The 288,358-nt window shown below is 35.1% G+C and overlaps 19 protein-coding genes and 3 long non-coding RNA genes across 46 annotated transcripts; 11 read left to right on the top strand and 11 right to left on the bottom strand.

Moving 5' to 3' along the window:
• Positions 1-1,428: 1,428 nt before the first annotated feature.
• On the bottom strand, positions 1,429-5,816 carry LOC119071642 (zinc finger protein 91-like). The gene is made up of 7 exons (XM_037176604.1): positions 5,713-5,816; positions 5,526-5,647; positions 4,420-5,284; positions 3,833-4,347; positions 3,513-3,765; positions 3,091-3,433; positions 1,429-3,032 (listed from the first exon to the last, which is right to left on the bottom strand). The coding sequence occupies exons 2-7, from the start codon at positions 5,616-5,618 to the stop codon at positions 2,666-2,668; spliced, it is 2,436 nt and encodes an 811-aa protein (XP_037032499.1). The 5' UTR covers positions 5,619-5,647; positions 5,713-5,816; the 3' UTR covers positions 1,429-2,665.
• A 1,778-nt stretch (positions 5,817-7,594) lies between these two features.
• Positions 7,595-12,064, bottom strand: LOC119071641 (sorting nexin lst-4). 3 transcript variants are annotated; one of them, XM_037176601.1, is made up of 4 exons: positions 11,868-12,064; positions 9,085-9,911; positions 8,548-9,015; positions 7,595-8,483 (listed from the first exon to the last, which is right to left on the bottom strand). In XM_037176601.1, exons 2-4 carry the CDS (start codon positions 9,878-9,880, stop codon positions 8,137-8,139), a joined length of 1,611 nt encoding a protein of 536 aa, XP_037032496.1. In that variant the 5' UTR covers positions 9,881-9,911; positions 11,868-12,064; the 3' UTR covers positions 7,595-8,136. The 3 variants fall into 3 exon arrangements, with proteins under 3 accessions (XP_037032496.1, XP_037032497.1, XP_037032498.1); XM_037176602.1 differs by having other exon boundaries at positions 11,864-12,031; XM_037176603.1 differs by lacking the exon at positions 11,868-12,064 and adding an exon at positions 11,493-11,821.
• A 1,741-nt stretch (positions 12,065-13,805) lies between these two features.
• Positions 13,806-14,278, top strand: LOC119071639 (anaphase-promoting complex subunit 15B). The gene has a single exon (XM_037176600.1). It carries the CDS (start codon positions 13,887-13,889, stop codon positions 14,205-14,207), a length of 321 nt encoding a protein of 106 aa, XP_037032495.1. The 5' UTR covers positions 13,806-13,886; the 3' UTR covers positions 14,208-14,278.
• A 670-nt stretch (positions 14,279-14,948) lies between these two features.
• Positions 14,949-16,763, bottom strand: LOC119071638. Its single transcript, XM_037176599.1, has 3 exons — positions 16,585-16,763; positions 15,206-16,385; positions 14,949-14,993 (listed from the first exon to the last, which is right to left on the bottom strand). Exons 1-2 carry the CDS (start codon positions 16,585-16,587, stop codon positions 15,252-15,254), a joined length of 1,137 nt encoding a protein of 378 aa, XP_037032494.1. The 5' UTR covers positions 16,588-16,763; the 3' UTR covers positions 14,949-14,993; positions 15,206-15,251.
• A 4,501-nt stretch (positions 16,764-21,264) lies between these two features.
• LOC119071637 (luciferin sulfotransferase-like) lies at positions 21,265-22,570 on the top strand. Its single transcript, XM_037176598.1, has 2 exons — positions 21,265-22,311; positions 22,371-22,570. The coding sequence occupies exons 1-2, from the start codon at positions 21,479-21,481 to the stop codon at positions 22,489-22,491; spliced, it is 954 nt and encodes a 317-aa protein (XP_037032493.1). The 5' UTR covers positions 21,265-21,478; the 3' UTR covers positions 22,492-22,570.
• Positions 22,571-22,883: 313 nt separating this feature from the next.
• LOC119071636 lies at positions 22,884-23,658 on the bottom strand. Its single transcript, XR_005086701.1, has 3 exons — positions 23,413-23,658; positions 23,045-23,336; positions 22,884-22,983 (listed from the first exon to the last, which is right to left on the bottom strand). It is a non-coding gene; the product is annotated as an uncharacterized LOC119071636 (long non-coding RNA).
• A 4,711-nt stretch (positions 23,659-28,369) lies between these two features.
• On the top strand, positions 28,370-30,795 carry LOC119071635. The gene is made up of 3 exons (XM_037176597.1): positions 28,370-28,594; positions 30,168-30,349; positions 30,622-30,795. The coding sequence occupies exons 1-3, from the start codon at positions 28,419-28,421 to the stop codon at positions 30,717-30,719; spliced, it is 456 nt and encodes a 151-aa protein (XP_037032492.1). The 5' UTR covers positions 28,370-28,418; the 3' UTR covers positions 30,720-30,795.
• A 7,315-nt stretch (positions 30,796-38,110) lies between these two features.
• On the bottom strand, positions 38,111-58,702 carry LOC119071633. Of its 3 annotated transcripts, none has more exons than XR_005086699.1 (18): positions 58,011-58,702; positions 55,789-55,849; positions 55,120-55,726; positions 54,879-55,059; positions 54,292-54,806; positions 54,066-54,225; positions 53,784-53,958; positions 52,649-52,839; positions 52,440-52,589; positions 52,232-52,362; positions 51,969-52,165; positions 51,705-51,911; positions 51,526-51,641; positions 51,376-51,459; positions 51,112-51,315; positions 50,968-51,045; positions 49,862-50,895; positions 38,111-38,122 (listed from the first exon to the last, which is right to left on the bottom strand). XR_005086699.1 is itself a non-coding variant. In XM_037176596.1 (18 exons), exons 2-18 carry the CDS (start codon positions 55,827-55,829, stop codon positions 50,807-50,809), a joined length of 3,090 nt encoding a protein of 1,029 aa, XP_037032491.1. In that variant the 5' UTR covers positions 55,830-55,849; positions 58,011-58,702; the 3' UTR covers positions 49,697-50,806. The 3 variants fall into 3 exon arrangements, 2 of the variants coding, with proteins under 2 accessions (XP_037032491.1, XP_037032490.1); XM_037176596.1 differs by lacking the exon at positions 38,111-38,122 and having other exon boundaries at positions 49,697-50,895; positions 55,120-55,214; positions 55,251-55,726; XM_037176595.1 differs by lacking the exon at positions 38,111-38,122 and having other exon boundaries at positions 49,697-50,895.
• LOC119071634 lies at positions 48,233-53,805 on the top strand. Its single transcript, XR_005086700.1, has 3 exons — positions 48,233-48,390; positions 48,564-48,568; positions 53,795-53,805. It is a non-coding gene; the product is annotated as an uncharacterized LOC119071634 (long non-coding RNA).
• A 2,761-nt stretch (positions 58,703-61,463) lies between the features above and the next one.
• On the bottom strand, positions 61,464-79,807 carry LOC119071632 (receptor-type guanylate cyclase Gyc76C-like). Of its 4 annotated transcripts, XM_037176591.1 has the most exons (19): positions 79,567-79,772; positions 78,054-78,150; positions 67,918-68,158; positions 67,650-67,847; positions 67,513-67,578; positions 67,237-67,446; positions 67,013-67,167; positions 66,728-66,947; positions 66,481-66,652; positions 65,578-65,738; positions 65,025-65,318; positions 64,620-64,952; positions 64,368-64,533; positions 63,987-64,296; positions 63,697-63,925; positions 63,297-63,461; positions 63,096-63,228; positions 62,658-63,032; positions 61,464-62,602 (listed from the first exon to the last, which is right to left on the bottom strand). In XM_037176591.1, the coding sequence occupies exons 3-19, from the start codon at positions 68,107-68,109 to the stop codon at positions 61,779-61,781; spliced, it is 4,203 nt and encodes a 1,400-aa protein (XP_037032486.1). In that variant the 5' UTR covers positions 68,110-68,158; positions 78,054-78,150; positions 79,567-79,772; the 3' UTR covers positions 61,464-61,778. The 4 variants fall into 4 exon arrangements, with proteins under 4 accessions (XP_037032486.1, XP_037032487.1, XP_037032485.1 ...); XM_037176592.1 differs by lacking the exon at positions 78,054-78,150 and having other exon boundaries at positions 79,718-79,807; XM_037176590.1 differs by lacking the exon at positions 78,054-78,150.
• A 23,023-nt stretch (positions 79,808-102,830) lies between these two features.
• LOC119071628 (guanylate cyclase 32E) lies at positions 102,831-130,867 on the top strand. Of its 2 annotated transcripts, none has more exons than XM_037176585.1 (24): positions 102,831-103,687; positions 120,911-121,089; positions 121,155-121,214; positions 121,284-121,342; positions 121,408-121,471; positions 121,537-121,723; positions 121,999-122,076; positions 122,155-122,327; positions 122,502-122,573; positions 122,645-122,790; positions 122,887-123,028; positions 124,513-124,603; positions 127,815-128,005; positions 128,067-128,246; positions 128,310-128,414; positions 128,479-128,550; positions 128,608-128,779; positions 128,840-129,041; positions 129,100-129,433; positions 129,496-129,660; positions 129,717-129,752; positions 129,815-130,090; positions 130,142-130,440; positions 130,509-130,867. In XM_037176585.1, exons 1-24 carry the CDS (start codon positions 103,522-103,524, stop codon positions 130,669-130,671), a joined length of 3,612 nt encoding a protein of 1,203 aa, XP_037032480.1. In that variant the 5' UTR covers positions 102,831-103,521; the 3' UTR covers positions 130,672-130,867. The 2 variants fall into 2 exon arrangements, with proteins under 2 accessions (XP_037032480.1, XP_037032479.1); XM_037176584.1 differs by having other exon boundaries at positions 102,833-103,687; positions 130,503-130,867.
• Positions 108,824-112,645, top strand: LOC119071630 (zinc finger protein 62 homolog). The gene is made up of 7 exons (XM_037176588.1): positions 108,824-109,224; positions 109,293-109,458; positions 109,551-109,606; positions 109,662-110,717; positions 112,002-112,230; positions 112,303-112,332; positions 112,410-112,645. The coding sequence occupies exons 1-7, from the start codon at positions 109,054-109,056 to the stop codon at positions 112,616-112,618; spliced, it is 1,917 nt and encodes a 638-aa protein (XP_037032483.1). The 5' UTR covers positions 108,824-109,053; the 3' UTR covers positions 112,619-112,645.
• Positions 130,868-130,947: 80 nt separating the features above from the next.
• LOC119071629 (tudor domain-containing protein 3) lies at positions 130,948-137,262 on the bottom strand. Its single transcript, XM_037176587.1, has 7 exons — positions 137,145-137,262; positions 136,964-137,048; positions 136,511-136,904; positions 135,943-136,448; positions 135,381-135,866; positions 134,763-135,326; positions 130,948-131,477 (listed from the first exon to the last, which is right to left on the bottom strand). Exons 1-7 carry the CDS (start codon positions 137,183-137,185, stop codon positions 131,241-131,243), a joined length of 2,313 nt encoding a protein of 770 aa, XP_037032482.1. The 5' UTR covers positions 137,186-137,262; the 3' UTR covers positions 130,948-131,240.
• Positions 137,263-138,984: 1,722 nt separating this feature from the next.
• On the top strand, positions 138,985-140,548 carry LOC119071631 (60S ribosomal protein L10a). Its single transcript, XM_037176589.1, has 4 exons — positions 138,985-139,102; positions 139,442-139,597; positions 139,945-140,266; positions 140,338-140,548. Exons 1-4 carry the CDS (start codon positions 139,098-139,100, stop codon positions 140,506-140,508), a joined length of 654 nt encoding a protein of 217 aa, XP_037032484.1. The 5' UTR covers positions 138,985-139,097; the 3' UTR covers positions 140,509-140,548.
• A 1,434-nt stretch (positions 140,549-141,982) lies between these two features.
• LOC119071626 lies at positions 141,983-143,069 on the bottom strand. The gene is made up of 3 exons (XM_037176583.1): positions 142,912-143,069; positions 142,708-142,848; positions 141,983-142,498 (listed from the first exon to the last, which is right to left on the bottom strand). Exons 1-3 carry the CDS (start codon positions 142,973-142,975, stop codon positions 142,206-142,208), a joined length of 498 nt encoding a protein of 165 aa, XP_037032478.1. The 5' UTR covers positions 142,976-143,069; the 3' UTR covers positions 141,983-142,205.
• Positions 143,070-145,014: 1,945 nt separating this feature from the next.
• Positions 145,015-157,150, top strand: LOC119071625 (open rectifier potassium channel protein 1-like). 5 transcript variants are annotated; one of them, XM_037176581.1, is made up of 9 exons: positions 145,015-145,103; positions 145,297-145,469; positions 145,541-145,720; positions 145,791-145,912; positions 145,969-146,223; positions 146,327-146,430; positions 146,484-146,631; positions 146,693-147,086; positions 147,132-149,428. In XM_037176581.1, the coding sequence occupies exons 2-9, from the start codon at positions 145,328-145,330 to the stop codon at positions 147,914-147,916; spliced, it is 2,130 nt and encodes a 709-aa protein (XP_037032476.1). In that variant the 5' UTR covers positions 145,015-145,103; positions 145,297-145,327; the 3' UTR covers positions 147,917-149,428. The 5 variants fall into 5 exon arrangements, with proteins under 5 accessions (XP_037032476.1, XP_037032474.1, XP_037032475.1 ...); XM_037176579.1 differs by lacking the exons at positions 145,969-146,223; positions 146,327-146,430; positions 146,484-146,631; positions 146,693-147,086; positions 147,132-149,428 and adding exons at positions 154,798-155,052; positions 155,437-155,540; positions 155,602-155,749; positions 155,811-157,142; XM_037176580.1 differs by having other exon boundaries at positions 146,693-149,428.
• A 3,291-nt stretch (positions 157,151-160,441) lies between these two features.
• Positions 160,442-161,826, top strand: LOC119071624. Its single transcript, XM_037176577.1, has 2 exons — positions 160,442-160,624; positions 160,689-161,826. Exons 1-2 carry the CDS (start codon positions 160,616-160,618, stop codon positions 161,640-161,642), a joined length of 963 nt encoding a protein of 320 aa, XP_037032472.1. The 5' UTR covers positions 160,442-160,615; the 3' UTR covers positions 161,643-161,826.
• A 4,333-nt stretch (positions 161,827-166,159) lies between these two features.
• LOC119071623 (sushi domain-containing protein 2-like) lies at positions 166,160-169,166 on the bottom strand. Its single transcript, XM_037176576.1, has 2 exons — positions 169,029-169,166; positions 166,160-168,471 (listed from the first exon to the last, which is right to left on the bottom strand). The coding sequence occupies exon 2, from the start codon at positions 168,445-168,447 to the stop codon at positions 166,267-166,269; it is 2,181 nt and encodes a 726-aa protein (XP_037032471.1). The 5' UTR covers positions 168,448-168,471; positions 169,029-169,166; the 3' UTR covers positions 166,160-166,266.
• Positions 169,167-170,132: 966 nt separating this feature from the next.
• On the top strand, positions 170,133-172,209 carry LOC119071622. Its single transcript, XM_037176574.1, has 6 exons — positions 170,133-170,323; positions 170,379-170,468; positions 170,534-170,734; positions 170,795-170,941; positions 171,084-171,201; positions 171,269-172,209. The coding sequence occupies exons 1-6, from the start codon at positions 170,221-170,223 to the stop codon at positions 172,113-172,115; spliced, it is 1,506 nt and encodes a 501-aa protein (XP_037032469.1). The 5' UTR covers positions 170,133-170,220; the 3' UTR covers positions 172,116-172,209.
• A 1,910-nt stretch (positions 172,210-174,119) lies between these two features.
• Positions 174,120-260,268, bottom strand: LOC119071619 (venom metalloproteinase 3). 10 transcript variants are annotated; one of them, XM_037176564.1, is made up of 16 exons: positions 260,056-260,268; positions 258,862-259,108; positions 239,308-239,380; positions 231,276-231,776; positions 221,586-221,681; positions 215,769-215,901; positions 213,616-213,812; positions 201,629-201,733; positions 186,222-186,364; positions 185,343-185,395; positions 178,543-178,669; positions 178,314-178,478; positions 178,018-178,249; positions 177,847-177,953; positions 176,909-177,666; positions 174,121-174,919 (listed from the first exon to the last, which is right to left on the bottom strand). In XM_037176564.1, exons 3-15 carry the CDS (start codon positions 239,371-239,373, stop codon positions 176,949-176,951), a joined length of 2,643 nt encoding a protein of 880 aa, XP_037032459.1. In that variant the 5' UTR covers positions 239,374-239,380; positions 258,862-259,108; positions 260,056-260,268; the 3' UTR covers positions 174,121-174,919; positions 176,909-176,948. The 10 variants fall into 10 exon arrangements, with proteins under 10 accessions (XP_037032463.1, XP_037032460.1, XP_037032464.1 ...); XM_037176559.1 differs by lacking the exon at positions 185,343-185,395 and adding an exon at positions 184,582-184,637; XM_037176561.1 differs by lacking the exons at positions 185,343-185,395; positions 260,056-260,268 and adding exons at positions 184,582-184,637; positions 259,940-259,964.
• On the top strand, positions 203,101-213,266 carry LOC119071620 (kinesin-related protein 13-like). 4 transcript variants are annotated; one of them, XM_037176570.1, is made up of 11 exons: positions 203,102-203,289; positions 210,442-210,489; positions 210,571-210,693; positions 210,842-210,947; positions 211,007-211,238; positions 211,302-211,606; positions 211,668-211,736; positions 211,797-212,325; positions 212,381-212,435; positions 212,501-212,696; positions 213,115-213,266. In XM_037176570.1, exons 1-11 carry the CDS (start codon positions 203,196-203,198, stop codon positions 213,131-213,133), a joined length of 1,776 nt encoding a protein of 591 aa, XP_037032465.1. In that variant the 5' UTR covers positions 203,102-203,195; the 3' UTR covers positions 213,134-213,266. The 4 variants fall into 4 exon arrangements, with proteins under 4 accessions (XP_037032467.1, XP_037032465.1, XP_037032466.1 ...); XM_037176572.1 differs by lacking the exons at positions 210,442-210,489; positions 210,571-210,693; positions 210,842-210,947; ... (5 more) ...; positions 212,501-212,696; positions 213,115-213,266 and adding exons at positions 207,050-207,172; positions 207,301-207,403; positions 207,457-207,652; ... (4 more) ...; positions 208,919-209,114; positions 209,222-209,310 and having other exon boundaries at positions 203,101-203,337; XM_037176571.1 differs by lacking the exons at positions 210,442-210,489; positions 210,571-210,693; positions 210,842-210,947; ... (5 more) ...; positions 212,501-212,696; positions 213,115-213,266 and adding exons at positions 203,408-203,530; positions 203,643-203,745; positions 203,810-204,032; ... (4 more) ...; positions 205,305-205,500; positions 205,666-205,779 and having other exon boundaries at positions 203,105-203,337.
• Positions 260,269-263,544: 3,276 nt separating the features above from the next.
• Positions 263,545-279,703, bottom strand: LOC119071618. The gene is made up of 3 exons (XR_005086698.1): positions 279,556-279,703; positions 268,760-268,766; positions 263,545-263,556 (listed from the first exon to the last, which is right to left on the bottom strand). It is a non-coding gene; the product is annotated as an uncharacterized LOC119071618 (long non-coding RNA).
• Positions 279,704-288,358: the final 8,655 nt, after the last annotated feature.

Genomic DNA, 288,358 nt, shown 5'->3' with positions numbered 1-288,358 from the left:
CAGCGTTCGGAAAACTCAGACTAATTTTCAAAAGCAAAATGAATAATAGTCTGAAAAGCAAAGTTTTCGACACTTGTGTCCTTCCAGTGCTCACTTATGGAGCGGAAACGTTAACTTTAACAAAAGCATCCGAAGATAAATTGAGAGTGACACAAAGAGCCATGGAACGGAGTATGCTCGGAATAACACTCAGAGACAGAATGACGAATCAATGGATTCGACAACAAACCAGGGTCGTTGATGTCATGGAAAGAATAGCATCTCTGAAATGGAGCTGGGCGGGACATATTGCAAGAAGGACAGACGAACGTTGGACCAAAAGATCATGAACTGGCGACCATATAAAAGACGAGCTATAGGTAGACCACCAGAGAGATGGACAAACGGAATTAAGAATATTGCAGGTACAAACTGGCAGCAAATGGCAATGGATCGTACGAAATGGAAAGAAGTTGGAGAGGCCTACATCCAGCAGTGGATAGAAACAGGCTGAAAAAGAAGAAGAAGAAGAAGACATGAGTGCATGTCGAAATTTTTCGATTTTAATTTCTTTGAAGCTTTGGTTCGCAATTCGTATTTTCAGACATGTGATGCGAGTTTTATTATTACCACCAGCAGTGCGTAAATTCTGAATTTAAAATTTTCGGGCTTTAATTGACCTTTGAAATTCAATTGAAACTCTTCTGATTAGATTGAAAATTAATTTAAGAAAAATTACGGAAATTGAAGTGAATGTAAATTAGAATCTAAATATATTTTCCCTGGAGCCGATGATGCGATATTTAATCGAGTGTTGTTAACATAAAAGACACATATTTCCACATTTCTTTAATTTCATAGTTTATTTACAGCGCAATCCGCTTCGAAAACGAACATTTCTGTTAAATTGTAAATTCGTAAAATTTAAACTAATCCATAAAAATAGAACATTATCCCCGCCGACCAAATCCTTTTTTCCGAAACCATAAAAAATCATATGAATCGTTAGCATTAAGAATGAATCTCATCGAGTCACTCTTAATGCTATCGGATGCATTACAAGTGTTCAAAATTTACAGATCGGTAACAGAGGATAATGTATTTCATGCGTAATAAAACAATCAAAATGATTAAGTGTACTCAATACAGAAACGGTTTTCACCATCAACATTAAAAGATATTGTATTTATCAGACACCATATCATTTTAATCTTGTTGGTCTTTTCTGCACCCACGAATCGTTATCTCAATTGTGGAAATTTGAAGCGTTTACAGGCAAAGAACTATAATCTATAATTTAATTAGTAAATTAATAATTAGGTGTAAACATTATCAGCCGCTCTTAATGTCGCTGTCGGAGCTTGTTTTTCTAAGAATCGTACGCTTAGTGACTTATTTTTGGCACATTCTTCTAATGGAGTTTTCAACGTGAAGGCACATTGTTGACCAAATGAAGAAAAGTGTAGTAGACAACATGATCTTCAATCGTCCAAAATATTCCCCTGTGAAACTCCATTTGAAGAAGATCTTTACGGGCCTACCTTATTAACAGAATAAATCAGTCGAACCTGAAATGAATGCAAATTCATTAACATTAAGAAGAACAATCGTGTCCGTTGCTTCTCTTAATGTTATTGATTCGCATCGTTGCCCCGAGGACTAATCGGTAAGAGAGGCTGTTGGGTCAGTGGTTTCCATAACAATGTAATGTGAGTAAAATCTTCAATTCCTTTTTATGGATGCAAACTAATTCTCGATTTACAATTTCATTGCATTGAAATTGAATTACCTCATTTCTCTTCGATTTTTTTTTCTATTGTAAGTTATGAGGAAACTCTGAAATTGTTCGCTTAGGGTAAAAAAAATCATTCAAAATAATGCTCCCTATCAGGTCAGGTCAGACCTGAAACCTGCAAGTAATCAATTAGGTTAATCCAGGTCAAATTTCAGGTTACCTGAAAGAATTATATGAACATTTCAGGGAACATGAAAATAAGGTTAATTTTCTATTTATATGGTCTTGATTTTTAGGTTCAGGAACCTGTTCCAGCCTTAGTTTAAAAAAAATCATCTCAAAGACTCTCCTAACCCACGCAGTTTTAAAGTGGCAAACGTAAACGTATTAGCGTGTTGTTTTGTTCGCGGTTGATATGTACCTTTAAAAAGGTTATAACATGTCTGGACAATAAACTAATCAATCAAAAATACTTCATCATTGGACACGCGGCTTCTTATGTTGCGATCAATAGTTTGAATTAATCTGAATTTTAAGCATTTGTTTAATTACACGGGTCAACTCGCTCTATATACGATTGCTTAAACAATACAACGGATGCACAAGTTGATTTACATAACACATTTAAGTACAATTAAACCGCAGCTCAACAAGTGTGACCTACAGTCTTGAGATTAAATCATTGAGTTACGACTATCTATCTGTTATCGACAACTCGACAACTCGACAACGACAATAAAATGAGCGATGACCGCTTTTATATGGCAAAATGGCATGTTCAACCAAAATAAAAGAAAAATCCCATGAAACATGGACGTAGCAAGAGAATCAATAGATTATGAGTGAGTGAGGAACGTTCTCATCTGCTACACAAATGGTTTTAACGAACGGTCCCGAATACGCAACCTAATCAATGCCTAGCACTTGAATTGACCGTCAAAATGTAAAAAATTATACTTTCAAGTTTAGCAGCTTTATTACCTTCCGATGTTTCATCATGTGGGCTTTGAGCGCAGTTTTACCTTTGACCGTTGCACAGCACAGATCGCACACAAAAATCGACGATAAATCGTGGATTTTCCGCTTATGATTCCTCAGACCCTTTTCATCACCAAAACTCTTGTCGCATTGGCTACATTTGAACGGATTTTCCTTGTTGTGGACGCGCTGTATGTGTGCCTTCAGCGAAATGTGTTGCATAAATGATTTCGGGCACACCTCGCATTTAAACAGGCGTTCCTTCGTATGAGTTCGCAAATGTTGCGTCAAAGTGTGCTGTTGTTTGAAGGCAGAAGTGCAGACGTTGCATTTGAACGGCCTAGCCATATAAAAAGATTGAAATTTGTTCAAATGAGACATAATCATTTCCGTCCTACCTTTCGTTGGTGTGAATGCGAATATGTTCGACCAAACTTTTCTGCATTTTAAATGCGGCAGGGCATGAGTCACATTTAAAGGGACGTTCCGTTGTGTGCGTTTTCAGATGTTGATTCAAATATCTATGTTGTTTGAACGACGACGGACATATGGTGCATTTAAACAGTTTCTCTTCCGTGTGCGTGGGTAGGTGATTCTTCAAATAGCTGCTGTGTTTGAACGTAGCATCGCAGATGCCACACTTGTACGGCCTATCTTCATCATGCGTCTTCTTGTGAATGTTGAAGCTAGCCCGATGGTTGAACGAAGCATTGCAAATGTTGCACTTGAACGGTTTTTCACCTGGCGAGAGACATTTTTTAAGGATGGAACAGACGTCTTAGCCAGAGAACATTTATGTACAGATAGATGTGTCACAAACCTGTGTGCTTCCTTAGATGCGTTTTTAGACTGTGCACATGCTTGAAGCTCATATAACAGACTTCACAGTTGAATGGCTTATCGTTGGAGTGAATCCTCGAATGCGTGATCAATGAATTCTTCTGTATAAACGAAGCATCACATTCGTTGCATTTGAACGATTTTTCGTTTTTATGGATTTTCATGTGTTGCTTCCAGTTGTTGCGATACTTAAAATCAGCGTCGCATATCTCACATTGAAATGGTCTCTCACCCTGTAAGTGAACACACAAACGATGAAACGTGATTTTGAATTCTCAAAACAATAAATCGGAAAAGTACCGTATGGGTACGCATATGTTCCTTCAATCGGTGGCTCTGCTTAAAGGAACCATCACAAACAGTGCACCTGTAACGGCGTTCGTCTAAGTGTGCCGCCAAATGAACGTTTAAATCCGACTCAGCCTTGAACCGCTTCGTGCATAGTTCGCATTTGAACAGTTTGTCGACCCGATGTACTTTGGCAACGTGATCGGCCAACATTTTGTCATTGCTGAAGCATCGTTGGCACTCTTTACAGTGGACCGTGTAGTAAATGTCTTTGTGCTGCTTTCGTTTGTGAAATTTCAGCAAGTTCGATTGGGCAAACTCTTCACCGCAATCAACACACTTGAATGTCGTCTGTGTCGTCGTATGCTTTTCCACATGCCGGTTCAAAATGGTCTTAAACTTGAAGGAAGCCTCGCAAATGCTACATTGAAACGGTCGATCGTCAGAGTGCGTTCGCATGTGTTGTTTGAGTGTACATTTCTGGACGAAGCTAGATGAACAGACGGTACACGAGTACGGTTTCTCACCTGGTACATCAAATGGTAAAAAGAAGAGACGTTTTTACTACGCTCCCAACAAATTAAAATGCGTTGGCTTACCCGTGTGCGTTCTGAAGTGAATTTTGAGAGAGCTCATACGCAAAAATTTGGCGTCACAATACTCGCACGTGTACTTCCGTTCGTTGGAGTGAATAGCCATGTGAGCCTTCAACGAGCATAGCTGACTAAACGCACTGCTGCAAACCTCACACGTGTAAGGTTTTTCCTTACTATGGACCCGTTTATGGATCAGCAAGTAATCCTGACGATTGAAACCAGCACCACACTCATCGCACTTGTGAGGCCGTCCACCGACGTGTATCTGCTTGATATGCAATTTCAACGCGCAAAGTTGTTTGAAAGCATAGTTGCATATGTCACATATGTACGGTCTCTCGTCGGATAGGTGTGTTCGTAGATGACCTTTCAGATCAACCATCGTCTTCCACGTTTTATCACACAGCTCGCATTTATACGGTCGTTCCGAGCGATGGATACGTTTGACATGGTTACTTAGCGCCCGGTCATCCGCAAAAGTTTTCAGACAATCGGTGCACTTGAATGCATCGGGATGATGTTGCTTCTTGTGATTATTTAGCGAGCTCAAATTGTTGAAGGAGTCGGAACAAATTTTGCACTGATGTGTCTCGCTGCCGCCATGCATCGCCATGTGCAGCTTCAATCTTTGAAATTTCCTGAATGACTTCGCACAAATGTCACATGTAAATGTTTTGAATTCCGTCTGGTGTCCTGTGTGCCGTCTCATGTGCATCTTCAAAGTGTGTTTGAGTCTGAAGGCAGTGCTGCAAATATGACATTGAAACGGCTTTTCGGTTGTATGATCTTGCAAATGATTTTCGTTGTCGAATTGTTTCAGACCAGTGACACAGTTCGGCGGTAAATACTTCGATGGATCGCTGAGTAACTAATAAAAAGGAAGAGTAATGGTAAGCTGGTTGAATTGACTCTTATTTTATATTACATTTATTAAATTAGAAAGGGCCTGAGCCTGAGCTCAAAAAAATATTTCTTTTCCAAAGGCACAAACAACTCCCGCTTTCAAGAACCGCCTCAAAAGTTGGGATCATACAATTTCATCAACATTTCCACCCCCAATTAGTCACCCTTACAGATCGTTTAAAAATGTTTACCAAAGTTTAAATTACCTCGCTGCTATTCTCCAGTTTCACGTTTACATCAGCAGGACCCCTGAGAATTGTCTCCGTTTTGTTCGGCATTTTGTTGGATTTACCATTCATTAGCAAACACTTTAAATTCGTTCAAAGTGCTACAACAATCAATGAAATTAGAACTTAACACCGTAAAAAGAAGCTGGAAACTAGAGACATTTACCTGTAACATGACCACTCCGCAACTATTTCTTAATTAAAACAAAACAGAGCCAAAAAATTAAACACAAATTCGTCTGCAAGGGGCTACCGCAGGTAAATAAAACGTCAAAATATTTACAACAAGCTCGACATGCTCATGACAGTGTGTGCAGTGTTGACGGTGTTGACTGAATGCGAAAAAATGTACAAGATTCAAAGTAAATGGATTAGATCGAAAAAATGAAGAACGATTTTCAAACAGTTGCAATGAAATTCCTTTGATTTATTTCTTAGGCAGTTCACTGAAACATATCATCAATCGATGAATGTTTTATAGATAATCGATAAATATCGACTGATAATCAAATTATCAGTCGATATTTACCGATTGTAGATGAAATATTCGATTGATGTTAAGAGTCAATTTGCGGAAACTTCGAACAACTTGAAAATAAAAGAGTGAGTTTTCTGTGAAACTTGATAGTTTGCTACAACTGTAAAACACTGTAAAAACTCATTTCACACAAAATTATATTCTATTTGGTAGACTTGCTTGAAGTACGTTGCTTGAAATAATTTCGGTTTCATGCTGGAACTGGTTAAAAATTAGTGACAGTCAAAATCGTCTGTGAGCGGTCAATGAGGCATTCTAAGAAGAAAAAACTACATCTTTGTTTACATCTTTGCTAAATATCCCGATTCTTTCACATGTAAATTTTCGCAATTTCGACTGAATAAAAAGATGGCGCGCTATGCACGCACGTTGAAGAAGGTTTCTGACTTCGCTTATTTTCTTAATTTTTCGCGATACTTTACTGAATTAAAAATTAATTATGCAAAATTTCGATGCATAATATAAATCAAAAATACTTCAAATAACGTTCGACATCGAAATAAAATATAAAAATGTTTTGTTTGGAACGTAATTCTAAGAAACTAGTTTGAAGAAATTTTCATAAAAGTTTATAATTTTGGAGTTATGAGTGTTTTAAGCTACCGAGCTGTGTGACCCACAACTAGGAAAATATGGCAGATAGAAAGTTCGTTTAAAAGACAAAGCTATGGAGATTCAGATTCTAGTCGACATGTTTTAGGGTTATATCGTTCGTTTGGGAGCTATGACCATTGTGAGTGTCTCGCCATATCTATCGGCTGAGCTTAACAGGTGGACTTAATACCTACAAATCGCCCAAAAATGACGAATGAAAAATGAAGTGTGACGTAAGATCCTTTATCCTCTTTCAAAAGAACTGATGTCGGTGGGGATTCATGGATGTATTTATTCCAGGACATATTATCTGTGGTTTTCAATTTTCTTTACAGTCATTTCCTCTACATCTGCCACTTGTGACGCACCTTTCATATAATGAAATAGTCACTTATTTTTACTCTATCCTTATAATCTACCATTTGTGACGCTTTTCTTTTTAAGTGTCGAAGCTGTTAGCGTCATCCCCACCGATATCAGTTCTTTTGTAAGAGGATAAAGGACCTTGTGTTACACTGCGGGAACCAAAATAAGAGGCATCTTGACCAGTAAACAAATTTATTCTGGAGCCTGTTTGTAGTGCGTTGATTATAATGAAAATGCACTCAGAATCTTATACATCTACTCTAGCACCTTTGATTGTTACTTAATTTTTTTTAAATATTCTGACTCTTATTTTTGAGCGGTATAAGTGCCACAAAGGGTGCACTTAGTCTATATCTCAATCATCGCAGATCGTAGTGAAAAATTAAATTTCAAACGGTAATAATGTGTGAGCCTCGATGTGAGCTAAATGTCGTCTTGGGTTGCAGACCCAACTCAATTGTTGAGAGATTTTAGTGATCCGAAGCACCCAACATGCAATTGTATTGGAATATGGAAAAGTCTTTCATTTTTTCTAAACTTTTGATTCATGTTTATTTTGCATTTTGTTAATAATATTCTTGTTTCCTACACATTTTATTCAAAAATATATAAATTTTCTGTTTTCGTTCCATTTTTGTTTTTATATATATCGAAGGTGTAAAAATACATTAAAATAGTCACTTTGCTTTGCTTTAAAAAAAAAAAATTGTCTCTGAAATATGTGTGTGTACATTTTATATATATCAACATGGAATTTTTAACTCATTTTTCATTGCTATATTCATCCACAATTTGCAGTTTGGTTCATGATAAAATCGTAAAAATTTCTTTCGTTCAGATGCTAGCAAAATAAATAATTTGAAAAATTTATGCATAAAACAACATAAAATGATGCGACTGTTGCAAGGAAAATACTGGGAAGGTAAATTGCCGAACAAAAAAAAAAAACAACCGTCCCGGTGACAAGCAATGATTTGTCTGGTGCCTGCTGGATTTAAACTTTACTTCCATCCCATTGCTCCATTTTAGTTTTTCAAATTAAAATTAGTCAAATTTGTGTTAATGCAAAACGAGCCCGACTGTCTGCCGACACTATTCGAAATACCTTTGCGCCACCTGTAACTTCGTTATGATCTGATGGTAGAAATCGATCTGTGAACTAATTAAATTTTTCATCGTTTCCTTCAAATGCTGATCGCGTTCGCTACGGAAATGGTTCATTTCGGCAAGTACAGCATACGACATAATATCAGTGCGTCGATTGACCTCCTGCAGTTGAGCATTACCCATCTTCTGGTCAGCTGTTAGCCTTTCGCATTCTTTGCGCTTCTGCATTGCACCTCGTTGCACAGCCAGTACGTCCGGAAAGCCACCCAAAACGCCGCGGTATATATGCAATCGGTCACAGAATGGAATCCAGTCGGATTTGGGTTGATCACCTTATCAAACAAACAAAATGTTAAAAAGATCGGAGCTCATGTTGACATCGCAGTTTTGTCTTACCAAACAATTGACCAATTGCAATGAACACACCAGCCGTTTGACCAACTGAGTTCGACAAATTGATGTTGGTTATGGCCCGACGTTCATCAATTTCCAGCGCTCTGGCCAATTCGGAAAAGCTTTCGCCGACTCGCTGGAAGTCCTTTTTCCATTGCAACTGAAACCGCTTGATTTGTTCATTCGATATTGCTAATAGTGACTTAACTGCTCCATCCATTCCATGAACGAATAAACTGCAATTATCTGTTTGTCCATCGACTTGCGTTTGCAGTAAGCTCTTTTCGGGTGGAAATATTGCTGCACAGTATGTTGCTCCCACTAAATTGTCTTTTTCTGCGGCTCTTTTACCGGTTTTCCAACGTTTCTCATCCGTGCAGGTTAGAAAATGCATCCAAACCTCACACGTTGATAAAACTGGATGACGACAAACCCAATCTACGAATTCTTGCAATTGAACGCGGCGGTGTTCTGATCAATAAACAAAAACAAAACAAATGAAACAAAGTGACGCACATCGCACATCTCGAGCAATTTTACCTATGAATTCATCCTCGTATCGTCCGGAGATTTGCTTATCGGGCAATGGTGGAATAGGAATGAGGCAGAATTTGTCGACGAGGCGTTCGTGTAACCAATCAAAGTGTTTGTAACGTCGCGACACGGCAATGTTATTGAATGAAGGTGTCAGCTGGTAGGCGATAAAGGACTTCATGCCCTTGAATTTCGTTTCCTTTTTGGGCGAAGCGACGCGAACCGTATACGGATCTCGAATTTGTTTCCAAAAATATCCACTCTCCGTGTTAACGACAAACGTACGTTCATTATCAGGAACGGATACCGTTGTGGTTCCCAGAATGTACGAATCACCCGATTTAGCAAAAATTCCAGACTTTTTCAATGGGGCACTCGTCGACGTCATTGATATTGCATCGTCAGCCGGTGCTGGTGGTAGATTGATGTTCGTGTAGTTGTTAATCTGTTGCTGGCTCGCCGACTGTCTAACTTGATTGTTCGGTGGTCCTATCTCAGAATACGTTTCGTTGTCATCGTCCCAATCATCATCCCAATCATCTTGTTGATCGCCAAAATCGTCAGGTGCATCATAGCGCTGTTGTACAACTGGTGGTGGTGCTGCTGCTGCAGGTGTTTCCTTATATATTTGAACATATGCTTCGGGAAACAGTCCAGTTTGACCCTTTGCATTTGTTCCCTCCCACCATCCTTCACCGACGTCGGTTCGAGTAAGAATTAATATTTCACCGGATACTATCGACAGTTCAGATGTGGCCGGTTCGCCGGAAAAATCGTACAATGCTTGTACACGTGTCGTCATTGTGGATTGTAGGTCGAATTTTTGATTTTATCTGAAAATATAAAGATTTCGACGATTAGAAGTTTTGATCAGATGATGTGAAAGTGAAATGTGGGGCTAATAATATTGAAGCTTTCAAAATTGACGTAAACATGTAGCGTAAAAAAATTTCATTGGCTTTTCACAAGAGATCAGGTGAGTTAAATGTAACGACACGTTTTTCTGATGGATTGTTTATATCGTTGAACCCTTCGCAAATGCAATCGAATCCCGATGTCTAGTAGTCTAGTACAGTTTGTTCACCTTACGAAAACACATTTTAAATTTTTCAGAGTTTTAAAAGTCATCGATGTTTCAATAATTCTTAGTTTATGATATTTTGGCGCAAAATTTGAATTCAATAAGGCATTTTCAAATACTACGCCAAAATATCATAAACTGGAAGCACTTTATTGACTGTGAACATCGATGACTTAAAAAAGTCTAAAAATCCTCATATGCTCGGAAAGATGTAAACTTTTGCTGGTGCGACAAGACAACGGTAAACTTATTTCATGAGCGTATCGGAAGTATCTGGGACAGAAACAATAAAATAGTATCGCGAAATCGATGGAGTTGTCTAGACAAATCGATTTTGATGACTTAAGTATTGTCATAATAAGTTACGTCATACGTAAACATGTAGTGGAACATTGTAACTTGTTGTATTCTTTTATTGTCCTAACGAATATTACAATACGATTTATCGTTAATGAAGAAATTAGAGATAATTTAAATGTATTGTTTGTTCAGTTAAATAAAACTTTAGGACTATCTCCGCTCCGTTCATGATTAGAATTTGACATGGATTCAAAACTACTGGTTTCGGGGTTTCAGTTGTTGAGTACTGAAAAGATAGTGAGTCTTACGGGCATTGAAACTCATTATGACGATTTAAAAGCTCTCGATCATATCCAATCTTTTCTTCTTCTCGTCTTTTTTCGTCGGCATATTTTCTGATGTGCTTGCATTACATGTAACCCAATTTTCTTTATTTCGTCTGATCAAATTATTTTAAAGATAAACACGTAACCGTGTATTGTACACTGAGTTAAGCCGAAATGGATTAAATTGCTTCGGTTACTATAAATCGTGATTGAGCAACGTTGGTGTTATATCATAAAAAATGTCGAATTTAATTAAATTTCAATTTCCCAGATAAAATTGAGAAATCAAATGCATTTTTTGTAAATTTCGTTTTGTTTTTAATCGTGTTACGTTCATTTATTTTTACTTCCGCAAGCACTGTCATGCAATACGCGCGACTCTTACGACCGATGACTCACAATTAAAATTTTGTTTCTCAACAGAGTTTGTATTTGTCCGTGCTTTTGTTTAATTAGTCATCCGATTAAACAAAGAATTAGCGAGATATAATGGAAAATTGATCGAACATTTCTGGTAGATACTTATCAACTTTTACGGTTATCGAACTGTTTGTGAATAATTTGTAGTCACTCGTTTTAAAAATTGTCAGATACCCCAATCTCTATACGCTTTCATTAATAATGTTAAACTATCCTCAAAAATAGGAACACAAATCCATATACCCAACAGGTGCATGCATTTGTCTTTTATATTAGAGTATACGCACAGTTGTTAGAGGATGTTGTACTGTTTACCAGTCGGTTATTTTCATAGCTTTACACTCATGTAAACAAATAAATTTAATATAATTCGGAAATGGGTGTAAATGAATCACAACACATCCTAATAATTCGAGGTGACCGTACACATCACACTTTTGCAGACAAAGAATAGCTTTGTATTCGATGTCAACGGAAAGTTGCACAAATTTTCTGATATGAATTTTCTGACTGGTATCAAGAATCGACTGAAATGAAATTGTACGTTACAATCGCCTGGAATGTAATATTCTAATCGTGCGTGACGTCAGCCTGATAAACTTAAAACACCCTTCTATTGTTCATCACACGGAAAACGGAACTGATTTGCCTTATTTACCTACACTCTTCACACAGCGATCATTTAATTGCAATTTCCTTTCCAAATCAACGGATAATCTACTAATTTCATAACGATTTCACAAAACTTTGAAAAGAAAAGAAAAGAAAATTGATTTTGTAATTTTTATGGCTGAATTCGAACTGTCACCTTAAAGAAATAAAATTTCGAATGTTTGACAGCTCGGTTCTGACATCAAAATGCGAAAGCTACAGGTGGCGATCTGAAATTTCATTGAATTCTTTCATTTAAGCTGAGTGTACACCAGCGAGACCAGATAACAACCAATAAGGTCTGTTCCAAGTGCCGGTGCGAACTGTAGTTTACTGTCAAACGTCATCCACAGAGCCATAATCTCAACGCTTTTCAATATATTTTGTCTACATTTTGTTTGGTTATGTTGTCTGTGGATGACGCTTGACTCTTCGATGTTGCACTTGTAACAGACATACGAATATAAACTTCCCATAACTATGGTCTAATGTCACTGAGGAGCAAGGGACATAGTGACTTTAAAAATGGATTCAAACTCAGTCATTTTCATATTATTTTGGAAGAATCGGCCATACCTGCTTGCTAAGAACAGCTGCTAACTGTATCCTGAACCTACTTTATTCAATATAGAAAATATTTCCCAGTAAAAATCGTTATAAAATTGAAAAGTTTTTTACATGCTTTTGTTTTCCCTGGGGTGAAAGTGGCTTATTACACACCTAGGTAAAACAAAAAATTTGGTTTAGGTTCCAAAAGCATGTAAAATCTGGTACTACTTTCAACTCACTCAGCATTTAATAGTATTTTTCATACCTAGAACCCGAAAAGTGCGACTTCGTCGCACATTTTTTCCGTCCAATATGAAAAATACTATTCGTACCACGGACTAAAAGTCTTTTTTAGTGTATTTGACTACAGACCTCGCCTTCGGCTCTGTCTCACACGCTAAAAAAGACTGTTAGTCCTAGGTACGAAATGTACTATTACATGACTGGGGATAAAAAGATGAAAAGTAGAGTTTTCGTGTGAATTTTGTCGATCCGAGGCGAAGCCGATGTCAATAAACACACAAAAACGAGACTTTTCATTTTTATCCCGAGTTATGTAATAGTATGTTGTGTTACAAGTATTGTAATGTTGATTTTTTCAGCACTAGACCCAAGTTTTCCTTACGAGCGGAGCGAGTAAGGAAAATTGGGTCGTGTGCTGAAAAAATCTCATTACAATACGTGTAACACATCATGCTTTGTGCCAACCGAGAATTGAAATAGACAAATGCACAAAAATTCAGAATTTTCATTGTAAACAATCACTCTTCGAATTTGATCGATCACGTTGCTTTGCATTTTTTTAAAACGAATGCTGTAATAACTCATACGAATTTCATTTCAACACTGGTTTGAGTGTTGTAATAAGCCATGAAAACGGGTGTTGTAATTTTGGACATTTCAATCTAGTTATCGATATTGAAATCCGTCGTATTTCAATTCTCGGTGGCACAATGGATTTTACATGCTACATTCGTGGAAAACCGCACTTTTCATGTTTGAAAAATGAAAAGTTTCGTTTTCGTGTGTTTATTGACCTCAGCTAGGCCTCGGAGTATCTGTTTTCACTCACCTCTCTTACTTCTCACTTCGTTCGGGCTACAACTCGCGAAACTGCCTAAAAACAATCGTCCAAAACAGATACACAAACATGCTTTTGAAACCTAAACCAAATTTCTTGTTTTCCGTAGGTGTGTAATAAGCCACTTTCGACCCAAGGGAAAACAAAAGCATGTAAAATACACAACGTAATTGTTTGGAACTTTGTATTTTGCCTTGTTTTCGGATCAAGCTCTGATTGCGCCTTTTTAACACTCGGTTTTTAAAGTTAATTGTGAGTGCAGTTGATGATCACCATCAAATGTCTTCCCAATTTTCTTTCGAATAGAGTTTGACACGTTTGACATTCGAAGTTTAAAAAATTGTCACTGTCTGCATTTGAGTGATTGTTGTTCATAAAACGAGAAGTAAATAAATTCGAAATGTTGCCATTCTTTCCGTCGTTGAAACCTTCGGTGGTAAACAGTATCTGGTTCGATGTCGATGCACCGTGTGACGACGAAAGCGACGTGCGTGAATTGGAGAGAGAGCATCAAGACTGGACTAGTAGCATCCAACAAACCGCAGTCGATCTGAATCCAATCGGCAAAGTGCAACCGATTGTCGGGCCCGATACAGACGAGGAAGATGCTATTGACGACAGTGAGGATTCTGATAGTCATGATAACGACGAAGACGAGGATGAAATGGAGGGAAATGACAATAATCAGCAAACAGCCGACCGAGATCGAATGGAAACTTAAAGTTTAAAAAAAGAAAAAGAAATTAATGTAAGAAATTCTGGTGATAATATAATGTAGATCTTAGCTGGTAATGTTTGTTGTGTTATTCCATCGATGATCAACGAGCGATAGCGACCTACTTTACAGTTTAACAAACTGAAGATTAGACTTTGTGAGAAGCAGTTATAGTTTTGCTTTCATATTTTTCATGCATTTCTGGTCTAGTGAATCTACCATATGCGATTGGTGTGCGGTAATTTGATTGGTAACGAAATTCTACATTGCAATACATCGGCAGAACAATTACGTTTGGCTTACTATAGTCTGTCCTACAATTGAATTCGTTCCAAAAAAAATATTTTTAGACAATTTAGACCAAAAACTTCATTTGGAACGATTTTCAGCATGTAAAGTTTTTGGAGTGTATACATACGGAACACTATGGTTGACCGGTTTCAGATTAGATTTTATTCAATATGATAGTTTATATACTGGCAACGTGACGTTGTCCTATCCAATAGTTTAGGTGGACAGCTTGTCTGGTTATGGTCATTTTACTCTGAGTACAGTAAACACTTACTTCGACACAGTATGTCTTTCGGTTCCTACCATATTAACTTGTTCTCGGTACCGGTAGAAATTTAAAGTTTAACGTTTTACGGACGATGTTTAACAAATCAGTATGATCGATTCTACTACTTTCTTTGTCTAATGATCAGCCCGCTGATTCAGCAGATCACTATCAATCAACAGACAAGGGTAGTTTTTGTGAATTTTGCTTTTATTAATTGATTTTAAAGAGTAAAGTATAGTTTCCACTTAAAAAGAGCACTCCGTTTAGTCTCCGTTTACATGACAGTTGTAAAATATAACAAAGGAACTGTCACGTAAACGGAGTAAAAAATTGAAATAAATTCAATTTCCACTCCGTTTGCGTGACAGTTCTTTTGTTCTATTTTACAACTGTCATGTAAACGGAGGCTAAACGGAGTGCTCTTTTTAAGTGGAAACTATACTTAAATACAAAGCGTCGAGCGCAAAAATACACATGCAAATATTGCCAGATTATGTAAAAACGGTTAGAGTTTCGAAGAAATCGTTTCTACATAATGGACATAAGGACACAGCGTCGGAGCATTTTTTACAAACACAAAGGTGACGACACGGGAATAGTACCGTGTCTTTCTTAGTTTCCTGACATATTACACAGCTGAAATCATCCTTTATGTCGACAACATGGGACGCATCAAATAGTTTTTTATCATAAATTTGATTATCGTCTTTGCTTGTACTTGATGCACTATCCTCCTCCTCATCGTTGCTTTTTGGCGAATACGGTGAACTGGGTAGATTGTCATCATCGTCAGTTGAAGTTAATGTTTTTTGGCGTTTATAAATCTTAAGAGATGAAAATTCCCCGTTTGCACCAATACGACGCTTCAGACCTGGCGTATCAGCTAGGGCAGATAAAGTATTGACAGCAGTCCGCGGTTGTGAATAAAATGGAAACGGATTCGGATTGTGTTGATGTGATGATTGAGGTGTCGTGTATTCGTAAGACGAACCTGGATACGAGTGTGAGATGACTGGGGATGGTACATCATTTTGGTTCACCTGGAATGTCGATGGCGAAATATTTTGCATCGCTTGGACTTGATTCGAAAGCAATTGACGATACGGATTTTTCGTTTCACCTGATGATGCGCCATATCTTACATTTGGATATGTGATCCCATAAGGGTTGAATGTGTTTAATGGCATTGGCATCGATAAGTGAGGTGATATTGGTCCTTGAGGTGTCATCTGCGGCGGAATTTGCTGTAGTATTTGATATGGTGTTTGATGTAGTTGCATTTGGGGCACATTGGAATGACTCAGTTGTCCTTGATAGTAACCAGAGTATGCATTGTAGTCAGTTTGGCCAATATGTTGTCTATAGTGCGGCATTGGTTTGTATCCAGCAAACTTTGCCGACAAGTGAGCCTGAGCATACGACCAATTTTGATGTTGTGGAACGAACTGTATGTCAGATTGCTTGGTCGCCGATTGTGTATTGTTTTGTTGCTTTGGTGGATTGCACAACGCCGAAGGCACCGATTGTTGGTTAGAGTTTGATACGAGGTTTAAAGGTTGCGAATTCCGATAATGTTGACCCGCTGGATTGGGCACATATGATGGATTGATCTCATTATTCTGGATCTGAATGGATTGAGAAGAAAAGGGAAATAAAAAAATTTATTTAAACCGACTTTCCCAGTGAGTCAAGCATTTAGTTCTTTAGCAACTTTATAACAAAGGAAAAACGATTTCACCGTCTGTGATTGTTCTATGCTCAAACAGCTATTCCGAACCATGTGCGATTATAATTACAAAATTAATGCACTGCTGAAGAACTCACCATTTTCAATTTGGGATTGCCAAAACGTAAATAGCTTAGATTGAGCTTACAAAAATGTCCGTAACTTTAAGAGTATTTAAAGCAGTCAATAATGAATAACAAATCAGTTTAACCCGCTTTTTCAATCGACGCAGCCTATCCTCTATGGCAGACGAGTGAACAATGTGTTGAAGACCCTTGAAGTAATTGGTTAAACTAAAAGTTCGACAAATTCGTTATTGCATTTGTATAAAATCATGTGATCAGTGGTGTAAATACCGACATCTCATAGTTGTAAATTGCGATTGATTTTTGGCTTTTCTTTAACACATTTCACAAATTAAGTTCAAATATGGATTTACACTCACCTCAAAATACTCAGAAGTATTCGAGAGACTCTTAGTTTTGCTTAGTATCCCATGTTCCACATATGTTAGTATGATTCCTCTTATAGGAGGAAAGAGTCTGTGAGATGGTTTGTGTTTTTCCCTTACTTTGCATCTTTATTTGTTCTCCTCTTTTGCTCGTTGCCCTTTAGTCAACCCCACCATTCTTTATGTTGTTAATAAATAAACAAAGAGCACGTTGAAGTTAATTGCGGCTTGTCAACTTTCGGCACCCTGGACTTTACTAAAATCGTCGAGGAATGCATCCAAATAAATTTCTATAAATCCAAAACGGAATTCTAGATTTTTAGAAATTTATTTGGAGGCATCCCTCGACGATTTAAGTAAAGTCCAGGGTGCCGAAAGTTGACAAGCCGCAATTAACTTCAACGTGTTGAGGTTTTTCGTTTTGGTTAATAAATCATGAACAGGTTTGTTTTCTTAATAAAATGCCCTTTCTAGCCTTTCTAACGCACTAGCTTTTGTGGCTGAATAAATCTTTCCATTTGGTTTTTGTTCATTCTTATTGTAAATTTAGAAGAAATAAAATTCTAAGACGTCAGGATCATGAGCTATTCTTGTATTAAGTTTTTAAATATTATGCACGTATGACAAAGCGGTCAAGGCTTGCCGAGACGGCTTGTCATACGTGCATATTCTTTTTTATCGCATAAGCGAAAACGAGACAACAAGATATGCGAATAACACTTTGACAATTTACAGAAGTATAATGTTTGTTTATATATCCTACCCCGGTGAAAAAAAAAACGTATTTGAGACCCTTTTTGAGACCGAAACTTTTGTATGGCCGTGAGACTACGTATTTCGAGCCTTTGAGAATATTTGAGACCGAGAATTTATCGAAATAGTTCATCGGAGTTCATCCAAAATTCATGAGACGTCTCTCTTTAGACTCATTTGAGGATGTTCTAGTCTGACTGAGTGGTCTGGTTTCGGATTTCCTAGACGTAGTGAGACTGACTGAGTGGTCTGCTTTCGGATTTGCTAGACGTAGTGAGACTGACTGAGTGGTCTGGTTTCGGATTTGCTAGACGTAGTGAGACTGGATGAGTGGTCTGCTTTCGGATTTGCTAGACGTAGTGAGACTGGATGAGTGGTCTGGTCTCGGATTTGCTAGACGTAGTGAGACTGGATGAGTGGTCTGCTTTCGGATTTGCTAGACGTAGTGAGACTGGATGAGTGGTCTGCTTTCGGATTTGCTAGACGTAGTGAGACTGGATGAGTGGTCTGGTTTCGGATTTGCTAGACGTAGTGAGACTGGATGAGTGGTCTGGTTTCGGATTTGCTAGACGTAGTGAGACTGACTGAGTGGTCTCATTTTGGATTTGTTAGACCTTGTGAGACTGGATGAGTGGTCTCATTTTGGATTTGTTAGACCTTGTGAGACTGGATGAGTGGTCTCCTTTTGGGTTTGTTAGACGTTGTGAGAATGGATGAGTGGTCTCATTTTGGATTTGTTAGACCTTGTGAGACTGGATGAGGATAAATGAGTGTCATAAAAAAAAAACTTTTTCAGACTTCTAATTTTTGAGTTTTTTCTAGACCGTTTGAGACTTCTCTTTTTTCAGTTTTTTCTAGACCGTTTGAGACTTTTCATATTTGATTTCTTTTTAGAACTTTTTTCTTCGTTCGTTATTTATCGTTATTTTGTACTTCTATGTTGAGTTCACAGATGGCCACTACCCTTTACTTTTTTTATAATTCGCTAGACCAAACTGACTGAAATTGTAGAATCGTTAGTAATATTTGAATTTTTTTATTTTACCTTTTTTTATTTGTAATGTTTTTTCCGGTCACCCATCCAAGTACTAACCGCGACGAATGATGCTTAACTTTCAATTTGGACGGCCGTCGACGTTCACGTGCTGCTAAATCAGATATATCTATTTGGAGTTCTAATTTTGAACCGTTGTTACAATTTCCGAGGTCGGATGAGCAGTCTCATTGGCAGGCGGCTTGAGACCGAGTGAGTGGTCTTTTTTGAAGAAAATAATTTCTTCAATTACTGAGACCGGTTCAGTGGTCTCATTTGAAGAAAATATTTTCTTCGATATCTGGGACCGAGTGAGTGGTCTTTTTGGAAGAAAATATTTTCTTCAATTACTGAGACCGGTTGAGTGGTCTCATTTGAAGAAAATATTTTCTTTGATATCTGAGACCGGTTGAGTGGTCTCATTTGAAGAAAATATTTTCTTTGATATCTGAGACCGGTAGAGTGTCTCATTTGAAGAAATCATTTTTTCGATTTCTGAGACCGGTAGAGTGGTCTCATTTGAAGAAATCATTTTTTCGATTTCTGAGACCGGTTTAGTGGTCTCATTTGAAGAAATAATTTTTTCGATTTCTGAGACCGGTTCAGTGGTCTCATTTGAAGAAAATATTATCTTCGATTACTGAGACCGGTTGAGTGGTCTCATTTGAAGAAAATATTTTCTTTGATATCTGAGACCGGTTGAGTGGTCTCATTTGAAGAAAATATTTTTTCGATTTCTGAGACCGGTTTAGTGGTCTCATTTAAAGAAATAATTTTTTCGATTTCTGAGACCGGTTCAGTGGTCTCATTTGAAGAAAATATTATCTTCGATTACTGAGACCGGTTCAGTGGTCTCATTTGAAGAAAATATTTTCTTCGATATCTGAGACCGGTTGAAACGTCTCTTTTGCAGAAAATATTTTCTTGCATTATGGATACTGTCTACACCCTCAAGATCAACAACACCAAAAAGAAATGAAACTCATGAAACGTCATTTTCGTACCTTTAGTGTACATTCGCATTTATCTTTTTTCATTTTGTTGACGCAAAAAGCGTCGTTTTCATACTTTTTTCGTTGTTTTGACCAATTCAATTTCCTTTGTTAATAAAACGTTTGATTTAATTTAAAACAGTTGTCTCACTGGATCTGCAGAACGAACAAAAAGAACGCAAAACCTCAACTATTCGGTTGCATTTATTTTTAAAATTAGCATTTTCTTCGAAAGAGACCACTCGACCGGTCTCAAAGAATTGAAAAAATATTTTCTTCGAAAGAGACCACTCGACCGGTCTCAAAGAATTGAAAAAATATTTTCTTCGAAAGAGACCACTCGACCGGTCTCAAAGAATTGAAAAAATATTTTCTTCAAAAGAGACCACTCGACCGGTCTCAAAGAATTGAAAAAATATTTTCTTCAAAAGAGACCACTCGACCGGTCTCAAAGAATTGCCAAAAATATTTTCTTCAAAAGAGACCACTCGACCGGTCTCAAAGAATTGCCAAAAGTATTTTCTTCAACAGAGACCACTCGACCGGTCTCAAAGCATTGAAAAAATATTTTCTTCAAAAGAGACCACTCAACCGGTCTCAGATATCAAAGAAAATATTTTCTTCAAATGAGACCACTCAACCGGTCTCAGTAATTGAAGAAAATATTTTCTTCAAATGAGACCACTCAACCGGTCTCAGATATCAAAGAAAATATTTTCTTCAAATGAGACCACTCAACCGGTCTCAGTAATTGAAGAAAATATTTTCTTCCAAAAAGACCACTCACTCGGTCTCAGATATCAAAGAAAATATTTTCTTCAAACAAGACCACTCAACCGGTCTCAGATATCAAAGAAAATATTTTCTTCAAACAAGACCACTCAACCGGTCTCAGATATCGAAGAAAATATTTTCTTCAAACGAGACCACTCATCCAGTTTCGCACAGTTCACCAATAAATGTTAGCAAAGAGACTACTTGTTCCGTCTCAAGCGATCTGGACATATAACTGCAACGAGACCACTCATCCAGTCTCGCACAGTTCACCAATAAATGTTAGCAAAGAGACTACTTGTTTCGTCTCAAGCGATCTGAGTATATTACTGCAACGAGACGACTCATCCAGTCTCGCACAGTCTGGCGAAATAATATTCGAAAAGAGACTACTCGTTTGGTCTACGGTATTCTCATTTGTTCATCCGAAATGATTTTAGCAAAAACAAAAATATTTTGAGACCTAATTGAGAATTCCAGCAATTTTTAGACTGGAATTAGACCGTTGAGAATACGTATTTCATGGTCTCGTGAGACCGACATTTTCACTGGGGTAGGTGAATAATTTTTTCGGGGAATCACACCGCGTATATGATAAAAGAAATAACATTGTTGCGAGCGGGACGAAACTATTTATCTCGCTCGCACATCGCACTAATACATAAAATTAATCACCATTGGTGAAGTAGAGTGTAGCTGTTGCAAGTTTGCAATGTAAAAACAAGCAGACAAATTTAAACATACGATACAACCCATCTAGCGGTAGCTTTTATTGCTGAAGCCTCTAAATTTGACGCTTGTTAAGTCATTGTTAATGCTAGGAGCAGTGCTATGACCATAATCAACGACGTAACATGACGAAATTAAAGTTTGTATAAACGTCAACAGCTGTTTATCTTATCTATTTTTGTGTGATTTAACTGGATCAAACACCACCTCCATTAGTTCGTGAACTTCTTTCCAAATAAGCAGAAGCAAGTATTTTCACAATGCCGATAGTTTGCGAAAGTTACAATGGAAAAACGGACACTTTAAAGTATCGAACAGTTGATAAATTCATCTACGCATATCCTAAACCGAATCCTCAAACGCCATTGGGATCACAATGGAAATTTGAACCATGTTTTCTACCGGTAAAGAGTCAAAAGTACATGGAACAAATCGAGAATTTTAAAGTGTATCCAAGTGACATATGGAGCATAACATTTCCGAAAAGTGGATCAACCTGGTGCCAAGAAATGATTTGGATGCTGAACAACAACTTGAATTTTGACCAAGCAAAAGGAACGACAGCATTCGAACGATATTCGTACGTGGAATTTGATATCATATTTGAGGACATGGATTTCAACTATTTGGACGAACCGGATGACGATACTGCCGGTCCAAGACATATTAAGACTCATCTACCAGCTGGACTACTTCCAAAGCAACTTTGGACAGTCAAACCGAAAATCATCTACACAGCTCGCGGTGTTAAGGACTTGGCCATTTCGTACTATCATCACTATGTGTATATGCAGGGGTACGAGGGGAGCATGGAACAGTTCTTGAACGCGTTTCTGGATGACAAAGTTTTTTTATCGCCATATCATGGACATGTTAAGGACTTCTGGTACTTGAGGAACGAGGAGAATATTCTGTTTTTGACATACGAAGAAATGAAAAGTGATTTGATGGCCGTTTTGAAGAAAACAGCTGCATTCTTGGGAAAATCTTACCCGGAAGAACAGCTGAAGCAATTGGTGAAACATTTATCGTTCGACGAAATGAAAAAGAATTTCAGCGCTGATTTTAGCGAGGAAGGTGCTGGTGGTCATAGGTAATTACGTTCGGAAATACGTTTTTAGAATTAAAATGAAATAATTTGAGGATTTTCAGTTTCATGAGGAAAGGGAAAGTTGGCTCCTACTTGGAGGAAATGTCGGTGGAACTGATTGACAAGTTCGACAAATGGACTAAGAAATATAACGAATTGAATGCAACTGATATTTTGCCATGAGATTGTTGTGAACAGTGACATATGGATAATAAATAAATTTCGGAGTTTTGATGAATATTGAAGTTAATCGGTCGATGTAGACTGACCTTTCATATAAACAAATAAGAATGCCACCATACCATCGCCAGTATAATAAAATTATCAGTAGACTGAATGAGCATCGTACACGCTGAATCTGCATGCTGCAAAACGTATTTTACTTCAATTTAATAAGGACGAATTGCAAACATGAACCTTAAGAACACCGAGCTGAATTTAAAAAAAAATTAAAAACATTTCTCTGCCGAATCGGCTTTGTATAATTCCAAAAAAAAGGTAATGAAATTTGTCATCAATAAATTAAATGTAAATCCGCTAAATATTGCTCGAACCAAGAAAAAAACAGTTCACCGTGAATCCCATAGTATAAGTATATCGCCAGCTGATCTCAACATAAATTACGTAAACATTTTACAAGTTCTGCAGCACGGCAGACTGTTGGCATTGTTCTCACTGAAACGTGTGCAGAGCCGTGAATACAATTTCAATAAATCTTTGATTTGAAAAGACTTACAATAGTTGCACACACTGCTTACAGATGTGTGCCTCGAGACAACTAGCACAACTGACTCCGCAGTATTCACACAGATTTAGGTTACAGTTCGAGCACTCAGATTGAATAGTTGACATTTTGTTGCAGCTTGTACATCCAGTTTTTACGCTGCTTTCAGCACTACCATCCACAAAGTTTACATTGCCTTCACCATCCAACCGTATCGTCCTGAATTTATCGTTTTTGGACTCAAGCAGTTGGTTGTTGTTAGACATGTTTTTGGCCCCATTGAAAAGCAAGCCCATCGTTTTGTCTACACAAAACAAAACGATTAGATGAAGAGTATGGCTACTTTTTTCTGGCAAGGGCGCCAAAGTATATTTTCTTACCGAAAATAGTTTTCATGTATTTTTGGTCTAATGAATCCACCATACGTTGATTTACGAAGTATTTTGATTGGCAGTGAAAATCGACATCGGTGGATCGATTGCGTTTTCGATTGGCCTGCATTGTAGACATTTTAATTGTATATCCTAGTCTCGATTTTTCAAAAATTATTTTATAAAGAGGAGATCACAATTTCAGTAAAGATTTGTTTGCTGGCTAAAATGTCAATTTTTGTGTAAATAAATATGGAATGTATCGGCACACACATACACACGATACACACTCAGAAGAAGAAGAAACAGCATGAGCGGCATGAAAAATGTTGGAATTGTACAAGAGTGACTAGAACGTTGAATTTTCTGAATTTGAATTTTTGTTAGAGAAGCACTTTAGTTTTTCACTAAATCATTTTACATTCGTCTTTGATCGAAAACACGACTTTTATTCGAATTCGCATATTTAGAAAATGTCAAAATTTGTAATCTCCAGGGATTAAATATTGGAAATTGTTCACCTAGAGTTAACAACTGGAAAACTCGAGAAATTAGTTTCTTAAAATTTCTTGAATTTCTCGAAGTTTCTCGAATTTCTTGAATTTCCTTGAATTTCTTGAAATTTCTCTAATTCGAGAAATTCAAGAAACTTTGAGAAATTCAAGAAATATTTCTCGAAATTTCTTGAATTTCTCGAAGTTTCTTGAATTTCTCAAAGTTTCTTGATTTTCTCGATTTTCTCTAAAAGTTTCTAAAAAGTAGGCCCTGATACAAATTGATCATATTGTAGTAGATATAACAAATTGAGAGACGTCTCTCTCTTCAAAAACGAACGCTGTCAAGAATCGTTGTCGTGTTGTTGCAAAGCACCTAGCAGGGTAATAGAGGTTTTTACACGTCAAATAGAGTAGTATTTTGATACCAATAATACCATTAGAAGCCTTAATGGTGCTTTGGTTGTTACAATATTTGTGTGTGTTCCTGAAGTGATCGACTTATTTTGTGTTTGTTTGGTGCTTAGCTTCGAATTAAATTGATAATTTTTGGCAAGCGAAAAAAAAGACTGCTACACAGTGGCGCAGCCAGTAAAAAAACGATCTTTTCAAAAAATAAATTTTACAATAAATAAAAATCATCTACTGTATTAGCTCCTAATGTTCCCAAAATGCATGCCGCGTTTTGAATGGCAATTGAAATTTTCTGTAATAAATAATCTGTTGAACGTGGCTCTCCTGAAGCAGCCTTCATGATTGATCCCAATTTTTGAACAAATTTCATAGTTTCAGGCCCCATACAACCTAAAGTTTCGAAAGCTAACGGAGTGAACAAATAATTTTCTTTCAAATGTTTGTAATGATTATGTTTTCAATCTTTCCGCCTTATCCGCAATTGACCATCTTTTCTTGCTAGATTCCTTAATGTATGAAGGCGCTAATGTATCCCTAATTGTTACGTCCCACAGAATAGCTTTTCCATGACTCCAAGGAATTAATTTTTGGTGTTTTTCGTGATTTTCGATGAATACCATTAAATGACTCGGATCGAAAATTATTGTTAAAAATTCTCGGTGTATGTGTGAGCCTCGAGGGTATTGTAACATTCGGTAAACCCGGTAAACCTCTGTTCACGAACTCGCATTTTCATGTTACAATACCCTCTCAGCTCACACATACACCTTTAAAAATCGTTTTTCGACCCATGTGATTTAAATAACTATTAATTGTTATCCAGTATCATCAAGTCAAGTCACGTCTGCGGCTAGAGATACAAGATGAATTGTTAACCAATATCATAAAGTCAAGTCTCGTCATCGGCTCGAAATACAAGGTTTCACCGTTTTAAAAACTTTTTTTTTTCACATAATATAATATTTTTACATGTTTCATGCGTCGAAAACCATACTTTTCATGTTTCAAGCACTACTTTCGACGCTCTCAGCATGTAACATCCATTACACAACTCGGGATAAAAATGAAAAGTCTCGTTTTCATGTGTTTGTGGAAAATTGACACGGAAACTCTACTTTTCATCTTTATGTCCCTAGTTATGTAATAGCTATTTATACAACCGAGTGATAAATGCTTTTTTATGGACTAGATGTGTAGGTAGATTGTCACTCGAGGCCGCAGACCCAATGTGACAATACACATCGTGTGCCTAAAAAAGCATTTTCATCGAGTTGTATACAACGTTTTTCGCAATAAAGGAAATGGAAAGTCCTACTTTTCTTCACTTGTTGCGAAAAATACCATTTCATGTATAGGGGCCGAAAACGGATGTTTTGCAAAAAAAAATCTCAAGTGAAAATGCCTAAAAACCGCCGACCAAGGCAGACTTGCAAATAAGTATAATAATTATATGGTGTTGGTGATTTACCCATTTGACCATAGCGCTATGCTATGATTTGACCAAAAAGTTAGCTTACGACGTGTCCATGCTTTGAATCTTTGATATTTTAACAAAAAACGAAAAATTCATTTGTTAAATTTGTAGCAAAAAAGTGTTTTCTTCGCAAAAAAGTTACATTCTTTTAGATGAATATATCAACCTTGAAAGATGCGCATTTAAAATGCTTTCTGTTGCTTATTTCTTATAAAATGTTTATGTTAAATTCATTCTGCAATAACTTAGAAAAAAGTGCAAAAAATTAGGATAATATTGGGTGAATAACCTCACGTCTCCGTGATCACACGAAAGTAAGATCTGTACCGACACATAATTCGATCTCATTTTACTAAACCAAAAAAATTAATTAAAAATTATCGTTTCAAATTTTATAATTATGCTTCAATGATGGACATGGACATGAAACGAACATATTTTTACAATTGCATCACAGCAATTTTTTTTTTGGTAATTGTTCGAAGATGTGTGATCCAAATTAGATTATCCAATTTGAAAGTTTTAGACGAAAAAAAAACTTAGTACATGATCAACGATCACACATTCACATCGCATCTCATGACATGAGCAAATAAATTGTTTTTCACAAGAATGACCATAAACAGAGCTGTAGATCAAGATTCTCTGTATTTACTCAGTCGTTAGTCCACAAAAGAAAAGTTAATTAGACGAATAATATGAAGAGTTTTTGGACGCTTTATGGTGAAGTGTGATTGCTCAACTGAACAATAGATACGGATAAAGTGTAAACAAATTTTCAAATATAATATAATTATCTGTACGATTCGGTGTCATAATAAAACATGTAATGTAATCACTCTTATGCATGAGCTCAATTTGTTTTGCAGCGATTTTTTTTTCTTACCAGGCTCATCAAAATGTAATGAAATTCTAGCGATTCGCTAACACTGCCGATTATACACGAATCTTTAAGTGATTTATAATTAAGATTTGATTCGGAGCGTTTATTACGTGTACTAAGGTTTGGTATTTTACCGGAAACAAGTAAGCCCATCTGCTTATGAGTGATATCGCCAAATCTTCAGGTGATTTTTTTAACTTTGGGAACAAGCGGTTTTTGATTTTAATGAGTGATAGCTCGTTGGATTCGTCTTTTAATTCTAGGAAACTCATATCTTTCACTTTTCTAAAAAAAAATTGTTTTCTGTGAAAAGCGTTCAAAACTGAAGACATGTCAGAGGGTACCGAAACAGTTTTTCGACAATAACTAAAGAAAAAATTATTTTAAATTGTTGTAATGTTGTACAAATGTCGGCCTTGGAAAGACCTATAGGTAGAGTATACGCACCGCTTGGTGCTAGTAAATCCACGAGAGTTATGACTAAAAATATAGTGAATATTCGGAGAGTCCGGATTCTCTGCAGCATATAAATAAACTCAGTACTTTTGGGCTGCAAGTCTTGAAAAAAAAGTTGGTGCCAAAGTGTACATTTTTTCCGTCTTTCTGAGGGACCAACTTCTGGAACAGCATCTGGAACGGCACTACGGCTGTCATTTTTTATCGTCTACTTTTCTTTTACCTTATCAATAGAAAAACGCTTCGAAGTAAATAATAAGTATCAAATATATATATAAACAGAATAAATTGCAGATTAGCTTCAGCGCCACCATGTCACCTCTGGAGAATAACTCTATGGTTTTTGGCAGATTATGTGTTAATGAAGCTTTTCTCGCTTCTATCGGTTAATAACTTCAAATCTAGTAAAAAAACAGCCTCAACCCCTTATCGCAACTTGTTGCATAACTTGTTTATTACTTGTTTATAGGCTAAAGAACTTTGCACAGAAGCTTTCGGACCGAGGGGCGATTATTTTTTGGCTGAATTAGGATTAACGCAGTTTCAATCTTATTGTATGTACTGTAAAATTACTAACAGTAGGTACATATTTATATTAATCAGAGATTCAGAGAGGTCAATGAGGTAAAATGCATTTCCCATTAGAATACAGAAAAAAACTTTAACGTAATTTCGAAAATCTTTGGGCATTTAATACCATCAAGTCTACAAACATCTTCGATCTGTATGGTGTAGATGCCTCATTCGCTCCAGGTCACTACAATTGCCCAATGTAAAGCAACATTGGAACATTCAAATTTACAACGTTTGCAACCGATCGTACAACATCCTTTAGCTTGAGTAAACACATAAAAATTAGTTCACCAAATTACGCACTCTCATAATCACCATAATGTTATGTCGCCAGCAACATAATTAAAAAAAAAAAGAGATTCATCAATCTTCAAAACATTTAATTTTTGGTCGGTGAGAACGCAAATTATTTAAATTCCATTATAATACATTATGATGTGTGTTATAGTATAGCCCATTATATCACTCTATAAAGTCAACCCGCGCGCTCACCAAACGTTTTGAAGATGATACGAAACGTGTAGACACGGTAAACACAGAAATTCAAGCAACAACAAGTTAAAAAACCGCCAATGTGGGCCCTTTCTAAAAAGAGCTCTTCTTTTTCTCTTGAATATTTAATTTTGGTACATTTCTCATGCATCAATTACGAGTCACCAGTATCTCTTGGATCGCCGTTGCTTAAACATCATTTCTAATCGAATAATCATTTTCGTGAAAAATGTTTCGTTTATCGTTTTATGTGCTTAGTGTCTTTGTTGTATTTTCTGATGCGGTTACCGACCCGGCAACGACAAATGCAAACGCAAACGACCTGCAAAAAATCTTAAACACTCAGAGTTTACAACATTTCCGATATAACTTTAATCGGGCCAATCCTTCAGTGCCGACACGAGAGTAAGTTTACGAACGTTGAAATGGTTAATTTTGTGAAATTTAAACTTCTGACCGTTGGAAATTTACATATTCGAAAAAAAAACAGTTTAATCTTTCTGTTAATGTGTTCTACTACATACTTGGAAAATAAAGTTATGACAGTCCTCTACAGAATCACAGTAATTAGTCAAATGATTTTCAAGATTATTAACTACGGGAATACCCGTCTTACAATCAACAGAAACTTCTCTGAAGCAATGTTAATGGTTTTGTGACCGAATTTTCCGGACTATATAATCCTCAGATTTACTAGCCTCATTGGTCATCTGAACTTTTCAAGATAAAATCTTTAAGTGTGTCAGTAGGCTGTTTCTCAAATGTAGTTGGTTCTCTTACCCTCGGAAATCTATCGGATGTCTCTAACAAAAATTTATTCTACAGAGTTTGTTACAAACTAAAAGGTTATAAAAATAAAGGTTTTTTATCAACAGAAAGTGACGTTATACGCACTGGAATTTTTTTAGTTCGAAGTATCTAATGGATTTACGAGGACAAGAGAACCAACTGGATTTGAGAAACAGCCTAGTGTCAGTTTGCGTATCCACCGTTATGTTTATAGGTAAACTTCCAAAAATATTATATGAGCGGGACAAGTTACGTTCATTTACTTCCTCAACATTAGCGGAATATCCTAGGTGACCTAGGTGCAAGACTTCCAGTGGACTCGATCCACTTAGGAGATGAGTTCTAAGTTAGGACTGATTAGTGCAAATTTTGTGTTTCTTAGACGGATCACAGTGGTAAATGTTTTAAAAGCATCTATCATGCGTACACAACATAATTCAACGACCTATGAAAGCGAGCTTATTAATTGTCCATATTGCCGCGTTTCCGATTTCATAATAATAGCACATAAGCCGTTGTATATACTCGAAAGATGTGTTGTATATGTTGCAAGAGCTTTTAACCGTACGACGTTTATTATACAACAAAAACATAAAATTCAATCCGAAAAAAGCTAATCATTTTTTGTGTGTGTATTCTTCAAATGTGCGTTAATCCATTTTAATAATGAGTAACAAAATTACAATTTGTTTTTTCTTCAGTTAACCTTTCTATGAACGGTGTGTTACACCATGTCTTTTGTTTGTTTTATTCACTTTGCATTTTGTGTGTCATTAATGCAAAAAATAATATGGGACACATGTGATCGTGATCTTGGCATAAATTTATCAATTTCTGCAGTGGATCTTAACTGTCTCTTAAATATCAATATTGATTGACGAAGCGTTTGAAGCGTACAATTAGTATTTATGGTGGGTTTTGCTATACCAAGAGAATAACTACGTTACTCCAACATATATGCATAACCATGGTTCTTCGACAATTATCATTTTGGTGTGGTTTCATAATTTTGCCAGTGAACTACCGATGAATGTGATTCTTATTAAATATTTAAAAACAGTTTCCTCAAAAGAAACTTAATATGCTTGCTCAAATACTTGTCCATGTCCAGCCATACTATTACCATTTTACTCATTTATTTTCGAATTTTATTACCCTGTGCCAGTACTAAAATGTTACCGCCTTTCAGTTTTACGTTTCGAATTCCACCGGGAACTCAAACATTAAATGCCGAAGTTGGATATGTAAGCAAAAACAACCAGGCACCACTGCTGACCGTCTATCGATATTATAGAGTACCAGCAAATGATGGAAATCTCTACAAAGTTTATGTGGAAGCCAACGAAGCTGGCATGCATTGGATTGTTGAAGGTAAAACGCTGGTTCATTGTTCAAAAGAATGAATATTGGGGAATCGTAAATGCAACCTTTCATAGACGGCTAGTTCATTGCTTACCGACATTATAATCAAGGCATCTGTCTAGATTGCATGATTTTGAACTATTGAAGTAAAAGATTTTGAATCTTTTGAAAATACTTATATTAATGGAAGTAATAGACTGAAAGATGTCATACTTTGTCGTCTATGATAGGTTAAAACAAATTCACGCCCATACAATCAAACCCTAACGTGTTATTTTCAGTGGATCCATTTTTGCTGGGCTTGTGGATCGGAGAGACAAGCAGACCTGGAGCTGACACTAACCTTGAATTTAAAGCTCTTCAGTCATTAGTCGGTTGAAATAATACTTTCGTTAAAAGCGATGTAAATATGTAAAGAAAAACATTGTATACGAAATTTAACATTAGTTTTTAAGTGCCAGTCAATTGGCAGTTTGTTTTATATTTTGTAAACTGTTTTGTTGTTGATAATTTATTTTGTAATAAATTTTTCTAATGTAATAACTTTGTTCGCTGATTGAACACGTCGAAGCTTTAAGTGAAGTGGCAAAAAAAAGTTGAAACTCGTTGACATTGCGCTGCGTATACGGCTCTTTCAATAGACCGATATAATGCGAGTGTTTTGCAAGTAATAACAATTTCGAACAGCAGAAAGAATAGAAAGACCAACACATCCGTAAGGTAGAAAATCGGTCTCTTAGTTTCAAAATTTTACGAATTCTCTTAAGTGAATATAATTTTCGCAGTAGGACCCGGGTAAAACTCCTCAAGCGAAATTAATCGCACTAAGATTTGAAAGATTTAAGGAAAACATATAGAATAGAATAATTAACACATCGTCTGGACCGTGAAAGTAGAACGATAATCAGATTCATAACAAGAAATAAAAAAAAACAGTTTTCGTGTGAATTTTATTGATCCGAGACGAGGTCGAGGATTTTCATTGTTATGACGACTAATGCAAAGAATTTTACATGCTAAGAAAAACGAAAGTGGGCTTGAATTAAGAAAGGAACTTGTGTTTTTATAGGTTTAACATCATTGTACCTTACGGATTATTATTTGCGTTTGATCTGTTTTTAAATAACGTAATTACGTAAGAGCACACAGTATTGCAAGGACAGCTATACAGGCTCATTATTACCTTTATTTAAACTTGCCACCTTTCGTCGCATCTGAGCCACAACCACAACCACAAATAAACAAGCAAGATACCTTTAAACCATGTGACATGTGAATCTTGATTCAGTATATTAGGGTTCCTTTTAGGCATAACATACCACTTGTCACACAGGTTAACTGACAAAAAGACGAAACGGATTTGATAATGGTAAGAGAATTATATGACGAAAAAAATCTCTCTAAACAATTCAGTTGAAGATTTACTTACGAATTTCAATTACATTTTCCCGCTTTTTGGCGAAAAAAAATTTATCTCAAAACCGAATTATGTGAACCGTGATGAGGATTACAATTATTGTGTGTGAACTTAACTTTGATTAAAATGGTTTTTCAGTCTGACGATACCCGAGCTCCCTATACCGAAATGCAGCCAAATGGATCTATTGCTTTTCAGTCTGAGGATAAACGAGCTCCTTCCAAAATTCAGTCAAATGAACCACCTCCAATAAGCATCAGAGCTCTTTTCATACGTTTAATCGAATGCTTAAATGACGTTGAAGTAAACATCATGAAAAATCCAAATGTAGGTACCGTTGGATTATAAGCGAAGCATTTACAATTTGTTGGATTCTAATTTACAACAGTGGCGTCAGGAACTTAAGGATGTGCTAACTCATGAGCCGAAAAACGTTTGTTGTTTTTGTAAGAAGACCATAACCACACCATTATTGTTTAACAAACATATTGCAATATGTGTGCGTAACGTCACGTTGTAAAATAAGATCAATTGCCACTCAATGTGACGGGCACGCAATTCGAAGCGAAATATGAGGAAATACTAGTATATTTTAGCTGCACCCAATGCCTACAACTGAATGCGAGAAGGCAGCATAGCTGCCTTAACCATCACTCTAGGTTTCATTTAGGAATTGCGTTTGTTACATTTTTGTTAAATTTTGCGCAAAAAAGTATGATTATCAGACCCTCTCCCACGGTGTACGGAAAAATGTATGAAGTATACGGTTTTGTTAAATTCCTCCTCCTCTATAGAGATTGAGCATACATTTCGTAAAAGGGAAAATCCGGTGAGGTTGAGCTATTTTAGAGTTCCCGCTACTTTTTGTTAAAGGACAAATCCAATGAGCTGCAGCTATTACCGTTCCCGCTACATTTTGTAAAAGGGAAAATCCGGTGAAGTCTGTCTATTAGAGCCTTCGCTACATTTTGTAAAAGGGCAAATCCGTTGAGGTCGGGCTATTTTAGCGTTCTCGCTACATTATGTAAAAGGACAAATCCGGTAAGGTCGGTCTATTGGAGCCTTCGCTACATTTCGTAAAAGGACAAAATCTATGAGGTTGATATATTAGCGTCTACTACATTTTGTAAAAAAGCAAATCCGGCGAGGTCGATCTATTTTAGCGATTTTGCCTCACTTCGTAAAAAGAAAAATCCTGTGAGGTCGATCTATTGGAGTCTTCACTACAAATCCTGTGACCTTGATCTGTTAGCGTTATCGCTACATTTTGTAAAAGGAAAAGTCCCGTGAGGTCGTTCTATTAGAGATTTCGCTAAAAGCCAAATCTGGTGAGATCGATCTATTAGAGTTTAGAGTCTCCATTACATTTTGTAGAAGGAAAAATACGGTAAGATCGATCTATAAACGCCTTCGCGATTTGTAAAACGACAAATCCGGTGAGTTTGTTCTATTAGTGCTTCTGCTAAATTTTTTGAAAGGACAAATCTTTCGTTTGCACCCGACTCCACCCAATGCAATAAGTTCACCTGTACATTTGCTAACTGGCGCTATTTTATATTCAATAATGTCAGACTTGTTTCTATGTGTAAGTCAAAACAATTATAATTTTGCTCGAGTTCGTGGAATCAACATAATACAAAAATTATTTAGACCCACCCGCAACACACTTAAATCTTTTGCAACCGAATAAAAAATGATTTAATGTTTAGTTTTAAACTGCCGACTGCTAATACATTTAATTTGCAAAGACAGACTGTAACGCACATTACTAAATTTAGAACGATCACACGCGATAATATGTTATTATTATCGCTTTTCGAATATATTTTCGCGCTAACAAAAATACGCTCAAAATTGAAGCGCAATGCACTTAGTACATTTATATCGAGCATTGGTTTTTGTTTAAATTTTCGCGCCTACAAAAGCGTAGAAACGTTGACACAGTTTGATCTAGTACCTTTAGCACTGTCGTTTGACGTCTTAAAACGAAAAACATTTTGTTGTTGTTTGCAAAAATAATAATAAAATGTCGCTTTGGAATGAAAAATGAATGAATGCAACAAACAGTGTTATGATTTATGGCAAAATGTTGTTCAATCGATAGGCTTTATCAGATTTCAGGTAATTCAATTCATTAAAAGATGTAAAACAAATAATTTATTGTGGAAATCTTTTAGCAAAATATGACCCTAAGACCACATAATCGCTCCAGGCAGAGGCTTCGGATATTGGATGTTTTGCCCCAATCACTGCTGTGGCGCTCACACTCTAATTATTAGTGCGCCCTAAAGTGCTGGAACTTCTTTCGTTGCAATATCTAAATTTGTACAACGAAAATTTTTTCATTTAAGAAGCAGTGCGCCATATACTGAAGAATGTCACAAAATTTTCGTTTACAAATCTTTTCATATCTCGGTCCAGTGACTTCGATTTGAATCCGTTTGTTCTGTGAACTATCTCAACTTTATATTTAGAAAACATTTGCCGAAGTAACCTATAGCCTTAGACGCCATCTTGTGGACGTACTGAGATCAAAGTTGGGCCTCTGTTTCGACATTTAAACCTCAATTGCTCGGAAACGGCACCAAGGATTTTCTTGATATGGGGCTCACTTGAAAGGTCTTTTAGAGTACTTTTCATTAATAATAGCCGTTTTCAATAAAGTGGAAAATGTTGAATGGGATACGAAAAAAACGATTTTTTGTACCCAAAAAAACAGGTTTTTTCGCATTTTGCGGCACTTCTTCCACCGTGAGGTGCCGTAAAAACTTGATTTTCGGAATCTACACCCTCGATTACCCCTTAGTAGGCACAAACAGCGCAGAAATCGATCAACCGCAGCCCGTAATACGCAATTGAAAAGTGCAAAATTTTGCACTTCGGCGGCCATTTTGACAGGCAAAACGACATAAAAAAATTTTTTCTTCACCACCATCGTGTTCAGCGCATTGAATACTACTAAAATCAACGAAAAAATCGTTAGGTCCGTGTCGAAGGGCCGGACCTAAGGTAGGGCCCTACTATCAAAAATCGATTCTAACGCCTATTTAGAGTCATCCTGTGAAGTTTCAGATTTTTAGAGCCACGCAAACGCCTTTTACAGGGCAAAAGCTAAAAACGGTGCTTGTGTAATAAGAGGGGTTGACTAGTCTCTTATATATCTTATTCGGTGCTCATGATCAAAACACTGTGGTAAACTCAAAAGGAGATACATCCGAAGCAGCTAAAGCTGCTTAACCATCCTCCTAGGTTTTCTTTATGGGACAGATAAATGGCTTTAGAAAACTTTTATTCAGACTACAGATATTCCTGTATTACTCACTCAGTGCAAAAACTGCAGTCTGTATAATCTGTTGGAATCAAATATTGACTTTGAACATTTATTCAAAATTAATACTCCTATATAATCTAATTTTTGTATAGGACCTTTAATGATTCTACATAATAACAAAATTCATCCCGAAAATCCCCAAAATGGACAAAGAATTACAAAGATCATAGCTCTTTCTTCGGAAGAAGTTTTACACTAATAGCCGAAGCCTATTTAAATTTTCAATGAATAACGGGAAACGTTTATTTAGTAATCATTTATTTAAGATCCGTTCGAAAGTAGCAAAAGATTTTTAAAGGCGTAAATTAAATAAATTCGGTGAAACCGTTTCACTGTAACAATTTGTAAAAGGATGAATTCATTTTTCCCAAAGAAAAAAACAATCACAATCACGTGACAATAATCCCACGACATCGATGTCCGGCAAATTAGCGAAAAAAATGATATTTTTTACATATCAAAGTTTGCAACGTTCGATGTTCGTTCGTTGTTACTGCAACTTAAATTTATTGATTCAATGACAAAATATAACAATCAGTTTCCCTTTGCACGTGGAGTTACGAACATGAACTTTTAAAAATTTTAGCGCTTACAAAAAAGCGTACCATTCTTGAAACCTTTTGATCTAGTACGTTTAGCACAACCATTTTGACGTATATCAATCAGAAACATTGTTGATGTTTACAAGCTACAAAATGGTTCTTTGATGCAATTGGAATTTTGTAAAGTTTGAAACGAAACTCGAATATTTTAATATAAATGTTTAGTGTTTGATGACCAAATGTTGTACTATTGATAGGCCTTATCTTTTCGCAGGTAATTTAATTCATAAACATGCACTGATTCAAATGTTTATTTTCGAAAAATTGTTTTAGGAAAATGATCCAGCACCAACTGCTTACATTAGATAAGATTATTGCCGGTCCGAACTTTAGAAAACAGTTTCATTTTTATCGAATCGATGCGTTATGATGTGTAAACACGAAATTTAAGCGACACAAAGATCTCAACTCCAAAATGACATTTTGATGCCGCCCCTCCAGGCTCTTGGAACATCGTGTGACTCAAAATCTTAAATCGGTTTGCTGACCTCATGCATAAAAACTTTGTTCTAGGACACCCCTCAACTTTCATTTTTGAACATTTGTTCCGAAGAAACCAAAGCTCTACGACGCCATCTTGTGGGCGTACCTACATCAAAGTTGGTCCCCTTTTTTGGCACTTTCTTTCACTTTTCTCGGAAACTAAACCATGGAATCTATTGATATGCACCTTAATCGATAGGTATTTTCAGTGGCTATCTACGATTTCAGTTTCATCTAATCCTATGGACACGTTTTCGAGAAAATTGAGAAAAACCACCCAAGAAACCACTTTTTGGTAATTTGCGGTGGCTCACATGCATGTGGCCGCTCTCAAATGTTTTTATTCGGAAGCGCCGACCTCGAAAACCCTTTAGACACAAATTTCACGCCAATCCATTAATTTTACGCGAAATGGCAGCCAGTTTTCGTTTCAAAAATTCCGACTTTAAAGCCACCTAGCGGCCAAGCGACGCATAAAAAAATTTTGTGACCCACATTTCCTGAATCAGCATCAAAAGCTCTACCGAAATCAACCGTAAAATCATTAGGTCCGAGGTACGGCCTCAGTCCTAACCTAGGTCCGAACTCGACTTTTTCCCATCTCGCCACCCTAAGAAACGCTCCTATCTACTTTTTAGATTTTTAGAAAGTACGATGCCCTGCGGGCATCGTGTAATAGATGCCGGGACAGTTATGAATTAAGGCGCAGCGCTGCGCGCTGCGCTTGCAACGAGGAATTTTTGTAATTTTTCTTGATTCTAATTAAATTTACTGATTCGCCAGATGTGTACATACTGTTTTGATAATTTCGCTCATTGATTTCGCGTCATTGTCATCACAGTAAAAATTTATGAATTCAACTTGTATATTTCATTATGAGGGATGACGTTATGATAGAAATGTTATTTTGTGAAATATTACCTAAGGTTTGTTATACACTCACTAAACGAGAAACTTGTGCCGAATCAGCAACAGCTGAACATTTCCAGCTGGTCTTTAAAGACAATACAATTGTATTGAAAACAATCCAAAGACAAGTACAGTGCATACATCTATGAGGTCATCTATGAACGCACATAACAAGTATGACTGTAGCAAACTCGTTGTTTAGAATGTGTTTTGATTCTGATGGTCAACAAACTTTACATCTCTAATTTTAATAAAATTGTTTCCGAGTTTGGGTTCGGAAATGACGTCACGTCGTGTCGTGTAAGTTTTGACTCATGCAACGAAAACAAGTCATCTATCTCTACAAAGGAAACATGATAGGTGAGGGGGAAACGAAAGTTTAATGAAACAACGTAAATTATATATTATGCACCTGTTGCCAAGATTGGTATTTTGACGTGTAGGACATTATTGCCCTAGCCGAAGGCGTGGGTCATAATACCTACACGTCAAAATAACAGTCTGGCAATAGGTGCATATCATATTTTATCTGTCGAGAACAGATATATCGAGATAAACAAAAACTCCCTAGAGGGATAAGCTCGAGATTATCGTTCTAGACAGATAAATTATTTTACCTTATTAGGAAAGTAATAAGGCCATGACTGCCCTAGGGCAAAGCCTTTATCAACCTTACAAGGTAAAATAGCATACTATAACTGGGATAGTAATCTACTATTTGTATACGAATCCATAGCTTTATTGAAAATTTATTGCTCGAAAGAGGACATTCATAAATCACGACCGAACAATTTCTTGTGTCCTGTATTCCGATATAAATCGTTCCTCAATGGTAATTTAATTGCAACCTTACAGCGTTAATTCAATGTTTTGAAAGGAATTTTGCATCTGATTTGTGGGTCCAGCTCAAACTGGATTTTACGAGTTCAAATGTCAAAATTATAGCGAGATCCACTGATACCAATTCAGCTACATACTACTTAAATCTAGATAAATGTCGGGAGTATTTTACTTAATTTGAAGTGATGTTATTGCAACGACTTGCTTTAAAATCAATTTCTACAAAAAAGTTTAAAAGTCTAAGTATGGAATTAAGGCCACCGATCAGCGATTTTTTTGTCTTTCTATCAGCCATTTTCTATACAGTCAGTGTTCGTCCAAAATAAATTTATTTCGAATTTCGCATTCACTTGACTTTCGATCGATCTTTTCTTTATTTTACTGGCTTCGTATCATTCATAAATTAAGACAAAGGCGAAATGCAACAAAAGATTTAACGAGAAAATGACACACACAATAGCTTTGAAAAGAAGAAGAAAATTTGTCCAATTTTGTGTGTGACTGAAGAATTTCTTTAACGAACTAAACGACATCATAAATCACCAAAATTTATAACGTAATGGCCAATTGAGAGAAACACCTATCTGCATAATGAGTTCAGACGAAAAAGAGTGTCGTTCGTCAGTCGTGATAAATCAACATAATAGTAAACTTAAAATAACGCAAAACAAACACTCGAAACTTTACACAGACAAAACCAACAACTAAAGAATACCCTGCCTGTGTCTGTCTAACTTACTTTTGTTTCTTTTCTTTTTAATAATTCACATGCCTCATTAGACATAAGTTCAAAACAATTAGTTAAGCTCATCAAAGGTCTCACACCTCAACACTAGTGCTTACACCACACATCACTATGCATTGTACATATAAAAAAAGTTGCGCTTTTCACAGTTGAATACAAAATGATATTCAGATTCAATTCATTGATAAATTTAAAACTGAACCGACGATGACACGAAATTACTGCACCTTTCATTATAATTCGATATACGCAATGTAATCGCCGCCTATCGATCGTTGTTAATGTGTGATTTAAGTTATCGTTTTCATCGTTGATCTTTCAAAATGATCAATTACTTAGATACATTCGGATACATTACTTATATCACACCGCATAATAGTTTCTGATTTATTGGGTCATTATTTATTGTTATGATGTGCAATATGACTAGACGGTTACAACGAGCTTTAATAAATGAACCCAACAGTTGTAAGATTTTTTTACGCCATAACTCTTCCATTCAATCGTTCCGTGTTTTTCTTTGATGAAAACGAATAATAGAGTCATAGATGTTTCTAGACATACAGACATACAGGCGGTCATGACCCTTTCTGTCGTATTACTACAAGTAATTTTTCTTTTCGTCTGTATAGTTGGCACCGGGTTGAAACTTAACGCGATAATTAGGAGTATACAATTAATTTGACAAGCGAAACATTTTTTCTTTATAGCATTGACTTTTCTTTCTTCTTCTTTTTAACAAATTTTTAGTATTTTTTCAAAGAACTGTTATGCTGTTTGTAATATTAGAAATTTCGCGGAGAAAGGGCAAAAATGTTTTTGTCCGTACACTATTACGACGTTGAGTACAATAGACAGTTTGCGACAAATGACGTATAATTAAAAAACAACGTATAAGTTGGAAATTATAAGTAACCTTCCAGAATTTATTGTATCAAGATGGGACTTATACTTAGTTGACTTAAGCCAACAACACTTATTCTTTTCGTTGTCGTCGATAACAGCCGACTAGCCGTTTCCTGAAGGGTAAAGTATCTCGAATGTCTTCATTATCAAAATTGGAAAAAGGTTGTTGGTTGGAAAAGAAGCATTTAAGATAAGGAAGAACATAAAAAAAATCCTTGATCTGCATTAAAGGGTTATGGTTCGGAAGCAGAGAAATATTTGGCGAGAGCGTTTTAAAATTTTTCGAAGATTTTAGGCTAAACAAATCTAAATTAAAGTGAATGTCAGAAGAAATTTTAAGTGCAACAATTCACATCATACATAATCACACACGGTGAGGCTTAAAATTTTTAAATAAACGTGTAAGTTAACATCCAGGTTTTTAGCCCCGTACGAAGTACTGGGGGCTTATAAGATTAATATGCCGTTTGTAACACGTCGAATTGGAAGCAGACAGTAAGGGCAAAGCATTTGGTTATGTTCATAGATGACGAATCCGCAATAAAAACAAGGCATCAGAACAGTCGGAGCGTTTGCTGCGACTTAGCCCCGTACGACCCGTAATCCTATTTCGTCCGTAACCATAATACGTCCGTAGCCGTAATACGCCCGGAACCCTAATACGTCTACAACCCTCTAATGCGTCTATTACCAAAATGCAAGTCAAGTTGGGCATGGTCAAATTTACTGAAAGTGTTCATTTTTAAAATTGCGCATAGCGCAATTACGAAAGCCCGTACGAAGTACCTCTCAAATAAAACCAACAATTTAAGATAGTATTTTAGAAACCTAAAATTTTTTGCCAACTTTCCATTGGGTATTCAATTATCTCTCAAATGAAACAAAAACTAGCAAAATCGGATGAGATTTACTCGATTTATGTGCAAAAAACACTTAGGGCCGAGTAGCGGCCTTAGTCCAAGGGCCCAAATTTGAAACTTTTTTCGCCACGTTCTTTTCGGTATTCAATTACCTTCCATAAAAAACTAAATCTAGCAAAATCGAATGAGATTTACTCGATTTATGTGCAAAAAACACTTAGGGCCGAGTAGCGGCCTTAGTCCAAGGGCCCAAATTTTAAACTTTTTTCGCCACATTCTTTTCGGTATTCAATTACCTTCCATAAAAAACTAAATCTAGCAAAATCGGATGAGATTTACTCGATTTATGTGCAAAAAACACTTAGGGCCGAGTAGCGGCCTTAGTCCAAGGGCCCAAATTTGAAACTTTTTTCGCCACGTTCTTTTCGGTATTCAATTACCTTCCATAAAAAACTAAATCTAGCAAAATCGGATGAGATTTACTCGATTTATGTGCAAAAAACACTTAGGGCCGAGTAGCGGCCTTAGTCCAAGGGCCCTAATTTGAAACTTTTTTCGTCACGTTCTTTTCGGTATTCAATTACCTTCCATAGAAAACTAAAACTAGCAAAATCGGATGAGATTTACTCGATTTATGTGCAAAAAACACTTAGGGCCGAGTAGCGGCCTTAGTCCAAGGGTCCAAATTTGAAACTTTTTTTGCCATCATTCTATTCGGCATTCAATTATCTCTCAAATGAAACAAAATCTAGCAAAATCGGATGAGATTTACTCGATTTATGTGCAAAAAACACTTAGGGCCGAGTACCGGCCTTAGTCCAAGGGCCCAAATTTGAAACTTTTTTCGCCACGTTATTTTCGGTATTCAATTACCTTCCATAAAAAACTAAATCTAGCAAAATCGGATGAGATTTACTCGATTTATGTGCAAAAAACACTTAGGGCCGAGTAGCGGCCTTAGTCCAAGGGCCCAAATTTGAAACTTTTTTCGACACGTTCTTTTCGGTATTCAATTACCTTCCATAAAAAACTAAATCTGGCAAAATCGGATGAGATTTACTCGATTTATGTGGAAAAAACACTTAGTGCCGAGTAACGACCTTTGAGCCCTCCCAACAAGCTCGCGTTGCATCCTACACAAAAACAATGTTCAGCAACTTTGTTCTACTCGTCAATACCTTTCATTTGATATATCACAAGCAGCTATTGCGTGCGTATTTCGGTAGATATCGTCGAAAGACTGAAAAACACCTATAGGGCCCTAGCTCTGGAAGGGCCGACCCTACCATGCCCATTTTCGAACTTGACCTTACTTTTGTCGATACCAATCGGGGAAAAAAAGAATTTTGAAAAAAGGTTGTGATTTGCTCAAGCTAGAGGGGTCACGGACGGACGGACGGACGGACATTTTTTTTATTGCGGATTCGTCATCTATGAACATAACCAAATGCTTTGCCCTTACTGTCTGCTTCCAATTCGACGTGTTACAAACGGCATATTAATCTTATAAGCCCCCAGTACTTCGTACGGGGCTAAAAATGTCCGTCCGTCCGTCCGTCCGTCCGTCCATCCGTCCGTCCGTCCGTCCGTCCGTGACCCCTCTAGCTTGAGTAAATCACAACCTTTTTTCAAAATTCTTTTTTTCCCCGATTGGTATCGACAAAAGTAAGGTCAAGTTCGAAAATGGGCATGGTAGGGTCGGCCCCTCCAGAGCTAGGGCCCTATAGGTCTTTTTCAGTCTTTCGACGATATCTATCGAAATGCGCACGCAATAGCTACTTGTGATATATCAAATGAAAGGTATTGACGAGTAGAACAAAGTTGCTGAACATTGTTTTTGGGTAAGATGCAATGTGGGCTTGTTGGGAGGGCTCAAAGGTCGTTACTCGGCCCTAAGTGTTTTTTGCACATAAATCGAGTAAATCTCATCCGATTTTGCTAGTTTTTGTTTCATTTGAGAGATAATTGAATGCCGAATAGAATGATGGCGAAAAAAGTTTCAAATTTGGGCCCTTGGACTAAGGCCGCTACTCGGCCCTAAGTGTTTTTTGCACATCAATCGAGTAAATCTCATCCGATTTTGCTAGATTTAGTTTTTTATGGAAGGTAATTGAACACTGAAAAGAACGTGGCGAAAAAAGTTTCAAATTTGGGCCCTTGGACTAAGGCCGCTACTCGGCCCTAAGTGTTTTTTGCACATCAATCGAGTAAATCTCATCCGATTTTGCTAGATTTAGTTTTTTATGGAAGGTAATTGAACACTGAAAAGAACGTGGCGAAAAAAGTTTCAAATTTGGGCCCTTGGACTAAGGCCGCTACTCGGCCCTAAGTGTTTTTTGCACATAAATCGAGTAAATCTCATCCGATTTTGCTAGATTTTGTTTTTTATGGAAGGTAATTGAACACTGAAAAGAACGTGGCGAAAAAAGTCTCAAATTTGGGCCCTTGGACTAAGGCCGCTACTCGGCCCTAAGTGTTTTTTGCACATAAATCGAGTAAATCTCATCCGATTTTGCTAGTTTTTGTTTCATTTGAGAGGTAATTGAATACCCAATGGAAAGTTGGCAAAAAATTTTGGGTTTCTAAAATAATGTCGTAAATTGTTGGTTTTATTTAAAAGGTACTTCGTACGGGCTTTCGTAATTGCGCTATGCGCAATTTTAAAAATGAACAGTTTCAGTAAATTTGAAAATGCCCAACTTGAATTGCATTTTGGTAACAGACGCATTAGAGGGTTGTAGACGTATTAGGGTTCCGGGCTTATTAGGGCTACGGACGTATTATGGTTGCGGACGAAATAGGATTACGGGTTGTACGGGGCTAAGTCGCAGCAAACGCTCCGACTGTTCTGATGCCTTGTTTTCATAAATGAGTTGGGGGAGGGAAGTGCTGTTCATGTAAACAAGTTTTAGCAAAATCCCCTTAGCTGTTCCTGAGAACCAGCCAGGGCTTGTGAAACAGTGAGGACTTAAGATTGACATTGGAATTGGTAGAGGGACAAATTCTAAGATTTACATTTTGTGAAAACTTTTTAATTATTTTGAAAGATGGGAACTCGTTACAATCGGTTTTAAAATCTCTGAAGCACAGTGCGTCAGTTGTAACGCTGTTTCCGTACAGCAAACTCTATTTCATGTTTTCTGGCAATCAATCTCAACTTTTTCCATCCCAAACTTTTACCGAAATATCCACTTGTTTACTTGAACAGCACTTCCCTCCCCCAACTCACTTATGAAAAAAACCTGGATGTTAACTTACACGTTTATTTAAAAAAATTTTACATGCTACATGCGTTGAAAACCATACTTTTCATGTTTTCAGCACTTCTTTCGACGCCCTCAGCATGTAAAATCCATTACATAACTCGGGATAAAAATGAAAAGTCTCGTTTTCGTGTGTTTATTGACCTCGGCTTCGCCTCGGATCAACAAAATTCACACGAAAACTCTACTTTTCATCTTTTTATCACTAGTCATGTAAAATACTAAAGCCTCACCGTGCACATTTATAATTAATTTCAAACTAAAATTCTAAATTCAACATATTATTACTAAGATCTTTTGATCAATCGGTACGCTGTGTAGTAAAGCAACCTAATTTAATTGGGCAGCACATTTATTGTTAAAATAAATTATTCTTCTGTCTATTTTATCCCCTGTGAAAACAAGAGGGAAGAAAATAGACATTTTCTCCGCCGAAATGTCATCAGACTAAGCGTCAACAAACCATCGTTTTGTCACGGCCTATCGAGTACACCTATATCGATGTGCAAAACAAACCAACATAAAAGCTTTAGGTCTCTTACCTTCACCTGTCGATTACACTTTATATTGACCACCTATACAAAATAACTGTTGTTTAATCAGCAATGTAAACTTTGTAAACTGTTCCATATAATTTTCTGGAAATTATATCGACTCCAACATCAAATGACACTTTGAATAAATTTAACTTCTCTATAGTATTGTGTGTGAGCATTTGATGATCCTAGTAATTTCAAAAATGGAGCATAACGATTAGGTTCAACCACATTTTTACAAATTTAACGATAATGTACTATTAATTTACTTCACCTGTGAATGTGAGAAACTTTACGTTGCGTATTTGAGTACGTAAAAAAAATGATAGAAAAATTAAATTTCTCCTTACCAAATGGTAAAGAGAGAAATGGCGAGAAGAAACGAAGGCTTCTTGAAGAAACTTTGAATTCTAGAAGAAGCGTCGAATACTCGTCATTTTTTCAAGAACTCACCTTTTATTCAGAAAGTCTTCCATGCTCATGTTGTCGAATTTTCAGTGTAACAATCGAGGTCTCTTATATTATATGAAATTGGAAACGTGACAATACACTTAACTGAAATTAACCACTCGACTGAGAATTGAAACTAATGTCTGATTTTACCAATTTAACTTATGGCTGTAAGCTTTGGGGAGGTCACGTAGTTACACGTACACCGAACAAACCACTACGCCGATTTCATACAAAAATTCACATCCTGTGATGATTCTTGTCGCTTTGATGATGTGGTGATTTTTTTTACATGCAAAATCCAAGGCTGTATACTTTGGGGAGGTCACGCAGATCGCCATTTTATTAGATACGCGGGAACACACCTTTTCCATACAAACACATTCACCAAAATTGAATTTGTATGGTGTGGTGAATTTTTTGTATGAAATGTGGTGTGTAACCCGCGTATCTGCATCTGCATGACCTCCCCAAAGTATACAGCCTTGGTAAAATCATCAGAAGTAATGTGTTCCCGTGTATCTAATAAAATGGCGATCTGCGTGACCTCCCCAAGTTTACAGCCTTGATTTAACTGACTAGTACAATAAAAATGACATCATACCACCCGTTTCTAATAGTCCAGATTGCTATCAATGTATAAAAATCTCCGAAAAACTTATTGTAACTCAGTTGTTATGCGCGGACAATTTTTTTTTCAGTGTAGCACAATATGAAGAGTGTCTTTATGAAAATTTAGAACAAAAACCAGTTATTATCCTACCACATAGCTTTTGTAATGTTATACCGAATTTCATTTTCCATCTAACTAGTCTATAGAGAACATTTGCATTTGACTTGACTTTTTTTTGAGAAGAAAAATGTTGAAAAAATTGTCAATTTTTCTGACTATTATTCAATTGATTGTATCTGTTCGTTCTGCATCAAAAAATCCAATTATCAATGCTAATGACCAGGACCTGGACGTCGATTGCAATTTCATTTTGTCGTCGATGAGTTTCCTTAACAATCGGCGCTGCGTTCAATTTATTTTTGGCCATGAATCACATTCCACCGAGTGTGTTAGGACTATAATGGAAAATCCTGTAAATGTAACTTTTTACACACGATCGCTTGCATGGCTGCTAAATCGAAATCTTTATGTGGAAGAAACATCGTCTGCCATATTGAATAGGCAATCAACGAAATTTTGTGAAAACTTTTTAATTATTTTGAAAGATGTGAACTCGTTGCAATTGGTTTTAAAATCTCTGAAGCACAGTGCGTCAGTTGTAACGCTGTTTCCGTACAGCAAACTCTATTTCATGTTTTCTGGCAATCAATCTCAACTTTTTCCATCCCGAACTTTTACCGAAATATCCAGTTACTTTCGTAAAAATGCTCATTTTGGCTATGTGTATGAATTGGACTTCAACTCTACTATGGTTGAGTTGAAAGATTTCCTTTCGTTGAACGGTACTGTTCCTTACAATTTGATTCATCCATTTGTGAAACAGAAGAATGAGCAAAGGAGCTTTCGAGTAACTTTATATAATTGCAATCCATTTGTACTATATGTTGACGCGCAAAAATTGAGGTGAGCTACGAATCAAAACTCCCTCAATATTTTCTAATTTTCAAACGTCTGTGAACGTTTATGCGGTCAAAGGGAATAATACGTAACGATTGTTAGGTTCGATGGCATCGAGTATCGCCTGATTCGGGAAGTAACGAAAAATTGGAAAATCGAACACATCTTGCGAGACAAGGCACACACTGGAAAAACATCATTCGAAACAATGATGGACGATCTAAAAAACTATACAGCTGATTTGGCACTGTGCTCGGTTTGGCTGACTGGGTTTGAGAGGAAAATGGATACGTCGACTTATTACAATCGTCATTGCGGTACATTGATGGTCCCGCAGCCGAAGCATTTAAGTGAGATAACGACGATATACAGAACGCTAAGGTTCCACGTTTGGTTAACGTTCGGATTGTTCTTCTTCACAACGGTAATATTATTAAGAACTGGTGCGATCTTTCAAGTAACTGGAAGCCTTCATGCTAACTTGAGTAGAACGTTTTTGGATGTAATGAATATCGCAACCGCACACGGCGTTTCTAGTTTGTGGCGACAACAGCCGAGATCAACTAAAATTTTATTGATGAGGTTCGCCTTTTATATTGGACGGAAAGCATAATTCTTCTGATACTTTTATCGTTTAGTTGGACATTCGTTTGTTCATTGGTGGGAGTGTGTTACACAACCATTTACACATCTTATCTCACGAAGCCTGGATATGAGAAACTTATTAACTCAGTTGAAGACTTTGTTGAGAATGGTACAGTTGATCTGTTGCCGATGTTGTAGAATTTTTGTTAAAATGAAAATCTAACTTTTCAGACATGTATTACGGTACTTTTCAAATATCTCCAGATCAGCTATCTTCGTTGAATGCATCATCAATTCCTGCATACCATGAACTAAGAAGAAGAATTCGTGCCTTTAGTAGTGTATCTGACGCTAAGACTGGCTTGGCAAGCAGAAAATTTGGAGTTTTCGCTGGAATTTCGAATGACAAATATTTTGAGACTTTTATGTGGCTCAAGCACTTAAATTTACTCAAAAAATTCCGCGTGATGAAAAGAGTTTGTATTTTCCACTATTACACCGTCTTTGCGCTACAGAAGTTTTCACCATACACAGAGCTTTTCAGTCAATACGCCTTACAGTAAGTTATTATACCGATTCGGTATGAATGTCGGTTTGACTCTAATTGAAATGAAATCAGTTTCCAGGAGCATGGTATCAAGGAGTTTTGGTTCCGCACGATATATCGTCGAAGTGAACCATCATTTGATAATTTTTTTGATGACTATCCAAGAGACAGTGTGGAACCCGTCGCTCTTAATTTTGCGAGTGTTAGCGGTGCGCTTTTGGTTTTATTTATTAGTCACGCACTCTCCGCAGTTGTTTTTCTCTGTGAACTTTTAGTAACACATTTTATGCGATGCACAGAGCTTCAGTAACTTTCAACAAGTCATATTTCATTTAAATTTCATAATATAGAATTATTATTTATAGCTTAAAATGACTGCAACATTCTTTTTCTTACTTGCGAGAGTTTTCATCTAAATCTTTAACCTTGTGGACAACTCTACATTTGCAACATTTAATAACCCTGAGTCATACGCCAAACTGTAAAAAACGAAATTGTGCTGACTCATCTTATGCAATACATTATAGTGAAATTTATGCGAACTGATATAATAGATTGTGGAAACAACGCTCTTCAAGCAAAAGTGCTATTAATGACAGCTGCCAAATAGAGTACTATTTTGTATGAAATTTTATCCCCACTCTTTTTACAGTGTAAAATTTTGTATGGAGCACTGTCAAGTTTCAGTACCTTATTTAGAGTACCACTTTTGCTTGAAGTGCATTGATGGAAATTATTCTCGTTTTCTTTAATTTTAAGTCATTGAGGTGTCAATTAAGAGTTTTCAGTTTATGATATTTTGGCGCAAAAATTTGAAAACGTCTTAGCTGAAATTCAAAATTTTCTTCTTTTTCAGCCTGTTTTTATCCACTGCTGGACGTTGGCCTCCCCGATTCTCTTCCATTCCGAAGATTCGTTTCCACTTGTTGCCAACTTGTGCCTGCAATTCTCTTTATACCATTATTCCATCTCTCTGGTGGTCTACCTCTAGGTCTTGTTTTAGGTGGTCTCCAGTTCATGATCTTTTTGGTCTAACGTTCGTCCGTCCTTCTTGCAATATGTCCCGCCCAGCTCCACTTTAAAGATGCTATTCTTTCCATGACATCAACGACTTTTGTTTGTTGTCGAATCCATTGATTTGTGCCACTTTTAGTTTATTTTCGGAAGCTTTTGGTAAAGTTAACGTTTCCGCTCCATATGTGAGCACTGGAAGGACACACCTATCGAACACTTTACGTTTCAGACTATTGTTCAATTTGCTTTTAAAAATTAGACTGAGTGTTCCGAACGCTGCCCATGCAAGACCAATTCTACGTTTTATTTCTGCAGGTTGGTTGTTCAGACCCAACTTCAATTTGTGACCTAGGTACACATAACTGTCGACTCGTTCAATGACAGTATCCCCAATTTAAATGTCTCTGTCGTCGTCAATGTTTGTCATTTTCGTTTTCGAAAAATTCATCTTGAGGCCAGCTTTGTTTGACTCCTCATTCAACTGTTGTAACATAATTTGCGCCTGATCTAGATCAGCTGCCATTAGGGAGGTGTCATCTGTTGATAAGAGACTTATGGGTCGATAGTTTTCCAACTTTGTTATGTCTCCTTTTTTATGCAGCAATGTAATCACTGCATTTATCCATGCTTCTGGTACTGCTTCCCATTGGAGACATTGATTAAACAAAGGCGTTATTGCAACCAATAATAAGTCGCCACCTAGTTTAATGGATTCCATTGGAACACCATCTTCACCGGGAGACTTTTTATTTTTCATTTCGGCTACTGCAGCCTGTACTTCGTCAATGGATACGTCAGTCAGATCTTCTGATCCTACGTTTCTTATTAATGGTCTATCTTCAGTGGTATTCGTCGGATCTGGTCGAACTGATGAGAAATAACTAAAGATGAGATTGTAATTGCCAATTATTAGAGAATTGTGATTTTCGCTTTAGTTAATCCATGAATGCAACTTTGGATTAAAAATTTAAAATAGACCCAAACGTACTCTTCAATTTTGCGGTAGTAGGTATTTATTACAAAATATCATAGGACTACAAGGTATAAAAAAAATTCTACTAGTTTATTTGTCGAAACAATTTAAGTCGTAACCACTCCAAAAACTCTGTTTCCTCCGTATCAATTAAGATCATTCTTCAAATTTGTTGTTGTTTGTTTTTTTTCGGTGAAAAAATTTAAAATTCTTGTGCTTAGAGTTAAATGTAAATTTTCGTTTAGTATTTTTTTAAACTTTAAAAATTTTTAAGAACGGAAGAAAAATTGGAATAAAGATCAAAAAATCATTTCTTTTCATATTCAAATTTTGTTCGCTTCAATAAAAAATATTGTTGTGGCCCCAAAGCAGATTTTTTTTTTGTATATTTTTTATCAAAAATTTGGACGCAAAGGGAAAAACCCTTATGGAAAAACCATGGAGTGGTATCGTTACAAAACATTATAACAAATTGAATTCGACGAAAAACAAAACAACCGAAAGGAATTCAATTGAAAACGTACATACAAGAGTAACACTTTTGCACAATGAAAATGGTCAAGGTTTTCATATATAAGACCATAGCACTTGAATGATCCAAGCGTTAACATTTTCCAGGTGTTACATTTGAAGATTTTGTGATGCAAGCTATTACCGCACCGTAATCACGTGAGGTTGTATGCATTGAGTGTTTCAACACATACAAAGAAAACAGTTCGACTATCTGTTGAAACAAGTCAGCTAGCTCAATGGGTAGAGCGTTGAACTCAGGCGCCAGTGATCTCGGGTTCGATCCCCGATGAGAACGATTCTGCTTGGTTTTTTCTGGTGACTACATTTTACACATTTAATAGAGTTGACTCATTATCATAATAAAGTCGAAATACTTTGACTAACACTCCATCTATGATATATGTGCGGATGATTTAAATTCAATATCGAAAATGCTTATTATTGTTTCATTAGAAATTCTAATTTAGAATTACTAACTGGATACGCACAGGGATGGCTCAGCGGTTACGTACTAGCCTTTCACAGGAAATTTTTCTAGCGTGCTCATAGTTTGAATAATTGCAGTTGGAGTACTGAAGTGCTATGATAAGACCTTGAAAAAAGGAGGAAGATATTCCGATTCCGGTTATCAACTAGTCTCAACAAAGTGACGCAGAGCGAACTGATTGTGAAAATCATTGCGTTCTGACTCCTTCAACACAGAAGTCCATGCTTATTAATTCCAAACTTACTGGTAGCCTAAATAATATTCCTTATTGAAAGTAAAATGTGTTCTCCGCTTAAATATATTGTCCGAATGATGGTTTCCATTGTTTAAGATAGGAAACCCATCTGCAAAAGAATGACCTTAAATCATAATTAATAACTGAGGTTCTAACTAGTGCCTTATGGATAAAATTTGCTTGCATATATAAAATATTGATTAATCGCATGAATTGTGTTTGGATCGTTTCCAAAGTTTCTTGAAGAATCCAGATTTCTTCTTCTGACGCTCCTGAGATCTTTCACCACCTATGAAATAACAGTTTTATTTAAAGCAGTTTTCTTCATTTATTATTTGCTTATCATCGTTTGGAGACTCACCATTGTTCGTCGGCGGCGAATGAACAACAAACGATGAAAATGTTGATTTATCACCCTTGGGTTCTTTGTCCCCGTGGCCTAAAATATTTGTTTTTATTGAATAAGAGGTGTGCGAATACAAATGAACCGACAGAATCAACTAACTTTTTCGAATTAACATGCTGGTCACACGCCGGAACGTATCTCTTGGAGATTTATTGAAAAACTTTGGCGTAAAATTTGGCGGAAGCGTTAGGGGTTTCTTATTATACGTTACAGTGTCCCAAGCTCGAACCGATCTTTGCAAACTATCCCGTTCAATGTTTTCGGTTGATGATAATCTCGGGTGTCGTTGTTTCGGATACCAACCTGAAATTTTTTTATAGATTCACTCGTCGGAACACATCGGAAATGCTCTTGAAAATCTACCTCGTGCTGGTCCACCAGCCAAACGTAGCATTTCTCCACTGTTTAACTCCTGGCAAGCACTGTGTCGATTGCTGTTAAATTTACCTACAACATAAAGTCCCAAAACGTCAACAACCAGCGGCTAAAATTTGTCGTATCTTTTTATCTTACCGCCAACATCAACCATCGACGAATTGTGTAAGGATTTTTGCCTATGAGCTGGACGAATGCTGTTAATATTAGATACTTGAGGTACTCTTTTGTGAGGTGTGCTGATAGTTTCACATCTGTTGATGGTGAAAATAAGAAATGGAAAAACGTTCGTAATTAACAGTTACGGAAACGGTTACCTAGCAAAAATTGGGGTTTCGGGTAGACTGCACGAAGTTTGCAAGCGTCTTTCGTTGGTATCAATGGATCGTTTCGGAAATGCGCCGGATATTAATCTTCGTCTTCCATTGCATCCGTAATTGTTTTGAAGAGAATCGGTGTGTAAGTTGTTATAATTATGTGGAGCTGATACCCTGTAAGATTTGGCAAATCCAGCATCCATGGACCTACGACAATTGTCGTGGTTATTTCACCGATGATTTTGCTACAAAATGTCAGTTTACCTTGTTATAAGCGCATTGTTAACTGGCTGCGGTCGATGAGGTGGAACCGCAGGTGGACGTTCAATTCGAATAGAATCGTTAAATCGCGGTTCTGTTACCGAGTGCATTGAAGTTACTTTATGAATACCGTTGTTGAGCATGTCGTAAGAGAGATCTAGCTGTGGCGACGGAGGTAATGGCGAAAATTCATCGGTTTCCTGTTTAAAATTACAGACAATTTATGTTAGTGCAAAAGCACTCAAGTCAAGGAATTATGTGGCTACCTCTGGGCTTGACGAAAGCGGAGTCGGAGGTAACGGTCCGAATAATTTCTGTGATAACAGCATTTCTTTAGTGCTTTCTGATTTATGCGTTCCTGGACGAAATCCCATAGAAGTTCGTGGTGGTACAATTTCTACAATCAAACATTTTCGATCGAATTTAATTTTCTCCAATTCTTATAGTTAAAACGTAAAACAGAAAGTACCGAACCTCGAACTCTTGCAACAGTAAGATCACCTCTTAATAAGGCACTTATATTATTTTCGATTTGAGATATCGGAGCATCTTGTTGAGTATTATCCTGTTCTTCATCCTCCTCGATCGGAGTCGACAATTCTCTTCTGGACGCTAAGCCATCGCCTATCATTTCAATGACTCGTTGAGAAGACGCACTAACTTTAATTGAAAATCAACTTTACCGTTAACAACTGGCGAAATAGTCGGCAATGATGATATACGTGGTAGTGGTAATGGTAAATTATTAGCTGAGTCGGCAATGTCGATAGGGTTGTCATGGTCTAAGTTTAGTGTTGCAAATTTAGAATATGTTGGTATAATATTGTTTCGGTTCTCTGGAAGTCTTTCGTTTAGGTATTCCGTTGATGATAATCTGGGATGAATCAATAAATGTCAGTAATGGAATGTTACTACAATGCGACGAAATTAATGAGCACAAAAATCTTATCGATGTGCATTCTACACAATTATTCATTTCATTCACTAAACTTTCTTGAAAGACTCTTCTTCGAAACGAAAAAAGTGAAGAATAGCATCTGTTATCTATCGACAACGAATGACAAAGAAAAACGATGAAGTCTGGCTTTGGTGTGGTCTTATAATAGTGAAATGTATGTTAATGCAAATGAAGTAAAAGATTTTGTTTCAATCTGTCAATTGAAGTGGTAGATTTTATAAATATACTGGGGTGATATGCTTGTCGCCCTTGAAAGGCTGGAAATATTGATCAGTATAAGACGGAAAAGGGCAGAGTTCATCGGTGTAAGCCGACGACTTCAAATGTGAAAATCAATATTCAATGAATTAAGGACGGACTGTCAGAATTTCAACTAGTAAAAGTATGTACACTCAAGGACAGTTACAAAAGTGATGCAATTCGCCTCAGCTACTTTGCAGCTGTACCCACTGATACGAACACATTGTCTTTGTCTTATACGTCTTTATATGGGTGAAATAGTTACACACGTGAGCGAAGTAGTGGTAAGACAGGTGTGAGTAGACCAGCTGAATTATACCTGAAGCAAATTCATGTCTAAATTTCACTGGCATTCCCTGTGCATACGGTCTAAAATAAATTTTCGGCAGAATTGCGTCCACTACCCGTCGTATAATCTGGTAAGATTTTATGTTTCTGATCTAAATTAATGTAATTGGCAAACCAGATTCTTGAGCAGTTAAATAAAACGCAAACACTAGACGTTGTTCTGTTAAAAATGGCATGAACACGACTTATTACATCAACGCGAAATGGAAAAAAGGTGGTAACAAAATATTCAAACAAGCAAACATTCATCTGGAATTTTGTACATTAATTACCTTGGCGATAGCGATGTACGGGTCATAGGTTTATATCCAATATTTAGGCCATTCTTACTTGGTTCGTCATGTGCAAAATTCAATTCGGCTAAATTAAATTGTGCCACTTTATCGTCATAAATGTTCAAAAAAGCATCTCCATTGGCATTGTTTGAATAAGGAATTATATTCTCGTCTATGTAAACGAGAATATTTCATGGAAATGTTTCAAATTAGATTAAAATTCTCACGTGGTTATAATATAGTTGCGCTCATAAATCGAACAATTTTGATTGAACATACCGTATTTGGAATGCAGCAATGGAACTTTATCGTCGGATATAGTACACATGTCCATCGAAAATGGTAAAGTGCCAATGGATGAGGAGTCAAGTAAACTGGATGGTCGTGTTAATAATCCCAGGTGAGTATGGAAATCGGTTATGTCGTTGTTAACTATTAACTGCAGGCAGATCAGGAATATTTATTGTTAATTGACAGAGCCGATTGAACGAATTGTTGTCCTTACTCTTTCGTGTTCTTCAAAATGGTTTTCTTCGTCGTCAGTTGTCGTATGATAATCAGTCAAATTTTCATCATTTGTTAACGATTCTTGTTCACTATGCGTAACGGGAGAGGCTGGTAACGGGGGCGAGTACAGTGACGGCGGTGATGACGAGTACAATGACAAGCCGTCGACTAAATCACTATTTTTGTCCATCGATAAATTCGGCTGACTTATGTACATGAGCTCGTTATTATTGCTTGCGGTAAAGACGCTACTCGTAGGTGATTGTAAAATATCATTTCCTAGCGACATAGGACATTGTTTATTGTATACTAATACTGATGATGGTAGATTATGATATTGCAATGAGTCGTCTTTGGATTCCAACGGGATACTGTCATTTCCGTTAATGCCGTTTTTCAGAGGCCGATCAATTTGATTGGTTAGGCTGTTTGGTGACACTTTTCGAGTAGGTGATGCGGACATTCGACATTTTCCAGGATAAATAGTCACCGGGTGTTCATTCACAATTGATTCTATAACATATAGATAAAGACAGACAATGATTGGTGCGTGTTTGGTACAGATTTTTTTTGGTCTAAATTTACCTGGTATTCGTGTGCCACCTTTGAGCACCGCATTATGTACGGCATTAATATCTATTCCTAATACTGTTTTCTCTAAACCAAACTTATTATCATTGGTGGTGGTTAGCTCAATTTTCGATGGACTTGAACTTGGAAGACTAGAATATCTAGAGGATATCACCGAAATAGGACGTGACTTGGGCTAGAATTTTATTTTGAATTGGAAAGTTGAAACAAAAATTTAAGTTCAAATTTCTGTTACCAGTGTGGTTTGTAATGGTGTTGCATCAGAGTCGTTTATAGATGACCTTTCAGTCTCTAGATCACTTTCCTCAACATGTTCAATTTCCTCAACATGTTCAATTTCCTCAAAATGTTCAATTTCCTCAACATGTTCAATTTCTTCAACTTGTTCGTTCGAATCCGCTGCATCGTTTTTAACAAAATTTTCGTTACCACCCTGTTCATAATCAATGTCTGCATTGATAGCAACGGTTTCATAAACGTTAATCTCATCAACGCTGTCTTCAACGAATTTTTCCTCTGCAGCATTTTCCTCGATAACATTTTTACTGGAAATATTATCGACACAAACATTTTCCTCGGTTACATTTCCTTTCGAAACATTTTCATCGAAAATATTTTCCTTCGTAGCATTTTCCTCTGAAATGGTTTCTTCGGTACCATTTTCCGCGCCAACGTTTTCTTCGTAAACGCTATTCTCACACAAGCTATTTTCATAAATGCTTTCGTCTTGAACATTTTCGTATTCGACTTGTTCGGATTTACATAAAGCTTCGTTGTTCGCTGTATGAACATTGAGACTGCAATTGTGTTGATGTTTGTTGTCTAGTCTATCCGACATAAATCTATATACGTATAGTAGTAAGAAGCTCGTCAATCAAACAAATAAAATTATGCAAACACTTACTCATCCGTTTCGATTTGAAATATTTGACATTCCTCTTCCATTTCCTCGAATTAAAATATTTCTGAAAAATAATTTCGTTCGTAAATTTATTTTGTTGGATAGAAATTTTCTTTTGTTATGGAAAAAATTTGTTTTCTTGTATGAATAAAAGATTCTTTTCCCTAACTATGTAGAATAAAAGAAAATATAAAAAACTGGGTTCGTTAAATCCCTACGAGCACGAGAATTAAACCATTCAAGCCCCATAATGAAAAAAATATTTTCTATTTTCTATTTATCAAATTTGATGGAAAACAAAAGGCTTGTCGTTAACAACTGCAATATCGTCGATATAGAGGGTGGACAGGGTTCAAACGAAGATTTTTCGTAGCTAAATGTTTTATGTTAAATTATTTGGCTGGACAAAACTAGATCCACTGGCAAAATTTTGTAGAACTGATTCTTTTTCTTTCAAATCATCCGAGATGAAACTAGGTCCCTGACTCTTTTCGAACCTTTCTGACTTTTATTTTTACTCTGGTCTTGAAAGTGGAACACTTTTCCAGAAAACTATATGTGAAAACACCACCCATCATTGAACGCTCTCCAACTTTTTCTTTCATCATGGATCGTAACCACTCACTGCAATAAATTTTTATAAAAAAAAATCTGGTTGGAACGAGCAATTCATATAAAACGCACGCTGGAGAAGGCAGTTTTTTTGACCCTCTCTTACTTGCACAAACTGTTTTCAAGCCCTCATTTCCCGAAAAGTGCAATTCGTATTAGAAAACATAAACATTTTCTATAGGACAAATTGGCCGAATTAAACTAAGTTTGGTTCAAACGAGAGTCAAATACGATTATTGACGTTGTACGTTTTAAAGCCTATCGACGTTTAAGTAAATTTTTGTGTATTGCCTGATGTTTTCATCTTACAATGTTAAAATAAAATCTAGTGCGACAAGAGATTCTACCTTCTCCATATATAGTTTTGGTTTGCTTTATTTATGAGTTTAACCAGAAAAATTTCCTACTGACACAACTTGATGACGTCTCCTCACCGAAATATTTTTATATTTATGTTCATAAGACGAGGTCTTATTATTTAGAGTACCCCTGTCTACGTGCGTACTATTTTAATTTCCCCCACCCCATCATTTTTACTACCCATTTCCTGTTTTCATAACAGTTTTCGAGTCAATAAAAAAAGTTTAGAGATCGCTGTAAAATCCCCAACTCAACAACCAAATCTCATCACAGAATTTTCATGATTTTTCACTGAAATTTAGAGAAAAAACTTGTCGAAAGCGAATGAGTTAATAAGACATTTGCTCAAGTTTTCCTCAAAACGAACGAGAAGTTACTTTTTGCGGATTTGGTATGTCTAGACGTAAACAAAAGTTCTCCTCTTTATACTACCGGATTCAAATTCGCAATGTTGCAAACTACATGATAAATGCCATCGGAACACATCGTATACGAGAAAGCAGACACTAACCAATCGAATAAAATATTTTGCGAGTTCATATTTTATCAATTCCCGATTTTCCAATTGTAAAACAAAAAAAAATGTTAAATCGTGATCTTGAAAACAAAACGAGAGATGTTGGTCAACAACCTTAAAATAGAATCCCCAATCTATTTATATATATAAATCGAGTCAATTTCATTTATTGTTATTATTATTATAAATCGAATAAGAGTGAATACACTTTCACGTTATATATACATTTGTATGGTATGTTGGTAGAACGTAGCGTATTTATATAGCATATCAATGTGGGTATAAAACACTGTGTGTACAAAGCAAAAATTCCTGTAGACAAAAATGAACCAGACGTAGTACACTCTTCCACTTTAAGAGGAAATGCTTCTGTATACACATCTATACGATGTGTTCTTAAATTTTCCACTAAATTACTTTCATTTATCAATTTGTAGCAGCCAGCACACACATATATGAATATATATAGAAAGTTTATGAAGCTAAGGCCAATTACGAGAAAAAGCTTTTGGCACTCTCTTCTCTTTATTATTTATACAGAAACAAATAATTGAAGAAGGAAAAAAAAAGTTTTCACGGTTTTTATGTAATTTGGATGGGAAATATGGTAGTTGCAGAGTTGCGTACGTCTAAAAGTTCTATTTTTTTTCAACAAGTAATTAATTAAGCTTTACAAGCTTGTTTGAGTACCGAACATAGGGCAATTAAATATGCAATTACATGAAATTATACTTACGTTGCATTAAAACAATTTAAATTCAGGAAGTTAAAACTTTATAATTAACTGCATCACATACTTCGCCGACTCGCGTCTCTGATCTTAATACATCCTTATGAGCAGGATAATAAATTTTAACCCCACAAAATAATTATGAAAAATGCTAGCAAATTTTCCACAATTAATCTAAATTTTTCATTCTTTACCGATTCTACAGATTGCTCATATTAAATTTTTTTTTGTACTTGAAAGGTATAAGCACAGCACAGTTTATTGATTGAGAAGAAAAACGAAGAATTTTCACCGTACTTTTCGCAACATGTAAAACAATCGAATTTCGATTATTGTACGCTTTTCCACTGGATTTTCACTTCAATTCGTTCCATTTAAACAATTTAATTACACAGAAATGCAGAAAACAATGAGACCGTCGTAAACAAATAATAAAATCTATTGGATTTTAACAAACAACTTAATAAGTTACACAAAATTTAACAGCAAATTTTCATTCATTCATAACACACCAAAAAATGCCTTCAGTCATAACTAATCGATAAAATAGGAATTTCTGTTTCATTCCCACTAAAAGCGAGTCGGTTTAATATGTGTGCTCTCTCTGTGTGTGTATATACATATAGTAAGCTGGAGAACATTTAACGTTCTATTCTGCATTCGATGTTCCGTTGTATTGGCTTGTGCACCACAATGAGCTCTCCAACTGACACTAATGGTTATGTTTTCGCTACATGTTTTCGATACGATATGAAACTGTTAACGATTTTACTCTAAAGCTTTTTTTCTTCCTTAAGATAGGAAAACGAAACAAGACGCAGAATCGCATTGAAAGGTGTTTTTGCACGACAGTTTATTGTGCTTGCATTTTGTGGGTAGTATAAAATTGAATTTTGGCAGGGAAATCGGATGGGTCGGATGTTACTGCTTAGAATTACTGTCAAAATGTATAGCAGAGTTTTATAACTATGTTCTATTGCTCCATGAATATTACATTAGACTTATCAAGCGTATTCAAAATTTTTCCTAACTAGTGTTAAAATATCATGGCTTGTTCTCGTATTTCTAACGTCATTTAAGAAAGTCGTTGTTTCTAATATATGCTAAAAGGATATTTTACCTAATTCGATTCCAGAAGTAGCCTCCGGCTCGTGTTGAAAAAGTCTCATTCGCTAAAACAGCCTTTTAGGAATGTAAATGATGGAATTCGAAGCAGACGGTAAGGGCAGACGGTAAGGGCCTATATTCATAGATGACGAATCCGCAATAAAAATTTTGTCTGTCCGTCACGTCGAGTAAATCAAATCCGATTTCAAAACAAAAATCCCTGAAAGGTGTTGAAATAGTGTGGATAAGTCCGAAGATGGGCATATTTGGGCCGGCACTTTTGGGGATATCTAGAGCAAAATAAACGATGGAAATACCGAGCGGAAAACCACTTTTTTTTATGGACGTGATTAACATGATTAACCAGTGATTAACATGATGACGAATCAGTGATGAACCAGCATTTAACCAGGGAATTCGTCAAAAAACTACAATTAATCCTGAAATATGGTGGTTAATCATGGTAAATCACTGATTAACCGTGTGTATTCACAAAAATCATGTTGCTGATTTGCAGATTAACTGATTAACCATGTTAAAATCACAAAAGAGTGGTTCCCCCTCGGGAAATACAAATGACACGGAAAAAGGTATTGTCGATATCGATCCAGGAAAAAATAGTTTATTCAAATCGGGTGAGTGGACCGTGAGTTAGGGCCCTAGAAGTGAAAGGCTACTCGGCCCTGAGTCTATTTTGCATATAAATGGAGTAAGTTTCATCCGTGTTTCCTAATTTTTGTTTTATTTAGAAGTTAATCGAACAACGAATAGAATTTTGTTGATATGTTTAAAAGCTATCCGGTTCCAGTTTTGCTAATCGAATTGCTTTATTTGGTCCTCGAGTGTTTTTGAATACGAACCCAACAATAGGTTGATGTGTCTTCCGTAAATTTATTAACAATGGGAATTTGAACCGCATAACAATTGAGTGTATCTGTAGAAGTTGTAGCAGCATTAGTATTATGGTTGAGTATAAACCTTTCCTAATTTTGTAAAGTGTAAGCTGGATAACGATTTTCAAGTAGCACTCTCAAAAATGAATGGTCCCGTAGATAAGGTTAATGTTTTCATCAAGTTCCAATGCACTTCAAGCATGAGTGGTACATTAAATAGGGCACTGAAAGTTGAAAGTGTGTCACACAACTATAAAACACCATTTCATACGAAATAGTACTCTATTTAGCAGCTGTCGACTATGATGACTTTTGCTTGAAGTTTTCATAATCAATTTATTTTAAGTCTTCAAATAATATCCGGTTAATCGAGTTAAAGTTTCCCAGAGACATGTGATTCACAGAGAAGTAAAATATTGTGTCTCAATGTGCAGAAAAAAAAGTATTAAAAGAAGTAATAGATTCCGTAGATTTGAAAGTAGGATGACCTAATTATTGTTACCAACAAAATAGATCTGACCATGACTCTTATATAGGAAAACGTATAATACAACAAAAGAAGTGAAAAAGAGCCTTACCAAGTTACTGAAGCGTCTTGGACCATTTTAAATCTTGCATTTATCTGTCACATTTTGCCACTTGAAATTGTGTGAAACTCTTCAAATAATATAAAAATACAGGAGGAGAGAACTGTCGGCTGCCCATAAAAATAGGTTGTCCACGGGAATGGAAATTTTAAAATTTTCGTGGGCAACAGAAAGTGTGGACATTTTTTTGAACTGACAATCATGCACAAAATTTCGCTGTAGAAGAACACATTTCACTTATTCATCCAACATATCGGCACTGTTGACATGAGTCATTGCATGTGTGAAGTCGATGGACAGCTGAGACTTCCAGCATTTCAGAATTAACCATTTCAATTACAAAAATTTTTAATAAGTGCGTCTCTGCCTCTGAAACCTGCAAATTTTACCAAATATGATGAGAAAAAATTCTTTAGTCATTGGTAGAGGAAATGTTGCTCTACTGCTAAAACTATTTATTAGCTTCATCCCTCAAGTATCCACGTCTCTATGACTGATTGAAAATCATGTTTTTTCAACTTTAGAGGGTCTCTGCCGGCTTCTGCCGGTACCAAATTTTTGTACAATTGTTATTAGAATTTTAGTCACTATCGATTGAAACCGAAACCAGTTATCCACCACTCTCTCTGTAGACAGGATGGGCTATGCACCAATGTCACCGACGGTACGGATGAAAATCAAAAATATTTGTGGAACCTTGTTCAGGGCTCCGAGCTGACTAATAATATCCAAAAACATCAAAAGTGCATCGAAATGCTCAGTTAAAATTCATTCAACCGCACTGTGTGGCCTTTAAGGGACTGATGTGCATGCGGTTTGTAAAGATTCGTGGATCGCACTTAAAACCCCAAATGAAACAACATTTCCTTAAAATTTGTTCATAAAATATTATTAAACATTTTTCATTTGTAATTCAATATGACTCTCTTCGACAACAATTATAGTTTATAGTTTACAATATACAAATTGCAGGTAAGATAAATCATTTTTCTTTTCTTTTCTTTTAGTGTCTAATAAAATGAAGATTTTTGTTTTCTTGTTCTTTTCTCTTTTTTCTTTTAATAACTACCTACACGTACATTTAAATTGTAAAAGCTACAGTGACAGATTCATTCGATTCTATTTTGTTTGTTTTTTTCTTTCTTTTGTGATTTGTTTTTTGTCATTAAGGATAAAAATTGATCGATTTAGACAATGCTTTCATTTTCAGGTGAGGAAGGTAGCTCACTGAATCCAGCTAATTCTTTGACTGTATTTTGTACAACACCCACTTTCCGTAACGACGAATTGCTAGATCTTAACCCGTTGCTTTGAAAAAATCCCACCAGCCACGATTTGATCGAATTTCTGGTGAACGATTTTTTATTCTCCACATCCTCATCACCGCCAACCGTTTCCAACGAACGCCATCGCTTCGTTTGCTGTAACATACTGTCGTCGTGCGGACTATTCAACGATCCCTGGCGCAACAGTAACGGACACTTTGGATCTTCCATCGCTATCGAACCGTTACAGTTGTTGTTGAGGTGTTTGGACGAAATTTTTCTACTGAGTTTGGGCTCGAAATTTGCATTTTCGCTCACAATCATCGCCACACCGCAATCCAACGACCGGGAACTTAATTTCTGCATTTTGGTTGGCACTTTTGCGTCGTGTCGCTTTCGCAGCTGGCTCGGGAATCGATCCAATGATTTACTTTCGCGTAAATTACTATTCGGATCGCGGAGTGATGGCAATTCTTCGTTCGATTTAAGCGAACTAAGGATTTGACGTGGTCGTACCATTGCTAACGGTTTTCTGTTCAGTTCGAAATGATCCAGATCGGATTGACAGAGGACATTGTTCGATCCGTTATTTAAATACAATGGCGAACGGTCGAGCTTTCTATGACTAGGTCGAGGTGAATTTTTTTGTGCATGCAGTGATCCCTGAAGACTGTACGTACTTTCTGCTTCTGGTCGTGGTACACTGGACTGTCTACGACTGCCAGTTCCACCACCGACTCCACCACCTAATGAGAAATCATTGGCAAAAGTTCTCGTTTACCGAAATCAAATCGAATTTACCAAAGTATGGTGCGCCAATAAAACTTGGTTGTCTTGAATCACAATTTAGCTTTGGACTTCGTCTGGGCCTACAAAATAGGGGTGGAGGTAGATCGCGTACATCAACTTCTCTTCTTTGCACAGCCTTCTCAGTAGCCCCAGTTAGCCAGTACGTTACTACTTCTCCCTTCCCCTTCAACTGGATACGTCCTCTACTTTCGGTAACATAGCCGCCAATGCGATCCAGAGCTGCTTTACATTGCTCCGATATATGAATTTTCAATGCTTCACCGTTGCTTTCCATTCTTGACGCCGTATTCACAGTATCGCCGAACAAACAGAATCGCGGCATCGTCAAACCAACTACTCCAGCCACGACTGGACCAGTATGCATTCCTATACACAAATATCGGTTAATTTCGAATGGCCGAAATATTCATATTCAACCGGCGATGTTACCTATTCGCAGTTTAAGCGTCTCATTTGGCCGATGTGATATTTTATGTTTCCTAACAGCTAATAATAGGTCTAACGACATGGATGCTATTTCACCCACATGACGATCCCCATTCTGAATGGGTAGACCAGATACCTGCAACAGACATTCGGATGCATTAAAGTAAATCCGTAAAATGAACTCCAATTCAATTTAGCACTTACGACCATGTACGCATCGCCAATCGTTTCGACCTTGTAAACGTCATAACCTTTGATAATCCGATCGAACACTGTGTACAGATCGTTGAGAAAGTTAACCACTTGCAGCGGTGTGCTCTCAGCAGACATTGCTGTAAAACCAACGATATCGCTGAAGTAAATAGTAACCTGAAAGATGATAGAGCGGTAAGAAATTGACATGAGAATCACGTCCTCCATCGGATCAGCCGGTATTATACACTTCCATTTCTTAGGCGATTCTATTCTGAGCATTGTTACAGACCTTATGAAGGTATTTTTTCAGTAATTGTGTCTGGCCGTTAACGAAACCGCACGAAACCATACGTACATTAGACCTTCATATTATACTTTCAGCCAGGTGAGGCTGTGTCGAATTACTTACCGAATTATATGAGACAGGTTCAACCCCATGGCCTCTAGTTAAGCTTTCAGCCACACTCTGCGGCAACATTCGGTGCAATAAGTCTTCCGTTTTCTTCTTCTCTTCGCACAATAGTCTCGTTCTGTCGTTTACAACGTCTTCTAAGTTATTGGCGTATTTCTCCATCATTTCCATCATTTGATCCATGATGTTCTTTGATTTGCCGCCTCGCATTTTCTTCAAGCGCCCTCTGGTGAAACGAATCATTTTGTTACAAAGCCAAAATCAATCATCTTCATTCTCAATATCACCTGATCGTTGTAAAGTCTGGACGCACTTCTGGATTCTCATCCCAACACTCTTTCATACAATTTACAATGTAGTCGGCACAATTTCCCGACTCCAAAATGTATTCGATATCGGGCCGAAAAGGTTCCTCATCGCCTTCTGGAATCTGTTTCACAAGTTCGATAATTTCTTTCGGCTCGTAGCCGATCTGGCCGAATGGACCCTTTCTGCCGATAACTTCGAACAAAATTATAGCAAAAGCGTACACGTCTGCCTTCGGCGAACCGTAAATATTTGGATTTCTTAGTAGTTCTGGTGCTTTCCAAAATTGACCTAAACAATCGAAAAGAAATTAAAATGTTAGACTCACGTTCATGCCCTGGGAGCTAGTCGGTGCCACTCACTTCTATAATATTGATGTTCGCCAATGGACTCGTTTTCAGCACAATGGCGCAAATCATTTAAACCGAAATCAGTCACTTGAAGCATCCATCGTGACGTCACAACACAATTTGAGGATTTTAAATTCCCATGAAAATACAACGCTGAATCATGAATGTAGATCATTCCCTGTTAAAAGGACCCAGAAAACAAACGATCATTAAGATCCTGAGTAGCTGTAATGCATGTGGTATGCATGCATTCAATGCACTTACCTTAATCAAATCATGAATTAGTGAGGCAATAAACAAATCGTCCAATTTTATGTCTTCATTCTCAATTATATCATACAGGCTCCCTTTCGCACAGTAATCAGTGACTAGTAATGTTCTGAATGGCTCAATGCATGCGCCAATAAAACTATTTATATTATCTTGTCGCAGTTCTCTTAATAATCGCATTTCTTTCATAATATCACGTGAAATGTCTTTCTTGCGGGTAAATTTCAATTCTTTTATACGGACGACCACACCTCTAAATTTGCCAGTTGTTGTAAACACTTGATTGGAACGATTCGATCCGAATGATGCAGCGCTGATGAGGCTGAGCTGAGATTGAATAAAATGAATTTGGTTACAGCAAACGTCGCTACAGTTCTACACTCAATCCAATGGATTTACCTTACTCGGCGACGAAATGATGTCATTGCCGAAATATCCTTTGATTTCGTGTGGATTGATTTTCCACAACAAACCTTCGATTTCCTGTTCAATTTTCCATTTCCGGTAAATGCTCATCGCTATCACACAAGCACAAAACAGAACCAAACCTAACACACCGGCCACAACTATCGATGTTAAGTGTGCACTATCCTTCGGACAGGCTTCGTTTAGGAAACCACAAACCGGCTGATCGGACGGCTTTTCAGAACCGGGCCAGTCAATTCGTACCGATGCATTTATGATTTTATATTCCTGTGGAATGGATAGATGTTAGTCGGACCATTGATGTGTTTTCGAAGAAATTGGTGAAAGAGCAGACTATTTAGAAGTTGGACGCAGTTTTTTTTTTTAGGATTATGGAAATCATTGTGGGATAATTGAAGGAGACAATTTTCTCAAAAATATAGGAGCCACAACTTAACCGGCTCTTTTTCAAAAGACTCCAACTGGCTGTTTTCTTTTACGTTATGGGAAATGTATCAATGCAAAAACTAAACCACGACTCACTCACTGGCAATGTCTCTCCTTGTTGAAAGTAAGCAACTGGTAACATTGTATATTCACATGTAATATTTTCTCGGAGCGTACTAGGATGTTGCTTCAGCGCTAACACGGAGAAATTGCCTTCTGAATCACCGTAGGAATCTATTTTAATCATCGATCCGGTAACACCTATGGAAAAACGAAACAATTTTTTTTTTTTGTAACAAATAAATTTCAAAATTTTGCAGCAAGGGGCAAGAGAGACCTTAAAAATCGTTCAAGAATCTATCTAGGATTGATGCAGGTCTGAAAGTCGTCAATACATATACTAAGAGTGGATACGATTTTCCATGACATAATTCTAATCGACTGTATAGTATATAGTATACCTGGGCTAACCTCACGTATAAACAAATTGTCTGAGATTCAGCAAGCGATGGCTTAACTTTTAGGGTTAGTGGCTAGGATTCCAAAGTAGTTTATTCCGAAATAAACGCGAAAATACTACCGTCACACTCTCTCGTTGTTCGCTTTATCGCTGGTTGGATTTTCATGTTTTTTTTTATGGAAATTGTAAATGTAATAAGTGTAGACGTGAAAGAACTTTCGTTGACTTAAGCAAAAGAAGTCTTTCAAAAATCTAAATTTCTATCGCGGCTCATCGAAGTATCTATAGTTTCAAGACACTCAGAAGCACTTTGCAATTTGTGTGAAAATTAGAATAAATTTCGGAACAACTTAGGTATCCGTTGGTCTTACCCTGCACCTAGCCTTGACCTTCTTAAATGTGAAAATGGTAAACAGTTCAGGTAAATCAGGTCGCACCTGATAGGCGAGACTTACCTGAACTGTTTAAGATTATTAGATTTCAGGCGGGTCTTCTTTAACATGCTTCGAATGTTTCGATTCAATTTGTCACTCATGCACTTACTCTTGTACGTTCGATTGTTGATTATAGTCTCGATAATCCTGGTTCCATTGCTAGCAATATCGTAAACCACATCGGATGTAAGTGGTCGTGTATCACTTCTCAGTAACTTATCGAGAGCCCAAGCGTATAATTTCACGGAATCGTACAAATATGCCGCATTGATGGACACAAACTGAAAATGATTTTTTATCCTCCTTAACAACACGCTACTTTTCAAGGTCAAATGGCTACAAGTACTCATCCATACCTTTTCGTAGTCACGAAAGATGGTCGGTGTGTGAAAGTTGAACGGTTCTTTGTCATTGTACTCGTTCACTTTGGCTGTAAAGCTTCCGTAGTTTTCAGTGGGAGGCGTTGATACAACAACAAGCAAGCTGCGAGCTCTTTTCTTTATCTTCTCCATATCGGCCACACATGACTTCATCTCATTCACCGTCTGAACTTTAAATAAATATCGCGACGCTTCTCTGTAAAATGAAAATCATTATTTAACACCGGAAGAATGGGCTATATATGACCGGTCAAATATTACCTCGTCGAATATGTGGCCATATCCACAAATATGACCATGTATTCACCATTCGAAAACAGTTGCAGCGAATCCATCAGTGTCATCATGTCAACGAGAACATTTGATGATCCAAGAAAGACATAGATTCTGGTTCGGTTCATGGTGCGTTGGATAATCTTAAGAAAAAGATCAAAAAAAAACGTTGTGAGTGGTCGTCTTACAACATTTTCAAACTAATTTCATACCCCATACAAGTATGCACTTCCACAGCAGTCTAAATTGTTCTCACAACATGTATGGGTGTCCTGAACCTTTTCACAGTGATTGACGGAAATGTTTTTCAATTCAGCCTGGTGCTTCAATGAATTTGCGACAGTGGTCCACACCTCTTCATGTACAATGGAAAATTTCTTCCAGCCGTAGTAGGTTAGTAACGAGATAACTGATTTGGTAACCTGAAATTTCAGAAAGGTTTGTGCTCGTGACATGCACTACGATCGTCAATTTCAAGAGAAAATTACTTGCGTATCTGGCGGTTCAGTTCTGGCAAATGTTGGTATAACCGAAGCTTTGTAATCGGAACATTTCTAACATAAAAACATAACAAAATGATCAGAACGACTAAAAGAACCGTTAGGTAATGGGGTGTTCAGCTTACATAGGACAACATTGGAATATTTCGACTTTGCGATACAATAGCTTCAACATAGCATGGACCTTCCGGGCCGAAAAACGACGACACACCATCACAAATCATCTCAGTCATAGCCCGTGTCGCTATGACCGTATCCCCACGCGTATCATTCCATCTCAAGGCTAATTGTACGTCTGGCAATACATTTGGATCATTGTTGATCTGTAATCGGAATTTGAAAATTCAACAACTTTGGTCGTTCAAATAACCATTTTTACATTAATCTATTTACTTCGTCCAGAGCTAGTGTTAATGCTCCGGAAATGGCCAGTCCCTGTTTGTCTTTCAGATCGCCCTTTATCGCAGTCAAGTATCCAATGGTCAATGTCGTTCTGTTGTGTAAATTGGCCGAAACAATCCGATAAAATGTTAAAGCTGCCACCACAGAGAGCAGTAGAAACATCTGTGAAGGCCAACGCCTCATGGCCCCTGGAAACGGGACCGTGCGGCGAGACTCCTTCAAATGAATTTATCTGGAATGAGAAATGGAGACATATATTGGAACAGTCAAAAGAAAAACGTTTTGTTTTAGAAACGTTTATTCGCATGCGTTCTTTGAGGAAGCTTCGTTGCACATATTACTTCAGAACCTTACACAACGTATTGGAATTATTCTGTTCAAGGACAATCGTCTGTCATTGGAAATTTTATCCAATTTATTGGTTCACTCAAATACAACCGACCTATTTGCGTTCAAGCAAATAGACTGAACTGCCAAAAAGTGAGTATACATCAAATGTCCCCATCTAATTAGTTATATTTTTGGTAAATTTCTATGACTTCTTCAGTGAGTGATATGGAATGTATGGAATCAATTTCATCTTGAAATCGCGAAAAGTTTTTCTTTCTTGCTTTTATACCAAACTTGCATCGATGTTAATAAAGTAGATAAAAGAAGATAATAAAACCCACGGTCTATGTACATTGTACAGTACAAATCTACGTCACTCGGATTTATTTCATAATCGTTCCGTTCAACGGATCGTTTATTTAACATAAAATGCATTACACATCGGATAATTAGTTGTACCTTTACGTAAGACTTGTACCAATTAATCTTATTCTATACAGAGGAACGTTTCATTCACTATTACATAAAAGTAACTTGTTTTCGCTGAAACTGACAGGGGATATAATTCCGGGAATATTATTTCAAAGATAAAAATTTAATCGAAGTTCAGATGAATGGATGAACTGAATATTACGTGTATCCAACACAGAAACGTATATATATGCGTAAGGGAAATCGTATGTTGAAAATATGAACTCATCGACATTTACAATATTTCTAAGAAGAAGGCAATCAGAACAGTTTTCCTTGAATTGGTTTAGACTCTTTTATATAAAACTATTGGAGTAATCCCGGTTTGCTCAGGGCCAAACAAACTTATGCCAAAATTTCATTGGATCTTAGGATAGGTTCTGAAGTTGATTCATTTACAATCAATTCGTTTCCATAACTTTTTCTCGTCAAATTTTTTTTTGTCCATCGGTTTAAAAATTCCTAATTTTTCTCCACTTTTGCTTGGTAGCCAGTATGCCGCATCCTAATAAATCTCTAAACCGTTTGGTCTTGTGTCCTACACAAACAAACATTCAGCTTTATATCATAATCTATAAACATTGATTCGTCCGTAGCAAGTTAACATAGAACTTTATTAGTAACTTATGCTGCAAACACGACCGAGTAGAAGACAAAAGCAAAAGTTATATGTTTTCGACGTGGTTCCTCAAACTAAAGTGGCTCAAACTAAAATACGTGTGTAAATAAGTCCATGAATCTGTTAACCTAATACGGATTTTAATGCGGAACATACCATAGCAGTCAAACTTATAAGCCCTAACATAGAGAAAATTTAGAGTTAGAGTGCTCCGAATATTATGAAAATTTATAAACTCAAACCACAGCACTGCTCCTAGCATGAGAACCCAGACAACATAAACCCAGAAAATATTTGGAGGCTGATGCAATCGCCATATGCTCTGTAGAGATAGATGACTTGTTTTCGTTATATGAGTTAAAACATACAATACAAAGAATCCTAAGCCTATGACTGGAGCCTCCAAATTTGCCCCTTGTCAATGAATTGTTCGTGCTAGAGGCAATGCTATGCTCAAACTAGTTTATACTTCACAGAAAACTCAAGTTATATTTCAAAATGTACGAAAATTCTTCTGTCTTTGATTTTCCAAAGCCTCGGAAGTCTCAGAATCCTTATTACTAATTGATTATGCCATTGATAACAAGTGTCACATGGGGAGGCTTTAGCGATCAGAGCTACCCCTTGAGATTGTTTACAAAATAAACATAGAGCCTAATATGATTTCATTAGCCTCCGAATATTATCTATGTTAATCTTAATAGATCAGTGTCAAATAACGGTTTCTTCTCTCAAAATAGTGTCGAATGAGTTGTCAATTTCACAAATCTAAACAATGACAGCGCCATAAAAATTTGTGTAACATTGTGGTTAGCTTTGTGAAAATGACAGCTCATTTGATATCTCAAACGACATTGACAATGATCTATGGGACAAGTGGGTTGGCCTGTAGAGGCGCCACATTTTTTTCATAGTACTTTATTCTCTGCGGCTTATTTTCATGTGAACCAACTTCACATTTGTCATTGCAGAACAAATGTCACCATATGAAGTTAGTTCACATCGTAAAATAAGCGCAGTGACAGCAGTAATTTTATGACAGAATGTAGTAAAATATGGGAAAACTCTATTACATTTCTTCTTAGTTTCTAAACATAATTCTCCTATAGCAGTGCTATGCTTTAAACCACAAATTAATATTATTTATGTAAGAGAAGTACTAGATTTACATGAAAAGAGATTTTGTATTACGGACGTTAATATTGACAGAATGTAAGAAGGAAAAAAACCTTAGGTACCACCGAATCGGAGGAAGAATCACTACAACTTCAATTCAAAACGTTATCAGCCTTGACTTATTCGGTTAATTTCCTCGAACTGTAATTTAAATTAAATCAGCGGTTAACAGGATTATTTTGTACACGCATCTAAAAATAAAATGTGAGATACAAAATTTGCATAAATTTGCATAGAACAGAAAGCTTTACACCTTTTTATAGGTGTCATAATTCATTCACATCGTCGGATGCTTGGCGTTTGAACGTTGTACCATTAAAAAGAAAATTTATAAATAAAATCGAATTTGAATAAATTTACCGCGTTCACTTGTGGTGGACTAAACGGTACAAATTTAATTTACTATATGACCGGACATTAATGGATTTCGGTTAAACACATTTGAATAATTCTTTCGACAAAATCGCCTCTAAACAACATTTCGTTCTTGAACTAACACCGCACAATTTGTATTTACTGTGTGTAGGTTAAGTACAATTATTGCAAGGATTCGAAATTGTATTTTTCTTCCAACGACGAAAAGAGTTTTTTTTCCTTTTTTTTACGTTTTTTGTTACAATGAACGAGCTAATGATGTTTTAATAAAAGGGGCACGGCTGTTATTATTTTGCTGTCTCAATGAATGGGAAATTATTGGTACTTTAAGTGATCGTAAATCAGCGTAAATAATATGACGCTAGAAACGGTCGATTCTTTTGAGTTTTGACAATGACATTATTCGTCGATAAAATTATTGGTATTAATGCGCGTTGAATGTAGAATTAGAAGGCATAAGTACAAAGGAATATTCATTTGAATTTGTTTAGCAGTGCGGTGGTATAAAACCACTTAAATAAGAAAAAATGCCAGACCCATTCTATCAAAAACAAAACGAAAATAGATGTTCGTAATGTTCATGTGCACTTGACTTTACAGTGAATCTATTGTTTTGTATACGAATTTCGAATGTATGACCATGATGAATGACAAAAATGAAAAGAAAATATTTGAAAACATTTTTAGCAGACAGAAGTGAAATTTTGAAAACAATATATATAGCTTAGAACGGTCCTAATCCAATAATTTTCTTCCATAGATCTCTAAATGTCGAACAATTATGATTCGGCATAAACGTTTCATATCCCAAACAAAAAATACTTTCCTATTCGAACTCTACAGTCAACGAAAATTCTGTTTATACGTGAAAAATTCTCTGATTCAAAGTAGAATTAAAAACTACAGTTAAAGACGACCAAATTACTGTCTAAGGGAGCACAACGCACATGCGTGTGACTATGAAACTCGTAGAATCTATGTATTGTGTCTACGTATTTGTGTGAGTGGACCAGCTGGTAAATCGACAGGAAGATAATAGTTATTTATACAATGGAGGTGCAAAGTACGTTATTAGACTATAGATGTGTAATTATAAGGGGCCATTCAAATAGTGCGCACGCACCTGAAGGGGGGAGCGCGCACTCTTTTTACGAAAAATTATTTTAGTGTCACTTTTCAATTTTGAGTTATTCTTTAACAGAAACTCTCTCTATCTCGTAGCTCCGCTTTTCCGCTTCAAACTAGGCCTTCTTTTAGCTGTAGAAATTTTGCAAAGTTCATTATACCTCAGTAAACGCGAAAATTAGACCTAGTCTGAAGTGGTAATGCGGAGCTACGAGATGAAGAGAGTTTACGTTTCATTGATATGACCAAACTGTGAGCGCGTACCGCAATTATTCGATAAGGTTCACTGGTGAATCGTCAAGAGGATAATGACAAGTTTCATTAAGCCGTTCAGCAATTTACTTTCGTTCTCAAATGTTATTACATTTAGAGAGCGTACAGTAATTGTTTTTGGTTCAGTTAAAACTGTCAAAGTTCACTATCTATGTATCTCTCTCCTCTACCTATGTCGGCAATATGAGTAGCTTTGTTAAAACTATCAAAAATGCACCAGTTATCGAAGAATTACTGTACGTTCAAGGTTGGAAAGCCTTGGAAAAGTTAAATCTCAGTGAAATTTGACAGCTCTCACCAAACGATTAAATGAACGAAAAATAATTATTGCACGCTCTCTGTATTTTTCAGATTAATTATTGACTCATTGTTCAATTCTGAAAATTTCGTTAAAAAAAATCGGTCAGTTGGAAAATCGACATCGGTAGACGGCGATTCTGACGAACTACAAGTGTTTCCATTTCATGTGAGTACGTATGCCACATTTTCAACTGCATACATATATTTTCAGACATCGGTGTATTTTACGCCGCTTCGTGGAATTTACTGTCACAGAAACGCTGGAATTGAAAATTGAAAAGACTCGTTTTTTTCCGCCTTTCTGGTCGACTTTCGAACGTTTTTCAGAAAACACGAAATTCGTGCACACTTTTAGTGGAGGGGTTTTGAAAAACGTGCAAAGGCGTGCAAAGGGGGCAGGGGTACTCAAATATCGCAACTAAACAGCGTGCGCACTATTTGAATAGCCCCTAACATGATGTCGTGAGCCTAATAAAGTACTTTGCACAGGCCCGGACTGGCCATACGGTGAATTCGGGGGATTCCCGATGGGCCTTTTGGATTTTTGTATGAGAATTTTTAAATTGTGGGCCTTTTAAAATTGAGTTGCATGAAGCCCCCGATGGGCTTTTTCGATCCAGTCCGGTACTGACTTTGCATCGAGTTGCATACAACGTTTTATGCCACAGAGGCATCTAAGGTTTGCAAATGTTTGCATATTATGATGCTGAGTGGGGTAAACTATAGAACCTACTGTCAACTGATATAATAAACCTTTGAAAATTTTTGAAAATTCCTCAAATTCGACGAAAATTCTCGGAAAACAAAAGAAAATCCTCAAAATTTGAAAAGAAAATCAACAAAAATTATGGAAATACTTGAAAATACAAGCACGATAAACGAGTTACGTTTATCGCGGTTAATAAAATCCTCAGAAAACCATTGAAAATCCTCAAAGGATTTTTTTTTTAAATCCTATGTCAACGAAATTTACAAATATTCGCCTTCGGGTAAAACAGCTGAAGTAAACTTAGACACAAATTTGGTTGACATCAATTGTAAATTGATTATTTTTAGCCCCGTACGAAGTACTGGGGGCTTATAAGATTAATATGCCGTTTGTAACACGTCGAATTGGAAGCAGACAGTAAGGGCAAAGCATTTGGTTATGTTCATAGATGACGAATCCTCAATAAAAAAATGTCCGTCCGTCCGTGACCCCTCTAGCTTGAGTAAATCACAACCTTTTTTCAAAATTCTTTTTTTTCCGATTGGTATGGACAAAAGTAAGGTCAATTTCGAAAATGGGCATAGTAGGGCCGGCCCTTTTAGAGCTAGGGCCCTATAGGTGTTTTTCCGTCTTTCGACGGTATCTACCGAAATACGCACGCAATAGCTGTTTGTGATATATCAAATGAAAGGTATTGACGAGTAGAACAAAGTTGTTGAACATTGTTTTTGGGTAAGTTGCAACGTGGGCTTGTTGGGAGGGCTCAAAGGTCGTTACTCGGCCCTAAGTGTTTTTTGCACAAAAATCGAGTAAATCTCATCTGAATTTGGTATCCACACCGCCATTCCGCCTATTCCAAACCATTTAACCTTTTTCGAACTCCAGCCAAACATTTCGAGTAGAGATAAAGTCATAAACTTCCAAAACGATAGCATTTAGTGTCAAAATAGTAGAATTTTCAAAATCCATTTGGAATTAGAGGAAAATCAGGCGACAAACAAAACGTAAAAACAATTTCTAAATTTCAAGCCATACGCACTACGCAGACCAGATATTTCATATCATGTGTAAGATTTAACAGAATTTTGCACTGATTTTCTATAAATTCAGAAAATTTATTTGCTTGCGAACTCATTGGTTCAAACAAAATCTCTTCGTTTTCATGTAATCAAAGCTTTCATGAATGAAATTATAGCATCGATCCATCTAATTTTAAGTGATTTTTTGTGATGGATTCAATATGCTGCTCTGAATTTTATTTTAAAATCTACCGGATCTATTGTAAATATAAATGAAATTTTCATCGCTAAAAAGATGTAAACATCAAACATCTCATAAATTTAAATTCAGATGATTTCATGTGTAATTCGTTACCAACACAAATCAAAGACACAGTAACCAAATAAGTTTTTTTTTAGAATTTATTCGTACCTATATATGAATTATGTAATGGCATACAATTTACCGAATGGGTAGCAAGCCACAATACCACAAAATTGAATTCGCGGTTTGAGCTTTTTATTAAAAGAATCTGAGTAATATCGCATTTTTACGTCGAATGTTGAGGTTGAGTTAAATGAAGAGCAAGTTAAATAAATATGACACTTATTCGCTTTTAAGTAGACTGTTGAGGTTGCGTGAAGAATGAAGTTAAATAATGATTTGAATTGAAAAAATTGATGGGAACAATGTTAGCGTTAAAGATAGATACAAGCCACCTGGAAAACAGTACAAAACCACCTGGTTTCAATTTTCCACAACAGAGCCGAGTCACATTATACAAAAGTCTAGAATCGTTTTTACTTGAACGAAGTTACAAAGTTCTACTCATTCAGCAAAGCTTTGAAAATTATATAGATGACGGAACGAGAGGCTTAACTGATAAAAGAAGATTGAGGTGAATTAACGTTAAATGCAGCTGATAAATAATATGACGATTCACAGCAGTCGTAGAATATAAATTTTTTAACGATTACCGATATAATACCAAAACATTCAATGAGGGATTGAAATAGTTGAGTAAATACATGATGTTCGAGTACAAATGGAAAACTAACACTCTCGGGACTGTATAGGTAATCTTCTAAGTGGATCGTAAACTTTCGCTGCACCTAACTCTTAGTGAAGAATTTAGCAAAGTTGAATGGCAACAAGTTGCAAGTTCAGATTAGAAATCGATTACGTGCACGTCGGTATCATTAAATAAGAACGACTGAACATTTTATCTATTTCGTTTAATCAACCGTGCATTTTGTCGTTTAGTCAGTTTTAATCTAAAAAAAAAAAATTATGAGATTACATACAAACATTATGACATCTTCATAAACCATTGCCGCAAGGGAAATTTCTATTTTTGGAATGTTTATATGCTCAAGGATTTTCTTAAAATGTTTGAATAGTTAACGACACGTGTGAACATAAATTTAAAAATGCCTCAGGCGATCGAGAAAAAAAAACTTGATTGTTGAAGAGGTCGCTAATTTCGATTATCAAACATTGTCGTTTTATTGATGAAAATGAGTGAGTACAGGTATCCCACGTCGAAGGGCAATTTAAAATTTTTACCAGAAACGTTTCCATAAAAATATGAAAATTTAAGAAGATATTGTCGCAAGTTGAGGCATATTTAGGCTAATGTGACGAAAGATTCAAAACGGCCGCGTTTTCATATGATCAAAAAATGGCACGTTGAAGGTGATAGATTTTGAGTAATTTCAAAATGACTGAACAAATTGCTTCTCTTTGGCCTCTGTATATACCAGGTAACCTGGTCCAGGTTTCAATATGAATACAATCTGTTGAGTTTTTATTTTTGCTTTCCTAGAGCAGTCACGTTTTTTGCAGGTGCTTTTGAAATAGTGTCAGCCATTGGGATACGTTTAGGGATCAACGATTATATAGGAATCGTATAAGACCAACCACACAAAAATTAATTTCTTCAGGCCTCTAAGGATAGCGTAACGTCAGCTGAATGTCGAAATTTGACCATTTTCAGGGGCTGAGAGTATGGCAAAAGATCAATGGTATATTGGGTATATATTTGTCCAGGTTAGTGTAACTTATTCAAATCATAATAAGTTCTAAACGTAGTCGAAACAGTATGTAAAAGAAATGGGCAAAAAGTATTGTTCAATGCGAAATGCAATGATAATGTATCGAATTCTGAGTTCTACCGTTTAACATTTGATATTTCATTGGTACTAAGTTCAATTTTTCCTTCAACGCAAAAAGCGGACATCTCGACTAAGTTCAATTTTTCCTTCAACGCAAAAAACGAAGTCAGCAACCCTTTCGAATGCAAGTGATGGAAGCGACAACTTTTATACAGTATTGCACGTATACAATTTCATCGAATATGATAGCCGAAATATATTGGAGAAGTATTTGAACATTGATCGATTTCGATTAAAAATGTATGGAAATGTGATTAAAAAACGTTAAATGTAACAATTTTCTGCTCCTTGTTAACACGATAACTTGAGTAACCTTTTTTTATTCGATGAAGTATTGAAATCCTCAGGTCAAGTTCGAAAATGGGCGGTATCGGTTCAACCATCTGTTAGTAGTTCTCGAAAGAAGCCTTTTCTGATCTATGTTAACACGATAACTGGAGCAAAGTTCAATCGATTTTCAAAAACTTTCTTTTATTTGACGGAGTATTGAAATCACCAGGTCAAGTTCGAAAATGGGTGACATCGGTTCAACCATTTGGGAGTAGTTCTCGAAAGAAGCCTTCTCCGATTTTTGGGATTTTTGTTAACACGACAACTGGAGTAATTCTTAACCGATTTAAAAAAAAATGTTTGGTGGAAAATGGAATTAATTCCTGAGGTTAGGTTCTAACAATGTGGGAGTAGTTCTCAAAAGAAGCGTTTTCTACTATTTGTTAAAACGATCTGGAGTCTTGTTATTTGATTTTGCCTTGTAATCAAAACCGAATAAACAGAACCAAAATTAATGGGCGAAGCGAGGGCCGCAATTCACACGACTACATACACCATTTTTTACCGGGGCCTTTTATAAATCAAAAAATCATTGTCAATAAAAATAAGATTGAGAAGCTCAGACAAACAGTCAAGGGATCTGCCCCACCCAACAGGTGGGACCTAGTTTATTAACGTGTCCTGAATCTTCACTCTAGTTATTTTATTTACCGAAGATTCACGTATTTATGTTTGAAGAGCATATGTTGGAGGCCTGTGACTCAAAGTCAAATGGTTTTCGAATTCGATAATTAAACAAGAAAAAGGGATTTACTTCTAAGTCTTAACTTCAATCGAACAACGGGGATAACAATTATTTGTGTTTTCCTCGATTTTTTTAAAATTATTAACAAAATCAAGAAGAAAACATACATAGTTGTTACCCCCTCACAATCGAACATAACAAGAAAACATTGTGGATGAAACCTGAAATATGCAATAAAAAAAAAAGAAGTATTTTAACAACAAAAAAAACAAACTCATAATCGAACTGCGAATAGTCAACACACTAAAAGCTGTCGATTATTTTTATTTAGCGATCATTTGAGCGTTCGTTATTTTTCAAGGAATTTTCAAGTATTTCTTGTTATACTTCCGCTCTTCAACCGAGTTAATATTATTTGTGTATTTATCAAACATTTAGCTATATATAATATTTCGGTGACAATAATCTATAAATAAAATTTTTTGTTTTATTTCACTTCTCATTTTTTTTTTGGTATATTATAATTGTTTTGAAATTGTATTTTTAAGGTGAAACACGTACCTACAACAAGTAAAACCTGGAAAGTAATTCATTATGTCACGAGCTTACAATGTATATACCCCAAACATTCAACAGTTTTCATATAGTTTCTAAATCACTGATAGTAAAACAGATGTCAAACAAAATTTTTATGTGTGGAAGAAAAAAAGGTGATCGTACACATTCACATGAAGATGTTTTTCTTATTCTTCTTCTTCTTCTTCAATTCAAAAACTCTGTTATTGAAGAGACTCCGTCCACAGAAAAAGAGAAGAGCTTGTTTGTGTGAGCGTTAAAAATAATATATAAATGTTACGATTATCTAAAACAAATTTTTCGTGTGCATGGGTAGTATTATATATATTCTGGTATTATTTTCGTATTTGAAAATACAATTAAATGAAATTTACTCTCCAATACGCATATATAATCATCAAATAAATAAAACTCGTAATTAACACTACTGCAATATTATATGTGCAAACAAATTAGCTTTGGGTAGAGTCATAAAGAATTCTTTAAATTAAAAAGAAGAAGAAAAAAATGGAAGAAAAATTTTCATTTTAGTGGTTAATAAACGCTCGGTAGATTATACCTACTTAACGCGAAGATTGAAATGATCTATTTGCTCATCGATATAACTCTGAACCTTCTCGGTTAGAAAATTACAATAAAAAAAATGTCAAGCGGTTCGCGATGTTACAATTTTTTTTAAATATTTATTTCGATGCGACAAACATTATGAATGATGTGAATTTTATAATCTCCAAACAAATCCACACAATTTTATGAACAACAATTAATCGTCAAAATAATTTTTTGTTCTTTTAATACAATGAACGAAATTTTCTTGGCTTTTTTGACAGAACCAATTTTGTACTAACTTCAGAGTGTCTTGTGCCTCCACACACTGATAAGTCTTTTAAAGTCATGTTCATATTTTATTCATACATTCATGATAAGTGTTCATATATATGTACATATATATGCGTATTGGTTTGTATACATTTTATCTTTCAGATATTTTTCTCTATATTCTCTATAAAATTCAAAATGTTAAAATTAAGTCTACCAACACAGCGAAATGGAATTGAACGAGAAAAAAAAAATCATTTTCTTTACATAATTTAAAGACGACTTTTAATAAGTTTTTAAATGTCCCAACAACTCAGTTGGATCATTCGGATGTGCACTGATTTAAACAGAATAAGAAAAAGATGAGGTCGCTCTATTATCTTCAACCGAGAACCACCATTATTGCGCTTCAAAATTGCCAATAATTTCTTATTTCATTTTCTGTTAACGTTTTTCATACACATTTAAGTGTAACCATCATACATTTTGTTGTTGATATTTCTACTTAATAGCCCTACATTTCCGATATATTTTATATTATTCAATCGAATCACCATACTCAGCTCAATAGAAATCAAATAACAAAAAACACACGTTCCGAACACTTTGACTTAAAAATATAATTGTTCGAAAAATACAAATTTTTTCTTTCTTTAAAGTAAAAAAAAACTCATCTCACATCAGATATATCTGTCCATTAGAATATTATGTGTATTGGGATTGAACTATACTCTTCATTATTGCTATTATCAACAATGTTTTTTCTTTCAATTTTTTTTTCTTATTTTTTTCTTCTTCTTCTCTTATAATTTTCAACTCACGAAACGCACCCACAAAAACACGTTTTAACGGGTACGGGTCCGAAAAACAACTAACTGAATCGTATTATTTTTGTAATCGTGTTTTCGTATGTATAAATATAATGCGGAATGTCAACTACAGAGAATGGTAAAAGAACAAATAACTCGAGTATATTATACTAGTGCCATCAGAGTGATTAAGCATTAAGCAACAAGTCGGTATATAACAACATACAACTCAGTTTGATTGGTATAATATAGAACTCGTTTTTTTTGTCTCTTCATAAATTTTTATTAGAGCTAAAGTAATAGTCGCTTCGTCTAATGTATCGGTCCTTTAATAACCTTTCTTTTGGTAAAATATTTTGCAACCAAATTTTTGCCAAGAAGCATACGAATTTGGACAATTTTTTGGAATTGACATTGATCCAACTTCCTATCAAATAAATCTTGTACTGTCTACGAATTTTTTTTTTTTGACGATTTTTTGAAACTGTCAGAAATTGTAATAGGAACAACGCACTTCAATCATGAGCGGTACAAACTGTAAATAGATACTGAAACGTGACAGTGTATCAAACAAATCGTGGTACTGTAAAAAAATCTGGAAATTGTTTTCATACAAAATAGTACTCTGTTTGGCAGCTATTATCACTCGAAGCACTTTTGCTTGAAGTGCGTTGATTGGAATCGTTTTTGAATTTCCTGAATGTTATAGGTTTCGGCAACAACGGGCAACAACGCTACAACGGCTTCTGCTGCGATTCTTTTCGGCAACGTTGGTATAAATTCATGCAGCGAGTGAATATTATTCACTTTTATACTTTTAAGTGTCAACCGTCCATACCTTAGTCAATGCAAAAGTAATTTCACTTTTGGAGAGGCGGAGGAAAAAATGAGTATAAAATTCAAAAATATTGTCGTGTATAGATAATGTGGTATATGTGTGTAAAAAAGGTTAACATTGAACGAATGTTTTCATTTCTGAAAATTTGTGAATGAATAATTTGCACATATTGATAAGTGTATCTGTGGAAAAACTTTCAAACAAGGGTTGGATTTTAGGTGGAACATGCGATGAATAGATTTATAATTTAACGAAATCTTCGAAACAGTCACGATCATGCGATGCAAATTAGGACAGGCCAGTTCTCCGTTCTACTCTATATTGTTTGGTGTTCAGAAGATCAGAAGACATTAAAATCGTATTACCGTTTCGATTGTAGGTAAAGCTTGAACCGAAACAATCGTGAAAAGTGGATTGAATTTTGATTATTTTTTACTGAATAAGATCTCGCGCTGTAAAAAGTAATTGGGAATAACTTTAAATTTATCTGTATTGACTACAAGAATGACCCAGTTGCCAACAAATTAATTCACAAAATGAGACATATAACAATGCAGTATTGGCACAAAGAATGGAGGGGTGTAATAAAAAGGGTGTATTAGATAGATTATCTTGATGCTTTTAGATAAACTAAAATTGGTATTATAGGCGCACACATTTTGATGGCTTTCTATCTTTATTGCGGATACTTCAAAATAACGAAATGTATTATTTTCAGAACGACGACAGTATGTGGATGATGTTTTTTTTTACACACATTTTCAGTCCGATAAAATCATACCAGTGTGATATCTGTTTATTTTGTTGTCTATTTGCTTTTGTAAAACGAGAGCGTACAGCATTTATGACGTTAATCGGAGAATTTCAGTTGAACTTTGAAATACAGGAACAAAATCTCCAAGTGAAATAAACCATCGGAGAAACATATTTATTGAAATGAATGCATGTGGTGCTGCATTTAAGTAGGAGTTAAAGTGGTTAGAGCCTTGTTCTATTTAATTTGTGCAGTTATTAGTTTGCCAAGAAAATTTGTCACTTATGCAACTTTCAGCTTTTCACAAAGTGCAAGCTTCCAATTTGGATGCTTATCGAAATTACTTGTAAAATCATTCTCTTCAGACGACATTGGCTAAAGTTCATCTATAATATAGGTCCTCGAGACTTTTTATTTGGCAAAGGGAGATTTAGGCAGAACGCGCGATTTTTAGGTCTTTTTTCTTTTAGAAAAAACCCTATTGTGGACACTTCATCTGCCCATGTGTCTGTTCCACAAACTTGGAAGTCGGTAGTTTTGGTAGTTGGTAGTTTTGGTATTCGATATTTAAGAAAGTCTGTAGTTAAGTTGGATTGATATTTCAAATTGCAAAGCCGCTATGAGCAAATCAACCCCAGGCAAATAAAAATTATCTGATAACCGATAGCTCACAGTTGACATTGCAATTCTAAAATTTGGTAGTTGGTAGCTGACTACCAAGATTATTATTGACTACCAAACGTAATTTTCGACAGAGATGTTTACTGTTCAAGAACTAAGCACCGATTGACGAAATGATTCTACTTGCTCGACTATTTATAAATAGAAAATTTGGTAGTTGGTCGTTTTGGAAGTTGGTAGTTTTGGTAGCTGGTAGCTGGTAGTTGGATTGATATTCAAAATTGCAAAGCCACTATGAGCAAATCAACACCAGGCAAATAATAATTATCTGTTATCTGATAACCGATAGCTCACAGTTAACATTGCAATTCGAAAATTTGGTAGTTGTCAGCTGAATACCAAGATTATTATTGACTACCAAACGTAATTTATATACCAAATAGTATACCAAATTGGTAGTTGACTACCAAGTTGACAGATAATTGGTGGAGATGTTTACTGTTTGAGAGCTGCACTCCGACTGATGAAATTATTCAGGCCACTTGCTTATTTATAATCCGATAATTTGGTAGTTAACTATCAAACAGGTAGTTGAATACCAGCTTGGAAGTTAACTACCAAACTAATAGAAAGGTGGTAGAGGTGTTCACTGTTCAACAGCTGGATATATACTGATGAAACTATTCTTCCTGCTTGCTTTTAACTCACGTGTATGGTCGTTGGTAGCTCCAGAAAAAATTGAGAGAAAGAAAAAAGACCTCACCAGGCTTATACCCGGTCTATTCTTGTTTTAAAGCCTTGATATTTTTTGTCGTATTAAATGTCTATTAGGAAAATTGATTTTTGACAGGTCAAAATTGTTTAATTTTTGACGAGTAGTAGTTATTTATGCTACAAGAACTGTAAAGGGTATTTTATGTTCGAGAAATGGGAACTGGGTCGAGGCGAAGCCGAGAACCTATTTGCCATTTCGACATCATTGTACCAGTAGTGAAGTAATTTGATATCTCGTATCCAGATGATGATAAATACACAACAGTGAAATCCAAGCCTCTCTATGATGGATACTAAAATCGAACAAAAAACCTTTGGTTGAAGAAAATGTTGGTGATGTAACAATAGCTATCAATTTTGGACTAATTTTCTTCTTCCTTATTTTCCGAACTATATCCGAAAGCCGATACTCAGAGATTAAGAGTCAGAATAAATTAGGACTATGAAAATTTACCAATATTCACTCGTTCAATGCGCAAAACCCACACTTACACAAACGTCTCTTCCAATGTTTCGAACTTTTTCTTTCTTTACACCACAGACTACAGCTGCAAATATGTCATCAGAACAAAAATCGAGTCTATTACTTCTATTGCTAACTATTTTCAACAGGTCGACACACAAATTTTGAAAATCTTTTACTTCATTAACTTTAACGTGAATTTTGTAAGGTGTAAGGGGCTCCTTGCTTATTTTTTTCGTCTTCGTCTATAGCAGATGAAATAGCTGCAAAATGCAAATTTCATGTTGAAATGACCGTATCCTTCTTCCACATCTTTACATTTTCTTAAAGAAATTTTGGAAAATGCTGTGAGAAGTGTCGGAAATAAAATTCTTGAATATATGTGACGTGTCCTAATTGCCATCATTAATACCTTCAACTGGCTGAAATAGAATATTTCACTTAATTCGTTTTAATATACATTTTACTATAAAAGACAACGATTGCATATTGCCAGACGTTAGCATTATAATCGTCGTTCTGATAAGCAAATGATATAGCATATAGCTGTCTGTAAAACGCTAAATACAGTTCATCTGATTATATTAGCATGGCAGAAGCACACATCCATGTAACTTGAACCATTAAGATGAAATTGACCATTACTTTAAATCGTAATTATATTGAGTAAACATAACTTTCACTTTGTTACGAACATCTAGCATCCCATTGTTACATACAAGGCCAAGCTCTTAAAAATATATCAGAACAATGCTGTAACGGTTACATCGATAAAGTTTTATCAATTACGCACAAATGAAAACATATAATTTTATATCGCTGACCACATGCAGCGAAACAGAAAAATGTTCTTAAAACCACGCAACATAAAATAGTTTCTCATGTTCCTTTGAGTGCTCGACATTAAAATGTTGGTTTTGGTAATTCCCTGAAAAAAAAAATAAACAATTTGATTTAAATGAACCGAGGACCTATTGGCACAGAAGTTTCTGTTATACGGTTGATATAATGAAATTGTTGACCGAAATTGAATTGAATGTTGTAGAATTTAGACGAATTAAAAGACAAAGTTCATTTATTGACGCTGTGGAAATCCCAGGTTTATCGTATGTCGTCAAGTCGTCTATCTAGATATCGGGCATACCGTAAATAAAAAATAATCGCAAACCTGTATTTGTTGAAACAATAGTGGCCCGGCAGATTTGTGTAGAGAAAAATCACATTAGGTCAGCCTAAAAAGCCTCGATGAAGCGGGGCTGTTTAGGTCAGCCTATTGAAAACAAAAAATATGCGTAAGAAACAAGAGAAACTATCGATGAACTTGTTTATATAATTCGAGATGACAAACCAACAGATGAAACTAACCTTCTTTATGCATCTTGATTATCGAATCTTCTACTTCATTTAAAGCCTTTTGCGACAGATATATACCAAACCTTTTACTAGATTGCCTTTAACATACATTCTAGTATATAAGTGACAGCCGAAGCCAGACCTCATCGCATATTTTTTCATCGCTGTCAATAACAGATAACACAGCCGTCCGTGAAATTTGTTTGGACTGACTAAAGATCGTCAATAAAAACGAACAGTTTGTATTGTAATGCCATTCTAAACTTCCTAAATTGGTAAAGACACAACCACACAACACTATCAATCTTTATACGTGAAGTTTCCTCGAAAGTTTCATCAAACCAACAAGCTTTTTCGATTTCTGTTGTGTCTTTACTATGAAGGCACATAGAGATATAGTAGACAATTATGAAGAAATTGAAGTCACTTCTTCATTCAACCAAGCCTAATTCATTTACAGTGCGAATAAGCTTTTTCGAACTTCGATGTATGAACGACATCTCTTAGAAATACCGACGGTATATATAGCAGTATAGTGATCCAACATTACTTTTTTTTTGCCATTCATACACACTGTTTGTAGAATGTTTTTTGCCATTCATCAGTCAGGTTGTTCAATGATTCAGTTCAACTTTCAGCTTCAGTCGTAAAAAGTTGCTTGCCGGGAATGGTTAACTTTTTCTCTGCGTAAAGTGTCGTTGACGTGAAAATTGGTTCGAACGAATTGTATTTAAAAAAAGAGTTTAAAAGTAAATTTCAATTTCCATTGAAAATTAAATACGGTCGGTCGGTCGGTCGAAATAAAAGTGAATTACAAAATATATGCAATTGAAATAATTGAGTTTAAAAATTAAAAAGAAAAAAAATTGCAGGTGTCTTATTTGATTGCATTTGAATTTAAAATGTAACTGAAACACTGTGGTGCGTTACTTTGAAATTGATAATAATAATTGTTTGCGAAAAGTCGTACCCAATGAAACGTCTTTTTAATTAATGTTTTCGCGCTACATTTAGTTGGTTGTATTTAAAGTAGCTGTTGTTGTTGGTGTGATTATTTTTGTTTTTCGGTTTTACTATCGAAATTAAGTTGATGGAATTAGAACAGAATATTTATATATAAAATAAACAACCAGTGCATTTGAAACGTGTACACATGCAATTACCTCATCGCATATTATATCGATACCTGCTTTACGCATAAAATGTATTTTTGCATAACTCATACATATATAAATGAACGAAGTGCATAGATATTCAACAGCTGTGCGCTTAAGTTTATAAGTAAAAAAAAAATCCGCCGTTTATTTAATTTTTTGGATGTCAGGGCCAACATATATAATTAACGAGACCTGTGCATATCATTTCTTTACGTGTATAAAATGCAACATTTCGTTGATTCTGTTTTATGATGCAGTTTCTTGCGTAAAAATAATTTGCCGGTCACAGGTAGTTGTCAGGAAGCATATCAATTCATAAAGAAAAAAGTTTTTTTTTAAATTATTACGGTCCATCATTCTGGTTAAATCTCAACATATCAAGAAGAACATACACATTAAACTCGTGTAGTTTATTTGATTGCATATTTGGTTTATATTTGCAACGTGCGTTACCGCATTCTTTTTCTCGTTTATGCGAGAGTTTAAATATATATTTTTATAAGATAAATTTATGCATTTGGGTAAATATTAATTTTTCAGGAGATTTGTTTATTGCGGATACATTAAATTAATTTCAGATACCAATGCGCCAATGCCAGTCGATTGAACACTAAGAGTTTGTTAACCTGTTCCGAACGGAATTTATAAAGCAAAAAAAAAATGATCACAAAAATAGAAAAATCAACATCGAATTCCATATGTTAACAAATTGGAATGTTGATTGGTGAGTCAATCCTTATAATACTGACACACAATCTTCGGAGAAATTAACATTTTCTTTTGTACATGCGTTGAAGAAAGGGAAGCCATTTCCATGCCATGGCCAATTTATTTTTATTATTAAATTTTTTGGACGAAGGCTCTTCCTCATTAGCATTTTTCTGCATTCTATATACCATTCGTCTGAGATAGCTATTTTAGTTGTGGGTTATTGCGGCGTATACCATTATACAAAAAAAGGAGATTTTAGTTTGCCTTTTTTAAATCCGAATATAAATCAAATTTGCAGAGAATTTATAGTAGACACAATACAGTACCAGATCAACCAAGTGCCCACCAAGGCATTTTTTAAATCATAAAATGAATAAAGCTGAAAAGAAGACGTAGGGGACATTGAAAAAGAACTTCCGGCCTTTGAATTGGACAAGGATATGGAAAAAAAATCAAACAGATTGGGCCAGCAGTTGTACGGGGAAAGAAGATTCATATTTCCTTCAAAATTGCATCCATTATTTCAATATAGCATTGATGGAATATGAAAGCTCGAATAAAAAAATAAAAATTGAAGTGAGGTACAGTCAGAGGCAGTGATATTACAGCATGTATCTGTTTCAGGTTTCAGCTGTTTTTCACGCAAACAATGAAAACTGTTTGTACGTCTTTATACGGGCTTACCACTACCATGCGCGTGCATGTACTACATGCAATGTAGCAGCTTCAATCGTATAAATACGTATGACAGTTTTGATTGTATGTGTGTGGATCAGCTGAAAAACAGCTGAAGCAAATTCATGCTGAAATTTCACTGTCTTCGACTGTATCAATACAAAAATATAATAAGGCCTTTTCGGACGTTACTGAAATAGCTTTTTTGCTAACTAGTTAGAAATAGGGGTGGTTTTGCTCGCTAGATGTGAGTTACGAGCGAAGCTACTTCGGTGAACAATAATAAAAATGAGAAACAATCGGTCAAGAAAACGTATGAAAATCTCGATGAAAACGTGGAAACCTTTTTTGGATATTCCCACAAATATAAGTATCACAGCAAAGCAAACTATTAATGGATGTTCATTAACCATAGATTGATAGTTTGCTATGAAACAACTAATTTTTAGAGCAATCCGAAGCAACGAAGTTATGAAAGAAAAGAAAAGGACGAAAATAAATGTCGAGCTGACTAATGTTCTCTTAAATAGCAAAATCCATGTTCAAACGAAGTAAAAGATTCGATTTCATATTTAAAATGTTAAAGAGTGAGAAATACTTCGGAGCTAACATAATTCTTGTGACATAAAGTCGTGTTTAAGAGCTCTATACTGTTAACATAAGTAAATTTGCGCTGATTTTACGTTTGCTGCACTTTTAAACTATAATCTCCCACTTTGGCAATGAAACCATATTTCAACTTAATTTTCTTTTCCATAGAAAAATGTCCCTCTCCATAATAAATGAACACAAAAATTCTTCTCTCACAGTGTTTCCAGTGTTGTAAACGATTGACTTAATCAATTACAAACTTTTAACAAACTCTTTCCAAACACTCAAAAACTACAAGTCGTTTGAAAAATAAAAAAAATATTGGAAATGCAATCGTTGTGATTGCAGAAAAAAAAATAAAGCAAAAGAAAAAACTTGTGGGAAAAAGCTCTTATTGCATTTTCCTTTCAACAAAGCAATTCGAATAGATGATGTGTTGGTTTACACAAAATACTCTATCGACTCTATCAGAACATGTCTAATGACAACCGAAAAATGGTGAAATGAAATTCCGTTCTCAGCTAACAAACTGTATAGATAGTTGAAACGTGGATAGTAGGGCTTCAAAATTATCTCAATTACTTCTCACATTTAGCATAACAAATGAGGTCAATGCTCTCAATTAACACCAGTATTCCTATTGAATGAAAGCTTTTACGTATTACACAGAATAAACTTACTCACCTTGTGCTAATTCACATTTTAAAGCGACGAAATTCTAGATGCCCAAAACTACTCTCGGTTTAGGATTTACTGTCTGTACTTGTATTGCTCCAATTTTCCGATATCGAAAACTTTCATCAATAATATCAAATAAAATCTGAAAAGTAGTTGTCATGTTATCTCACAAAAGTGAAAACTGATGTTGACGTAGGTTTCGTAAAATGTCTAGGAAATATTAATTTGAGGGTTTATTAGAGGCTCGATCCGGTTGTTATTTCAATTAAAATATTTTGTTCAATAATTTGAACCTTGTAAATCTAGTAGAGAAATATTGGAACATAAGAGTTGAATGAATATGTATATGTATGGTATTTCAGGTGTATAAATCACCATGTCATGTGTTTGTTTTTTTTTTAATATAAATTTATGAAAAACACCCGGCATTACATGATTTTTGTATAGATATAAACGTATTCATAATTTGAATTTGAATATATATTCCATAAATAAATCAACAAAAGTCACCTGTATCTACGGCTCGGTGTTAAGGACTAAGACGGAATATATAGTTCGTCTAAGGTTAAGGAAATAATTTCAAATACTTTTTGTTTGAATTTTTATGTCCCATAAGAGACCGGTACACACTTACTCGTGACGTTTAAGTGAAATTACGAATAACTTCTTTAATAATTTATTTTTATAGTTGTTCTCATATTATGGACGAATCAGCACAAATGTCGTGAATCATTTTTCTGCGTTAACATTCGCAAAGATTAATAATAAAGGACGAAGTATTTCACTCAAAGACGCCAAAAACATTGGTTCTACTACTTCCACGGCACTCGATCCACGGTACTATAAAAAAAGAGTATTTAACCTTAAAAAGGGATTTAATTTCGGTTGAGCGATTCAAAAAAGAAACTAGAAAAACGCCAACTGTATTGGTTCACAATCTGTTACTTTTGGTTGTTACGAAAGTGTCGTTACACAAAATCTTTTACTTCATTAGTTTTAACAAACAGTCTGATGTATATAAGAAAACTCTTACTGGAAGCTCATCGCTTATATTTGTCGTTGCAGTCGTTAACAGATGAACAGTAAATATTGCTCAAATCCGATTCTCGGAAATCGTTTTTCCATTAAAAAATATTTTCTGAAAATTTCTGATGAGCCTAACTTCTGGTATACATTTTATGTCGGCCAATTAGTTTATTAATTCAATTTACAAACAGAGGAGAAAAACCTGTGATGATAGAAACCATCTAAACAAACATTCAGACAACAATCAACTTTATGGTTATAGATTAACGACTTGTCAATATTTCGAATAAAATTTTGTAGACCAACCAGCCGAAACAAAAATTTATTTCTAACACATTGTCTACCTTATTTTAAACGAATTTAAATACAGCATCAGTCGACTTTCGTCAAAATTAAATCATCCAAAAGATGAAATAACAAAAAAAAAATTATGAAGAAAAAAGCTGTGTGTATCTCGCGATGTACGATTCATCTATTCGTAACGTAATGGAATAACATTAGTCAAACATGAAATACGATTCTACATCAGACATATCTTCACATTAATTCTTGTTCGTAATTTATGTTATGCTAGATTATGTAATTCTCCTCGCAAATTGATTCCATTGACCTGTCTTCGTAATAAGTTGAAGGTATGCCGGCAATTTTTCTGAAACGTCATTAAAGTTTTGAGTATACAGAGAAGAGAAACATTTTGCCAAAATGTTTTTTTTTCCTCGTCTTTCATTTTTTTTCTTCTATCTGTTCAATTTCGATAGATGGAATCATTAAGAGATGTAATGTATATCTACTGAGTCATAGACGAGAAACAGTTTTAAGAGACAAGCGCATTATATTGTTGTTTTAATGAAAGTTTCGATTTAAGCATTTAACTTTTTCATTTTATTTCTTTGTTCCATTTATAATAAAAAAAGGAAGACACTTAGATAAGTAATACTTGTCGCATGTATAGCAAATATTTTACACACAAAAGTGTACATTTATACACATAGGGACACAACACACAGATATATCTGATGAGTATACCTCGTGTACCAAGCTGATGTCTTGTATCGTGTTTTTCCATTCAAAAAAGAATATAATTTAGCGCATCATTGTAAATAAAGTTCACTCTCGTTCTCCTATCAACCCCTCGAAGATAAATTATAGTTCAACACGGTATCGGGCGTAATGATCTAAATAGTATTTGTAATGGGGTTTGAAGTGGGTTTTATGGAAATGACAATATGAGCAAAGACCAATGCTTTTGATAAGAGGAAACAGTAAAAAAAGTTTCGGATTGAATTTGAATATTACAGAACCGATTACACACCATTTTCCTCGTTGCCATTCACTGTTAGATGTGTCGAATTTCTATCTCTCAGCTCCAATATAATATATAGGCACAACGGATATTGACTGGCGTTAAATGAAATTCGAATGTACTCGCCGAATGATTTGTTGACTTTTTCGACAAACTTTCGTTTTCTTTTCCAATTTTAAACTTTCCCGAAAAGTTCCAGAAAAGCATTTAGAAAATTCGTTTAAAAGAAAAATCCGACTGTCATCCCAACGTTGGGTGTTTGTGTTTGGTATAGTAGAGTTGGCACGTTGTGAGAATTATTCTATTCTTCACACTTAAAGTGAAAACGTTTGCGAATATTTCTGTGTTGTATATTAGAAGTTGCACAGAGAGACAGGTTGACTCTTTATTAATAAATGTTTTGTGTGTGTAAAATACGCTTGTTGTAACAGTGATATTGTCAGTCTGTTGCGATATAATACTTTGCACGATCGTTCAATAAGGTTATATTGTGATGCATAAACATCTTACCGAAATAGCCAATCAACTTTTCAGTTAAAAAGACGTTTTATTCAATATCGGTTGAACTATGATGTCATGCTGTCTCGTCGACAGCAAAACATTTTGTTCATATTTTCAATGTCCGTCATTGACAACACATTTCTTCATATTAAATCACCCAAACAATTTTCATTATCGTTCATTAATCCCATGTATTATCTAAGCGGGTTTTTATCAAAAAAAAAGTAGAAAAATAGCCGCAGCTATCTGTACAATTCGAGCGTCGTCACCAATATCTACAAGTATAATTGCTGCCAAGTTGATAAAACGATTGAAAATCGAGTACTTTAGCTCTGTACCTCTGTACCAAAATTTACATTGAGAAATGTAATTTACATGGAAACCAATCAATCAAATTTGTTAATTGCACTCAATGATTTAGTGAAATTCTTCCAAGTCCTATGACCCAGTGAAGCAATGGAATCATCGGTTAATTTTTTTGCACTCATGTGTGAGCCGATATTTATTCCATCGAATACGGAGGTATGCACAATAACTAAAATCTTACATCATGCAAAATACTTCCTCCATTCACAACCCCGTTTTCACGCTACCGGTATAATTCCATTAAAATTTGAAATATTTTCTTTTAATGTCATAGAGCGCAGAGAACAGCTACCCCAATGTGTTTCGAATGACGATAGATCCTGGCATGAGACATCCTTTTTTTTCTCGGCAAAAACCGAAAACTAATAAATTCAATGATGTCACGACTTCTTCACGACAGTATTACACACTTAAAAGCTTTTTATTCTCATTCTCACCAGCATAAAGTGTAACTTTCTCGGCAACACAGTCGAAGTGTTTTAAATGTTTTATGGATTGTCACCACACACTTCGTTCGTTGGAAATGTTGAAGAAAATTGAATTCGAAAAGTTGAAATGACATAAAATATTTCAAAATGAGAATTTAATTGAAAATTCCAAATCTTTGCAATTCCTTCATTACAATAATAAAAACATTTGGCTGGAGAAATTAGAGCATTTTATGGAAACAATAATTAATTCCCATTCCATCGTTAAATTGATGTGCAATGTGGATAAAAAGGAACTCTGAATTAAATAACTGAAAGTCTAGTTAGAGAAAGCTTAGCGAAAAACGTATTTGTTCCGAAAGTTTGGCATTCTAATTAAAAGTTCGAGATATTTGATATAAAAAAATGGATTTACTGGAATTAATTCAATTAAAAAACCATCATCATCATCTTGATGAACAGTAAAAAAATTTAGGGGCTACACACGTACCGAAAGTTCAGTATATTTGCAAGCAGTGAGAACAATGCTACACTCTATGTCAGGTCCGCTACAATTCAGAAGGAGATGAGAATGGAATTCAACTATAATATTCGAGAAGATAAAGTACCAAACTATTTTTAACACTTGTAACGAACGTAATCAACAGCTAATTTAGCCAATTCAATAAAAAATATTGTCGACTCAAGCTAATATCTACTTGAAATTATGGTACAAAAGTGAACTAAGCAACACAGTGTCGACATTTGCAGCTAGTCGGATTTTTGTTAAGGAGGAAGTAAACACATTAAAAAAAAATTAAAAATATTTAAAAGATAAAATGTTAGATTTTTAGAATTTTTTTAGAGGCATGTGCTTACTCCTTAACAGCAATCGAGGGCGTTGGATAAATATTTATCAATTCGTTTATACGGAGTCTTACCCAAATATCTTCGCTTTTTGCAATAGATTTCCAAAGCATAATTGGTGGTTTTTCACGACGCCGGATGTAAATCCCTGTAAAGTTACTGACACTCTAGATCCTGCCAGTATGTCAATTTATAACATAGAACGTGAAACTTTGTTTGCGGTCAATGCACCAATGGGATTTGAAATTGTATCATTTGGGATGTGGGTTCTAATCTCACACAAATATCGTTGCTACATAGTTTACGTTGAATATCTAAACAGATCAACTTCGGGTTGAACATGAAATTGACCTGCTTTGGAGATTTACCATTGAATTCGTTCTGTATGGACGACATGTGTAACGGAGGGCTATGCGGTTGATTACAACTAATACTAAATTCGATCTATTGTTCAGAACCATTTGTTCTCTATAAAGCGATTGAGTTAATTTTACCTAACCTGAGTTGACCCTGTTCCGAGCCTTAAATTTAAAATTTTGAAAAGCTTTCCACGGTGGGGGCTGAACGAATTTTCAATAAATATGCCCACTTCCATCTCGGTTCTTTTCATAGCTGAATTAGTGGAGGCATGTACTATTCAACGGCACATATTACAGGCGCAACGAGCTGAGCCGTTTCTGAGAACTAGGAATATCGTCGCCTGGCCCCGCGGAAATTGCTGAATCAGTGAGATCAACCATGTAAAAATTATGTCTCTTGATGACTTGGTAGCAGAGCAATAGAAGCGGAAAGTAGCAATTTTACCTTCTTCAAGGAGTGATGTCTCCACGACGAAGTGCCCAAGCCAGCACAGTAATAACGATTCTAGACTAGGGTTAAGTACCCTTCCGAATGACAATAACAAAATTTTGAATGTGGTCTCTTGTGGTACATTTTCAGAAAAGTCACTTTTTTGCTACCCTCGGTGAACTTTGGCTACTTCCATACCTTGCCGGTTGACATATTTCAACTCTACACACCTTGTAAAAGTTAACTTGAAGTCTAAGCTTTCCAATGATACCTAATATGTATGATTCTCAGCAAGAACTATTTATTATGATAAAGATTTTGCATCGAGGTCGAACTACTAGCAAATTTAGGGCAATGGAAAAGGAAATTTACAAATATTACAAAATATTGACTTTGAATTATGTCTAATTGTCTTAGGTGAGTTATCCGACATATATTCGCTTATTTTTTCATAACAAACATGAAAATAGAAATTTCGTCCCTTAAAGCCCGCCGCATAACGATTACAACGAAGTTCTTAACTCGAATTATTTTATTGCATTATACTTAACGTGACAACATGAGTGGGAAATGTTATTGTAATGTAATGTAGGTTATTATTAATTGACATTGTTATCAAGTTCTACAATTCCAGTTTGTGTGAAAACACATAATCATTCCGAATATACAAATAAAGTACTGATAGTGCGAAATAAAAGAAATATTTTTAAAGTGTAGCACCGGGTCAACTTTTGTGAAATTATCTAAATTAACACAAAAATCTTATCTCCTTATCATTTATCACAATGATTTAACGATCGTAATTGAACGTTTTCCCATTGTTTCCTTATATTGAATCTGACTAGAAGTGAAATTGTAATTGTGATTCACATCTCTCAATGCGTCTAACCAAAGTGTTGTTCAACAACTTCAACTCCGTATGCATGTCTATGCCATTTGAGAAATCTTTAATCAATTAGAGTTATGCGAATATCTCCTCGAATAATATTAATATTTCATCAACGTTTCCAAGCAACGTTGCGGTTTTCTTAATCACATTTATGTTGATAAGACGTTGTGGGTGCAAAAGATAATGTATAACTTAATGAATATATTGTGCAATCGGAATGCTTAATTGACAATAAAAGCTCTCGAAACTTTTACACCAACAAAGTTTTTATCAAAACTTTTGAAACTTTAGTGTCGATTGAGTAACGTTTCTGTAATCAATTTTGCCTAAAAAAAATTAAGTCTTTCGTCGACGATTTAAGTATACTTATGTATCCACGACAACGTGTAATCCTTTATAGTTTCTGAACAGCTTTATTCCTAGATTAAAAATTTACTTTACTTAATTCAATTTCTATTCGAAACAACTTTTTGTTGTTGAAACCACCGCGGTCGTAAACGTATACAGAGCAATAAACGTTAAATAAAATCATTCGTCATTGCTCTTGCAGTATAATAATTTTTCAAGAACTCGATGTCGCCCTTGGTACAGATAACGATGTTAATACGCTTTTATGGTCCGTTTAGTAATAGTTTCCCAACTTATGCTCGCCTCAACAACTGACGTAACAAATATTACTTAAACAAACACATAAAAATTGTGTTTTATGTTGCTACTATCAAGTAAAAACAAGAAAAGATTTTTGTTAACCTAAATCATTATCATATTCTGACCAGATCAGAAATACACAAGAAAATTTTCAATCACAAGCTCGGAAGCTTATACCGTATAAACCGACAGTTATATTGAAATGTGACCACAATAGTAAGTAATAGTAGTAATTCATTGTCATCTTGAATTTAGCACATTGTATTCAAGCATTAAGTTTGAAGTTATTACTGCAACATAATAAGATCAACGAATTTATTGCTTTGATGTAGTATTTGACTTGAGGCGATGACGGTGCTTAGAACGGAAGATTGAGTGGATATCTAGAATTTTTACTACAATTTCTTCAAGTATCCTTCCAAAGATTAACATTTTGCTTCGAAAGATACTCTCAGTTACGTGACTAACGTACAACATTAAAATCTATTACTTCAATTGATTAATTTTCAAAAACTTCGCGAGCAAATACTGTGACAGGTTCTATTTGCTATTGGGGACTAACAGAAAGAAATAGTGCTCCAAAAGAAGGCTCGCGTAGTTTCCTCCTCGTTTTCAAAGCCGTACCAAAATCTTTTACTTCATCAGTTTTAACGTATATTTCGCTATATTAAACACCAGCGAGTGATTCTGATCTGACGGTTTTCGAAAACAAATGTTAACCCGTTTTCTCTGAACCTACTTTTTCGAGGCCGCTGACCAACAGTTTCAACTTTAATAAGAAAATATTCAGTCCTTAAACGAGAATCCTTAATTATAGTAGGTTAATCAATATTTGAGCCAGGAAAAAGCACACTTTAAAAATGTGAACAACCTTAGTTGCTTTTCAACAAGCACAGCGTTATTGTACCTGCGTATGAGATCTACGTTGCTTTTTTAACCGAGAAAAAAGGTGATTCATTCATTAAAAAACGCGAGTCAATAGCTCGAAACGAATAACTGGCAAAAAATGATTCGATAGCTTTTCTGGGAGAGTCGTGTCCGCATTCATTTTATTTTTTGTGGCCGACAATGCCAACCTGAATCTATAGGATGAAATATGCTAATAAAATATGAAATTTATTATTCAAATTTGTTTAAAATCAAAACAATTTTCTAAAACCATTGATACGTTTCCAAAATATTGCTACGTTTACGATCGAGTCTTAGTGTATTGAACTTTTATTTTTAATTTTTGGCGAAATGACAAAAATAAACACCAGTCGTTGTTTTATTAGATAATGGGTTTGGATGAAAGTATTCTCCTAATAGTGGAGCGCGTCTCGATTATATCATAAGTAATGCTTTAATTAAGAAAAATAATTAATTGGATAGTCAAAATAATTAGTTGTAACGCACATCTGAGAGAATCTTTTCTTTTTTGCACCGACCGGAACACATAACTGAATTTGTAAAAAGTTGTAAGCGAAATTTATTGATTTATTTATCTTAGTCGCTGAATTTTTTTTATCTAAGCCAAATATTTGCGAGACAGAATATAACAGACTTGAGTAAGCAATAACGTATAAAGAGATGTTGTTGATGCAAATGTAATTGTTTGCTGCCCATTTAAATGCAAGCACATTGTTCATGTACACGATATATCTCTCGTTTTGAAAATAGAGCACTTCTGACACTATTTTTACGTACATACAGTGTAAAACAGCAGCCACACAGCCAGCGCAAATACAACATCTAAACAATAAACGTTACACGAAAACGATATACGAAAAATGTGATAATAATATTCATAACAACTGAAATTGAATGTATGTTTGTTTGATGAAACAGAACCGATATTCACTTATAAATTGCAGTAGTTACCCGCAGCCTTGAACGTTTAATCGATTATTTATTGCAAAAAAATTCATAAATTTGATGATCTAGAAATATTTTCTGTTGTTTATGAAAATAACGAGATTTTTTAGTGTGCTCTTGTTTGCTGATGTGTCTCTTTCGATTGATTGCAAAGAAAAGGCCTAACCAGACGGTAAACTTAAGTTCTAAGTAAATAACAAAAACTTTTCTTCATTATCGACCTACTAATAAAAATCGTGAAAATTTCAGATAAATTGTAACAATTTCTCTATCTCTCTTTTCACGGTAAGGTGGAGCCAACCCTACAAATTCTTCTATTAGAAAAGCTTACCCGAAATTTTATTGCCCGTATATCCATAAATTGGTAGGTTAAAGTTTATGGATTTGTGGAAAGGAATTAATTGCCACATTTTAGATGGTTACTATATTTGTGTTGAAATAATCCTCTGCCAAAGAGAGATTTTGAACTAGATAAAAAGCTGTTTCAAGCACAGCATGGGGCCTGTTTCGAAGTTTTACTTTTAATTTTTCCAAGTTCTTTTTGTTGTCATTTTTTGATATCATTTTACAAACGAAAAGAGAATCGCAATCATTACATCTGAGTCAGGGACTATTTTCGGTAAAAACATTTTTGCATATTTTCTCAGATTTTTCCTACATTTCCCCAATAACATTTTTGAGGAAAACAGTCCCTGCATTTGATACACCTTTTGTTTATGGTCAATATTCAGGTCGAAATCTTTTACTTCATTTGTTTTAACGTTCTTATATAAGAGAACACGAGTGATTCAAGGAAGAGTTAATTGCTCTTTTGTTGCTTCTAGACTTAAATTAAGTCGGTGAATTATGAAGAAGGAAAAGTTAACCCTCTTGGTTCAGACAATCGGTTCAACCGATAGCTAATTATTTGCACAAATAATTCTAAAAATTCCAATAGTTCCAATTTTTTTCAAATTTATTTATACAAAATTGTGGCTGTACGCTTTGTACTATTAGTCTGCTCGTTGACTCTTTAAAACTTGTAAAATTAAAAAATAAAATAAAAATCTACCCTGGCATTCAAAGACAATTTGAATAAAGCATATTGTTACAGGTACAAAGCTATAAAAACCGCAAGATCAACGATGATTAACTCACATAATAGAAGCTATCAGAATCCGCAGGCTTCGGTATAACTTCCGCCAGAATGAATTTCCCATTGTTATAAAACCGTTTCTTGATTTCTTTGATGCAGTAAAAGCTAGTCAAGCCCAATAAAAACGTTACTCATAAAAGCGGGAAATGCTTAAAATTTAAACCAAAAAAATAACAATAAAGTTTCCGGATAGGTTGTAGGTTCCTACAGGGCATTAGCTCTTTTCGCATCTGTTAATAATACGTTCCACTTGAACAATTTCAATAAAACCGATTTTATGTGAATGACTCAAAAATTCAAACGTGAATGCATAAACACATGTACTGCACAACCAATTAGCAAACATTTCAACTTTGAAACAAAAGAAAAATAAAAATGCTATTCATAAACTACGTCAGTTTCGGAAAGGTAATTTTATAACATTTATTCATGATGCATCCCACGATATGATTTGTCAATGAGCGTACGCTGAACATTAAATTAATACACGTAAAACACGAACACGACGACGACGACGTCGGATTCAATAACATGTCTCTTCCTTCTATTTTTTTTTCTGTCGTTACAAATTGTTTTCTTCCTTTTCCCGTACTTTATGACAAACCATAAGAATCTTATATTTAAAGAGAATTTACTTGAAGTATCCAACTCACAAATGGATATATAGGGATAAATAGCAGTTCAAGTTGATAACAAATCAATTTGAAAACTATATTACAGTGTTTATGGGGTGTTGTTGCGAGTGGTGAATTTATATACATTTGAAGAAGAAGAAAAAATTTATGAAACAATCGAATTCATTTATTTGTGGTATGTATGGTAGATACTTTGGATTTGGATTCGCATCGCAATTCACTTTGTATATTTATCCAAATGTGTATACTGTGTGTGATTGTGAGATATATTTTTCATTTGTAATGTTATTCGGTTAGATTTTCTTTCATGTGTTCAAAGTTTTTCGTGTAATGCAATTTTACAAATGCTCGTATAAGTTTGTCGTATTAGTTTGAGTAAAGTGTAGAGACTAACAACCTCAGACACTACTAAATGCCACTTGTTCTTACTTAACGCGAAAAACGTTTTTGCTTTAACTCTTCTTTAAAATGTTGACTGAAGAAGCCACATAATATTTTCTCAAACGATTCTGAAAATAGTTTACGTTCGCGTAGCAACACGTTGCTCTGAGGTGGTTTAAATTCAGATGCAATTTCACTAGCTTTAAATATGATATCGTCGAGGTTTCGAGAAACAGTTTTCAGAAATTAAACAATTAGGAGCGAAGGGAAGAACAATTCGATCAACTTGAAGAACGAGGACGTGTTTATAATATGTTTCCCTGAAAAACCATTAACAGTAAACTTCATTTTTTTAATAGTTTGACTTTAGATTTGGACTGATGCATCGAAGGGCATAAGTTTGACCACGCTCGTACACATCTTTAAATATATTTCTGTCTAAATCTGTTGAACATATATGAGAATAATAACTGCAGAAACGGGACTTGTCGCATTAGCGAACTGTAAGAAAAATGAAAGTTGCGTTTTTTATCGATGTGAGCACAAGTACATCATTATTTCATTTCGAAGAAAGGACCAAATATATTTAAATTTCATTTTTCTTATAATTCACTAATGCGAGACGTTAATTTTTCAGTATTTCGGTATTCATATTACAAGTGTGTAACTATATTCACTGCTAAGCATTCAGAAACTGCAGAGTTATAGTGATGAAAATATTGAATCTGATCTGCTACTTCTTTTGTTCAAAGTATAATGCTCGTAACGAAATCTTTTACTTCATTAATTTTACGTTCATTTCAAAGAATATTTAAAAGCTAAGAGTGAAACGGACAATGACTTTTGAGTAACATCTATTTTCTACATGTCGACTTAAAGAAAAACGTCACTCAAGTTCTAAATTATTAAATTTGAAAATTAAACTGAATGGGCCGACGGCTAATGTTCCTAAATTCAAAGGAAAATTTATAACAGAAGGATTACCCTTAAGATATGTCAAACAATTTTTTTTCAAATATGTTCATGAAAACCAAATTTTATATGGGTGGAATATGCCACACGTAAATTATTGGATGTACCCATTTATATGATATGCCAAACAGCGTGCGGGTTTTAAGTTTATTTATTCTATAAAAAAAAGAGTTTATAAATAAACCTACGGGTACGAAATAAAATTTTTGGTATATACGTAGCACCAAACTATAGACACTATTTTCACACAAGAAACGACTTGCATTATTCTGTAGCAACACTCCAACGAATAACAATTATCTGCAGTTTGGTGTTGATATATGTACGTATATATACAGACAAGACATTGTTATATGACTACACAATCTGCAATATAAATGAACTGAAGCATGTGGGTAATGGTTAATTTATTTAGTTATTTTTTTTTAATTATAGCACTCCTATAATCTGTGCCATTTCTATTTTGGTAATTTAGACACTTAATTACAATTTCTTTAACAAATTCGCCCAAAGCCAAATTAAGCCCCTGAGAATACACACAATAACACTTTCTAATGGGTAGTGGGAGTGAATAAGGTTGTTTTTTTTTATTCACTCCAGATAATGACGATAAATCGAGTAAATTTCCAGGAACTCAATAGACTTTATTGTCATACAAACGGCGTGTTCTAATCTCGAAAAGTACGACAAGAAAGAATCGATAAGCATTCCATGCCAAATTTCACTAAGTGGTTGTACAAGACGATTAATGTGTTCTCATGTTTTTAAATTTACTTGTGCCATTAATGAAAAAGAAGATAAAAAGCCGGAGATGATGACGAGACTTTTAACGGTTGACAATTCGTCTCGCTTTCCGATATAAACAAGCTGCAATGAAACTTTTTTTTTGAAGTCTCATCTGTGCATAATACATTGGGAATTAGCAGATTGCAAATTAATTACCAATCTGTTACTTCGTTTGACTTCGTCGCACTTTTTCTCCGTCCAATATAAAAAATACTATTCGTACCACGGACTAAAAGTCTTTTTTAGCATATTCGATTCCAGACCTCGCCTTCGGCTCTGTCTGGAAACTTCTCACACGCTAAAAAAGACTTTTAGTCCTAGGTACGAAATATACTATTACTATGCGTATGCGTATGTAGTCTTTAAGAGAATCATTCGAATTACAATTACATCCATGTCTTTTTCGCTCTCACATACGGATAATGTGATAATGGTAGTGTGATGGCCTTGGTACTCTTTGGAAACGATATAAATATGCATGTATACTAATGAACGCCTGATACACACCCAACACATCACCAATCACTTCCCTTTTATGGCAACTTCCTTATTACCCAGCGAGAAAGTTTTCTTTTTGGAGAAAATGCGGCTGTCGACCATTTTGTCAGGTAACACAGCTTTTTTGTTGCTTTTAGACTTCGTTTGGTTATTACCAAATGGGAAAAAAGTATAACGATAAACGTATAAGCCCCGAGTATTTATTACCGGTCCAAACTTTATGTAACTTATAAAGGCCGCTCCACAGACCGTGTGTCATAATGCACATCGTGAGCCTAATAAAGTAGGCTTTAAGGTAAAGGCTTCAGAGACATCTGAAGTTTGCAAATTTTGCACATTAACATTATGATGCTGAGTTTCATAAATGACCATTAATCCCATCACACTAAAATGTGAATTTTTAAAAGTTTCAATGCCTTTAGAGCCAAATCTCTATCTTCTACATTATCTACGATAAAAACCAAAGGCTCTAAGACAAAATTAGCAAGTCAGAAATAGCAATAAGAGTAAATAGTCCAGCCCCTTGTGTCAGATAAAGCCGGCTCGCTCACTTTAAGTATTTCGATTTTTTTCTTTATCTCATGCAACTCAAGCCAGAAGTGTTTTAAATGGTGATAACTACCTGCACAATATGCATTCCATTCATGTTAAGTACCTTCCTGATGTTTCATTGTCTTCCTAGCTCTAGAACCAATTAACTAATCGTATTTTTATCAGATTTTTTTTCATATTTTTCTGGATTTTTGTCATTTTTGATACAATTAGAGGTCAGTTACTAATATCTGATCATTCCTTTTATGGGTCCTTCACAGGAAAAAAAGTTGTTCCACGAAATGTTGGTATTGAATCAGGATTTCAAGGAAAAAAAGAATTTTTAATAAAGTTTTCACGTTCGGTAGATATTTTACTTTTTCATATAACTTATAACTTATAATAATTCACTTTTCCAGAAAAAAATTGTTTCGTAGTTTTTCATGCTCAATCACATGAGATAAAGAAAAAACTCAAAAAACTTAAAACGAGCGGATTTACACTATGACCTAGACTAAAATGATCAACCAAAATAAAAAGCACCTCATGTTACTACATAATAGACATTAAAATAATCTCAGCCACAAAATACCCTCATAAATCACTTAAGTCACGAAACTGCAAAAAAAAATCCAGTGATTTGTTATTATGGAAGTTCCATTTAATCTTTGTTGAGTAATCGGTACAATGTTCATAAATGAATCTGATAATACCGAGCAAAATCCTTTATTCGTTTTAATTTGCGAATTACAATACATAAATTGGCAATACCATTGAATAAACAGCAGAACGAGAATCAATTCTACTGCAAATTCCTTTTTTTTTCTAATATTTTTCATTGAATAACAAAAAAAAATTACAAATTTTGATTGAATAAATATTTGAAAAAGTATACCGACGGATGTCTTCCTGATATTCGCAAATAGATACATTGGAAGTAAATATTTAAAATAGGCTTTCCAAATATAAAATTATTGAAGAAGAAAAATAAAAAAAAAAACAAAAATTTTCTCAGGTGTTTGAACGTTTGAACTGTGTGTAGCTGAACGATTGTACAATATATACATATAGTTTTTGGTTCTCGGTTTATGAATTAGTCACTTTCTTTCACTTCTCTTAAAATAAACGCAAAGGTGTGTAGTACATTATACACAAAAAGTAACAACAACAAAAAAACGCTAATCAAAAGTATAATTTGTTATAAATTGTAATCAACACCTAAGGCACTTATACGGCTATTATACGTTCGGCAGATAATAAAATAAATTCCAGATAGGTTAAAACGGTTATAATTTATGTTGTGCTTTGTGTGTTTGGCATTTATAGTTCTCGTTAAACTTTTAGGATTAATATTTTTTTGCGATAGTCGAGATAACGGCATAACATTATAAGTGACACATACATAACTCGCCATTATATATACATTTACCAAATATAGTCCAACAAATTGAAGAAATGTGCAAATGTAAAACTGATTATAAAGCTGAAAAATGGACTTACAAAAGCACTTAAAAAAGCACATGAATATAGAACACAATGAATGGCTATAAAATTGGTATAATTTCAATTAGCTCAACCGCAAATTAGTGTAATTTTATTTTGTGCAGTGCAGTTTCGATTGGATGAGTCGAAGCGTAATGAATTCGATGTTCAAAAAAACATTCGCCAAATATATCATTGTGCTGTTGATTTGTTTTAAAAGTAAAGCGGCGATTGGAGAAATTTTCACATTGGGCTATCTGACGGGGTCACAGAGGCGATCGGGAAATTTGGATTATCACAAGCCAGGTAAATATTTGATTTAAATCGGATGCAATCAATTAAACTCTTTGAAATCCACTCTCACAAAATTATACGAATACGTATATGGATATACGAAGAGATATCAGGGTCAGGTTCAAGTCGACCTGCACTAACAAAAAAGCCTCTATCCAGACAATCTAAATTGTCTGCTACAGCTTTATTTTTTCTATGAGGCGCTACATCTGTGACGTCTATTCTATAGTTATCCGCTACAGGTGAGACTTTCAATTCTCTTTTTTCAGTGCATTTAAGCTCAGCCCAGCTCAATTCTCTCTCAGAGCACCCGAGCCTGCAGTTTTTAGACCCGTACGAAGCACGAAGGGGCTTATAGGATTACACCTGCCGTGTGTAATTGATGGAATTCGAAGCAGACGGTAAGGGCAAAGTGTTTGCCTATGTTCATAGATAACGAATCCGCAATAAAAATTTTGTCCGTCCGTCCGTCTGTCCGTCTGTCCGTCTGTCCGTCCGTACGTCTGTCACGTCGATATCTTGAGTAAATCAAATCCGATTTCAAAAATTATTATTAAATTATTATGAAAGATAGTCAAAATAGTGAGGCTAAGTTCGAAGATGGGCGATTTTGGGTCGACCCTTCCGGAGCTGGGGCCCAATAAGTGCCTAACTGTTTTTCGACGATATCTCCAGACATTTAAGCACTACACTTGTAAGTGATACGTCAAATGAAAGGTATTTACAATACCGATCGACAAAAAAAAAGTTTATGGAGTGAGCTTTTATGTGGCTACTCGGCCGTACAGTGAAGGTGGTGTTTTTTGTTAATATCTCGAGTAAACTTTGACCGAATTTCAAATTTTTTTTTGTTTGAAAGGTACCTACGAATGTAAAGCAGCCGTACTACTTTCCACATCCTAACAAAATGGCCGTCGGCCGCCATTTTGGATTTTTGTAAAATCAATATAATTCGGTGAAAATGATACTTACTTAATTTTAGGTCAATTCGAAATTTGTGTTACATTTGAAAGGAACATCGTACGGGGCTTCGTAATTGCGCTATGCGCAATTTTTAAGACGTACACATTTCATAAGAATTTTACTTTACCGACGTTTACGGGCGCAGTAGGCTTACGGTAAGAGTAGGGCGACGGACGAACTAGGGTCACGTACGCAATAGATGTACGGGTTTGTACGGGGCTCAGTCGCAGCAAACGCTCCGACTGTTCTGACGGCTCGTTTATCTTTTAGGTCGACTAACCAGAATCTAGAAATATTCAGGCTTTCAAGTTGAAGTTTCAGGTTAGGTCAGGAACCTAACCTGTTTTCCGAGCCACACCAAGGGCTGTAAATGGATGATTCTGGTATATGAGACCTGAAAATTCCTTTATGTTCATTCATATCGGGAAATCGCCTCTGACTCATTGATGCATTTTCAAGAAAGCTTCTATTGAGGCCTTCATGTGTCACTTCATCCTAGATCGTAGATCATCTTTTTCATCCCATAAATTTTTGTGTAAATTTTGCAGCACAATTTTTGAAAGATCACTTATATTTTGTGCAGTGGACATTTTAAACGAAATCAGCGTCGGTCCTTAAGCGCAAATAATAAATTTACTAACAAAGCAACGAAATGTCTGTTCTCTGTTCTTAATTGAATAGCTAGCTATTTATACAGAAGTAAGACCAATGAGACACTGTACAATGTACCATGTGGTGTCAGTCAGGGGTGTCAATGCTTTTGACAATATAAATTTTACAACGACCTGCACATTTGTGTGGCACAGTACGGCTCATATCAAATATTTTTTTTTTTGCCCGACAAGCATAACTTTCTTCAACACCGTATCACTGGCTGGCGGCAAAATTCACGGATTTTCACGGATGGTGTATGCTAATCACAATTTACAAAAGCTTCGGAAATAGATAATGATAGCATCCGTTAGCAGAATTTCCTCTCTGGCAAATGTTCGTTTCATAATTTCCCTATTTATAACACTTGTAGCATATTGCATTAATTATCTTCTCTTATAATCGCATTACACGAGAGCATTTTTTCCCCGGTATAATGGAAAATGGTATTAGGTAGGAAATGTTGCTCGAAATATGGAAAATTTAGCCCGCAGGAACAAAATCTATATTATTGAGAGGAGTAGTAGTGTTTAAAGTATTTACGCCTACGATTTGATTTACTTCTATGAACGCCTTGATATGTTTTCTGATAATAAATTGCATAAAGAAAAATTCAATTTCTACATCATATAGCTTACAGTTAACAATGAGTTGATGATGAATGATGATTTGTAATACACCTTCTTCTATCATACAAGCAATTCGTTTGAGTTAACGTATTTCATAACACATCGTATCGTATCATCGTGAAAATTTCAATTTCCTATAATGCCTTGCTACAACAAGGAAACTTGTAACATGCAGTGTTATATTCCAAAATATATCATCGTCAAGGTTATCTTAAAAGATTGCAACGAATCAAACGATTCAAAACAAGCTATCTGAAAAGGCAAAAGAAAAAAGCTCAATTTATAGAGGGTGCGTCTAAGGGGTTTGTGATTGTACTATATGACAAGAGAAACTTTAAATGGATGTATGAATTAATTAGGAAGACAAAAATCAGGAATCCAATAATCAGTAGACAAAAATCAGGAAACATTATGCAGGAAACACAAATCAGGAAAAATTAATCAGGAACTGCACTTATTAGGAAGCATTAAGCATGAACCATGAATCAGAAATTGTAATGAGTTTCGGGACAAAATAAATTTCGGACCAAATATCCACATCAAAGTTTATAAGGACGTGCAAGGGGGGATACTTCCCCCTTGACCCCCCTTTGCGGGGGCTGCCGCCCCTCGACCCCGTTTTTTTATTTTTTTAAATTATTCACGGCCTGCGGCGCTACATCATCTGTAAAAAACATGATATTACTGGCGTGCGCAATATTGTACTTATGTATATGAAGTGAATTCCAGTACAATCGAGTCATAATTTATTTGTCTTCCAATTACAATCGAACTGAACTTACTCGATATATTCTCATATGCTCAATGAGCATTGGTCATATGCTCGACTATTCCCGGATATAGTCGATGTACTCGAATAAAGCAGACGACGTCCTCTAATATAGTCGATGTCCTCAAATATAGTCGATGTTCTCGAATATAGTCGATGTCACGTAATATAGTCGACATCCTCGAATGTAGTCGATGTCCTCTAATATAGTCGATATCCTCAAATATAATCGGTGTCCTCGGATTTAGTCGACATCCTCGAATATAGTCGACTTCATTGAATATAGAAGATGTTCTCGAATATTGTCGATGTCCTCGAATATAGTCGATGTCACGTAATATAGTCGACATCCTCGAATGTAGTAGAAGTCCTCTAATATAGTCAACTTCTTTGAATATAGTAGATGTCATCTAATATAGTCGATATCCTCGAATATAGTCGATGTCACGTTATATAGTCGACATCCTCGAACGTAGTCGATGTCCTCGAATATAGTCGATGTCCTCTACTATAGTCGATGTTCTCGAATATAGTCGATGTTCTCGAATATAGTCGATGTCCTCGAATATAGTCGATGTCCTCGAATATAGAAGATGTTCTCGAAGATAGTCGATGTCCTCAAATATAGTCAATATATTTGTAGATGTCATCTAATATTGTCGATGTACTCGAATATAGTCGATGTCTTCTAATAAAGGCGATGTACTCGAATGTAGTCGACATCCTCGAATATAGTCGACATCATCGAATGGCGAGTTATTGGTGAGAGTCTATGCAACTCTCATGGAAAAAAAACTAATTTTTCTTCCAACTTTTCATATTTTTCGTGTTACTTGTTTTATGTTTTCCCAATTTCAAATTTTCCCAATATTTGGTTTCGTAAATATTTTTCCTAATTTACGTTTCCTAAAATTTTTTCCAGATTTTTGGTATTCTGAATTAAAATTTTCCTGATTAATGAGTAATACCACTTTAAATGTATACTAGTAGACGAATCTCTAGGATTTTTTGTAGATATTAATCAGATTTTGAGAATTTTTTTCTTGACTACCGACTACCGCAAATATGAGCGAGTTAGTCTTATGAAATCAAAAAACTTGTTCTTCTCACTCGCTGCACGTTTCGCGAATTGCAATTTTGTCGTTTTGGCTCGTTGAGCATTTTTGCAACTCTAAAACGGAGTCTGAGCATCGCTTTTTGGTATTTAAAATTAAAACCAAAAGAAAACACAGTTCAGTTTCTCGTTCTTTCGTTCACCATACTTATCCATCTTTCCTTAAATTTTTCAATTTCTATCAATTTCTCTTATTTCAGTCAATTCCTTGCAATTCCATCAATTTCTAGTATTTCCATCAATTACTATTATTTACCAGATGCTCTAGCAACTACCAAACTGCAGAAAATTCGACGGTTTTTGTTCATTTTCTTACATATGAAGGAAATCTTAGAAAATTATCGAAACAAAGAAAATTAAAGAATGTTTTTAGAAAATTGAAGGAATTGGAGGAATTCGTAATTGAATTAATTTTGGCCAGTGAGTTCCTCCTCGGCGTCAACCGGTTAAAGTTCTGAGAAATATTGCTTAAATCCACGCCGCGATCCACGTTCTATTAAAACTTTTAAGCTCAAAGTTGTGGAGTGCCTCAAAATACGTCTATCACTCGATTGCATAATAGTAATTTCTTCAACGGAGCTGCGAAAAGTGAAGTTTTTCATCCGTCATTTAAGTGACATTCGAGTAGTTTTTTTCGCTGTTTTACTATACTTTGCTTTTCATGCCTTGGGCATAAATTACGGAATTTTTCTCGTAAAATAGGCCCTCAGCATGAAACGTTGTATACGTATCTGGTGTGGACGGTTTATTTTAGGCACTTTCGCTTGTCGCGAAATTACCTAAAATATACTGTCCACAACAGATACGTAAATAACTCTTGTGTCACTAGGGATGAAATGGATTTTCATATTATTCATTTTGTCACGAACGGACTTCATAGAACTAGCAAGAGAACTAAACCGCTTGTCATTTGTAAAAAGTGAAATGTACGCATGAAACCACATAAAAATTAATTCGTTATACAACACGACTCGTAATATGGTCGGAGTGATTTCATCGCCTGAAAATCATGATGTAAAGAAGAGGAAAACTTTTCGTTTTGACATTTTATTTGTGTCGTCTTCTGAAAGTTGAAAGTTTTTATTATGTTCAATCGATGTGTGTGCAAGTTTAGTTTAAAATTAGTTTTTAAAATTCGTTAGTTAAAGGTTGGTTAAATGCATCACCGCGTCGATATTCGGCCCGGATAACAGAAAGAACATCAAAACACTTGTCGTATTGTTCGAATCGGAGTCGTCATTTACCTTTCACAATGTGCGATTCATCCAATAATATTTCCGATCCCGTCGTTACTCCTGTTGTATCAACTGGAACCACACCAACCAAATGCACACTATGTCACAAATACTACAAAAATATGGCAGCCCATCTTAAAGACCATAAAAGAGAACGGAAATTCGAATGTGACTACTGCCATCGTAAGGTACACAGAAGCACAATTTCAATCATTCTCCTCTCAAGGAAGTGTCCTAAGAAAATGTTCCTTTTCAGTTCGTTTGGAAGTACAAACTGATACCACACATGGATGTTCATGTAGCTGGTCAACGTTTCAAGTGTTCTTACTGTCCGAGGGGATTTAGTTTCAAATCATCGTTGGAGTATCACCTGCGTAGTCACACCAATCAAAATGTTCATTTATATCAGTGCGAATTCTGTGGTACGTGATTACAATGTTGTTCTTGTAATGTGAACGAAATCGATGTGAGATGTCATGACCTTAGTCCGTTTCTGTTGTCGTTTTTCTTCTAGGCAAGGAGTTCAAATATCCACACACCCTGACCACCCACCTTCGAACACATACAAAGGTATGGAATGATTGAAATCAACTAAAAACGAATATTAAATCAATTCTCCTTGCAGGAGAAGCCCTACAAATGTACCATGTGCGAAAAATCGTACAGTCAATTCGTCAGTTTACAGCATCATATTATGATACACAACGGACAAAAGCCCTACCATTGCGACATATGCGGCAAAGGTTTTTCCGATTTGACGGGCGTTAAGCTACATAAACGCACGCACACAAACGAGAGCCCATTCTTGTGCCATTTATGTGGAAAAGCTACCAAAACTATCGGTAATCTTAAGTCGCACTACTCCTACGTGCACAAAATCAAAGACATAACCGGACCGACGATTCAAAATAATTCGAAAATTTTCGCCAAATATACGGCAGAGGAATTGAAATCGATCGGTCTGCTGGAGATATTAAGCAGAGAAGCTATGGCTAATGTTTTGAAGCAGGAGAATCGTGTGGAAGACAATCTGGTGTTCAGCAGGGGACCAAAGGCAAACAGCAATACGAATAGCAATTTGACGAGTTCGCTCGTCGAGCCAAGTTCGCAGTGTACAGATTCTACGTTAGGCAATGAAAATGGACAAACAAAGGTTATCGCTGGAAGGGAACCATTTGTTAATTCAAAAAATTTCGATGAACATGAACAACCTGCAACGAGATCGTGCATCGAAGAGAAATCGTCCTCAAGAAGTGATCAAACAATTGGGTCGGTCTTCATCAAAGCGGAAACTGGTGAAATCGAAGGCTTTGCTGATGATTCGTCGTTCAACGATCCAATTTCACCGACACCTGGTGACGATTTTACCGAAATGATAGTCGACGTTAAGCCGAGCCTTTATTTTGATGAAGAAAATGTTCCATGTAGCGGTGACGTTAATGTCGATACACTCTCCACACAGAACTGTATCGATCCGGATGCCGACTTAGAGCACAATTCGTCTACAACAGAAGAAAAATCTCAAAAAGTAAAACCGGTCAAAAGCAAACCGAAGAGAAATCGTCAGAAGCGTGAAGGCGAGCTGTACATTTGTGATATTTGCAGTAAGTCATACAAGAAAAAGGATCACTTAAAGGGACACATCATCACCCACAGTGAGAAGAACTTCATTTGTGAGCAGGTAATTAATTCAGTTTAACCCTCAGCAAGGCTGTCATTTTTATATCTCCGAACTTAGTCCAAGTCCAAAACTTAGAACCCGCCTCCTGTAGAAGAAAGGACCCGCCTCTTTTCAATTTAAGTTCATAATGTTAACGTTAAAGGTGTGTCTAATTTAAGTGAAATAGCCGTGTCTTTAAAACAGGCAGTCCATTTTAATAAAATAAAATATTTCTTACCGATTCTGGACTGTCCAACTTTTTTCGCGAGTCTTATTTCTGGACAGTCCAATTTTTGTTTACAAATCAATTCTGGACTGTCCATATTTTTTCGCGAGTCTTATTTCTGGACAGTCCAATTTTCTACTTACGAATCAATTCTGGACTGTCCAACCTTTTTCGCGAATAAGTATAAGACTCGCGAAAAAAGTTGGACAGTCCAGAATTGATTCGTAAGAAAAAAATTGGACTGTCCAGAAATAAGACTAGCGAAAAAAGTTGGACAGTTCAGAATTGATTCGTAAGTAGAAAATCGTACCGTCCAGAAATAAGAGTCGAAGAAAAAGTTGGACAGTTCAGAATTGATTCGTAAGTAGAAAATCGTACCGTCCAGAAATAAGAGTCGAAGAAAAAGTTGGACAGTCCAGAAATAAGACTCGCGAAAAAAGTTGGACAGTCCAGAATTGATTCGTAAGTAGAAAATTGGACCGTCCAGAAATAAGAGTCGAAGAAAAAGTTGGACAGTCCAGAAATAAGACTCGCGAAAAAAGTTGGACAGTCCAGAATTGATTCGTAAGAAGGAAATTGGACTGTCCAGAAATAAGAGTCGAAAAAAAAGTTGGACAGTCCAGAATTGATTCGTAAGTAGAAAATTGGACTGTCCAGAAATAAGAGTCGAAGAAAAGGTTGGACAGTCCAGAAATAAGACTCTCGAAAAAAGTTGGACAGTCCAGAATTGATTCGTAAGAAGAAAATTGGACTGTCCAGAAATAAGACTCGCGAAAAAAGTTGGACAGTCCAGAATCGGTATAAAATATTTTATTTTATTAAAATGGAGTGCCCGTTTTAAAGACACGCCTATTTCACTTAAATTAGACACACCTTTAACGTTAACATTATGAACTTAAATTGAAAAGAGGCGGGTCTTTTCTTCTACAGGAGGCGGGTTCTAAATTTTGGACTTGGACTATCTTCGGACATGTCCATTTTTAATATTCCAATGGAGTAATATCCTAGACCAGCGACGATGACAGTCTTTCTATAAAAAGTCGTCGTTTTCTGAACATTTTCCCCCTTTAATTCCATAGTGTGGCAATAAATTCCATAATACATCGAATCTTCGAAGGCACGTGCGGCTCAGACATTCAAACGACCGCCCATTTGCTTGTCATCTGTGTGTATTCCGTACAAAAACGAATTACAGTTTGAAGGTGCATCTTCGGTCTCATTTCAACGAGAAAATCTTCAAATGCATGTACTGCGATAAATGCTTTAGCGGCAGCACTAACCGTGACAGTCATCAGAGATCTCATACAGGTGGGTGACGACATTCATTTATGATATACGATAATTCATTAAAAATTCGAATCGATGTTGCATCTCGTTTAGGTGAGAAGCCGTACAAATGCCAATTCTGTGGTAAGTAGGACTATACATCGTCAGATTAACTCGGAGAATTTTATTTCTGATGAATTTCCTTTTCCATATTTTTATAGCGAAAGCTTTTGCGGATGGATCTGTGTACAAACAACACTTGAGCATACATTCGATTGAACGACCCTACAAATGTCATATTTGTGGAAAGAGTACTGCCTTATCGGGACCTTTAAAGTCACATTACAAACGATGCCATAAAATTGAAATTAAAAATGCTAAGGAACTAAGGATGCTGTGTATGGGCGGGAAAATGGAAGAGGATAATTGAAATAAAAAGTTTTTATTGAAAAAAAAAGAACCTGGAGTTTTGTTGTTCTGAATGTTATCGCCTGGGATCCACATCAAGTTAATAAGTTCCTTGCGGGCGACGGTATTCTGCACATACCATCAAAATATTTACTTCAAAAGCATCGACAACCGACCGTGTTTTCACATTGAACATCGTACAAACTTGTAATTGTAAAGATAAGAAAAATCCATCGGGAACTTAAATCATAAAATTTTCCATTCCAATGTTTGTTATTTGAAGTAAATGAAGGAAAATTTGCAACAATAATTGGGTCAATAGAGATTGCAACTATGTTACAGCAACACTTGAAAGATTGGTATTCTGTTGGTATTTTACTTCGGTTTTCTGTTAACAGTTACAGTGTATGTACTGTACTTGTCTAACGATTTTGCTGGAGGGTGAATGACTGAAAGTATTTTGTTATTTAATCAAAATGAGCCGAGCATACAATTATCAATTTCGGAACGTGATATGAGTTTTAGTCCAAGCCTTTGTCAGAAAAAACGCTCCGTTCACCAAAAATGTACTGAGAAAGTCGATTTTCGAAAATGAAAATTTGTTCCACAACTTATCATTACCAATCATATCCGGAAAAGCTCGACGGGATTGACATAAGGGACTGGACTATTAATGGTATACGAAATTTTATTTAAAGTTTTTGAAAATTATGTCGCCACTCAAATGCGGTGAGAAGATGCCGTTTTGACACTCTCTGATGAAAGTTCAGGATAACTTTTTTATTTTCTCATTTCTCACCTCATGGGGTGAACCAGACTTTTTTCTCTTTTTAAGTGTCACTTTGATCTGGTTTTTAAAATGGTCAAACAAATCGATGTGTTTGCTCAAAGGCTCTCTACCTCGTAGATCTATCGAAGTGACTATTCGCCCGCGCGGGCGAATAGCATATTATAGACTAATCGCCCGCGCGGGCGAATAGCATATTATAGACTAATCGCCCGCGCGGGCGAATAGCATATTATAGACTAATCGCCCGCAAATTCCTTTTTTTATTTTAAAATAGGTATTTTACTAACGCATGCTTTAAGGCTTTCTTAGCTTAGACACGTGGAATCGAATTCGCAAAAAAAAGCCTAGAGAAAATTATCGGTGACAGTTGTTTTCGTAGTAAAAAAAACAACTTCTTTGTTTTCTTCCTTTTACAAAATATGATGCAAAGTGCTTACGATCTCTTTTACAAAATGTGACACATGGAGCTTCACGGAGAAAAAAGCCGAAACCGATTACTTTTGTGAAAAACGTTTTTGTTTTGTGAGAAACGTTTTTCTTTTGTGTAAAACGATTCTCGTTTACCTCAAAGAAATATCTTTTGTAGCAAAGGTAAATCTGTTCTCACAAAAATTTTCTCTTTTGGACTAGTTCTGTTGGCCATTTTCTTTTGTGATAACCGCGAATTAACGTTTTTCCCAAACGATTGCGTTTTAAAAAAATGTTGAAGGAATTTTTCTTGGGTTCAATACTTTCTTAAGCAAAAGTTGAATTCTCTTCTTCTTTCTCGCTTTATTTTTATGTGCGACTAATTGTGCAAACAATTTCGAGATATTTTACAGTGATCTGCATCTAAAATGGCCGTCGTGCTTAGAGGTGTGCGCCGAGCGAAAATTCTCGGCGGCGGCTAGTCGAGTGTAGTGGTTCCGGCGGCGGCCAGCCATAACAAGTTTTTATCGGCGGCTCGGCTCAGCCGCAGCGCGCCGATCCATTTTATAGGAAATTTAAATTTTCTTTTTTTTAGTGATTACTGATTACGAGTGAATTATGTAATTTTGCATTTTCTGTTTTTTTGTCGAACCTGAATATCCTCCCATCAGTTACTTATAAAGACTTACACTCGCATTCTCAAAAACGCATTGAGAGTGATTTTCCTAAAGGTCTGTGTGCCGAAATCGGAAGTATTTTTAACGCATTTATATGGATCGATAGATCTTGTTCCCTAGTTGCACTTTTCTTACAAAAATTTATCCAGTTACACGAGCGTACAGTGTCGTGTGGGGTGTCATTAGAAAGGTAATCACATGTACTATTGAGCCGAATAGAGACCTATTGGGTTTAAAATTACTGAAAAAACTGAAATATGTGCAGTTGAGACTGAGAACTTACACTGTTCTTACAGAAGTTTCTCGAGGTTTCTAATGACACCCCGCATGACTCTTTACGGCTAGTGTAACTGGAGAAATTTTTATGAGAAAAGTCCAAGTTTTTGTTTTTTTCGACCTCCCGCTAGCCACACAAGCTTCGAAGAATTTTTTTGAAAGTGGTTTTGGTTTCTAGGGTCGAAGTCCTTTCTAGGTATAAAAACTTCCACTAGAAAATGCGTCCGATTTCGGTAGCCTGTTTTTCAAAAGAATCCCTCTGCCTTCCGTAGTCAAGAATTGTTTTTAGGAACAGTAGATCAACAAGTGAGAGCCCTTTCGGAACAAAGCGTACTCTATGAATTTCATAGTATGAAACCTCCGATAGGTATACGTAAAAAACAGTCTCTTATTAAGAAAATCAGAAATGTCTTGGGAGTGATAGCTATTTAAATAATTAAAATCTGGTAATCGATTGTGCAGCTGATAATTCTAACATTTAATGAAATTTAAAATTCAAATTTTTCAAGCCGACGAAAAACATCGGCGGCGGTCGGCGGCTGGCTGAATATTTTGTATCAGCGGCGGCGTCTTCATTTACTCGGCTCAGCCGCGCCGCCGTGCTATGATTTCATTGTTTCTCATATTTCTATCATATCTTCACACTTTCGTTATGGAGAAATGAGGGAAGTAAGAGAAACGATGAAATCAATAACACAACGGTTATTTTAGGTGAAGATCGCTGTAACTTTCGAGATGAGTTGAATTTCCAAGTTTCGAAAATTAATTTCGGATCGAATATCGAAAATCTTTACGAAAACAATTAGTTTCAGTTTGACGATTGTCACAAAAGATTAACGTTTGTAACAAAAGAAATACTTCTGTACCAATTGTTCGAAATAAGCTGTCACTATTTGTATGACTAAACAGCAACATTAGTAAGATCGTGGACTGAAGATCATGAGGTCGGGGGCTCAAAACCATTACAAGGTAAAACATTTTTAAATGAAAAAAAAATCTTTGAAATAAACCAAATATTCCACTGCATACAACACAGTCCGATAAATTGAAGAAAAAAAAATGTAGAAAGAAGTGCAGAAAAAATAATTATATTTTCTTTCGCTTCGTACATCGGTCGTTTCGTACAAAGGTAAATCGTTTTTCACAAAATACTTTCTCTGTTATCCCTAAAATACCTTTGTGATAAACACAAGATTTCTCTACGTGCTATGCTCCTTTTACAAAATGCGACGCAAGGAGCTTATGCCTCCTTTTACGTAATGTGACGCAAGGAGACTATGCTCCATTTTACATAATGTGACGCAAGGAGACTATGCTTCCTTTTACATAATGTGGCGCAAGTAGGGAATGAAATCCCGGTACCAATCCCGGTACCAGTACCGGAAAATCCCAGTCCCGAATCCCGGTATTGATCAAAAAATCCCGAGATTAGTACCGAAATTTAAAATCCAGTTTTCACTGACAAAAAAGTTTCGAAAAACTGACCTGTTGGAGGTAACTTTGTCTACAGGTGATCTACATTATCTGCCGCAGCTGTATTTTTTGCATGGGGCGCTACAGTTGTGGCAGCTATTGTATATTACCTGGAGACAAAGTTACCTGCAACGGGTGAGTTCGAATCTTTTTTGTCAGTGTTTTTTTATAAAATTTTGAAATCGATCAACTTGTATGATTCAAACTACTATAATGGCAATATAAGATAAACATTGAAACATAGGATTAATTAACGTTTTTCTCTTATGTCGTATTATTTGCAAACACAGAAAAAGACGTTTTTAAAACTACGATGGCTAGCAACGCACTTCACGCATGCATGATCATAGTGGTCGGCTGCAGAAAGTACTCTATTTTACATGGAAATATTTTTATAGTGTTCTACGTTTGTATAATACACTGTCCAGTTTCAGTACTCTATTTAGAGTATCATCCATGCTTGAAGTGTTTAAAATCTTTCTGGTGAGTGTCTGCTGCTCATCAAACCAACTAGCGTTGAATCTGAACGTGCATTTCCGGCTTGCTGTTACTTGCGTAGTAAAATATATTGTGGATTTAGGCGATATTTCACAAAACTGCCACTAATTGACGCTGTCGGAAAGTCTGTCACTTCTTCTGTCACTTCACACGATTTATATTTTCAAAGGCAGCGTGCTTGAAAATTTACATTACCTAACAAATCAATTAATTTTTAAATCACAAAGCACAAAAATTTGCGATTGTGACGACAACAAGTCCCACAACTTATACGTTCAAGATTGAACGATGATACGTTAAGTGCATTGTGAGCATTTTTCCAAAGAGAAAATTGAATTTTCATGCTTCGGGGCCGAAAATGAGGGCAATTTTTCGAATTTTCTCGGGTTTCCGGCCCTCTGCATGAAAACTCACATGTGCACCTGTTTGGGACGGTTGATTTAAGGCACTTTCGCTTGTAGACCTCACTTCGTTCGGCCTACAATCCGCGAAATTGCCTTAAATCAATCGTCCAAAACAGGTACACAAATGACTATTACAATGTGACATCTACGCTGTTGCAAACATAAGTTAAAGTTACCCGGCCTTCACACAGCGACGTAAGTATCGAATTTCTTTTGTCGTAGTGTCAAATTTGATATTTAGAACAAAATTAAATCGATACGTGTTTCAGTGTGAGTAAGCACACTTAACTGTACCATTAAAAAACTTAAAAAAATGAGAATAAAATGAAAATAATTTCTTTTACTGATAATTAATCCATATCTTTTCAGTACCGGAAATCCCGGTACTGGTACCAGTACTGAGTTTCTCAATCCCGAATCCCGGGATTCAAAAATCGGTACGGGATTGCATTCCCTAGGCGCAAGGAGCTTATGCTCCCTTTTACATAATGTGGCAGAAGGAGCTTATGCTCCCCTTTACATAATATGACACATGTTGCTTATGCCATGGTTTACAAAATTACTCCCTTTTACATTAAGTAACTTACGAATAGAAGGATGTCTTTTAGAAATTGTAATACAATAAACTGAAAGTGTGAAGTAATGTAACAGGCGGAACCATTGGCCGAAAAGAAAGACTAAAGTTTTTGACTTTTAAAAGAGCCACAAAATTTGACAATACTATGCTAACCTTGGAGTTTAGAATCAAAAGTTTTTCAAACACCACTTTTTTCTTGATTCGTTCACATTTCATTTGTAACTCTTTCATCTGATCTGTATATTTCTACGCTATTTTCACACTTAATTAGCATCTTCACTAACTGTATATTATATGTTCATCGCGCAATAACTGTCATTTGCGGGCAAATAGTCTATAAGATGCTATTCGCCCGCGCGGGAGATTAATCTATAAAATGCTATTCGCACGCGCGGGCGATTAGTCTATAAAATGCTATTCTCCCGCGCGGGCGAACTTATACCACCCACAAATTCAATTTACAATGGAAACGGAACAAAATAACGAAATCGCTTTCCTAGACATCCTAATAAAACGAACGGAAGAAGGACAAATTGAAACGAAAGTCTATAGAAAAAGCACACACACGGACAGATATTTAAATTTTAATTCCTTCCACCATAAATCACAAAAGATTTCGGTCATAGACGCATTGGTTTACCGTGCTTTCAAAATCTGCAGTCAAAATTACCTTCAAAACGAATTAGACCATATTAAGCGAACCCTACAAGAAAACGCATTTCCAATTGAATTCATTAATAGAAGAATTGAAAGAATGAGACTAAAATTCGGAAACCCGAATGAAGCCTTGAACAGAACATCAAATGTCATAACCGAAATCGTAAATCCACTCAACAATAATTTATTACAAAATCCACCAAATGAGAACAACACAATAACGTTATCCCAAGATCAACAAGAAGACAAAGAAAATGACCAATACTGGGTTCCATTACCATATATCGGTAACATATCAAACAAAGTCGGAAGTTATTTGCGCCGTAAACTGAAGTGGAAGATAACTTTTACCCCAGGCAAAAAATATCTTAAATATGCTCCGAAGTCTGAAAGATAAAGAAAATGAAAATCAAGCAGGAATTTACTCGATTCCATGTGGTACCTGCGACCAAGTATATTTAGGTGAAAGCATGAGATTTGAAGAGAGAAAAGACGATCACGAAGGCAACTTAAGAAGACGAGAATATAAAAAATCAGCCATTGCAAGACATGTTATAAGAAATAAGCAACACAAGATCAATTGGAACGAAGGAAAAATATTAATCAAAGAAAAAGATTTTAACTTAAGAAAGGTCAAAGAAGGTCTCGCTATACAACAAAGCCAAACACCATTAATGAACACTGACAAAGGTTTGGTTTTGAGCAATGCATGGACTCCAATAATCCCGAACGTTTATGATTTCGCTAAGTAAACATATCAAAATTCAATGTAACCATTTCATAAGTAGGCCCGTCTCATTTAGTTTTCATCCCTGATGAAGCTCACTGATTGTGAGCGAAAGCTCGGAAAATAAAAACTTTACAAAAATCTAAACCACGTATTCCGATTAATAAAAAATCAAAAGTCTATAATATGCTATTCGCTCGCGCGGGCGATTAGTCTATAAAATGCTATTCACCCGCGCGGGCGAATAGTCCATAAGATGCTATTCGCCCGCGCGGGCGATTAGCAACGGCCTAGATCTATTCTATTAGAATTTTCGGTATTTTTATCGTTACGCTTTAGCAACGGACTATTGCAGTAGACATGAGGAAAGTCTTCAAATGTGCGAAATTCTCAGTGTTAAGATGTAAATTTGGAATGTAGAGTGATTTTGAAGGTGCAATTTGAAATGAAAAATTGGTGCCAGGGTGGGAGAAGAACGCACAATCTTCACCTTTCCGGGGCAATGCGAGGGTAGAGAGACTTTGGTTTGCTTCGTAGATGAAAACGGTTATTCACGCCACGCACGGATGTATTCACCTCGGGGAGAATTAGAAAATTCCTACTCGAGCGAATTGCGGGACTCGCTTTGCTCTGGCTGCAACCTTTCGTTCTTGTTGGAATTTCCTATTTTCTCCCCTTGGTAAACAAACAATCATTGTTATCTCCCCACTACAATCTTTGTTCTCTCCTCCCTCCAATCATTGTTCTCTTCAAACTCCAATCATTGTTCTCTCCCCACTCGATTTGATAAACTGAAATGTTACCAATCTGGTTGTTTTTTTTGGTCCAACATTACACTGACAAGAGTGGAAAATCTCTGTAGTGGGTAACTCTCTCCAGGTAATATGCAGTATCAGCTTTGTCGACAATGGCAACAAAGATTATCATTTAGCTTGACTAAGATGATCTTATACAGCGAAATGTATCTCAAAACTGATGATGTCGAAAATTATGTTGAAAATTCCTCTGACGAAAGAAGTTATAGATTCGACAATAATGTTGATATGCTTGCCATCAGCAGAAGATGAAGGAAATATTTTTAATTAACCTGTTGAGGACGGCTATCACCTGTTATCGGACTTAAGAAATATAAGACTAATGCGGTCTTATATAGCAAGAAAAACTCGTTCAAAAAATGAAGTAAAAGAATTTCCTGAAAATATTTAAATCAACTGATGACGGTAAAAGACCTGATGGTATGACTCTAATTCCGTGGAGTCATGGTAGATCTCTTTTATGGGATGTGACAGTGCGTGATACGTTGGCTCCTTCATACATTGGTGAAACTTCTAAAAAAGCACGCTCAGTTGCAGAGAAAGCGGAGAGATTAAAGCATAATCATTATAGAAAACTTAAAGAAAATTATTTATTCACCCCGCTTGCTTTTGAATCTTTAGGTTGCATGGGCCCAGAAACAAAGAAATTTGATGAAAAAAGCATCAGGGGAAAAGCGTTCAACAGATTATTTATTGCAAAGAATTTCAATTGCTATTCAAAGAGGAAATGCAGCATGTATTCTTGGAACGTTGGGAAGGAATAGAGTGGACGATTTTTATTTATTGTAATTTCTGTTTTTTGAAAAGATCGATTTTTTACTGGGTGTGCAATTTGAGTAGTCTTTTTTTCGCTTATCTTAAAATAAAAATAATCAACTGAAGTAATAGATCTGATTGTCAAACTTCTGACGTGCTTTCCGTCTATTTAATTTGGAGTACCAGTTCAAGAATATAAATCTGAAACAAATTGTCGAACACCGAGTTATCACAAGAAATATTTCCCTCATTAAAGGTTTGACCATATCTGGCGCCATCTCATTAGCAGTAACTGAGATCAACTCAGGCAAACTGAAAACCCTTGGACATTCGCTAGCATTTATCGTCGGTGAAACATATGGAGAAGAAGTTTCAAGTATCCGACAAACTGCCAGTCTGTGGAAAAGTCACGTTGCAGGATACATTGGACCGCAGGTAATTTGAACTTAGAATGAATTAGAAATTTAAAATTAAAATATTTCTATACGTCTGAACTTTAGGAAACATGCGTTCATGAGGGACGAATGGCAGCCGCGTTTAATTTACCAATGATCTCATATGTAAGTAAGTTTGTAAAAAAAAGATTTGCTCAAGAACGTTCACCAGAAGTTTATTTGAATCTGTTCTAGTTTTGCACTCATGCGGAAACATCAAACAAAAAAGATTTTCCAACATTTGCACGAACTAGGTACTTTGCTTTTATAAATTTAATTTTAAATAAAAGATGATCCTGATAAAATCCGATCAAATCAGACCACCGGATACACAGATATCAAAGTCGGTAGTTTCGTTACTTTTGGCATATAATTGGAACAAGGTAAATAACGAACGAAATAACAAATTTGCAGCCATCATTGCAATGGTTATGTCTTTTCAATTAAGGTAACATTTTTGTACTTGGATTCCGTGGACAATGAATTCGGCGATGTGGCTGAAACCGTTCTATCAACATTCAAATTTCACGGCATCGAAGTTCATAAAGCTCTAACATGGAACACCATCTATTATCATGGTTACGCGCATAATCCTTTTGATGAATTGGTCGAATCAACCTTTCTCGACACAAGAAGTATGTGACAGAATAATCATTTTGCTTTCCATTTCCTATTCATTTTACCTCAACCTTTTTTCATAAAAATCTTGAGGAGTCGTCCATAAAAGACGCACACATGCTTTTAGTAGACATTTTTAACAACCACCCACCCACTTATCACTCCTCTTTTTCCTAATAAATCTTTAACATGAATTGTATCCGCATTTCCAACATCCACTCCCCCTTGGAAAAGCTGACGTTCTTTAGTGGATGATCCCCAAATTTATTGTGCTCTAAAAATTTGTTCACAGTCTACGTTATACTAAGCCATCAATATGAACATATTGGATTGATGACAAGTTTATACAAAAAAGGTTTACTGGATAAAGGTTAGCAGAATTTGATTTAGAGCATATGTTGTGGATTCGAAATAGATTTATCTTTGCGTAATTGTGTGTATCCTCCAGGCGAATATTTTGTGGTTGGTGTTGACATCGAACAATATGATTCGAGTTCACCAGACAAGTACTTAAGGGGAGTGCTCCAAGTGAAAACGGATCCCGCATCCGTCATAGCTTTTCAATCTTATTTGGCTGTCGTTCCGTCAGCGCCAGTTTTGTTCAGCGAATTCGCTCGACTGGTAGGTATGATTTGTTTTCAGTATTTTGTTTTTGTTATCTGGCGGATTGATTTTGTCGGGTCGAGAACTTTTAAAAACTTCCGAAAATTTAAATCCGTTAACCCCTTAGATATACATATCGTTGTAATGATGCTGTTACATCAAATAATAAATGTAATTTCATTTCCTGCATAGGTAAATCGCTATATGGAAATGGAACCATTTAATTATCCCAATCCATTAGGGCACATCGGTGGGGTTAAACAGGTATTTTGAAAAAAAAAGCCTAATTGAAATCCTGCAACAGCAATATCAAAATAATATTTCACCATCAATAGATTCCAGCCGAAGCGGCTTATTTATATGATGCTGTGCATTTGTATGCCCGAGCGTTGATTAAAATTCTTGAATCAGATGAAAATCCGAAAAATGGAACAGCCATTGTCGATTACATCAAAGGAACTTCGTACTCAAGCGCCATGGGGTGAGTCTAATACAAAATTTCATTTTTATGATCATTTCATTCGTATTATCATAGCTCGTCATGGGATAAATAAATGTGTTCTGTACGGCTTTGCAGGTATCTGGTATATATTGACGATAATGGTGATGCAGCCGGTAACTATACCATATTGTCCATGAAGTCTAGTCAAAATAATTCCAACGAGTATGGACTATATCCCATTGGAACGTTTAATGCACCTCAGTTGATCGAAGTACCAGTAAGTTTGAATTTTTTTTAAATTAATATTTTGTGCATGGAATATTGCGGACATGAAAATAAATTTATGGAAATAAAATCTTTGGTAGAGCGAGAAAGAATGGAAAAAAATGACACAAAATTGCTATAATTTTCTCTCATAAACAACACATTTACATTCTTTTCTATTGTTCATGTGTTTAAATGCAAAATTCCTTCTTTTTTCTTAATGCGCCCATAAAAGCATGACGTGCAAGTAAGTTCATTTTGATTTTATCGTAAATTTATATGTGGAATTTTATTTGGTGCATAAAAGGATTTTTAGACTCGTGTATGAAGTTACAGTGGGCTATTAGGTTTATGGAATATTATTATTCTGTTTGTGGTATTGTGAACTCGTATCGCAGAAAAGGGGAGATTTTTTTTGTACATTTTGTTTGTTGATGACTTGGGTAAAATTTTATCAGATTTGCAAGATATATAATCGTAATTCGAACATTATATAAACGTCGAGTCTTCATAGCCAACCTAAGGCAATTTCTAATTCGAAGAAGATTCGATTTTTTCTTTAATTCACAAACCTCGAAGTCCTAGATTGGGGTGAATGTCGAGCGTCGTCCGTACAGGTTGTTCTTAGTAAATCATAAATGAAGTGCTTTAAAGTCGGAGGAATGTGGTTGAAAACTGTGATATTTGTTGAAAATGAAAAAAACTTTCTTACTTTAGCTGCAGTTCACCACTTGAGAGATATTTCTCAACTTCGTCGAACTGCAGAACATAGCTACGTAAGAAATTTTCAGACTGATAGGATTATTGTTGAGGGATTTTTTAAGTAACGACGGATTTACCGACTATCGAGCGATATGGAAAAAATTAAACTTTTTGATGAGCTCAACCATGAGAAACAATGTTAGAAATTTTGTTCATTTGATGTGGGTGCATACAAGTGAGCAAAGGTTGTGCTTGTCTCTCTTAGCTGGTAGATGTGATGCTTTCTTATTTCACATTCATTTTATCGCGAAATTTCGACCGCTAAATAGAACAATTTTTTTGGTCTTAACATAGCACTGCTCCTACCATTAACATTTGGACGATGATGGTACAGAATAGGCTTTCCATTTCGTTCATACAGTCAGATGTCAGACTTTCTTCGTGTGAGTTAAAACACATGTAAGTGTACATGCAAAAATGTGTCAAAATTTAGAGACTTTTTGACGTCTGAAATACGAGTGTTAATGCTAGGAGCGGTGCTATGGCCTTAGCCTAGTATCACAAAATATGTCCGCTAGAAAATTGGTTCGAAAAAGCTAGATATTCATTATCTTGGCACTGTGGTGCTGAATATTTTCTTCATTTTGTTAGCGATTTTAATTTGAATTTTAGACACATTCGTAATGCCATGTAATGTCCTTCCGACGTTTACATTTTGCTAAAGCCATTCTCTGCTGTCAACTAAATCTTTTAGATCAAAGCTCAATGATAATATAAATTGTTTCCCATATTCAGGAATTGCAACTGTTCGATGAAATTAAATGGGTAGGAAGTGGTCCACCGATAGCTGAACCGAGATGTGGTTTTCGTGGTGAAAAATGTATAAGTAAGTAAACTTTCCTATTTCTCCGAAAAAGAATCGTAAAATAACAGAACGAATAACATGTTGTGGCTATGTATAAATATTACATGTATTCAACGAGAACTTCGCTGCGAAGGATTTATTTTCCATTTAAACGTTTTTTTATTTTTCATTTTGCGTTGACTTTTATGCTGTTCATAGTGGGTTTTAAAGAATGACACACAGATCGTATATGGGACATTCCACGATATATGTGACTTTCTTCAATATCTCAGATGTCCGACAATATTCAATCTTTTCACAAAATTGCTTTGGAAGGTAAAAATTGTTCACTTAGTGAGAGATATGTGTTCGAGTGGTTAACTCATACAGACTTTTTCCTTGGAGGACAAAATCTTCACAACGCTAGGTTTAAATTTAAAATCACTAGAGAAGTATTTTTCTACGTTAAGTGTGACATACTTACAAATAATTCTTATTAATAAAATTAGAAAATTGACCATTAAGTAATGTGATTAATCTCGGCCCACTAGCACAGTTAGAGTCAACTTCAAAAAGTCTTCCTGCTGCTGCAGGCTGAATTTCGCCAAAATGTCACAAAAATGTTAATAACCCAACCGCCATTATTGATCTAGAAAAATATTGAAAAAACAATTTCGACAGAATAACACCATCATGCCAAATCATTTTTGGCTTGTATGTTAAGATGAATCAAGATAATTGTTCCCTATTTACGTTTAAAGTGATTTTCACGATTGTGACGGCTGTCGAAAAATTTTAAAAATGAAACGCAACCAACCATGGAATGTCCCATATATATACACATAAGTACAAATTTCAAATTGCTCACCATAAAATATAAAGACGGATTTGTATTTTATAGTTAATTTTGAAATTTTTTTTATAAATCTCTGTGTCCCTTATATTATTTCCTCTTTGCCTGTGCCTTTCTCCGTTATATATTAATAACACTCATATTTTACGATGCAACGTTTTAACGTTAATCAAATAAAAAGAAAATGTGAACCGGAAAAATAAACATTGAATTGTTCACAAGATTGTTCGCCATAAATACCAAATTGAAATAAAATGCTGGCTTTTCAAGCATATAATATTCCCGATCGAAAAGTTCAAAATCTTTCACTTAGAATGGATTAGATTACACGTACATTTTCCATGGTTGTTTTTAAATACAAATTTTCTTTTCGCTTTCCACACTCAATAAATTGTATAGCGTGTCTCTGACAAATGTTGCTCATAATTTGTCACAGTCGATATTGGAAAGTATGCCATAGTCTCTACCAGCCCAATTTGTTTGAATACCATGAATTTACAATCATTTTTCATTTGACAAGACAATTTTCTACTACACTTGTTTCCATATCTTTCGTGCATCTTTTAAAGACTTGTGCTTGTGTGTATAGAGAGGAGGGTGGTGAAAAATAAGAGCAGCGAAATAGCGATGTAGTTAACGGAGAATAAGATCGTTTTGCAGGTGAAAATAATAATCTGAAAGTTTTTCAAATGACGCACAGGCATGAGTTATGCAGATGTCCCTATACCAGTTAAGTAAATTCATTTCTGTAAGTTCACAATTAGGATAGGAAGACCAAATAAAGGTTTGTGTCGGAAGAAATATTTTTGATGTAATAAGCCTTTGTCGCTGTTGTATTCTTTCTTTTAATGTTATGATGAAGTGATGTTATCAGTATTGAATTACGACATATTAGCTGAGAATTTCATACCAATTACGTACCAATTGCAAATTGAAATTTCATGCCTTGGGCATAATTTTCAGATTTACTTATTCTCGTTAGTTTCGGCTCTCGTCATGAAACGTTGCATACGTATGTATCTATTGTGGACGGTAGTGGAAATCCAGAAGATTGGTTAAGGAATGTGTAATCCATTACATAGCTCGGGACAAAAATGAAGTGCCGCATTCTTGTGTTTATTGAGCTCTGCTTCGCCTCGGATCAACAAAATTCACACGAAAACTCTACTTTTCAACCAATTATTGACTTTTTTATTTGAAAAATATTTATCAGTCCAACCAACGAAAGAATCAACCAAATCAGCACAGCCACTGCAGAGTAAAATAAACCAGGCAGAAGCGGTTCATTTTTGAAACGTCAAATTAGGGACACTGTTGTGACAAAGCGTGCTTTTTATGGAAATTACATTCGACCTATGAGTTTAACTTTAATTTTAATTTCCAAATCAAAAACTAATCGTAATAGCTTACAAACAATCAATATGATACTTACAAGTCGTCCCGCATTTTTCCTTATTTTAAAATGGTTATTTTCTAACAAAAATAAATCTTGTTATTTGTCAACATAGCGCAACAACAATGCTAAGGGAAGTCAATTAAATTGAAGCATATTTCTATTGACTGATTTCATGTACGCATTACGTATACTTAATAGACGGAAGAAGATAAGTAAACAAATTGGTGTATCGAGTATCGACATATAAGACGTACAATGGATAATTCAACGAAATAAGGAATTGATTGCCGAATCGATTGTTGTCGTGACAAATACGATTTATTTCATTCTATGTTGAGATTGGATGGTATGAGTTTTATCTATACCCACCCATCATGAATAACTTTACTGGAAAAGCTCAGCTATTTCATGCCTTAAATTTTATTCACATAGCAAACACAAATTTTGAATTTCCGGAAAATGGTTTTCGTACAAATAACCCTAAGACCACTATAAACCAGCGGCAATAATCCATTTTACTGACCAACACATACTGCTCTAATTACACTTAGGGGCCGTTTACAATTTCAACAATTTTCGGATTTTTCAACACCACCTCTCCTCCCTCCACGCAAAGGGATCAAAGTTATTAACCTGTCACATTCGGCTATTCATCTGCTATCGATAACGACGACAAAAATAATGACAAGCCCTGGGTAATGTGGTTTTTATACAGTAAAATGCATGTTAAAAAAATTGAAGTACAAGATTTGAAATCTACCGACTAAAAATACTTTGATCGATTGAAGTAAAAGACCCGATAATAATACTGGTCATATGCTTGCCGTCTGTATTTAGGTTAATCCTAAATTTGTAAGAATCGTCACGTTTTCTCGAACATTTCCATCCCACTAAAGTCGTGCCCTTATTTGTGAACAGTCCCTAACCGGAACAATATATTTGAAACTGTCGATTCACAAATGTACTCGTAAATAAAATAGACTGTTCATTACTTGAAATCGTAGGTTACACTGGAGAAATCTCAGCTGGTATTGCTGGTGGTGCTGTAGTTGTACTAATATTAGTCTCATTGGTACTTTATCGTAATTGGCGATATGAACAAGAACTGGACAGTCTTTTATGGAAGGTGGATTTCAAAGAAATCGAAATGCACGAAAATGAAAAGGACAATAACAGTCAACAGAAGCAAACTAGGGTAATGTTGTTAGAAAAATAAATTAGTCGCCACTCCATGACTTCTATGATCAATATTATAGGCAACACATCCGTTGATCAGAACAAGTCAAGTTAGCTTGAGCTCAAATCCTGATGCTGACTTCCGTTATTCAACCATTTTCACGCCGATTGGCATTTATAAGGGGCAACTGTATGCGATCAAAAAAGTGCGAAAAAAGTGCATCGACATTACCAGGGAAATGAAAATGGAACTGAAAATGGTGAGTGATATTACGAGTTTGCCTTGACGATCAAATGAAGAATCTCCGATCTATATTACAAAGCTTCGAGATCTACGACATGACAATATATGTGCGTTCATTGGAGCATGTACCGATCCTCCGAATATTTGTATCGTAACCGAGTATTGTACAAGAGGTAGTCTTAAGGTTTGAATAGTTTCCTTCTTTGAGTTACAACCCGGAAATTCTACAAATCCATTTGTTTATTTAGGATGTTTTGGAGAATGAAGACGTTAAATTAGACAATATGTTCACCGCTTCGATGGTGGCGGATATAATCAGGGTAAACCATTGCAAATGAATTCAGTTAATTGAATTGTACAAACGATTTCTTTGGCAGGGTATGTTGTACTTACACGATTCTCCATTACGATACCATGGTGCGCTGAGCACCTCGAATTGTCTAATTGATTCACGATGGGTGGTCAAGTTAAGTGATTTCGGTCTTCAGGCTTTCAAGAAAGGAAGTGAAGAAACAAACGACATTCAAACCATGAATGCGAAATGTCTAAGTATTAGCGATGTTCGAATGGTTGGTGTTCTTTCTATTGAATTTTTTGTGTTTTGTTTAGAATTGCTATACAGAGCTCCGGAACTTCTTCGATTGGGACCAGCCCACGAAATACCTGGAACTGCAAAAGGTGACATTTATTCGTTCGGTATAGTTCTGTATGAGATACATACGAGACATGGCCCATTCGGTGAAACTGGTCTCTCACCTATTGAATGTTTAAAGAAAGTTCTTCAGCCCAACGACATGACACCACCTTTTCGGTGAGTATATGGTTTGGCGTTTGCATTGCGACAGTAAATTAAATAAATTCGAATTTAGGCCGTCGCTTCAACCACTTGAATCGTCTTTTGACTGTGTCAGAGAATGTCTCAAAGAATGTTGGTCAGAGAAAGCTGACGATCGTCCAGATTTGAAGGCAATTCGAACTAAACTACGACCCTTACGCAAAGGGATGCGTGCCAATATATTCGACAATATGATGGCAATGATGGAAAAGTATGCGAATAATTTGGAAGCGCTGGTGGACGAGCGAACCGATCAATTGCAAGAGGAGAAAAAGAAGACCGACGCACTGTTGTTGGAAATGTTGCCCAGGCCAGTAGCGGAACAATTAAAGAAAGGGAATAAAGTGGAGGCTGAGACATATGACATGGTTAGCAGAACGTTAATACAAATTTGAAAAGATTTTTTTCATTGTGAACATTGGCATTGCAGGTGACAATATACTTCAGTGATATTGTCGGCTTTACAGCTATGTCTGCCGAAAGTACGCCTCTACAAGTGGTGGATTTTCTCAATGATCTCTACACATGTTTCGATTCAATCATCGGAAACTACGACGTGTATAAAGTGGAAACTATTGGTGATGCGTACATGGTCGTAAGTGATCTACTGAACTATGACCGAACCCATTTTATTCAGACAATTTTTCTCAGGTTTCCGGACTACCGATTAGAAATGGAATATTGCATGTGAGGCATATAAGTCTCCCGGTAGTGCAATTTCTCGACTTAACGAATTTATAAAATTGCAGGTGGCTGAAATAGCATCCATGTCCTTACATCTGTTGAACGCAGTGTCTGAATTTAAAATAAGGCATCGACCGCACGAACAATTGCTACTTCGAATAGGAATACATAGTGGTCCTGTTGTTGCCGGTGTGGTTGGTTTGAAAATGCCACGGTATTGTCTGTTCGGCGATACAGTAAATACAGCGTCAAGAATGGAGTCTACTGGAATGCCATTGAAAATCCATTGTAGTGGACCTTGTAAAGAATTGCTTGAACGAATGGGTGGATATGATTTACAGGTGAGTTTGTCATTGAGTTTGGATTGTATGACAAAGATGACAATGTTTCAGGAGCGCGGTTTCATACCGATGAAGGGAAAAGGCGATCAAAAAACGTATTGGTTACAGGGTGAAGATGAAATAGCCAGACAGTATCGCACTAAAGAACGAAACAACCGCAGAGGATCACGTGCACTGATGAAGGCTCAACTCGAATCAAAACCACATCCGAACGATACGGGCCCCAAGAGTTCGTTGAAGAATCGTAATTTTCCCAAATCCCTGATACCTCGATCGTCCAGTCTCGAGTCACCAAAGAAATTGCGATTCGCTAGCGGAAATCTACTGTTAGAGCATCACCGTTACCACAGGTAAATATTTGAAAGCTACTCCGGCGCTTCGATCATAGCTCAATCGTATTGACACTATTAAGATACAGTGACGACGCGCTGATGGAAGTACTTAGTGATACAAGCCCACGGAAATCAAATGGATCGATCCGGTGCGAAGACATTACCTCGTCGTGTCCGTGCATTGAACATTTTGGCAATTTTTCCGATTCGCCAACATCTTGTCCGACAGCGTCGACCCCATTGCTTTGATAATAAAGATTGTGTGATAATAAAGTTTTTGGCTACCAGTGAAAGAAATAACCAACAGGAAGTTCCTCAACATAAATAAAGTTGCGATTGTTTACAAATTGTACTTGTTCGTGTTCAACTGCTCAGTATGACTGTAAGATGTTTTTTTGGAAAATAAAGAAAAACAATTTTATTTTGCCTGATGGAGTTTGGAAAGAGAAAACATTCAGTTATTGTTGATCATCCCTCAGCCTTCAGCTAACACCTCGCTTCGCTAATCTAAACACTGCGTTTACATTTCACTTTATTCTTCACTTTATTTCATCATTTCTGAATAAATTATTTTCGTCGTCGTTATTATGATTAATTAGTAAAACTTCAAGACTCATAAAATAAATGGTTTTATAAACACCAGCCATGCTCAATCACGCTGGTTGGGAAAAAAAATAATGATTTCGGGTTAACAAAAAGGAAACATAGTAAGAGAGGAGATAATATAGTTTGAACAACAATATGATGCGAACCGAGGTCGACTCTAGTATCTAGTAATATGCGTCATCCTGCCTGATCAGCACACCGTACACGTACCTTCATTTTGCACCTCGCTGCGCTGGCGTAACATAAATGGGCCGATGTTGTTGTTGCTGCTGATAGTACTGAACATTTTGATCGTGGATCAAATTGTTGTTGTACTGATTAATACTTTGTATGTTGGCGTCATTGATCGGCAAGCAATCGCTGAGCAACACTTCTTCATAGTTTCCATACTCCATGAATTGAACGACGCACGTCTTATTTGTCACAGCAGTAATCTCCGCGTTATAGTACTGGAAATTCAGTAAGAAAAGCACGTTAAACAAATAAATCGAATACGTGATGGGGCGAGGCCCCTTATGAAAATGTAACGAGGGATTCTTTTGAAAAACAGCCTACCGAAATCGGACGCATTTTCTATTGGAATCATGCCCGCACGTTAGTAAGCGGGCGTAACGCAAGTCCACTACCAAAAATGTTTAAAAAAAAAAATTGAGGACGGCGGAGCATATTTACAGCATTTTTTTGACTTCTCCCTCTTAACTTCAACGACCCCCAAACTAGAATATCTGGAATCTAGGAATCCATACGAGTTCAACGAGATATCACACGTTACTGCAGCTTCAAAATTGGCCGATATATTGAACTTCGAAATATTGATGTTGTATGAAAATAAGCAAAATTTCGTTTTTTCACATAACTGAAATCGCCTACGTTTGTTAGTTAGTTAGTTCCTATGGAAAAGTGGATCCAGCAACTCCTAAACGTTTCTATAGATTTTCCTGAAATTTTGGTTATAGGCTAATGTTGGCCCAAAAATAAGAATGGAATGTTCAAAAGTTGGAAAAAACTCATATCTTGGGAGCTGGAGCTCTCCAAAGTCTCCATACAAATGCCATATAAAAGCCAATTTGTATGTGTGTGTGTGAGTTGTATATTTTGTTGCATGATATGAATGGTGCTGTGGTGAATGGTGTATGTTATTTTGGAATGTATTTCTTGTTGGGAATTGTTGTGATCATTAAGTATTAACTTCCACTAGGTCGGTTCCTAAATTTTGGGATGACAGGTGATTCCTCTGGCACTTCCTAACTTTCATCGAATTTTTCGATGGATTTGGGTTATTTTTGACATGAGTAAGGTGTTCCAAGGTTGGTTCCTAAATTTTGGGATGACAGATGATTCCTCTGGAACTACCAAACTTCTATCGGATTTTTTGATGGATTTGGGCTTTTTTCAACATGAGTGAGATGTTCCAAGGTTGGTTCCTAAATTTTGGGATGAGAGATGTTTCCTCTGGCACTTCCTAACTTCCATCGGATTTTTCGATGGATTTTGGTTATTTTCAATATAAGTGAGGTGTACCAAGATTGGTTTGTAGATTTTGGGATGAGAGATGTTTCCTCTGGCACTTCCTAACTTCCAATTTTTCGATGGTTTTTGGTTATTTTCATTATAAGTGAGGTGTACCAAGATTGGTTTGTAGATTTTAGGATGACAGATGATTCCTCTGGCACTTCCTAACTTCCATCGGATTTTTCGATGGATTTTGGTTATTTTCGACATGAGTAAGGTGTTCCAAAGTTGGTTCCTATATTTTGGGATGACAGATGATCCTCTGGCGCTTCCTAACTTCCATCGGATTTTTTTATGGATTTGAGTTATATTCGACATTAGTGAAGTGTTTCAAGGTTGGTTCTATAAATTTTAAGATGACAAATGATTCCTCTGGCGCTTCCTAACTTCCATCGGATTTTTCGATGGATTTGGGTTATTTTCAATATAAGTGAGTTGCACCAAGATTGGTTTCTAGATTTTGGGATTCAGACTGATTTTTCTAGCATTTTTTAATTTTCATAAGATTTCTTGATGTTGTCGAAATGACATACTTACAAAAGTGTTGATATCAGTCAAAAAACCCTTAAAGGGTAAATTTGACGCAAGTCCTTTATCTTACTTACAAAATAACTGATATCGCTGAGGGTGACGCGTTGTGCGTCGTAAAAAAAATTCTTCGAAGCTTGTGTGGCTGATAAAAGGTGAGCAAAAACCGAAAAATTGCAATTTTCTTACAAAAATTTCTCCAGTTACACGAGCCGTACAGGGTCGTGTGTGGCGTCATTAGAAAGGTAATGACATGTACTATTGAGCCGAATAGGGACTTGATGGTTTTAAAATTCATCCACACTGAAATTAAACAGCCTCGATGAAGCGGGTAACAGTGGCAGAGACAGAAATATGCGACATGAGAAAATGCGACAAAGTGGATCTGTCGTAAAATTTGGATTTTTTTAGCGCAACATTTTTGAATGTTAATTTTCAAGAATTCGATTTGAATTGATTGAACACAAGAAATAATAAATATTTTCATAATTAATGCTCGGGTCAAACCTGGCCTGAAACAAGAAAGTCTAATTAAAATCATGTTGGGTTGAGGCTTTTAATTGATTGATCACAGGAATTTAATCAGAGAAAAACTCTTCACATAAACTGAATCAGAAAAAATCTCAGATCTAGAATCTAGACCGACGGGATCATATGAAATGAATCAGGTCGTTGGAGTGCTTTCCTAGGTTCATATCTCAACGTAACAATTTCTTTGGATCTATTCACATAAAACCAATTTTAATGTTTATGAGAACGAGAACATTGGCCATGGAATTTTTCGTTTTTGAAAACATTGAACACCGATTTTATTATTTATGAGGACACTGTCACGGATGGCTCATTATTAATCAATTATTAATATAATAAAATCATAATTTTGCACACTTTTTCACACACAAAACGAAAAATCATCACAATCAACCACATCAAAACAAAAAAATCTAATTTAGAATTTTCACAACTGTCACTTTTTCGTTGAACCACTTTGCCGCAATATGACGCAACGAGAAAACGACTCTGCCACTGTTACCCGCTTCATCGAGGCTGTTTAACTGAAATATGTGCAGTTGAAGTTTTCAACCAAAGACTTACACTGTTCTCGAGGTACACAAAACGTCGTGTGGGGTATCATTTGAAAGGTAATTTTATGTGCTCTTAGGCCAAATAGGGATTATGGGGTTTGGATGCATATACCATGAAATATAGGCACTTAAACATTTCAACTTCTATTTCATCGCATATGCATTCAAATCACATAATCACCTTTCTAATGACACCCCACACGACCCTGTACGGCTCGTGTAACTGGAGAAATTTTTGTAAGAAAATAGCAATTTTTCCGTTTTTGCTCACCTTTTACCAGCCGCACAAGCTTCGAAGAATTTTTTTGAAAGTGGTTTTGGCTTGTAGGGTCGAAGTCCTTTCTAGGTATATATAAAAAATTCCAATAGAAAATGCGTCCGATTTCGGTTAGCTGTTTTTAAAAAGAATCCCTCAACAACGAAATCGAATGCCGTAGAATCGTAGCAAAAACTTCCCATTTAGGAGGAACCGATTTCGAAATTGCTTATGTTTTAAAGGGGGATCTTTTCTGCGTCACAAAGCGAAAACAACAACGATACACTACAACCTCCACCCAAATAATTAACTCCGTACTGTACATTAATGAAAATGAAAAACTCATCACATACCCGCTGATCTTCCCAGTATTTCGCAAAACAAATATCGTGTTCCTTCCACGTCCAATTGAATGGCTGGGTATTGATAACAGCTGGAATAAATGGCTGTGCCATCACTGCCGTCGCAGTTGGCGGAGGTGGAACAACGAAATTTCGATTAGCTGGTATCTGTACGAAACTTTCGGCTGGTATCGGCTGACTGGGCTGTTTGGCTAATACCGTTGGTGGCACTGCATCGAAATTTTGATTTTTCAAGACATTCAACGCATACTCGTTCGTTTCCTTGTTCTGGAATCCCATTATTTTGTACGGATTATAATCGTATCCGTTCGGTGTTGGCGCATTCTTTGCCGGATGATTTTGAGATTGTGGCCGAGATGACGGTTGAGATGGGGTCTGTTGATGTTTACCAGCGTAGTTCGGCTGGTTATTATATGGGGGACGCTTGTTGTTCGACAATTTCATTGATGTAGTGGCTTCCGTTAATTGATTCACATTGTACGGTGCATTGTTCCGCCGATCATTCTGTTCACTTCGGGGATGTTGGTGTTTTTCATCGTAACGAGATGGTTTGCCCTGTAAATTGATTTGGTTTTAATGGAGCCAATAAACTATGACAGTGAGACTAACCGTTTCATTGAAATTTTTCGTAAATCTCTGGCCATAGGCAGAATTAGAGGGGGCATTGTTTTGATATGAATTTTGCGGATAGTTTGAGCTTTGTGGCCGAGCATTTGCACCTTTATTGTAGGAACCAGAACTCGTTTCGTGTGCGCTTTGTCTCGGATTCGTCATGTTGGGTTTACCGCTCCATTTGTTTGCTCTTGAATCGTTGTAATTTCTCGACGGCGGGTACTGGTCGTCATCCTTTTTCTGGCGACTAGCAAAACTCGCGGAAATATTATTCTCAAATTTCGATCGATTGTCGATCTGCGCCTGAGATTGCGGATTGGATCCGTTATTAATTGACTGAGTATTTCTATTAGTTGATGTCCGATTCGACGGTTGATAATCATCAGATCTGTAATGCTGCTTAGGATATGATTCGTCTGACGATTTAGCACCTGTTTTGTTATTACTAGTTGATTGACCGTACGCTGGTGTTGTTTCGGTACCCTAAAATTGAAAATTTCGTGTTGAGCATACACATCCTTGTCGGCTACGCATTCAGCGTCGACTGGAAACTACTTACTTTCGGAATTTTAATTTTATCCTCCAAAAAGTCGAACAGAGAAACTTTGTTTGACGGTTTGGCACTCTCAGTCTCTTCAATCCTTCCTTTCCGACCGAATCGGTCCTCTTTTTGAGTTTTGTTGAACGGTCCCCGAGTCGACGTCGTTTCGCCAGAACTTCGTTCCTCTCGCCGCTTCAAATTTCCCATCGCCTTTTCCAAATTATTCCGAGCGAATTTCAGCGATGTCTTGGCCTGTTCCTCAGTATATCCCTTTTCCATAATCTTTTTCACATTATGGTCCACCAGTTGTCGATTGCCGCCACCAAAGATCTTTTTCTGCTTCGTTTTCAGTATCTCTGCAATGGCATCGTTGCGATTGGTCACGAACTCGATGTCTTTCTCTTTAGGTTCCTCGTTTTTCTTCTCAATGGCGAGACTCTTAAATTCGTTGACTAGAGTCTGTTGGTTCTTTTGTCCGAAAGGTGTCCAAGGAGGAGGAACACTACCCGTATTCGGCTTTACACCTGCAAAGAAACAAATTTTAATTTCAGCTCGTTAATGTCGCTCATTCATTCTATCTGCTTACCTTTTGCATATTTGGACATCGCTTTCTCGTGTTCCCATTTCTCGACCATAGCCGTGACAACACCGTTACAGTTCTTCATTGTTGACGGTGTTAGCACCAACATACCCTGAACAATTTTTATCGTTCCTTTCAACAAAACTTTTGTCCCGGGCGGAGTATTAACGCTGAGTGTTGGTAAGTGATCGAGTTCGATAGCACTACACGCTGTTGTACCATCAGTGAGGTCTAATAGCAACATTCGCGGTGACGTTTTTGATTCTTGATTACATTTGGGCGCGGATAGATTGTGAATGCGTTGAATTTGCACAATGTATCCAGTTGACGGCACTTCAAGTTTGGACGATTTCGCAAAGTCTGTCGGCAATCCACCGCTGCTGGTTTCTTTCAAATCCATCTGCAAAAAGAAGCCTTCGCATCAAGAAGCACTAAGTAAACAACAGAAAAATTTATTACATCTAACGCCTTGCGTACTAGACCTTGAATATCCGAAATTTTGCCATCGTCGGAAACCTTTTTCAATCCTTCGTCGGTAAAGTACCTGTTCAAATTAAATGTTTATCGGTGAGGCATATTGAACTTGATGTTACGGTCACATTTTTGGTGCGGGGGAATGTGGCCCTATTTTATTATTTACCATCCTTCGTCCTTAAGTTTTTTTTGTAGCGAGATAGCCATGGTGTAGAAAACTGACTGTCAAGTTTGGCTGTCATATACAAAATTGGCGATGATTGAAGTTTTCCCAATCGATATTTCGATATCAAACTCTTACTATGAATGGCGCAAATTGTTGAAATGGATAATACTTTTATTGTTTACGTGATGATAAGTCGTACAAACATACTTTACGCCACTCAGCACCATAATACGTAACATTTGCAAACTTTAGATGCCTCTGTGGCATAAAACGTTGTATGCAATCGATGCAAAGTCTTTATTCTGCTCACGATGTGTATTATGACACACGGCCTGCGTCCTTTGTCATAATTACACATCTAGAGCCTAGTAAAGTTCTTTGCACCTCGATTGCATAAAAAACTATTTCGCAACAAGTGACGAAAAGTAGGACTTTCCGTTGATTTTATAGACTGTTATGATCAGAGCGAGAAAACCGAAGACTAGTCAAAATATCTTCTTCTCTTTCAACGTGGTACGTTGAGAGCGGGATGACAGAAGAAGAGCTTATTTTAACTTGCCTTGGGGTACTCGTCAAAATATCTTCTTCTCTTTCATCATAACACTCTATTGCGAAAAATGTTGTATACAACCTGATGATAAATGCTTTTTTAGGCACATGACGTATATTGTCACATTCGGCCTACGGCCCCGTAAAACAGCATTCCTCAGTTGTATAAATAACTATTACAAGCAACTTTTCGAGATGAGTAAGCACCACAACAACTGGGGGCCTCAACATCACTCCTCCAGCTTAATAATTTTTGAGATGGTAAATGTGACTTTATTGACAGTATTTTATCCTTCTAGAGCGATAAATTCCAGCGTCTAGATGGATATATCGCATTTAGCATTGTATGTCACATGTTACAACACTGATGTTACTATTGTTGTTACAGTATATACGCGTGCGTACGTGAAGTTCGACATATCATCACTATTACAATAAAATAATATATTGTCAGCGGGGTCTTGAATAACCATAGACTATTATGATCAGAGCGATAGAACCGAAGACTGGTTGATTATTCGCCTCGGTTTACTTGTCAAAGTATTTACTTCTCTTTTAACATGTTACGATGCGAGCGAGAGGACTGAAGATCAGTTTATTTTAACTGGCTTTAGAGACTGTTATGATCAGAGCTAGAGAACCGAAGACTAGTTAATTGGCGTGGGGTACTTGTCAAAATATTGCTTTCTCTTTCAACATGTTACGTTGAGAGCGAGAGGACCGAAGACCAATCTATTATAAGTTGACTTGGGGTAATTGTCAAAATATTTCTTTATCTTTTATCATAACACTCTATGGCACTTGTCAAAATATTTCTTTTTCTTTCATCATAACACTCTATACCCGTGAGTGTATATCACGCATACTCGCTCATTTCGTTCGCTCTTAGTGTGTGATATACACTTGAATGGTTATTCTCTACTTTCCGCTTCGGCTGTATAGTAGTGGGGAAAGATTCACACGACGAGGCAGAACAAAAATTTCGTGTTCAATAAGTATGTTCCAAATAACTGTAAACACGAACTTTGACAGCTCGAACAACGACGATTCCATCCACAAAGGTGAACATAACCTAAACGTCAAACAAATACTTTATAAATTTTTCGATTAAATTTTTGTCAAAGGTGAGGTTAGATCGTCTTCTGTGGATAAAATTTGACATTTCGAAATGACTTTGGAACAAACCTATTTGACAAAAACAAAATCAGCATCAGTGACAGCAGTACTAGCAGTTCAATTAGGCTTCAATAATTTTGCTGGGACCACACAATCCCAGTCACTACAAAATATAAATCTTTTGTTTCACTTGTTATCGATATCGATACGTCAGTGTCACTACATTTCCTCTGTTCGTAATTTCGGTCTTTCATATTCCAATCGTGGTGCCGTATACATCGCTGAAATATGACGTGAGTGCCATAGAATTTTAATCTGTAATAATTGTGTTCATCCTTCCATATTTTCGATAAATTTCAATCAAATTTTACCATCCATCATGAGTTCTTTGGTAAAATGGCAATTTTAAACCAACTGTAAATGACTGGACATCGTTTTTATAGTTCGGATAAAATTGCAACAAAAAAGTTGGGTTATGATGTTTAGACGGAATGTGAAATAAATTGTATTTTCATTCACTCGGAGCCCACACATTTGCTAGAATAAACGTGCCAAGAACTCATGAGTCAAAATTATCCAATTTTATGAGTCAAAATTATCCAATTTTAAAATGTTCTGTTTACCATTTTCAGTTCGAAAGTCTCAAGAGATACCCTGTACGAGTCGGTGGCAGCCGTACTCGATGCATCGACGAAGAACAAACGCCGTTTCCTCGAATCGGTTGAATTGCAAATTGGATTGAAGAACTACGATCCCCAGAAGGACAAGCGTTTCTCCGGAACTGTTAAGTACGTTTCACCTGAATGAGCGCTCGTATCATGCTAATGTTCGTCATTACATTTTGATATTGCTCATACTCAGGAAGCCGATAACAAGGCGGACCTGTACTCAGGGTCTTAAAATAATTGAGTAGGTCTTTGCATTTGTTAAGTGTCCGCGCTTCGCATTGCAATTACCGAAACACTCATATATAGGTCTTAGCTAAGAAAAGAACAATGAAACAATCCGTCAATTTGCACTAAGATCCACTTGCGTGGTGAGTTTGAATTCGGATGTAGAAATTAATAGTCAAAGCATTTGCCCCGTTGATCGCCATTTTGATGTGTTCTACAACATTGTGCCTTCTCAATTTTAGATTGAAGAACATTCCACGACCAAAAATGCAAGTGTGCATCCTCGGCGATCAGGCTCATTGTGATGAAGCTGCCGCTCTCGGTTACCCGCATATGGATGCTGAAGCTTTGAAGAAATTGAACAAGAACAAGAAATTGGTCAAGAAGTTGGCTAAGAAATACGATGCCTTCCTTGCTTCCGAATCGCTCATCAAACAAATTCCACGTCTATTGGGTCCTGGTTTGAACAAGGCCGGCAAGTTCCCCGGTCTACTAGCCCATTCGGAATCGATGACCGCCAAAATCGACGAGTGCAAGGCCACCATCAAGTTCCAAATGAAGAAAGTAAGTTGATGGGAAATGAATTCGTTTTTGGTCGGTGCTGAGACTAACGTTCTGTCTGCATTTGTTTTCAGGTCTTGTGCTTGTCAGTTGCCGTTGGTCACGTAACAATGTCTCAAGATGAATTGGTACAAAACATCCATTTGTCCATCAACTTCTTGGTTTCTTTGTTGAAGAAGCACTGGCAGAACGTACGTTCCCTACACATCAAATCTAGCATGGGACCACCACAACGATTGTACTAATTTCAGTATGACGTGAAGAATAAAGAATTCTGGAAATCGATTTTGTTGGACTTTGAATTTTCTGAAGTGGCCTTTGTCTTGATGAACAAAATCTCTCGATTCTCAGATGGAAGAAAAAATCTGACTCTCGGGTGAAGAGGACCAGTCCTCCTAATTTGTCCAATTGACAGTCCTCCTTTGCTAATTGCAAAGAAAATAAAAAAAAGTGAAACATCACGAACATTTATGAAATCGCGTGGTATGGCTCTCTTCGAACGTAAGGTAAGGTTAAAGTTATCAATTCGTCAGAGGAAACGTGTTCGCATTCTTACAGTTTACATGGCTCATATCGTTAGCATAAAATGAACCCAGATTTTGAACAGAAATTTTCTCTAGTCTCTTTCATGGAATAGAAGTTGATTGTGTACGCGATAGAGTTGTTTTTGACCTTTACAAACGAGTCACGTTCTGATTCAGTAATTGTATTGTATTGGCGAAACACTTGCCGTCTCTGGGAGGAAGAAGAAGGAGGAAGAAGGGTCAAGTTTGTCGACTGCTTGTACAACCTGTATAGACTCTATAAGTGATGTTGCCAAGTTGGATGTTCTTATGGGTTTTCCATTAGCTTTTATTGAATGTTGCAAAATTAAACATCGGGCTACAACCATAGCGAAACCTACAATCGGTTTAGGTTAACCGACTGGTTCATAATCAGGTATTGTAATAGCATTGACAAATTAACATTGAGCTTTTTTCGGATCTAAGTTGGAATCAGAAAAGTGTTGCTTGCCGAGTTGAGTAACTTTAAACTAGTCTTCACAGTTCGGATAGACAGACAGAATATGAAACTGTTAGCTGATGGAGCTCAAAATCGACTCCTTTCACTCCCTTTCAAGTTGTAGTCAGAGGGTTTATGGAATTAGTGTTGCTTCACGGTGAATGTTGATGAAAGGCTTCGGACAAGTGAACTTTAGGTGAAATTTAGTATGATTTATAGTCAACTGTTATGTTCCGTTGAACATATCGTTGACACAGTAGTGAACATAGGAATTGAAATTTAAATCTTTAAACAGGTCAACTTCATGTTCAATCAATCAACATGAAGGTGACCAATTTTGAGATTAAACATTGAATGCGTTAACTACTGAAGCACCGATATGTCTAACGGTTCCTTATTAATGAGGGGCGATTGGGTTAATTGTGTACGACCTGAATTTGATCGGTTGCGAGTCTTATTTTACATTTGAATAACTCAGACTTGTTGTAAATCTATTAGACAAAAGGTTCCCAAATGTCATTGAAAAATCAACTATTTTTGATCACAATTAGTTTCTATGATTCCCGTGTTCAGGTTACGCGAGTGGGTATGGAACAGTGCGCTCCACATAAATCTCCGATTTGCTTTTGTTGTGATACCTGTGTCACTTCACTTTCACTTCAGTGTATGTTTTAGACTTTGACTAGGATCCGTTACAAGTTAAGTGAAAAAAGCGACTTTTTTCTACAAAATATTTTAGCTTTAATTTACAAACAAATTCTACAAAATAAAAAATGGAAAAATTGGACGGAAAAGTTTCCTTGTCTTCTCGGTGAAGACACGTTTAGATTCATTAAAAATTCATGCAATTCGTTCGTTCACTTAAATCGAAATTTTGTTTTAAACAAAATGGAAAGAATTGACGATCTGAATCATCAATGCGGAATGTACTCGATTTGCTTTAAAAAAGCAATCGTAGAGCTGAACTACCCAGAATTAATGCCAAAACTAGCTTCAGTGGCTGCACTAACGAATTCGATGAATTACATCGATGATCCAAAAAGCAGAAGCAAAATTCCGTTGAATCGAAATAATCTCGTCGAATGTCCAACTCTTTTATGGTGTTGTTGAAGACGTAGTGAGCTAGACGGACATCTTTTGCAGCGTTACGGCATCCCTCGTAATGATCGGCAGGTATATCGGTACGGAAGGCTCTCAACGTACTAAGGCAATCGCGAGTTATTGTGACAGATGCTGAAACGAGAATATAGACGAACGTTTGTTAGCAGACGAGAATTAAATAGTAGGTCGGATTTATGGAATGGAAGTAGAAGGGAATTGGTCACATCAAAATAATCTACAAAGCTCACTAATTACACTCAAGTCTGACGGAATTTGCAGAACAAAATCAAAAAATGGTGGGAAATGGACCGTCGTCAGTGATGCATTTTTTGTTTATTTACCTCCTTTCTTCTCAGTTACTTTAACACATATGTCGTCGTTTTCCGGGCAAGGATCTCCCAGGAAACCGATACCCCTCCAATTAAATTTGTCAGCACAACCGGGCGTTGCTGATGTGCATCGATAGCACCAAATGGCAGTACCTAATGATTTAATTGGGAAATTTAATCAACTACGGCCGAACGGTGAATCGAGTAAGTTCTTACACTCTTTTAAGGCGATCGTGAGGAACACGAAGACACAAACTAAATTCATGGTAGACGGATACATTATCGTTAAACTTAAGACATAAATATAAACAAAACGCACAAAACTACGCCCAAAAAAGATTTGTCAGATACGTTGACATAACAAAATCTCGTAGACAAGATAGCCAATCTGAAAAAAAGAGATGGAACAAAACGTCAAGTTACTTTTTTGTAGTAGATTTCAATGCTTCAGTGCTGTTGATTTTTTAAAAAACTTTTTTCTACTTAGGTTCGTTTGAAATTCAGCGCCAGGGGGATGTATACGTTATTTTCTTCACTTGACTGATATTGGTAGTTTAATGTCAAATTTGTCATAGTATGTTACGTCACTGCTTGTAAATATTTGTTCAGGCAAGTGTGAGGTTTGCGGAACGAGCCGAAGGCGAGTGGAGTAATCACACGTAAATAAACAAGCATTTACAAGCAGTGATGTAACACAATTTACATGTTTGTGGACGGTAAGTGCATTTTCCATGTCATAAACAGTGATGTAAAGTGCACTTTACTGTGCATAAGCATGTAATAGTATATTACTTCCGAGGTTTCAAGTTGTTTATTTGATAAGTGGGGTGTTACAGCCCGACCCGAAGGGGAGGGCTGTATTCCCCACTTGTAAATGAAAATGAAACATGCCGTAACACGTAAAATTTATATAAAAATGTGCAAGAAATATGAGTGGCGATCACTGTACCCAGTAAACAAAATATTAAATTCAAGTTTGTTGTTATGTTTTGTTCGGAATGTGACTTTGGTACTACTGGATGAAAAATAGTATTCATCACTCAGATCTACGCACTTCAAGCAAAAGTGATATTAATGACAGCTGCCAAATATAGTACTACTTTGCATGAAAAAAGTTTCCAGATTTTTTTACAGTTTTTACATTTATTCGATACACTGTCCAGTTTCAGTACCCTATTTAGAGCACCACTCATGCTTGAAGTGCGTTGCTCAGATCAAAAAGATGTGTTTTCTTTTCGACCACGGTGGTGAAAACGTCCGCTGCGCGTCGCTCCATCTTTGGACGCTTTCACCACCTGGGTCGAAAACACACCTTTTTGATCCTAGTGATGAAACATACTAACCTGTTACAGACGGCTGTCATCTGTTAACGACAACGACAGCAATAATAAACGAATCTCTGACTAATGAGGTCTTATATAGCAAAAAGCATGTTCAAAACAAATGAAGTAAAAGATTTCTGAAATCAGTCTCTGAAAGTCACCTCGGATCAACCGAATTAACTTTTCAACTTTTTAACAATAAAGTAGCTGAAATTACCTGCCTCCTATACATTACCTACACCCTAACAGAATGATTCATCATTTACAAAATTAACTAAAACTCGGATTTCTTTAATGCTCGTGACTTGTGGCTTATGATAACAATGAAGGTGTAAATTACGTACTCCACTGAAAAATGTACTTGTAGAGCATTTTTACACCAAATCATAAGAACGGTGTATGGTAGTTTCGTATGATTTTTTGTTCAATTCTTGATCGGAGTACATTTTTATCAATGTATGTAGTTGTGGCTGCCATTGGAGCATATGTTCAAGAACTTGGACATTACCATACTTGACTGGACTTCTATAATTGAAAATAACTGTAACAGCAGAAGAGTTTCGATGACCCATTTTATATCGTTGGTCCTGACAAAACACTAACTTGTGGATACTTTCAACAATTCTTTATTTACTAGGTTTTTGTATAGTCTTAGTCCAGCAACGTCTTGTTTGAATACCTTGAGCCTAGTAATTATTCATTCTGTTTGAGAAATTTAGTGTTTTCCGCACACGAATTGTTACCAAACTCGACATCGTCTCATATTAGCACTTTTTACATCTCGCTCGTTAGGCTCGTGATGTTATCTATTATGGCAGTGTAGTCTCTTCGATTAGGTTCCGATGTACGATTTTCGTTCTGCCTAAGTACACATGCAATCCATAGACTCGAAACTATTTTATTTTCATAAATAGCGTTTAGCGAGGCGATAATTTTTTCTTTAAACATTACAAAGACGATTATTAACGTTCACCCAGCATTTTCAGTTCAATAACGTTCGTACAAAGTTTAGAAGTAGATTTTCGAAGCAAATTACAGTAATTCCAGCATTGTTTAACTCATTAAAATCTTAATTAACAAATTAGTGTAAGTGTGGGGGTCGGTGCATTGTTCTATGAAATCAGAGGCTATGAAAAATTCTCCTAATTTGTATAATTTTGAATAATTTCTCGTGCTTGAACTATATTCTAGGAAAAACAAATTTAGTGGAATTTGTCCACAAAAAAAGACTTTGTTTGCAGGGGCTCTGATACTTTGATTCATTTTTTTACCTAATCAGCTCGAACACTGACAACAATTTTGGAAGTAATATGTCTCCGAAGCAGTGGCTGGCATTGCTGTGTGTTTATATTTCATATTTATTTTTCGGAGCAAGCATATTTTATTACATCGAACATGCAACTGAGCTCAGAAAGAGGGCCGCCCAGCTAGAAGAACGAATTTCTATTAATGGTAAAGCAATGCGGATATACCTTTTGCTTTTATGGATCAATTGATTCAGATTTTCGATTTCAATTGTTCAGAACTTCTCGTAAAATATGCATCACCGGACGACAAACAAAATCAGAACAAAGTGCTCCAAACTTTATCGAACTATTGCGACCGACCGGTAACAAATTACACTTTGGATGAGTATCCGGTTGACTTTGAATGGACATTTTTTCATTCATTCTGGTTTTCATTCATCGTTTGTTCGACCGTAGGTAAGGCTGTTCCATCATGAATGAATTAGTCAATGGAAATTTTTTGTCTTTCTATAAATAATGTCTGAAGGCTATGGTAACAGCTCTCCACACGATCAACCGGGGCAAGCTTTTTGCATACTTTTCGCAATCATCGGGCTACCTCTCAACGGCTTTGTGTTAGCATACTTAGGACAGTATTTCAGCAAAACTGTAAGCTAAAGAACGTTTCATTGGATCATTTTTGATATACAACCATGATCGTGTAGGTCACTCGTATTTACAATTGGTACAAAGGCCATGCAAATTCGCACAATCACCAGCATGATGCAATCAAAAAATTCGGATTGATTGGAACGTTGGCCATGTACTTAGTTCCGGGAATTGCGTTCTTCATCTTCCTACCAGCGTGTCTCTTCACATATTTTGAGGATTGGCCGTATGTGAGATCGGTTTATTATTCGTTTGTAACACTCACAACGATTGGATTTGGAGATTTTGTGCCAACGTTTCAAGACGGTCAGGTAAAGAAGCTAATGCTTTAATGGTGTTGTTGTTGGAAATGGTTGTCGGAAGAAGAATAACGTTACATTCTTATATGCTTAATGTGCTTGTGAATCTTTCTAGGCTCGAAAATTCGGATTGTCCTTCGTATTCTACCAGATTTTTATTCCTATTTGGAATTTCATAGGTGTCGGATATTTCATAATGATCATTGGCTTTATTGCAAAGTAGGTTGAGTGACAGCTGAGTTTCATAAGCATTCACTACGATTCCATTCCAGGGGAATGCAGAGTAAACGAGTTGCCCAGTTAGAACATCAACTATCAATGAACATTAAAGGAACTCAACATCGAATATGGACCGAATTCACTAAAGATGTGAACTTTCTGCGACGCATTCTGAACGAAGCTCATTTGATGAAATTTCGAGTAATTTTCCCATTAACGGAATGCTTCTTGAAACAATTTTCTCACTGAATTATTCATTTAGCCCATGTACACTAATCCAACTGAAAGAGCATCATTACATTCAATTCCGCGATCAGCTTCTTGTCCAGAAATATCAATTTATCGAGATGAATACGCACGGGTTTCCACTTCACGAAAGCGTGCATACTCCGAGAACTGCGAACGTTTCAGTAATTCGTCCACACTTACTCTGAATCGGTCTCAATCTGATGGAGAACTAAGTCGCATCGATAAGGAGAAAACGTTCAGAGACTCGGGATCGTTGTTTCAAACTAACGATTTAATATCAAACGTACTGAATGCGTTGGGCAGCATTCGACCATCAGTGAATGAAGATGTGCATAGCTGTTTGGAAATGTACAGTGGAGAACCGGTACAGACTGACGGCTCATACGAATGGACGTGGGATGGAAGCAATTCTGATCAAATCGAAGACTATATGAAGAATAAGACGAAGAAAAATTCCATCGGTTCAATATTTCGTAACCAATCTGAGTCAGAAATGCATCTGGATACGCAGAACAGATCATTCATGAACAAATTCAATCCGTTCAAAGATAGAGTATTGAGCCAGGAATCGCGAAGGTGTTCTGTGGCCAGCCAAGACAGCAACCCTCAAAAATATTTGGACAATACATCGAGAGGACGAGAATCTCTAGTCAGTATGTCTCAGTTCACATGTGAAAATATGGAATTGCTACAAACAACAAGTATTGCCGATCTAATTCGTGCTGTCGAGGGAACCCAACCCAAAATGAACGTATCACCAGAAACTCCGTTACTTGCAGAATACAAAGAGAAATCGACATTAAAAACTGGAACAATTGGATCGACCCCAGGCTTGAGAAGAGGTTCGCTTCGCCCAACTCATGACTACACAACCATTTTTGTGAGTAGCCAAAATATGAAGCCACCAAATCCTAGCAGAGGACCTAATAATTCAACAAGCATAATAACACCGAAACGCACGACAAGAAGGATACGCTCTACAAGTTCGTCCATTCCAACTGTTCAAGAACATTATGCATTGAATCAATCAATGTCTACGTTGCACAGAACAATGTCATTACGCCCTACTGCACTTAAGCAAAGAAACGTGGGATCGATTGGAGCTATACAAGAAATGCCCATGATAACCCTGCAACCACCGAATGTTTCTAGGAGAGATTTACTGTGGCACCCGGAGTACCAAGACAAAGTGTCATTGCAAAATGAATTACGAAGAAAACGAGCAGACTCCAAGTAAATCGCCTTCATTATTCGAGCATTCCACAGCAGGAATTTATTTATTTTTTTCGTTCACTTAATCTACGTAGTTGACATCATCGGTTTGGTTCTTGTAAATGTTGTATTTAAGAGTCCTACGTAAAGTTCCGTTAACTGTTGGTTTGACCCGAGACACAAATTGTTACAAATAATATCGCGTAAACTTTTGAGCCGATTCGATTCCACCTGTTCCTTCTTTTGTTGCAATAATCGATTAATTTTTGATAGCAAATCTTGTACTTCTCTAATACATAACATTTCTCACAGCAAAATTTATGTTCCCATAAAGGTTTCTCACTTCACGAAAATGCAAATAACAGACTCGCTAATAACTTGTGATATGATTGCTGTCTGTGAAGAGTTTAGTGAGCGAATTTTTCGAATCGGAGTTACACTTATATACGGAATATTCGTCTCGACACAAAGCTTCGAACTATCTAAGAAATCTGGACACAATAGAAACTGCTAGACTCCTTTTCCGAGACTTCAAATTCACATCATTTTGTTCATTAACTCACCATGGTTCTGTAACAGTCAAACTATTGTGAAAGAACAACTGTCGTTCCTCTATCGAAAATCTCTTTCGAATCGGTTCAAGTTTTCGCGATATCACACCAAAACTATGACAATGCAGCACGACGAATATTAGTTGCTGCGCTGCATTCAATGAAATGAAAGACGTTTTTCGAACTAAATCACGTAATGTTAAAGTGATCGTATGTACAATCACATGATGACGGTCAAATAAGTACACATAATTAATAGCAATCATACTAACGCTTTAGGCATACAACAAATTCGTTTGAAAATTACCGATCCAAAGATCGATTGGTCTCAAAATTGTTTGGAACAATGTGTAGAGGTGCAAATTTTATTGTAAATTTGTCACCTGAAAAATGAAATGATTATCAGAAATGTATGCATTGCTAAATGAGTCGAGCATTTTTTTCTTTAAACGAAGTAGGGTGTATCAACAAGGGCCTTGTTCCAAGGCAATTGACTAAATACAATCCAAATAATCTTTATATTCTTCTGCACCGAAAACCGTTCATTTCATCAGTGAACCATTTTTTCGGTGCTCTCAGCATGTAAAATATTGTACGTAACTCGGATGAAAAATTAAAGGTCAAGTTTTCGCGTGGTTTTTGACATCAGCTTCGCCTCGGATTAACAAACTTCACGCGAAAACTCAACTTTTCAACTTTTTCGCTCGTTCACGGACGTATCTATTTAAGGGCTGTGTCATCTGTTATTAATGTTGAACTCTGGAAAGCGTAAGTTAAAAGTAACGTGAATTTTTCTGAAGCATCCTGTAGGTAGGAGACCTAAAAATAAATTGTAGCAAAATTGAGTCTTTCACTACATTTTGATAATTTTATGATAGAACTTTAGTGTTGGATTAAGAGGCGTTGCTGGTGGATAATTCGAATATTGATCCAGCTTAACAATCAATTTAATTACCGTTAGATTAAAATCAATAAAATGTAAAACACTTTATCAAAGAAACTATTTTTGTTCAAATTTAAAGTCCCTCCATAGGTATCTAATTTTGTGAAGAATTTCTTTAGTTGATAATGACACCCAAACAGGTAAAAGTGCATTTACGTCTCTCGCATTAATAAAAAAATTATTTTCACGAACAGTGGTTGGCGTTATTGTGCTTTTACATTCTGTATTTATTGTTTGGCGCTAGTGTATTTTACTACTACGAACATAACAAAGAACTGGAAGAACGGGCTCAACGTCTGCAAAAGCGAATTCACGTCAATGGTAAATACTTTTTTTGGGATTTCGTTATCAAACTTCAAACCGATTCGTATTTTTCTGTTGTTTTTATTTGTTTCATATCCTGCATATGATACCTACATATTCATAGGAAAACCTATTTTGAAAAAGATTGGTAAATTCAGAAAAATTCACTTTCGCCGCACTTAAAAGGCCCGTCATTGGGAAATGACAGGACAGTTTCCCGAAAAACAACAGATTGCTACAAAGCATCTTTCTGGTCTTTTTAACGTTGCGATTTGGCAACGAACTATACAGACAACAATGAAGACCAACTAAAACGAGAAGCTAAACTACTTTGACTATAAAGCTGAAATGCCTACAAATTGAAGCAGCTTAAAGCTGAAAAGCCTGCAAATTCAAATAACTAAACGCTGAAATGCCTACAAATTTAGCTAAATAACTGAAATGCCTCATAAGTTTAACTAAACAACTGAAATTCGTACGGGATTTCAGTCAACGAATCGTCAAAGTTTGATTGCAAGAACGAACAGAGCTTTTTTTGCTCTTCCCTTACCCACGGTTCACGTTAAGTGATTGAATCAACGAAAGAGAAGCTGTTTCGACCTCCGAATACGATGGTGGTCACAGGACAGTATAGAACTGCCCATCATCAGTTGCTTCCATCGTATTCGTTCACAAGACAGCAGTAAACTTCTCTATTGAACGAGTGATGAGGTGTTTACGAAAATTTGCCATTTTTTAATGGAAAACACGGAAGTATTAGAAATGCTTTGAAATCCCAGAAGCGCAGCATTAACGCAACACAAGTTAGCAAACCCGTTCGCTCTAACCACCAAAACATAAAACTTCATACAGTGACACAGGTCTCGTTCCACACAGCCAAACGCTCATTCTATAAACGAATGAACCCAACATTTTAATCGACACACAGTTCAGCTTACCTCCATTTTTCTCCGTTGGTAATTAACACTCAAGTCAGCCTCCGTTTAACGATTAAACAACACAAATTCAGTTCAGTAAAAATGAAACACAATAAACCCTTTTTTCAAGTTCTGACAGAAAAGACTAAACCCGGCTCGTTTACTATGAAAATTAATTTTAGCACAGTTCACTCTAAAAGAGCACGAGAAGAAAATCGACATTCGTCACAAAATCGTTCCAGCGTCCAAATTTTAAGCTGCACCTTAAGACTCAAAAAACCTTTCCTTTTTAACCAAGACAAATTAAGCAAAACGGAAATGTTTTCTAGCCAACAATGAAATCAGGATTAGCTAAAATAACTTCAATTCAAAGCTAAAATTCTTTTTTACCTGCAATTTCAAACTTAAAACCAAAATCTTTAAAACCAAAATCTTTAAAAAACTTTTCATCAGTTATCAAGCAATCGTCTGGAACGGCCAAGCACCTTAAAATTCTGAAATTAAAGTACTACACTCAGCAGAGCAATAGCTGGAAAATTTAAAATTCAAAGCTTAACACTCATAATAAACTAAAAATAAACTAAATTTCAGCACAGATACTAAAATCTTAGACTTTTCTATTAATCTACTACTGAAAGGTAAACTGAAACAAAACAATTTTTAGAAGCAGAGCAAATCTTAATCTAACTCGTTGGCTATCTGGAACATAACAAAATAAAATAAATTTTAAAAAATTCATCAGGATTATACTGAAACCAAAGCGCTTTATTCTACACAGTAAACAAATCAAGAAATTTAAAGAAATCAAAAATCCAGAACTAAAACAATTCATCTTTAGAGCAAAGTAAACCCAATCATTCTTTCCGTGGTACTTTCATCAATGATTCATCTTCTCCGTCCTGTTTATTCCATCGAGTTCTTTTTGCTTCATTTTTTGTGTTTTTCTCTTTCTTCTTTTCAGTTTGATTTTCTTTTTCTTTTTCTTCTGCCGTTTTTATTCGGATTGCCTCAGTTATTAATCCTTCGAGAAATAATTCTTGATTAGAACCGGCTGGTAGAGTACCAAGTAACTGGTTCAAAAGTTGATTTTTCCGGTCCACAGTAATTTTCTTTGCTTCTCCTTCAACCATCTTAACATCTTCCGCAATCTTCGACAATTCATCCGGTTTGAAATGTTGTATACCACAAAAATTTTTGATTTTCATCCGTATTTTCGGTGACAGTGGTGCATCGTCCATCCTGTCTACAGAGAGAGTGGAGGAAAACTGGTTGTGGTTTCAATCGATAGTGCCTGAAATTCTAATAACAATTGTACAAAAATGTGGTACCCTAAGTGCAAGTGAAGCCGACAGAGACATGCTAAAGTTGAAAAAACGTGATTTTCAAACAGTCATAGAGGCGTGGATACATGAGGGATGAAGCTAATAAATAGTTCTAGCAGTAGAGCAACATTTCCTCTACCAATGACCAAAAAATTATTTTTGGAGACCAACTCCACTCTCTCTGTAGACAGGATGGGCGATGCACCACTGTCACCGAAAATACGGATGAAAATCAAAAATTTTTGTGGAACCTTGTTCAGGGCTCCGAGCTGACTAATAATATCGAAAAATATCAAAAGTGCATCGAAATGCTCAGTTAAAATTAATTCAACCGCACCGTGACCAATCTAAGCAAATTCATTAAAAACTTTCGAAAAAAATAAAATAAAAAACACAAAAATAAAAGTGACGGCCATTTTGTTTATAGCCATAATTTCAATTATTTCAACTTCGACGAACACCTATGGCCAAACAATTTTAATTTTTGTATTTTCCACTTGTTTTAAAAACAATCAACACTTTTGTCTTTATTATCATGTATTCATTTAACTTCACAGCAAAATTTATTGCAACACCACCAAAATCGACAAATATTACGCCAAATATGAATCTTGCACTTCACAAAAACAAAACAGTCGAAGTAGTTTGTCACCAAAACAGTAGTGTTGCCAGTGACATACACGCCGACTTCCAGGGTTAGCCGGTGCCCGAGCACCCAACGAGGAAATACGTTGGGTGCGCAGCATCCAACAAAAAGCTTTATCACAGTAACATTGACTTAGCTGACATTTTTAAGGAAAGTTTGATAGAATAACTATTATCACATTAAGAAATTTCGGTGTCGGGGAATCTCGCACACGCGATCATAGTATGCGTCCTTTTACGACATGTAACGAAAAGTCATGACTGTGCGAGATTCACCACTTAGAGGTGAATCTCGCACACCATGAATTTGTGTGGTGTGCGAGATTACCCTACCCCGAAATTTCAACTGCGTCGCAATTTTACAATTTCCATTACCAAATACAATCTTAGCTCATAAGCACGTGAGCATTGAGAATTCGACTGCAGGTGAGAATTTTCTTTTCTTTTTTGGCAAAAACACCAAATTCTGTATGAGAGAAAAACAATCGTTGGTCCTCTTCCTATCTTATGTTTAACTGTGTTCATCTTCATTATATTAGTCTATTAAACTTTTGTCTAACCACTTCAGTCGCTGAAGTAGGTAAGAAAACGAGACACAAATTTTTTGGCTCACAGTTATTCATTTCTTGATTACAGTAGATTTTCGATACAACTTTTCAGTCTTTCGACACTCTCACAACTTCAAAATACTTTCCACTTCATAAGCGACAAACAATTTAAAAAAACATTTGCTCGCTCCGCTCGCGACTACGACACAGCTACAATTACTTGTTAAAGTTATGGTTCAGCACCCAACGGGCTAAACGAAAGTTGGCGTGTCTGGCCAGTGATGTTTTCGGGATTAATGTTATGAAGAAGTGTGAGCAGACTAGATTCGTTTATAAACGTTTCAATGCAACAACTGATTGTTTTGTTGGTTTTGTAGTATCGGTATTTTTTATGTTTATTATTAGTCTAGCAGTGAATCAAAAAGCGCGACATATATGTTGTGAAATTATACATTAATTTAGAATAATCTTTTGGTATTCAAGAATCTGCTAGTGTCTTCTTGAACACTTTTGGTATTAAACTGTCAGGTCCTTGGGTGGAAAAATGTACTCGTAACAACAATATTCCGGGTGAATAGGCAATAAAGCAGCATCCAATGTATGCTGTTTTATTGCCTATTCACCCGTTTCCAAAGCTTGTTGCTTAAAACCACACTTGTGAGTTCGGCTCGTATCACAAAATTGATCCCTCGTGTTATGAACTACCTCCGCAGCATCCAATGTAATCTTCTATTAATGGGACGACAATTTTCTTTTTTTATTTAAGTTCGTTAGGAAAAATGTCTGGGGTTTAGGGATTTTTTTTTTCGTTTAAGAGACATGAATACTTAGCTGAAACTAAAGTCTACGTTTGGGCGTTTCGTATTGCATTTTCGCTGATATCTTTTTACAGAAAACCATTTTGAAAAATGAAGGACGATAGTAACCACCACTAATGTCTTAGTTTTTAATAAAGAATAGATTTGCTTGTGGCAGTTTAACTAAGTCTGAGAAAAGTTTACAGTTTGCCTAAATGTGCGCAAAATGGTAGCTTTTCTCAGAGATGGTCAAACTGCCACAAGCAAATCTATTTTTTATGGAAAGCTAAACCAATTGTGGTGGTTATTGCTGACTTACATTTTTTAAAAGGGATTTTTATAAAAAGATATCAGCGACAGTACTTAAAAAACTCCTCAATGCAGCCTTTTCAACAATAGTATATTATTCTGATTGTAGTTGACCTTAACATTTAAAATCTTCCATTTCTCCCGTCCAGAACTCCTGGTAAAATTTGCATCGCCAGACGATGAAGAAATTCAAAATAAAGTTCTTGCTCACGTATCGGATTATTGTGGTCGACCGGTGACAAATTATACTTTAGACGAATATCCAGAGGATTACCGTAGGACATTTTACCACGCCTTCTGGTTTGCATTCATCGTATGCTCTACTCTTGGTGAGTATTTTATTGTTTAAAGAAACACTTTGTTTTATGCAGACAGAACTTACATTACATTTTATAGGTTACGGAAGTAGTTCACCGCACGATCTACATGCTCAAGCATTTCTTATATTTTATGGACTCATCGGCTTACCGCTTAACGGTTTCGTGTTAACATACTTAGGAGACTTCTTCAGCAAAGCTGTAAATTCAAAATTTACTTTTCATCGTACATGCTACTCATGCGTTCAACTTAGTTTATAGGAATGTATAAGCGGTACAAAGGTCAAGAATATGCTGCAACACAACATTACGATGTGATCAAAAAATTCGGACTGGTTAGCAGAATAATGATGTTACTCATACCAGGAATTGCGTTCTTCATTTTTCTACCGGCTTGCATTTTCACTTACTTCGAGGATTGGCCATATGTGACGTCGGTATATTATGCATTTATAACCCTAACAACAATTGGATTCGGGGATTATGTTCCAACATTCCAAAATGGACAGGTAATTTAATGAACTACCCGGTAGCGGAAGACTTCAATTTACTAAATTTCCTGATCTTTTCGATGCAAATTAAATTGCAAGCTTTAGCACCGCACTTCAAGCATGAGCGGTACTCTTAACAGAGTACTCAAAAAGCAACAGTGTATCAAACAAATTTTTGCACTGTAAAAAAATCTTGAAACATTTTTTATACAAAATCAACTCAATATTTGGCAGCTGTCGACTATGGTCACTTTTGCTTGAAGTGTGTTGGTTTTAGTAATATGGAGCCGTTTCTCAACACACGAGAGATCAATCTCCCTGGAAAATACAAAGGAAGAAAACCTCTTGTTTGTTGAAAACGTTTCCTAAAATTGGTCTTTAAAACTCCTAACCTTTCCCTAGGCCCGCAAATTCGGTATCTACTTCACATTCTACCAAATTTTTATCGTTTTATGGGATGTGATTGGAACGGGTTACTTCATTATGATCATCGGCTTTATTGCTAAGTATGTGTGCCCGTTCTATCAATCATAAAACGACGTTATGACAACTGAATTTCTTTTGCAGAGGACTGCAAAGTAAACGTATTGCACGATTAGAGCATCAGTTATCGATGAATATAAAAGAAACGCAGAATCGAATCTGGAGTGGAGTCACAAAAGATTTGAGCTTTCTGAGAAGCATTCTAAACGAGGTTAATCTGATGAAGTTTACGGTAATTTTTCTGTTCAGTCTGCACTTCATATACTGTACTCAATACTATTTGTAATACGCAGCCTGTATACACTGATTCAACTGAAAAGGATTTGTTCAATTCATTTCCGCGATCGTTGTCCTGTCCCGAGTTAACAATATATCAAGAAGTACAACCGCAGCACTCTCGAAAGCGGACATACTCTGATAGTTATGGGCATCACAGAGACTCATCTACAAAGACCTCGACAATGACACTACACAGAGTTCAGTCTGACGGAGATCTTAGTCGCATCGACAAAAAGAGAACGTTCCAAACTTTCGACGGCTCCAGTTTGTTTCAAACTCAGGACATACTGTCCAACATTATAACCGCTTTGGACAGCATTGGTGACGAGTTATCCAATTCGCAAATTTTCACAGAAGAGAAAAGAAAGTCGCAACAATCCTCGGCCTATTCTGAAGATAGCTGTACAAATCGACCGCCGAGGCAACGGGCTTTTTCAGCCTTCCATATTTTACAGCACGAGAGTTTAGATAACTCGAATGAATCAGCATGGAACGCAAACAGTGACCGAGAGATTGAAGAGTACTTAAAAAATAGGCCGAAAAAATTCTCTATTGCCTCAATATTCGCGAATAAACCAGAAACGACGCTACATGTGCCAACAGAGTGTCGTAATCGATCTTTTATCAGTAAAATAAATCCCTTCAAAGCAAGGGAACGCGATGAAAAGAGGCATTCTGTGTCAATTCCGGATCCACAGACCTATTTGAATAACACCGCAAGAGGAAGAGAATCTCGATTTAGTTTGTCGCAAACAACTATGGAAAATATGGAACTGTTGGAGAAAACTACCATTGCCGATCTGATTCGTGCTGTAGAAGAAGTTCAAGCACAATCAAATGTGTCATCACATGCTCATACGAGAAGATCTTCGATCGTAAACCCAAATCTGCAGTTACCATCACATAACCCCAGGCGTGACTCTCTACGACCTGTTCCAGCTTACACAACAGTTTTCACAAGTCAAAATATATCACAAAACACCGCATCGTCGCATCTGGCTCGAGATACGACAAGATCATCTACACGCAGCCGAGGCAGTCCAGACGCGACCACACCGAATTTAAGGAGAAGAAATATTATGTCCGCAGATAATGCTCGTCAGTCACAGATATTACGACGGACGTTCTCATTACGTCCGAGCCCGTTGGCCGCATCGACGCATTCCCCTCCAAGCACTCCTTCTCAAACACTTCCACAGACTCCAACCATTACGGTTCAGCCGCCTGATACAGAAATGAATGTATTGTGGTCTTCAGGTATCGAATCGAAAGGTGATAGTGGGGCCCATCAGCGTTCTGATCCAAAGTAATGTAGGCAAATTATTTACAAATTAAATTTCTTGGATTAAATTTCCGTCATGTATTTAGCGAGGTTTTTCGTGGATTGTGTTTATTGTGTTTTGTACAGAAAATGATTTGTCAACAAAATATATTTACATTTAGACCTTCAATTGAACAATTTGGTTACGAAGAACCTTACGATTTCTTGAAGATGCGATTTATGTACGCTATGTAGCCTGGATGCGACGGATCAACATGACTTGATTGTACAGCCACAGCACCCGATGGTCCTTTGTCTTCGTGGGTGGAGTCACATTGCCCTTCTGTGCAGAAAGTGACAGTCAATTAGTCAACCAGATACGAAATTTAATTTAATTTAAACGCAGTCGGTTGATGAACTTATAATTTGGATTGAATGGGAAAACGAAATCAATATCCGCCGCCGTACGTTTTAGAGTGTCGCAAACGTGTTAACACGTATGTGTATTTTGATTGTATGTCATACAAGAAGTGTGTGTAAGTAGATCAGCTGGTGCTTATTCTGGGCATACAAATCTTTTAAAAATTGTAGGTATTTTATAAAGTCGAATAACTAGTCATTACCACACTAACTCTTGGGGTATAAATTATTGGAAAAATTATATTGTATCAATACAGTCAGAGGCAGTGAAATTTCAGCATTAATTTGCCTCAGCTGTTTTTCAGCTGATCCACACATCCAATCAAAACTGTACCATTCATGCTTGAAGTTTGTTGAAATGGAAAGTGTGCACGGTAGTTCAATTGGTTAGTGCAGCACCCCGGCATATACACCCATCATATACACCAAATTCAAACACTATATTGGCACTTGAGATGCACTGTAGAGGTCGCTTTGTTGACACTAAATTGTATGCAACGCAAAGATCACTTTCTGTCAAAATGTTTGGAGGATTTTGGTTTATCTAGTTTATTCAATTATTTTGATGACAAACGAAATAAATGATTAATCATTTGCACTGTAATTACACACAAAATAACACGGGATATAGTAGCTTACTAGGCAACGATTTAATTAGAGCTGATACATTTTGTCAGTAAATGATGTTTGCTTTTCACGTGCTCTTTTGTTGTTCTGTAAGTCATTTTTTGTCGGAATGTATCGTCCACTTCTATGTACCACAAAAGTGACAATACATTGACAAATGTGAAAATTCGAACGTGAATGAAGTGCGTTGGCTGAAGCAAATAAATGCTGAATATTCACTGTTCTGACTGCAACCGAAAAAATAGTTGTTTGTGTATCTGTTTTGGACGATTGTTTTTAGGCAACTTCGCGAGTTGTAGTCCGAACGAAGTGAGGGCTACATGCGAAAGTGCCTAAAATCAATCGTCCAAAATAGATACACAAAAAATGTTTCATGTTAGGGGTCGAAAACCCGAGAAAAATCTCAATACTCGCTCATTTTCGGCACATGAAAAAGTATTAAAAGAGCACTAACAGGACTCTATGCTTCATTTTTCATCGTGAAAACTATAAGGGTAACCTTGTTTGCGTGCCACAAAAATTTTGCACTATTCACTATTGCTATTCACTATTTGCACTATTCAAGAGTTTCCCATGAAAAATCTGAGTAGGAAAGTTCCTAAAAACTCACTTGCTATCAACTTTTCCATTGAAGAATGCAAATATTTTTGGTAACTATTTTCGTTGTTTTCCCTCACTTTTTCGGTATAAATGTTTTTGGTAACTATTTAACTCGCTTTAATGGTTTTTTGCTTTCGAATGGGTTCAAGTTATCACGTTATCGATCACTAAGGTCCTAAATATGTCCTATGCCCTAGACGTGTCACACCTGTTCGGTCTATTTACACAAAGGCTCTTCTTACGGTATACATTACCTTCATATTTCGTCTGGATCAAATCCGATTCCGTTTTGTCGGTGTTGTCTGACTCCGTTGTAGCACTAGTGCGTCTAGCACGCGGCTTGTTTGTTTTATCGATGGATACACCTTTAATCGAGAACATATTTTTAGTTAAAATCATTGAAAATATTGTACGAATTTACTCATTATACTCTGCAAAAAATCGTTTATGCAATTTCGTTTTTACTGTTACAATGCCAAACGCTTTATCTACCATAGCTTTGTCACCAATACAAAAGGCTCTGAATGAGGAAAAGGCGTTGGGGTGATGGGGGTTCTGGAAACTTTGTAATAGATTGAGTACAATAAACACTTAGAATATTTTTTCATCTCTTAAACCAATAAGTTGAATATTCTGTCTCTCGAACAGTCAGATAACAATATAGGTTTCTTCCAAGTAACGGTTAAGCCGAACAAAATGAACCGAACACAAACCGATGTCATCAGTAGAACCTCAACTTATTTTTCCTTACTATTTTGACAATTGCATTGTTAATAATGTTGAGGTTATGGCTCTATGGATGACGGTTTGACATTTCATCTCACCTTGGAACAAACATATGAGGTTTGTTCCAAATAACTGTAAACCCGAACTTTGACAACACTAACGACGACAACTTCATCCACAGATATGAACATAACCTAAACGTCAACAAATTTCTTTGTAAACTTTTCGTCACAATTATCGTCAACCTGAACCTCGTTGAGGTTAAGTTGCCTTCTGTGGATGAAATTCGACATTTCGAAATGACCTTAGACCATTCCTATAGAGTTTACTTTCATTGTTTCCTCGTACAGTAAAAACGAATTTTGAGAGGCCAAAAACAACCGACCGTCATTCACAGTGACGTTGCGTTGTCTTTTATGTGGATGACGACGATGACTATTGACATCTTCAACGACTTTGGAACAAATCTATACACATCGACTGATATAGCAACGCAATTGAATTGGACGTTAAACTTCCAAAAATCAGAAATAATAGCTGAACGGCTCGTATCGTCAGACAATTTTTATAGGATAATTTTACGGTGTCCTTTCGGCACTTCACCAAAACATATTCACGCAAGATTCAAGGATTATCCGTTTTTCTACCCGCAATGCCATTGAGAGCGTTGATACCAAGGAAAATAAACATACTGAAGGTAACGCAAATCCGCAAGAACACACGGACCCCTACTTGAGGGTGAGTATAATTTTTATAATGTTGAAGTGTATTTCGCTTTGTTATGTTGTAGCACATGCAAAACTCAATACTAAACAACGCAGTTCTAACAACATTATAATGTCAAACGTCACGGTTGCAACATAACAAATCTTATATATTCACCTGAAATGTGGGGTACGTATTTCTTGCTAGTCCCTGAGGGTTTGCGTTACCTTCAGTATGTTTATTTACCTTGGTTGATACTGCATTTTGGTACTTTTTCATAGACTAGTACTGAATCGACTGTAAAGGTCTACATCACTGATTTCACGGCCTGTCACTTTTGAATAAATATGTCAGATATAATTTTAAAATAACCAAAATAAACAAATTGCACGTCCCATGAAAGTATTATCTTAAAAAAGAAAGAAATTAATTTGGTAAACCTACTACCGACTAGCACGTAAAATAGTTGACACATCAACCATGACTGATGTAACCACTTGAAATCAATTCTCCTAATACTTCAGAAATTAACAATGAATCCCCCATTTTATAGACCAGCGATTATTCGACAACCAGCCGTGACGCAAGTGGAGGCGAACCGAATCCCGCCTATGATAGACTGCAAACATTTTGTAAGCAAATGTTGAAAACTCGAACATTTCTTGGTCATTACCAAGAGAATCGGTTAGTACAAAGTCTACATGCTTACCGTGCGCTTGTCGTTATCAGCAAAACCGACGAGTCATTAGCCAAAGATATTCACACAGTTCGGCAACGCATCAAAACTTTCTATTCACACAATCCCGACTACTGGATGGGCTACACCGATTCAGACATGATCGGTGCACCGCATGGCTCGTGTATATGGACAGAGCTCGAAGGTGTACCGTTTGGTGAATATTGGTTTCAAGTCAAAACGGTGCGGTTCCGGAACAGTGAGGCTATAATCAAATTGAAAATGCTTAAGCCAATGCATGATGTGGAAGAGTCCATCCGACAGGAGCATAAAATTAGAGAAAATCAAGACGCCTACGATTCCGGACAACTGGCAAAAGACTTCCAGGAACTGTTAGTAATGTGGCGAAAATCCTGTGCCGAATACTTTCTATGGCTATTCTCGCAACAAATAACCGCCCAAAATATTGCCAGCGTTTTGAAGTTCATTTGCTTGATCATGCTGGCTGCCGGAACGGCATCAATCCATGGCCTAATGTATCTCGGTGCATTTACGTTGAAATTCATGGCAGAATTCCGAAAGTTGGTTAATGTATCCATGCCGTTTCTGTTGAAAGCCTTAGATTTATTGTCGAAAGTGATTGGCGGCTTTTATTTATTGTTGGCTATGATATGGAGAGATTTAATTGGCCGTAAAGATCCAACACCCGCTTACGGTCAACAATTTGCGAATCCGGCAGTGGGGTTCAGAGACGGGCATCCTATTAGGTCGATAGAGTATCGAAACGGTAGAGGATATGGCAACACTGGTCGTTACAACAGACGATCATAACTCTAATGGAAAATTGTATTTTGTATTTGGTTATAACTCTCTTGCTTTTGCTAGGAAAGAATAATGTGCATAATTTTCGTTAGTTTTAACGTTTCAGCTGTGAAATTAACACTAAAGTCATACAATATTTGTTAAACCTGTAAGTTTGGTGAAATAAAACACAAATTTAAAATATTCTAAAATACTTGAAAGTGTTTCGAGTGCATTGACGAGACCTTGGATTATCTTAATTTGATAAGAGGCAGTTACAAAGAATTGCTATCTGGCAAGTACTATATCAATCAATAAGATAAAGAGGTAAACATAAATGTTGCGATCCATGTCGATGTTCAATGTTCATACAATGTACAATCAATGCAATTCCATTCGATAGACACGGCTGTCCTCAATCAAGATAAAGTTTTATAAAAATGTACCCAAAAAATGATTGCTGATCTAGATAGAGGGACCCCCAGTGAGTAAAAAACAGGTGTCCGCTGCCGTGGGTCCGATCCTTCCCCATACAAATTTTTTCCATTTTTGACTTGAGTCATAATTTAGAACCAAAAGTTTATCGTACACACACGGAATTTTGAAAACCGACACATTTTATGTTTCTGTGTTTTTTTTATTTGAGAGGTTTTTTATTTATACGTTCTTTAACAAAATTAGTTTACAAATAATGTATTTCATTTAAATCCTTTGAATGTGGTAATGTTCCTAAAATGGACGCAACATTGCCACGTTGAATAACCAACCCTAATCTTTGAATTAGGTAGTTCGTCGCTCGTTTTTCATGTGTTTTTTCCGTAATTCTGCTGCCAATTTTTTTAATTAAATCTAAACCGCATTTGCCAATCACGCCAGAGGTTTCCGTTGCAATCGGAACGAATATGAATTGGCTCATCAAATCGGTGTAATGATCAAATTTATCAGCTTCTGCTTTTTTCGCTGCCCAACCTAATTCACGTGCCGTTCTGTTCACATACGATTTCGCAAAAGTGTCTACACAAGTATAATCCCATAGGAGTGATTTACCCTTCTCCCAAGGTACGAGAGTCAACCCGTCGGGTTTCTTACCATCTGGTCGGGAGCAACCAGTAGGTTCACGTTTGCAAGGAATTTCAGCTGATCGGAATGCTCGTTGAATTAAATCATTTCCTGATCCATGTCGTGGAAGTGTGCCGGATGCTTTGCTGCATGATAATCCATGTCTGCCGTACTTGTTAACTTTCGTACCACACACACATTTATGGGGCTGAACAATTGCAACGCCAAGACGTAAAACGATTGATATGCGAAACTCATAATTATTCAAATGAGTTCCTAATTGCGGTGACGGTAAACTGTGTAAACAAGCGCCGGATTCTTTCGACGAATTGGACAAAAATCGAGCTTTGTCCACAGCAACGTTCAACTGTTGCCTAAGATTTTCGATTTTCTGATTAATTTCGTAAGATTCCCACACGCCTTGATAAATACGTAGCGATTCCTCTGGAAGTTCTCCAAATTTTCCACACCAATGATCTTCTGATTCCACTTTTGTCATATCAACTAGTCGGTAGTTTTCAGGTAACAGTTGATCCAACAGAGCGGAAACATTATACAATGACGATAGAAAACATGGTAGAGCAATGTCGGACGCATGACGTATTCCAATTCCACCTTTCTTTATCGGTAATGAGGATTCGATCCAAGCTTTATCACTTAGTTCAATATTGAAGATACTTTCAATAGCATTTTTTAAGACTTCGTCGTACTGTAAAAAGCCCGATTCATTACGCCACATGGGTGATCCTCGTAGAAAGAAAATTAAACGTGGAGTCGTAATGGACATTCTTAACAAATAATAGGCGCTGTGCATGCTTATGTTCTTGAGTCTCTTTGTCAACTTCTGTAAGTCCAGAATTTTTTTGTTCAGACATAATGTTGAAGCGGCATCAGTTAATGGACTTCCCAATAAGAATTCATTTTCAGGTTTCATTGTTTGAATGCCCTCTGCAATTGACTTGAATTGATGTTCTATTTCAATCTTTGATTCTTCCGTTTCTGATTCTAAAATTGAAAATTCACATTTTGCATAATTCAATTCCAATCCAATTTCTTTTGACTTGTGTATGATTGTTTTGAAGGCTTTCAAAACATTATTGGGTGAGCCAGCAATTGTTCCATCATCTAAGTACCATAAATTTAAATCCAGGTCTTGCAGGGACGAAATTATATCTTGAATGACAAGACAAAACAAAGCTGGTCCAAGTGGATCTCCTTGATGGACTCCTCGTTGTGATAAAATGACGTGTTTTACTTGAGTTTCTCATTTCTCCATATAAAAATGCATGCAAAATTCACAAAAAACCACTAAACGACGAAATAGAAAATGTGTCGGTTTTCAAAATTCCGCGAGTGTAATTTAGGTTATAATTTATCTCAATATGACATAATTAACAGGTATTTGTAAAAAATACAATTTTTTTGACTTCAACGGTTGGCTTTACACTGTTTTATTTGTGAACAAAAATATATTCTGTTTGGGTCAAGTAATTTAAATGAAAATCGATATTTATAGGTGACGGGATGAAAATTCCACGACATCTCTCTTCAATTGATCGTAATAATTCTCTGCTTCTAAAACGTTGATCTGATATTTACACCAGTACTTTAGAAATTCTCTTTGTACCGACTGTCCAGCCTGTTCCGACCACATATCAAGAGAATTTCTGTTCAAAACAGATGACAGCGACCCCAAAGAGTATTCAAAATTCTGAAATTAATTGGTAAACATTGCACAATGATTTTACTGGAAATTTCCCTTCTGAATCTTACTCAAAAATACTCAAAAATTCTCTGCCATAATTGTATTTTATGAAAAAGATCTCGAAGTATTGCTTTCGATCTATTTTTGAAAAATAGCAGAAAAACCCATCGAAATAAATTTGTAATTTTAGGGAAAATCGGGAAAATTTTCCCATTTTTCTCAATTTTTTTGCCTAAAATAGTCACTGCGTTTTTCGCAAGAGAATACCAAGTATATTTCTAACACATTTTGCCGAACTAGGTCCTTGAATCTGAAAATTCTTATTACAAACGAATCGGACTGTCCTTCCTTCAGAATAATTAATAACCAGCAAGTATCCATTTCTAGGTACAGATATTCTTTCACACCCAACGCACGTTGACTTAGCAATGGCAGAGAAGTCCACAACGACTTTCTGTGTACCAAGCGCCATCTCTCTATTTCCAGTTAATGATAAATCGAACAGACATTCATAGGATCCCTTGCAAGCTTCTACATCTTCTGGTGTCATAATATGACCATGGGGATGTCTGACCCGATCAGAGAGATGCTAATATGACGGCTCTAATAGCCCGTATAAATTCAATAAATTAATAAGTCAAAGCTCAACATTTCAGATAATAACTTGCAAATATATATGTTAAATCAAAATAGTCGAAAATACTTATGCTTGAAGTGCGTTACCCGTGTTAATATTTTTACTATGCTGGTGCATGTAATAAGACTATTACATGTATAGGCAATAGCCTTTACATCACTCGCATAGTAAAACGTCGTACTACACACGGAAAATAAATTGATATCTCGTATCACGATGAGTAAATGTACCTCGGGCTAAAGCCCTCGGTTACTTTTAATCATCTGGATACGAGATATCACTTTACTTCCCTTGCATAGTAATGTACTATTCCACTCAACGTCAGTGTGGAGAACATCACGCTTGTGCCCTCTTCCCCACCATAATCGTTTGTGTTGACACTTCTGATTGAATGTTTCACTTTAACGAGTAACGAAGTAGTTGTCTCACTAGTAATTGTGTGAATTCAAAGTTTTTGAGTTTGGTTGGTTTGGTTAGATCATTTGCTGATAAAATCAAGAAAGATCTGAAGGAAAGAAACATTTTAGTTAGAGGCCTAATCCAAAATGACGATTTAATGCAGTGTCTAGTGGACGACGTACATTCAGGTAAGTTTAATTTTAATTTCTCATTCTTTACATAGAGATGAGATCTTTTGAATAGTAAGGTAACGACTAACGACACAGGTTCCGAGCCGTCCAAAGATTTGGTTTGGGGTCTCGTAACTGAAACATTATTTGTTATGTTATTAACGTCATCTTTTGTTCTAGACGACTCTTAACAAGATGGGGCTCGTAACCGCGTTCTTGTTATCTTAATTGCCTACAACAAAGTTCGCTTATTTCGAAGTGTTTAATCATAATAATGTATAACCATTACCCACAGCAGGTAATCGTCCTGGAAAAGATTAGATTGGCAATGGACTGTGAAAGCCACCACCAAAACCGTTTTCTAATTGTCGCTGTGTTTTTCTTGGGCTCTTTGATATTTTTATTATGTGAACCACGCAAGGAAATAAACTTGTTAAATTGATTTTGATGTGTACAGAGGGTTGGCATGTTTTTCATTCAATAAAGGAGCAGGAAAACAGACTGAATTAGACTGAAAATATAGACCATGGCTAAAACCTACCAAATTACCCTAACTGCTACAAACAAAATGCAATCAATGTGATGCAAATCATTTATTTTCTAAAATTATTTTTCATTATTAGGATTTCCATTAATTCACGACCGGATACTGAATTGGAATGTGTAAAATTTTTCATTACATCTTTATGCAGAAAGGCCATTTTCGCATAGCCACTGTAACCATGCATTTTCATTAGCGCATTTATTTATCTTGACACACATTCCCAATTTTCCATCCCAAGATAGCATACCAACTAAATCTCTAACACATTTTACGGAATCAATTCCTTGAACCTGGAAATTTGTATTACAAACGAGTCGTACTGTACTTCCTTCAGAGTAATTAATAACCACCAAGTATCCATTTCTAGGTACAGATATTCTTTCACACCCAACACTCGTTGCCTTAGCAATGGCAGAGAAGTTCTCTACGGCTTTCTGTGTACCTAGCGCCATCTCTCTATTCCCAGTTACTGACAAATCGAACAGACATTCATAAGATCCTTTGCAAGCTTCCACATCTTCTGGTGACAATTTGTCTAAGTCTGGAACTTCGAAGAGTGGAACGAAATTATCGTCATAGAAGTTGTCATAACCCTTGCCGAGTGGATATGTAAAATGACTTTCCTCACAAGTTAGTTTCCAACTCATACCAAAATCGTGAATCGCCCTTGAGTCTGAATTAGTAGGAATGACTCTTCCATTTGGATATGTGAGCTCATTTTCCTGGTTATCATCGAATACACCAAACAATCCTCTGAACGAACCCTTCAATTCCTCAGCAACCAAACCAGCCATGTTGATAACAAATGGATCGTAGGTAAATTTGAACGAGTATCCGGTCGAAAACGTAATTGTGATGTCCTCAGGGGAAGTTATTACAATTGATACGCCGTTGTACATTATGGTACGTTGAGGCTGTTTCACGTTCGGATCCATTGCGACTACCTGGCCATCAATCATTATTTCAATATATTTTTCCTTCAACGATAATTGAACAGTTGCTTCCCCATCAAAGCTTCGTTGATACATGACATACACAGTGCAAACGGTCGCTTTTGTGTCTTTGAATTGGGTAAATCTGCCTTGCATCGCGAAGTCTTCACTTCGGATAACCCAAAATTCACCGAGACCAAGGAATGTATAATACAGACCGTCGAACGTTGTGAAATGTGGATCACCTATGACGTGTCCACAATGAGGTGGTCGGTAACACTTACCATCATTCGATGGTCTCTTTTCGTAATAGAGGTTACAATATGACTTGGTCACCGATAGTTTACAGCACGTATACCACGGCAATATGTCTGCAATTATATGCGCCATCTCACCGTTTTCGCCATTGGGGCTGACCGATCTTACGTTACCACCGCTTGGTGGCCCAACTAAGAGTGTTCCGTTTTTGTAAACACATCGCTGTGCTGCACCACTGAGGGATGGAACCTTTTGCATAAAACCATAATCTGCTTCAGGGTTATACAACTTCAAGTCGTCAACAGGCTCGAATCGTTCATCAACTCGTGCTTCTTTTAGGGTTCGAGGACAGCACTCAGCGTCGCTGGGTGCTCCTTTGTCTTGAATGTACCAACTGTAGCATAGCTGATTCAGTTCTCGCTCAGATTTTCCCTTGAGTTGATTCAGCCAATTGGTTATTAACGGATGTTGTGGCTTGGTAGAATTTTGGGACGATCCTGAGTTGATGTTGATTTTCAGTTCAACTATGTAAATATTTATCAGATTTTGAATCAGAGTCACTACTAAACTGTTGACTTCCCCCGTGAAAAATCCTATGTTCGGTATGTTTGGCATGATCACTCCTCTGGAGGTCAAAATTCCGCTAACAACTTCCCACAATTCCAAATCTAGAAGTGCGTCTACATCGAAATGAGTCTTTTCCCAAGACACTTTGACTGTTGTTCCGACAAGCTCAAATTCGAGATCACTACGATGCTTTTGAGTGTAAATAAATCCATAGAATGTCTGAATGGTGTTGTCTGTTAGTTTTACTATCATGTCCACTCGTATTCTACCATTTTTATAGAGGAATGGTAGAATGCATGTGACTACGTTACCACCTGTTATCGACCCATCTACTATTTGCTCGGTTTTATCGTTGAAACGGATTTGAACGCTGACAGCATCCTGAAGAGATGGGCCCTGTATTGTGATTGGAATATTTCCAAAGATTGAAACGAATGAAGGTGTAATCGTCAGTTGCTCGAATTCGGCGTGCTTGCCCACACATTTATTGCGACCAAAAAGTTCAATCCCATCGGTACTATAAGCAAACACAACCAGCGATATACAAACAATCGCCACTTTCATGGTTTTTACGGCCGGTTGACGTCACTGTAATTTAAAAGAAAACTTGTTAAAATGAGGAAAATTCTATCAGCGATGATATATTCGTTATTGCTTTTCAACGAAAATATTACATTGGCTCTTAAGCCGTTTGGTGCATTCAAGTGTATTCGTAAAGCATTCACTTCGTTCCATTCTTAATAAAACAAGTTTTAATAGATTATTGAGTCAGTGACTAGTTAAATCATTGCATCATCCTAATATTATTCAAGGAAAGCTTTAACGAACTACGTGTTCTCATTAGATGAAGCTGTGAAGAACTGCCGTGGATTTGATATCAAATGAAAACGTGTAAAGTCGATAGTTCACTGGATATAAAAAATTGTTATCGAGTCGATTGGATTCTTCGATGCTTAATATTGTGATCAGAAACTGGAGATCAAGTGTAAAGGAATCCAGGTTTTATTATGTTTACATGCACTGTAGAAGAAACACTGTATACACATACATCCCACTGACATTATTACTGGTTTTCGCATTAACTTTGTCATTTTATAATGTCTCACTTTCTCCTTCATTTCCAGCTTTCGTCACTGTGAACTCACCGTTTTGATGGATGCTTTTATAGTTACAAAAACTGATTGCTTTTTATTCCCGTATTTTTTACACCCTGCCTTTTTACTACACTATTTGAAAGAAATACAATTCAGTGTTCCCTATTTATACCATGCACAGAGCAAAATTAAAATGTTTTTGAATGATGAAAATAAATTTTAATTAAAGAGAATTTAGTGATAAACGAACCTTATTTAATCTCTTGTGCTTTGTGCTATAATTAGCAGTTTACATATTTCATCAATATTTTGACTCCTAAGATGGAAGTGTATCAAATGATTACGCATTAGGGTGCATCAAAAATTTTGGGTGTTTCCATTCAGTTGCTGTTGTTAAAATGTGAATTTCAAATTTTGAGACATACTTTTCCATATTTATCGAAATGAATGCATCTACGTTGATTGCGTCTCAATATTATTTTTATTTGAAATAATAGCAGTGAAAAAGTGCTATTATTTCGCCGTCGGTAGATAAAATAGCGTATTTACCTCTGTCCAAATGTTTATTTAGACACTTGGGGTTATAACATTCGCCTTCGGCTCATGCAACAACTCCCCAAGTGTCTAAATAAACATGTGGCCAGTGGCCAGAGGTGAATAATCTGTTTTTAATTAATACGTCGTTCTCAATGACATAATAACTAGTATTATATCATTGGTCGTTCGTCTAATGTCGTTGGCAATTGTAAAAATGATAATGTGCACTTCGTTGCACAAGTAGATTCTTGTAGAAGCCTTAATTATAATACTCCTTCTGCCCGCATGGAAAACTTTACTTTTGTGCTACAAAAATCGCCTTGCACCGTACACAATATACTATTTCGTAGCTGGCTGGATGTCTCAAAATTTGGATTCTCGTCAACATTAGCTTGTAGATTAGATTGAATCAAAACTACCAAAACTTTAAAAATCGAAGCTGGGTGCAGAACCAAAATATAGAGATTCTTCTTATTCTTCCTCGCTCAATTTTTTGCCAATGACTAATGAATGCAAAAATATTCTTTATTTTTAGTTGTTTCAACTTTCAGGCGTTCAAGAACCGAAATATCGATATTAAGTCACAAGTCATAGGACTACCTGTTTCATCAGGATTTCATCAGTTTGGTTTTCAGTAGGCCGCGGCTTAGGATCGAAAATTCTTTATACATTTCTTAACTTTGTGGTGCCATTCCTTTCAACGAAAATGTCATCGTTTCCCGGATCGTTCTTTTTCTCTGATACACAGTTTCTTCGGCACAGATCCTTCGTGCCTAGTCATTACAATGTACCGCTATTCATTTATTCAAGTAAGTTTTTTACTCACGAGCCGACAATCACACTTAACCGATTTGAATACTGTAGAATTCGGTCGTCCGAAGAATTACAATCAGCGCAATAAATCATTTCTCAAGAAGCAGTTGCAGCGTTACAAAAAAATCTACAACCGAAGCGGTACATTTGTAACGAAAATTGGTAGATCTCTGTGTCGTTGTATAACCAATCTATCGTTCTTTCAGCGCTAATTCATAAAGCGAAATATTCGGAATGCATTGCAGAAACAAAACATTTAACGAATATCCACCGAAAGAGAATGCTTTCAAATAAAGGGAAAGAGTTCCATATACCGGCAGCTAATCGATATGAGATTAAAGGGATAAATTTGGCAGATATTGCTGTTAAGCAAAGTGGAAAGAAGGGACCATATTCCTGCTTTACTGGTTGTTTAGCGTGAAACACTAATTTCACTTGATTGAAATGACTTTTGATATTTTGAAAAGGTGAAAGAGACAAGACATCATACTTTGGACATATGGTCGAATGGGTTGGATATACACCAATTTCAAAAGGTTTTTACTATGACTTGCCAAGTGAAATGAATCGACTGAATCAACCAAAGAATGAATTTGTAATGAAATTTAGAAAAGGTATGAATCACTCGTCTGAGTTAGTTGCGAGTTCCAGTAAAAACGGTAGGAACTACTACTAACTGCTAAAGCCGTAGGACATTTAACCAACTTTAGGACTTACCGTAACGACACTTAAGTGCCGAAAATTTATTTCTTAAAGGATCACGAGACAAACAAAGAACTTACATGAGATCCATGCTGAATGATTTGACCCTGTGTCCGAAGGATCCAAAATTTCCTGGTCCAGAGAAATACTATCCCCAGAATTTTCTTATACGGTAAGAGTAACGCAAACAAATTGTTTCAGCAGAGACGCCAAAGTTTTATGCTTCCTGCTTTATGTAGTGAGAAGGCCTCGAATCCAACAAACCATCCGAAATCGTACATATTTCACCCTGGACAATACATACCAGAGAGTGATCGATTTTATTACAATGTGTCACGGTTGCCAGGACCTGGACGTTACAATCCATACACAATTGCCTGTCCCTGTAAACGCGGCACAGAGTATTTGGAAAATAGTCTTAGGCGATCTGAGATTGAGAAATGGAAATATTCGCCTCTGTATGCGAAAGCACAGAACTTGAAGCATTGTACCTGTGAGGCACCGAACATAAGAAACATACCCGGCAAAGGTTTTACATCCGTATTTAAATCGGCCACAAAACGTCTATTATCAACGGCGAAAATTGACCATAAAAACTTAAAGAAAAAAGAGTCCAGAACCGAAGATAAATTTCCCATGATTTTCGATGCGCAGTACGTTCATTTAGTATCACAACCGAGACGCGAAGCACTATCGATCCGGAAACATTTAAAACCGAAAGACGAAGCGGACGTTGCATTCAATACAACTGCGACGATACGGCCTCGACAAAAGATTCGAGTGAACAAAGCTGTTGCATTCATGAGCTCATGTCCGCGTTTCGAGGGCGATGGAGGCAAGGCTACATTTTTAGCGAATAGAAACACGGCACAAAAATCAACATCGACTACTACTCTGACGAAGGTCAATGTTGTTCGTGCAAGGGCAGGTAAAGGACGTCTGACCGAACTTCCTCTACGATATCAATGTATTCATTCGGAAGGAAACGCCAACGATAAGCTGGGAAATTTGTTTCCACATTTGCCTAAACCGAAAATATTGCTGAAGCAAATTGATTTCAAGACGATATGTGATCTTAGGAAATAGAACACTGAAAGAAGTGGAGGTTATATTTCATTTCTAAGTTGTTTAGTATCTGCCATTTTATCAACTCAGATTGAACTTCGGGTGCCTTTGTTGTGAAGAATCACGTGTTCACAATTCACTAATGGAAGAAAATTGGAAAGTTGCGTTTTCTCCGGTGACTTTTGGCAAGAGCACTTTTTCCAAATTCCTTCGCTTTTTGAATAAATATGAATCACACCCACGTACAATTGGACTGTTGAACGGTTCAATAAAATGTTGTCTTTTGTGCCTTATAACAACTATGTCAGTTGAAGACACTGGCGAAAAAAATTCTGGCTCTTTTACCCTTGCATTATAATAATTTAGTCCTTCCCGATTTCAATGTTACTGCTTACAAATTTTAAGTGTTACGACAGCGCGAGTGCAAAATAAGCGATGTATTGTGTCAGAATAGGCTTTGCATGTCTTTTGTTAAAACGTACACGCATACATCTGTCAAAATTAGGAGACTTTGATTTCTGGCATATGAGTGTTGATGCCATAGAGGTAGACTACCTAGAGGAATTATGACCCGAAATTCATTGAAAAATTATATCACACACACCACTAACACGAAACGTCAACTTTGCTTTGCTTTTGACGTTATGAGTCCGTCACTTTTGACATTAAGAGTGCCTTTTCTGTCTGTACACGGAGTTGTCACATATACATTTAAATATATGATTTTTCATTTTAATTTGTCAGTTTGTTCTATTGATAGGGCCCGTGTTTAATGCTAGTAGCAAAAATATAATTAGTTAGATCAAGAGATCAAGAATTTCAAGAGCTTGTCTATGAAAAGTTTTCAAAAAGTCAAATTTTAATGCTAATTATTAGGGTGTAGCGGTTTTTACAAAATGTCTTAGTTTTTTTAAGGCTCAGCCGAAAATCCACTTAGCTGTCCATCTGATCGTTTTGTGGAAGACAAAAAAAATCAAGCTTTAATTTTGTGCTGCCTCCAGATCGATTTTTGAAAATTTCGTCGTTTTAGGTCTACGTCACATATATTGTATTTTTGGAGTGGGCTCAGTGTACAACATTAAATACATTAAAATTTGAAAACGTAACGAGATATAGCCACTGGCTCTTGAACTTGTCAACAGTACGGAAGTTAGCTTAGAAAACGTTTCCAATTAAAGGTTTCGCATTGTCAGATTTGAGGTAATCTGACTTTCGCCGGCGTGTACCAAAATCAAAACTTTTTGTCAGATAAATATTAAATTTAGATATGGCGATTCAAATCATATGTTATGTTGCGTTGACTCACCACGGTCCATTTCGCATATTTAAAGTTTAATTCACATTTTTGCACAGCTTCATCAAATTATGTCTCTTGATTAAAGTCTCACTATCGAAGAACTTTGCCAATTAGTCACGAGCTCAAAAAATCTTGATCTTTTTTGTAAAATAATCTGTGAAGCCTGGAGATTAGATTACCATGTGGACCCAACTTTTATGTACACTGAGCTCACTGTAAAAAATCGATATATGTGACGTGGACCGAAAACGACGAAATTTTCAAAAATCGATCTGGCGCCAGCACAAAATTAAAGTTTGATTTTTTTTCTTCTTCCATAAAATGATCAGATGGACCAGCTATGGACCGGCTGAGCCTTAAAAGAACGAAGACATTTTGTAAAAACCGCTACACCCTACTATTTATTGCTACACCAACTAACGTCATAATAATAGCTCCACTAAGATTTGCTAAGAAGAAAACTTACCCCAAACCATTTTCCTTATAGCTGATCCTTTACTTTGAATGTAGTAAAGTAAAATGCGCTACAATTTCTCGGAAAGGGAAATTCATAAATTACGTTCATAAATTACGTAACGCTAGAGGGGGGGGGGGGGGGGGTATGAGGCAAGCGTTACGGTTCTAACAAAATTGGGTCAAACTTGACCCTTTTAGCGTTACAGACCCGGGGGGGGTCTGATTTTTGCGTTACGTAATTTATGAACGGCCCCAAATTTCAAACCACAATCGACCGTTTAAATATACAAAGTCTTTTATTAATTAAAAGAGAAAGAAATTTTACATAAATATTTCAATAATACAATTTGATATAGTGTGTGTGGTTTGTGTCTGTTTGCTGGTTCCGGAGGCTGCTGAATTCCGTTTCATCAGTGGGTAAATAATCCGGGCACTTCTCACATTATTTTAAAAACTAAAATTTTTCTGGTTTTAGATTTTTCAAACATTAATATAAAAATAGTTGTTGGGTGTGTCTGTGTTTTTAAAAACGAAAACAATTAAAAGTAAAAAATAATTAATTGGCAGCATATTATCCATTCCGAATTGTGGTGTGGTTCTCTCTTTTATAATATATTTTTTTTTAATTTTATTTTTAATTACAAATAAATTTAGTTCAAAAATCCATTCATCTAATTAATAATATCGATCGCTGTGTTTGGATAAATTATTATTGTACTTATCACATTAAAAATCCTAGTTCATTTGATTCCTTCGTTTGATTTTATACTTTTGTTTAAAGATTTCTTTTTTGTTTCAGTTTTTTTTCTTCGTCTGTTTTTTTCTCGATATAATCTTAATACTTTTGTCATTTCTTGCAGTCATACGAAAATTCACTTATCATTTTATTGTTCCGAGTGTTTGGATGTTTTTAAAACAAAAATCTTTTCTTTTTCTAACAAAAAAAAATTCAACAAATTTGTTCGTCCATATCGTTATATACCAAGCTTGTGCTTTGTCGGTCATTACAATGATGGCTTATTAATTTGCTGTGCGTTTTAAATCGTTGGTACTGGCGGATTATTTTCGTCCACTGAAAATGGTTTGGAAAAGAACAAAAAATTAGTTTTCATTTTGAATATGGCATAGGGTTATTGGAAAGTAATTTTTACAATGAAAATAAAAATAGTTTGAAGCTCTGAAACGGAAACTCCGTCTCCGTTAAATGTACAATTTTTTTTTTGTAAAGCGCTGAAATGTAATTTGAAAGAGGAGCATTATACACAAGTTTTAATAATGTTTTAGAGTAGACATAAAAAATGGCTGGAAGAACTTTATAACCAAATGTAATAATTTGAAGACTTCGCTGAAAAATATGTAGATTGTATGTTTCAGAGTATAAAAAAGAAAAAAAGGAAAAAAGAAAGATGCAGGGTAAACGATAGACGATGTTTAGAGGAACAACTTTTTTGGACTCCTTAACAAAATTCAAATCATCTCTCATCGACGGTAACGACAGAACTAAGCGATGAACACTGGCTAATGTCGTCTTATATACCAAAACGAATACTTATTTGACCTAACAATGTACAAGATTTTCGGACACAGTTGTTAACAATGCTTTGATCCAATGAAGGAACAAATTTGACAATTAATATTGGTGATATGCTTTCCGTCTGTTACAGCTCGTACAGAGCTCACAGATGTGCCGTACCGCTTATAAAATTTCTCATTCATTTTGGCTGTACTTCTTCAACTTGTTTGGTTAGAATCTATCGATATCCTTGACTTTCCGAAGTAACAGCTCTAGATAAATCAAGTTTTGTCTCCAGTTCAAGGATATCCAGACTGGCAAATTGCTGATAGGAAAATCTAAAGGGTCGCAGGTTTGTGTAGGTAGATTCTCTAATAATCCCAAAGAAAATCAACTTTCTCGAAGTTCCCCTCACTATAGAAAAAATTAATTAATTTTTCCTCGACAAGTTCGATAAATCGAGGAAAAATCATAATTTTACATTTCACGGTCGAGTAAAGTGTACCCGAAGCTTCACACCATCTAAGCTTTGGACAACATAATTATAGAGACAATGTTTGAAAATTCGAAAGTTCAGAACCTAGATAAGATTCTCGATGGCAATGGCATTCAAGTAGTCAGACTTCATGATTTTGTGCAACATTCCTAATTTAAGTCGACTATCCAGCTGAAATTTATAAGTCCTGTGCCAGCATATCTTGATTTGTTCTATGGAAATTGTTATACAGTGAGGTGTAACTTGAACAATATAACACTATTACAGTACATGATACACAGGTCATATGAGTTGTGTATACCAATACCATATAAATTTGAAATTTGAGCACGAGACCCTGTCTTTTTTCTGTAATGATAATCGTTCAACTTGGTTCTAACAACTTTATGTGGAGAACCGAGAACTATCTAAAAGTTTTTTTTTCAATACTTTCTCTTTGTAGAAGCTTAGAACTGGGTTTAATCAGTACACTTTTTACATAATTTACATTCTGACCTTCCGAACAATAAATTCAATTCTAAACGAAATTTATCTGTAAATGCTTTTAGTTTTATCACTGACTGGTTTCAATTAGAGATGGAATGTGTACAGATGATTGAACTGAGAAAGTCTTCTCCGTTACCGTTTAATGTTACGAACCAAATTTATTCAAGGTCCGACCGGTGTGTAAATAACGTTAAATGTATCAACAATATGTACAAGACAACATTGATTACTCATCCTTAGCCCAATAGTTTTCATGAATAATCAAACGATATTATGCGGTAAATAGATTAGAAGAATTGATTGATATAGAAAGACAGCGAGAGTAGACTTCGATATGCAGAAGAAGTTCGTTGAACATTACGAGTAGGTAAAGTTGTTATTATCAAAGTTTTTGATAGAAAATAATTTGATTTTCTAAAAAGTTAGGCGAAAAAGAACCGGCAAGATCAGCGAAATTATAAGTCCGATTGATTCCACGAATTGCAGAACATGATTGAGAATAGATGACTGAAGTTGTAGGTACACTTTCAGTTGATTATTATGAAGTCTCGGCATTCAATTCTTACCATTATTTTAATCTATCTAAATAGAAGAGAGTCTTTATAGTTATCCCGTCGAAACCACCGTCGCTGTTGAATTTAGTGGTGAATTATTGCTGTTCGCCCCAAATAAATTGTACGAAAATTTCGGATTCGTTGTCGACGTTTTAAAGTACTGCGCAAAATTCTCGAAATTGTACGGACTTTTTGTCGTCGAGGCTAACCGTTTCAAGTACACATCGAAAACGGGATTTCGAGTGTACGACGATTGGCTCTTTTTGGCAGTGGGACTAACTGTGGTGGTTGTTGTTGTTGTTGGTGCTGCTGTTGTTGTTGTCCATCGAGTGGATGGAGACGTTGAAAAATAATTGCTATAAACATACGGGGTTTTTTTGGTTGTCGGTGTTGTTGATGTGGTGGGATATGAATTGTAATAAAATTTGGTAGAAGTTTTTTGATCTTTTTGGTAATTTAAGCCGAAATAATACGGACTTATTGTGCGTTTCGTTGGTGGCTGAGTGGTTGTCGTTGTGGTCGTTGTTGGTGACGAGAGATCATAGAACTTATAGTAATCGAATGGGGTCGAAGATTGGGTATAATATTTATACGGGTCTTCCGTTGTCGACTTGCTTGTGTAATATCGATAGAAAAATGGATCGCTAAAATAATTTTTGGTTGATTGTGGCGCGTATGTTGGTTTTGTTGTGGTTGGTGTGGGTGTTGTAGTGGTTGTAGTTGTTGTGGAAGTGGTTTCTGGCACTTCGTAATAATTATACGCTTCCGTACTGTTAAACAAAATTGATAAGTGAACAAAAAAGCTACCATCTAATTGAATGAAAATTATTAATCACAACTGCGACATCACTTGAGTTAGCTTCGTACACAAATGGATTGCCGACATAAATAGATTCAAAATGATTTCACTAAACTTCTAGAGAGACATCAAAGTCTGTCGGACAACTTACTTGATTTGTGGATTGAAGGCATTCGGACTTGCATAACTAGGAGTATGTTGTGAGTAGTCAGGAATAATGTTCTCGTGTTCAGCAACACACCTTCCATCGAGACAATGCTTTGGTAAAAGTTTGCAATTGTTACACGGATTCGTTTCCATTAATATGCGACTTCAAACTTACCGATCCATCACCGCACGTCGAACCTTCTGCAGCAGGACGATAGGCAACGCAATAACCACTAGCCGCATCAAAGCAAAATAGTTGCGCGCAAACTCGTTCATCCTTAAAACAAGCCGACGTTCCACGATCTCGACGACACTGTGCATCTAGAGACAATAGAGTGCCAGGCAGAGCTCGACCCAATGCTTCGTCTTCGTGTGGTGCATTGTGTAAACAACTAGCTGTGTCGCCACTGTATCGAAAGAAGAATTGTATTACTTTGGTGTCACTAGTGTGATGGTGAAGGGTGGAATTACTTTAGGAAATGGTGGAAACTTTGGACAGTACAAGGAGACCATCGAAAACCTCTTTCTGTATGACGGAGATCGGACATGATGAAACCGTCTTCCCAACGACATTTTTCAGCACCGGGTCCACCAAGATAACTGGGCGGCGGCGAACCATCATGAACGGCACCGAGTCTAATGTGAATTCAAATAATTTTGTTAGTGAGACAATCACAGCTCTTTTAATGGTTCCACTTACAAATGACCAACTTCATGAGCAGCTACGATAATTCCACTGAAACCACCGGTATCCTCGATAATTGCAACACTGTTAACCTTTTCGAGACGCTTGTTGACGACGCATGCACCTCCGACGTAAGCGAATCCTAGGAACGATGTTTGTGTTTTTAAGAAATTGGTGTGCTACAAACATCAGCGACCAGAGACTGTGTATTAACAGTGGTACAATCAATACGCTAATTTTATCACCTATAGTGATCTATCCAAATCATTTGAAAAAGATGTCGTTTGCATTAGCAAAATGTGAATTTACGACCGTTTACAATGTCGTGCGAAAAAAGTTTACTTTGAAAAGTAATGAACGGTGGTACATCTATCGATAAAATGGCAAGGAATTGTGATTCTAATTTGATTGAAAGAAATCGGACATGTGTCGCTTTATGCTGTCTTATTGTGTACACATAGCAATTTGCGTACACCATACAACATGTACGTCCATGTTTTACGAAAGAGGCTGCCGTATTCTTCCACTTAGATGCAAACCATTTCGATTCCGATCATGTCAATGTCGTTCAATTATTTCTTGAGAAAAGTGATTTAGCGTATCGTTGCATCACTGAAAGTAGACAGTCCGCTGTAAAACGAAAATGCCGAAAAACTTCATCTACCAACCATTCCAAAATAATTCAACGAAAGCGAAAACCAAAACCATAAAAGCATAAATTGCATAACAAGGAATTAAACTGAAACAATTTATTAAATTTGAATTCAATGCCTTACTTTTGTCGAAGTAAGTACAGATTTATATTTCATGAATCTAACAATAAAAATGCTCGTCTAACCATTAAAATCGCATCAAAAAAAGATTAAACAATTGCGATTCAGTTAAATGAAGAAAAAAAAAACTTATTAATCATTGGCCGTAATGAATGGGATTTTCGGTGAGTTTTACTTTCATTGTACGAACCATGAACTTTAATCGCTCACAAAAATCTAATTCAATGATAATTTTTGCATAACAATTATTGTATACGTATACCATGTACGTGTACAAAGAAAACGAAAATGTTTAGATCCACAGAAGGTAACGAATGCTTATCATCAGACATTTTTTGTAATTGTCCTCTTTATCAACTTGGGACGAGATTAGTAATTTTTTCACCGAGTGAAATTTCATTTCGAGTGTGCTCGCTACGCTTTGGCCACCTAATAAAATGAAATTTCATTCTTTTTTTCCGATGTCAACTTAATGTTTTTCACAACAAAAAAGCTCCCAAAGTTTCAGCTGACTATTTTATCGCCTACGGTGTGAGAAATGGTTTACTTACTGCACCCCCGGGAAACGGGAACTCAGTCATTCCTTCATTGACATAAGCTTTAAAACTCATTCACAGAGGGCTTTGTGAGTAAAATAAGTTACGTAAACGTAATTGTTTGAATTTTTGTATTTTGCCAGGCAAAATTTGCCTTATGTGATTGCAGCTCTTGTCTTCGGCTCTGGCTGCAGCCCTTACACTTGACAAAATATAAATTTCCGAACAAGGACGTAATCTAATTTTACTGTAGGACCTTTGTTATTTTGTCTTTCACAGTTGGTGCAAGGAAAATGTTTCAAATCATTTGAAAATTTAACGACAAAGTTTCATTATACTCACAAATGGGGTTGTAAAGGTCAAGAAAATTTGAACGATTTAATTTTTGAGGGTCTTTTTAACAGAATTTTTAAGGTAAAAAAGAAAGTACCTTCGAAGGTTTTATGAGTAACCAGAGCTTGAAATCGTCGTAAGTTATGAAAACGGTCGTTCATTTATTGATTTAACAAGATTTCAAGAGACGGATTTTCATTATTTCATAAGAAACTCTTACAAAATGAGCACTTTATTAAACCGTAGATATTTACGTTACGTTAACACAGACAACGTTTACCATCGAAAATCATTTTCTAATGAATTTTTGATGATTGTGGAACATGCACAATTATTTTTCATAATAACTAAAACGGTTGATTGACAGCCACTAAAATCCAATTTTTTTTGTCGAATTCAAATTTAATAAACGAAAAATATAAAACCAAAACCAAAGTTGTTTAATTTAGTTAGATATATCCATAACCGAAACTAGAAATTTATTATATGTACAGGATTAGCATCCATTATACAATTGTATACTGAAACTTACCTCCTCCAATTTCATCACACTCCTTTTTTTTATCAATTTATTAATTTAATAAAAAGGTTGCTTGAAAATGAAAAACAGAAATGAGTGAGAAACAAAAACAAAACAAAAAAAAACGAAATTTTTAATGAAACACAGAGTATTTGATTACGAGAGAACAGATTTTTAATTGGCAAAATGGTAACGTTAATACCTTTAATAAAATGGAATATTATAAGAGGTAAAAACACATAAGTTACAGTAGATACATACGTATATTGGAGGTATATGTGAAATTACAGAGTTTTAAAAAAATGAAAAAAAAAAAAAAAATTAAAATCAAAGTAAAGTGCAAGTGAAATTATTATAAAATTTTATAAATAAATTTTAGATTGAGATATTATGAGATTGAAAATAAATTTAAAATGAATAGACATAGACACACGATTTAAAGGTACAGATAATGTCGAGAAATTAAGAAACATACGTAATGAGTATCTATATGTATGTAGTACAACATGGTAGATATAGATAGGTTGTGGAAGGCTGGCTCTCTGTTCGGCAAAAGTTTATTTATTAAGATCGTAAATATTGTAATTGCAGATAGTTATGCAAGGTTTTGGAAAAAGAGATAACAGTGGATAAGGCATTTGAGAGAAATGTAATTTTGGAATTAAAAAGAATGATTAACGGAAAACCACAAAAAATATCTTACTTAATTGCTTAAGTAAAACATTTAGTGTTAGCAAATTTGATTAAATAACACTACACTGATGTAGCGATATATTTTCTTAAATTTTTAACAAGATTTTACATGACAATTATAATACTCAGTGAAAAGTATGACGTGTTGGAATGTAGTTTTAATTAATCGGGAAAATTATAGTTCGGTTTCATTGCTCTAATAGAACCTGCAGTAAAAACGGCTTTTAAAAATGTCAATTCATCTGTCATCGACAACAACAACGACTAGTCTTGGCGGGTGTTGATTTGGGCAGGAAAACTGAAAGTTAAACTAAGGATCTAAAAGATTTTGCCTCAGACACTGAAATTATTTTTAAGAACAGAAGGAAAGATTTTATTATCGCATAAAGATACATTTTTCGTCTGTGAAATATTGTCTAACAGTTAGAGAATTCAACAAATATCTTGCTCCTTATTTGTTAAGCAAAACATTCGTCATCCACATAAATGTCAATCAGATTACAGAGATTTTCTCTGTTTTCTTCGATTTCTCCAATTGTATATACCAAAAACTATAAACATAAATTGAGAAATCTTCGAATTAAAGAGTCATCGAATCCGAATTACCTTCTTTACGTACTTAATACAGAATATTGTGAAAAATACATTAAATGTTGACATGATGGTAATTCGAAAACCAAACATTGAGAATATGATAATTGAAAATTTAATCAATTCAGGCAAGCACTTGACACTTGGTCAAATCTAAAAGCATACAGAAAGAGCTTAAATTTACGTAATTTGTGTTACTACTTCTAATGGACTTTCCCCTATTTTTAAAATTTAAATGGAATTTCAAGAATCTATCAGGATTTTCCATCCAAAGATTTTAGAATTTTAAAAACATTTTTCTTAGGACTGCTATAACTACGATTCAAAATACGATATGCCTTCAAGGCCACTGTTGTCTTCCTATTCTGGAGGCAAAGTGTTACGCCATTATCTAAAATGTTAATTTAAAAAACAATTCTGCATGGAATCAATACTTTTCAGTTTCTTTATTGTAGAGATGAACCGAACATATAACTTCCGCCTATTCAAGAAACAAACTGAACGTTTAATATTCCGCCCATCATTCAGGAGATGAACATTTATTAAAATTTGGCATTTAAGTGTAAGAAAGTAAATAGTAGCGTAGCGTATAAGAGTAAAGTACAGTCACAGTTTAAAGTCATATGATTGTTAGTCATAGCGTCTTTAGTCAGTTAGTACGTAGAGATTTCAATTTATTAACGTGCCTGGCATATAGAAAAGAAAATTACACAGCAAGTTGATCTTTAAAGAACATCCCATAAAACACACATAGTATAATTCACAGATTCATAACAATAAAAATAAAATTGAAATAAAATTTCAAGCATTTCACATTCAACAAGCAAAATGAAATTGAATATAATACCGACAATTATTTTAATTCAGTTCATAAAGTAACAGAATTGTAGACATTTATATGTGCAGCCGCCGCACTATACGGTTGACTGAAGTGGAGAGACATGTTATTTTTAATGTTTCACATTGTAATTTTAATAATTTAAATGCAGATATTACTGTGGGTAAATTGATTATGTAAATGCAATTTCGTAGATAATGTTGGCTCTTGGAATCATTTGATGTAGAGTAAATATCTCAAAAGACACATTTAGCTCAACGATCTAGAGGAGTTATATTTTTTTTTAAAATTGTGTCTGATGTGAAGATGGTGTTGCAACATGATGTAACTGCAGAAAACACACGATGGAATCAGATTGTCAAAGAATGGTAATGACTATTTTCGGCGCCTCTCTTTAAGTTACACCATAAGAAACAGTTTGATAATATTTTTCGAATCTTCAATTACGAGCCATGGGTTTGATTTGCTTAAATAGAAAGTTAGTAGACAAGATTCCATTGTATCTTTCCTACAGTAAACTCTAAGTTACCATAAAAAAAGATGAAACGATAATCATCTGTTAAAACTAATGAAGTAAAAGATTTCGCAACAAACACTGTGAAGTAACAGATTTAATGTTTATATGAAGGGAAACATTGTTGCCATTGGTAAAATATGGCACTACAAAGCCATTAAAGATGCCTTAGTAGAACTAGGATCAGAGGTGAAATTATCTTGATTCCAGTATTTTGCTGAATATTCTCGAAAATAAATCAAGTAAATTGTGGATCTCACTCCAGTCTCCAAATTTCAGTAAAATTCCGAAGTTTAGAATGAGTGCCTGTCTGCTGAATAATTTCTTTTAAAAATTTTATGCGTAGGATTACGTCAAATACTTTGTAATCTAAATGTCTTCGTCCACTGTAATTCTTCCTGGTATGTCATGCTAACACTTTTGTGATCCTTTCGATAGCGAAAATATTTACAAAAAAGAGAAATTTGCAATTAACATTTAACGGCGATTTACAAATAAAACAAATAGTGCAGTAGTTTATAGAGTAAAACAATTACGGCACAAGAAATAATTTATGTAAATGTAAGAAGCTCATGGTAAAAATAAATGTACATTAAATAGACCAGAAAAAATTGTAATATTTACGTAACTAGAGGAGAGGTAAAAAAAATGCAAGTGATGAATTGTGAGGAATTTGAAATATTTTTTTTTTTGCATTGCTATAGGAAACGTGCAGAAAATTGAATTAAAGAAAAATAAAAATTCCAATTTAAGAAACTGTAAGATTTGTTACATTATGAAAAAAAGTATATTTATAAACAGTCTACCTAATTAATTAATCATTTTGTTGGAAGTGAGAAAGAATGGTGTGAAAATGGAATTAAAAATAAAGTAAAAAATGCAATTAACAGAAACAGAAGTGTAAAACAAAAAAACTTATAAAACACACATTTGTACATTTGTATACACGTATATATAACAGACAATAGGTATAATTGGCGTGCGTAGTGTATGTATTGATAGAAATACATTTTAAGGTGTAAACATTTAAATGTAACACATGTAAGAAGAGGATAGTTGTGAGCAAAGGTTTTTTTTAAATTATTATTTTTTCCAAGGAAGTCAAATTAATTGCAAATGAGAAATCGGAAAGAGTATATTGTGAGTGTGTGCATTTCCGACTTAACATTTCATAGAGAGAGAAACAATTTTTTCGGGGAAAATTTACAACACATTTTCTTAAGTCATTTTTTTGTCGGTTTCTGTATAACATTTACCTGCTGTACCACGGTTGCATACGTCTGTCGGATAATTTCGTCGGCACATATCAAGTCTGCAAATTGAATTTGTTTTGATATAATTTTACTTTTTGGTAATAATTAATTTGTGTGTGTGTCGGTCGGTTTGGAATGGTCGTTGATAATAGACAATTTGAATCTGTTTCTGATTTTTCCGGCGAAATTGTGATGATAGTCTCCATACAGCTACGGGGGTTAGTGTTAGTATACTTCATAAATTATCAAATTTCTACGATAAAAAATATCGATTTCAAATCGAAATTAGTTTCGTTTAATACCAATAGGATCTATTGTTGTAATAATCAATATTGTTGAAGGTGGAGGCTATTAGGACAGGAAAAAATTCTATGTTTTTCGCATGATAATGACGTCGACGAGAATGATACATCCTCTTCACGATGCAAATTAATCTCGAATTAGCATTCACTTTTTTCTTCCCACTCCACAATATTCCGATAAAAATTTGAATACGAACATCTTTCTTCTTCTCTAAATTGATTATTACATCAATGTCATCCATGTCAATAAATCACTAATAAATATTATGGTTAGCTGAAACTAAATATATTTTTGGTAAAAAAATACGCCAATTTGCCATCTTTTTTTAAACACTAAATTAGGTTCTCTGTGGTAGCATTAATAAATTATTTTCTTCTCGAAAGGCATATATATAAAACAATAAATAATAAAAGATAACTAAATATTTGCGAAAAAAAAGTATGATTGTTTAAGAAGGTTACCCGCTGTGCCTTTGGTGCATCGACCTCCTTTTCTTCTTCGGCACATATCATATCTGTGGAAAAAGTGTTAATAGAAAGAGAACACAAAGTATGAATCAGACAAGAAAAAAATTAATTTGGCAAATGAGAAAAAAGTCTTAAAAGAAAATGAAAACAAGAAGAATACAAAGAGATAAAGGAAACAAATTTAATATAAATTGTTGTAGAAATGAATCACCCAACGCAACAGTCCCAATCCGTAATTTAATATCAACTTAACTCCCGAGTCAAAAGTGCCTTGAAACGATATGATTACATGAATTTTGTGTCTAAACTTTCAACAAAAGAAGTAACAAATTTAATCGTTATCGTCATAATTGTCGTTTTTCAAAAGATTAATCAATTTCTTTGTCAGTTAGCAGATGTCATCAATTCGATAAAAGATTACCTGGAATCTAATGATACATGACAGTCGAAAAGGATAAATTCAAGCTGGAGGTTTCAAGACACGTTAAATGTACTTGCATACTTGACTGTAGGGAGATATGCTGAATATAAAATCTTTCAGATGTTCGACATTTGATTGGAATGACTCTATTCGATTAAATTCATTTGATTTGTATTCATTTATCCAAAAAATAATAGAATTATAATTAACAAAAGTCATGTTGATTAGTTGAAACGATCCATCTCAATTTACACATCTGATTGGTCAAAAAGCACGATCACTTTTTCGGCATTATATTTGTTTCTTTAACCAATTCATTACCGAAAATTTTTCGCGATATTTCATAGGCATAAACCTATCAATTACAGTCGCTTACTTACGAATGAATCTTTCATTATAATAAAAATACCAACAACAAAATCTCACGCAAAAATTCATTATACTTAACTCACTTAGTAATAGCAACAGCTATATCGTAAACAGGAAGTCTTCGTTCGCGAAATAAATATTTACCCATGTCAGTGAGTGCAGCTGCTGAATCGATCGCATCTCTACCGACACGATTTCTTTCCAAGTATGGTGTAGCGTCTCGGCCCTGAAACAAAACCGTGCATTTGATTAGGCCCGATAAAATTTCTATTTTTTTACTCACAGACATTTCGCTACATTCACAAGCCAATCATAAACAAAACAAAAATTTTGCAAATCGGTTGAGAGTTAAGTACTTCAGCTATAAACTAGGAAGTGCCTCGGTAGGAACTGATTAATTTATTTTGTTTGTTTTTTTTTAGTTTCCGACGTTGATATCATAAAATTTGCTTATTGTTTTAAGAAACATTATTAATTTATTCAGAGATAGAAACGTAAAACCTTTTCATATGAAGGGTTTTGTAATGGTAATTGGCTAATTATACAATAAAGATATATATACGTTTTGTAAGGTCATCTCTGCATTGTATTTCTTAACTGCTAAACAAACTCGAAATAAACAAACTCATTTCGATGACAATATCATAGTTACCGTCTTAAGGCCACCATCAACCAGAACAAAATATGACACTGGCAGCTGGAAGGCAGTTGTGAGGATCTAACTTAGTTGGAAGTTTTTCTTAGAGCGTGCTGCTATCACCACCACATCACATAAGTTACCCTGTGATTTATCCCAACAGTAACTATTTCGAATTAGAACATCAATGATTTTAATTCCGAATATTACAACAAGCTGACAAGTCATTAGGCCTTAAGCCTTTTCATAAATACTGAAGTCGTACTTTAACCAAATACCCTTGTTAACAATATCCTTAATTCCCCGCTAGAATACTCTCAGTTCTAGTTCGACCACGTATTTCGTTAGTCAACATGTAGATCATAGTTTTATCGCTCACGAAGGGGCAATAGTAGAGCAAGCGGAAAACGCTCATAGGTAATCACTAAATTTAATTGCAAATTTGTCACATCAGTGTGTCATCTGCTATCGACAACAACAAGAAAGATAAGCAATGAGTATGAGTACCAGCTAATGTTCCCTTATATAACTAAATCAATATTCAACTAATTAAGTAAAAGATCAAACACATATGCATTAAACGAATGAAGTAGCAGACTTGATGATTATATAGCGACACTGTTCGTCGTTTGAATGTTAAATTTAATTGTGGGTTATAATTTTAGTTTAATGTTTATAGAGCACTGAAGTTTGTTGCAACAGTTTTATTATTACTTTCATTACAGTCGCACATTATTGTTAAGTGTTATGATTGAGTTGATTGTTTTTTTTTATTGCAGCTAAAATTTAAGAGAAAAAATTCCGTTCAATAATTTCAACGTAAAACGAAATTGGTCTGTTACATTACTTTTGATTTAATTAATTTCTTGCGCTACAATATGACTTACGAAACCTAATCTCACCAGCAGTCTAAATCTAACATCTAAAATAAATTTACAAAGATAAAAAGAAATAAAAGCTCCGTCAAAAATGCATTAACACAATAATAAGTTTAAACAGAAATGTGATTATATAACCACAGAAACTCGTGGAATTTTATAAAAGTATGAATTTTGCTTCACTAAATATATTTATTACCAGAGAGAAAAAAGAGAATAAAATGCAAATTTGAAAGTGAAAAATTTTAAAATAATTTCGTTAAAGGCACTTTTAAAATCCAATATTTAATTTTTAATCAAACTATCTCATCTGAGGCATGACGATGTAGACATCGAAATAATTTATCAGTTGCCTGATTTTTTTTTTTTTCGAAACATTAAAATGTGTGTAATATCTCTAGTGTTCTCTATCACATTTTGAGTGAAATTGTGCAAAGAAAATGGAGAGGCACACACAACCCGATGTATTAAATTTATTAATGGTGTCTGGTTAGATTAGATTATTTAATCCATGGAAAAGGCACTATCATAAGCCGAAAAGAAATTCTAACATTTTGTTGAAATGTTAAACTTTTGAGTTGTGCAAAAACAAAAATTTGTTTGCATTAATTAGCCGTGGCAGTTCAATTTACTTTGCAACATTAAAAAAAATAAATAAAAACACGGAAGCAGTCATTGCTGTTATTTTAACTGAAATATTTGAATCACGTTTCTGTGGTTCATTTTATGTTTTTCATATTAATTTTGTTTTTGTACCGTCTAAACGACATGATGTGAGGAGAAGAAATATATACATTCGAATGCAGAAATGTTCCAATGCTTTCTGTTGGAATTATGTCTCGCTGAAATTGTAAGGTAAGTCTTTTGAATGAGACTGACAAAATTCATTTACCGACAGTCACATTTAAAAACATTGAAGAAAAAGAAACAACAAAGAGTTAAACAAATGACATTGAGTATAAGAAATCAATTTGGCATGGTACGTAATACGCTAAATGATAAAATGTATTTATTCATGAAAATTAGGTATAAAAGGTCGTTACTTGCTGTTAAAAGGATTGTTAATTAAATTAGACAATCAACCGGCAGGTATACCATGATAAATGGCCAACCGAAAGATATTTCCTTGTCGAAGCGGTTCAACTAAAAAAAATCTTCTGTTCATAAACAAGTAAATTATCAATGCAATTCAAACATTCCTACGTAAACTCGCAAAGAAAAATGAAATTCAATGAGGTTCATGTCCGAAGAATTTTAATATAAATTTTCGATAGGAAATATATACACAATAAAGAAACACGACACGAAGGGACAAATCAATTATCGACCAATCCGAGCACACGATAACTATTTTAGTTTCAATCCGCTAAAATTTGGTATACATACGTGTTGCAGCCGATCATTTATCGAATTGAGTTATTATATGTTGCAGCAGATTCACATATCGCATCAGTTTACGATGTGCTAAAAGAATTTCATTTGGGAATGCCATAATGCGAGTTTTGTTTGAAGTAGCAAATGCGTTAGTTATGCAACTTCACAGTGAGGTAGACGCAAATATTTGTTCAATTAATGAATTTTCTAGTGTTATTTAGAGATGAGGAATTCATTGATGGACAATATAGACTTCGGTCACTCCCAGAATATTTTTTATTGTAATAAAAACGAGTTTATAACGACTGACTCTCAGTGCCAAGTGCCTATATTCGCGAAAATATTTTTACGAATTTTCTCAAATTTTCGTGATTTTCTCAAATTTTCGTGAATTTTCGCAAAAAGTTTTTTGTGGAAATTTGAGAAAATGACGAAATTTTGAGAAAATTTATGAAAACATTTTCGCGAATATATAGGCACTGCTGACTATTGAAAGTGAAACGAAACTTAAGTGAGGTTACGTTTGAAAGTAGTGTCAACAAAATCCTGTATAAGGACAGAACAAATTCTGTCAAATTTTGGTGGCATCTTGTAGAAATTCAACGGCACGTACGTGAATCTGGAACGAAGCTGAACCACGCGTGGGGAAATCAAGTTTCTAACTCTCGAATAAGTGTTCTTGTTCCCTATGTGTTTATGGCCAAAAGAAAATATATTGTCTATATAGACACACCATCGACCATCCACAGGTCAATAGTAGACTTTACGCATATCATTTACAGTGGATTTTAGAGTAATTTAGTATCGTTTGTAGAAATTGCCCAAAATTTTATGAACGGCAAGAGTATCATAGTACAATACCTAAATCTATTACTTATTTTGTTTAATATATTTTCTTGTACTTGACTTGGTAAAATCATTTACTTCGTTAGGTTTAAAATATGCTTTGCTATTTAAAAGAGCATCAGCTGGAGCTCGTCGCTTATTTTTGTAGTTCGTATCGATAACAGATGATAACAGATTATTTGATGATATCTAATACCAGTCTTCTAATCAATATAATATTGAAATTTCGTATTGCATGGGATTCCTTACTAATCTCCCATTTGCATATCGTTTTTGCAATAGTTATTTTCGTATCTTTTTTGACATGTAAAGGAACGAGAAATCACGACGATAGAGCTTCCAAAATTCTCTCACTATCGTCCCAGAGAAATAGGTATATTTCTTTTGCCTTCTTGGTACGTTCTAGCAGATATTTTTGCTGATGGCTTGTCGTTAGGCTCACAGGTCCCTTTTAGAATACTTTCGAGTTATCAATAAATATTAAGTTTATGTTCCCTTCTCATGATATAATCATTAACTTACTCACAACCGTAAATAAATCTTTTACGATTTTAAACGGTTTTTGAAGATCAAAATGTTTTTATCGCAAACTTTTTGGCGTTCTTCATGTTTCCGCTAGATTAGTATTACAATTGGATTTACATATCCTATTGAATTAAAATGAGCATAAAATTAGCAAAACGTGATGATTGAATGGCCCGCATAAAACAATGACAGGCAAATAGCTTCTTCATTATCCATTCAAATAATAAATATTTTATATAAGGAAATTGAGCATTTTGCAAATTGTATACTAATATTTTGTGTCTCATCGACTAATATAATAAAAACCGATTCGAATTGGAGGAATCATGTGGTGAACCGGTTTCAATTTTTTTTGTGGTTTAAAAACAATCTTTTGAAACATTTTTTATTTCGAACAAAAATAAAGACAAAGACATTGCTAAACTATTATATTGCATGGATATTATTTAAATGAACCGAATATCTGGAACGTCAACGTCATCCAAATGTCTCTGGTTTTCTTTTCTTATGACCAATTTTTTTTTTTATTTATATTTTAGGCGAATGACGTAAACTTAAATTTGAATGGAGACTCTGTGGCTTGTTTAATTAGGAAAGCACGATGGACTGTGTATTTGCGTCAACAATGTTACGATTCTGTAAAATGAGTTTGCAATAAAATTATGTTGATTTCATTGGCAAATATGTAATTTTGTAAAGTTAATATCTGTGCATTGAACTGAACATAAAATCTTTATTCGGCTCTTTGTTTCGTTTATGATCATTTAATATTCACAAGTCACCGCCTGTAAGTAAATCAATGCTTCCCTTAAAGCATCCATTAAAATCGGAGATTTAACTACAGTGTAAATCAGTTTAAGTGTGGACGATTTCGTCGTATTGATTCAGGCAATTAACGGTTTTTTTTAAGGAAGAAGACGATAATTACGAGGACAATTAAATAACAATTAATATGACGCAGGTGACTTATAAAAACAGATGATCGTCATCATGGTCACTAACCTTTGAAGGGGTTTGACTTGAGAAATGCAGAGAAGAAAATTTGTTTGATTAAAAAAACAATTAATGGAAGCTGAGACTACAAACTTTCATCTAAATATTTGATAACAACGTCTAAGCCGCCGCTCTTTACGTTTACTGACTTAGCCAATCAATTTGAAAATGATCACAGACTAAATATAAATTTTAATCAATCAACAAAAGAGACTTGCATACAAATTATTTAATTATTTTTATTTGATTTTAATTTTTAATTTTTTTTTACTTCGTTTGCTTCTTAAATAAATATTTATTTTTGAATTTAATGATGGTGTTGTTAGACTTTTTTATAACCAATTTAGAATTTGATTTACATTCTACGCCGCGATACGAACCGAGACAGACATACACACACACTGGAAATTATATTTTTAAATTCTTATGTAATAAAAATTAGTCTTAATTTACATACAAATTATTATTTCTTTTGTGATTTTTCTCGTTCGGCTATTTGTTTTTCTATTAATTTTTATTGACTGATAGAAATTTTTTTTTAGTTTTTATTTTAAATCAATGATGTGAAACCGTGTATAATCCATGGAAACGTCAAAGTGAGATGGATACGCTATAAACGTTTCAGAGCTTAGACATTTAATTTTATTTAAATTTTTTTTTTAATTATTGGATTTGACTGAGGAGAGATCTTTTATGATGTTTTTTAGTGGGATAAGTTTGGGTAGAGGGAGGAACTCAAGGACAAGTACTTAATAGCAACACCTTATTATTTATGAGTATGATCAGAAAAACTTTAATTGGGGAAAATATCTTGCATTATTTAACGAACGTACTTTTATAACAAATGGAAGCTGAAGAAAACGATTATTTGATCAAATAAAGCTACTGCCCTAATGAACAACCCTCTCAATTAGTTAAACATGCAGATCTATCCCATGCTGAACTATTATTCGTAAAGCATTTGATACCAAATCCATTACTTCATCAGTTTTTCCAGACAATTTACTATTTTCAAAAAAATTATGAAGTGAAGGCGAAGAATTTTGGTTTGTTTCTTCAGTTTGTTCTCTACAAAAAAATCTAGGACACGCCTTCTGGCTCTATCATGTTAGTTTTACTATTTATCATCTAGTAAAACTATGAAGAATACAATTTTGATGAAGTCGCTAGAAAAAACATTATTTGGAGAACGTCAAAGTTCACCCATTTTCCAGATTTGATGGGTGTGAAAAATCAACTCCATTTCTATCTGTTACGGTGGGTATGGTCGTGTGGGTTGATAATGGATATGGCCCCCAGCCACTCAGAGCGCTTCAAAAATTTCAGTTTTTTAGAGGTTTTTCACTTGTTGCGGGACTGGGCGGGTCGGACATCGGCGTTTTTGGTCAACAATATTCCCCTCAACGACCTTCATAAACGTACACAATTTGACTTTATTCACGATTTTTACGACAACTCCGGAGAAAATTTTGCTAAGTGGACATGTCAGCCTAACAAAATTTTTTCGTTTGAGCTATAGCTCGTTGGGATCGCCGTCGGCTTGTTCGAAGTTTTTGCGAATTGACTCCTTAAGACACTAAGATACGACCCAAAAAAAATCATTTGGCTCAAAGATGGATTTTACTGTATCAGTGGAATTAGTTTAAAAGCGAAATATGTGACTGAAAAGCATTGGTAAAGGTGAAGACTTAAGGTCGTAGGGTCCAATGGTTCGGATACAGCACAATTTTGTTAACATAAAGAAATTATTCGACCAAATGAAGCAAACAAAAGTCTGAAAACGGAAGAACAATATTTTTATGACAGAATTCTCAGACACATTTATGACAGCGAATAAAATGGTAATCATAAAAGTATTGATCATTAGTCACTAAATTGACTTCCCAAGTAACGTAAGTTAGTAAGCAATTCGATTAGACATAGTGACGCTTTAGCAATAAATTTACTTGGTAGGAAACTTTTTCAGACAAGACACCTATAGTCAGTGACTAATTAACCAAATTGACCATTAAGTTCATCCATAAATCACGGACCTATACACACACGCAATTAATACCAATACATTATCAAGAAGATTTGATAACAAAATGTGAAAAACTGAAATATCAATGAGTGTGACTTTATGTCTGTTGCAAGTAGATTTCAAGGTTTCTGAATAAATTATCATAAAAATCGATTTATTGACACAAAGTTTACTACTTTTTTTCTGTATTTAAAATCATGTAAGTAAGCAACGTTGGTAAAATGTGATTTGATCTTTTGCATCACACACGAAACGTCTAATCGAATCAACAATCGCGAAGAATGATGGTTTAGATAACTTGGTATATAGCAGCTACAGTCAGTATACAATTCATTGATTTATATGTCAATTCGATTTACTTATGCAGACCAAGCTAATACAGTGTTATACAGCCATCATCATTTTGGAATTATTAGTTTGATGAGAACTAAGTTATGTCTGCGATTACCGGCATGTGTTTATGATTAGATTATTACTCCGCCTCTTCAAACGTAAAGAACACGTCTGATTAATAATTCCAAAACAGCAAAATCGATGTTGAATGTAAATTTGGTTGCTACAAGCATATACCACCGAACCATTCGGAATAACATTTCGTTTCCTCTTCTTAGTAAATAGTTATTTATGTCACCCAGTGGTAATAGTACACATTACATAAGTGGTTCAAAATTTTTATTTTGACGAGTAGGAACTAAGGATAAAAAGATAAAAATTTGAGTTTTCGTGTGAATTTTGTTGATCCAAGGCAAAGATGAGATCAAAAAGAACACGAAAACGATACTTTTCATTTCAATCTGGATTTATGTTGAGGACGTCGAAAGTAGTGTGGCATGGAAAATCAAACAAAGAATTTCCGTTAGACCGATCATTTCAAATAATAATTGACAAAATTCTCAAATTTCAACTATAAAATGAAATTTACCGTAAATGCTTTTTACTCGGAGTCGTAGGACAAGTGTGTGACAGTACGCATCTTGTGCCTAAAATAGCATTTATCACCGAGTTGCATAAAACGTTTTTCTCAAAAAGCAAACGAAAATTTTATTTTCCTTCACTGAATCGAGAAAAGAACATTTCTCTGCTACATCAACTTCACCACAGATGACATGAACCGAAAATGACATGACATAATAACGAATTTAGGTCGTTTTGAATATTGATTAGCTTTCGATTAGATATGTGAGTCAATAATCTTACTTTTGTAGATGAAGAAAAGAAAACAGGTTGATTATATGAAGAATTGGGTATGACACCAAATTGACACGACTCACTTGATTTTCGAAGTGATAAATTTTAAATGTTTGCAAATTAGATTAACGGCGCTGTTTTATTGAATCGATTTTTTTTTCTGCGTTTCTGCGAAGTAAGTCTATTCATATTGAGCAATTATTTTATTTCGTTTTGTCGTCTGACACACTCGAATATAAGGTGTCTCGACAAGGTGTTATACAACCGTTTTTATTTGAAATATAAAAATATTTCTAAATCAAAATTTACTGGAACACACTTTTCGGTTACATGATGCTTGATTTGAAATATCTTTAGCTAATGGCAATATGGCAACATTTAACCGAAATCAAAATGAATGCAACAATTCCACACAATTCCACTTAGTCTTTGATACTCTTCCTTTTGAATTTAACATAAACAACTCGAAAGTCAATTAAATGAATGAACTTTTACACGGAGTGACTTCTAAGATCGATAGCTTTTCAAGTAAATATAATTGCCACATTCGTTGAGTCATTAAATCTCGAAAAATAAATTTTCGTCTTCCATTTGGTATTTTATATGCCTTGAAAGACTTAATAATAATCGTGTGTTACCCGACCGATAAACACAAAATCATGATCTGTCTATCTTCAACGATCTAACATTATCACATTTATTCAAATAAATTTTTTCAAACCAAAAAAAACGACTGAGTCGATTTGCATCGAGTTCAACCTTATTAGTTTTCATGTCTCAACGTTTATCGATTTCATTAATATCAAATTAATATGTAAAAACCATCTTCTTCTACATATCATAACCTTCAACCTACTAAGTGTTGTGGTGTTTAGACGTTATTTTCTTTGGAATAAAAAATTGCAATATTCCCTTTCACTTAAAAAACGGTTACGTTACTTGCATTGAGTGTGTAGAGTCGAGATGTACGTATTTATACACACAGCTTTATTTATGATATCAACCTACTTAATGGAAAGATTTATAAGACTCCTCGTTTTCGTTTAAATGTTTCAAAATTGAATTTTTGTTTTTTTACAATAATTAAAGCTCATCATGTTTTAACACGATCATCCATGGCCGATGGTGTGTAGTGTATGCACAAGAGAGTGATAAAAAAAGCAACACACCGAGACTGTAAATATCAAATGTTCATCCGTTTAGACCGTGTGAAATAAATAATTTGTGTAAATTATTGGTTTGAGAATTATTTGCAATTAGTTTTGCATTTCGTTGGAATTTCAGTTCGTCTACAAAATGATAGTGGAGAAATATTTACGAACAAATTGAATAGATGGCGATGTCAGACACAGTCATTTGGAACGTTGCGTTGTAAGAGTTAAATAGCCCGTCAAGCTATAGGCTCAAAATCTATAATAAAAAACATTTTTTTCTTCTTCAAATTACCACAAATGACCATGAACGAGCTGTTGTACAATTCATTTTTTTTCGGTAAATTCCCAAAATTAAAAGTTGAATGCAGACCGATTTCAATAAAGAGACGATTCGGTTGCATTATTCAAACCATTTAGAAATCAAAATATATTTTTTTTTGATGAAATGATTGACTTCGATTGACTTAGCCGTTACTCAGAACGACATAATTTCGAAATGCACAGAGACAAGACGAGGCCATTGTAAGATCACAATTTCCCATTAACGGTTCACGTACAACCATTTATAAGCATCAAAAAATTTGATATTGATAAATGGTTTAACATGAAATTTTTAGCCAATATTTCAGATATTTTATTATGATCACGACATTACGCAGCTTAAAATAATTTTTATTTTTTTACTTTGCATTTAAAAATATTTAATTTTCTGCAATAATCATGAAATTGGATCACACAAACACATCACTCATTTGTGTACAAAACTAAAGATCTTGTGCTCAAAAAACCACATCGATTCCATTGCACAACATTTCATCATCAACATAGTTCGTGTCCTTTCACTGTGATGTGGAAAATCCATTAAATTCAAACTGATTACCCAGTGTGACACCCTCAATTACATTATTACAGAAATTAAAATTAATGCGAAAAATGTGGAAATTGGTATCACGTTTTGTCATAAATTATTTTGTGGTTTTATCGATTGCAATTTGACGCCATACAATATAGGTTTGAGTATTTTAGGTAAATTTTGCAGATTTTACTAGGCTGTGGAAGTTCTGTTAGAATCAAAAAAATCCAATTCGCAATCATCATGTTATCATCTGACAACGGCGCCAACAAGAAACATAAACGTAGATATATAAAAATTTGAAGTAAAACCAAAGAAGTACAAGATTATGAGATACTAAAAACGAAGTAGTAGATTGACCCTTTATGTTGCGATACTCTTGCCGTTTATAAAATGTTACAGATAATGTCAACCGAATTTGTGTTTATATTGTGAATAGTGTGATTATGCCAGTGAACCAGCCGGTGAAACAAGTTAAACAAACTTATACACAAATTCGGTTATAACTATAGTTCATAGAAGAAACAAATTTCATTATTCTATCTATTAAATATTATCTCATTTATTAACCTTTGAGAAGCGGCAAGTCATCTGTTTTCCCGTTATAGATTAAAAGATGGATATTTCTGCAAACGTTTTTCTAATTACAAATTTTGTCCACCCTTTATGGCCTACGTGGATAATGCGTAATGGGACATGAAACGATGCGATGAAATTAAAGAAAGAAAAAGAAATTGCTCTACCGACACGTGAGCCTGCAAAAAAAAATCAGTCCGCTGAATTGAATCCAACCATGTCATATACGATCACCCACATAAGTGTGCAAATAATAATAATCTGAAACGATTGCATAACAATCGTAGAAGAAGTCACAGAAGAAGAAAAAACGTTAAGAAAAATAACCATAAACTTCTTGCATTACAAAATGTAACTTGTTCTGTTTCCGGTTTCGAAAGTAAAAGTAGGAAAAAAAAACGCGAAACTATTGCATGGTTCAGTGCAGAGGAAACTTACTTCTGATATTTTATTTCTACGGTGTGTTTTGTTGAAAACATTACTATATTTAAGATGGTTACACACAGCAGGTAGATGATAGTACATCCAGATTATAATGCCAATGTAGTTATGACGACATTCAAGTCTATGTTTATAGTATCCATTCAAACTGTAGAAGAGGCACAATAATATTTATGATCTTTTTAACAAGTTTTGTTATTGTTTCTCGATTTAAATTAAATTAATATCTCGCATTCATTGTTGCTGGAAGGTTTGACTGTGTCTTTCGTTTTAGGAGCCATTAAATAAAATTGGTTTAATGTTTTGAATGAAATCGAAATGAAATTTTACATTTTACTCCATTAAATTTATAGAACTATGTATACAAATGGTATATATATGTTACGTGACTAGCGACGTGATTAGTTTCATTTTCAATATAATTTTTTTTCCTCTCGTCAATATGTTATGTAACCGACATATCTATAGATTGTATACCAATGTATATGCTGTAGGAATGAGCACTTTGAAAATATAAACTCCAATAAATACACATGCATACAATTTCCATATGTGGGCATGACATGCGGTCTCTGTAGTTATTCTGCTGAATAAGCATTAAGTGTAGTAATTTTGTTGATTAATGTTATCGAGTTTGGATGTACCTGTACACCAATGTGAAATTATATAATGGAAATTATGGATTGCCATGACAGAGTGTATTTTCTCGATCGCTTAATTTTTTGTTAAACTTTTTTTTTATCGTTGATTGGAACGTTTAAAGTGAAATGTGTGTGAGAGAATCAAACCCGTTTTATACTCGCTTTTTATCAGCACTAATGAATGCCTTATTATTATAACTGTTCATTAATCTGCAGTAGCAAAGGGAGCATTTATCATTCATAGAAGAAAATGTTCGGTAACATGCATTATTGACTTACAGAATAGAAGTCTTCAAGGTTATTTCATTTCGGAAGTGACTAGAATTCTGTAAAATATCTCAATCGTTGTATATTGGTCACGATATTTTGAATACAAGAAGTAAAAGATTCTGATTGGAAAAATGCTGATTGGAAGCACCAAAATTAGTCGAAGAATAATTTGGAAGTTTTTCTGAAAATATCTTATCTCATGGCCTGGCCAGGTTATATCCGCTTACATCTGTGCGATATATGCGACCATAACCTGGCTTTATGTGCTTATGACAAAATAGTTGTTTTAGCTCGAATCGATAAATATCGAAAAAAAAGCGTGGGCGTAAAAACGGCTAATTGGCAGAACTGTAGAAAAGCAGGTAATATGAACAGGTATGCCCAGAAAATAGTTCATAAATGACATTATTTGAAACACCTACAATGCCGCCGTGTTACTCATCCTCCTATTTTTATTGGTCACTCTGTTCCACACATTAACATATGGATAAGTCACAGGGCACAAGATATGAATGTATGGAATCAAATAAATAAGAGGTTTGTAACACGGCGTCACTTTTAGGTGTTCTTGACTGTGTGCTGTGCGTCTGGAGGTTGATAATAATTCTGGAAAAATGCTTTCTCAATTGTAAGGGTTCTCCTTTAAGTGTTAATTATTGTTGGCTTGAGAGACGGTAATCTCAGACATAATCTCGTAATCATTCTAATTCCTGGTCGTTAGTGGAATGTGTTGTTGTATGAGTGAAAGTCATGGAAAGGTATTGTAGTCCTTGTTAGAATGAACAACTTTTTTTGCAAATCATTCGGGAGTATTGACACGCTTACACAAAACATAAGTTTTGATTTCTGTTCTTAACTTTCGTATTTTATTAACATTTCGACTGCCTTATCTCGAAAATAAATCTCACATTTCCGTATTCCACTGATTATTTATATACATCTTAATCGAACTGGTTTCCTTCGCATTCAGCAAAAATTGTGTGCACAAACACGTGGTCCTTTTATTGATAAATTTATGTTTTAAACTGAAAAGTAAAATAATTTTATTTTATGGCACGGATTTTATTAGCATGCAATAAAACTTCGCTGTAATGTGTCGAACGGAAAACTTGTACTTTTAAGTACGAATTTATAGACTGTCGTCAGTCGTCATGTATTTCACTAAATTAAAATCTAGTAATTAAGCGCCATTTAGCCATTTAAAAAATCGTAAAGGTGTTTAAAAGTCAATTATGTAACGAATTTACTTAATTCATAAATTTGGTGTAGATCAAAATAAGGAAATCATTTCTGTCGGACAATTTGATAAATGACAACTGTCATGCAAACTGCAATTTGCAAAAAGTAATAAATTCTGGAGGGTAATGGTTGAATGCAGTTCGAATTTCTGTTAATCATAATAGAGCTTGACAATGAATATGCATAATTAGTTAGTCCAACATCAAATAGTATTCGTTCAACCGATGAAGTAAAAGATTAAGTTTAAAGTACTTTTAAGAAAAGAGGCAACAGATTTAGTGTTCAGAACCAAGACTTTTTGGGAATCTAAATTCTAAAAATTTGAAAAATTCCGAACAATTCGGGAAAAGTTCCGAAAATTTCCGAAAGAAATTTCATAATTTTTACGGAATTCTGTCAGAATTGTCCAATAATAAGTCCTGATTCAGAACACGACACGCTTGCTGTGTCTAAGAGGTTCAATGAAACAACGAGTGATAATTCTAAGAAAAATAATTTGTCCGAGAAACAAGATTTTTGTGAAAGAAAATCTCGATTCTGTGGTCGATGGTTGATGTTCATTGGCGTAACATTGAATACACTTGGCATTTAGATTTATTCCTCTATTAATGTTAATGAACCAGCGATTAAAAAAACTATATTTTAATTCGAGCTTCTGATGAAAAAAAAAGACTTCACGTTAATTCATTGTAATTCAACCAATTCAACGCCACTTTTTAAACGTATATTACAAGAAAGAAAAGTGTTATTTAGTGCTTTTAATAGATAATACGTACATTCAATGGGAATGTAAATTTTCTTTTTATTATAATTATTTTGCCAAACTACTCACACAACGCGTTCTTGTCTCACAATTGGATAATTACATGCTGTGGCTGGGATTTATTTATTTTCTGAAGAAAAAAAATGATTTCCATACGAAACGGAGAGTTGAAAATTTTAATTTATTTTTTAACAAATTATGCAAATTATTAATAAAGTTGTTGATCAAGGTTTCTATCAATCGATTAATTGATTAAAATGTCTATAAGGCATTTCCGAGGAAATTCATCAAACAAACTTTTTTTTTCTTCGTCCGCAAAGAGTTGTACGGCGGTATTTTTGATATGAATGAATGCTTTAAGCGATTTTAGTGTATATATGAAGTACAGACGACCGAGGAGGTACACCTGTTATCTATTTCAGAATGAATTTTTTTGTGAACGTAGCTAGAGAATAAACGATTGACATTCACTTATCAATGAAATTCTCCATTGTTCTTAATTCTATTCGGGTAGATTTAAAATTGAGTGTTTTAAGAAAGAGAAATCGTGAGTCAAGACAGTCCCAGTTCGAGCTTCAGGCTTACGCAACATGAAGAGGATTACTTAGGAGACAGGGCTTGTAAAATTAACAAAAAATATTATCTTGGATTGGATCAGAGTGGGCAGGGTGAGTCCTAGCACTTAAGCCTCTTTTGGGCCTGACTAGTATCTAACTAGCGACGTCTGTGCCACTGCTTTGAATCTAATCCATGATTAGAATTTCATTTCGCAGCAGAAATCTCACTTATAAGTACTTCAAGAACTTGACTGGTTAATAAGTAGCAAAACGGCCAGTAGTTGAAAGTAACAACTGGCACTCAACTCTGAACACTGAACTGTTCGATGCACGATTTATTACCAATCAAATAGCGGAACAATTCTGATAAAACCAATTTTTACAACGGTTTTGGCTGAGTTTTTAATTCACTTTTCTTGACTCGCTAAATTACTTCATTTGCAAGATAACGATAAATTTAACATTTTTATACCAAATCAAAACCATTCACACTCACACCCAATTAAAATTAACGAAATAATTGTGTACTCACTCTAGATATGATAATACCAGCAATGCTAATGCGAATTCGTGGTCCTTTCAGAAGTCTGTATCGCAAATCAACACCATTCCAAAATGATACAAAATATCGTTTCACCTGAAAAAAGAAGAAGAAAAAATCAAAATCAAAATATTGCTTCTCGAACACGAAGGTGAACAACCTTCAAACAAAATTACAGATGCATCAGATAAAGGTGAAATGTAATTACATTTAATTTAGACTTTTTTCCTTATATCAAGCCAGGCCACAAATGACTTCATGCATCCAATTTATTTGCGATGTTTGCAGGCATATCTACACCTCTTATTGTCAATAAATCTTAAAATTATTCGTCTTGCATCGATATTACTGTTTTTGCGGTTATAATATCATGCAATGCCTTTAATCGAATTCGAATTAAGAAAATAAAACGGTTCTTTCGTTATGTCATGCCTGACGATGGCTGTGGTGTGTTCTTTTCCAGTACATGGAACGACCAGAACTTCTGATCAGATGGAGGAATTTTTAACATTGAAAAACGACAACAACTCTAACGAGAAATTGGTTACATTATTAGTAAGGTAGGGTTGAGTCTACGCTGATAAATCAATTCACAGTAGTGGTAGATCAGCCATCCAGAACAAAATGACAGCCTGAGTTCTTCCATAAATAAGCGATGTTCAGTGGACAAAATCTTTTATAGCTAAATGCTAAATAAATGAAGTACATGATTTCTTAAATTTCTTGAAAAATGATCAGATCAAAAGAAGTAACAGTGCTAACCCTTCTAAAGCTTTAACAATTTTTGTTTCTACTAGAGTTGAAAAAGAAGGAAATAAATATTTTTGGACTATTGATAAGAAAATCAAAGAATTTTTTACTATTTGCTCATTTTATAAACAGAAATCATAGAAACACCTCTGGAGTAAATATAACTCTATGAGAAAATGATAATTTCTTGAAGAAATAAATCAATAGAGATCTGTGCCAAAAGCAGATGCAAAGTGTAGTTTACTTTCAAACGTCATCCACATAGCCATAGGTTTGTTACAAGTAACTGTAAACACGAACTTTGACAACCCGAACAACGACAATTTCATCCACAGCAACGTCGCTTACGTGATATTTCATACAAATCGAGCAACGTCGCCTACGCGATTCACACAGAAATAATACTAAGGTTATAGTTCTGTGGATGAAATTTGACAATTCATATGGCCTTGGAACAAGCCGCAACACTTTTCCATACATTTCGTCCACATTTTGTTTGGTTATGTTGTGTGTGGATAACGATTGACATTTCGATCAAGGCTGTAAACTTTGGAGAGGTCACGCAGACCGCCATTTTATTGAATACGCGGGAACACACCACGTCTGATGATTTTTCATACAATCATCACAGTAGGTGAACTTTTGTATGAAACAGACCTATTAGAAGCGCCATCTTCCGTGAGATGTCATAATCTCTGATATATGCCCAAACGGCCCAAACGCATACACACCACACACACTCAAAAGCCAAGCACGAGTTGATTCTTGACTTGACACATTTTTTGTGAAAACAAACTTTAAATCAAAAATGTCGAACATAAAAGTTTGTGTTAAAATACGTCCGCTGAGCGAACGTGATGTTAAACTCAAAAAAGAAGAGCAATGGAAAGTGGCCGATAACAAATCGCTACAATGTGTGAACGTTTTGCATCCTTGTGAATTCACATTTGGTATAAAAAAAATTCCTCGAATCTTTGAAAAATAACCAAAAAATCGTTCCTTGCACACACTCCAAAATAGATCACATTTTCGGTACGAAGTGTCTCAATTATGAAGTGTACTTGTCGTTTGTGAAACCCATCGTTGATTCGTGTTTGATGGGTTTTAATGGTACGATACTCACGTATGGACCGACATCCGCTGGTGAGTTAGGTTTAAATGTTGTTGAAACGTTTACTCTAATTCGGCTCAACATGCCGTCAATGACGACCAACTTTAACCGAATTTCATTAAACAAAAAAAAAACATTTTTCAGGTAAAACCTTTACCATGCTCGGGACTGACATGGATCCCGGCGTAATACTTATTACAATTGAGCGTTTATTCAAAACGGGTGGATTCTTTTATCGCACAATTCGGTGGGATTTTACCTTCTCAATCAAACTGTTCATAAATCAATGTTGAAATGACTGTCGCTTTCAGATTCGGCTACATTGAAATTTACAAGGAAAAGATTTACGACCTCTTAAATGATCGTAAGCAAATTTTGATCGATCAGAACGACATTACGTTATCGAACGAAGAGATTGTCGTCGAAAGTTTTGAAAGAGCAGTGGAGATTTTGCTAAATGGCAGCTACAAACGAAAATCGGCAACAGAGGATGACAGCAAACTGTCCAGCATATCACATTCCATTTTCCGGATTGTAAGTGTAGCGATGATATTTTTCGTTCAGCACTCTCTCATCAACTCAATCTTCCAACACATTTTTTTCGTTCAGACCATTGAATCGGAAGACAAAACGAAAGGCAAAATGTTAGTCCGCCATTTGACATTTGTTCATGTAGCTGGATGTGAGCCGATGACTAAAATTCCCATATCAGATTCTTTGGAAGACGAGACCACTAAAAGTTTGTATTGGTTGAACGTTGTGATCAATGAATTGGACAAAGGCGAGAAGAACATCAATTTCAACAACTCCATCTTGACGGCGTTGCTTCGTGAATCGCTGACTGGCACATCGAATACGGCAATTATTTGCAACATAAGAGCGGATGAGGTCACGGAGACTGCATCAACATTGTTGTAAGCTATGCAATTCCTTTTGAATCATTAGTTCTACTTAGGTCATTTTTTTTGAAGATTTGTTAGCCGAGCGAGAAATGTCCGAACATTGCCAATGCGCAATGAAATGCACAATGTCCCACCAAGGTATACTTTAAAATTAGCTGCTATCGGATTCAGGTTTCATTTCAAAATTGGCAATTCGTCTTCTTAGGTGCTCCACACCTACCAATATCAAAATGACTCATGTGGACAATCAACTCAAAGAAATTGCTGAGTTAAAAGTCGAAAATTTGCTCTTACGCAAAGAACTGGAGGAGGTCAAAGCAACATTTGCAGCCCGAACGATATGGTTCGAAGAGCAGATGAAAAATGCTGAATTCGCTCAGCAAAAGATGGAGCATGAACAAATCGAAGTGAAAACGTCCTTCGAACGAATCAAAAGCGGCCTAAAATCAAAAATCCAAAATTTGATTTATTCGAACGGATACAGTCCGGTTAAATCGGAACCCTTACATCACTCTGCCGGAGATTCGTTACGTAATCTGAGCGAGTCGCCAACTCTTTCGCAAAATGGAAACTCAACGTTCAGTCGAAACGTTGGATTCTCACAACCAATTGAGACAGGTGCCCAAGCGGGAATCAAACGAAAGATTGAACGTTTGGCGAATGAGTGGACCAAAAATACTAAAGCGCAGAAATTGCATTGCAAAAAGACTGATGTAAGAAATGCGAATTGAAAACAGATTTTCCTTACGATTGATACTTGATCAACCTTTTCAGGTGGTGAAGCCGCCCACTGACCGGCTTAGACCACTTTTGATTGACGAAACGGGTGGGTGACTATTGCTAGCCTCTAGCCAGCGAAGCATCAATGAAATGGCTCAATCAAATTTTCTTATTCTTTTTGCAGAATCTCACACAACGACCGTACCAAACAGTCTCATTGGACGTGTAATTGGTACTAAAGGTGTACTTTTGAGATCGTTGATTATCGCAACTGGTGCCAGAATATCCATTTCAAAACGGAGCGGAGATTCAGACAGAATTATCACAATTAATGGTGATAAGTGTTCGGTTGGTAAGGCCGTGAGCATGATCCAGCAAATGTAAGTGTATTGATTTAGAAAACGACTAATTGACGATCCATAATATCGGGTAGCAAGCCTATCAAAGCTTTTTTTGGACAATTTATCGTTGCCAACAACAGATTGAACATTTCCAAAACTGTTTCACAAATTCTGTTTTCAACGCTATGAACATTTCATTTTCAGGCTCAAGAAAGATGACTGATTACAAAAGGATCCTCAAAACCGTTGCATCAATCTTACTTTTAACCCCATGACAATTTCATCATCTCAACAGGTTCAACACTAAGATGAATGCATTGATCGGACTGTAATAAAAAATTTCCTTTGTCCAATAATTTTGTACGAAACAATCAATAAAATTGATTTAAAAAAAAATTGAATTGTGACTTCGCCTCTCCAGATGAGGAGTTACATGGAGATCTGACGACAACTAAGACAAAGTCTCGGTAGCTCCTTATTAGCAACTCATTTTCTAGTAGTACCTCTAAAATTTATAAGAATGAACGAGTCTCGCTGGAGCGAGTTTACAACAGTTGTGTGATGTTCAATGCTACTTATGGCACTAGCAATAAGCCTGGTGGCGGCACTGAATATAATAAGTCATGAGCTTGAACTAAACACAAATGTTTAGCCGCTATGAACATTGCACATTTATTTAAGGGACAAAAAAGAGGAATGGTGATTCAAATCAAACAACATGAAATCGAGTGGCGGATATTAATTGGTCTTTGACAAGAGATTTTCAGAAAAAAAATTCTCTAAGGATGTTCAACGATTTTCCGAGGAATTTCCTTATAGTTTTCGCTGGATTTCCATCAAATTATAGTTTTCTTTTTGGTGTTCCAACGATTTTTTTTAGTTTTCTAAGGATTTTTTTAGAATTTTCCTCGAATTTTCTCTTGAAAGGATTTTCTAATTTTCAAAAATATTTAAAGGTGATTTTTCAATAGACAGAAGATTTTCAAATTTGTGAGCCCCTCAGATGAAATTTTCATCATATATCCCAATGGACGCGTTAAATCAATGCACTTCAAGCAAAAGTGGTACTCTAAATAGGGTACTGAAACTTGACAGTGCTCCATACAAAATGTTACACGGTTAAAAGAGTGGGGATAAAATTTCATACAAAATAGTACTCTTTATTTGGCAGCTGTCAATAATAGCGCTTGAAGTGCGTTGGGTAAAGGTAAAATATCCTTCAAATAGATCTGAAGCATTAAATCTTTGAAGCGTAAAAGCGACATCTCCCGAGAGACGACACGACCTATGTCAAAGACAATCATTATTATCATCATCATTATCTAGACGTCTGAAATGGCAGTTGTTTCTTCATTCAAACTCCAAACTGATAAAAATGTCGAACATAAAAGTTTGTGTTAAAATACGTCCGCTGAGCGAACGTGATGTTAAACTCAAAAAAGAAGAGCAATGGAAAGTGGCCGATAAAAAATCGCTACAATGTGTGAACGTCTTTCATCCTTGTGAATTCACATTTGGTACAAAAAGAAATGTCTTTAAATCTGTAAAAAATAACCAAAACAATCGTTCCTTGCACACTCCAAAATAGATCACATATTCGGTACGAAGAGTCTCAATTACGAAGTGTACTTGTTGATTGTGAGACCCGTAGTCGAGTCATGTTTGATGGGTTTCAATGGTACGATAATAACGTATGGGCAGGCATCCGCAGGTATGCTAGGTTTTCGATATCGTTTTAGACACTCTTATTCGGCACATAAATAAACAAATCGGCACAGGGTGATGATCAACATCTTTATGCGAGTTTCATTAACGAATTCTTGAAAAAATGATTTTCAGGCAAAAACTATACCATGCTTGGTACTGACATGGATCCCGGCATCGTATTGATTACAATTGAGCGTTTATTCAAAACGGGTGGATTTTTTCGTCGAACAATTCGGTGGGATACAACGTCTTAATCAACGTGAACAATGATGAATTGACCTTTTTCAGATTTGGCTACGTTGAGATTTACAAAGAGAAGATCTACGACCTGTTAAACGATCGAAAGCCGGCTTGGATCGATAAACACAATTTTGACTTTATGTTATCGAACGATGAGATTGTTGTCGAAAATTTCGAAAAAGCCGTGGAGATGTTGCGTAACGTTCGTAAATTGTCCAGTACATCACATTCCATTTTGCGGATTGTAAGTGTAGCGAGGATCTTATCAACTCAATCTACGAATACGTTTTTTTCCCTCAGACCATTGAATCGGAAGACAAAACAAAAGGCAAAATGCTAATCAGCCATTTGATATTTGTTCATGTAGCTGGATGTGATCCGATGACTGAAGTTCCTCTATCAGATTCTTTGGATGACGAGAGCACCAAAAGTTTGTATTGGTTCAACGTTGTGGTCAATGGACTGCACAAAGGCGAGAAGAACATCAATTTCAACAATTCAGTCTTGACTACGTTGCTTCGTGAATCGCTAACTGGCACATCGAATACGGCAATTATTTGCAACATACGACCAGATGTTGTCGAGGAGACAATTTCCACGCTAAAGTGAGTCATTAAATTACTTTTGAATCAATCTCACGATTTAACGAACCCTCGTTTCAAGATTTGTTAGCCGAGCGAAAAATGTCCGAACATTGCCTATATGCAATGAAATGAGCAATGTCCCAGCAAGGTACTTTAAAACTGACTGCTTTTGTATTCGAGTCTGTTTTATTTCAATTATAATGTGCCTCTGCAGATGCTCCACACCCGTCAGTACCAATTTGACTCATGTGGAACATCAACTGATAGAAATTGCAAATACAAAAATCGAAAATTTGCTCTTACGCAAAGAACTGGAGGATGTCAAAGCGGCGTTTGCAGCCAAAACGACATGGTTTGAAGAGCAGATGAAAGGTGCTGAACTTTCTCGACAAAAGCTGGAGCTTGCACAAATCGAAGAGAAGAAATCACTGGAACGCATCCAAAACCGTCTGAACACAAAAATCAAAATGTTGACTGACTCGAATGAATATCTTACGGGCAAACTGGAAGGGCTACAGCAGGACAGTTCTGCCCATTCGTTTCGTAATGCATCCGAGTCGCTGACTCCTTCGCAAAATGAAAACTCAACGTTGACTAGAAGCTGCGCTGAGAACTTGGAGAAACACGAGAAGCACCAACTCGACACCGTCGCCAAAGCATGTCCCAAACGACAGATTGATGATTTGGCGAGTGAGTGGACAAACAATGGTAGAGCACGTAAATATGAAGGGCCATACCGAAAGGCTGATGTAAGAAACGGAAAAATGAAAACAGATTTTCGGTGCGTTACTTGATCAATCTTTTCAGTCGAAGCCGAACACTGAGCTGATTAGACCACTCATGAGTGACGAGACGGGTGAGTGATGCTATTAAATTACTTTTTTCTGGACATTAAGCCAGGCTTAATCAAAATCTTATTTTTGTAGAAACACGTACAGTGGCCGTACCAAATTATCGGATTGGATGTGTAATTGGTGTTGGAGGTGTCAAAATGAAATCGTTGATACGTGCAACTGGTGCCAGAATATCTGTTTCACGATACAGCAGAGATTCAGCCAGAATGGTTACAATTAATGGTAACACGAGATCAGTGTGCATGGCCGTGGATATGATCCAGCAAATGTAAGTTGAAAACTGGTTTATCCTTAATATAGGAGATTCGCTTTAGCGTGGAAGTTTAATGACAGAAATTCTATTTCTAAAGCCACAACATTTCATCTTCCCAACAGGCTCAAATACGACGACTGAATAGAAGAGTATCAACCGGACTTGGGTCATTGTGTAAATTTTTTTCTTTTTCTTTTCGTTCAATATTTTTTTGTTAGTAACAATGAATAAAATTGCGTCAAAAAATAATTTTGGACTGATTTGCGGACCAAAGGTAAATTTCGATAGCGGCCTTATTGGCAACACATTTTCGACAGTTACTCACAACATCTTTTGCGAGTGTTGAATGTTGAATATTTCCAGATCTAACGGTAGTGAATGTACACATTGTGCAGTACATAACTTGTGATAGGTAAGACCATAAAATGTGTCCAATTGAAAGTACTGCACTAGAGAGAGTATATTGAACTTTTGAAGAGTAAGTGTTGATTCTCAATTCTCATTTGATTTTAAAACCAAAATTTGGTTCTTATCATAAGTACTTACATAGTCTCAATGAAAAAACGAACAGTCTACGTTGGAGTCAAGATGTGCCATAAATGTTGCGAATAAATTTCAAGTTCTAAGTCAGAATAATGCATGAACGATCTTCAGATTTTCTGAAGAAAGACTTTTTTCCTTAAGGGCAATGGAATCAACGGGAAAGGCGTTGTCAGGCTATTATTTACACTGTACATCGTTGCACTTGTACGAGACAAATATTGAAAATAGTATTTCAAATCACACAAGATTATGATTTGTCTCAATGGAACCGGTAGAAAATTAAACAAATTGAATTCAACTTTTACAGAATTTCTTTGAAGTGTTGAGTATTCACATAGTCCTGCTAAAGTATTCATGAAGTGGACGTAATTTGAACCCCGATTGAATTTCGAAATCGCAGAAAACTTCTTTCGTTAGAAAAATGTTTAAAAACCATCGTGACAACAACTTATCTATGAATATCAAGTTTATACCGTAGTGCACATCATTCGTTCAGCTAAAATTCAGTCATTCTTCACTCTCCCTCTGCCAAGTCCAAAACAAACAATTTTTGAAACACATAAAAGCGCCATCTTCCGTAAAACGACACGATCCAATTCATATCCGACACGATCCCTAAATAAGTACGCAACTACACACAGCGATCGAATTGACGCCTAAAATGGCAGTTGTTTTCTTCATTCAATTCCTGAAATTTTCACAAAAATGTCGAACATAAAAGTTTATGTTAAAATCCATCCACTGAGTCAACGTGACCCAAAATCGAAAAAAGAAGAGCAATGGAAAGTGACCGATAAACACTCGCTGCAATGCATGAACATCGCGCATCCGTGTAAATTTACATTCGGTATGAAAAAAAAATCAATTTTTTGATTGGACGCGTGAGTTGTTTAACGGAAACAAGACCAATTTCTCAATTCGAAAACAGATCACGTATTTGGCACGAAATCCCCCAATTATGAAATGTACTTATCGATTGTGAAGCCCATCTTCGAGTCATGTTTGATTGGGTTTAATGGTGCAATAATCACCTACGGTTCGTCATCAGCAGGTAAGTTTTACAATCCTACGCAAGTCAATCGCTTGTAGAGTAGAGACATTTCTATTCACACACCCTACAAATATTGTGTCTCATTAATCGTACTCGTCCCATTGTTCGTACATTTGCTGACTTTTTCCCATTACAAATCCTTTTCAAGGGAAAAACTACACAATGCTTGGGACAAATATGGATCCTGGTATTCTTCTGGCTACAATTGAGCAATTATTTATAAAGATTGGCGGATCTCCTCATCACACGATCAGGTGCAATTTCTCGTTCAATTTGGTTCGGTGAAAAATGTTGAAATGACAATCTCTTCCAGATTTGGCTACATTGAAATTTACAAGGAACAGATCTGCGACCTGCTGAACGATCGCAAACCGGTTTGGATCGATCAAAATAAGAAATTTGACTTTATGTTATCGAACGATGAGATTGTTGTCGAAAATTTTGAAAAAGCTGCGGAGATTGCGTTCAACGGAAGCTTTAAACGAAAATCAGCAAAGGATGATGGCAGCAAATTGTCGAGTCTATCACATTCAATTTTTCGAATTGTAAGTTTGGCGGGATGTTCGGACATTACGGTCATGGCTTTAAAACATTTTCTTCTTCCTTAGACAATCGAGTCCGAAGACAAAACGAATGGCAACGTACAAATCAGCTGTTTGAGATTTGTTCATGTAGCTGGTGGTGAACTGATGACTGAAGTTCCCTTATCAGATACCATGGAATCCGTGAGCAACAAGAGTTTGTATTGGTTTAACGTTGTGATCGAAGGACTGAATAAAGGCGAGAAGAACATCAATTTCAACAACTCCGTCTTGACGGCGTTGCTTCGTGAACCGCTGACTGGCAAATCGAATACGGCGATTATTTGTAGCATAAGACCAGATGATGTCGAGGAGACTATTTCCACGTTGAGGTGAGTCATTGAGTGCGTCCTTTTGATATGCTCGTTCGATTTAACGAATCGTTTTTTCAAGATTTATTATCCAAGCCAAAAATATCCGAACGTTGCCAATGCGTAATGAAATGTACAACGTCCGAACAAGGTAGTTTCAAACCGATTCCGGATTAAAGGTTTCAATTTTTAATATTTTCAATTTTACTAGCTTCTCTCCAGCGTCAGCTAACGAAGCTAACTATAGCCAATTAATTCATCTCGATAATCCACTCAAACAAATTGCGAACCTGAAAGTGGAAAATTTACTCCTACGCCATGATCTCGAGGAAGAAAGGGCAGCTGCTGCAGTGAGGAAAAAATGGTTTGGAGAGCAAATGAAAAGCGCTGAATTTGCTTATCTAAAATTAGAGCACGCCCTGTCGGAGCAACAGCGAATCCAAAGCGGACTGGAACTCAAAATTGAGCATCTGACTGACTCGAACGAACAATTGCTGGCGAAATTGGACGAATTAAATAACGGAACTTCGGTATATACCCACAAACCGAGTGAGTCTGTAGTCCTTCGCAAGAATGGAACCTCAAATTTGATGAGAGAAAGCGCTAAATCCGTGGATAAACATCACCTTCACAATGAAATCGCAACAGGAACGAAACGAAAGAATAGAGAGAGTTCAGAGAGTGATTGGTCGGAAACCAGCAAAACGCAGAAATGTGAATTGAATTGCGATAAAGCTGATGTGAGAAATAGAAAATTGAAACCATCTTTTCTTTGATCTTAGTGACTCTTTGCAGGTGGATCCATCACCATCCACTGGTTATACTAGAGTCCGCAACCGTGACAAGTCAGGTGGGCGTCGCAATCACATATTGTCAGACATTTTAATTGTTAATCAGAACAATTAAATTCTACAGAAACGTGTACAATTACCGTACGAAATGCTTTAGTTGGACGTTTAATGGGACGTGGTGGGTCTATAGTGAATAACATACGTAATGTTACTGGTGCATCGATAAAATTTTCCGAACGGAATGGAGAGCCCGTCAGAAATGTTACAGTCAATGGTAACTCGTGCGCAGTTACTAAGGCCGTAGACATGATCAAGGAACGGTAAGCGTGCAATTTGCATTGAATTTTGTTGATATCTGGTAGCAGAGCGAGGTGAATTCATTTTTTTCAGTCTATGTCTGGTTATAATCAGTCTATCAGTGTCTGGTTATAATCAGTCTATCTCTTTACTGGAAACTAGTAATAGAAAAAGTAGGAGATGTCTAATAAATGTGGTCAAGTTTTGAATTTATTGGAACTGCGATGATTCAACGATCACTCTTTCAATGTCTAATCCACAGCACCATTTCGATACTGTTAAAGTCATTGTGAGGCATAAATGTTACCTCTTTGATTGCTATAGATGTTAGGAAGATTTTGAGAGGAAAACACTTCGCGAGTCCACAGAAGAATTAGCAAAAAGAATGTATCTAAATTGTTTTACGGTTCCATTTTTAACGCCATCAAAATTTTTCAACAGGCTGGAACTCGACAATTGAATCAACAAAGATCAGCTGGATGGTATTGGCTAAAAAGTCTTCCAAATTTTTTACGTGTCAGAGAAAACATTTTTTTTTGGTATAATGTTGGTTGACATTCGATGAAATAAATAAATTTCGACCAAAGAAAAATCGAATTAAAATTTGACTTTGCTTTTATAGATGGAGAACCATCGAGACATCGATAAAATTTGGTCGAAGTGGAGTCGGAAAGCTTAAAATGTAGAGATAACTATTACTTTAGAGTTGGTCTAGTGTCATAAAAATAATCAAAAAAATCTCGAAAGTCACTGGATGTACCTGACGACGGATAATTTACCTTCCCGTACCTTCTAAATTTATTTTTGATCTCACAAATGAAATTATAATTTTAAACCAATCACACTATGCCCGACACACACTCATTACGAATTCAGAACCGTAGACATTTTACGAATGAAATATGCCAAAATGCAATCAACTCAACATCATTTTTATTTTACCTGAACATTATCACCTCCGTGCAATCGATAACCGTCGTAATCAACAATGACCAAAATTTCTGGATAAATAATGTGTGGCACTGCCCTCGATGACCTCCGTAGTGCACGTAGTCCACTGTCGCTGGTGGTAATATTAAATTCAGTTGTCGATCGCTTTCGACGATATCTCTTTAGTAGACGGTCTGGTTCCATGTATGCTGTGGAAGAACATTAACATTCAGTGCGGTTACAAGAAAAAAAAAAATTAAAAAACAAAAACTTTGTATCGGATTGGAATGCATTTAGATTAAGATTAAAATGTAAAGAAGAAGAAAAAACTCGATAATTTTAAACATGGAGCGGCTATCGATGTATAATAATCGTTACAAGGAAGTATATTCAGACAGTGTGAAATTTTGTATTTTTCACTGATTTGAATACCAATTTTTTGTTGTTTTTTTCATAACATTTTGTTTTCAGATCATCTCATGCATGAAATAGATGTTATTTTTGTCAACTTAAAATTGCTAGTTTATTATCCGACGGTGTACTGAAAACAAAAAACAAGTCATTGTGCGCTATGACGACGGGAAGAAATTTGAAGGTCTTGTCAGGTCATTGTAAAACAAAATAATGTTTTCGATTGAGACAAATTTTTTGGGAATACGAACAATATGGCAGCATTGTTTTTAAAACATCGTTGTTTCGTCGACTTGAGCATATCTAAACCTACTCAACATAATGCTTATTTGAATAGTTGTGACGTTGTCAAAAGAAAACATTCATTTTCAAACAAGAAATAGCGGGCTACGCAGAGTCACCGATAGATTACCCTATTAGTTGCGTTAAATGCTTAAAGATTCAAGAATGACACTACTAATCTCATTTTGTTATAGACTAACCCTCGGACTAAGTTCTCAGGAGTAGCAATCACAATTTTTCTAATAACATGCTCACATTTCGTCATCTTCTTCTGTCTTTCAAACATTCCAAATGCTTGAAGCCATATTTCTAATTGTTAGATGTTCGATAATTTGACGAGTGAGTGAATATTAACTGGGAATTTTGCTTACTTCTTAATGTCAATATATATCAAAATAATAGCCGGACTGATAGGAACCTGGCATTTTTCTAAAAAATTTCCTCGTGAAAACTTCTTTCTTAAATACGCTGAACTTCCTGCTACACTTAACAAATCATTAAAAAATTATAATTCCAACGTCATTCTTCAACATTTCTGCGACAAATTTAGTTAAAAATTGTTCAGAACCACCTTGTAACCTTTTGGTGCCTATAGGTATTCGAAATATTGGATATGAATAGAGAATTTTCCGGGCAACAATATTGTAGAACATTATCTAAACATAGAATCATTGTTTCAATCTGAAATATGATAAAAACAGTGAAAAATTAGATGTTTCAAAAAATTTTCTACACTTTGACCACATTTTTGGACCACCCTATGCTGTACAAAAAATGTGAAAAAACTTCTAGGGTTTAGGAAATTTAATTCTCTATCGATATCATCCATACAAATACGAATATTTTGTTCAGAGTGTTCAAAAATGGTCAAAAACTGAAAAAGTGCACTCGACTTCCCCCCTCCTTTTCCCGAAAACTGACAGGATTTCAGCTTGGCACCCGAACTTTTCTTTTTCAGGGTACCAAGAGCTATCTAAATCACCCAAGACATCCCGTGCACCTTTCATGGACACGGGCTTCCATGGCTACTGAACTACTTGTCTTTTGAGGCTCGCAGTGGTATTATACCAACATTAAAAACTAAATTTATAAAAAAAAATCTTGAGTACTGCACTGAGAAAAAAGATCTATACGCCTGACACGTATAAAGTGTGGTAAGGAAGTTATACACCAGACACGTATGCGTGCTAACGTACGGCACGCATTGTTATAAATACGTCTCGAGTGACATGTTTCTTACGTTAGTCATCATACTATACAACAATGACTATGTATGGAAATACCTGTCGTGTGCAAGTACACATACGTGTCTGGTGTATAGCTTCCTTACCTCACTTTATACGTGTCAGACGTATAAGTAGAAACTGCGACTAGTTAACCATAATCACCCACTTGTTTCTTGATATTGAGATAGAATTAATTCGAATGAATGTCTAGTCCAACTTAAGCATCTAGAACTTTCAAAAACTTACCAAAATCACTATTCTGATCCACTGCATCCGAATTCCGCTTGAAAACAATGTGATGCGTCGATGAATCCTCCAAATGTTTCGTTAGTTCTGTTGGCACTGGTCGAATAACTAAATCATGGCCTATACTTCCTTCCTAATAAAGAGAATGAAAAAAATAATGTTTTAACAACAATTTTGGTCGATTAAACAATTGCAGTTTGAAACTTGTTGAAAATATTCACACATCTTAACGTAAATAAAATGTAGGCATTGTGGGCATTGTCATAACATTTCGCATGTTGAATATTATTACAATCACACGATATATAAACCGAATATAAATAACATTTTCTTTTGTATTATTGAAGAAATAATTTTTTTTCTTCGTTTTCAAAAACAATGGAAGGTCTGTCTGCATGGAAACACGAAAAATCATAGATAAAACGCAACCTTCAGGAATATTATGTGGTGTGGTCTTATTACGGAGAATATTTTAATACTTTTTGTTTAGAGTTGTTGTTCTTGTAACACAATCTATACGTGTCATTAATTTAATATTTTTCTGGTGATGTTGCATTGTTCTTTTATTTTTAAAGAAATTTTCCAGTTTTGATTTAACAAAGGTCAACATTCTAATTTCTTTAAAAAAAATTCTGATTTAATTTTGTCTCAATTTAATTCGTTTCGTCCATCCCACAATTTACACGAACTTTGTCTGCTATCATTGAAGCATGGAACCTTGGACATGTTAGTACACTAATTGTAACCCGTTAAACTATGCACCTCTTCTTGGTATAATTTTTTTTTAGAAGATAAATGAAAACGAAAGCTTGTCATTTCAATAGACATTGAAGGAAGGTTGTATATGCTTTCTTGGATTCTATTGCCGTTAAATGGTTAACACAACTGTACAAAAATGGATATAACACTTAACACGGTAGTACTATATCAGATTTATGTCAATGCTGAATGCTGAAGTCATTATTACTGTAATTCGAAGCGGCAAGTGAATAGACTCTCAATATTTTTGCTGGGTTCAATAACATGACGAAATTCAATTGAATTGTGTCGATAATTAGACAAATTTGTATTTATCATTCTAACATTGTAATAAGTGTGTCAACTTCCCTCTTTTCAAAAAAAAAAAAAAACCGCCGCGCCGTATGTAATACGGGGAGTGAGTGTGTAAATTACGCTAGAAAAACTCTTCCGCATGGAGTGCTTAAAAACCAATTTATTGTTAATATCTTTTCAACAAATCAAACGATTCAATCAATACAAGAAATTAATTACTTGAAAATTACTAGGCCCCACCTCTTGGGTGGGTCAGGTCCCTTGACTGGCTTTTTTTTCTATAATTCCAGCCTTAGTTTTCTAACCATTTTTAAATGAGGTGGTGTTTTTGAGATCACAAATTTAAAGTCACATGAAAAGGTGATGTCTCTTTTATTCAGAAAACAGCAGTCATCACATGCTTCATTTTACTCATATTTATTTAATTTCCTGAAGAAACAAAAAGAGCTATGAGTTGAAGGTCCAGCGAGCGATGTCTTACTCCTAATATGAGTCTCCTATATAGTCTACTAAAAGCGCTGAACAGGTGGCGCATTTCTTGCCTACCTCTTTAAAAAAAAACTCATGTGAATTGCGGCCCTCGCTTCACTCTGGCAAAATTCACACTCGTGCAAACACTTTAGGAACGAAAAAATTTCTTTTAAGAACGCGATTTCACGCAAAAATTGTCGCATATAGTCCAATAAAGTCCAATGTTCGAATTTAACCACATGAATTACGATACTGGTCGAAAACACTTAATATTTTCAAATCTGCGATTTTCGAAGCCTCTGAGAATTACACGAGTTATCGTGTTATCAAGCAAGCAAGATTGTTCTAGACTTCTAGATTGTTCGACCAGAAATCCAGATTCACTTACTCGTCGAACAATTTTTTTTTCTGGAAATCCGTTGCAAAAATGTCGCGGTAACAAGTTGTGTTTACAATTATACTCCAACCTCACTACTCCAATATTATCCATCTACGAACTTAAAATCGGGTAAAAATTACTTAAGTGATCACGATAACAAGGAAAAGCGTCTGAGTATAATTTGGCGTATTTCCTGCCTACCTCTTGAAAAAATATAACTCGTGTGAATTACGGCCCTCGCTTCGCTCTGGCCACAAAGTTCACACTCGTTCAAACATTTTAGGAACGAAAAAATTCTTTTAAGAATACGGATTTCACGCAAAAATTGTCGTATATCCCAGATTACTAGTCCAATTAAATTCCAATGTTCGAGTTTAACCACATGAATTACGCTACTGGTCGAAATTGATTTTTGAAGCCTCTGAGAATTACTCGAGCTATCGGTTTCTCAAGCAAGCAAAAACTCTTTTGGGAAGTACTTCTTAATTGTTAGACCAGAAATCCAGAAATTCACTACTCGTCAAATAAGAAATTTTTCTGGAAATCCGTTGCAAAAATGTCGTGGTAAACAAGTTATGTTTACAATTACTCCAAACTCACTACTCCAATATCATTATCTGTCAATTAAAACAAAAAATTTGAAAATCGGGTAAAAATTACTCAAGTTATCGCGCGGTAACAAGAGAAAGCGTCTGTGTAGAATTTCTCCCATCTCGTTGTTCGAACATTATCCATCTGCAAACTCAGCCTCAAGATTTTCAATCTTTGTCGATTAAGACAAAATCTTTGAAAATCGGATAAGAATTATGGAAGTTGTCGCGGTAACAAGTAAAAAAATCTCTTGAGAATTACTCCCATCTCATTACTCCAATATTGCCCATCTACGAACTTAACCTCATGATTTTCATTCTCTGTCGATTAAAACCAAAATTTTGCAAATCGGTAAAGAATTACTCGAGCTATCGAGTCCACAAGGAAAAGCGTCTGTGTAGAATTTCTCCCATCTTGTTGTTCTAACATTCTCCATCTGCAAACTCAACCTCAAGAATTTCAATCTTCGTCGAATAACACAAAAAATTTGAAAATCTGATAAGAATTAGGGAAGTTATCGCGGTAACAAGGAATAAAATTCTCTTGAGAATTACTCCCATCTCATTATCCCAATATTGCCCATCTACGAACTTAACCTCATGATTTTCATTCTCCGTCGATTAAAACCAAAATTTTGCAAATCGGTAAAGAATTACTCGAGTTATCGAGGGAACAAGTGTACGGACGTTTTCTGTATTTAACGTTTTTTGCCAATGTAGAACATTTTCAAAATATCATAGTGAACTTAGCGTTACGGACATTTAAGGGTATTTTCTTTCATAAGACCCTGACTTTCAGTCAAGGGAATTATCATGTCATTAAGAGTCATTTATTACTACATCTGACATATAACCTAGCCGCAAGGTATTTATAAACTCAAAAACTCTCGCATGTTACCTGCGGTACTCGTAGTATTATGTTTGGATTGTTTTTTTTTTGTCTTATAGCGTCTTACTTCTTACAGAGACCTCTTTCATTCGATACCTCTGAAGAAATAATATTATTATTACATCACAACCAGCTGATTAAGACCATTTTACACTTTATACCGCAACAACAATCTATGTTCTCCCATTAGACATTTATCTCTTCGCAACGTCACATAAGGTTGTTTTTTTCATGACGAGAAAAAAAATCTACTTTTTTGTTGCATTGCGAAGAGAGATGATGTGTGCTACTAAAGCCATATACAACAATCGTGCCTAAGTCTTCATATATGTTTGTTACCTTACGAGACTGAAATGGAAGTTCATCACAACATTGAAAGGAAAAGTTTTGGCTTTATTTCGTGATTATTACACGTACGTACACCTATATATATTGTTGTGCTGAGTCGTTGATTTTGTTTTTTATAAATTTTTACCTAGAAATGAGCGGATAGAGTAGAGAAAGTCCATACATGTAATTCTGTTCGTGTAAACACACACACAATGTTGCCGTACTAATGTAATGAGGTATTATAGTTGCACAGTTATATAGGTAGGACTTACGCATTGTATTACAATTGTTGGAATTATAAAACAGCCGGCGATATGATACACTTTTTTCAGTGTTCATGATCACGATCTTTGTCTGGCTACGCATGTTGTGTCTGTTTTTATTATTATTTGATAAATGCAGAAATATGGAAATATAAATTGTAGGTTTGCAATGATCAATTACTGACACTTTTAACAGCTAAAAAGCTTTTGTTGCTGTTGAATGAATATGGTCATGGTAATGGAATTTAGAAGCTTTCGCTGGTAAGTTGTAAGAGATATTTTGGAAACAAAAGTTGATAGTAGGAGGACTGTTGTCCGAAACTGAAAATGAAAAGACACTTGTCATGGTAAAGTTTAAGATGTTTCGTGACGATAAAAACAAAGAAATGTTGCTGCATATTGGTCTCCAATAAACTTTAGAAGAACACTCTGCAGTCTGCATTCAATAATCCAATAATTTGTTTAGCCTATCATTAGCTGACGAAACAAGTGCTCGGGGAGTTGTGAAAATCAGTAACAGTTCGATGGACTTAGTGAATCTTCGTCTTTTCTGCATTTACCTCTGATTCTTTATTAAACATTAAAAATTTCCTTATATATAGATTGGGGGCGTAGCTGACTTAGAAGTGGATACTGAGCCTGCAAGTATTGGTAATTAAAATCTGAGCCATGTGAACGAGTAGTTCGACGTATTTTTTGGGTTTGATACATTACATTTAGCACAAAAGAGAGTGCTACCTGCATCATTGTGGCATTTCTATTCCTAACTTTCTACGGGCGATAAAAAGTGCATCGACAATACAACATAATACATCACATACATATAGCGAAGAAGAACTGCATATTGGATAATGTCACAATATGTCATAAATGCAAAGATGCTACACCTTGCTTGCAAAATGTTTCGATGGCATTTGATGCATCTTCGCAGCACCTACCGTGCAGGTAAGGTAAGGCATACACGATATAAATTGAATAAATCATGAAGTAATATGTTTGCTGCATGACTTATGGAAAAATCTCTAATGCAATGATCTGTGTGACATGAATCGTTCTGCTATGTCGTTTAACCGATTCAGACGAACAGAAAAATGCTGTCAATTATTTTAAATATTAGTTAAGCTGGACTGGATGTTGGTTGATCAATTTATTACCTTCATTCGAATTAGATAACATAAAACTTATGCCACAGCTTATTTGGATTGTTACACTGAATATCTGTAACTAACTGATTCATGTGTACGGAGATGGAGAGCTAAAAGCACCGTTTACCAATAAAAAAAACACACTTTCGGAGCACACTCTATGATATGCAAATGGACAGACACTCAAACGCGCCGATTCCATTACTATTGCCACAGCTTAATAACATACCCGACAACGATTTAGTCATTAGGTACATTATACCTATATACATGTTGTTGTACTTGTAAGCAAGATTTACTTTAATGATGCATTGCACACGTGTCTTGAATTCGCATAACATTTGGTTTTTAAGCGAAAAATGTTTGTTGCTCTAGAAAATTTCTATTTGATTTGAATACCGCGCAAATGTAAGTCGATGTTTTTTCGCTTGTAGGATTTTATATTTTCTTGAGATCAGAATTATTTTTTGTCTAAATGTTGCACGACTTTGCCCATTTGAAATGCTTAATTATGCAACCAAAATGCAGACAGAGATTTATCATTTTACATGTTAAAAAGTCACATTGATTGCTAATCCGGCTTGGAAAACAACGCTTGTAGCACGAGTAAAAAAAAATCTGCATTTTCGAATAATTGGATACATTTTTGTGTGAATAATTCGACAGCCTGCGGTTTACAAATAAATGCATTACTCACCATTAACAAATCACCATTTTCCAATTGTCTTCTCATTAGTATCGCAGCCATATTGGATTGATCCTGAAATATATCACCTATATGTTCGCTGGAGTCCTGCAATGAGAAAGATGAATTTTTTTTTCTTTAGAATAAAAATAAAAATCAAATTTGGTGGCCGTTGATCGGTTGCTATTTAATGGGCTAATGTAATAAAATGAAAAGTTTTCACTAAAAAATTTATTGAGATGCTCACAGAGAAAGTGAGAGATATTCCACATCACAGCAGTTTGTTCAGATTAATAGTCTACCTTTTAGAGCGCTAATTTAATAGTCGTGAAGAGTGACCTTAGCACCTCATACAAACTGCAATAAAATTTGCATATAGTGGTGTGGTAACTGTATCGAACCGAGTTTTATTATAGCAATTCAAGTATAGAGAGGTGATGTTCATAAATGCTAATCGAATTGCTTTGATCCGGTTGATAAAAATTCGTCCATGATTTGCATTCAGAAAATTAACTCTTATTTCTTCAGCTGTCAGGAAGTTGCCGAATCATACCGGCTCGGATATATATTAATTTTGCTAACCTAATTAATGCATGGAAATTATGTGGGTCAAGGCCATGCTGTAATTAAAAACTATATTTCCAATCGACAAAATCAACGAATTCGTTTTTACCGACGCATACACATATCTCAGGAAAAAACATAATTGCAGAGGCTTATGAATCATAAGTTGATCGTAAGCTGATTCAAGTTTATTGAAAAAAAAAAAAAAATTTCGGGTTCTTTCATATGTGTTTACGTCGACGGAAAAAATTTATTGAATTGATAATCAATAAGCAGATTTTGATTAATTATCTTTCGACGAAACCATTCACGGAAGTTGCAATTTTTTTTAAAACTCATACTCCACACGGTGTTTCATCAAAGATGTAAGTATTAATAAGTTCAAGACAAAAAAAAAGTTTTATTGTCACTTACATATACCCTACTTGACCTCAAATCAATTTATTTAAAAAAAAAAAGTTTAATTGTCCTTCTATCAAGTGAAAGAAAAATGAATCTTTAACCGCGCTGGTGATGATATGATGATCATCATCAGTAACATTGTTTTTTTTTCGGTTGTGTTATTTGTTTTCTAATATAAATCAATTGATATATCAAACTGTGGCCTCTAATAGGATTTTCCATGTAGATAAAGTCGGCATGTAGTCTGCCTCAGAATTAATTTTGAATAAGAAAATAAATGCGGAGATTTATTAGTCGATGACTTGAGAATGAGAACCTTCAACGCGTTTTTTTTTGATCGCCTTACATAGGCGGTAAAATCTTGGAAATGATTTTTTTTTTTTTCGTGATTTTGTTTTATCGATCGATGGATCACATTTCAATAAGTTCTACTGTTTGAGTCTAAACATATTGTTTATTCAGAACATTGTTATTATTTACAAAACAACAATGACATGCCGTTTGTAATTTGCTGTGCGCGCAATTGAACTCGATTAAAGGTTAAACTTTTAAATATTTTGCTTCTTATAAATTATTGTTTACTTAAAACATTAATTTAACGTCGAGGTTATATTGTTGATCGAAATGATTTTGTATAATTCGAAATTGATTGTAAAATGATATTTTGTTTTGATTAAATGATTTATTGGAATGAAAATGTAATTAAAATCTCAGTTCTCAGTCTATTGTTATTCGATACGGTTTTGCTTTACTGGTTTTGAAAAACGAAAAAAAAAGTCGAAAAAATTGTTTATTGATAGCTCACACCGGGAGGCACGAATAAATCAATTAAGAAGCAATTTACTCAATTATTTTATCGTTTACCGATCACTGCAAATCGAGACGTTGGTTGTCAGTTTTTTTAGAAGCATTTTGAAATTAATTGCGATTTAAAATCACAGAACTGACGACACGTGTTGCAATTTTTTTTGCAGTGTAGGCACAAGCTGGTTAGAGTTTTATTTCTATTTTGAATAGAACGTGTCACAGAAAGAGCATTTACCTTTTAAAATCGTCGAATCATCTGTTATTGACAGCAACGAAAGAAATAGGCAATAATGCATGGTATACTCATGTTACTCATATAGTAAAACGAATGTTAATACGAACGAAGTACAAGATTTGTTGTTAAATTCTAGGCGTAATAGACGTAAAACAATTTATGGTTATTCTAGTAAAATCTTTTACTTCATTTGTTTTAATCTAGATTTTGATATAAGCGCAACATCACAAGACCATTTCGATTTTTGAGGTGTATGATAATGCTGGTGCTATGTGAATTTATATTCAGGACGTATATGGAATGCGTGTCATATATCGAAAGTTATCTGTATTAATTGGATGTACATATGTACATGGTTTGATCTGTACCCTGTAATTCCATCAAACCCTAGGATTTTATACATGAGTAACGTTCTATGTAATGAAAATAATACAAATGTTGAAGTGATAGATTTTGTATCAAACACTTAGAGCTTTACACAAATAAAGTAACCGAATTAATGATTATGTTGCGATACGTTTGCCGTTTTTAAAACTTTAAAGTCCAATGTGAATACATGGAATCCGAGCAAAAAGAAAAAAAATTTTACGCAAAGTGTACTTTCGTCGTTTTTTTAGTTCTAACGTAGACGTTCGACGTTCGAGTACAGAATTTGCTGTAAACATTTTTACCGTGGATCAGCGAGAAGGATTTGAACCAAAATTTTGGTACATCAATTCCTTGCAAATTCTCTGAATTGTTTAACGTTAAATATACTAGGCCCCACCTCTTGGGTGGGTCAGGTCCCTTGACTGGCTTTTTTCTATAATTCCAGTCATAGTTTTCTAACCATTTTTAAATGAGATCACAAAATTAAAGTCACATGAAAAGGTGATGTCTCTTTTATTCAGAAAACAGCAGTCATCACATGCTTCATTTTACTCATATTTATTTAATTTCCTGAAGAAACAAAAAGAGCTATGAGTTGAAGGTCCAGCGAGCGATGTCTTACTCCTAATATGAGTCTCCTATATATAGTCTACTAAAAGCGCTGAACAGGTGGCGCATTTCTTGCCTACCTCTTAAAAAAACTCATGTGAATTCACACTCGTGCAAACACTTTAGGAACGAAAAAATTTCTTTTAAGAACACGATTTCACGCAAAAATTGTCGTATATCGCAGATTACCAGTCCAATTAAGTCAAAGGTTCGAATTTAACCACATGAATTACGACACTGGTCGAAAACAATTAATATTTTCAAATCTGCGATTTTTGAAGCCCCCGAGAATTACTCAAGTTATCGAGTTATCAAGCAAGCAAGATTGTTCTAGACTTCTAGATTGTTCGACCAGAAATCCAGATTCACTTACTCGTCGAATAATTTTTTTTTTCTGGAAATCCGTTGCAAAAATGTCGTGGTAACAAGTTGTGTTTACAATTATACTCCAACCTCACTACTCCAATATTACTCTTTTTCGAACTTAAAATCGGGTAAAAATTACTTAAGTTTTCACGATAACAAGGAAAAGCGTCTGAGTATAATTTCTCCCATATCTTGTAACAACGATCACAAAATTATATTTACATGAAAGATCAATGTCTCTTTTATTTAGAAAACAGCAGCCATCACATGCTTCATTTTACTCAAATTTAATATAATTTTCTGCTGGCCCAGCGAGCGATGTTTTGCTATTTTGCTCTATTACGAGTCTTTTTTATTGTCTCCTAAAAAGCGCTATGAGTGTCAAATAACAGAAAACATACAAAAAATACGCTATGAGTGGAAGATCCAGCGAGGTACGTTTAACACCTAATATGAGTCTCCTATATAGTCTACTAAAAGCACTGAAAAGGTGGCGTATTTCCTGCCTACCTCTTGAAAAAATATAACTCGTGTGAATTACGGCCCTCGCTTCGCTCTGGCCGCAAAGTTCACCCTCGTTCAAACATTTTACGAACGAAAAAAAATCTTTTAAGGATACAGATTTCACGCAAAAATTGTCGTATATCCCAGATTACTAGTCCAATTAAATTCCAATGTTCGAGTTTAACCACATGAATTACGCTACTGGTCGAAATTGATTTTTGATACCTCTTGAACTACTCGAGCTATCGGTTTCTCAAGCAAGCAAGCAAAAACTCTTTTGGGAAGTACTTCTTAATTCTTAGACCAGAAATCCAGAATTTCACAACTCGTTAAATAAGAAATTTTTCTGGAAATCCGTTGCAAAAATGTCGTCGTATAACAAGTTATGTTTACAATTACTCCAAACTCACTACTCCAATATCATTCTCTGTCAATTAAAACAAAAAATTTGAAAATCTGGTACTCAAGTTATCGCGCAGTAACAAGAGAAAGCGTCTATGTAGAATTTCTCCCATCTCGTTGTTCGAACATTATCCATCTGCAAACTCAGCCTCAAGAGTTTCAATCTTCGTCGATTAAAACAAAATCTTTGAAAATCGGATAAGAATTATGGAAGTTATCGCGGTAACAAGTATAAAAATCTCTTGAGAATTACTCCCATCTCATTACCTGAATATTGCCCATCTACGAACTTAACCTCATGATTTTCATTCTCCGTCGATTAAAACCAAAATTTTGCAAATCGGTAAAGAATTACTCGAGTTATCGAGTCCACAAGTGTACGGACGTTTTCTGTATTTAACGTTTTTTTCCAATGTAGAACATTTTCAAAATATCAAAGTGAACTTAGCGTTACGGACATTTAAGGGTATTTTCTTTCATAAGACCCTGACTTTCAGTCAAGGGAATTAGGTAACGTCAGATTTTTCGTCCATAAATGCCGAACCATAACGCTAACCCTAAATCCTGACCATAAAGGCAAATGTCAAACAATAAAGGCAAATGCAAAAATAATTAAATTTCGACTCGATGGATTCTGATCAAACAAAATGCCACTGTGTAGTGCATGATCTCAGGATTCCGACAAAGCCATTAGTTTTCCAATCGGACCAACATCTCCTGAGAGATAAGACTTTGAAAAAGTTAAAATTTTACACATTGATCACGACATGATTTTAAAGTCTTATCGCTCGGCATATAGAAGTCCGATTCAAAAACTAATTAGTTTTCCGGAGTCCTGAGATCACGCGCTACACACTGGCATTTTGTTTGATCAGAATCTGTCTAGTCGAAATTTAATTATTTTTGCATTTGCCTTTATCGTTTGACATTTGCCTTTATTGTCAGGATTTAGGGTTAGCGTTATGGTTCGGCATTTATGGACGAAAAATCTGACGTTACCTAATATATTAAACGTTAAGCAATTCAGAGAATTTGCAAGGAATTGATGTACCAAAATTTTGGTTCAAATCCTTCTCGCTGATCCACGGTAAAAATGTTTACAACAAATTCTGTACTCGAACGTCGAACGTTTACGTTAGAACTAAAAAAACGACGAAAGTACACTTTGCGTAATTTTTTTTTTCTTTTTGCTCGGATTCCATGTATTCACATTGGAGTGCCGCCGCCGTAGGACATTCGTATTTATTGTAGTTATCAACATAACACACATTTTTATTTATTGCTGTACCGAAAGTAAGTCATATTTCATAATAATGATATTGTAAATCATTAAAATGTAAATAAAACGAAATTAATAGCCCATGTACTTACTAATGTTTTGGATGTTAAATACGCCATGTTAAAGTAATGTTCTGAAAAAGTAAAGTAGGTTCACACAATAATTCAAGGAAGTCATTTAAGGTAAACCACTTTTTGTCATACCATCAACAGCAACATACTAAGCTGTGTTCAATTTCGAGACATTATAAAATGTGTATCACAACGACATGAAAATTAATTCTGAAACTGGGCATTATATTTGTGGTGTACACATTATAATAATCCACAAGCCAAACATACATACATTATATAGCGATAAGTATTACGAATTATAATTTAAATGACAAAATTTCGTAATAGATCGCCTGTTAATATACATTTATGCATTAGAAAATGGAAAACTTTTATGAATAAAAATTAAGTTTCAATAAAATAAAAAATAGAAAAAGAAACCCGTAGATGTGAGGTGGTCTGAATAAGACAAAACAAACAAATATTTTTGTATACCGGGGTATATACATAATGCTATTCGTACTATATATTCATGCGTATTGTGTTTATATTGAGAGGTATATGACAGACTTGAGAGACTTGTTCACTGGATTGCAGAATGTTTGTTTTGAGTCAAGATTTCCGATCTGACATTATTATACCAACACTGTACATGAATTCGTTGCATTGTTAGCCAAAACTAGAGCATAAAATGATACACAATTCTATGAATAAAGGTTTTTAATTAAGAGTTGGCAATATTTAGATACACATCAAATACATGTTGTGCCAGTGTACAAATAATAATAGTAGAAGACGGCAAAGTATAATATCCTCATTGTGTGTTTCATTAGAATTGAAACAATCATTATTGAAAGTTTATTAATAAACAAAGGAACGGAGACGGATCTTTACATGTGTCGCAAATTTTATTTAATTGATGCCTGCAGTTAAGAGCGCACACCCCTTGGCAATTTTCTAGCCTACATTTGTGCGCAAAAATATTGGTTTTTTGATGATTTCTCTGAACCAAAATCTTTTTTTGAAAAAGTAAAACCATTAAAGCATGCAAAAATGTGTTACTTTTAAGGGAAAAATTGGTTTGTGAACGATAACTTATTCCACTTTGAGAAACCTTTGCAAATGTGTAAATTTATGTGTTTTGCAAAGGTTTCTCAAAATGGGTTAAGCTATCTACCACAAACCAATTTTTCCCTTAAAAGTACCACATTTTTGCATGCTTTAATGGTTTTACTTTTTCAAAAAAAGATTTTGGTTCAGAGAAATCATCAAAAAACCAATATTTTTGCGCACAAATGTAGGCTAGAAAATTACCAAGGGGTGAGCGCTCTTAATTAGAGTATTCTCGACCACTTCCAGCCTCTGCCGTAAATGTGACAGAGAGAATGAAACGATTTCACACGTATCTGGAAGTTGTCCATCGAGTAGCCTGCTAATCACAGCTAGACACCATAGCGTTAAGCATACAATCGCCGACATGTTACGTGAGAAAGGATTCGAATGCTTTGATGAAGTTTACGCTATCGATACCGACGGAAAAACTCGCTTCAGCGACATCATCGCTTTTGACTCGAAATCGAAAAACGCCTTCATCATTGATCCTACCATACGTTACGAAACCAACGATATCAATCAAGATGAAATAATTAGCAACGAAAAGCGAGATATACGAAAAATGTATTCCGTTCTATGCAGAACGTTACAGAGACTCATTTGGTGATAGAAATTGGACAGTGCGCGGTCTATGGTTTGGTAGCAGAGGTGGAATTGGAAAAAGTGTGATAAATTTCTTCAAAGAATTTAAACTCAACTGTGATAAAATTAAAGACATTTCTGAAATGGTGCTAATTAAGACGATTTTCATCATCAATAATCATATATATAATTGACCTAGTCATAAATTTTGACATAAAATTAGTTAGTAAAAACAACGTGATGTTAGTAGTATGATTGTCTTAGGATAGATCGGTACGCTGTGTGACATAGCAACCTTGGATATCAGGGCAGCACCTTTATTTTTGTATTTTTTTATGCTCGAATAAACGTTTTCTTCTTCTTCTTCCCTTGGTCAATGCCGTCATTAACTGAACTCTATGAGTTTTGGGCTAGTTTCTTTGTTTAATTGTACAAAATATTCATTTTATTTGACCGACATACTGTCAAACAATGTCCTTATAATGTTTTGTGTCAATAATTTAACAGAACTAAAATTTGTGATGATATCAGTGCCAAACTGGTCAGGTCATACTGGGATTTCGTGGAATAGCCTTTTGTATTTTTACGAGATTTTTTTTTAAATTTTACTGGAATTTTCTCCATTTCTTCGAAAGTCCTTTTGGTGGTAGCCAGTTCGGCTGGCCAGTTCACTGGATAATATGTGGCCATTTAGACGAACCCTTACATCGAGATAGTCTTTGAAGTGGTGACAACTAAGCCGCTAAGCTAAGCAAGAATAATCGATTAGCTTACCTCTAGGAAAATAGTCTCATAATTCACATAATGTCTGACAATAGAACACGAATACGTAACATCAACAGATCACGAGTGAACTACATATAGTACATAATGAAATAATTCTTGCGTAAATGCAACATGCAAGGAAAAACTCTCACTTTAAAAACGAAAACTGGAATTTGCAACAATGTTATCGAACACGTTTTTAAGCATGCTGCGCCTGTTAATGTATAGAATTTGTATTTTATTTACGATGATAGATACATGTATAATAGTCGGAGAGGGAAACTGTATAAGTAAGGAAGTATATTCTAATTTTTATTGAACACATAGTGCTGATAAGATCAATAGCTGCTGGCTGCTGGAGTTTTACATTTCTTTTCTACTTTAAGCTAAAGATAAAAATAGAATAAATTAACATCTGTAATCGATAACGACTCAGGAATGTTCAACAAGCTCTCCGTGATGTGGTCTTATGTAGCAAAAAACATGTACAAAGAAATGAAGTAAAAGATCAATCTATTGGAAATACTTAGACCAAATGAAGTAGTAGATCCGATAGTACGGCTGATGTTATGATGTTTGCTGTCTCTGTGAAACCAGTAATATATTCGTGAATTAATTCGAAAATTCAAAGAAGTATTGAGGAAAATGACAGCTAAATTGTGAACATACGAACGATCTCGGTTGCATATTATAGAATGATATTTTGTGATTGAGTTCAAAATGTCTTAACAAACGGTAAGAGTACGGTGATAGCTTTAACATACATTTCGCTATGTAAGAGAACTTTAGTCGGAGCTGTGCGCTTGCCTTCGTTCATAACAGATGAGTAGTCGTTTGTAAAAGCTATGAGGTATCACACACAGTTTGTGGTCCCATCAGCAAAAAAGTGCAGGAAATACGTAAATTGTAGACATAGCTCGCCTGGCTTGGCAACGTATGAAGCACATCAAAGTTTATTTAGGTCTTCACTAAATTGATAGAGACAACAGACAACATATATGATAACGTCCACAATACTTTTGAGAGCTATTTGAATCACTTTTTATTTAAATTTTTAATTAAATTGCTCATTTTTAATAGTGAAAGCCAAAAAGATTATGTGACCGACGTGGTGCCTTACCACTTACCAATTTTATTTAATTTTTTTTCTTGACTAATTTAACCATTTATCATCATCATAACAAATGATCATGGTATATGTACCGTATCGCTGGAGTATATATTCAGCTCATTATGTCCAATGGATTGTAATATGGAGAATAAAAATGAAAATTTTATGGTAAACAAAATTCGTGAATCTTGATGTGATAGTTTTGTAGAAATTGCATTTAAGTTTGTACCATTCAGAAGTGATAATTTGTGGATACAAAATAAGTTGATTTAATGGCACAGCGATTTTAATAAAATGGTCCGAAATAGGTATATAATGCATCAGCATCTCAGGTAAAATTAAGGTCTTTTATGGTGTTAATTACAACATAATTTTGATTTATGTGACTTCTGTTACAGATATTATTCACAGAGGAAGTATAATATTTTACCGATAATTGTGCAGCGGATAAATTGTTTATCGAATTAGCATACCGACGTCTTTTTAGAACGTACAATCTAACCTAGTTTCAATGGCTAACGATTAATTGAAATTCACTTACCTCAATGATTTCATCATATTCTAATCCCTGTGTAGCATTTGGATTCGTATCCACACTCCACATTCTCATTCCTTGCGGTCCGTCCTTAAATAAACCGTCGGTCGGCCGCAATGTTAAATTGTAAACATTACCGAAAGCACTAAGCGACACATTATGTTCGCTCACATTACCTAAATCTACATGTACTGTCGTATCACTATCGCTACTAGCATTATTTCTATTACTATTAATACTAATATTTTCACTAATTTGTTGTTGTTGTGCTATTGAGTTTTTCAATTCACTGAAATATGCACTTTTGCTTAAATCTTTTTTCACATGATGCTGTGCACTGGACGTTGATTTTTTATCCGACGTTGAAATCGTATTGGTGCTACGCTTATTGATATGATGTGATGTTCCATGATGCGTTAATTTGATTAGTTCATAGTGCGGTACTAAATCGTGACTGTCAACGTGGAAAATGGATCGTAGTTGGGACTCGGACATCTGTTTGTGGATCTGAAAGGAAAAGTAAAAACGTTTTAATCATCGGAAGACATTCGTATAAAATTATTAATTTCTCAACAACTTTCTCAACAGTCCACTGCTCCTGTAGAATAAAAAGGTACTCAAGATGGAGTAACAGGACTCTGAGGAGGAGAACTCATAAATTTATCGTTTGATGACGTATACACTGTACATGCTACACATTACGCCTAACTTCCTAGAGGTCGGCCATCCCTGTCGCTATGGTCTGATGAGATATGGTTCTTTTTGCAATGACACATCGTCAATATCACCGTCAAATATCTGCAGGCCTTTCGTTTAACTGACTGAATGACAATGTAGCACTTAGTACAACAGGATGTTATTTCTGTTGACAAACCTGATTGACAGAATCATAGGGTTGAAGTTGGAATTCGAAGCTATTGAAATACATATCATTGTATGGCTTTATTAGTTGTCTTTGATGTCCTCATTTGATGAACTTACTAATTTAGGAGATGTAGAGATTAAGTGGTAAGCGCCTCAGTTTTGACTTAGTTAACATCTTTGGTTCACCGAACTAGCAACAATGAAACAGCTTGATGTCTTGCAAAACAATTGTACTTGCACTTTCGTTCGATAAAGACTTCATAAATTGTGAGGATTTCAGATAAAATGCTTTGGGTAATAGTTCCCGATTATTAGACCTTGTCATTAGTCACCCAACATGGAAATACAAATTTATCAAACTTTGCCGGAAACAGTTTTATGTTTCACAACATTTAGCAAAGACTGGTTCGTTATACTTAATTGATAAAAGTTTATACCGTAAGTTCGAAAAAAAATCGTAGCAAAAAAATTGAAATAAGAAAAACAAAACCACCATTCACAAGGTAATCACGTCATTCAGCAACGAAAATACATAATAAATAAATAACGTATGATTGTATTGTATTCTTGATGGGATCAAACATATATATGTAAGCGTGATCCGAACGGTTCATCTTAAACATGTCTCTCGTGAAAATAAACAACATAATAACAATTCTGAGGAGCGCGAAAAAATAATTAATTATTTATTGTTTTGATTCAGACGAAGTGAGAAGAAAATAAATCTGGCTGCGCTTCTGCTTAACCAAACAAATTTTTTTTTTCTTGCTTCGCTTAAACATGATCACTTTCGATGAGTTATACATTTTATAATTTTTTGACTTTCGTTTTTAATGTATCGCTAACGGACAGACTCATGGGTTGGCAGCTTATAATATACAATTTACGAGTACAATAACTAATTAAATGAAACAGAAAAAAAAACTTTATTCAAATCTTGTTAACAACTAAAGGGCAAGTTTGTTAAAAAAAAATTGAGAGTGTTGACTGATGTGTACTTTTACTTTTTATTTTTATTTGTTGTTCGAATCGTGATTGTTATGCCTTTTTTGTTGAAGTCTACAGCGAATAGGTACACGATATGATTACGATAGGTGTCATATACATTCGAGATATTATGGAAATGTTTCTTTCAGCTGTGTAAAAAGTGATAGACGGAAGTATAATATTTGATGAGAGTGAGATTGACATGAACTTGAAAGAAGAAAGGTAGAGCGATATGATCGATGAATTTCTTCGTACATTTTTTTTGTGTGTATGATTTATTCGAGTCGTGTTCACAGTTTTTGAGGAAGCTTTTGGAGTGAATATCGATTTAATTTCGTATTCCATGTTGAATAGTTTTTGTTATTGCAATGCTGATAAATATTGTCGTATTTTATGATTGGAGAGCTCAACCTTAAATTAATTTTTTTCATCAAACAATGGACAATATCTTAGATTATTATAAGGAGGGTTGGTCTAGTGCGACAAAGTATGTAAGGTTATAAGGTTTGACACATCGTAGAAAATTGTTGATGTCAAAGTGAACAAATTGGACAAATGGCGAATTATTAGAGGTGCATAATCTAACTTCTGTCTAAAATCTTTATTTTGACGATTTGGAAGTTATGTACGGGAGGGATAACATCGAAATTATCGTTCTAGGCAGTTATTAGTATGTTACGTCACTGTTTGTAAATATTTGTTTTGGCAAGTGTAAGAATTGCGGAACAAGCCGAAGGCGAGTGTAGTAATCACACGTGCCTAAACAAGCATTTACAAGCAGTGACGTAACACATTTTACATGTTTGTGGACGGTAAGTGCATTTTCCCTGTCAGAAGCAGTGATGTAAAGTGCACTTTACCGTGCATAAGCATGTAAAAATTCAAAAATGTTTCTTTTGAACAATGTCAATGAATTTTCGACGATGTACATCGGTTGGTAGATGGGTAGATCCAGCATTAGGCATACCCTCATTAGGTTTTCGCTTTCCTAGCATACAAAAACAAAGCTCCTAGAACCATTTTTTAGTATCAGGTAGTGTAATAAAACATGTCCTTATGATGAAGTGATATACCCACAGGCTTTGTTATGTCACAACTACGGATAATGTTTTAGGATTAGTTTAAATCAACAAAAATCGGGAAATACTGCCATTTGTTGATGTTAAAATTATATGGCCTCTTTAGCTTTGATTACCTTGATTTCGAAACAAGTTTGCACGGGTAAGCCAAGAATTACAATCAATTTACTCAGACGCGGCGTGTGTTACAACATAAAATTGAAAACAAATATGAAATCTAATCCCGAACACACTCCGATGCTCCAAAAAATTGACCTTTTAGCAAAACAAAACCGATATATTGGTAAACACAAACATAAATCTGAATTTTCTATAAATAATTTTTTTGTGTATTCCAAACAATTGAACAAAGAAACACGCGCAGATCTGATTAATAAAATAAATCATAAATACGATCGTTTTTAATCCATGGATCCAAATTTCGGGCCCATACAATTAACGAGAACTTTTTCGATCGGCTGATTTTATTATGAAAAGCTGTGTGCTGATTATCATATTATTTACCCGAAGAGGTAAGAATTTATTTATGAAAATGGTTTGTGCTGTAGACGAAACCAGTTACGACTTTGTTGATAGCTTTATTCGCTTTATTGTTGAAGAGACATTTTCGGTTCAACAAAACTAGAATTTTTTCTTGAATATAAACTTGACGAGTGACCATTGATGATTAAATCATTAACTCTAGGTTTTACTCGGAAAAATCTCTAGTTCTGGGTTTTTAGCGAGTAGGTGTTTAATTATGCGCACATTTGCAATTTTTTTTCTGCTAACTGCGGTTTTAATTGGTGATTCTCTCAAAACAAGTTGCTTGCTTTTAATTTATTGAGTTAATTTAAATTGTACAAATTTTAATGATGGCATTGATGGAAGAGTGCTGACGTTTCAATTTTATAAATCAGAAATACAAATTGGTAATGTCTTCATTATTTCACACGGAAACACGTTAAAGCAGAATTAACGATGCCCACATTCAAAAATTGTGGACACTCTCTAAATTTTCAAACATCACCTTATCCATCTTGAAATTTATTAATCAATAGTTGATGTTTTTCTGTTTTAAATTTTTTTGAATGAAGATCCAGTAATAGAGATCCCACACAAAAAAGTGAGAAAATGAATGAGAAATCGAAAGTACTTTGTTGTACAAGGAAAGAATTTCCGAAATATGACATCACGTTATAATAAACGCTTTACTTATTACTTAAAGGTTAAAAGTCTTATCCTAGAAAATCAGTCTTATACAGTCGCAGAAACCGTATCATCATAGTCATTGAATCGTTTACTTCGTTTGTTTGAATAATATATAAAAGAACTGTGACCAGTGTTCATCGCTTATTTCTGTCATCGTTGTCTATTACAAACGCGAAAATTCAAAGAAAGGTACTCGATCCTAGAAGCTAAAACCACTTTTAAAAAAAGTTCCTCGACGCTTCTGTGGCTAAATGGAGGTGATCAAAACCCGATAACATTCACTTTCCTAACGGAAATTTCTCCGGGCACACGAAATATACAAGGTCGTGTAGGATGTCAGTAGATAGGTAATTACATGTACTTTCGGGGCAAATATGGTTTAATAGTGGTTTAGACGTATCTACGGTGAGATATGAACAGTTGAAGTTTTCAACAACAAAAAAACTGAAAACATGTACAAGGTCGTGTCGGGTGTCATTAGGAAGGTAATTTCATGTCCTTTCAGGGCAAATGGGGTCCTATGGATGCTTCGAAGCATGTACAATGAAATCTGAGAATTTGAAGTATTAAAACAATCGGGATTCAGCTCACCAAACCAAAATCTTAGATACCCCTTTTCAGTTCAATAGATCGGAAAATAATGCAAACAATTCTTCAAGTTCAAAATTATTAAAACGTGGGGTGGTATACATCGTTCGTTGGAAGTTCAACAGTGACCTGAACTTGTCCTCAAAAAAATTATTCGCGCTGCAAAACCATTTTGCACCGTATTGTCAGCATATTATTCATATATTTAATGTAATAATTGAAACTTTTTTTAATATCAAAGCCGAGCCACAGGACATTTTATCATAAGACCTTCGCTGCAGTATCACATTTCCTTGAAATGAAATTAATGTGTAATTGAGTTCATGGGGTACAGTATAATACAGTCGTTTGATTAATTTTCCAATAAAATGTTTATAATTTTAAAAACATAACGTAACTTGGACCAATCAATCAGTATTCGACCGAAAAACCGTAAATTGTATTGCAAACAACCGAACATAAATAATACGAAAATAATGTAATGTGTATACACAACACACGGTAATATAAATTAATTTTCACATAACCTATAAAGAAGTGACCTTGTGTGGACTTGACAGAGACTCTGGCGGATGGTATATGGTAGCTGAGTATTACCATATTAAAGATTATTATCTAATGTTTGTTTAACTCATTTACCAGCTATTTACTTTGACAGTAGTACGCATATAACTGTATGGATATATTATCAATCGCAATATGCTTATTAGGATAAATAGGAGATTTATAACCAGTAACGGTTAAGGTGACAATATACTTATTTCTGGCATGTGGAAAGATGCAAATTTAATAGACATAAAACGAAACAAAAAATGACTCGACTAGGAACCAGTGCAACGAATTTAATTTGTGACGACCGAGACGATTTTGAAAAATCCTTTGATATTGTATTTTTCTCTGGAATACAGCATAATGTCTTTCCTTACGAAAAGCTTTCCGAAATTATCATGAACTAATATTTGAGGAGGCATTCTGTTTTCTTAAAAATCATTGGCCTAACTCACTCACCATTCTCAATCAGTCTTTCAGAGACAGCTAGTCCATCTGTTATCCACAATGATGACGAAAACAGTCATAAAGGTGTGGCCTGTCTTGTCTTATATAGTAACATTTATGTTCAAACAAATGATTTGTATCTTCTAGGTAATACTTGAAACGAATGAAGAGACTGATTTAATGATTGGACTACTATTGCTAAAAGATTAGTTGTTCTCACACCAACCGTTTCATCAAAATATAGACCAGTGATATAAGAAAATGGATGAGTTTAGTGTATCACAAAACAAACTTGTAAATGTCTTGGCACTCCTTAGGTTCTTTTTCTACACAATGTTCTTGGCCGAACATAAAGTTGCACTTGCTTCGTGTACTCGGAACGTGCTAACCTTGTCGCACCAAGAACACGTACAACCGAGTGCAATATGCATACACATCGAATACCAATGTTTACTTCAAATGTACGAAAAGTAATTTTGTCGATCAAGGACAAACCGAATTGACCAACATCATGTCATTATGAATGCAATTACATTAAAAGTTAACTCATATACATACCGCGAGCGTGATATGCATTTTATGTACTTGTGTATGGACATGTACAATCTGTAAAACCGTAATGCACTGACTAATAACTTAAACGCCGACTGATTAGATTAAATGTCACTATAGATTATTGTTTAGAACATATGGTCGAGATATATTGGGAGTAAATTCTGTGACCTTGCCGCGGAAAAAAATATCGTTCCATTACACCTGCTAAATGGCTGTTAGAACCGAACTTTTTATGTCAAGTCGGTTTAATTTCTTGAAACTTTTTTTAATCTTATTGCGCGATCAATTTTATGGAACGTTTTGTAATTGTAACAATTATTAAATGGGCTTCGAGGTTTGTGGTGTGTATTGTTCTCTAAAATACCAATCTAAACGATTTTCTGGTGTAAAGAATTTCAGTGTAAAGAGAAATCATTTAACATGACAATGTGTTACCAGTACAAGTATGTTCACACATAAATGGAATATCACATTCCTCTTAACCTTAACGAAATATAATACCAACGAAACTTACAGCATATTACGCGATCGGAAGAGAAATTACCACAGAAATAAAATGCCCTTCACTGAACATCTTACATCATATATCATTAAACATTCGAATTACATACGTTAAAAAAAATCGTTAAGAAAACTGTAACAATGCAAATAAAGTCGATCAATTGTATCGACCGGAGAGGCGAAAAAAATTTCTGTTTTTTTTTACTTCGTTTGTTTGTTTGTAAAGTTGCAATGCATAACAACCGAATACTGGATCTAGAGTATCGATATTATTCGATCGAAACGATCAATCAAAGTTGTGTTAATTTTTGTATATCATGTATTGAAGGTGCGTTTTCGGTGTAAAGTCGATGTAATACAGATCTTATAATATTTGATTGCATAACATGTGAAGGGCTTGTGAGAAATGTTTATTTAAGCCCAAACAAAAATTTTAATCGGAAAGAGGAGTTTATTATGAGTAGGATGGAAGTGGAACTTATAGTCGGAACATAAAAAAAACACAAAGTGGATGCTTGGAAAGAATCAAGCGAAAATGTATAGAGCTGCGACTGTAACACACATTACGCATGTAAAGTGTTTGTAGTATATTGGGCTGCAATCATGTTCATATACAATGGGCACAAATATTTGCAACAATGGTATATGATTTAGCACACTTTTATAATTGCCTTCGATGTAATTGCATACAAATCCACGAAGCATAACTAACATTAATTTCCTTGTTGGAGTAGCTAGTAATTATTCCATGCAAGTTGATCTTTTACACAAATTGGAAATGTGTTTCCTCATCGAAGAGTTGCAAATTGCAAGCAATCGAAATGCTGTTGAATCTTTGGTTGAAGATTTTTAACAGTTAGTCAAATTATACTTGTCGTATTGTTGATACAACGAAAATGCATTTTGGAATTTCTGTGAAATTCGTATTTGAAGTAATTAAAAGGGGTGCGGAGAATTTGCATAGAAATTTTCGTAATTATTACCGTTAGGTTTTTCCATTTGGAAAGATGAATAGCGTGGAACAATGCGTTAGAAATAATTATATTTGAAGAATGTGTCTAATCTACCGAAAGACCATTACCCTAGATTGGTCGTAAATCTTTAAATGGAATACTTTAAGAGTGTCTTGTATAGTCAACTGTTTACCAAGAGGCCAAGTCGGGCTGACAAACACGATATTAGGGTAAAATTACCTCCTTAATCGAAATAAATTTCAAAACTACGAAGAAAAACTCTCGACTGCTGGGTCTGAGTAAATTTATTTTTGTTGTACTTACATCTGGATACGCTGAACAGGTACAAAACAGTGTCCATGTTGCAATGTATACACTCAGTTGCACCATCTTGTCTCTGAAATAAAGATAATGAAGACTTTATTAATAACTGAGTATAAAGCATGGTTTTGTCGAAAAATACAAGGTAAAAACCAACGAATTGCAGCACACAGCACGAGTGAAGCAATTGTTTTTTTGTATTTATAGACACAATTCATGGAGGAAAATTGGTGTGTATCTAATAATTACAATGCCTGTTGACTTGGGTAGCACGAAAAAAAAGACAAACAAACAAAACTGGTGAAACTGACTGATTCAATCAATCAATTTATGGACAAACAAATTTAGGATTGTGTTTCGGTCTTGGCATTACCAGAAATTTGATTACAGAGCAATCATATCTGCATAACCTTTATACACTAATCCCACCCATAATATTGTTCAATTTAATTGTACTTTTCAACTTTTCGGTTAAATTAATTTGATTTTGATTGACATTAATGGACGTGAGTTATTAGTTAAATTATCATTTTTATTAAAAAAAAACTTTTGCGATTTTGAAATCTTTTTTAAAAAAACTACAAATGTTATGAAAAAACAAGAGTGCCCAACAAACAAACGGATATCAAATCAAATTATAATCGTGTCACTGAACAATCGTGCTATCGATGTGTCCCAATCAAATTTAGCTTTACCTTTACAACAGGCCCTATCAAATGGTTTGTGACCATAGCCGTTTTTCTTCGCAATTTCGACATACAAATTTTCTGTTGACTTGCTACGAACAATGAAATCGTTGCAGTTTAAATTGTCAAACGAAAAGTACAATAATTGTTCCATAGTATAGGTACACTGGCACACGTTTTTGTGATTTTTCTTTTACATTAAATCGAGATATTTATTGCAAATGGCATGCGAACCATTACCACTAGTAGTCTATCCAAAAGTTTTCATCGTTTCTTTTCGTATTTCATTTTGCGACAAAGGAAAAAAGAGGCTTCTATAGTCAGCCGCTTTTAATTTGCCGAAAGAGGACAGGAATTCGAACACTCGGTTCTCTATCAAGCTTCCTCTTATATTTCGGGGAGCTTTATTTGTCAATAGTTTAACCTTTCGATGTTTCCGTCATTGGCAGAAATGACAAAAATTCCCGGTCAATATGATCTAATGCAAGAGAAAAATATGTTAAAAGGAATGAAGTAAAAGATTTTGTAAAAAACACTGGGTGGTGCTTTGAACAAAAGAAGTAACAGATTCAATCATTATGCCATTTATGTAAAAGAATGCCGTTTCTAAAACATAAATTGCCTAAAGTGTACACATCTTCAAACATTTTTGCGACATCTTGTCACGCAATACAATAACTTTTAGATGAAATACTTTTACCGAGTCTTCATGCATTGATTGGAATTGGAAAATTAAAATGATCAAAAGACCAACTTACTTGAATCTCAACATTTTCAACAAATCGATTCAAAATTAGTGTTAACTCGTATTTAGCTTATTATTCTCATCGGTGTCGATAACATATGATTGCATATGATCATACTTGGCTATATTATAAGTTCCAATTCTTTGATGTCACTGACAAAACATTTTTACGCTGCAGATGATCGTTATTGCCTCAGTTATTATCTCAGAAATAATGTTGTTAGCATTTTGGGTCATGCATGATACAAATTGAATAAAATTTCATAAGGAAACATGCAATGTATTTAATATAAAATGATCGACCCAATGTACGATTGATTATAAGAACCACTTAAACTGTAACTACATCTATACGACGAACAGTTTTGTACAATCTGAAGAAAATTAATAAATTTTAAAGAAAAAAACAGAGAAACATTGAATAGAATAACCAACAAAAACCCATAATTGCAAAATTATGAAATATAATACATCAATAAACTATCTGCTAATATTACCTACTCGACCAAAAAATTGCATAATTACTGTTAATAAAGTCGGAAAAAAGCTCACATTTTATAATATACGTCTGACTATTTGTGCGAGACTTTGAGAGCAATTGCATGTTCGATAAATTGAACATGTATCTACGTTACATTACCGCTTAAGCATACATATATAAATAATAATAAAATCTGTTAATTAATTCACCTAAAATATAATTAGAGCAGCAAGACTATTATGTGTGTTTTCTTGTCCACTATTTATCGACAGCGAATAAGACAGATAGTTGAGAAAAAATGCAAGAAAGCCAAATTGTTTGTTTTTGTGGTTTAATTAAAATAAATGGGCTTAGAGTTATAATGTGTTGGAGTTATAGTATAGAAATTGATCAAATATATTTTGTTGTTCGGTTTTTTGTTTGGTGATTTGTTGACACAATTGCAAATTGTTATTGTTATTAATGATAATCATTGCTGGGGCTTTATATGCAGCATAACAAAATTAAATTTTTCTGAAAAGTTTTTCTTACTGTTTTGTAATACAATTAGCAACGTCTAGCGTAAATTATGGCAGTCAAGTGATTAATGACGATTCAATTTATGTCACACTTTGTGTGTTCGACAAACTGTAACACTATCGACATTTTGATATATTGTATCCACCGATTGCTAATATTGTGAACAAGATCAAGCATTTGAACCAAATATTTAGGCCACTCATCTGTTAAAGACATCAACGATAATAATACGCGACGAACGCTGGTTTAAAAGGTTTTATATAGCAAATTTTATGTTCAAAAGATTTTGTATCTCACACTAAATGATAAGTTAAACAAAAGAAGCAACAGATTTAATGATTTTACGCAGTCTGCCTATAAAAGACGAAGCGTAGAATAGAGCTAGAATAATAGTATTTTGCATGCTTTTTGATTTCCCTGGTGTCGAAAATGGCTTATTACGTTATTATAAACAAGAGAATATTTTTTGGGAAATCACAGTATGAGAAACTATTACAAAACTCAGGATAAAAATGAAAAGTCGAGTTTTCGTGTGAAGTTTGTTGATCCGAGCCATCCGAGTCATGTTATTAACTATTTTGTATTACGATCCAGACCTTGTTACAACTTTGGAAAAATATTTGTAGGATGCATCACCTATCAAAATCGGACATTTCGTCTATGATGGATATACATATACACACAGTTTGGAAGGTATTTGCCAGTAGACCTCAAAACATGCCTCAGATTTTTTTTTCCTCAGATAGTCTCGAGCTACACCTGGCTGCTGGTGGAAGATCTCCTAAGGTGGAAAAAGGGTGCTTCCCGAGTAAAAATAAAAGTCTCAAAGGTTCAAAAAGAGACGTCTCACGGTCTCAAATCCTTGGTATTGTGAGACGTGAGACGTCTCTTTTCGAAATTTTGAGACTTTTATTTTTACTCGGGTTTTCAACCTCATTTTTTGGCCGTTAAATATGAGCGATTCAGATGAGAGTGGGCTCGTTGGAAAACTGAGGTCAAATACTTTCAGGTCATAGCAGGTTTGAGAACACCCATTGATATGTGTTAGAAAAAATGTACAACAAAAATTTTAGAAATCCGTGTGAGCTTCAGACAGGTCGAGGCTGATACTGATGACGAGTATTGTGAACCTAACATGCTAGTTCTAACGTACATTATCTAAACTTTCCATTGATACATCGTTTGCAGTGTTGGTGACTGCTGGTGAATTTTAAGAGTATCGGGTGTACTAACATAAAAATCTGTTATGTGGGCAGTCGTCAGCACTGCAAATGAGCATGTTAGGTTTACAATAACCGTCATCAGTACCAGCCCATACCTGTCTGAAGCTCACATGACCTGAAAGTATTTGACCTCAGCTTTCCAACGAGCCCACTCTCATCTGCATCGCTCACATTTAGCGGCCCAAATATGAGGTTGGAAAACACTCTTTTCCCACCTTCGGAGATCTTCCACCAACAATCAGGTGTAGCTCGAGACTATCTGAGGCATGTTTTGAGGTCTACTGGCACAGACCTTTCAAACCATGTATATATCCATCCCAGACGAAATGGGTCCGATTTTGATAGGTGGATTTTCATAAGAATCCCTCCAACGCATTTTTCCCCCGAGGCATGACATTTAATTTTTTTTTCTAAAGATGGATTGCGGACAATAAGCGCAATTTATCACAAATTAAATATCAAAACACCGGGCTATAGCTGCGATCAAAACATATTTTACGAATAGATTTAAGATTCAGCAAAGAATCAGAACAACTTTCGCACACAACAAACAAATTTATTATTATGCTGATTATGATAATGTGCCGGTAAATTTGAAATAGCATATGAACATCGTGACTGCTCAGATCTACAGCTATAGCCAATAACGTAAATATTGATAAATATTAAACTTTGATTAATTATCAAATATAACAAGCACTAGATATACAACACACACAATTTTGGTATTTTTCCACGTGATTTTCGCATTTCATTTAACGCTTCGCATAAAAAAAATGTTTTTTAATGTGCCATATCTAAAAAAAATTATAATCTACTTCAAACAAGAATCTAATTTAAATATTTAAATAGGTGGTAGTTAGTTAGCTTTGATTTCATTTAAAATTCGTTTTTAATTTGTAAAGAATTATGATTTTTTCAAAAGCATCAGAAGTGTCACATTCATTTTCCGTCACGTATATTCACTATTTTATATATAAAATCAAAGCTCTGAAAAGACTTTAAATTATATGAATTGGTCAGGTGGTTCGATTGAAATGACAAAGAAAAATATCTGTAACATGTTAGCAGCATGTGGATCATAATCAATAGGCAAAAATCGTTCATTCATATTTAAATTAAATTATTTTTTAACCAATTACTACCAATAAATCTGTTTAACTGCGGCCTCTTACAAAATGTTTTCTAACGATCATTGTGCTCCGAGATGTACCAGAATTCTTTTTTTTTATTTAAAGAATCGAATTGTATGCAATTTTCAAATTTATTCAGTGACACATTAGCCATTCCTTTGACGGCATTTTGATAAGTTATGTTAATCCTTATTTTACATTTTGAATAACAGAAATTCTATAAAAAGTCAATAATTTCTGTAAATTATGATTGGCGGTGTTAATTTGATTTCAGTGATGATATGAGATACCGACAACTGTGCGATTTTTTAACGATCTGAAATTAACATTGGATCAGGAACAGCTTCACTTTGTCGCAATAATTATGCTTCTTCTCACACTATTCGTGTTTTTATAGTCTGGTCGGTCTAGTTTCCTAATGAAACAATAAAATTTAACCTTAAACCGTTGAGTATCAGAAAAATGATTCGCTTTATAACAGTGATCTCAATCTCGTATAGATCGAACCTGACTCGATCCAGTGCAATACACACATATTCAGTTCGTGTACATTAATCACAAAAAAAAACATTGGGATGCAGCGATTCCCTTTGCTCCATCTTCAGTAGTAGTCTTCAGTATAGGGAAATGGCGAATTTTCGGTAAAATATCACTAACTCCATAACTAAGACTGACTCCATCTCTGACAACAAAAAATAATTTGAAATAGAGCGTTAGGACCAATTATATTGGTTTGGCTTGGCTCGAATTATCGTATGACATGATTTTTACTTGGCAGATCAGGTTTTAGGATCTGAAACCTGGCTTGTCAGCTTTAAATAAAACAGTGTGAGGTCAGATATGTCTTTATGAAATCACCTGACTTGACCTCGTTCGACCGATCCCATAGTGCCCGCAAATTGTTTACGCAAACAATAGACAATCATCACAAAGTTACCAAGCATACCGGCGATCGAAAGACATCGAACCTCTCGGTCTCGGTACGATTTTTGGATGCCCAGAGTTGGACTTATTTTAATGTGAATGGTACAGGCAAATTTTAACATTTTGGCCAATTTCATCATCAACAAACGAAACGGAGGCTATGTCATAATGTTAACTACGGTGGTGACACAAATCAGCAATGAACTTTGCTTATGTGGCCTTATAAAGCACCTAAAAACTGATGATGTGAAAGATTTTAAACGAATCGATTGGTAGTACTTAGCCGACGACATGTATGAGGATAAGGAGATTCATAGCCTGCACACAATAGAGTGGAATTAAATGTTAAAGAAGACAACCTTCAGGGAATCGAATTAGACCAAATAGATTGGTGTTAATGAAACATTGAGTGAGTCAGTGAATTCTGAATGATTTAAGAAGTTCGCAAATTTGCTCACTGAATGAAAAATTTTACAATGGGCAAGGCGCAAAGAATACAAATTCAACGACCATTCAATCCGGTGTACAGACAAATAGAAAATGGAATTTTATTAATCGTTACGAAATTTGTTTCATAAATTAAAAGATCCAAAAAGACTGACACACCAACGAAAGCTAATACCACGAGAGAAAAAAACTAGATTTTAATTTCGTTTATATTTCTATTCATTGTAACCTGTGACATGCCGAGTTACGTTTTGTCTTGTATTTTACGCTCCAGTCATATTCCGACATATTGAGTGCACGAATAAAAGAAATTAAACAGAAGAAAAAAAAACAATTTTGTGTTGAAAAACAATTTAATTTAATTTAATCAAAACACACCTTTTCGTTCCACCGTATTGTTTATGATGTGCGAAAAACAACATTTATTATGTCAATTATGCAACGAAATTTATTGTTGTTATACATAATACCACTTCGTTGTTTGTATAGCCTTACCGAAACAGTGGTCACATTTATAGTGAACGAAAATTTTGTTTGATAAAAGAAGATTTATTTAATGGATTATGCAGGGCAAAGTGGCTAAGTGGTGCAATAATTAAATTATGATTTTCCTCTTTGATATAACCAGTCAGTAAAAACGAGCCAGTATAATCGAAATGAAAAGCTTTTTGATATAAATGAAAAGAGCCACAGACAAAAAAAAACGAAACGAAACGAAACAGCATAACTAGTTGACTTAAATTCATTCATTCAAGCTGTGACAATAATGCGAATAAATAATGTAACAAACACATGACCTATAATTATAAATATATCCATAAGAGTCGTAACGTGGGAGCGACTCAATTATTAAGAAATTTCAGTTTATATTCGATTTGACTTAATAGTAAGTGTATGCATTGTGTGTTGCGGTGATAATGCTTCATATATAGCAAACTGTTGAACTTAATATATTATGCAAAATGTGCCATATTGGTCATGCTTGTTTATTTGACTTAAATTATATCAACATCATTGTGTACGCGAATTTATATTTTCTACGATTTCTTCATCCACACAAACTATAGGAATCGTAAAACTACAATGAAATGATTTAACGAGCATCGTTTTGTGAAGGTAGGATACTTAGTTGGAAGGGCATGGCGAAAGGTCTTAAGAAAGCTAGAAACATTGTCGTTGCAAATGATCTAGTTATAAAAAGTTGTAATAATTGAGATGGAAACCGAAACTTAAGACTTTCCCATCTGTTATCGACAGTGACATGAAAAATAAGAGGTGAGCTCTTGTTAATGTGGTCTTATGTAGCAATATATTTGCTTAAACTAATGAAGTAGAAGATTTCGTATCAAACTATTAGCGATGAAAGAAGTAACAGATTTAATGACTATACCGCGTACACTTGTCGTATACAAAAGATAAAAATACTTCGTACGGATGTAAAAATTGCTGACACATTTGGAAACTTATCTAAAGTCGACGCCACTTGAAAATTGTACCAGCATTCTACAATTTTCAAAGTAATTAAATCAACAAGAATCACATGCTGTACTATTTAAGATATGAAAAAGTTAAATAAATTTCTAAACCAACTTTTGTTTAATCATTCAAGTTGAAATGAGACAGAAAGCATTAAAAATTGCAAAAAAAACAGTGCAAATAAAGTGAAGCCAAGGGTGAAAACGTGTGTTCATGCCTTGATGATGTTGAGAAACGCGCGGTGTTAAATTTAAACAAATCAAGAATTCAATTTCAGACTTTACCTAGTACTCGAACTCAATCGGTCGTCCAATAGTCGAACACACTGTTTGACTTTTGTAATTAGTCATGGTTTGTCTAAAAAAAACATTGGCATATGGATTGTGGAATGAATAAAACTTACTATAACATCCGGTAGGCATCTTGTGTAGAACAAGCAAAAATTAAAATGTTTTATCAGAGATCATAGTCTAGTTTATAATATTCTGTTATCGACCAAGGCGACCATGATGATGACTCATACTAAAGTTCTCTTATACAGCAAAATGTATGTTGAAACAAATGAAGTACAAGATTTTGTAACTAATGCTCGAAGATATTTGAAACAGACGAATAATAGTACATTGAATGACAAGGGGCGAAAGTAAAAAAATTCAACCGTGTGCGAGAGTTGATGCCCGCGCCGAAGGCATATATATATCAAAAATTTAATTATTTAGCCATCACAACAACACACACAAAAATTAACAATTAACTAACAAATCATTCAGCAACAAAAAGTATCAACTTCGTATGTTAATTTCAATAAGCGCACTGGCGCACGCTTTATTTCAATTTTGATCGCAGTACACTTGTTGACAAGAGTCGACTATTACATTATGTAGTCGACTTTCGCATTATGTATATTGACTTTCGCTTTATGTATTCTTTCTTTCTCCCCGCTCAAACACATAACTTGCATTTTTTTACTTTCGCCCCGGATTTCGAGGGCGAAAGTATCAACTTTCGATGTTGGTATCAAAAAAAAAAAATTATTTTCATGCTTCGGGGCCGAAAATGAGGGCAATTTTTCGAATTTTCTCGGGTTTCCGGCCCTCTGCATGAAAACTCACATGTGCACCTGTTTGGGGCGGTTGATTTAAGGCACTTTCGCTTGTAAGCCTCACTTCGTTCGGCCTACAATCCGCGAAATTGCCTAAAATCAATCGTCCAAAACAGGTACACAATGGTTATTTGTGTACCTGTTTTGGACGATTGATTTTAGGCAATTTCGCGGATTGTAGGCCGAACGAAGTGAGGCTTACAAGCGAAAGTGCCTTAAATCAACCGTCCCAAACAGGTGCACATATAAGTTTTCATGCAGAGGGTCGGAAACCCGAGAAAATTCGAAAAATTGCCCTCATTTTCGGCCCCGAAGCATGAAAATGACTATTGTGTACCTGTTTTGGACGATTGATTTTAGGCAATTTCGCGGATTGTAGGCCGAACGAAGTGAGGCTTACAAGCGAAAGTGCCTTAAATCAACCGTCCCAAACAGGTGCACATGTAAGTTTTCATGCAGAGGGCCGGAAACCCGAGAAAATTCGAAAAATTGCCCTCATTTTCGGCCCCGAAGCATGAAATATTCTGCAAATCGCAGAGAGTACAGGTTCAGTTGAATTTCATGAAAGGCTATCGCATGAAATTGTAAAGCACTTTTTCATGCTTCGGGGCCGAAAATGAGGGCAATTTTTCGAATTTTCTCGGGTTTCCGGCCCTCTGCATGAAAACTCACATGTGCACCTGTTTGGGACGGTTGATTTAAGGCACTTTCGCTTGTAAGCCTCACTTCGTTCGGCCTACAATCCGCGAAATTGCCTAAAATCAATCGTCCAAAACAGGTACACAAATGACTATTTATTATTATGCACGAACACACTTGACGTTTGTAGAAGGTTAATAGTCATTTGTGTACCTGTTTTGGACGATTGATTTAAGGCAATTTCGCGGATTGTAGGCCGAACAAAGTGAGGTCTACAAGCGAAAGTGGCTTAAATCAACCGTCCCAAACAGGTGCACATGTGAGTTTTCATGCAGAGGGCCGGAAACCCGAGAAAATTCGAAAAATTGCCCTCATTTTCGGCCCCGAAGCATGAAAAAGTGCTTTACAATTTCATGCGATAGCCTTTCATGAAATTCAACTGAACCTGTACTCTCTGCGATTTGCAGAATATTTCCAACTGATTACAGAAGTACTTTGGGATGATAAATCTGTGACGAGAAGAAGGTTTTGTTGCGATTAAAACCGGTTATGTGAGTGTAGCTGCTAAAAACAGTTGTACTGACATTTAAAAACAAACAAACAAAAAATTGGTGATACAAGAACCGATACGAAACAAAAATTTATAACGTCGACTAGAATATTAACCACGGAAAATACACAGCAGAATTTTATTAGCCGTAGCAGAATATTGTACAGAAGAGCAATACAAATTATATTTATTCAAATTAGGCAAAAACGAAGAAAAAAAAATAATTTGTTTGCATAAAAGCACTTATATATGACATGAACTAGTCAATATCATATTTATATTTGAAAGGAGACGCAAGTCTCACGTTTTAACTGTTATTTTCTGGTTGTAGTTGTTGTTGTTATTCATAAATATGTATTTTGGTGGATCAAGTTTAATGAATAAGTTTTTTTTCGTCTTCGTCTCTGCTTCATTGTCGCCGGACCACCAATTGAGATTCGTAGGCTATTTTCGGATTGAAAAGTGTCTTTAAAACATTTAAAAAACATAAATTCATTCGCGAAAAAAAAATATTCTGCCATGTTCATTCAGTAAAATCATGATTGTTATTTGAAAGAGTCCATCTTTTAGTCGAAGTGGAAAGGAAAAAAAATATTTAATTTGAATTTTAATTACAATTTTTTTTAGCAGAATGTCTTGTTCAGAATGATTATTTATCAGACGTTCTTGTTAGCCAGTCAATGAGAAGCAATTTTAAATCAATTAATTTTTGGCAAAATGTTTTGCCATTAATTATTGCTCTAAATGGAAGCGGTTGAGCAAATTAAAATTTTAAATAAATTTGTTGCGAAAAATATGTATGTAGCAGTGCTACCAGCTATAAGAAAACAATTCTGCGTTGCACACAACTTTATCGAAAGTGTCCATCAACTGGCTGATCCAAGTTGATCTATCAATGTTACATTTACACATTAATCATCACGGAATATGGCATAATTGAATCCCATACCGACGATCACTGCTATAGCTATCGAGTCGCTCGCTTCTTTTTAACAATGTACCACATACAAAATCTTGTACTTCATTAGTTTTTACTTATATTTTGCTATATAAGACGGTATTAACCAAAGTTTCTCGCTTAGTGTTCCTTCTGTCGTTAACAGATGAAATTTCCGCCTGCATACAATGCATTGCTTTGAGAAAACATGCAAACATTACGTCAGAGCTTTGATAAAACAACCAAAAATCAGTAATGATTTAATCAGATGGATTATTTAGAGAAGATAAGGCTTTGATTTTTTGTTTTCTACAGTCATCACTTGACGACAAAAATGAGTGAAGTTTTCGGTTAATTCTACTTTTATTTATGTTAAAACTAATGAAGTAACAGATTTTCTATCGCAAACTTCGAAATATACTTAAATCGAAAGTCCGAACAGACTGATTTGTTTGTTGAGAAAGAAACAATTTCTTTCAAAAATTCCTTTCATGTTAGATTGAAGTATCAACTCTAACTGAGATAAATGAGAACTTCCCTACAAGTTTTTGAACTTCATAGCAAATCAATTATCATTCTAACTACTAAAAAATCAAGGGAAATCCGACAGTTCTCAGTAAAAAAAAGGTTCAATTAAACATAATACAATGAAGCAAAAAGACCACTCCAGTCTCTTAAAAAATAAGCAAACCAAATACGAAACCAAACGTCTTACAACAGGATATGGAAGCTGGCAGATTATTATGTTAACAACTTTATCGAACCACCAACCCAACAATATGTGTATACATAATTGGTCTTGGAAAGCTAAACGCAATCAAATCAATTGACTAAACAAAAACAAAGTCAGGACCAATTAAATGTTTTTGAAAAGAAAATCAACCAAAAAGCAACAATATTCAGTCGAACTACTTCCATTAACTTTTTATTTACCTGTTGAATTTGTTAAACATTAAAAGACAAGATGTGTGTGCTTCGACTATCCACATTGATATTCAATTTTTTTTCGGGTTTACCAATTTATTTAACATTTGAACAAAAAACAAAAAAAATGAAGATGTCCAGTCGCAAGCGCAACAAACCATACATACTCACACACACGAAAAAAACACGCATAACATAAAAAAAGTCGAATAAAAACTTGCTCTAAAGGTCACAATCAGTTCATTTCGATGACTTTCGCCTTTTATTTATTATGCTTACTGTGACTGTGCAATTATATCTTCACATATATTTATATAGTATACACATTCGCTGTGGAGCACAGGGTACCCCAGAATCAAATGCTTAACAAATTTTGATGGTTTTTTTTCCTCCCGTATTTCGTGATGATTGTGATAGATAAAACCAGTTTGGTTTTTAGTTCGATTTTGCATGCAACTTTTATGTATGAGAATTGACCTCTTTTTTCATATATAAATGTTATGCAATGTTAATTGATGGCACACTATGCGCCGTCATGAGTTAGTGACCCATAAAAACGGCTCTTTTATACCAGCTTCTTCATCGTTTTGTTTCTTTATTGTTGTTGTTTTTTTCTTCTTTTTAATTTCACGAATCAAGTTGTAGACGAAAAATCCTTTCATTTTTATTCGAGATGGTTGTCTTAACTCTCGATTAAGTTTCAGCAATTTTTGTGACAAAATACTAGTCTTGTAAAATGCGATCACGAACCGAACAAAAAAAAAATGCTGAACCGTTCAGTTATGCATTGCTGAGCATAAAATAAGACGTTAAAGATTTTATAACAATTTTGGATACAGTTGGCTGTTTCGAAAGAGAAACCGAAACTGACCATCTTAACCGATACAGACGATGATCTGGGCTACATAAAAGCTGCATCACCATGAAGAGTGTAAATAAAATGTCAAATTTTCGATTTCATTTCAAATTTGCTTGCTCATTTTCAAATATAATATGTTGTCCGGATCATGTAAAACCATTTGATACATGACACCAGTGTAAAATACGCGTATCGCGGTCAGTAATGTGTAACCACATTCTCGTATAGTTTCTGACACCAAATGACAATTCATATAGCTTTTAGATTCTCTTGTCTCTTGCTATATAACAAATTGCTTTAACATACGAAACTGATGGAAATATCTTTTGATGGAAATAAAAAGTGGTAGTCTCTTAGATGTTTCTCAGGACAGCGCAAGCAACTGACCATATTAAAATCTGTACATTGCTTGTGGTTATGTCATGTTTAAATTCAGTCTTAAAACACACGTTCACACCAATATGACCGTTCAATATAAATACAATTCTTCATTTTATATACGACATTCATAGGAACGTCATCTCCATATAATATATTTGTATTGTGTTTGTATGTTGTCCGTGCAATTGGAGATTTATTTATGATAATAAAATTTAACGATGTACTTTGCTGTTGCAACGATAATAGTGTGCATATAACGTAATTTAAGTTAAAATTAAATTTTTGTACATTTCGAGAAAGTTATAACTCGGCAACACTAACTTCTTTATAACTTCGCCGTCAGTAATAAGGTTTTTCGTTGCTTTTTCGTTAGTATTGCCATTTATTTGAGATTCCATAAAAATTGGACTATATTTCTGTTGTAGCTTGAAGAAACGTTATGCTGCACCATTCGAACAATAAAAACAATTGTATCGGCTCGGTTTTGTAATTACATTTTTCTGTACAATAAGAACAAGGAAAATTATGAAGTGAATGGATTTTTCGATTTGAAATTGCAGAAATGGCAAACAATTTGAATAAATGTATTTCGAAATACTGAACTCGTTCACATTTGGGTTCATCATCTTTGCTAGTTAAATGCTGAATGGGAAATCGTAGATTGATTTACTTTGGTAATCAGAGATTATCCGACCTTTCTTCAACAACGTGAAACATTCATTTCACTCATAAATAAACATTTTTCCAGTCTCCTAAGTACATCTTTCGATTATCACACACATAACATGCAGTAGATCATTAGTAATTGCGGAAAGGTTCCTTCTGTAACGTCAATGCCGGTAGGGTGTGAAAGGACTCACAGGATACAGGAACTCGATTCTTGAATCATTTCGTACTGAATAGGACAAGAAACAATTTTAGCAAGGCAGTGCATCCCACTTATTTCATAAGTCTGTTCCAATTGCTTCATTAACAAAACAATGCAAACAAGAAATAAACAAAACTTTTCCTGACTGTACGAAATAAGTAAACAAATACTTTTTTTTTGGTTTCTTTTATACTTTTAAGAACAAACTCTTTGCTGAGAATTGCATTCAAGTCGAACAAAATGGTATTACATTAAACATTTTTATTGCGCAATATTGATTGAGTGCATGGCAGCTATTATTATCTTCCAATATTAAGTGTAGAATTGTCTAGACGTATTTGCGGTTATATTTATACTAAAGGAACTAAATGCATAAAATATATTTATTACAATCCCACAATTTATATTAAGATACCGAATGTGTCGTATAAATTCTTAAAATCGATTTCTTCACTGAATAGCGTGTACTGAATAGCACCAGTCGAGTAACAATGGATTGTATGAAGAATATGAATTTCCTCTTTTGAACTCGATGCCAATAAAGATTCATAAAGAATCATTTGATGGGATCTCAGTAAGAATAACAAATGTGATCATTCATTTGTGATGTTAATTAACCTTCCACAGACAGAGTTGGATCGGTTATCCGAAAAACCGAAAATTTCGGTTCGGATTAAACCGAACCGAGAATTTCGGTTCGGATTGAACCGAACCGAGAATTTCATTATGAACTAACCAAAAAGAAGTAAATGGAGCAATTGCATGATACTTTTATTGAGAATTGAAAATCTCATAAGTTCTTGTCAAATTCGTTTTCTCACAAAAATCGCATGCAATTGCTCCATTTACTTCTTTTTGTTTAGTTCATAATGAAATCAATCAATTTTGACGAGTCTGCCTTCATTTCATATTGTTTTACGACAAAACCAAAGTATTCGGTTCGGTTCAAACCGAACCGAAAATTTCGGTTCGGTTCAATCCGAACCGAAATTCTCGGTTCGGTTCTATCCGAACCGAAATTTTCGGTTTTTCGGATAACCGATCCAACTCTGTCCACAGATGGTCTCATCACCAAAATAATTTGATTAAAGCACTTTCAACAGATTAATTCAAAATCTGTTACTTCAACGGTTTCAACATGTATTTGCTACACAAGACCCCTTCTAACCAGTGTTTGTCGTTTATTGATTACTATTTCTTTTGATAACAGATGAGTCTGTAAAAGGTTCTTACGTAATTTGATATGTGCAAGATCAATTCTAAAGTTTCATTCATGATACAACGTTTCAATTTCCTAATGGTTCATGCTCATGTAATCGGATAAATGGTTGACGACCGAAGCAAATAAGCTAATAAGAGTTTCTAAAAACCAACTGGTTGCCAAATGATTTGTGCTAACTGTAATTGTATTCACTGTGGAATATGGTATACACCTAAGACAAACAGTTTCTAGTTACAAAATATTTTCCAACTGGTCCCATGCTCTTTGGCTTAAGAAATTGCGCGGTTCATTAAACATCATTTTCATGGAGGTAAAAATGAGTAAATTAGGAAACAAACAGACGAAAAAACAAAATTGCGTGTAAGTTATCTCATTACACTTACGGACTGTGTCTTGAGATGAATATCTATTGAAACATACACCACATAAACATACATTTATTTAAAATTCAGACAATTTGAATTCGGTGGTATGATTCATCCACACCAGAGCTTGTGTATTATAATCCACAGCCTAATAAATATAAATGGCACTCGTTTAAATTTATGAAAAGAAATGATTTGGATCATTAAATGTATCACAATATTATTGCACTTTAATTAACATATTTAATGTTTCGTTTTTACCAAATCGATTATCAGCGGTTATGAATTTAAAAAAATAAAATCTTGAGGTTATTCGATGCCAAATACACAAAATAAATGTCAGATCAAATTACCATTATGATCTTTAAAGATTAACATACAACGCGGCCACACCTCTACTTAAAAAAAATTTCCTCAGACTCTATTTACTGTTCCTTTTTTCGTATGATAAATTTAATTTTTAATGTACGCCGCACATATAGTGTAGAGGTGTACAATATGGATACAAAATACGGTTGAAATTGAAAAAGTAAACGATTGTAATAATACAGCCACGACATGATTAAAATTAATGGTGGACAGGCAGTAACAGTAAAATCGGTTTTTAGCGAAAGAGAATAAAATTAAAAAAATGGATCAATCCAGCGAAAAAGTAGATATATTTTCACGGCACCTAAATTTTCGATTAAAAGCTTGATATGGTCAACGGTGTGTGCATAAATTTCCGCATGCCTACGGTACAGTATGGTAGAGGCATAATAATGCATAAAACATTATCTTATATATTTCACATTTTTGCCAAGTCAAATAAATATAAAATTTGAATAAATAAAAACAGATCTACAGAGTTGACAATAAAATATCTATTGACTTTCGATTTCTTTCGATAATTGGTTCACAATTTTTATGAGCCACCGAGTCGCAACCCAGCAACAGGAACTCAGAGAGCGAATAATAAAATGAAGAAAGAGAAAAAAAAATTGGAAAGGTGTCAAATGGATATTTGAAAAACAAAATTTCAAGTTTTTTTTTCTCGTATATCTCAACTGAATGATTCAAATAACAATACTTTACTTAAGACATGCTGCAGAAAATTTCGCAACTCAGTTGAGGTGTTGAACGAACAATACAGATCAAAATTTTCTGGTTTTTAATTTTTAATTTTAAGATCTGTTCGTGCATTGGGTGTAGGAAATGTCTTTCGTATTATCGTATATTTACTTACGCTTTAAAGCCGACAGCTGAGCGGATGCATAAATTTATTGATTTTTTTTATTTTGTTTGTTAAGTCCTAATAAAAATGCCAATGACACACGAAGTGCTTGGAAAATTCTTTTTTTTTAAACAATAGCTCAATAGTGCGAATTGCAACCAAGGTCTTACGTATGTAAGGAAAAAGCACCTTTTAGGAACACCTAATCATCTGTTAGCGTTAGAAAGGACAGAAATAAGCGATGACCTACGGTTCATGTGGTATCATGTAGAAAATTGAATGTCAAAACGAATGTAGGCTACGATTTTGTATCAAAGACTCGGCAGTAATTTGAACCACCGTAGTAACAGATTCATTAAATTCAAATCATGCAATTTATCTTTGTTCTGTTTGTGTCCATTACAGACAAATATATTCAGCATAGAAGTACTAGATTCGAAATTCTTGTTAGCATGAAAGAGTAAGTTTCTTTAGGTGAGTTGATGGTGTTATTGCAAAAGGTTAAAAAAGTCCAGATTTAATATGATAGCAGACTGAAGGGCAATTAAGCTAAAGATTTTTAATTGATCATTTAAAAAATAATCATTCATCAAAAGAAGTAAAACATTTGAAAATTATAGGTTCTAAGGAGACGAGTTTGCCTTCTGACCTTTCAAAATCCCCAAGTATTAATTAGGGTTGAAAGGTGTTTGGTATTTCGGCCTGGACTCGGTTATGGTCGAACTTGAGCTTTACAAGTTATAAAAATAAACCTTATAAACCCAAAATATTACGTTAAAAAAATGAGGTAAGAGATTTTGTGTACTAAATATTTGACGTTACTTTAACTGAAAGTTACAGATTTCGTATCAAGCCTGCCGCTTACGAAAGCTCTAAAGTCGTATGAGTAACTAAATTACTATTAATACCGGCGTTAACTGAATACAAATTTATGAAGAAAAAAAACTCAGACCAATGAATTGATGAATCGATTAACACTCAAAAAACTATTTCATATGAAGAAAATAAGTCGGATGTGCTGTGATACATCAATTAAATTTCTTCTATCAATTTATTGTAAATCATGCTGACAATACAATAACAGTACCTCAGCACTTTCTTATCAAAAAGTGTTAAGAAAAAAGTGTAATTTGCTCGCCATGACACAATTTGTACGTCTATTAACTGTGTAGTGTACATCATCTATTGACTATGGTAAAAGTTTTTTTTTCTTCCTATCAAAATCATAAAAATTTCAATTGAAAGTGAAAATTATAACGACAATTATTTCGATTTTAACATCAAAAAGTAAAAGGATTTATTAACAAATCGTTAATGTACCAACAAATTATTGAAGTTACATAACAAATTGAAATTTTTATTATCAAAGAAATATACGAATTTGAAAACAAAACGAAAAAAAAAACCTAATAATCACAAAACCACTGTCAATGATCAATTACTAAAATCAACAGACATTTTGACTTTGAATGAATAGTTTCACTTTGATATTTTGAAAATCTCTCACACACAGTTCGCTCGCACAACACACTCATGTATTCAATATATTATTATTTAACCATAGCCAAAGCTCTTAATCATAGAATACATTAAGCCAATGAATTTACACAAAATTTATGTGCCATTATCATGTGAAAAATTGCTAAAATATATATTCATCTGATTTCTGTACACATATATTGGCTTATAATCGTGTCATTCAAATGTGTACTTTGAATGTAACGTGCATGCCAATGAATTAAACATAAAATCCGAAGAAGAAGAAGAAAAAAGTCGTTGATTTAGCATAAAATTTTAACGTTTTTCGTTGAAAGGAAGATATCGAGATGTTGGTTGCAATAGATAATTTTATTCAAATTAATTAATAAAGTTTTAGAAGAAAGAAAACAAAAAAAAGCTGAGCAGCAAGAAAAAAAACATTTTGCTTCCGTAGAAAAACTAAACATCTCTGCTTCATTAGATTGATGATAGAGATATGAATAACCATAACTTTGTGGTTTTAAAATACCCAGACCGGTTTGTTCTAAGAATGTCTAGAAAACACTTAGAAAAACATCTAATTTAAAATCGAATTGTCGTTTAATCAACGTCTTTTCTTTGTCTAGAATTTTATCTAATGGTTCTTTTCGAAAGGAAATCTTTGTTCCTTAAAGAAGTATTTCCTACCATAAATATTTCTATAGAAGCCTGAAACTCGAGATTCGAGAAATTATTGCAGTTTAGCGCCTTCGTTTGGCAATCTTCTATAGCGCAAAGTGTAGTAAATTTTATGTAAGTAAACTGATCTTTGAAATAAGTTAACTGATCTGCTATTCGATATAAGCTAACTGGTGTGCTCTTTGATATAAGTTAACTGGTATGCTATTCGATATAAGCTAACTGGTCTGCTCTTTGGATTTTATTAAGTGATGAATTCTAAGTTGCATGTTCTAGAGGGTCTTCCGATATCAACATTTTTCAATGCTTGGAACAGGATTTCTACTGAAACTTTTCACGCAAGACCGTTTTCAACAAATGCCTCTATACATACGCGATTGAAACTCAGCCTACCGCGCAGAAGATTTGCGATTTCAGAAATGTATCAATTAAGCGGTTGACTGCATTTTTTGTAAATTTTTCGGAGAATAGAAAGCTTTGGAGGGAATCCAAGAATTATTAAGATGCTTGGAGCCAAATTTAAAGCCTCTAGAGCAAAATTTCAAAAATTTTCCAAATCCGAAAATTTATTTTGAAAAAATCAATTTTTAGATGTTTTTTAGAAACACAGTACGAACAGTTCGCTTAGTTTACAACTTAAACATGTAAGAAACTTATTGCTACCATTAAAAATAATCGATAAAAATAAAAAAGAAGTCCAACTCACTTTAATCAATCAGCGATGATCCTTTGAATAAATGTATCCGAAAGTCCTTATCCTAAATTTAATCCACTTATTATGAATGCAATGCACATAGTTCACAAGTATTGTTTATGTAAAAACTGAATTTTGTTTCCCTCTTTTTTTCATTCACATTTGCATTTCACTCCAAACGGACAAAAAATGTTTCGTTTTGAACAAATAAACAAACAAAAAAATGCAGCAACCGAAATTTTCTCTAATCAATCGTGAACTAAGAAAGAAAAAAATTAATTTTAAATTAAAATTACAAAAAACGAAAAATTAAATTTCAAAATGGGGAATTTCTGATAAAAAGCACTCTGATTACAAATGAAAAAAAGAACAAGACAAAAAAAAACGAATAATTCGAGCAATTTCCGTGAAATTCACTGATGTGAACGAAGTTTATTTCATAACTTTCAGCCGTGTATGCACACTCTGGTTGATATTGTTGTTTGACTGCGCGTTATTATAGAAAAGGTAAGTGCTTTGCTCAGTGATATTTAATATTATTTTTCTTTATACGTTTCTTAAGTCTGATCCGAAAATGAAGTATAAAATGCGATATTATTACGATAGAGTTTACTATATTGCATCGATATACACTCGCGCGCGCATATAAAATACAAAAACAAAAACCCAGGCAATGAGTCTATTTACTTTATGAATGCACAAATTTTAATAAAATTTACGAAAACACCTTTTGAGTTTTAGCCATTAAGCACTCAACATCAACAATATTCTGCATATAATGTTGTATTCAGTTCGTATATAATGTCTGGGATTGTTCAATGTATTTATTGAAAATTCACTTTCTCTTGAGTGTAAAACTGTTTCAATAGTGTGTTGCGACGATGATGATGACGTTTTTTTTATTCAGTGATTTAATATCGGTAAAATGATATGCGATGATTACAAATTCTCCATGTAAAAAAATGTTTTTCGTTGCTCAAATTGAATTCAATTTTTTTCACGCAGTCAAACAATTGAAGCTCAAAACTGCCGAGTCAAACACATTCGCTTTTTTAACAATAATTGTAATTTTTAATGTTCATTACTGTACCACAAAAAAAACCTTAAAAAAGTCTCTACGATTCAAAAAATATGAAAAAAAAAGTTTGAAAAAAGGTCTACAATACAACGACAAATTAAATTATTTTTTATCAAAAAACAGCATACATAAATTGTGTTGTTTTTTTATATCTAGAAAACCACTTGTTCAAAATAATGTGTTCAATGGAATTTATTTAAAATACTTTGATTTCAAAAGTAAATTTTTTTCTCTCTCTAAAATACAAAAAAAAAAATCTACGGCTGAGTGTCACAATTATTTAGATTATAGTGGACGGTTTGTGGCCGTATTCGAATACAGGTCGGCACACACTAAAAATCAAATCTTCAGAATCGCAAAGCATTTCTTAAGTTCAGGTAGAGGGGCCGTAATTAATTGTTTGGTGGGAGCTTTGTTAATAAGAATTCAGTATGCCCCTTTCGGTCGAGTTTTTTTTATGAAAAAATATTTCTGTGATATTGTCGGTGTGTATATTTGGTGTATTTAGTCAATTTATGGAATAAAAAAAGTATTGTTGCATATAGGGTGACACTAACAATCCGAAATCGGGGGACCAATGGTTGTAATATAATTGATTGAATCAATTAATGTTTTTGTTTTTTTTTCGGTAGCTGGAGTTCTTAAAATTTAAATTTAATTTTTCGTTTGTTGCTTTAGGATAAACGCGGATTCAATTTTCGTTTTCGAAGATTTTTTTTTCTATCTTACAATGACCACAATATTGCTTTCATCTATCCACTTGATTTCCAAATACTTTGACGACGCTAATTTTTAACCTAGGTTCTGAAAGAAAGCGACTATGGCATTGACACTAAAGTTTCCGAATTTAGCTGTAAGCTGCCTTCAAAACCTGCTCTTTCAGAATCTGGATAGATAAAACTAGCCCTAGCACTGTTGAAAATAGTGGAAGAAGTAATAAACTGTTTATATGCTTTTTCATCGACAGTCTATTACTTCTTTCACTATAAATGTATGTTCAACAGAAAAATCTTTTACTTCTTAAGTTTTATCACCCATTTTGTTATATTTAGCTAGGGAGGCCAGAGATAATGTCTATTTTTTGTCGTCGTCGTCGATGGCAGATGACAAAGTTGCCTGCATATCGTGATGCAGTTGTTAAATATGAAGAGAAAAATTCGTTTGGTATGATTTACGATCTGATTAGTTGCTATGTAGGTGGGTGTTCGTTGTAGTTTTGGTTTATGTTACGCCTAACCCTAAAGAATTGTTTGAAATGACGTAGGTACTTTGTGCGTAAAGGAAGATAAATTGCATTGGTAAATTATTTACAAATTGAAAATTTCAACATTGACGCAATAAAATATCGAACACAATTTTATCTCAACTCAAAGGATCTTCTGTAAAAAACCCAGTTGAACATTAAAAATAAACAAGAATCAATGACCTTTCACTGCAGCACACACAATATCTATTCAAGTAAACCCCCTGTAATTGCACATTTAGTATAAAAAGTTGAAAATAAGTATTGGGAAGATTAGGATGATTTTCATCGCAAAATTTTCTGTCCAGAGATTTTGAACAAACTTTACAGATTTATATTTTAGCACTACAGTGACATTCTTAGTAGTCTTCAATAGTTATTTACGTATCTACTGTGGACGGTATATTTTAGTCAATTTCGCGAGTTGTAGCCCGTCTTAAATAAACCGTCGACAACATATGTGTATACAACTTTTCATGCGAGGGCCTAAATTACATGACAAATTCCATAATTATGCCCAAGGCAAGGAAAAGTTATGAATCCTCCTTTTTTCAACCTACTGATATACTTCTGCGTTACATAGCTGTTATTGACTTCAACGATAAAATGAGCGATGATCTACGGTTTTATTTGGTCTTATATAACAGAAGTTATGTCAAAACGAGTGAAGTAAAAGATTTTGTATAAAAAATTATGCGATACCAAACTGACGGAGTAACAGATCTATAAAATGTTCTCTTAGAAATTAGTCTTTGACTTTTTTATAGCAACTTGCTTGATAAACTTGAAACTGGTCGACATTGCCAAAAGTTTTGCAAAAGCTTTTATATAAATTAAAACCAGCGTTACAATAGTACCACTCTTTAAGTTCCACTTTTTTCGTAAAAGGAAAAAGTGGAACTATCTTCACGCCGCATATATGCACGTGAATAACACGAGAATACTTTAAAACGTCGAATGAAACAGTTTCAAGCTGCGCAGCTGATTGGGTCTGTGTTGTTGCATCCACATGAGTCAAAGATCAGACCGAAAATCATTGTAAAATTGAAATAAATTTACTCAACACCGTTTCCGAGGCCTCGACAATCAAATATAAAATGTGAAAACATACAATAGTATAGCCTCTCCTACGACAACATGTTGAATCAATATTATTGAGTATTTTATTAATGAAGGAAACTCGATAAATATAGTTTTCCGCAAGGATGTTTAGTTGAAAGATACGATGAGAAAATAGTCTTGTTACCGAAAGAAATGCTAACTTATAATGTGACAATTTGATTGGATATTAATTCAGACGTTGCTGACGATTGTAGCTGACATTTTATCAAATAACTCACAGTACCTTATCGTATTCATAATTCCATTGAAACAAATGTACATTTCAAGAAAGTGAAAAAAAAAGTTGAATGTCAGACTTGCGTGATTTTTCCATGCAACATCATATAATGTAAAATAGTAATAATGATGAGCCGAAGAATTCGTTATGACAGTTGAAATTGAACTTAAGTAAGACGGGAGTGTAATTAGATGCAGTTTATTTATTATTATTAATTTTAAATAATTTATTTTTATGATAATTTATTCAGAAGATGAAATTGCGGAAATGGAAAAACTCTGTAACAAACACAGGAGGTCACAGCATTGTTATTTTGCTGGTTGATAGTAAGTTTTTGTTTTCTTTTGAAATGACAATGAGTTTCTTTTAAACAGAAAAAATGTACTCAACTCTTATACATATCTGCCACACTAATCAATAAGATAAGAGAGAAGAGGTAGCAAATGTGCAACGAAACAGACTGTCTTTGTATGTACTTGGTCTGTGGCCATGATTTAATTACGTATCTATGGGAGAAGTGAATGATACGAGGATGATTGTGTTACCCAGCCCTTGTGCGAAGGTCACATTCCCCATCATAACCTTTGGTCAGTTCAGATCTGATGTGTGAGTTTTTTTAGTCTTTTACCCAAAATAGCACATATGCAACGGCTCTTCAAAAACTTGCCTTCACACTTATCCGACTTAGAAACCGTATAGAGTTTGGCTTCAACTGGATTTTCAGATTCTAATTAAAAGGTCCACCGTCTATCTTCTATTAATAAATTAAGACTATAAAATGCATAAGCCTAAAAATGCTGCACTGAGCTAAAAAATGACTGTAAAAATATAAATGAAATTGAGGGCATAGGAAGTAATATCACAGGAAGTGCGAAGTGGAAAAAAATCTAAAAATAAAAGAAATTTTTAACTCTACTAAAAAAACAGTAAATTTATGTAAATTTGATAGTTATAACTGCATAAGTCCCAGCTCCTATCAAGAAAAAAGGAAAAAAATCTATTTTGAATAACTCGGAGATCATGAGTTCAGTATTGTTCATCTATGAACTTGACCGTAAAAATGTTACTTCTATTCAATTAAAACTAACATTTCCAAAATCGGTTCAGGACTGCTCAGGTCATCAAAAACCAGGCAAAACATTATTTCCTGAATAACTTCCAGAGCATTATTCTTCCAGGCCATTCTTTAGCTAAAAACAGAAATTTACTAATTTATTGCACAATCATTACAAGTTAGTTAAAGAATAGCCTGATGAAGAGGTAAATAAACCTCGAAATACAGCGAAAATCCTCGTTTTCAATCGTCAATACAATGCCGCTAAATCCAAGAAAAGCTCAACATTTACATAAACGGCGAAGAAACAAAACCCACAATACGAAATTGACATCAGGAGTTTCATTTCCCGTCGGTCAAACCCAATTTTTGAAGATCGCTTCAGACTTACTTCATTACATTTCACAAAATCGATCATAGTGGACTTCAAGACGTATTTTCTGACCCTTAACAGTCAACAGTTAACAGGCACCACCCTCCAACCTTCTAAGACAGCTAATCATCTGCTATCGACAAAAACGAAAAAACGATAGCTCGATGATGTGCGACTTGTCTTCCCTTATATATCCAGATGCATGGTAAAACTAATGAAGTAATAGATTTACAACAGACCGTACATACTAAATAGTCCATACAGCAGAAGTGTTAGATTTCATCATGATACATCGTCTGGCATTTAATGGCAGGAATTTTGTTACCGTACTTCTATTATTGTTCATTATTAATTTCAATGGTTACATAATATATTTTAGAACGAAAGTCATAATGGTGCCAAATAAAATGTTTGAATTTTGCTTTACCATAAGCTACCATCGTAACATCTTTCTATAAGCTATTTAGACAACCTCAACCAAACTGTGTGCTGCAATTTTATTGTCGCTAGGGCTACAATTGTAATTGAAAACAAAATTAATTTTGGGAAAAGTTTTCTTATAATGAGGAAAAGTTTTCGAGTCAGACCACAAGCTTATTTTGTCATTAATATATTCAAAATCAAGTGCGGTGTCACGACAATACAATTTTACGTTTCAACTATATTAACACAGTTTTATCCTTGCATCTATGTGTCATGTAGCATCCGTAAGCAGCAATTAAATCATTCGTAGAAATACCCTCGAGATGTGATTTCGAAAATACACTTGATGAACATTATCTTAAAAATATGAAACTGACAACAAAAGCGTCATTTATAATTACCCAGCAAAGACAAAAAAGAATATGATCGAATCCTTCATTGTTCATAGAAACTATCCAATGTGTGCACATTACATTTTGGGTACGTGCAACACTATTAACTTTGAAACAAAAATAATTACGATTTTATCTCGCTGAAAATTCAATGTTCCCGTAACCGTGAACTGTTAGTCTTGAACTTTCAATTTTCATTTCAACAAAATAATTGAAACAAATTTCTGTCTTAGAATTTCGTCGTACGCTGTGGTCATACACACTGTCCGCACATGTAACGATCAAAGACACATAGAGAGAAGAGAGGTCAATTGGCTTGTGGTTTCAAGATCAATGGTTTTGTTAAATGTTTCATTCATTGTTTGTGTATGAGGTGTTGAACTGTTGAATCACTCTTCTCATGTTAGTGTTAACTTGTGCTCATCATCATGCCATAAAATTTTATATGATTGAATTAAGTGGTTACAATGTACTTGTTATAGACGTATTTCGAATTGTAGCGCATCATCATCATCAATACCCCTGATTATCACAAAAATTTAACTTGAAATTATCTGCTATGCGAATAGAAAGGAAATTCCCATAGAATGTCATTGGTTGCGATTAGGCGACCAGCAGAGCATATAACCAATAATTATTTTGTTAAAATGTTAAATGTTACATGTATATGTTGTTTCAGTCAATTAAAAAAACTCAAATAATTTTAAGATCACATTCGAATGATTGATTTTAGAGATAAAACTAAAACAAAGCACAAAAAAGCACACAATTATACGTTGAGAACTGACCAAGGTTCTAAGTGTGAGCTTTCAAAATAATTGAACTAACTTAGAGAGAGAGAATTGTGTATGACTGGGTTAAGTATGTTTATTGACTTCTGATAGGTGGTTTTTTTTCCTCTGCATATTCCATGATTGGAATAGCATTCAAAATCATGTCTTTCATTCATTTTTGTATTGTGTGTATGTCAGGGACAATATTATGTGTTTCCTCGTGAAGAATTTTAATTACTGATGCGTCAAATTATAACTGATGTTTTTTGTGGTCGGTTTGGTTAGTTAGTTGATTGAATTCGGATTGTCCCAATTAGACGGTATTAACCTTTCGCAAACGATAAGCATATCAACGGTGTTATTAATCGAATCTATTTCTTCTTTGGATCGAATTATTTTCAACATCTTTTACTTCATTTGCTTTAACAAGTAAATGTTCTGTTGTATTTCTAGTGTATTTACGAATTGCTTTAATGAATCATTATTTTCTCTTAATTATAAAATACAAAATTATCATTATTCATGTTGGACAATCAAGTGTTGTATTTTCAATAAATTCCCTCGCTCACCATAACTTCTAAGTGATATCGCCAAGACTTCAGGCGATTGGGGAACATGCGGTCTCAGATTTTAATGAGTGAATGCTCGTTGGATTCATCTTTAAATTCTAGGAACACATATCTTTCAATTCTAGGAACACATATCTTTCAATTTTTCGAAAATAAGAATTCTGTGAAAAGCGTTTAAAAGTAAAGACATGTCAGAGGGTACCGAAAACGGTTTTTCGGCAATAACTCAAGAAAAAAATATTTTAAATTGTTGTAATGTTGTATGAATTGGAATTGGAAAGACCTATAGGCCGATTATACGCACTGGGTGGTGCGAGTACATCCACGAGAGTTACGACTAAAAATATAGTGAGTGTTCGAAGAGTCCGCCTTCGGAGAGCTTCGATGTTCCACAGTACTAAGTATGTATGGAGTGTTGTAGCTGGCCTCACACACGATATAAATGAACCCAGTACTTTTGTGCTGCAAGGCTATAGAAGGCTTCGAGAAAAAGTTGGTGCCAAAATGCAGATTTTTTTCCTTCCTTCTGGGGGCCCAACTGCTGGAACGGTACTACGGCAGTCATTTTTTATCTTCTACTATTCTTTTACCTTATCAAAAGAAAAACGCTTCGCTATGTCGCGAATATAATGTCGTTACAACAGATCCAATGTTATTAATTCAGTTCCGTGGAACATCGAAGCTGCAGGGAAGGCGGACTCTCCGAACATTCACTATATTTTGAGTCATTACTTTCGTGGTTGTACTCGCACGCCAGTGCGTATACTATACCTGTAGGTCTTTCCAAGGCCGATATTCGTACAACATTACAACAATTTAAAATAATTTTTTCATACCTAGGACCCGAAAAGTGCGACTTCGTCACACTTTTTCTCCGTCCAATATGAAAAATACTATTCTTCAGTTATTGCCGAAATAGTATTTTTCGTACCAAGTCAGGAAATGACGAGTAAGGAAAATTAGGACGTGTGCTGAAAAAATCCATTTCCTGTCGAGGTACGAACAACGTTTTGTGCATCCGACAACTGAAATAGACAAAACACATCAATTTACTTGAAAACATACACACTTCACATTCACCATATTAAATTTAATCAATCGTATAGTCATAGAAAAATTCATGTAATTCTTTTCCCGCACTATAAATCGTAAAGAAATGAAGTTTTTTCCCGCACGACATTTAGTTCGGGAAAAACTGACATTTCTTAATGAAAAATCATGGCAAAATAGGTCGTATTTCAGTTGTCGGATGCACAAAACTGTTTTCGGTACCCTCTGACATGTCTTTACTTTAAAACGCTTTTCATTGAATTTTTTTTTTTTTGAAAAAGTGAAAGATACGTGTTTCTTAGAATTGAGAGACGAATCCAACGAGCTATCACTCATTAAAATCGGAGACCGTTTGTTTACAAAGTTAAAAAATCACCTCACTCTAGGTCTGTACCCACACTCATACTATCCACCTGCTCATACTGTAATCTCCTAAATCGCAATGCAAATATCATGGTGTTTTGGTGATGAATAAGTGGTTTTTCAGGAGTCCCCCAAGACACAGAATAACATTTCCTGATTGTCGTGTGTGTGAAATTTCTGTGGTCATTATCAAGTAACGATCAAAACGATTCGTCGTAGAATCAAAGTCACAGTTTCCTAGAAGAGTTGTTTCCCAAAAAAAAATATTTGCCAAAAGTTTCAAACAGTCATTATTGTCCCACATTAATTTTATTTCTGTTTAATTAAATTAGATAATGTAAACAATGAATCTTAGAATTCAAGTGGCGCGTGTAAAAGAACCAAATTCAAGAAACGCTGCGGTGTTTTTTCTTCTTTCTGTTAGTAATCGGAAATCAATGTTGAGTAGTACATGTGGTTATAACGACTAATGCCAAATGCAAATAAATAACAGCATCGGTTCAAATACAAATTATTACTCTGCCGTCACAATCCCATAGTAAACTCATAGCAATGTAATAAAATGCTTCAAAATATTGACATTGGCGCAGTACAGTTTCCATGAATTGTCCAGTATTTAATTTCAAATTTACGCACGTTAATGGCAATTCATCTTAATAATCAATTTGTCTCCATTAACACACGAAAAACACTAGCAAATCTTCGTCTTCTTCATTTTGTGTTTAAACAAAGAAGAAGCAACAAAAAAAAAATTTAGTGCGCATCTTAAAGCAGAAAAGAAACGTCGTCGTTGTTCTATCCACATCTGAACCCATTGTATGAGTAGAACGTGTACCAGCCATAATTATTTGCACAGATTGTCAGTTCTCACAATAATCATTTGGTTTGAACTTCTTAAACAAACAAATGACGCAAGTATTAAACAATAATCAATCCATTTAGCTTGATGATGATGCGATCACTACCATTTCAAACAAAAATTTTCAGTTTCATAGTATGTGCCGGTCTCATCAAACGCCGAAAACCAGCAAATACAATAATAATTTAGAAGAAAAATTGTCATTCATTCGTTAAAATTTTGAGGTGTGCAAATTAATAACTTTTGTAAAATATTAGCTACAGAAAATTACATAGACCGACCGAACAATATGTTCTGAGCATTATTCAATTAACATAAATTAATTTTGAAGCTCCACACAGCTAGATAGATATAGCCTATATGACTATGGTATAGCCTATATTGCCTATGTGACAAAATAACTAACGATTTCATGTAGATAAAAAGAGCTATCTACCATCAAATTGTCCTATTATATCGTTGTTGGGTACATTTGTGTCTCCTAGTATCAGAGAAATTACTATCCTTCTGGTGTTACAGTCTCTGTAATTAGGGTTTAGCTATTACTAAGATTTTATAGTGACTCTATGTTTGAGATTTCGCAATAGTTGGAATTTCCCCCATGAGTTACGATTGCTCACGAATTATAATTTACCATGATTTATTACACTCCACCAATAATAATAATATTCTTATAATATTTCGATACATCATAACTGCCAATTTCCTAAACTATTACGATGCTGAATCGTGGTTACTTATTTCTTTTGTCTGTATCCAGGTATGCAGCGAGCTTTTCTCTGTTGGCTTATGCAATAAAACGAGTTTATTGTGTAAGTAAATGCTGATTAAATTCGGTTTTCAGTTTGTTTATAGATTAAGAACCATATTTTTGCGAAAGCATTCTATAAAATCGACTCAAATTGAAGATCTTACAGGTTCATTTCATTTCGTACACAAAAAGTACGTTCTGTACACAAAACGTCCCTTTTGTACACACACAAAAAATATTTTGTACACAAAATTAAAGATTTTGTACACAAAATTGATTATTTTGTACACAAAAGGTCTGTTTTGTACACAAACAAAAATATTTTGTACACAAACATAACTGATTTTGTACACGGAAACCGTAACAACGTACACAGAAAACACTATTCGTACACAAAATCTTGTTAAGCTTCTAGCAATTTTTTGAATTAGCTTTACGCGATCTCAGCACATAAGTTATCAAGTGTGACAAAACAAAGAAGCTTTATCACAATGAGAGTTCTCAATTGGCTGTGTTTTTTGATTTTGAGAGATTTTTTTATTATAAACATAAATTGCATTGAGCAGCACTTTCATTCCTAGAAGTTAATAATTAACAGAACAACGGCACCAAAAAGAAGAGGTAATACAGTTAGAGAAGAGAACGTGTAATTTGTGTCTGTAGTCTTTCAAAAGTATATTTGCTTAATTCAATCTTTTGTCATTGGACTACATCTTGTTTCGTACACTGTCTTTACTGTAGGATGATGTATTTTCTTTGTGCGGGGCTCCGCCCCCAAACCCCCGCGCCTGCGGCGAGCTTTTCTTTACGCCCTGCAGGCTGCCGTACGTTCATGGGGCTCTGCCCCAAACCCCGCTAGGGGCTCCGCCCCTTAGACCCCGCAAGGGGGGCTGTACCCCCCTTGACCCCCTACTGCAGGGGCTGCCGCCCCTCGACCCCGCTTTTTTTTTTTTTTTAATATTCCACGGCCTGCGGCGCTGCTACATAAATAAATAATTTTTACCAATTACTTTCTCATCTCAAACAGCTCATTATTAAAACACGCTAACGTCGCTGAATCAATATATTCTTATATCTCTCAAAATCATCAAATTTATGTACAAAATGATATTTCTATGTGTACAAAATTATACTTCTTTGTGTACAACACGAACTTACTGTGTACAAAATGAACTTTTTGTGTCCAAATTGATCATTTTTGTGTACAAAATAAGCATTTTGGTGTACAAAATAATCATTTTTGTGTACAAAATCATGGTTTAATAATAAACAATAAACTTTTTGTGTACAAAATGTAAGTTTTGTGTACAAAACTGACTTTTTGTGTACAAAAAGAAATAAACCGATCTTACATCCTTCACGTGAACAAAGCATCGACATTAGAGTCTTACAATGTTACAAAATGTTGAATATGTTCGGTTGGACACCCTAATTCTGTTACCATCTTTTATTTACTGTGCATTGTAGAACTAATCTTCTAAAATTTATGTGGTACATTATCATCCGACTAACATTAAATTTACCAGAGAGCTATCCGACAAATTGTTTTTTTTTCATTCATAAATTGTTCACATCTATTCTCATTCAATAAATTTAACATACGAAAGATACTTTTTAAATCCTCACCAACTTTGACTTTTTAATGAGCAGATATATGAGAAGAATAAGAGGTTTATTATTTATTTAATAAATATTTGCTTATTTCTTTGAAGCTAATAAATCTGATCAAAAGTTTAGAACTCACAACAGTTTTTTTTTTGCGCTGCACGGAGAAAAATATTGGATCAGAACAAAATCCATACGAATAAATGAAGATGACCCTTTAGGGACAGTCAGTTACTTCTTTTGATTCCTTCAATAGATTGATAAAAAAATCTTTTACTTCATTCGCTTGAACATGAAATTTTGTTATAAAAGACCATATTTAAAAAAATTAGGTCTGCCTTCTCCTTTACAGTCTTTTCTATTAGTTTCTAATTCTAATATCATGAATTTCAACAAGCTCTGAAAAGTCCTTCTCTCACCGTCTGAACGTCCACAGAACCATTTCGAATCGGTCTAGGATCCAGACTAGTAGCAAAGTGTTATGAAATTCCAAAAAGCCTCATCGATAGCATTTTCAAAAATACCGTCATGAAACAATTTTTAGCTGTTTTCTCATAACAATTGCTTTAAGGCCAACACACACTAGCATCTAGTGTCATCGGGAATACGATAACCGGTTTTAACAATAGAAATATCATATTCCCAACTGACACTAGATGCTAGTGTGTTGGCTTTACTAACACTTCTTTTGTGCTACTGTCAGAATATCAATCGTTACGTCTTGTTTTAGTAATCGTTACGGATATATCCCTTATCCAGGCTTCTTAACCCAATTTATAGGAGGTGCAGTGACAGGTTTTTTTTTATTTAACGTTTTAGTTCCAGTGGCCTTATACCATTGAATCTATTACTTTCAATACTAAATTAATTTAAGTACTTTTAGCAAAGTCATTTACTGCAGTATGTTCAACCCGCATATATGCTGTATAAGATCACATTGCTATATAAGTGACCAATCGATATTTGCTCTTGGTACTCGTTTTCGTCACTCATCTAAATGATTGATGAGTCTGATTTTGTGACTGCGTATCTTCTTCATTATTGTTATTGTTTTGATTGGAATACCTAGTTGAATGAACGAATGTTTGGTTTATAAATATATTACGGAAATTTTTGTATTATGTTAATTTTTGGTTGTGATAAATTTAAATCTGACGTTTTATTCAAATTGTTTTCAATCGATATTATTACAGAGATTATTTATACCACTATTTCGTCTCAAATATGTTTCATTTTGGTTACATAGTCTGTAATAATTGTCCGACCATTTATTAAAAATACAAATTATTGCGACGCACTGGACACTAGTAACATTTATTTCCCAAATTTAGTAGATTTTTATATAGAAATAAGAAGACTCAGATGGATTTAATGGAATCGGAGTAATTTTATTTTCTTAAAATAGGCTCTGGATCTCCAGTGCTTACAAAGTTCTTCCTTTTTCCACACCCTAACAGCCAAACAGTAAATAGCTTTTTACGTCGTACGTTAAAAATATAATTATTACCGAAATATTGGGTATTCATTAACGTCATTCGCTTACGTATGTGAAATTCATCAAATTTATCAGGTCCATTCAAGTAGTTTTCATTGCATTGCTATGCATAAATCGTTTTATAGTTGAAGATAAATCTCGGGTTAACTGATTTATTGAAGTACTGAACAATCATTTCTGCTGTCAGGCTGAATAATGTGCGTAGAGATTGTGTAGATATAAATGAAAATCGTATAAAATCAAATTCATATTAATTACAACGATATTTCGAATTCCTTTAAGAAGTGACTGCTGGATACAGGGAGCGAGGGGAAACACTTTTTGACAATGGCGTATTTGACTCATTACCCAATCTATTTCCGTTTCCTGGCAAATTATTGGATCGCCTTTACTAAACATATTCCCTCGTTAAGAAACAAAAATATTACAAGCGCACCCAAGCCTGCTCTGATTCCGGGGAATGTGGGATATTGGGCTAATGAAAGGTTTTTCTGGTCCGGAAGGCTTAAATATTGGACCCGTATCTTTTTTTAGAATTTAAAAAAATGGTTTAGGCACGGGGAGCGAGGAGAAGAGAGGAGAATGATGGTGTATATCTTTTTTACTCCTCTAACCAACGCTTTCGTACATTTGTACAAATGCCTCGCTCCCCATGCCTAAACAATTTTTTTAAATTCTAAAAAAGTATGCGAGTCCAATATTTAAGCCTTCCGGACCAGAAAAACATCGCATTAGCCCAATATCCCACGTTCCATGGAGTCAGAGCTGTCCTGGCACCCATTACTGTTAAGTAAATGAAGTGATACGATTTTTCATTGTGATCATCAGAATCATCAGAAAAATCTCTACCTTTCATTGGCTAGTTGTAGAATGAGTAAACAGAATGTGGTCGATGTGTGGTCACGGTACACGTCGTAAGTGCCTTTCAGGATTTTATCACATACGCGCGGTGTTCGGATGTCAAAATTACTTAATTAGAAGAATAATTCAAAAATTACACTTCAGCTCTATGTTGTTGTCTCGTTTTCGTTTATGTGATAAAATAGAGTACACACTTGTCACTATCAGTCTCGGAAAGCCTCGACTTCTTCGTGACAAGTGTGTAATATATATTACCTCTTATGTGCTGCGAAAATTCATTTTTCGCAAGGGTCCAGCAAAAGAAAAATTCACTTTAGCCGCACTTAAGAGGTAATAAATATTATGCACGTATGACAAAGCGGTCGAGGCTTGCCGAGATGGCTTGTCATACGTGCATATTCTTTTTTATCGCATAAGCGAAAACGAGACAACAAGATATGCGAATGACACTTTGACAATTTACAGAAGTATAATGTTTGTTTATATATCCTAGGTGAATAATTTTTTCGGGGAATCACACCGCGTATGCGATAATAGTAGATTATTCACCTCTGTCCACATGTTTATTTAGACACTTGGGGAGTCATTGCATGAGCCGAAGGCGAATGTTATAACCCCAAGTGTCTAAATAAACATTTGGACAGAGGTGAATACGCTATTTTATCTACCGACGGCAAAATAATAGCATTTTTTCACTGCTATTATTTCACCTAGGTAGATAAAATAACTTACATAATTGTGCGGAAATCGTTGTATTCACTCGTGTGGTTGTATACTTCGCCTTCGGCTCAACATATAAACTACACACTCTTCAAAACAACAATTTTCCGCACTATATATAATATATAGTATATATTGCCGAGACTGATAGTGACAAGTGTTTACTCTATTTTATTACATAAGCGAAAACAAGACAACAGCATTAGGGAATGCAATCCCGGACCGTTTTTACAAAACCGGGATTCGGGATTTGATTCAGTATCAATACCGGGAATACCGGTATTTTCGGGATTGGAGAGAAAAATCGAAATAACTTATTTCTTGATAAAAATTTGGATTTCTATGAAGAAATTTTAAAAAGCAGAATTCAAAAAACTTATCGTCGTTTTGTTTGAAACTTTACAACGTAGTCTGTAGCCTGTAGTCAGGGTGGTTTTACAAGACGGGCTGTGTGCAATATTATGAAACTACATGAGTTTTCAAAAGCAAAGAAATTTTCGTTTCAACTTACATAAACGTTGAGCCTAACATTGCTAATTATTAGATTTTCTTTGATTAGTAACTTATGCAAGAAAAATGAAGAGTTAAAAATATGCCAGTGAGGCAAGTAAAGAATTTTTTGAATTTCAAAAATTTTTTGGCCTATTAGTTTAAAACTTTTATTTTCTTTCTAAATCCCAAAAGGGGCACAGCAAATTTCCTCCTAACTACGGGCTTGACAAATTCTTAAATTTAACTTACAAACTTTAATATATACTCATTTCTAATGACAATATTTTCTCTCTGAAAAACGCTCTTAGAAAGCACAAGTGATGCAGCGTTTCACCGTTAAATCTTGAACCACACAAATAACCGCAATCAGAAAAAGCCATCTACTCTACTCTACTTTACTCAACTCTACGCTAGTCGGTTTGATGAGTAATTAACACTCATGAATATGTATGAACATTAAATCATTTACATTAAGACCATTTCATGATGCGACTTTTTTAAAAAGTGATCCAATTTCTCTGGACTTTATTCCGATGTTTGTAATAAGATTCTCAGGACAGAAGGCGTGAATCAATCCTTGTGTAGACAAATACCAGGAACCTTATCTATTGATATGTACAACCTCTGCTCGCTTAAACGTATGTAGCCATGCCAAATCAAAGCGCAGGCACCTTATGATGTGTTGTAAACGCGTAGTTAACACGTTGTCATTTTGTCATATGCTTTTGATCACTAGATTCTCACCATTTTCGAAAAAATTCAACTCCTGTCTAATCATCAAAAGCTATTGCCATACGAAATTGCTTTTTAAATGCTAAAAATCCGACTAAAAATTTTCAATTTATTTAATTTTAATCTTTCGGGATAAATCCCGGTATTTTTCGGTGAAAACCGGTTTTCGGTACTGGAGTTTTCCGGGATTAGTACCGGGATTAATCCCGGGATTGCATTCCCTAAACAGCATAGACCTGAAGTGCAATTTTTGAATTATTCTTCTAGTTAAGTAATTTTGACACCGCGAACACCGAACACTGCGCGTATGTATGTGATAAAAGTATGTAATCTACTATTACATGCTGAGAGCGTCGAAAGTAGTGATTGAAACATGAAAAGTACGGTTTTTGACGCATGTAGCATGTAAATTAATTTGAAATATTATTTCGGAGAATTTGTCGTTACTTCTGTTCAGAACACCAGAAAGTGTACACGCAGAACTATCTTCTCTCCCGAAAGTGGAGCTGAATTATTTCTTTTCGTGCGAAAGACCTGAAATATTCGACACACACTTGTTTAAAATTACAAATTTACTGTGGCTATTTAACATTTCATCAAAACAATAGTCATTTGTGTACCTGTTTTAGACGATTGATTTTAGGCAATTTCGCGGAACGAAGTGAGGTCTACAAGCGAAAGTGCCTTAAATCAACCGTCCCAAACAGGTGCACATGTGAGTTTTCATGCAGAGGGCCGGAAACCCGAGAAAATTCGAAAAATTGCCCTCATTTTCGGCCCCGAAGCATAAAAAACTAATTGAAGAAGTGAATACTGTGTCAACCGGGTGAACAATATCACAGCAATTTTGATGTTGCAAATTTAAGACCATATGTGGAATTTAAGTGGAAAATAGCGCAAGGCAAATCTTTTCGGTTTCAATTTTTTTTTCGCCAAAAGACGCGACACGAGTATCTTTATTTTCAATTTTTAACTGTTTTATGCACAAAAAAATAAGAAAAAAGTCATTTTGGCTCAGTCTATTGCTAGAATTATTGTAAATCAAAATCAAAGTGAAAATAATAGATACCCTCGAATGCATGATATTGTTTTTAATATGCACATCTATCCAATGACGCAGATTTTAGTAAGATTTAAATGCATCTAAAAGTAACTACGTCAGTGAGATTTTTACTAATCGAACCAATGACTCATCTTCTAACTAAGCTTGTTTATAGGTTGATACACATGACATGACTCATTTTTATAAGAATAAAGGATTCTCACCCATGAGTAATATCATTGCTAATGTCGCTAAAATTTATTTTACCTATGTTCAAAGAGCCCGAAAACTTAAAAAGAACCAGGTCTTTTAAAAAATGACCAAATCTGTTTATGTTGTATTGATATTTTACTTCGACTCTACACATTAATCACGCGCCATAAGTGTGAATGGAACACGCTCAGATAAAAGATATTCTACAAAAAAATGCGTCATAATTGCATTTTAATGAGCAGATGTTCATTACCGACGTTCGTTTAAATGAAAGGGGGGTAGGTGCGAATGAAGAAATGGCATTAACCTGTCATATGTTACTGAGAACGAAAGAAATATAAACAACAAATTTTGACTCATGAGGTCTTATATAGAAAACATCACGATCAAAACAAATGAAGTAAAAGATTTCTGAAAATCTTCCATCAAATGAAGTAATAATTTCAACAGTAAGACTGTTAATATGCTATCTGTGACAGGTTCAAAAGACTAGGAAAACAACTGGACACATATTTAATTAACAATATGTCTTTGTAGTTGGTATGTTTCTTCGACACAGTGAATATTTGTAAGTTCTTTTACAATATCGTCTGGTAGAACACAAGAACCTGCGTCATTCCCAATTATTTTGTCGTGATGACTCACTCGCGCACCGGGTTCAGTAACTTTCGTTGTTTACAACTTTAAACGTAAAATCGTAAAAACAATAAACAGATTTTTTGTGTGTATTTGAATGAAAAAAACGTACATTAAGGATATAAAGAGCAAAGCCCCATCAGCTGAACAACAAAATTTATTTTATCCATTGAACAGATAGACATACGATTGATCATTAATTTAAAATTGATAACACTGGAGTTGCAGATTTTCATTTATTGATCGTAAATTAAGCTCTCGGGCATTGGATCATAATTCATTCGGACAGGTATTACTACTTCAAGTCGCTACGTTTTTCTTTGTCTGCAATAAGCGTGTAATTATTTTCAATAACTTTAATACGTACCTTGTTTTCATGTTTTGACGTATAATTATAACAATGAATGCGCAAACGTAAGTTATTTAAAGGATGACATTGTTACACTGTTTCTCCTGGAATCTTTTTGTTACCAACTCAATTATTAAAATATTTCATTAAATTTCGCCGTAAAAGCTTTTTTTTAAATAAAAACAAACAAATATCTTCGATAATCGACTCTCGAATATGAATTAAATTTTTGTGCTTTTCAACTCTGATTGCTTGATTAAACAAAATAATAATGGGAACAGGTCTGGGGTTAATAATCATAAAAATTGATGAATAATTTAATGAGTAACATTTCAGCCAATACGCAGTATATTCGAGTTCAGTTTATTAAGTTATAGAGTTTTAATGTTATGGAAACTGAAGATTTAACAAAAATGGCATTTTTTTGAGAGAATTGATGACTTGCTAAACTGAAAAAAAATTGCAATAACAAAGAATCTCTCACAAATTTCACAAATGGCGAAACAATTCTGACATTATATTTAAGAACGCTAGCTCCTTGGCAAATTTCTAGCCTACATTTGTGCGCAAAAATATTCGTTTTTTTGATGATTTCTCTGATTTCTCTGTCATAAATTTACCCACTTAGAGAAACCCTGCAAAGTGGAATAAGTTATCAACCACCAACCAATTTTTCTTTTAAAGAAACACATTTTTGCATGCTTTTATGGTTTTACACTCGCGGAATTTTGAAAACCGACACATTTTCTGTTTCGTGATTTACTGGTTTTTTGTGCAGCGTGTATTTCGATATGAAGAAATCAAAATTCCGTGTGTGTACTTTAAAAAAAAAGATTTTGGTTCAGAGAAATTATCAAAAACAAATATTTTTGCGCTCTTAAATCTATTACATCAATGTTTGAAATATATGTTACAAAACTTTTACTTCAGTAGGTGTTGCAAACGAATTAGACATCACGACTAGTTTTCTTCAGCACTTTCTTCCACAAATAAAGTCAGACTCATTTTATTACAGATCAGTTTATTCCCGTTACTCGATAGAGTAACGGGTCTGGTAAAAAAAATTAGTTTGTGTGTCCGCTGCCCGAGATCTGCTGATAATAGATACAATACTGCTAACACTTTATATTATACTAGCTATATCTTATTTACAATACTGCAATGTTATATACTCTGTATACTATAATATATAGTTTGTGTGTCCACACATTCACCCCTGGCCACAGAGAGTTTGTGTGTCCGCAGCCAAGAAAATCTGTTATGTTATGTTACCCTTGCTTTTTATTTATTGCATTACTGCAATATTATACTCTATACTTCTTATATGCATAGCAGTACTATAGTACAGCAATACTTTATATATTTTACGTGTTACGGCATGTTTCATTTTCATTTACATTGCCTAATCACGTAAAGCATTGTACTTACGAGGTTCCAAGTTGTTATTTGACAAGTGTGGAATACAGCCCTCCCCTTCGGGTCGGGCTGTAACACCCCACCTATCAAATACACAACTTGGAACCTCGGAAGTAATATACTAATAATAAATAGTTCGTGTGTGCGCACCCGTCCCCTGGGCCAGATGAGTTTGTGTGTCCGCTGGCCTCGGAAGGGTCAGCCGGTCAGACCTCCGAGGCCATTTTTCAAAAACGGCTTCTGACGGGTCAGCCGGTCAGACCTCCGAGGCCATTTTTCAAAAACGGCCTCTGACGGGTCAGCCTGTAAGACCTCTGAGGCCATTTTTCAAAAACGCACCTGTCCTCTGGGATAGATGAGTTTGTGTGTCCGCTGGCCTCGGAGTGGTCAGCCGGTCAGACCTCCGAGGCCATTTTTCAAAAACGGCTTCTGATGAGTCAGCCAGTAAGACCTCCGAGGCCGTTTTTCAAAAATGGCCTCTAATGTGTCAGCTGGAAAACCCTCCGATGCCGTTTTTCAAATATGGCTTCCAATGGGTCAACTGGGAGGACCTCCGATGCCGTTTTTCAAGTATGGCTTTCGATGGGTCAGCTGGAAACTCCTCCGAGGCCATTTTATAAAAATGGCCTCCAAGGGCTCAGCTGGAGGTATTTTCGAGGCCGTTTTTCAAAATTTTTCAAAATCGGCCAATGAGATGTCAGCTGAAATTACTAAAATCTGTAAGAGCATCCTAATAATAACTCTGTGAAATTGTCTACCGATTATAATGTAACAGTCACCCAACGGCTGAATTCAATGGTTGACTATCCTGACCCGAACGAAAAAAAAAACGCACAATACGTATATGCATATACTTGGATTTTCTCCATAAGAAATACATTAGGGCCATTCCCTACATTTTATTTATGCTTGATATACGAGCGTATATCCAGCATATCGAATGTATTTGATTATATTCGAGTATATCTCGCATATCGAGTATAATCGTATCAGTTTGACAACTGCCAGTTGGAAGAAAATGATATTTTTTACGCGCCTGATTAAGATTAAACAAAATGCCAGCGTGTAGCGCATGATCTCAGGAGTACGGCAAGGAATTGATACTGGCATTTTGTTTGATCTAAATCAGTCGCGTAAAAAATATCATTTTCTTCCAACTGGCAGTTGTCAAACTGATACGAGTATACTCGATGTGCGAGATATACTCAAATATTCAAATATCATGGCCCTACGTTAGTGACGCAAGGCCGTTCACACTGAAATATTTGACAAAAAATTTTTCCCGCAGGACTGAGGAACTTTTTGACTTTTCCCCCTTTGCTCCTACTACCCCCAAAGTATTTTATTCGTAATCTGGGCGTCCATACGAGTTCAACGAGCTATCACACGCCTCATTAGGTTAAGATTTGGCCGAGATATTAAATTTCAAAACTTGGAAATTTGCAGAAATTTGTATGAAGAAATTCATTTTCATACATTTCGAAATTGATGAATTTTACCAACCTTTGTCACTTTGTTACTTTGTTACTCTCTTACAACGAAACTTTTGAATTTACCGGTGAATTTGGCTGAAATTTTCAGGGTATATTAAGGACGTAACTCTAAGAAACTAATTTAAAGGAATTTTTATAAAAGCTTATATTTTCGGAGCTATGAGCGAGTTAACCTATTGAGCTATGGGACCTATAACTCGAAAAATATGGCAGATAGAAAGTTCGTTAAAAAGCCGAATTTATAGAGTTTCAGATTTCATTCGATACGTGTTTCATCGTTTGCTATTGAGCTATGAGCGTTTTAAGTGCGAGCTATGTCATCCATAACTCGGAAAATATGGCAGACAGAAAGTTCGTTTAAAAGACAATTTTATAGAGTTTCACATTCTAGTCGACACATGTTTCATGGCTTTCCTAAAAAGTCGTGTATTTGGAAGCTATGAGCGTTTTTAGTGCGAGCTATGTCAGACATAACTCGGAAAATAAGGCAGATGGAAACCTCGTGTAAAAGACAAAGTTATAGAGTTTTAGATTCGAGTGGATACGTGTTTCATAATTTTCCTAAAAAGTCGACTATTTGGTAGCTATGTACGTTTTAAGTGCGAGCTATGTCAGCCATAACTCGGAAAATAAGGCAGATGGAAACCTCGTGTAAAAGACAAAGTTATAGAGTTTTAGATTCTAGTGGATACGTGTTTCATGGTTTTCCTAAAAAGTCGACTATTTAGAGCTATGCGCGTTTTAAGCGCGTCAAATTTTCGATTTTCGTCAAATGAAAGCTGGAAGATTCAGATAAAAGAGAAAGTTACACTCGCGGAATTTTGAAAACCGACACATTTTCTGTTTCGTGGTTTACTGGTTTTTTTGTGAATTTTGCATGTATTTTTATATGGAGAAATCAGAAACTCAAGTAAAACACAAAAACAGAAAATGTGTCGGTTTTCAAAATTCCGCGAGTGTATACAGTTTTGTAAGAAGAATATTTTCGTTAAAACTGCACAATATGATTGTCTATTATCCTCGACCAATACAGTGGAGGTGTGACGCAAGTCTGGTTATCCACTTACAAAAGAACTGATATCGGTGTAGGTGGCGCTTACAGATTCGACACGCAAAAAGGTATGCGTCACAAATGGCAGCTGATGAGGAAAGTACGCGAAAGTCTTATCAACAAAAATCTTAGCAGAAAAATTTTAGGAAATTTTCACAAGTGGCAAGATTAACAATTATTTACAGTCAAAATCTCACTAAAAATAATCACACTACAAATAATAACCCAAAAAATGGAATTTTTAATTTCTCATAACTCGTTAAACAAATAAATATTCAAAATTGGTTAACAATTACCCCTCATAAATTTCTCTATAACCTTTTAGTTTCAAATATTTTTTCAAGCCGATTTTTCTTATTTTCTGCAAATTTGCAATATGTGATACAATTTTTCCAGATTGGTTTAAAAATTCATTTTATAAATCATTTAGTTTCAACGTAAAGCGAACACAATTTCCGTTGATAGAAAAAGCAATAATTGATTTAGTTTTACCACCTTTCGTATCTAAATTTGAAATTGCAACCGCATATGTACCATTGTCAAGTGTTAAATCTTTAAATTGTTTAGATTTTAAGAAATTTTAAATTTGAGTCTATTTCGCTTAAACCAAGTAAATACCAACAAACGATACTCGAAAGATTTATAACTCTTAATGCTCAAACTAAATTTTTTTTTTGATAAGAACCATCAATAAAATTGTTTTTTTATTTCAATTAGTATTTTCATTATAATAAAAGGAGTAACGGGTGTGCCACGTTAGTGGCCTTACTTGTTTATTACACGAGAAGATTTTTAGAGGCTTTAAAATGATTAGCTTTGAACTAATTCGCCCACAAAGATCAATTGATGATAGAAGACATTTTAAGACTACGTCCGTCATCTATCTATCAATATCACACACTGAAATTTTGCTAAGAAAATCTAAGCTCTTCTAGAACACTTTGACAGTACAATGTTAGCTTAGATTTTCCCAAAATAATGCACAGAGCATTTTTAACAGTAGGTTTAACACCTGTAAGAGAAGCAAATGTCGATCGCCTGAGGACTGTCTTTCCATTTCGCACCAATCCTATCGTGGAATTGATCAATCACAGCACTCGCCGCCAGAGCCAAATAATCATGTGCAACCATGCTTTCATGGCTAAATACTCCTCGTTGGGAGGCCAACACCCAGTAGTGATAATAAAGGCTACAAATTTTAACCATGCTTCGCTGGAAACAGTGACTGAAAGGAATAGCAAGAAAGGTGCAAAACGAATAAAACGTAGAAACTGACCGAGCACTCAACAAAGACCGTTCAATCAACTGAATCGGTCGAGGTGATTTAAACAGGTAACTGTTGATTGCGGTGACGATAGCTTCCACTTGATAGGTGAAACCCTATTTCGCAGGATCCGAATAATATTGCTACTGTAAAACGTGGAAAGTTAACGAGACAGAATGTCGCGTACCAACAAATTGATCAAGTTTTAAATTCTTATTCATTTATCAAGTACCTATTTGATCAACCAAACTTGCGGGACACCACACACCAAGTCTATATTAAATATTCATTGGAATTTTTTTTTTAACAAACCAGACCTGTGGGGGACAGTACGACCCGGATAAGAGAGAATAGTTTTACACAAAATATTTCTGCATAAAGAAACCAATAAATTTTTTAATCTGGATGTTACATAATTAAAAAAAGAATATTTACGAAGAATGCCAGATCAATAATAAATCCAAAAATTCTTTTCAGAAATATTTTTTTTTCCTTTAATTACCTTAAATTTATCACTTCGCGGGTCAAATTTGCAATAAAAATAATATCAATAGATGATAGCTGAACTGCTAATATAGAAATACTCTGGACGATAGAGTATTAAAAGTTGACAAAAGGTAATTTAGCATTTCGTTAGACTTTTTTAATCGATACGACAATAAATAAAGGCTGATGTAAAGTATATAGATATAAATATGTCGCGGTAGATATAACATGGGTGGGATTAGAAGAAGTTGTAAAAAAGAGAAAAAAAAGTAGTTGCATCACACTTCAAATTATATAATCAAGTCAACGTAAACTGGAAATGCAGTCGACCAATCCACAATATAATCGCTTCAAGGTAGAGTTAGTTTTATCATATATTTTTTGATTTAACAAAGGCAACAGTAGAAATGCATATCGAAGTAAGCCTTTTCACTTGTTCGAATTACTACAAGACTAACGAATATTTATAACACGAAGTACTAGATTTAAATAAATTATCTAAAGTATAAGTCAATTATGTCAAACTTTTGAAAATATAGTAGCGTACGGATTAATTCTCTCTGAGATTACTCTTTAAGATTTAGCCCTTGTAAGTTAAGGACACTCTCGTAAATTTGCACATTGATCTCAAGCTATTTACGATGACTGTAATATAACACTCGGAGATCTAGACTTCTGGAACTATGCTAATTTCTAATATTGAGAAAGAGGCTTCCTGATTGTATTCAGTTTGGAATTGTGATTCTCGTGTAGCCAAGGTATTTTTGGCAGTTAGAAATATTTACACTATTAGATAACTCTATGAGACGTTTTCGATGAGCTTTTTGTTTGTACTTATCAGATCGAATGTTTGATAAATGTACGATGATTTTGGCAGCTGTGAGACTGTTAGAAACCGATAACACTCATAACCGTAACTCCCATAACTGCAGATATGTGTTTTTTTGAAAATAAGCAATCGTTCGATCCGTTATCGATTGTGTTCGGTTTTATCGAGTTCTTTTTATATATTTGAATTCAAGTAACGTAATAAATAGAAAATTAAATAAAACAAAATGACAAACTCATTTTAAAACAACAAACCATTCAGTGTATCAATATCGTTTTGTCAATATAATATGTGTGTGTACGTGTACCCATCGCGGGTCTCATGTTTCTTCGCCAATATTCAAATTGGGTAGGTAAGGCAGAGGTCAAGGTTAATAAAAAACTAAGAAGAAAATAAAATTGACAAAAATACAGCTATCACAATAATTTGCTTAAAATTATCTTGAATAACTTATAATAAAATTTACGAATGAAAAAAAAAATTTTAAAATAATAAAACTCCAACATAAAAAAAGAAGGTTTGTTCTCACCGATACAAGTTTTTTTTACATAAAAGATAATATTTCGACTATCCGTAAAAATTTTCCTAACTTTTAGAAATGTTTTTTTTTGTCGTATTTATTTAGCAACGCAAATGCAAAATGTCAATAATATAAAAATAAAAGAAGAAGAAAAAAATCTAAAATATTAAAATGCTCGACGAAGATGAGACAAATTTGAAATATTCATTCAATTTTTATACGAACACAAGAATATTCTGATCATATGAATGGCAAAAATCTTATTTATAATATATAAAATAATGTCGAATAGAAGCGATCATGTATTATATGCCGTATGCCTAGAGCTTACCATACACATCAGGTCTACGAAATTCATCAATGATTTTGCGTTCGTGAAGATCTATGGGAAGATGTTTATTTGATTTTTGCTGAAGATAATATTTTAACCGCAAACAGATAAATTATTAACGAAAACCTGTTTAATTATATATTTGTAATCAAATTTGAATATAATATTTTGTTTGAGATATTATTGAATTTTTAGCGTTATTTTCGTACACCGCTCGATCGTATGAATGAATTGTCGACGATCAAGCGTACAAATTCTGATAACTATTTGTGTCTTTTTTCGATGATGGAAAATACAGGAAAATATTATTTTCTTACGGACACTTTGTTACATCAACCCATTGCTTTAATTTCATACTTTACTTGCACAATTAAATTAAACTATCTGATGCCCGTTTTTTTTTTGAAAATTAGACAGACTTCGAATGGTATTTTTAATTATTTGCTCGACAGTGGTTTGTCATTCACCCGGTATTTACCCAATTCTCTCGAGAAATTTTTGTGTTCATTATAAAAGACAGGGCAACGGCGACACTTATCCATAATCGATAATTTTTTATATCGAAAATTACTCAAAAAATATCGATAATCAATACAAAATCTTCTACTTCATTCATCTTAACATTTTGCTATGTAAGAGAACATCTGCCAGACCTCATTGCTTACTTTGGTCGGTGTTGGCATTATCAGATGAAAAACAATTTCTAAGAGTTCGTGTACCGTTTTTGTGTCTGTTAGTCTTACCTTCTCGATGGCGTGAAACACAGCGGCTTATAATGAATCGACTCAAAAAATGCAGAATTGGACGTGTGTTTGAGTCTATTTTTGATTAATTACAACCATAGCTATACAGGTCGCACTGAGGAGAAAACGCAAACGAATTGAGAAGCCAAGCTGAACGTTTAAGTTAGAGCGCATGATATTGACAATAACATTAACTCTCGGCTCTATTGCTATATACTCACAAATTAGCTTCTTCTACACGTTTTGAGGTTTTGCACGGTAAGCTGTAATGTACGATGAAAACCAGCAGGAACTCGTAATTGTTAATACAATTACTACGTGGTTCTTTCTTTATACTTAAAGGAAAAATATTATTTTAGCAAACTGCTACAAAATGTTTGTTTATTCTTCGTCAGCAACACACGTAACGGCCGCATATGTATGCCATCACATCAGAAATGTCCTATGTCTATGCCCTCAAATCAAGGTGACTTTCCGTTTGCATTTATTAGCACTTATAAAAACTGACCAAATCACCTTATATCTTACCGCTTAGACAAGATATGGATGGAGAATTATACAAGAATCGAAGCTAATTGGGGACATATAACATATTCTTGTTTCAAAATTTGTCTAGTGTACCTATCTTTATGTAAATTTCTATAATTTTTGGATGTCTTTAATTGTTTTTAATTAAGAGGAACCGAATAAATTATTAGAGTGATGGGCAATAACATTCAATAACACGTGCCGTTTTTCATTTTAGTTTTTCATAACTTTTTTTCTCTCTCTTTACAAAATATTTTTGTTCGTTCTATTCAAATCAAAGTTCGAATTTCAAAAAAAAAAAAGATTTTTCGCTAGACAATATGTCGACCGAACAATATCAACATTGTTATATAACAATAATGATCATCAGATCATTATTGAAATTCGATTTGTCGATTGAGTGTTGTTGCCTTCTCACGGCGATGATTCTCTGTAAAGAAGGAGTGTGTTAAGTGTGAAACGTTTTGTAGAAAATTAATTAGAACGTTCGGGTGTTGTGGGTATGAGAGTCAGTGAGTCAATATTTATACAAATTTTAACACGTCAGAACTATGAATGAAAAATGATTTTTTTTAATGGTTTCGTGCACAGCCGATGCGAAAAGGTTCGTCGTTTACGTTAGCCATTTTGGGACTCGTTGATAACAATTTGTTAAACAAACATTTGTATGAAGTCATTTGAGCTGGTGAAGCTCAGAAAATATTGGAGAATTGCTTACGGTAAACAGTTAATAGAGGGTAGCCTTGTTTGACTGAACCCGAACATATTTTATTTTGCTGTTTTTACTCCGTTATATGACTTACTGCATGTTTTTAAATTATTTGTTGCACAACAGTTCATTCCAAGTGAATAGAAGAGACAAATTAATTAAAGAGTAACCATGTCAGAGGAAAATGTTAGAATGTAGTTGAGGTAGTGTTTTGAGCCACAGTACTAAAGCCGTGCTTTAAACCACCCTATATCGAGCGAGGAACTGAATCCTTTCTCGGCAAACGAAACTAACGGAAGATGAACAACAAATGGCAAGCCAAGTCATCTGTTATGGAATCTGTTACTTCTTGCGATTGACAAAATTTTTTACTTCATTCGTTTTAACATATTTTTTTCTTGATCAGACCATATTTTCAATTCATTAGTTACTTCTGTATTCACTGTCAATAACAGATGACACAGTACTAGCTTATGTACATCGTTAGTTGTATTGCAAATAGCTGATTGGTTTTAACTCTCTACTGTAAGGCAAGTGGAGTTGTTTGATTGGATTGCGTATTATCTTTTGATCTAATTTTTAACGTATACGAGGCACCACAATAAGGAACATAAAAAATGTCTCTTCTGCAACGGACATTTTTTACTTGCCAGTGGCGCTATAATAACCGTTATCCGTTATCATTGATAAAATACCTGTATTCCGTGTTGGCTCCCAATCTCTACTTCCATCAATGAATCACATCTTCGATTTATTCGTTATTTACTATCAAAACTGAAACTCGTGAGTGGGGGTCAACAAACTTTAAAATTCTTCCTGCTGAGCAAATTGAAATTAAATAATTAGGCTCGACATATACGTTACACAATGTTCGAATTGTAAATTTAAAGGAAAAAAAGAAGTTCTGTTATCGGCCAATAATCCATACGTGTTTACAGATATATTATTCAAGATTACATTGAGCACCATCAAAAATCAACATAAAAATTACTCATACACAATGCTTGCGCGCATATTAAATCCCTAAATTAATGTTAGGCATGTTCTGATCTGTCTGTTTTACGCTAAATTGAAAACGAAGAAATATAAATTTAAATATTCGCTACATGATCTCACATTATTTAAAATTATCAAAATTATTATCCTTTGGGCAATATTTCGTGATTGTGTGCTTTTTGCATACATATTCGAATCATTATTTTTTAAATTGTTAAACGCTTTATGTGTTCACACAATATATCCTCTATGGTCGTATTATGGACTGGAATGATCGTCGCTTCATTCATATAACAGTATCAAAGATAAAATTAAGAAAAAATTCATTTGAACACCGAAAATCAAATATCTGCCTACATTCAGCATTTTATAAGAAAGAACACCAGGAGAGAGGATTTGCGATAAACGTTGCTTTTTTACCGTTGATCAAAACTTCAAAGGGTGCGTATAAGTTGAGTTTGGCAAAAATTATACAATTTTTTGCATGGTGCACCTATATTCAACGTAAGATATATCCGACGGGCAATTTGAAGGAAAAAAAAATATTTTGAATGCAACCGTATCGTACTGTGTTCCGATATTAATTACTTTGCGAAGTAATAAATCTTTGAATGAGATTTACAGCTACAATTTAATCAGAACATGTTGGCTTTGTGATTTGGGAAAAAATATTCTTTTTAAAATTGATTATTTAAAAATTGCCTAGACACATATGACAATCACACATGTTT

Source organism: Bradysia coprophila, assembly GCF_014529535.1.
Source record: "Bradysia coprophila strain Holo2 chromosome IV unlocalized genomic scaffold, BU_Bcop_v1 contig_5, whole genome shotgun sequence".
Lineage (NCBI taxonomy): Eukaryota > Metazoa > Arthropoda > Insecta > Diptera > Sciaridae > Bradysia > Bradysia coprophila.
The sequence above is the reverse complement of the archived record's forward strand: the minus strand, read 5'-3'. Positions and strand labels throughout refer to the sequence as shown.

What these genes read in the sequence shown, in the direction of transcription:
- LOC119071630 (XM_037176588.1), top strand. Translation starts at nt 109,054, where the DNA reads ATGTGCGATTCATCCAATAATATTTCCGATCCCGTCGTTACTCCTGTT. An exon ending in GTGACTACTGCCATCGTAAG is followed by an intron (nt 109,225 to 109,292) that starts GTACACAGAAGC and finishes GTTCCTTTTCAG; the next exon opens with TTCGTTTGGAAGTACAAACT. An exon ending in ACCTTCGAACACATACAAAG is followed by an intron (nt 109,607 to 109,661) that starts GTATGGAATGAT and finishes TTCTCCTTGCAG; the next exon opens with GAGAAGCCCTACAAATGTAC.
- LOC119071619 (XM_037176559.1), bottom strand. Translation starts at nt 239,373, where the DNA reads ATGGTGCAACTGAGTGTATACATTGCAACATGGACACTGTTTTGTACC. An exon ending in ATAGCTGTTGCTATTACTAA is followed by an intron (nt 184,638 to 186,221) that starts GTGAGTTAAGTA and finishes TTCAATTTGCAG; the next exon opens with ACTTGATATGTGCCGACGAA. An exon ending in CGACGTGCGGTGATGGATCG is followed by an intron (nt 177,954 to 178,017) that starts GTAAGTTTGAAG and finishes CTTTTACCAAAG; the next exon opens with CATTGTCTCGATGGAAGGTG.
- LOC119071629 (XM_037176587.1), bottom strand. Translation starts at nt 137,185, where the DNA reads ATGGCTATCTCGCTACAAAAAAAACTTAAGGACGAAGGATG. An exon ending in TAGTACGCAAGGCGTTAGAT is followed by an intron (nt 136,905 to 136,963) that starts GTAATAAATTTT and finishes TTCTTTTTGCAG; the next exon opens with ATGGATTTGAAAGAAACCAG. An exon ending in AATACTGGGAAGATCAGCGG is followed by an intron (nt 131,478 to 134,762) that starts GTATGTGATGAG and finishes CTGAATTTCCAG; the next exon opens with TACTATAACGCGGAGATTAC.
- LOC119071622 (XM_037176574.1), top strand. Translation starts at nt 170,221, where the DNA reads ATGTCATCGTTTCCCGGATCGTTCTTTTTCTCTGATACACAGTTTCTT. An exon ending in ACCGCTATTCATTTATTCAA is followed by an intron (nt 170,324 to 170,378) that starts GTAAGTTTTTTA and finishes TGAATACTGTAG; the next exon opens with AATTCGGTCGTCCGAAGAAT. An exon ending in TGTAATGAAATTTAGAAAAG is followed by an intron (nt 170,942 to 171,083) that starts GTATGAATCACT and finishes TATTTCTTAAAG; the next exon opens with GATCACGAGACAAACAAAGA.
- LOC119071641 (XM_037176601.1), bottom strand. Translation starts at nt 9,880, where the DNA reads ATGACGACACGTGTACAAGCATTGTACGATTTTTCCGGCGAACCGGCC. An exon ending in ATACGAGGATGAATTCATAG is followed by an intron (nt 9,016 to 9,084) that starts GTAAAATTGCTC and finishes TTTATTGATCAG; the next exon opens with AACACCGCCGCGTTCAATTG. An exon ending in TGCAATTGGTCAATTGTTTG is followed by an intron (nt 8,484 to 8,547) that starts GTAAGACAAAAC and finishes TTGTTTGATAAG; the next exon opens with GTGATCAACCCAAATCCGAC.
- LOC119071628 (XM_037176584.1), top strand. Translation starts at nt 103,522, where the DNA reads ATGAGTCGAAGCGTAATGAATTCGATGTTCAAAAAAACATTCGCCAAA. An exon ending in AACCTTTCTCGACACAAGAA is followed by an intron (nt 121,724 to 121,998) that starts GTATGTGACAGA and finishes ATTTGTTCACAG; the next exon opens with TCTACGTTATACTAAGCCAT. An exon ending in GAGCATCACCGTTACCACAG is followed by an intron (nt 130,441 to 130,502) that starts GTAAATATTTGA and finishes GACACTATTAAG; the next exon opens with ATACAGTGACGACGCGCTGA.
- LOC119071631 (XM_037176589.1), top strand. An exon ending in CGTTTCTCCGGAACTGTTAA is followed by an intron (nt 139,598 to 139,944) that starts GTACGTTTCACC and finishes TCTCAATTTTAG; the next exon opens with ATTGAAGAACATTCCACGAC. An exon ending in TCAAGTTCCAAATGAAGAAA is followed by an intron (nt 140,267 to 140,337) that starts GTAAGTTGATGG and finishes ATTTGTTTTCAG; the next exon opens with GTCTTGTGCTTGTCAGTTGC.
- LOC119071625 (XM_037176578.1), top strand. An exon ending in AAAGCGAATTCACGTCAATG is followed by an intron (nt 149,707 to 154,375) that starts GTAAATACTTTT and finishes TCTCCCGTCCAG; the next exon opens with AACTCCTGGTAAAATTTGCA. An exon ending in CATCGTATGCTCTACTCTTG is followed by an intron (nt 154,556 to 154,622) that starts GTGAGTATTTTA and finishes TACATTTTATAG; the next exon opens with GTTACGGAAGTAGTTCACCG.
- LOC119071626 (XM_037176583.1), bottom strand. Translation starts at nt 142,975, where the DNA reads ATGTATCCGTCTACCATGAATTTAGTTTGTGTCTTCGTGTTCCTCACG. An exon ending in CACGATCGCCTTAAAAGAGT is followed by an intron (nt 142,849 to 142,911) that starts GTAAGAACTTAC and finishes TTAAATCATTAG; the next exon opens with GTACTGCCATTTGGTGCTAT. An exon ending in AGTAACTGAGAAGAAAGGAG is followed by an intron (nt 142,499 to 142,707) that starts GTAAATAAACAA and finishes TTCTCGTTTCAG; the next exon opens with CATCTGTCACAATAACTCGC.
- LOC119071620 (XM_037176570.1), top strand. Translation starts at nt 203,196, where the DNA reads ATGTCGAACATAAAAGTTTGTGTTAAAATACGTCCGCTGAGCGAACGT. An exon ending in ATGGAAAGTGGCCGATAACA is followed by an intron (nt 203,290 to 210,441) that starts AATCGCTACAAT and finishes TGACCGATAAAC; the next exon opens with ACTCGCTGCAATGCATGAAC. An exon ending in CCGCAACCGTGACAAGTCAG is followed by an intron (nt 212,436 to 212,500) that starts GTGGGCGTCGCA and finishes TAAATTCTACAG; the next exon opens with AAACGTGTACAATTACCGTA.
- LOC119071635 (XM_037176597.1), top strand. Translation starts at nt 28,419, where the DNA reads ATGTTTCGTTTATCGTTTTATGTGCTTAGTGTCTTTGTTGTATTTTCT. An exon ending in CCTTCAGTGCCGACACGAGA is followed by an intron (nt 28,595 to 30,167) that starts GTAAGTTTACGA and finishes ACCGCCTTTCAG; the next exon opens with TTTTACGTTTCGAATTCCAC. An exon ending in CATGCATTGGATTGTTGAAG is followed by an intron (nt 30,350 to 30,621) that starts GTAAAACGCTGG and finishes TGTTATTTTCAG; the next exon opens with TGGATCCATTTTTGCTGGGC.
- LOC119071633 (XM_037176595.1), bottom strand. Translation starts at nt 55,829, where the DNA reads ATGGAAGAGGAATGTCAAATATTTCAAATCGAAACGGATGA. An exon ending in TATTTCGCCAGTTGTTAACG is followed by an intron (nt 52,590 to 52,648) that starts GTAAAGTTGATT and finishes TTGAAATGATAG; the next exon opens with GCGATGGCTTAGCGTCCAGA. An exon ending in TACTGTTGCAAGAGTTCGAG is followed by an intron (nt 52,363 to 52,439) that starts GTTCGGTACTTT and finishes GTTTGATTGTAG; the next exon opens with AAATTGTACCACCACGAACT.
- LOC119071637 (XM_037176598.1), top strand. Translation starts at nt 21,479, where the DNA reads ATGCCGATAGTTTGCGAAAGTTACAATGGAAAAACGGACACTTTAAAG. An exon ending in GAAGGTGCTGGTGGTCATAG is followed by an intron (nt 22,312 to 22,370) that starts GTAATTACGTTC and finishes GAGGATTTTCAG; the next exon opens with TTTCATGAGGAAAGGGAAAG.
- LOC119071623 (XM_037176576.1), bottom strand. Translation starts at nt 168,447, where the DNA reads ATGAAAGTGGCGATTGTTTGTATATCGCTGGTTGTGTTTGCTTATAGT.
- LOC119071639 (XM_037176600.1), top strand. Translation starts at nt 13,887, where the DNA reads ATGTTGCCATTCTTTCCGTCGTTGAAACCTTCGGTGGTAAACAGTATC.
- LOC119071632 (XM_037176592.1), bottom strand. Translation starts at nt 68,109, where the DNA reads ATGAGGCGTTGGCCTTCACAGATGTTTCTACTGCTCTCTGTGGTGGCA. An exon ending in ATGGCCACATATTCGACGAG is followed by an intron (nt 66,948 to 67,012) that starts GTAATATTTGAC and finishes TTCATTTTACAG; the next exon opens with AGAAGCGTCGCGATATTTAT. An exon ending in CGAACATCAATATTATAGAA is followed by an intron (nt 64,297 to 64,367) that starts GTGAGTGGCACC and finishes TCGATTGTTTAG; the next exon opens with GTCAATTTTGGAAAGCACCA.
- LOC119071642 (XM_037176604.1), bottom strand. Translation starts at nt 5,618, where the DNA reads ATGAATGGTAAATCCAACAAAATGCCGAACAAAACGGAGACAATTCTC. An exon ending in TCACTTCAGAACGCACACGG is followed by an intron (nt 4,348 to 4,419) that starts GTAAGCCAACGC and finishes TTGATGTACCAG; the next exon opens with GTGAGAAACCGTACTCGTGT. An exon ending in CGCATTCACACCAACGAAAG is followed by an intron (nt 3,033 to 3,090) that starts GTAGGACGGAAA and finishes TTATATGGCTAG; the next exon opens with GCCGTTCAAATGCAACGTCT.